We start from the raw sequence: 218,064 nt of genomic DNA, 5'->3' as shown, positions 1-218,064 counted from the left end.
ATTTTCTTGATAATATTCATTGAGGTGGAACAATCCACCAACTATGAGTGGTACCATTCCCTAGGCAGAGGATCTTGGGGGTACAGAAGAGTGGAAAGGGCAAGCTGAGCATGAATATGTGTGCATTCATTTCTGCTTCATGACTGAGGACTCTTATTGGCCGTGACTCCCTGTCCATGATGGACTGAGCCCTTGAACTGTGAGCTGAAATAAACTCTTTGCTTTTAAGTTTTCTTTCTTAGAGTTTTTCATTTTGTTTTTTTTTTGTTTTGTTTGTTTTGTTTTGTTTTTATCACAGCAATGGGAAAACAAAAACTAAGATGTGCCACTAACTCAGACTAGTTGAAAATAAGGTTACAATGAATACTAGAAATCTCAGACTTCTAAGTTTTTTTAATGGGATATATTTTCACTACTTTCTTCTAATTGTGTACTTACTTATTTTTGTTTATAATTCTTCCATTTTTAATTTTTAAAATGAGCATGCAAGGCATTAGAGATAATTAGGACAATTTGAGTAATTTTGAACAAACTGTATTCTAGTAGAGCTTTATTTTTGTTACTTTCAAATTCAGGGATAACTCTCTCTATTCACCACCCATACTCTCAAAAATCACAGTTCCATCTAATTCAGTTTAACAGCCAAGAAAAGCCACAAGCCTAGAAGTACTCAAAACAATGAATGGAAAGAGAAAAGAAAAAAATAGCCAAAAGCAGGATATTTGCTGAAATTAGTTATTTTGTTAAGCAAAACACTATGCTTCCCTTACTGACTGTCAGTGTGCCTGGGGGCAGAAGGGGGGGCACAGACAGCAGACATAATGATCCCAGACAAACAATAATAGCAACAACTAATATCTACCAAGTCCTACTACAAGAGGGCCTTTCTCCAGTCTATGTATTGCTTATAACATATGAGCAGCAAACCATACCAGGACAGAGAGGTGCCAAAAACACAATAATAAAGGGGTTGGGCCAGAGGACTGTGACCCCGGCAACAGAAGTGACAGCGTGAACAGAAATGCACTGTCAGCCAAAGAAAATGATGATGGAGACCAGTGGTGGCCAGCGGGAAAGAAATGTCAGATGTGCCGGCCACAGAAGCTCCGCGCCGGGCCTTCAGGGTAGGGACCCTTCAGCAGCTCTGATGGTGCCACTGTCTGTAATCGGAAGCATATCTAAGTCAGTCCAACCCCCATAAACCCTCCATTGATTGATAAAGCTAGAGGATATTCCGCTTGTTCAAATTTTCTTTAACCAATCACCCGGAATGACACTTTCCTAGCACTTTCTGGTCCAGATGTGCAGATAACTCAGTTATCACAGCAGCTGCTCTACATTTCCAAGTTATCGCGGGCACATTTGTTTTATGCAGAGCATTTCTTTTAAATGTCTTGGATGTTTTTCACCCTCTGCAGTTAAAGCAATTTTTCACAGCTTTTTTCTCCCTTTTGCCTGCATTTCCGCACACCCCCCCTCTTTTTTTTTTTTTTTCAAACAGATTTCAAGACATTTCTGTACGATCACTACTTCTGAACGCAGACTACTTGGAGCATGTACCTGTGTGTCTGTGTGTGTTCTTCAAAGCAGAACAGGAACAGCCTTCAGTCTTTGCTGTAGCTGAAACACCATCTGCAAGCAGAGAACACACATCAAATGAGGTTCTCCCTGCCCCTGGGCAGACGGAGAGCAAGCCCAGGTTGGCCATCTGGAGATTTTTAGGGCACACATGGACCTTTCCCACCAGCCCATAAAACCAACCCTCCAGCTCTCAGCCTGGGATTGGGTAGGACAAGAGAACCCTTCTAGGTCACCATGATTCTTCCAAGTTATTCACAGGCAGGCTCCACAGACTGTAATTGCTGAAAAATGTTCTAAACAACACCACCCCTCAAAGAACCCTCAGCCCTGATGCTTGGGTCTGGTCTGTGGTATGCTGAGCATTCTTGCCTGATACTGACTTCTTTCATGTAGGTTTCATAGAGTAACGTGTAAGGCAGCTCTCCATAATTACTTCCATTCACAAACAGGTCTCTATTGTTCCTCTAATTGACAGTGTGGCCCCAGAACACCCACATAAGCTAAGCCTGTCACTCACCCGTGCCACAATTCTCAACAGGGCTTCAACAGCACCGCACACCCCCCACCCCCACCCCCACCCCACCCCACCCCACCCCCCGCCGCCTTGCCAGCCTAAAGCACATCTATTTTATCATGGAGCCCATATTTCTGTGGTGAAAGCATATCTTTAGACCCTGCCCGAATCCAGCTAGGCCTGGCTGCTTCACAGGGTGCTAGAGGAAGTTCCCTCATCACAGGACTTCCAGACTCTAGGTCTGCAAACTGTCCAGAGTGGAGCTGGATCCAGTCCTGGATGGGTGCTCTCGATTGCCTCCAGAAGCCCATACCTGCCTAAATGTAGGGACTGCTCTTTTCCAGAGCCCTCTGCCCTCCTGTGAAATGTCTCTGTCCTGTAGGGAACAAGATGCCATTGCCCCTTCTGTGGCCAAGGGAGCCTAGCAGAGATGGAAGAGAGAGTCTGTCTGGCTTCCAGAGGTGAATGCCACCGTGAACCCAAATCGTTCACATCTCCGAATGACAGAGCCAAGTGAAGTCTCGTGTTTATATTTCACACACAGGTGAAGTTTGTACCACGTGACCTCCATCCAACACTGGCATGTGATGTGGGTCACATCAAGTTAATGATCAGATTTTCACTAGGATGTCAGGGTGAACTCTTTTTCTCTTCCATTTACTTTTCAGTGAACACCAAATTTTCTCATATGCGCATCCTTGTCAGAGAGAAATTATTTAATAAAAGTAATGCATAGGTTTCAGGCTTGAAAGCAACAGATTCTTTATGCATTTTTTTTAAATTTAAATATTTTAATAATTTATTCCAAGTTTAAATTGCAGTGGTTATACTTAACAAAGTGGTACCTCCCTTGCAGGCCTTTTTCTATGTGTCTGTACTCAGATATGTCTATCAGAGAGAAAGTGGGGGGAGCCCACCCTTCCCCTTCTTGACTGGCTGTCCATCAAAGGCAGAGTGGAAACACACAGACAGACCCAGCTTCTTCTCACCAAGTGCCTTCGAGAATTTTTTGTTTGTATAAATTCCAACTTCCCTTACCCTGCAAGGGGCACAAAGGCCAGACACAGTAGTTCTGGTTTCGCAGGTGTGAAACCCCAGCTGCTGGGAGTTAAAACCCAGTGGATTTCCCAGTTATGAGAACTGACAGTCTCATGATCTGTCCTTTAAGACTGATACCTCGGGCTGTAACCATCTGATAGATTTCCCAAACTCCCTTTCGAGCCTTCATGGGTGGCTTCCAACCGGCCCCACAGGAGAGGAATTGAAAACACACTTCGCAGTTCTCAATGTTAATCACCTTCCAAAAAGGAGTACCCCTCCCCGCCAAATCCACTGCAAGAGTTTCTCACACCTTTGTAGCCCTTAACTGAAGAAGGGACCTCGTTCACTTGAGGTAAAAGATGCCCCTACCCTACTCCTCTAAAACCATGTTGGCCTCCAAGTGATCACCCTTCCCCCATTGCTCTGGCCACCTCAGCTCACTCAGCCACTTAGTAATTCAGTTGCTATCCGGCACATCCTGTCGTCCTAAAAGGTTGCCTAATGGGATGTACGGTTGCTTGGGATGAGCCCTACCCTTAAGTAGCTAGGATTTCAGGGCATTGTGACTTCGAAGTCAGGTAAAGCCAGGTATGACGGGAGCTCGGCCACGCCTACTGAATGAGGCCCTTCACACTGGTCATGAGGTCCTGAAATCTTAAGCACTCTTAATACTGATAATTTATACTACCTATAAGCCCTTAGTTTATGAATATTAAATGTGGTCATTGCTGCATTTGCGACTGACAGCCAGCTAGCTAGTGAGTAGAGTGGGGGTCTATCAATCACCTTTTACACATGAAGAAACTGAGACATGGCTAGGTGGGGCCATTAGTCTTTGGGCAGGCCAGCCCCGCCCACCTGCGCGCGGTAGGCGGAGTCGCCCCCTCAGCCCCGCCCAGTTTCTGGGACAGAGCCTGGTCCTTCAACCACACCCCAGGCCCTGGAGCGACCCAGCCTGGACCCAGGCGCTCCTGGCGCTGCAGCTGCAGCCAAGCACGTTCGATAAATATTCCTGGGACTGCCCAGGCGCTTTCTGTGCCAAACCACAGGGAGGGACAGGGGCCCAGCACCGAGGGCGCTGAGAACTGTTTGTTGTTGCTTTTTCTGAATTACAAAGAAATCGGGGAATAAAGCGGAAACCAAAGTAAAGTTCAGGGGAGAATCTGGCGAGTCACCTTGGCAGACCCCAGGGCGGCCACCAACGCTCTCGTCTGGAAAGGGTAAGACTGCCGAGTGTGTGATGAGTGCCTGGTGAGGATTCATTGTGGATGATGGATGACTGGCTTGGAATCCGTCCACACCACAAATTTGTTCCTCCGTACACCCAGGCAACCAGGAAGCCAAAAGAGATGGGGGCGAGGGGGGGGGGGCGCTTCAACTTGAGCTGCGCTGGACTGCGGGCACCAGCAGCTCGGCAGCTCTCAGCCCGTCCCCACCCCATTGGCTCCGAGTTCCCTCCTTTTGGCTGCGCTGGTCCCCCAGAAGCAGAGCTCCACAGAGGTAGTGTTTCCCTGATGCACACATTCTCAACCTCGGCCAAACGCGGTCTCTCCAGGCAGGGATTACTTACTGCAAAGCGTTTTGGCTGGAACTCGTGAGGGCAGTCTCCCCGCCTTCCCGCCTTCAACATCTTCCCCTCTGCCTCGCCCCTGACCCAACCATCTACCGGCACAGCTGCCAGAATCGCGTTTCCGTTCCATGGTTTTGATCATGTAACATCCCCCCCTTGGAAGACCAAAGTGAGTCCCAGTGGCCTCGTATGTCAAATCTCAATTTCTAACCACGAGCGTTAAGGTTCCTCCCATGGCCCCCCATCTTGCCTGCGGGATCAGTGGTCTTCTCCCAACACAAGAGATCTGCCGGGGTGATGTGAAACTTTACAGCGCCCCCACCCCCTTAGTCATTCCACAAGTGTTTATTGAGCGGCTATAACGTGCCAGGCGTGGAGCTATGGGCTGCAAATACAATCGCAAGCCCTTACTGACTTCACGCTCAAGTGAGGAAGACAGTTACATAGGAATGGAATTTCCTCGCTCTTATTTTAGACAGTTAAATAACAGAGCTCACATTTAAACCTGAACACACCCTTGTAGCACCAACCAAGGAACAGATAGCCCAGATGAAAGACTGAACTGGAAAGTTGCCAGAACAGTTATCCTGGGGCAAGTGGGCAACAGAAATAAGGTTACTTCTTCATTTCTATTTTTAAAGTAGTTGCCAAAATGTCTGACAAGGTATCAATTTTAGTGACAAAAACCAAATACTTAGAATACTTTTTTTTTTTTTACTGGTTAACAAAAAGCAAGGCCATTTCTTCTAAGAAAATTCCAAAACTACAGAATGCATTAGTAAGAAAAATATCTATGATCCAAATATTACTTTACTACATGCCAACATTTTGTTTTATTAGCATCCAACCACTATATTTTAGGTTTACACTTTACATTTTTATGGATTGTTGTGAATAATTTTCCGTGACACCAAAGTGTCCGACAACATTATTTTTCACACCTTTATGATATTTCACAGGGATGAATCACCACCAGTCTAATCGGTGTTTATACATAAAATGTCAGGCATGTCCCTGAAGAGGAAGACAATTTTAAGAGTTAGGAAGAGACTGTGGGATCACCTGGATTTAAATTCTGCCTCTTCTACCACTTGTTAGACACAACTTCAGGCAAATTCACTACATTTCTCTAGGCCTTGCGGACAGGAGGATAATATTATAAACCTGATAGGGTCATTAGGAGAATGAAATAAAGCAGCATAAATTGTTTCTGTCATGCCTGGTTCACAGACTTCAAGCCATGGTGAGTATTAGCCTTGATTATTTTCTGAGCATGCATGTCTTTGGGGTAAAGAAATTCACCATTTTGAAAGGTGCTGCTGTTGTTGTTGTTGTTGTGAGGCACACTGCCAAGTCATACTGCCAAAAAATATGTATTTTCCATTCATAGGGGGACATCGAGTTGGGGGTTAACAGCCAAGCTCATTCTGGGTCCCATGTGGCCCAGGCTTATTCAGGAAAACGGGGTGAGAAGATACCACCTATGTGGCCAGGCTATCGTTTGTCTCTGCCTTCTGGTTATAATACCCACCTCTTCACTCCCTCCCACCCTCACCCCTCCACCAACTGTGCCAGCCCCAGGGCTTCCCCTCCTAAGAGTTTTCTCCTGGGTGGAGGCTTCCAGGTGGATGTTCTGCACCTCCTTCAGGGAACCCCCCTTGAAGAGGTTCTGAATACTTAAGCTGGACCTTCACATTGTGTCACCTGAGACACAATTGTGCGCCTGAGTACAGCAGGCACACGCTTGCAGATTCTCTTTCAGACTCAACCCCTCTGAAGTCCAAGGGCTAAGACTGGGTAACAAAAATAAAGTGTGTGTGTGTGTGTGGTAGATGTGGGTGCATATGTGTGGTAGATGTGGGTGCATGTGTGTGTGGTAGATGTGTGTGTGTGTGTGTGTGTGTGTGTGTGTGTGTGATAGATGTGGGTGCATGTGTGTGTGATAGATGTGGGTGCATGTGTGTGTGGTAGATGTGGGTGTATGTGTGTGGGGAGGGTGCTTGTGGGGGGTGCATGTGTATGTGGTAGATGTGGGTGCATGTGTGTGTGGTAGGTGTGGATGCATGTTTGTGGTAGATGTGGGTGCATGTGTGTGTGGTAGGTATGGGGGCATGTGGTGGGGTGCATGTGTATGTGGTAGATGTGGGTGCATGTGTGTGTGGTAGGTGTGGGTGCATATGTGTGGTAGATGTGGGTGCATGTGTGTGTGATAGATGTGTGTGTGTGTGTGTGTGTGTGTGTGTGTGTGTGTGTTTGTGTGGTAGATGTGGGTGCATGTGTGTGTGATAGATGTGGGTGCATGTGTGTGTGGTAGATGTGGGTGCATGGTGAATGTGCTGCACTCACCCATAGTGCATGTGTGAAGGACGGGGTGGATGTCATCTATTACTGATATTACTCTCCATCTTGCTTTTTGAGACAGGGCCTCTCACTGAAACCCGAAGATGTCCCTTTTGAACAGACTAGCTGGCCATCCAACCCCTATGTCCTCCTGTCTCTGCCTCTGCCAGCGATGGGGTTACAGACAAGTGCCCATCCGACTTACATGGGTGTTGCGGACCCAGACCCAGGGCCGCTTCCCTCATTCCCCTTGATTCATTTTTAGTTGGTTTGCTGGAAGTAGACTAAATCAAGTGGCAAGAATCCAGGGGAATCTAAAACGTGAAACACCGAGCATACTTAGAGATGCCAGTCCCAGGAAGAGCGTGAGACCTCAGAAGCCTCGTCCTTCCAGAAGGTCCTGCGTCAAGCACGCACTTCCCCACCCCCACCCCCACCCCTGATGCACCCCGTCCCTCCACGTACCTCCTGTCTTACCAGGTCCCCTCCCCAAAGCTGAGTGCTTTATTGTCCTATCTAAGCCCTGTGTTATCCACCACACTATCTCAACTTGAAAAATCTCGCCCTTGACTCTTGCTTTTGTGCCGGCTGCTGCCCTATCAGTCCAGATCACTCCTGTGTTCGGACCCCACACTCCCACCCCACACTTCCGTGAACTGGGGGAGTCTGTGCCCACCCCAGCATTCCTCCACATCCTGGACATGAAAGCGATTGTGAAACCTGCGGATCCTCCCCGATTTATTTCTCTTTACCTTCCATCCCTTCCACTTTGATGTCAGTAGAATATTTGCAAGAAAAGAATCTAACCTGACCTACTACCCCAGGATGCCAAGAAAAACAATAACCGGGGTGATGGAGCACAGTGCGCAGATGCCGGCGCGGGTGAGCTAGGTTTGCAGTCTGAACTCCTGCTCCTCCACAGGTCCTGACCAGCAGGCCCTGCTTCTAGAAGCTGTTCAGCTCTCCCACTTACTGAATTAATCGGGGTCCCATGACTCATTCCTGAGAGGCAGGAGATCTTTCCCTTCCATCCCTTCCTTCAGGCTCTTAAAAGAGTTCAGTGAGAGCCCCAGGCTCTTCCCAAGTCAGTGAATCCAAAACCATATAAAGGACTGGGTGGTGGAGTGGGCAGAAGTGAGTGGGGGTAGGACGTGCAACCTGCCATCTTCTCAGGCCAGCTAGCCAGTGATGCTTAGAGAAGGACTCAGCTCCATCCTGCCCATCCCCCAGATGCTGTGAGCACTAGGGAATCCAGCATCTCCCCTTCAACTTGCTCCTTTGTACAGCAGAATGGGAGTGTGGGCGATGAACATCGCTAGGACAACGACTGAGACTGGTTACATCGGAATGTCCGTCCCACGGTATAGCTCCTGTCTCTGCCTTCTCCTCTTCTTGTGCCAGGAACTAATTCCTCTTGCCTGCTCCTGGCTGCCCATGCCTACCTCTTTTCTGCCTCAGCAAAGAAGGAGAGGTGGAACAGGGGTTCGGAAAACAGCATAAAGTGTGTTACCTTGTTTACATGGCACGCTGGACTGAGCGCTCCCAGTGTGTCCCAATCAACCCACAGAAGGCCTGGTGGGTTTACGACCTGCCCCCTGCAGGCATGCTTCACACCCATTGACTCTCTCTCTCTCTCTCTCTCTCTCTCTCTCTCTCTCTCTCTCTCTCTCTCTCTCTCTCTCTCTCTCTCTCTGTCTCTCTCTCTCTCTCCTCCATGCCCTATCACTGCTGACCTTACTTCGTTCATGCCTCTAGTGAGTGGACTCCTCTTCAGAAACATCTGTCGAAAACAGCACCCCTCCCGCAGCCCGAGGCACCCTCTCCTCCCCGACCTTGAATTATTTCCCTCCCCATTCACTCTACCCAGAGCAGAATTCTCTTTCTATAGCGTGCCTTTGATCACTCTCTCCCTTCCCCAGAATGTGTGTGAAAGCAGGAGTGTTTTTATTGCCTGATCCCAACGCCTGTACACCGCAGGTGAATATAGTATGTGTGTAAGTAGTCACTAGAAGTGCTCCAGGGCATGATTTTCTAATTACATAAAAGAGTGTGTGTGTGTGTGTGTGTGTGTGTGTGTGTGTACTCACACGAGTGCACCACAGTGTGCAAGTGGAGGTCAAAGGGCAGCTCACGGGTTTCACTTCTCTCCTACTACCCTGTGGGTCTCAGGGATTAACTCAGGTCACCGGGTTTAGAAGCAAGTGCCTTCACCTGCGGAGTCCTCTCCCTGGGGGGATGCGTTTTGATTCCTCAGGCAGCGTTTGGTGTAAGCTGAAGAGGTCCTCTGGCCAAGCCTTCCCCTCTTCCCACTGAGCTCTTGGACTTCATTACAGTGCGGAAGAGTTTCCGTGGACTTGCTGTCTAATGGCTTCTGCAGAGTTGGGATACCCCCAAAAGCCAGGGGGCTCCCCCAGTGAAAATAACGAAGATGCGTCAGAAGGAGGTTGGTTGACAGACAAACTCTCTGCCAACGACACCACGGAGACCCAGGAGGCAAACGTACACCCCCAAGTCACAGGCATGTATTGAAGAGCCATTTATCTTCCGTAAGTCATGCCCCAGATTCCACTGTTTACAGGGGAAGGACTGTTGCTGACAAGCGTAAGCCGCTTAGAAATATGACAGGCGTCATGAGCCCTGACCCAGGAGCAATGCTCGGACTGGAAGGTTTTGATGTGGAATGTCACTGTGTCTGCTCAGACATTTTTTTTTTTTTTTTTTTTTTTTTTTTTTGGTTTTTCGAGACAGGGTTTCTCTGTGTAGCTTTGCGCCTTTTCCTGGAACTCACTTGGTAGCCCAGGCTGGCCTCGAACTCACAGAGATCCGCCTGGCTCTGCCTCCCGAGTGCTGGGATTAAAGGCGTGCGCCACCACCGCCCGGCTCTGCTCAGACATTTTTAACCCATCGAAAATGTTTCTTTTTCAGTATTTATCTAGGAAGGCAAATGACTCCAAAGGGAAAAGAGACCCTACAATTGTAAAGTGTCTCTTGGTAGTCGTGTAACTCGGGAAGCGAAACCTGTCCTCTGGTTTGACTATGTGGATGTCCCTTGTTGCCACTTGTTTGATGAGTCTTCACATACACTGTGATTTCTGGACCTCTTCTTCCCCCGAGCATATGTCTCTTGGAGTTATGAATGTCTAGTGAAATGTGCATGGGATAACGGGTGTCTTGGTGAGGGGCACATTTTAGAGCTGGCATGTGATTGTCTCTTCTTTCCTGTCACTGGAAACCTGGAGCCTGGTGTTGAGATGGTGGTAGAGACTGCAGCTTGAGGCTTAGAATGTCCTGTCAGCAGACCCCTACCCTCCTCCTTTCTAATCCGTCCTTGATGATGTACTGTGGGGCTTCCATTATGCACTGAGACTGCTGGGCTTGTGTGTTACAGCAGCAAACCTAGCCTACCCTGACTGCACCACCCAGGCACTTTCCCCATTCATTCACACACTCCTGTGATCCCCCACTGCAGCCGGGAACTTACTCTTGCAGGTGAAGACACATAGCCTGGGTTCACAGCTCAGATGCAAAAGCAGATTCCAAAGCTCACATGCCAGGTTCCAAATCAGATTCTCTTTCCCACTCCACTGTGTTATCTTCCACTCTGGAAGATATTCAACTCTTCTGTTTCCTACTCCTGCAAAGCCCACAGCCAGCCGTTGTTCTGAAACCATGGCTTGGAGTTTGATCTGTTGTGGTCCACAGCATCTAAGACATGATGGTTTCATGAAAGATGCAAAGAGATAAAACACTTTACTTTTCCCCTGAAAAGAAGGCTAAAGAACAGGCCTGCTGTAGAGCTGGGAAGCTATGGAAGAATCAAACGTGTGTGACTATGAGGTCAGGAGGGTTGACAGCACAGCCTTGCTCAGCTAAGCCTAGTGTCTACAGGGTAATGTGAGAGCAGGCCAGACCTTGCCAAACCTGGGTTCCAGTCTGGCTGGACCAACCTTGGTGAGTCACCTTTCCAGGCCTACCTCCCAGATATGGAGGCAGTATTGGAAATGTTGAGAGCTACTTCTCATTAGCTTCACCTTGGGAGCTTTAAAGAGATCGCGACCTGCCCACCTGCAGAGGTTCTGATTCAGCGGGCCAAGGGTTGGCACTCAGCTGTTGAAAAGAACTGATACCGAGGCAGAGTTCTGTGCCATGTGCTACAACATCACAGGATACCCTTCTCTTGCTTCCATGTCTGGTGCATGCTGTCATGGTGGTCTGCTCCTTCCTGGAGTCCAGGAGAAATGTGTCTGAAGCCTCTGCCAGGACTGTGTGGCTCTGAAACAATAGATTCTGGGGGGCATCCTCTTCCTCCTCTCCAACGATGCTATGAGAACCAGATCTCCTTCCCTAAGTATGAGGAGCTGGAGGAACTGGAAAGTCATTGTGCAGAAGACCTCCCTAGGCGTCAAGGCGGGATGCACTTCCAGGCTGGGGGACTCATCACCCAGGGAGTCCTTATACTCCTGTGTTGGACCCTGTTCTTTCTCTCCATGATGCCCACTAGTCAATATTCTCCTGGCTCCCACATACCTGTCTAGCCCACCGTCAAGGCTTCTTCTTAGCTCTCTCTATATAGACCTTCACTCGACAACCTCCCAGTCCTTTGGATCCATTCCCCTGACATCAACAGCATTAACCACAGTCTTGATGAGAAGAGAAACTGCAGCCACACCAAGGAACCGAGAGAAAGACCTCCATCTTTCCCAGAAGCCTCCTGGCAGAACTCAGGGTAGCCTCTCGGCTGGTGGGCTGTGGGCAGGCTGCTGGGTCCTTGCCCAGCCCGCGTGCCAGACTTCACAGTAGAGGAGGTGTGGGGCTGTTTCAGTTGGTATGTGCATTCCAGTTCCTAGGAGTCTAATAAAATATGTAGCAAATTAGCCACCCAATTAAAGCCATCAGAAAGCCCACTTTGTTACTATGAGCACAGGGTGGCTAAACTGGGGAATGACAAAGCCTCAGCTGGTTATCACAAGATTCTGAGCCACACAGGAACATCCAGGGGAGTGGTAAGCCGGTGACCTTTCTCTGCAAGGCCTGAGGCTACTCAGTGTGTTCTCTGGCTGCCACTTCCCCTCTCATAGTGTGACCATTCCTCAAAGCCTCCAGTCTGTCTCTTGATGCCCAACGCCAGATGTTATGGTCCAAACTGAGATGTTCTCCACAGGCTCATGTGTTTGAACCCTTGGTCCTGTGCTGACAGTACCATTTGGGAAGGCCACAGAAGCTACAAGGATTGGTACCACCAGGGGAAAGTGTCATGATGGACTGTATCCCTCAGGAACTGTAAGCCAGGATAAGTCCTTTCTCCCTTAAGTTGCGTTTGTCAGAGGATGTTCTCACAGCAATCAAAAAGTAGTTACCAAGATACCAAGGATGTTCAGTCTTGTGGAGCCCCACATCCGCACAGCCTTCCATGATCACCTCTCCCAGGAACTGTAGCCTTTCCCTTCACCCTTTCACTCTTCACTGTGTCTCTTTATGTCTTCTCATAGTTTGTTTTACAATATGCTTAAAAAATGTGAGTGTCTGGATTATATGAGGGCAGATCTTACTCATTAACATTTCAATTTAAATTCATACAGTGGGTATGTATCACTGCTCCAGGCACTCAAGAACTCCAATTGGAGCACAGATATTTTCCAAGTTTTTATTTGAGAACTAATTCACTCAATTAATCAACATGTATCTATTGGACATTTACTCTGTGCCAGACCCAAAGCATAAAATGATAAATAAAGCCGAAGCCCTGAGAATTTGATATCTCAAAAATAGTCTTCATCCTCATGGGCAATGCAGGAAATAAAAAAGGATATCTATAATAACAAGTTGCCTGTGGGCCCTTCAGTCAACAATGAGGGTCACATAAGACTATAACAGAGTAGAAAATTTCCTCCTGCCAACACTCCTTCACTGTTGGTGGGAGTGCAAACTTGTACAGCCACTTTGGAAATCAGTATGGCGGTTTCTCAGAAAATTGGGAATCAATCTACCACAAGACCCCGCTATACCTCTCTTTGGCATATACCCAAGGAATTCTCAATCATACCACAAGGACACATGCTCAACTATGTTCATAACAGCATTATTCATAATAACCAGAACCTAGAAACAACCTAGATGCCCCTCAGCCAAAGAGTGGATTAAGAAAATGTGATATATATACACAATGGAGTACTACTCAGCAGTAAAAAACAATGACATCATGAAATTTGCAGGTAAATGGATGGAACTAGAAAATATCATCCAGAAGGACAAACATGGTATGTACTCACTCATAAGTGGATACTAGATGTAAAGCAAAGGATAACCAGACTACAACCCACAGCTCCAGAGAAGCTAGCTCACAAGGAGGACCCAAAGAGGGATGCATGGATCATCCTAGGGAGGGGAAATAGATGAGATCTCCATGAGTAAACTAGGGATGAGGGGTGGGCAATGGAGGGTAGGGGATGGGGAATGAGAACATAAGGGAACAGGATGGTCAAGCTGGAACAGGGATGGAGTGGGAGAGCAATGAAAGAGATACCATGATAGAGGGAGACATCACGGGGATAGGGAGAAACTGGGTGCTAGGGAAGTTCCCAGGAATCCACAAGGAATCCACCCTAGCTTAGACTACTAGCAATAGTGGAGAGGGTGCCTGAACTGGCTTACCCCAGTAATCAGATCGGTGAATACATAGATCCTTTCTCCAGTAACTGATGGAAAGCAGATGCAGAGATCCACAGCCAAACACCAGGCCAAGCTCCAGGAGTCCAGTTGAAGAGAGAGAGAAGAGGGATTCTGTGAGCAAGGGCATCAAGATCATGATGGAAAAACCTACAGAGACAACCAAACCAAACTAGTGGGAACTCATGAACTTTAGACCAACACCTGTGGAGCCTCCATGGGACTGGACTAGGTCCTCTGCATAAGCGAGACAGTTGTGTGGCTTGATCAGCTTAAGGGGCTCCCTGGCAGTAGGATCAGGATCCATCCCTGGTACATGAGCGGGCTTTTTGGAGCCCACTACCTATGGTGGGACACCTTGCACAGCCTTGGTGTAGGCGGAGGGCCTTGGACCTGCCTCTACTGAATGTACCAGGCTCTGCTGACTCCCCATGGGAGGCCTTACCTGCTTGTAGGAGGGAATGGGGGTGGGTTGGGGGGGAGGCTGGAGAGGCAGGAGGAGGGAAGAGGGGTATATAAAATGAATAAAAAATGTCTTAATTAGGCCGGGCGGTGGTGGCGCACGCCTTTAATCCCAGCACTCGGGAGGCAGAGCCAGGCGGATCTCTGTGAGTTCGAGGCCAGCCTGGGCTACCAAGTGAGTCCCAGGAAAGGCGCAAAGCTACACAGAGAAACCCTGTCTCGAAAAACCAAAAAAAAAAAAAAAAAAAATTTCTTAATTAAAAAAAATTCCCCCTGCCCACATCATAGCCAGGTAATGTTGAAGCACAATGCATTTCTCACACATTTATGAAGGTGCTGGTGTGAGCAAGCCCATGCATGGCCAGCTGTATAAAGGCACTGTGTATACAGCTCTATGATCATGCCACTGTTTGTGTATTTACTACACTTCAGTTATTTTCTAATGCTTTATTGTGTCCACTTCCTGCCTTGCAGCTTACATGTTACACTGACAGCCTTGTGTGTTGTGTGTTTACTGTGTGTCTGAATGGGATCATTTTCTCTTGTGCTTGGTTTAACCTCCTGTCATTTTGTCCATCATGGTCCTAGGAGCAACAGGCTAAATTATGGTTCCAACAGCAATGGATGCTCACCATATAGTCAGTGTGCGCACCAGGTCTGTGTAGCTGTCCTCTGTCATTGTTCACAGAACAACACAGTCGCCCAAGAGTGCATTTCTCAGTATATACCCTTTCGGTGTGTGCCTGTGTGTGATGATCAGAAGTGATAGGTGTTTTAAAAGTGTCTCGGAAATAATATATAAATATGTACTGTCCTGCTTATCTTTGTCAACTAGACATAAGGTCACCTGGAGGGATAGGGAAGAGTCTTATTTGAGTTATTGTCTTTATCAGGTTAGTCTGTGCACATGACTGTAAGTTGTCTTGATTGAAGCGATGGAGGAGGGCCCAACCCGCTGTAGGTGACACTTTCCTTCAGCAGGTGGTTCTGCACTGTGTAAGAATGTTAACTAAGCCGGGCAGTAGTGGCACACACCTTTAATCCCAGCACACAGAGGCAGAGGCAGGAGATCTCTGTGAATTCAAGGAGAGCCTGGTCTACAGAGTGAATTTCAGGACAGCCAGAGCTACACACAGAGAAACCCTGTCTCAAAAAACAAAACAAACAAACAAACAAAAAGCTAACTAAGCATGAGTCTGTGGGTGAGCCAGCAAACAGTAGCCCTCCATGGTTTCTGCTTCACGATCCTGCTTGAGTTCCTTCCCAGACTCAGTGATGAACTATGGCCTGGGACATGTTAAGGCAATACACCCTTTCCTCTCCAAACTGCTTTTGGTCAAGTGCTTTATCACAACAACAGAGATCAGATTAGGACACAATCACTTTAAGAAGACAAAGAGAAGATGCTGGAGAACTGGTTCATCAATTAAGAGCACCTGCTCTTGCAAAGGACCTAGGTTCAGTTCCCAGCACCCACATGGCTATTCACAACCACTCATAACTCCAGTCCCAAGGAATCCAGTGCTCACTTCTGACCTCTGAGGGCACCAGGCACACACAGAGTGCACAGACATGCCAAAGAGACACTTAGACACATAAAATAAGTAAATAAGTGTTGGTTTAAAATTTTAAAAGACAGTTAAGTAACAAGTGAAAGTGCTTTAGAGCACCAGCCTGAATTCCACTGCCCTCACAGAGATAACCATCACTAATAATGTATATCCTCATATACTTTCCTAGGTGTTTATGGGTATATGTAAATACCCCAGCAGTTACTATTTTTTTGCAGAAATAAAGTCATAATTCATGTGTCCATTGACCTGTGACTCAGCATAGACTCTCAGAGTAATATCTATTTTGCATGCGCAGTAAATGCTTGGTAACTGTTGAGTTTCTAGGCTTTCCTACAAAGCCCACCTCATGCTGAGCCCCAGGACAGGGGCAGGGGAGGGGAGTGGGAGGGTGGAGGGGGCACACTCTCTGGCTTTCTCTGTTAATGCTTGGGTGCTTTGGTGCACTCCAGGTACAGAGGAGAGGTATGAAAAAAAGCCCTGTTTGCCAGCTCTATGCCATTGTGAGTGTCACCTTCCCCAGGGTACTGGGTATCCAATGTGTAGGTGACAGTCTTTATCCCCAGCACTTGCATTTTATCACCTCCTCCTCTTTAGAGAGGCACAAAGCTCCTTAGTGCCCAGAGCATGTACCGAAGATTTGTTCAAAATCTGAGACAGTCTCAGGCTCTGTTCCTTATCCCTCATCTGAAAGGGAGTTTTAGCCCCCCATGGGACATAAGAGTAGACTCACATGCCAAACAGAAAGCCATGTCCCAGCCAGATCCACCACCAGACTACTTCCAAGGGTGGAATAAAAACCAAGAGTCTGGCTCCCACCCACCATCTGGATTTACCTGCCCTGGACACACTGTGATGTCCTAGGCTGCCTTGGTGGATGGATGCATTCGGACGAGTGGAGATTTCCTCTCTTCCCCAAGTCCAGCCCCTTTCCATGATGTGAGAAATCCTATTTCCACCTTTGCCCTCTCTTCTTGCTTCTGCGGTATCCCAGCAGCCTCTTTGCCTCCAAAATCCCACGCTCTCCATATGTGTGAACACAGCCTCTCCATATGGTCCATGTTATCTCATCCATTGTAAGACAAAAGACAAAAGCCCCGAGAAACCACTGAGTAGACAGGGACACCCAAAAAGCTTGGTATCTGTCTCCAGGAAGCCCATGTCTAAGGCCTGGGCAATAGCTGGGTATTTTCCAGCTCTTAAGTCTGTTTGAGGAAATTGGAAGATGACAGGTTTCCTTTTGCACCAAGTTTCAAAACATGTTTTTCTTCTCTTGTTTTTGTTTTTGTTTTTGTTTTGTTTTGTTTTTTTCAGATGAAATGAACTTCCTAATTGTGTCACCTGACTGACTCCTAAGCCACACTGTCTCCTCCTATTGACTGCGTACTGCCCAATAACAGATCGGGCCTGCTCGCCATTTATTATAGAGAGTTTGACTTTTCTTCCAGTTCCTTCCTCACACAAGAATTATTAATATTAGACATTAGACAATGCAGGTTTGCGAAGAGAAATACAGTCGCTTTAAAAACACATCTGACATATTTCATTGGGTTTTTATCTTTGCACGTTTCCAGCCTTTTCCTCCTATTTTTCTCTTATGTACAGCAATGCTCTACAATGCAACGGATGGGCTCCTGAGTCAGCGTAGCTGTTTCTAATTATTGAACTTCTAGAAGCCGTTCCAGACAGCTGCTTAGCGTTGTGTTCCCACCACCAAAACCTGAGAGACAGAATTCTTGGTTACAAAATGCTAAAAGTTAAGGGTTGAGAGACAACTTCCATTATAGCCTCCTGTTTTCACTCACTTATAATTGTCCAAAAATTGTCCTTTTGCTCCAAATCATTCCATGCTCTGTTTCCACCCCAGGGATGAAATTGCTTGGAAAGTTTGAACAAAAGTGGTTGAGCCAGCTTGAAATCAAGCAGCTTGGGGGAGAATATCCTTCTTCGGCTGAAAAACAAATAAGATGCATCTCTGTCTGTGGACACCCCAAAATAGACGCCCCCTTATTGTGTCTGCCCCACCCCCACCCCACACGCACACCCATGTGGGTGGTCAGCTTCATCCAGGGAAGAAAGTATCAGTGCTGAGTGTGGAAACAGTGGATTCAAGAACTAAGCCAGAGGCAATGGTAGCATTGGCGGTCCTGAGATGTCAGAGGGGGTGGAGGGACTCACATTGGGATAAAGTTCCCTTCCAGCACTAGCCTTCGTATCTGTAACAATGTGCTGTGGTTAAAAGTACCAAGAGGCATTTCCAAGTTTGACTGTGGGGTTTGCCTATGACTAGCTACGTGACCCTGATAGCTAACTGAGTTAAATAACATTTTTGAACTCCGATGTCCGCACCATTGAAATGGGAATGGTGACAGTCCCCACCTCCCAGAAGGGTTTTGGGGATAAACAGGGGATGCATACAGAACACTAGTCTCGGTGTAAGTACGAGGTACAGCAGCATTGTCAACTGTGCCAGCCATCTTGGCTCTTTGTCTTCCAGATCGGTCCTGTCTGTACTGGTGACCACACTTCTGATTCGCTTTCAGGAAACCAGTCTCTCCCCACCTCAGCCTTGGGATTAAGTGTTCCCTCCCCACAGGTGTAGCTGGGATCTAATTCCAAGCAACTGGAGCTGTGATCACTGCCGGTGGGTTCCTGCCAGAACCTCTCCTCTCTTCCGGCGACAGTGACTGGCCCCACGATGTCAGCTCAGGGCTCGCGGTAGTTGGCAGGACTGTTTCCAACAGAGACAAAGCAGACCCAAGAAGTGGTAAAACTAAGGGTGCTCACTCTGGCAGTGCGTTCCCTTTTTGGCTTGAGCCCTTAGGGATGTGTCTCTGCCGTCCCACACAGCTCTTTACCAAACACCAGCTCAAAGTGTTCCACTCTAAAGCAGAAAATCAGGGCATGCTGAGAAAGTACAGAGTTCCCACCTCTCACCTGCTGGCAGCTTTGAAGTCCTCTGTTCTCTGGGTCTCTAGGACTTTAGCCTACAGCTCAGTAGGGTGCGAACCCAGCATGTTGGGAGTCTTTAGGTTGAAGGAGAGAGAACACGGGTTGGTCTTTAGGTTTTAAGGGTGAGGGGTGTGAGTGAGGAACTTGTGTTAAGCAGAACTGTAGAGGCTGGTTATGAAATTTCGTTGCACTACTTGCTCCATGACCATAGGAAAATGTCTCAACCTCTCTGAACCGTGTTCTTGTCAACTCTGATATGAAGCTACTGAGATAAGCTAATGAAAATAATTGTTCCATTTTTCCTACTCTCACACTCCCATGTGAGTATAAAGTTGATGGACTCTGATCTTCCAAAGGAGTGAGAAGCATTTGGAGAAGCCCTCTGGCATCTCTGTCCAGTCTTCTACCTTGTAGAAGAGAGAAGATTCGTCTGGTTGGTGGTATGGGGAAAGGAACCATCCACTCCTGTGACCAGCCGATGAGTGAAGGTCAGGTATGTTGTGGGGACATGTGCGTGCTCCAGGTTAATAAGCTGGGGTTTCTGGAACCCACAGGATAGATCCTTGCCAAGGTCCTGCCTGCCACCGGAGCACCACGACACACCTCGGGAGCATCATGGGAGCACCTATCCTCTGGATTCTTCACCAGGGAGGCCTTGCCATCAGGTCAGCCTGCCTCGGACCCTGGGCATGTCTAAGTCCAGACAGAAATGGGCGTGAAGGCCTGTCCTGATCTCCATCCTCAGATGTCTCTTAGAACTCCCATCACCAGGGCTCCTGAGTCTGTTGTTGGATTGATGAGAAAATGATTACGGGACATTGGGACATTATATGACTTCCCCCTAAGACTTCATAATCACAAATCACAAAGTGAGAAGTGAATGGATCTGACCGAGTCAAAACAGAAGACCGAGCTCCAGTTGGTGGATGGTATTGGACTGGGAAAAGCTAATGCAGCATCTGTTGCTTTGGGAGGTACAGCCTAGAGCCTGGTGGAGGAACCTCTGGCAATAAGCGAGAATAAGTGGAAAAACATCACGGAACAACAGCACAGTCTTGTTCTTGTTAAATCCTTGTTTATGTGTGTATGTCTATGTGAGTGTACACCACTTGCCTGCAGGCACCTGTGGAAGCCAGAAGAGGGTGTGGGATTCCCTGGAGCTGGTGAGTTGTTTGCCATAGGTGCTGGGAACCAAACTCAAGTCTTCTACAAGAGCAACAAGCTCTTAACCACTGAGCCATCTCCCCAGCCCCAACTGGCAGTCTTTTTTAAAAAAGACTTTTTAATGCAATATATTTTCATCATATTCTTTCCTCTCCCCCAACTCTTCCCATATCCTTCTCACCTCCCTTCCCATCCAACTTCTCTCTCTCACTCTCTCAAAACAAGAAAAAACAAACAAAAATCAAAACAGACAAAAGAAAGAATAAAATAAATTAAAGAAGACACACACACAATTGGAGGCCATTTTGTATTGACCAACTATTCCTGGTCATGGAGCCTGTCCTGGAGTGAGATTGATATACCCAGTGACACTCCTTTGGAGCCAAGTGAGTCTCCCTTTCCCATCAGATATCAGTTGCAAATAGCTTCCTGGTTGGGGGTGGGACTTTGTGTCCACTTCCTCTTCTCAAGCGCTGGGATTTGGTCTGGTCTGAACCTGTGCAGGTCTTGGGTGTGCTGTCACAGTCTCTGTGAGTTCATGTGTGCGTCGCTCCAGTGTCTGGAAGACGATGCTTCCTTGGAGTCATCTATCATCTCTAGCTCTTACAATCTTTTTGCTTCCTCCTCTGCCTTGAGGGGAGGAGCTTGACAAAGACATCTCACTTATGGCTGAGTGTGGTAAAGAGTAGAGGGCCGAGTGAACAACCGCCATTTCATTCCCACAACGTGTGAGTTGAATGAGAATACCCCATAGGCTCATATCTCTGCATGCTTAGTCCTCAGCTGGTGAACTGGTGTAGGACTAGGGGAGTGGCCTTGTTGGAGGAGGTGTGACCTTGTGAGAAGAGATGTGTCACTAGGCGGTGTCTCTCTCCCTCTCTGCCTGCTGCTTATGCATCGGGATGTAAAGCTCTCAGCTACTCCTCCATGCCCATGCCTATCTACTTGCCACCATAATGACCATGAACTAACTCTCTAAAACTGTAAGCAAGCCCCTAGCTAAATGCCTTCTTTTATGAGAGTTGTCGTGGTCATGGTGTCTCTTCACAGCAATGGAGCAGTAACTAAGACATGTAGTTTTGGAGACGAGAGGGCCGTGAGCGACACTTTGACAGCCCCTGTACCTGGTGAAGGTTTCAAGGCTACTTCCTGCCTCTAGGTCCCATCTCACCGGTTCTCACGTGGCTTTAGGTTAGGTCTGGGAAGTCTCTGGAGTCTCCTTCCTAAGGGCAAAAATCCTACTCATGAGAGCAGAGCTGTCCTAAGGACCCCAGGCAAACCCCAAAACCCCATATCCAAAACCAGCACTGTAGGAGTCAAGAAGTCAACACAGAGATCATTGAGACTAGTCAGTGAGAATATTTAGTGATTCACATATATGTTGTGTGCTTACTCAGATAAGAAAATAATGGCTGGATAGCTCAATCAGTAGGGTGCTCGCCTGGCAAGCAGAAGGACCTATGTTCCGTTGCTAGGACCCATGAAAAAGAAGGCAGACCTGGTGGCACAGACTTGTAATCTCAGTTCTGGAGAGTAGGAGGCAGGTGGATTTCTGCGACTTGCTAGACAGCCAGCCCAACCTATTTTTAAGAAATCCTGTCAAAAAAAAAAAAAAAAAGGACTGTGCCTGAGGAATGATACCGGAGGTTGTCCTTTGGCCTACGCAGGTATGTACACCACACACAACATGGGTACACGAGAAGAAAAAAAAGAGCAATGCCCAGTTCCAGGCCATGTGTAATTCTTTAATTCTTTCAGCAACCAAGAAGAAATGGCAATGGTGGCAAGGAGACAAAAGGAACTCAATGCTTCTAGAACTCATGGAAAGACACATCAGAGACGCAATTTTATATGCAGCACACTGACGAGACTAGATGTTTGAATTACATTCAGTGCTAAGAAGGTTATGTATAAATGAGACCTGGAGATGCAGATGTGTGGACACATATGTAACACACTGTCTTCATCACTGTTCTATTGCTGTGAAAAGACTCCGTGACCACTGCAACTCTTATAAAGAAAGGCGTTTAATTGGGGCTGGCTTATAGTTTCAGAGGGTGAGTCCATGATCATCATGGCTGGCAGCATGGTGGCACACAGACAGGCATGGTACAGGAGAAGTAGCTGAGAGCTTTACATCCTCAGGCCTGACATGGATACCCTCTCAAAGCTCACTCCCAATAACACAGCTCTTCCAACAAGGCCACACCTCCAAACCCTTCTCAAACAGTTCATCAACTTGGGACTAAGCATGTAAATATACGAACCCATAGGGGCCATTTGTTAACATTGCAGCACAGGTGGAAAGGTATCCTGGAGTCGGGAGCCTAGGAATACCACAAAGTCACTGTAAGCATAGCAGCTCACAGCCCTGCTTACAGCCCTGCTCCAGGGAATGGTTTCCCCAATGTAACAACTCTGCCCTGGCAGGGGAGGGTTTCCCCAGCGAAGTTGTTACAGCTCTGCTCTACTGTGGAGAAATGTTACAGCTCTGTTCTGTTAAGGGAAAGTTTCCCCAGCCAGAGTGTTACAGCTCTGCTCCACTCCTCTCAGCTCTGGTTCCAGCAAAAGTTGTTACAGCTGGGCAAAAATGCCACACCACAATGCAAACCTCTCTCAAGAGATTTATTGGGAAAGAAGAATCCAGGAGGGTGGCTTCCTCTAGGGTGAGAAGCAGCACCACCCTGAACAAGGTACAGAGTTTATATAGGGGTTCTTGGGGGTGGAGGGTGGAGCTTTCCAGGGTGGCTTGGGATTTTTGTGGTTTGATTTTTGGGACAAGCTCAGGAATTGGTGGGATTCTGTGCTCAGGAATTGGTGGGATTCTGTGCTCAGGGATTGGTGGGATTCTACAGTCTGATTCAGGGGCAAGCTCAGGGATTGGTGCGATTTTAAGCCCCCCACCCCGTCCTGGGGTCAAGTCAGGGTCAGGGTGTTTTTTTTCCTTGGCCCTTTTCACCTACATCATTCTCAAACCACCACTCACAGAGAGGGAGAGATGTTTGAAGGACAGTGAGGTGGTGATTGTGAGAATCTGTAGCTGTAGGCAAAGCCCGCTTCTTCCTGTGTGTCCCAAAGGAAACCCGTACAGGAAAGGAAGTTACCAGCAAGAATGTCTACAAAGGCAAGGCACTGCGGGCCACCTACATGTACTATGCAAGCATAAAACAATCAGCTAGCGTCACATACAGCACCTTTGATGGAACTCAAAGCACAGAACTGAGTCACACAAAACCTCACTCCAGACAGATGACAAACTGTAGACACATTTAAAATCACGAAGCTGTAGAAAGTGATTTCTACGCATGTCTTATATAGAGATAAACGTGTGTAAAGTACATTTTCAGGGACTTACAAGAAAAAAAAAGTGAAAGCCTTAAGGGGATTTAAATATGAAACAGCAGGTGAGGAAGAAAGAGAAGAGGTGCCTTGAGTGTTCTGTGCCATCAACAGTGGTTCTCAACCTTCCTGTTGCTGCGACCCTTTGATACAGTCCCTCATGTTGTGCTGACCCCAACCATAAAGTTACTTCATTGCAATTTCATAACCATAATTTTGCTACTGTTGTGAATTATAATGTAAATGTCTGATATGCAGGATATGTGATATGTGGCCCCCCAAACGGGGTTGCTGATAGTTTTTTTTTTTTCATCCTGATAGGCCTCTCTGCCAACGCAGCAATCCAAATCAGACTGAATCAGGAAAAGCCCAAGTTTAATGGGTAAAGCATTCCCAGGTGGTTCTCCTTGGCCCCTCAGAGAGGAGACCAGGAGGAGAGACCGGAAGAACCACGTGTCTGTTTTCGGGGAAGCAGCTTATATACCCTGTGGGAGTGGTCTTGAGCCTCTCTTGAGGAAGAGCTGTGTTTGGCGGGCTTTGAAGGGGCAGGTTTGGGAAAAGAGATAGGAGAGGGGAGTTGAGGTGGATCTCCCACCAGAACATTCCAGACTCTTGGTATAGGGATGCCAGGGTGCCAGGGGTTGAGGTGGAGCTCCCACCCAAACAGTTGCAACTGCTGGTTGAAAACCAGTGAACTAGAGGGATGAATTCAGTTCTTTTCTCCTGGGGTTAGCCAGCACTGTGATGCACATGGAGGCCGGAAGGCCGACTGGCCAGTGGCTCTCCAGGATCTGCCTCAGCTCCCTCAGTACTGGGAATATAAGTGCAGACCACCACATCCTGATTTTACTTTTACATGGGTTCTGGGGATCAAGCTCAGGTCCCCATGTTCCCAAAGCAAACATTTTATTGATTGGGCCAACTCCCTAGCTCTAGGCGGCACCTTCAGAGTTGTGCCATTTAAAAGCATTGAACCCATAACATGTGTTCAATAATCTTATTTAATCTGTGTGTTTGATCCTTCAGAGTCTCTGCTAAGAAATGAAATCTTTCTGTTTTCTCCAGAACCAGTGTCCCAGGGCTGGGAGTGGTCCCTTGCTTCCACGTGAGATCATGGAACACAAACTCAGTTGATCTCTGGCAGACGTTATTGATTCACCAAGCTAACGATGTTTTAGGGGTGATTTGATCAGAATCTTCTATCATCCAGCACAGGGCTCTGAAGCCTTGTGACATCCAGGACCTGTTAAGGTGCCATCGTGGGCTGCCTATTTTCAGCAGAGGCCCTTCCGCCGGCCTCTGCTCTTCCCGCCAGAACTCTGACCTTTGCTACCTGTTAGGTGTGCTGTAAACAACTCCAGCTTCCTTGGAATTTCTGCGTTTGGCTCCTCAGAAGTGGGAAGTGCTGGCTCCGATGGTACTTTTATACTCTGGTGGCTTCGGTTAAAGGGGGGTGGGAGCTAAAGAAAACCTGATTCCCCTTGAAAATTAATTCAGCTACTCCCAAGTCCCCTGCTCTGGGAACAGCTTTGACTGTCGGTGACAATGGAGACATTTCTGTCAGAGTGGGATCCAGTCTTGGAGAGCCAGTACAAAGCACGGGTGGCTGGGCAGGTGTAGTCTGTGTCCCCGTCAACTGCCCAGGAAGGGCTCACTCTCTCCCAACCTGCACTCGTATTCCTGTGCCCGCTCCGCGGGCGTCTCCATGCTCTCGCCTTGGCTCCGCTTTGGGGCCCATTTCCGCAGAGTTTGAAAAAAAAATATTCCACTGAATAACACAGGTTTCAGGAACTTCTGGCCAGGGTTGGAGGCTCACCCAGGCTCTGGAAGATGCTTTCCCAGACAAGCACGACTAATACCAAGAGCTAGCAGCAGAGGGAGCCCGTGCCTAACCATCACCATGCCGCAGCATCCAGCTGGGGGTGGGCGAGATCCTGGCTGCGCCGCAGCTGCACAGCCCAAGGAGCTTCCCTCGTGGGAATTCTGGGCCCAGGGCCAGTTCCTCTGTGGTCGATGGTCAGAGATGGCTGTGTGCTCCTAAATTGCCACGGAAGACATTTCCATGGAGTTTTCCAGGAGGGTCAGAGCGGCTCTCCTCTGGCTGGAGAAGTGTTGGGGGGTGGGGGGAGTGAGAGCAGGTCTCTTCTCAAGCTGGCAGAGGCCCTTTACCCCTGATCAGCTTTCCCTGGGCACCTTAGGGAAAAGGGAAGAATTTAAGCTTCCCTTCCACTCCCCACTCAGCCCCTTCCAGCGACGCCCTAAATTAATCCTATAATAGGCCTGACTCTTTCTCCAAGTGGGACGACATTAGAGCCTAAAACTTTAGGTCAGCGTGAGGGAGGACCCTCCAGAAGCCGAGCCGGCTCTTAGAAGCACAGTGGTGGGGGCATGATCACTCAGAGAAAAGATTTCATGTTTGGAAACAGTCAAGTCCTACTCAATCCCAAATGTATTAAATACTGTAGGAAAGAAAGCTGGGAATATGAAAGAGCCCGCATGGTGCCAGTGGCCGCTGGGTAGGTGGGGATGCTAGGAGAATCTGGGTCACGTGGGGTTATTGTAGTTATTTGATGAGTTTTTAGTGTAGTATCATGAGATCACTTTTCTTCGGTGGCCTCTTAACCGGTTTTAAAGACAAACGTCTAAAAGAGAACTAACCAAAGGAAATACCCTTAAGCGGAACGTTCTGAATATGTTGGCCAACGGTTGGTTTGTCCAAGTTCCACATTTATTTAAGAAGCGCCCTTCTTTTTCATGTTATATGTGCTCCTTGTGTCTACTAGCGCCTGGATCCGCAGATCTTTCTCAGTCATAGAATAGAGATCTGGAAGATCAGCATGCCCGGTGGGAGTAGCCACGCCCCTCATCCTGAGGTCCACGCCCCTCACCCTGAGGTCCACGCCCCTCATCCTGAGGTCCATGTGTGTGCCCTGGAACCAACACTGACCTCAGGAACCTTTGTTTCTTCACATTTAGAATGAATAGATGTCTCATAAGTGCATAGATAGATAGATAGATAGATAGATAGATAGATAGATAGATAGATAGATAGATAGATAGATTACGATCCCAGGTTTTTATGTGGGTTGTAAACTTCAGTGCTAGACAAATCATTCTTTCTTTTAGGGGCTGGGGGTGGTGTGTGTGTGTGTGTGTGTGTGTGTGTGTGTGTGTGTGTGTGTGTGTGTGTTTGTGGTATGTGAATGAGTATGTGTGGGTGCACTTGTCCATGTGTGATGTGTGAAAGCCAGAGAGGTATCTTCCTCTATCCCAATTTACCTTTTTCTATTCTCTCTCTCTCTCTCTCTCTCTCTCTCTCTCTCTCTCTCTCTATCTATCTATCTATCTGTATCTCTATCTCTCTCTATCTCTCTCTCTCCCTCCCTCCCTCCCTCTCTCACCGTTTCTATCTATCTATCTATCTATCTATCTATCTATCTATCTATCTATCTATCTCTGTCTTTGCCCCTGTCTCTCTCTCTCTCTGACTCTGTGTATCTTTCTCTGTTTCTCTCATCGTCACCCCCACCCTACACACACACACACACACACACACACACACACACACACACACACACGAGAAAGAGTCTCTTACTGAACCTGGAGCTATGCTGGCTAGCCTGTGAGCCCCCGGGATCCGCTGCCACACTCTGCATGGATTTATCTAACTAAGGCTATGAGAGAATGAAGAAAGGACAGGCACACAGATGAACCTACAGAAAAGCTGGGGTCTGGTGGGCCATGCTTGCTCTGGTGGAGAAATAGCAACAGAGCACCCCAGAAATTCAACATGCTTATTTTATACATCTGAATCAAGGAGCTGGTTTGTATACAGTTGAATAAGAAGGTGGGTTCATCGTATCCAGCTGAACAAGGAGGCAGGTTTAGACAATCTTGGTAGGAAGTTGCTGTAAGGGAGCAGTCTTGGGCTGCATTAATACTGGAGAGAAAGCTTGGTTGACCATTTCCACACACGCTGTCATCATTTACATTGGGACCAGAGGAAGGCTTGGCCAGCTCCCTGAACCTGACCTGGGGAAGGCTTTGCCAGTTCCCACAGGTCTGAGATATTGGGGTCCTTAACATGACTGGGCTCATGTCAACAATATACATTCAGTCAGCACTTCATCTGCTTTCCACAATCCACTGGTATACCCCTCACTATGCTGGGGTCCAGATGCACACTGCTGCCATGCCAGGCTTCTGTGTGGGTGCTGGGTAAGTAAAATCAGGTCTTCGTGTTTGTGCAACAACCATTTCTTCCACCAAGCCATCTTCTATTATTTCAGCCCTAGATAAGTAATTTTTCATTAGCTTTGATCTTAATGTTTTCTGCCTGCCTCGTGTATGAATTTCCTTAAGGCAGAGAACCTGCCTGAATTTATTTGGTCACAGCCCACCATGCCCCTGAATAGTAACTTGACTGCCAACAGCCTAGTTCTCTACCTCCTGGCCTGGTAATGGGGCTGCTCCATTTGCAGGGGAATGCCTTCTATTAAGAATGAAACCAGAGGTGCCAACTGTGGGGGAGAAATTATTGAATGCCGACTTTGAACTGTGTGCTCGGCTCCAGCCATTGCAGAAACACAGTTCAATCAGACATGATCTCTACTCAAGTTTAGAAGTAAACAGAATATGTAAGTAGTTAATACACAGTACACGGTATGAAGTGTGCTCAAATGGAGACACAAAATAATGTGTGAAACTACAGAGGTAGAGAGATCAGGAATGGTTGCATACAGATGTGGTGACAGCTGGCCTCAAAGGACAAATAGGGCTGGAATAGGAGTCACTAGAGTCATGCCAGACAGGGAAGAAAGGCAGAAACATGGGCAGCAGCTGATTGGTGGAAGGCTAGCCTGCCTGGAATGAGTGTGCTGAGGATATATAAAGAAGAAAATTAGCGGAGCATTGGTGGCACCTGCCTTTAATTCTCAGGAGGCAGAGGCAGGTGGATCTCTGAGATCAAAGCCAACCTGGTCTGTTGGGGATCTCTAGCTGGGGGCGCTGGGGGGGGGGGCATTCCACTCTCCGGATCTCACTCCTCCCATTCCAGACCCCGCCCCTCAGAAAGCTCACCAAGGGTCAGCCCCTCCCCCGGGGCTGCTCAAGACCACGCCTGCAGGCTATTTAAGACCTGGTCCCAGGACCTGCCAGGTGCTCTCTCTCTTTCCTGCCTTCTGAGAGTCTTCCGGAAGTTGCTTTGTTCTGCTCAGCTTAAACCTGGACTTACTAATTCGGCCTGATTTGGTTTACTGCTTCGGTAGAGTTACTTATTATCGGGGGATTTTTTTTTTTCCCCTATCATAGTCTACTTAGTGAATTCCAGGACAGCCAGGGCTACACAGATAAACCCTGTCAAAAAAAAAAAAAAAAAAAAAAAAAAAGAGGAGAAGAGAGATATCCATGGACATTTTGACTATCTTTGGTCTCATATAAGAGGCAAAGCTAAATCATTGTGCTGATGTTTTGGATAGAAAACTTCAGGCAGGCCATCTGGGCTCCCTCAAGTGGGCAGTGGGGATGATGTTGAGGTGAAAGGTGTGGAAGATACCCTAAGAAGGCCAAGTCAAGATGGTGGCTGCCTGGTATTTACTAGAGCAACTGGCATTGTGTGGCATCCAAAGTACACGGACTGTTGGGGGGTCCCTGCAAATGTCACAGCTGGCAAGGATATGATCCATGCAAGGTGAAGAACTGATCTCAGGTCAGCACCACTTTAGCAGGTGCTGGGTCAAAAACTTCCGGAGTCTGACCAAGCGGTTAATTTTCCTTACATATTTAAACACAGTAAAACTTTGGGGAAAGGTTTCCACGTGGCAATTATCACAATGCTTTAGACTTGGCTACATAGAAACTCCCTTGCAAAGTACATCTCTTTAGCTGAGCACCTGTGACCTTCACCATAAGAATGGGTCCTTATTTACAAAGAAATAGTGCTCAGGGTAAGGGCCTAGGAGCAAGGATTTGTAATACGCATAAAGATGGGTTCCATTCATTGAGAATGCAAAGTACATGGGACCTTTCATAAGGATGGGTTCTAGTCACTGAGAGACAAAGCTCAGGATTAGGACCTAAACAATGCTCAGGATTTGGGTGGATTCAGGTGAAGGCTGGCTCCATAGAATAGCAAAGGATCACCAGGTTGTTAGACACATCCACGCCAGCCTTCAGCGTGAAGTCACTTTCTCCCCTTGAAGAAAAAAGCCTGCATGTTTTACAATTCTGTTTTTTTTCTAATTCTTTCTGTAAGTTGTGCCTTCTACACATTGACTGAATTGGAAAAGATTTTTTTTTTTTCTACTTTACCCTTCGGACAAGCTCTATTGCGTCCCTTCTCCTCGCCTATTGACAGTACCCAGGATGATGCTCAAAATAGCTCATATTGTTCACTGACGTGCCCAGTCCCATCCCAATTGGTGGTCCATTCTACTGATCTTTTCCCACTCCATTACATGTATCCTTTCTTTTTTGGCTCTTCCTTTCCTCTGTCCACTGGAGAATTGAGTGTTTGAGGAAGTGAGCTACATTCATTGTGATAAAATGCTCTCTGAGAAGAGAAACTTGAAGGAGAAAGGTTTATTTGGCTAAAATTTAGGTTGCAGTCCCTCATTGAGGGGAAGTCACAACAGGAACTTGAAGCAGCCAGACACATGGCAGTCAAGAGCAGAGAGAATAAATGCATGCATGTCTACTATTCAGCTCACCTACTCTACGCTTACACATTTCAGGACCCAACTCCAGGGAATGGCGCCGCCCACAGTGGGCTGGGTCTTACCACATCAATTAGCACAATCAAGACAATCTCACCCACAGATGTGCCCACAGGTCAACCTGATCTCGACAATCCCTACTGAGATTCTGGTGACTCTGGGTGGTGTCAAGTTGGCAACTGAAGTCAACCATCACAATAGGGATGACAAGAAACAGGTTTAAGTGCATGGGCAGGTGACAGTTTGTTCAGGAAGCCCCCAAAGACCTCTGCATCGCACAGAGGTTAGACAGTACTTGCTCAACATAGATGAGTGACATGTGCAATATGTCCCTCTTACCCAACCCCAAGGGCAAATTCAAGATGGAGCCCTGCCTTTGGAGGCCTCAAGAATGGCATCCGTCTCTATGTTTAGATAGTCCAACCCCTCTCAAGCATTTCTTGCTGCCTGCTGTGTCCATAGGGGTCTGCGCTCCTGCTGCTTAGTGGGTAGCCAGCCCAGAAGGTCAGACCCCAGCCTCCTCCTGCATAGGCAGGCGCTCATTGAGTGAGTCTTTGTGTTTTCTCATTTGGCTTGGGGATAGACCCCTTTTTTGCCCTCCCCCATCATAGGGGCCAGGAATAAAACCCTAGCTCTCCTCACCAGAGAGTCCCCATTTCCTTTTCCATATCTGTGAATACAGGCTTGAGAAGGGTCAAAAAGAAGGAGGAGGAGGAAGAGGGGAAGAGGGGAGGCAAGCTGTCTGTAAAAGATGCCTTCTCCTTCTTCCCAGCAGCAACGTCCCAGCCAGCTGTGCCTCCAGCCCAACTCAGCTCCTAACTCCAGCCCCAGACCACAGAGGCCAGTGCTAGCCAATATCCTGGCCCCCATCCTCCACATCCCAGAGAACTTCCCCGCCACACAATAACACACCACACAGTCCAAGCAGTGCCAATATCATATTTATTATTTTCTTTTCCATTTGTTTGCTTTCCATGGCAAGTGAAAAAATAATTTAAACCAATTGTATGTACAGAGGCTTGGTTACTCTTCCCAAGAACTTCCAGAAAGACCACAGCCCCTTAGATAGCAAAGAAGGGTCACCTTTAACATCCATACAAAACTCCACCTAGAAAAGTCTCATGTGTAGAAAGGTTGTCTTTATTACAAGCATCACATTTTGGGGACAGAAAAGGGAGGTCAGAATGGGAGGCGAGGGACAGTGTGCAGGGTAGGGCTCCACACACATCAGCCCAGAGGTGACCCTGGGTGCGGAAGCTGCAGCTGAGCAGGTTCAGGTGATCTGCAGTGGGGTCTCCAACATCTCCATGAGGAAGGTGTCAATGGGGGTGTCCCCAATGAGCTTGAAGAAGAAGAGGTGCTCCAGGCATTTCAAGCCAATGGAGCGCAGAGCTGGGAGGCGCAGCAGCAGCTTGGCAAACCTGCAGGGAAGCCAAGGGACATTGTGACTAGGGAATGGCAAGAAGAGGTGCCTAGTGGTGGTGGTGGTGGTGGTTCTCCGCCAAGCCGCCATAGAAACGCCTAGAAGCAGAGATGAAGGAGTTGGAGGATTGCAACCCAGGGGGCTTCTAAGAACTTCAGGAATCAGCTAGAGGGCTGGTTCATGTCAAAAGAAGAACCAGCATCCCACAGCACGTTGGCAGCCTTGAGTTCCAGGGCATGTTCCAGAATAGCCCTCAGCCCCACACAGATCACGGAACCATATGGATGGCATCGCCTACCTTGCAGCCATTTCCCTGAGTTCCTCAGGGTCCTCCAAGATTAGTGTGAGCCCTTGCAATGGAGCAGGACACACGAGGTGTGCTGTTCCTGGGACAGCTGCCACCCCTACACGAACACACGTGAGGACCTGCATGACCACAGCTACGGCCCTGCTCTCAGGAGACCTCGCTTTTCCTCACAGTCTAGCTGGTCACTTAGGCTGTGTGACCTCAGTCTGCTTCCCAAAACCAAGTTTTCGCTTTCAATTAACCAGTCGCTGCTAATGTATATGGCCGGCTCCCTCCTCTGAGCTTCTCGCTAGGTTGGGAGGAGGGAGGGAGAGAGAGTATCAGTCAGCCTCTGAGGAGCCAGTCTGTTTGGGGAGAAAACCTACACACACTCGCACACACGGGCCGCACATCCTCACGCACCCGAGACCCATGCATGTGCTATCCCCACCACCCTCACACATGCACACAACTCTCACGTCCACCATGCCCTGCCGCCACTGAGGGTTGAAGCGTCTCCCATAGGCTCGTGGATTTCACCTGCTGGTCCCCAGCTGGCAGGACTTGTTGGGAAAGTTGTGGAACTTCTAGGATGTGGAGCCTCACTAGATGAAATGAGTCATGGGGGGGGGGGGGGCGCGTGATAGGCTGGCCCTATTTCAAGTTTGCTCTCTGCTTCCTGAGCGCGGCGGTACAGTGTGACCAGCTGCCCCCTGCTCCCGCCACCAGGCTTCTCTGCCACCCACCGTGTCTGCTCCACCGAGATAGATGGTATCTCTCGGGAACTGCAAGCCAAGGGAAATCCTTTCCCCCTCAGTTGCTTTTCCCAGAGTATTTTATCACAGCAACAAGAAAGACAACCCCCAATGGGCTTGCACGTACACCCTCACTTACATATGCACACTTACATACATACACGTGCATGCACACATGATTGCATATGTACACCCAGGCGGCCGTACATGCACGATCTCACGTGTGTGTGTGTGTGTGTGTGTGTGTGTGTGTGTGTGTGTGTGTGTGCAAACATCTTAACTCTCTCACGCACACACACACTTTAACATTTGCCCATACTTTCTATAATGGGGCTATTCACGGTGGGTCCAGGGAAGGGAGGGAGTGGCATGGGAAGACTGTGTGTGGCATCTGTGCAGTCCATTTGGTCCCCTGATTTGAAACGGCCTTCCGTTTCCCTGTGGGACTTGAATTTTTCATTTCAAGGAAAAGTTTTGAATTGGAATTCCTGTGTTCCTTGGAAGAGTGCACACTTCTATATTCGTGTCACATGACATTTAAAAATACAGCTGAGGAAATAGTCCCGTCGGTAAGCCATTCGCCATATAAGCTCGAGGACCTGAGTACGATACCCAGTACTCACATAAAAAAAAAAGCCAAACATCGGGGTGTGAGTTTGTCACCACAGCTCTGAAGAGGAGGAGGGGGGAGGGAGGAAGAGACAGGAGTGCCCCTCAGGTTCAGTGGGCAGCTGCCCCGCATAATCAGTGAGGTTCAGACCCGTGAAAGACCCTGTCTCAAAAAAAATAAATAAATAAATAAATAAATAAATAAAGATGGCCAGCACTTAAGGACTGACATCTGAGATCGACTTCTGGCCTCTACATGCACATGTATGCACATCTGGATACACAAACACACCTATACGGACATACACCCAAGTAAGACAAAAACAATCAATGTAAGTATCAATATAAGAAAAACAAATCGGCACCATCTGAAAACATCAGGGAAAATTCAAGACCTATGCCACTGTCGACACAAACTTCAGAGCTCTTGTTGATAAAACACCTGTGTCCCCTGCAGCAAAGGGACAGTGTGTCAAGGGGGAGGCTGCCCTCCTACCCAGCTGTCCTGGCAAAGAGCTAGCCTTTCAAATGCAAGGCTAGACTGAGATTAAGGCTGTCAGTGTTCTCCAGTGGCTACCTATGCTGTGGGGGCTGGGGCTGGGAACTAAGGCCGGGGCTAATGGAATGAACCCATGCACCAACAGACGCTGTCACTGCATTGCTGGCTCACGTGTCAGCAGCAAGGCAGCCTTTGAAGGTGCTTGCTGTGTGTGCAAGATGAGTGTGAGTTCTGCACCCTGCTTCGATTTCCGCCTCCAACTTTCTCACAGACCTTGGGCCTCATGACGTGCACTGCTTAATCCTATCCACAAGGTGGCAGCACTCCACCACTGTGACAAGTGCCCTGCGGGGAGGTGCCAGCACGCAAGTCAGAGGTGACCAGCCTACCTCAAGTTAGTTACTTGCCTAACAAGCCAAGTGACTCCCCTCATGCACCTGCTGAGCCGCCTCCTGTGAGCTCAGACAGAGATATCACCTCTTGTTCAAGGTATGCTGGACAAGCCAGGACACACAGGGGACACAGCCTCTACCCACTTCATGAACTCCCAGTTGAGAGTTGGCTCCTCCTTCAGCTGCTAGAACAAGGGTTCTCACCCTGTGGGTCGCGACCCCCGCAGATCCAATATTTACATTATGATTCGTAACAGTAGTAAAATTGCAGCTATGAAGTAGCAACAAAATAATTTTATGGTTGGAGGTCACCACAGCGTGAGGAACTGTATTAAAGGGTCACAGCATTAGAAAGGTTGAAAACCACTGGCCTAGAGGTAGCCAGGCCCTTGACAGTCTCCTGCAGGAAAAACAGCAGTTCTAAAATGTTAAAGTGATATTTAGAAACAACTTAGATGCCAGCCACAGGGCAATGACTAAGCACCTGAAAATATGGGCACATTGCAATATGACAAAACTATGGGAAATGATTTTTTTTCTTTCAATCATCTGATAAAAATCCCTAGAATGGCAGAAAGGAGGAACACAGTGCGACAAAAGACACAGTCCCACATCTGTAGATACAGCCTATGTGTGCACACAGGGGTCCACACGGACACCGGAACAAAGCATACCCAAAATAGTTACTGTAAAAATTGGTTACCCGATTCTAACAACTATTTCTTCTAATAAAGCAGACGCTGCTGTTGTAATTGGGAGGAAAGAGAGTCAGGTTATTCTGGGATGTGCTTTTATTCCTAATGATTGATAATAGAACCCAGAGTTAGTTCCGGAAAGAGGGCAGCGTCGAGGACAGCAGGTCTAATAGTATCTGGGGACTGGAAGCTTCGGTAGAAAACATCCTGCTCAGAGCTTCCTGTTAACGAGGCTTGCCCAGGGCTCATAGATGTCAGAAGCAGAGCCAGGTCCCTTTCAACCTCTCCAGGGCAGGGTCCTTTTGATCTCTCCAGTGGCTGGTGAAGAACAGGCTACCAAGCGGCCACTGAGCTCCCCTGGCCCTCTCTTTCTTGACGTTCCACAGTTGGCTAGATCACAGGACTAAGTTTTAGCCAATAGAAGTAAGACAGCAGAGGACTGTGTCTAGGATCTGTGTCTCATCCACACAGCTCCTCTCTCCTCTCTGCCTTTCCTGTTCCATCACCTATATGGCTCTGGGATGGAGCCACAAGGAGGAATAAGTCGAGGTCTTTGAGTGTTGGCAAGGAAGAGCTGCTTCTGAATACTGAGTGTCCACCTAGATTGAGGGGTGAGAAAGAACTTCCACTGGGCTGAGTTACTGGCTTTGATGGGTCTGTTATCACTACTTAATTTCTAATAATACAGTAGCGTGATTATGAATTGACCTAAGGACTGAAAACCGCCCACTTGATTTCTTCATAACCTCTGACAAAACAGTTTATTCTCTGCTGAACATTTGGTAGATGTCAGTGTATGATGCGGGATAAATGGAAATTTGACTTCACGGAGGAATAAGTCACTAGTGTGTGTTGGGGCGTATACAATGAATCCTAAAGACAAAACTAATGTGTCTTATGCAGTCTCCTGTTCCATTTGTTTTTGAGATACGAGGATCACAGTTTCTCATTTTAGTTTGCAGAAAGGGGAAACTCTTTGCTTACCATGCTTTGCAGGAAATTTTTGAAAAGGTTTGTTTAGACCAAATGATAATGTTATAGATAGTATGACAAGGCCACACAGGTGGATGCCTGGGAACCAGCAGCTCTCAGAGCCTGTCCTTTGTACTGCATGAGAGTCCACAGGGCAGAGACTGTGAGAGAGATGCTGTCACTTTACAGAGACTTGGGTTCATATCTCACCTCCACCAGTGACCAGCTTCGCAAACTCGATTAAGTGACGTGTCCTTCCTGCGTCTGTTACTGGGTAGAATGGAGACCACACTCCCATATCAATCCGTTCATTTCCCCGTTCATCCAACACTTAAAAATATGCACGCTAGTCCCCCTCCCCATCTGAGGAAGACCTGTCCCAACAGCCTGTGTGCATTCCTGAAACTGAAGATACGACCAAATCTATGCATAGAGAGATACAGAAAAAAAAGTATATGCATGTGTACATGTGCCAATGAAAAAATTAAACTTATAAATTAGACACAGTAAGAGATGAACAACAGTAACAAATCACAGCCATCATAGCAATACATTGTAATAAAGACTACTGAAAGGTCATTAATTCACTTCTGGAACTTCCCATGTTCCATCTACAGTCATTGCTTTACTCAGTGATGCTCGGGGGTGAAGGGTGATCTGGACAGACCTTACCCTCACCTGAGCCTTTCTCTTACTGTGCTGATGTAAGGACAGTAGGTCTGCAGAGTCCCTGGAGCATGGGCAGGGCTCCATCAACAGGGATAAGGAGTTGCACTGCTGTTCACACTGACATTCTCTCCTCACTCTCTCACCTGCCTGGTTGTTCCGGATACTTCTGCTTGGTGTAGGCCTCGAGCGTAGCATAAACCTTCTCTCGAAGAGTCTCTACCTCAGAGGGGTTGGACAAACCCTTGGCATCTGCAGAGGGCAACGGATTTAATTTCTCTTAATGCCTCCACAGGACACTCCTCCAGACAGCATCCCTGTCGTACTGGCCACCTCCCCCAGCGTTAGGAGAGACACATGGAACTAACTCAGGCCCGGTGACAGCTGGGAAGTAAGCAGATCACCTGTGTCCTTTCTGTACATAATCCCCCTCACAAACTCTCCATTTTAAGTATTTTCAACTGTTAATGGTGAAATGAACCCTCTGCAGACTTAAGGAGAGTTTAATTTTGTCCAGGCCTTTCTGGAAAAGTGCCATTCACACCTTTACCGGAAGCTAGTTCCATGTTGAGCATGGCTGAGTGGTGACATGGGTATGAAAACTAAACCTACCCACGGCCTGTGTCAGAGCTACCCTAATCCTGGAGCTAAAGGGTGCACGCATGTCACATCACACTGCCTGGAGGTGCACAGCAGCACTCGATGAAGTTGGTCACTTCCTCCTCTTATACCTTGCACCTGGACCCCAAGATGCCACTCCCTTCCCACTGACCACACAGTAGGCTCCTTTGACAATTTGGTCTTCTACCAGCTTGTGAGAGTCTCAGTCCCCAGCCCTCTTCTCCGCAGTCTTTGCTCACAACTGATCTCTCATCAGGTTTGTGGCTTCCTCCCAATTCAGCAAGAGGTGTAGGCAGCTCTTGCCTGTGCATCTTTATATATCTTTGGTCCTGGCTTCTCCCGTGAAGTCCATTCTCTTGGACGTCTGCTGTCTGTCTCTAAGTTCATTGTCCAAAGACAACTCCTGGTTCCAACCCACTCACCCTTAGGACTTGCTTGCCCTGGGGTTTGACCCGTGTCAGATGAATGGGAATTCCATTTCTGCAATTGTTCTGGGGAATGAAACACCCCTGAGACATATTTGACGTCTGTCTCTCTTCCACACCCTACCTCTAATTCACCGCTAGATCCCAGCGACTTTACCTAGAGATGTACCCAGAATCTGACCACATTTTACCTCCTCCCTCTCTGTCACAGCGACCACTGTCACTTCTCACCTTGTCCAGCTGCCCCACCCCCCACACGCACCTAATGAAACTCCACGCCCAGGTAAAATACTTTCAGGGTGGCTCTGGAGAGCAAAGGTGATAAAGAGAAGTCTCTATGCTCTGGTGGGTTCTGGGCTCCAGCTGCTCTGTTTCAGCTGAGCTGGGCGGTATGGGGGTTGGGCAACAACATCAGAGTTCTGAAGGTTAACCTGGAAAGAGGGATGACCCCGTACCTGGGTTGAAGAGCACAATGGCTCGCAGGCACCCGAGCTCCGACTTATCCATCTGCATGTCTTTCATCTTGGAAACCAGCTCTGTGAGGACTCTGTTCGCAGGAAGCAAGGGCAGAAAAAGAGAGAAGCATGAGTTCCAGGCCAAAGATCAGCAAAATGAATTCCACCACTACTTGCGATGGCTACCACAGTTTCTAGACACCGCTGAAGGTATTAGGGTTCAGGGATGAAGACGATGAAGCCCCTCATCCCAAGGGATGTACAGTGTGGATGAAGAAACTGATGTGGGAACTACCAGCTACATGGCAAAGTCCAGTGAATAGCTGACTGCCTCCCGAGTTCAAGAGCTCACCAGGGAGGAAGGGTGACCTCCCAGCAGGGAGCAGAAAGGCATCTCAAAGGAGGTGGAAATGAGAAATACAGTGGGAAAAGTCATCCCAGGGCACTGTGCATGTAGAAGAACCCACGAAGGCAGCCCAGGTCAACCAGGAGGGAGGCGTCTCCAGGAACTATGAGAGTGCTTGAGCACATCATGGAAAAGGACAGGGAAGAGGTAGACTCCTCTAAGGGGAGCATGTATGTCTCCCAAAGTGAACACTTATGGGGGAGGGAGGGGCCCTGGGTCCTGGAACTCAATAGAGCATCTTCAGCTTTCTCTTCCTCTTTACCAGAAGACCACTCTTTTAGCTCCAAGTCACCAATCTACATATTACTTTATTTATTTATTGTTTACTTTATATTACATATACTTTATACTATATTTATATTATTATTTACTTTATTTATTTTTTTAAAGATTTATTTATTTATTATGTATACAGTGTTCTGTTTGCATGTATCCCTGAAGGCCAGAAGAGGGAGCCAGATCTCATTACAGATGGTTGTGAGCCACCATATGGGTGCTGGGAATTGAACTCAGGACCTCTAGAAGAACAGCCAGTGTTCTTAACCTTTGAGCCATTTCTCCAGCCCCCTATTTACTTTATTTTTTTTAAATGTACTTTAGTACATTTAAGGAAGAGAGTCTCTGTCATGATGTCACTTTCTGACTGAGCTTGTTTCTGCAGTAGCCTAGAGATCTGGGATCCAGAGAGAAAGAGTCTAGGGGAAAAAAAGCATTAGCCCAACATACTAGGCCTCTTGAAGATGCATCCTAGACCCCTTCTCCATCCCCGGTCCCTGGGATATGCTATTCTCCTTCTCCACCTATGGCTTACTAGCTGACGTCAATGGTCCACCCAAGTTGAAAGCATGAGGCTAGGAGACCCTTCCATCTGCCAGGCAATGATGCTGGCCTCTGACTGGCTTTATTTTATTGTAACCACCTTTGTCAAAACCCCTCTCTCAATCTCCAGATTTACATTTTCACCTACTCAATAGTCTGTGGAAACTGGGCTCACACCTATAATCCCAGCATTTGGGAGACTGAGGCAGGAGGATTATCACGAGCTTGAGCCTAGCCCGAGCTATAGAATGAGACACTGTCTCGGTACAAAAAAAAAAAAATGGTTTTGATATAGTCATAGGCACCTCTATGAACTGCCTATTGTACATCTGCATTCTACAGAGGGAGAGGAGGGAAGAAGAGGAGAGAGAGAAATGTGTGTATACACAATGTGCATATATACACCGTGTGCAAATCCTGGAGGCGGAAGGGAATCACAACCTGTCAAAGATGGAGCCAACACCGGCACTGTGAGCACTGCTTCTGTGGACATGGAGGCCTGTGGCCAGCAGGATGCCATCTTGGACAGAAACTGAGCGGTGGGAGAAGGAGGCGATCAGCAATTCATTCCACCCTGCAAGCGGAGAGAGGAGACATTGTGGGGAAAGCGACCACATTCCTGCTTCCTCGACAGCCAGCAACGCACAGATTATTCTCCCTTGGAACAAGGGCAGGACTGAACATCCTGGGGGGTTAAGACACAGCCCAAGGTGACACGTGTCATTAGTGACAGAAGAAAGGGCAGGGCTAGAGTTTCCTGACCTCGTGGCTCGGCACAAACCCCTGCCGCTTCTTAGATGCACACTAGAGTGACAGCTTGAGAACAGGGACTCTTTCTGTCGCCCGTTGCTAGCAAATATGAATTAAAGCTTTCCCGGACAGTCGTCACTGTTGGCTGAATGACAGATACAGTGACTGTACCTCCTCGTCTCTGCCCCAGGACTTGACAACCTAAGTTGTGTTTCTCTGGTGTCACCTATAGCAACGGCACAGTATGTAGCTCTCAGGGGCCACTCAATGACGGCTCACCGTCTAACAGGGATGAGTGAGTGGACTGGTTCCCAATGCTGGGCCAGTCCTCGTGAAATCTCCCTGATGGCTCCGTGACAAAGAGGAGCTTAGGCAGATGTCAACCGACTGCAGTGTCTCAGATACGGGCAGCAAGATTGTAGTGCGAAGAATCTTAAAATGGAGGAAACCTTGAACACCAGGTAATACAGGCATAAGCAGAAATTTCTAGCTTCCTCTCTCTCTCTCTCTCTCTCTCTCTCTCTCTGTGTGTGTGTGTGTGTGTGTGTGTGTGTGTGTGTGTGTGTGTGTGTATGTGTGTGTGTACGCGTGCACACACATGTGTGTGTGCAGGTGTGGAGGCCAGAGGAGGACACTTAGCGTTCCCACTCTATCCCTCTTCAGGACACAGGGCCCCTCAGTGAACCTGCAGATTGCTGGTTTTCAGCTAAGCTGACTGGACAGCAAAGCCCTCGAAATCCTCCCCTCTCCATGCCACTCCTAACCCTAAGAGCTTGGGTGACACGCACACGCAACCTCATGCAGCTTTTCTGTTCACACACGTATTGGGGATCCTGTCTCAGTTCCTTATGCTTGTACAGCAAGCACTTTTCCCCACCATGCCATCTCCCCAGCCCCCCAAATCTCTGCTTTTCTTACTTCACCTGTGAAGTGGGGAAAGCTTCATTTGCCAGTCTTACAGTTGTAAGATACTGCTTCAAATTATTCTCAATAAAGGTATTTGTGAGTCTCTGAAGTTAAATGTAAATTATAAAACTACAGAAACGTTTGCATGAGGGGGAAAGCCCTACTCCTCCATGAACGGGATTTCAGTTGGGAATGAAAATCCTACAGGAGGACCATTTCAATTTACAAGTCTGTACAGGGCATAAAATGAAGGCCAGGCATGGTGACACACACCTTGAATCTCAGTGCTTGGGAGCCAGAGGTAGGCGGATCTCTGTGAGTCCAGCCTGGTCCTACACAGTGAGTTCAAGGAAAACATAGCAATTGTAAGTTGCTCCTTTTATGGTCCCATGGGTCATTTCAAAATAGTAGCCCAGAATGATTGTCTCAGGACAAGAGGAACCCCGATGTCTTACCTGCCCGGAGCAGAATGACCTGGTCCTCTAAACTGAGGTCTGAGAAGTGGGGGATGCGTTTGGCCCACTCAACAAGGGTGAAAAGTTGCTTGTCGGCAGCATGGCATATGTTGGTAACAGGGTCATTTGTCTGAAAAGGGAACAATTTTCTATGAGGTCCTGGGACTTTAAATACCCCTCTATGACCTCCAGTCCCAGCCAGGAAACGGAAGCTGGGTGGAGAGCTAAGACAGCGTACCGAGTTCTCCATGTTCATGTCACCGTAGGATTCTGTCTTTGGTTCCACAGCAAGTTCGGCTTCTAGAATCCTCTCCACGGGCATATCTTCGTGGCCACTGCTGGCACACTCGGCCTCACTCTCGGCTCGCTCCCGGCTCCTCTGCCTTTCTTCTTGCACAGCTGGCATGTGGCAAGACCAACAGAGGTTACTGAGTGCCGAGGACCAGGGTGGGACAGTTACCTACCTCAAGTTTCTCCTGTATACAACAAGAGTCATCATGGTATTGAACCAGGGACATTGGAATGCTGACAGATGGAACCAAGACAGCAAAGCTGTTCGCTTGTCGGGGCAAAGACAGGTCTTTAGTGGTATTGTTCCCAAAGCACTGCAAAGCCCCTCTCAATCGTGCTGTTTTAGCTTCACTAAGCTCCGGTTCCACCCTTCTTTGAAGGAGCTACCATCTCCCTGCCATCCCCATTGTGTCCATCACCCTTCCTATTCTGCTGCCTCTGGTAAGCTGTGAGCACGCAATGGTTAAGGAGCGAGCCCATTACTGCCAAATCTTCCCTTGTCAGATCCTGTGCATCAGCCCTGGCATTCACATCCCATTAGGTAGGGCCCCCTGTGCACCAGCTTGAACACAACATCACCTGATCCGACTTGTCAGGGAAGATCTTCAGGGAGCCAGCTGTGGGGATTTAGTAAGTGAAGGGGTGGAGGGATGTCACCTAGAAGACATTTCAGAATGTGCACTGATTTCATGGGTGGGGGAGGGCGCATAGGCAAAGGTGTAGGCTGGAGTTACTTCTGCATTCCCCAAACTTGGGATTTTCATCCAACTTCACTCTAGCTCTCAGAACCCTTGGTCCACACATCGGGATGCAAGGCGGACCCCACACCCTCCCTACACTACCCCCTCAAGGTGAAGAGTTTCTGTTGGGTTCCTTTCTATTACAAGGCTGCTGTTTCTAGTTTGGTTCCAGCAGCAATGAGCAGAATTCAACACTGGAAGATAGTTTGCATCCCCCAAAGGAGCAAATTCTAATCTAACTTGGTTAAATACCTTCACAAGTAGCCTCTCCTCCGGGTCTCTCCCTCTCTCACTGCTCCCAGCTCGTAGGCCATGGAGCCCTTATCCTCTGAGGATATAACCAGCCACGGAGGCTGTCTGAAGGGCTGGAGCTGGGATGCTACACACTGAGTCTCTCTTGTGAATGATGAGACTGATTTCTCAAGGCCAGAGAAGAGGCCCAAGAACACCACTAATAATCCCACCAGGTAGCAGTGTTATGTGGCCCAGAGAATTGGAGAGAGTATGGAAAGGAAGGAGAAAAAAGGGAAGAGATAAGAAGCCAAGGAATGGAGAAGAGGAAACTGACACAGAACAGAGAGGAAGAAAGGCGAGAGAAGAGCAAACACACAGCTCGGAGCCAAAGAAATCTTTTCCAAGTGTATCCCTGCCACGTGCATGAAGATGCTCTCAGATTTATCACTCAGCCTCCTCCCAAGCCTTGGTTTCCTGGTCCCTGGGGCTGAAATTGCAGTGAATTACTGAGACAGATTTGTGGGGATTATCAAAACAACAGTAAAAGTTTCCACAGAATATTTATTACCTCTTTTCCTTCGTCTTCCTGCCCCGTGGGCTTGTGTCTCTCCCCTATTTCTCCTACCTGGTCCCTTCCTCTCTCTGTTCCCTTCTCTCTGTTTCCCTCTCTCTGTTTCCTTCACTCTCTCATTCTTTTTCAGTTCACTCTGTCAGTCTTCGTTCAGTGACAACCGTGGGAACTACAGTGCATGGTTTTCTCTCAGCTGAACGCTCTTGCGCTTATCTTTAGGAAATTAATACAGAAGCAAACTGAGTCCAGTTCTTTCTGTGATCATCAATCATCTCTTCTAACAGACTTGTAACACTCGAGGAAAATAACCCTGAAGCTTCAAAGAAAGCCTTGGCTTCAGGAAGCTAGGTTCAATTCCAATTTGTTACTAATTGAGTAAGAACTGGCTACTCTCTCCTCTTAGTACTGGAAACCTCAATGCTGTAACTGAAGCAACATATCGCTCTTGGAAGCTATTCTACACGGCAGATAGCCTCAACTCCCGCTATAACATACATCCCAGTATGTCCAGGACACTAGCTGATCTAAAACAGTCCCAGCTCCAGCTTTTCAGACTTCATCCATCCACATGGTAAATAGTTATTACTTATTTTCAGGTTCTCCGGCAGCCAATATTAATGGAGCACTTTCCAAGTCAGAAGCTATATGTTATACTCAATACTTTACATAGATTATTATATCTCACTTAACCCCTTCCAATAACTCTCCGGGGTACTATGAATCACAGAGAAACTAGACAACTTGTTTGAAGTCAATCAAAAGCTAGGAAGTGGTGGTACCAGCACAGGGACCCAGGCTAGCTGCCTCCAGAGCCCACTTCAAGGCCTTCCACACTGCCTCCAGGGCACTAAGACAGGCTGAGCTAAAGGGTGTGTATACCATATACAGCCTAGAAGCCATAGCAAGGATTTTATTCCTTTCTCTTAGTGAGATCTGGATGTGTGGGTGGGGGAATGGCTTGACTTGGCCATCTTGTTCACACTGGTGTCTCTCCTAAGGAAGCAGGGAGGCAGCTTGGGATGCCATCTGGCTCTCAGGGTCTTTTCCTCATCTGTGAGCTGATTGCTGTTGATTGGACGATTCTGAAACGTACCCTTATCCTGTCATAGTCTTTGTTGGTGGCATTCCCTCTAAGCATGGGCTCAAGGACCTGTCCCTTCATTGGTTCTTTCTGGCAGACTTCCTCAATCCCACAACAAGAGGTGTTGAAGGAACTCACCTAGTGAGCCATTCTACCTGCAAGGACATCCTTCCTGCACAGCCGCTAAGATTCCCCAGGAACACCAGGCACCTGCACAAAGCCCTCTAGTTAATTAACCGCCTACTTCAATTTATTTGTGTTACTTAGCAGGATGACGTTCGATCTTTTAAAGCAAGAACCACCAACAAGGAAAAAGCACTTTCAGATTTGTTACTCTCTGTCACAAGGATAGCCCACTAACTCACACTATAAATTAAAAGACGGAACCACCGAAATGCCCGGTGACACTCTCCGGGACTGAGAAGGCCAGTCTGCCAGACCTGTAAACGCCAATAATCCACAAAGGCGGAGGACTATGCCAATATGACAGGATTTATAGCAGGCCACGGCTATTAATCCTAGAGGGCCTCAACCCACCTGCAGTTTCCCCTCGAGTGAGACTAAGACTACAGCATGAAACCAGTTCCACCTTGAAGGTCAGTCAGATGCTCCCTCGGGGCCACAGAGAACAAGGCCTCTCGCACCTCTGAGACCCACCTGCCCTTGGGCTCCCAGAGAAGAGAGGTGACAGAGGGAGAGATGTCTCTTGCCCTCTGAGCTCTGGGGGTAAGCCTTGAGAAGCTGTGGCACCTAGGCTCGTCTTAAGCGCCACACCAAACCTCTCCCTCCCACAGTGTCCAGGGCAGCCCGGCTCTTGCCAGCGCATGCGTCTGTCTTCGGCGCTCTCCGCAGGCAACCTGCTCTCGTTGGGTAGAGGGGAGCGGCGGGCCACCTCACCTTCCCTCTTCATGCCCATGACCAGGCACTTCTGGTAGCGACAGTACTGGCAGCGGTTGCGCTGGCGCTTGTCGATGAGGCAATCTTTGTTATCACGACAGGTGTAGATGAGGTCTTTCCTTATGGTTCTTTTGAAGAAGCCTTTGCAGCCCTCGCAGCTGTACACGCCGTAATGCTTTCCTGGTGACAAGAGAACACTCCGTAGACTGTTCTTGTATCTGTTCAGGTTTCCCACCACGAAGAAGCCCATGACTAACCGCCCCCATCCCCAAGGAAACAGCTATATCCCCTAAGCACAAATAAGGACTCCCAAAGAATGCAAGCTGTACCACAGGATCCAAAGGAAGCATAAATAACCCTTTTTTTGTGTGTGTCTTCCCTCTGTATCTCCAACTCCAGACAGCAGCCTTAAAAAATTCCTGACCTCAGATTTTATTGACATTTATTTTATTGGAGCAACTCTTGGATTTGGATAAGGAAACGCCCCACCTCATCTCAATATTTTAGTGTACATAACAAATAAAAGGATGTTTAATTGCTATGTATTATTCAGCAGGAGAAGAACCTTGGTTTATCTAACAGTTCTCAAGACTGAAGCCCAGGGTCTCAGGAAACCCACTAAAAAACTTAACGTTTTGTACCATAAACTATGAACAATCCTGAGCTACTGCCTGTTATTGCAAAAAAAAAAAAAAAATGCTATAAAATCTTTACAGCATAACGTTATCCTCAATCTTGAGCAGGGCATACAGTTCTGATAGACAGTAATTTTGCTTCATCTAGAATAGTTGGTTGTATGCTTCACTAACTCTGGGACCTATAGTTATCCCTGGCAAGAATGGCTAATTTGTGTCAAGGGAGCTGCCTGCCACACCTGTCTCCATACAGGTACCATGAGTCAGTCACAGCGCTTGCTCGAAGGCAGTGGTTCTGAAACCGTGGGTCACGACCCCTTTGAGGTCACAGGACTCTTTTACCGAGGCTATCGGATATCCTGCATATCAGATGTTTACATTATGATTCTAACAACAGCAAAATTACAGTCATGAAGTAGCAATGGAATCATTTTATGGTTGGGGGTCATCACAGCATGAGGGTCACATTAAAGGGTCACAGCATTAGGAAGGTTGAGAACCACTGCTCTTTTTTTTTTTTTTTTTTTTTTTTTTTTTTTTGGTTTTTCGAGACAGGGTTTCTCTGTGTAGCTTTGCGCCTTTTCCTGGAACTCACTTGGTAGCCCAGGCTGGCCTCGAACTCACAGAGATCCGCCTGGCTCTGCCTCCCGAGTGCTGGGATTAAAGGCGTGCGCCACCACCGCCCGGCTCTAGAGAACCACTGCTCTAAGGGAGGTCTCTGTGCTGTACACTAGGCAGCTATGGTCACGTGGCTGGAGTCTCAGAACTTAAAAATGTAACGAAGCAGATTGTTTAAAAACACTTTTAGGTTTGATTCTAGAATGCAAAATGTGGTTCCATGTCACCACAGACCCAATTATCTAATTCTGTTTTATTTCCGTTGATGCGAAGTCCCTGAGAACTCGCAAATGTAACTTCACGCACCCCAGAGCTTACCTGTCAGTGGAGACCACCCTTTGAAGTGGTGGCTAGAGACAGCCTGCCTGAGAGTTGTGCCGAACTAGCTGGCTACACTCAGTCATGATAAATATGGCCTTCATCTTGGCCCCAGATAACTTAGTACTTTCAGCTCTGAAATATTTGGCTTTGAGAAGCAGGACCCTAATTTGACCATAGTGTGGTAGTCATCCCATGGCTTTACTATATATACAGGAAGGGACCAACCACCTTCCATTAAAACAACCAAAACAAAGAACAAGCTTGGTCAGGCTGTGACTGACATCCTGTCATGGCAGCAGCCATGTTTTCATGACTTGAAAAATGAGTCGTAAAAGCAAGTAACTGTTGGCCGTGAAGCTGAAGAAGTCTGAGGCCCCTGTAGCCTTGACGAAAGGAAGGAGAGACATTCAGTCAGCCTTCGTGGTCTGCTGTGGAAAGAACATGCTCTGTCTTCTCATTGTTTTAATTAATTGGGACACAGGGTCTCACTATGCAACCCAGGCTCACTTCAAACTCATGATCCCCCTGCCTCAGCATTGAGTGCTGCTATTACAAGCGGACACCTGGCAAACTTGCCATTCTCCTTCTCAGACTCAAATGCGTTAAAAACCGATGGAGGGAGAAGTCAGAGCAGAAAGAATGGAGAGGAAGGAAAAGAAGCAATGTTGGTAAGCTGGAGGAGAACAAGCCAATGGAAACACATTTGTGCCCATAAAAGCATGCTTTAAAAAAATCTAGCATGCTGTGAAAGGATAAGACGAAATATGCTCAAATATTAAAGAGATTCTCTTTCATGGGGATACTACGGAAAAAATTTTTTACTTTCTCTTTGTACTTTTATGGTTCTTCCAATTTTCTATTGGTTTTATAATTATGTATTTGGGACACTTTATGATCACAAGAAATAATTTTTTAAAAATTAAAGAAAATCTAGCATGGGACATTGGATCGTCACTTAAGGCCTCAATCCCAGACATGTATGCAATTGTGCTGCTCCAGAGAGGAGTCGCCGAAACATTTCCACTGAAGCTGATCCTTCACATAGAAAATGTATTTTAGAATCATCAAGACTGCAAGCTCTGAACCCCATGAGCAAAATCTATAGGCGAGGCCTCCAGCTGGACCATGATCAAGGGTCTTTTCATTTCACTGGGAGCAGAGGGACCCCTTCTCTGGAACTCTGTCTCATGGGACCCATCCATACCTGAGGATCTGTCCCCACAGATGGCACAGATGTGTTTCACCAGAGAACCGGGACTGGTGGATGGGTAGTTCATGTTTCCAATCCCAGGCAGACCTGGTAAGGGCTTGATGTCCTCAGAGCTGCTGACACTGTTGACCACATTTAGCTGCAAGAGATGCAAACAAAAACAAAGGCAAGGTAAGCCCGATCTCAAGATTAGCTCCATGTCAAGAATTAACTTCCAAGTACACAGTTTCCCAACTGCTCCTCTGTGACCTGAATGCAAAGCCATGGGACAAGTACACAAGACGGAAGCTAAAACATAACCGGAGCACCACAACACACCTCTGTGAAGCTGTTTGTGTTGCTTCCTTTTACTCGTGTGTTTTACTTGAGCTAAACTGTACTGCACACATAGGATGACGTCAGAGGTGCAATTGTGAATTTTTTATCAACTACTGACAGCAGATTCAGCAGTGCACCAGGAGGAGCTATAGCCCTAGGGCAAGACACGCAGACTCTAAGAGCCAAACTTTCTCTCCCCCTACCCCCAAATGCAAATCCATTCATTAGTCCATCGCTGGACATTCCCCAGGGCTCTGAGACACAAAGGCAAATAAAAGTGCATATTTAGGGGTTCGTGAAAAAATGGAAGAGAAGGGCAGGTGCGTGGCTCGTCTCTATGAGCTCACTGAAGATGCTAGCCCCAATGCATTGTCTCTGCAATGCCTAGTAAGCCCCTCCTCCCCGACCTCCCACAGCATGGAGCTGGTACGTATGGATGTCTGAATAGGTCAGCTTGACTTTCCCGGTCCCCATCCCTTGTCAAAAGTGAACCATTTCCTCCCCACTTATCCTGATGCCCTTAAGGTGTCCAAGTAGTTGAAGCTCAGTGTTTGAGGTCACCAGAGAAAACAAGTTGAATAAATCTGAGGCAGTCATCCAGTCAGGGGTACACAGCAGCATTCTCAGCTGGGCAAAGGGAGACACAAAAACCTAGAAGGTCTGTCTCTTGGTCCTCAAAAATGTTTGGTGTCCTTGAGGAGTCAGAATATGCACAGTTAAGAACCTGTATAAGAGGGACTGGAGAGACAGCTCCGTCAGTGAAGGACTTCCTGTGCAAGTGTGGGACCTGAGGAAAAGCTATAGAATATTTTTTTAAAGCCAAAATGTAGTGGCATGTGCCCAGAATCCCAGTGCTTGGAAGTGGAGACAAATGAATCCCTAAGACTCTCTAGATGGCCAGTCTAGACAAAGCAACAGGTTCCAGCCCAGTGAGTGACCAGCCTCAAAAGAAGGGAAGGAGGAGGAGGGGGAGGAGCGGGAGGAGGAAGAAAGAAGAACGCAAGGACAGACAGACAGATGTGAATGGCACTTAAAGAACTGAAGTTGTCCCCTGACCTCCATAGGCAAGCTCGCATGTATGTGCGTCTTCAAACACACACACACACACACACACACACACACACACACACACACACACACACACACAATGCACAAGCAACTTGAAAGAAAGGGAGGTGGTGTGAGTCTGTACTTGTGCATCTGCTAGAACCATCAGGAAAATATCTGAGGGTTAACACTGACTTCCTGTGACCTTCGCGCACGTTTAATTACGTTGTCTAACCATGTAGCTCTAAGTCCAAACTGAAGCACTGAAGCGGAGGTAGGATTTCTCTCCTATTCTGGGACTTTGGTGTAGGAAGAGAGACCAATAAAATGTAGCCTGTAATGGCATCAAGTTAGGTTCCTCTTACAATCACTAGCCTTTCAATACGCTAAGCAAATATTTATTGAGCATGGGAGACAGACAGAGGCTCTGGGTTAAAGGCTGTGAATATTTCATTAATTTGTATAATGGATGAAAATGCGTGATGGAAGAAAGAATTCCTTTCCACTTTTTATGTGAGGTTAAGCCAGGCTCTCTGGAGCCCACGCCCAATATCTCATCCTGCTTCTGCATAGTATAGACAAGTTCTACACCTGGGAACTTCAAGAGAAAATAATGCCCACAGCCGGTGCCTGGAGGTTCTCACATGGCGGGTCTAAGGACTGATCTTGCAGTAGGACTCCTATCACATCACTTAGGACACTGATATACCTTTACAGGTAAGAATCACTGGCATAGGGCAGTAGTGGCACATGCCTTTAATCCCAGCACTTGAGAGGCAGAGGCAGGCGGATCTCTGTGAGTTTGAGGCCAGCCTGGTCTACAGAAAAAGTTCTGGGACAGCCAGGGCTACACAGAGAAATTCTGCCTCTAAAAAAGAAAGAAGGTGGAGGACTGGAGAGATGGCTCAGTTGTTTTGAGCACTGGCTGCTCTTCCAGAGGACCCAGGTTCAATTCCTACCACCCAAATGGGCAGCTCACAACTGTCTGCAGCTCCAGTTCCAGGGGATCTGACACCCTCATACAAACATATATGCAGACAAAACACCTGTCGAGGATTGTTTCAGCACAGGTGTGTGGGTTCATGCACATCCATGGAAAGAAGACTCAGAAGCACCTTAAGAATGAATCTAGCCTTTCATGGCTGCAGGGTGTCCAGCCTCTAAGGACTGAAGCCCTTTCCCTGCGCCCAGGGCATTTTTATTTTCTCTCTATTTACAGTTTAGCCAGTTAATTTCCATATCTTCAAAGCAACCTGAAAGGAGCTCCCAAAGATACAATGCCAAGTGCAAATGCCTCGATTTCCCAGGTACTATGGTTTTCCAGGTTTCCTGAACCAAGCTTTGCATAAGCCTTTGATCCTTGGGAGACTCTCAGACAAGATTCACAGAAGAGAAACAAAGGGTATTGGTTAAACAAAGGATGGATTTAGGGCTAGGTGCTACTCTCTAGAGCCAGGCCAGGAGTGGCTCAGCAGGAATGCAGCCACAAACACCAATGCACATAAAATAAAAATAAATAAAATTTAAAAAAAATAATCACTGGCATCGTATGAATGATGACAGCTTTTCCTAACTGCCTCAAGAACTGATCAATCAACACTTGGATGCATCAAATGGAAGCTATTACATCAGATGAGCCCAAAGAGTGAGCCTTATAGCTGATCACAGCTCTGTCCTCAAATCCTCAAGCGGACAAGAAAGATCCTAGGAGAAGGATCATCCTCTCAAGAAGACACCACCATCCCTCTGCCTCCCACCTCATCCCCTAGCTCTGCAGCTGCATCCTGCAGTGACCACAGAAGAGTAATCAATGCACATGACCATCTCTGGGAAGCTAGATCAATGCTAACTACTACTGAAAGTCCTCACAACAACCCAAAGAGGTCTTCCTATTTTCATTCTGTGTAGGGATGAGAGGGTATACATGTGTGAACTCTTCAGATGTGTACACGTGTGTGTGTGTGTGTGTGTGTGTGTGTGTGTGTATGTGTGTGCCAGAGAAAGATGCCAAGCATCCTGTCCTATTATTCACCTTTATTCTCTTGAGACAGGGTCTCTTGCTCAGCCTGGAGCTTGGCTGGTGGCAAGGAAGCCCCAGCAATCTTCCTTTCTCCATCCCACACAAGGCCGGGATTGCAGGCCCACGGGCAACCATACCTAGTTTTCATGTGGGTCCTGGGGATTTGAACTCAGATCCTCATGCTTGTCCATCCTGTGCCCTTACCCACTGAGCCACCTCCACAGCCCCCTATTTCTCATAGGAAGACAACAGCCTTGCTGTGGGTTTTCCTTTTGTTCAGAGGTTCTGCAAGCAAGAAGATGCAGGCACTGCCTCCAGGAATTGCAGAGTGAAATTGGGTGAGATAGGATAGGAAGAAAAGATTATACTCTGTGAGATCAGGGAAGACTTCCTGGAGGTGGCAGCACTTGGGATAAAAACCTGCCCCCAAATTGGTAGGAGGTAGGTGGGCCGATGATGGGCAAAGACTTTGAGTGAAGGCCTGAAGGGAAACCCAAGAACCTGTGGGGTAACTGTGCCCGTGGGGTAGACATGGATGGTAGATAAGATTGAGAGGTGGGCAGAGGCAGAGCCTTGGAGACTCAATGGCCCGGCTAGGAGGATGGCAAATGGGGGCCGCTAGGAATTTGGGGCAGAGGAATTACGGCTCTCAAACTCAGCCTCAGTGAAGCATGGGGTGCAGCAGACTGAGGAAGGATGGGAAAAGACATACTTAGTGCCTCACTAGGTCTAATACCTGGAGCTCGGTGCCTGGGCTCCTGGGTCCCAGGTCATCCTTCTTCACTACTGTGTACTTGGCTGGGGCTGGCAGGAGACAAGGAGTCCTCACCTGCTCTTGCTGTTTCCTGCCCCACCCTCCTGGACCGGGAACCCACGAAGGAGCGGAGCCCTTCTACACATTCTCTCCCCATTCCAAGTCAGCAGCTCCTCTCTCTCCCACGTCTCTTCTTCATGAACCAATGGCAGTGGGACCAAGTGGTCAGGACAAGTGAGTTGATGTTCTCGCCTCCATCCACCCCTCTGACGACCGGCTTGGGGTTTGTGTGGGTTGAGACAACGGTGCAGGGAACGGAAGGCAGCTGTTGTCAATACAGACCTATTAGCTGCCTGGCCCCAAAGTCCCTGAACCTTTGCTGTCTCATTCCATTAGAGGCAGCTCTGCTGAAACAGGCACTTTAGAGCTGAAATTCAGCAGGCGGTCTGACCAGCCACTGCACGCAGGCTGGCTGTGTCCTCAGAACGGGGCAGGCGCACACTGGCTCATCTTCTCCTTGCAGATTCGGTGAGTGGTCGATGCCTCCTGGATACATCTGGAGCCATTTCTGAACTGCCTTCAATGTCAATTATTCCACCCAGGCCAGACTCAGTGTTCGGTTCCTACTCCAGGGTGCAGACCCCACCTCTAATCTTGTAATGGGTCTGGTCCACCACCTGGATCCTGGTCTGCCCTTCCTCTTCCTCACTATGGATCTTGACCAGGTCCTATCACTCAGCAGAATTTGTTTTCCTCATCTCTGGACTAGATCAGTGCTTTTTCAAATGATGGGTGTGTGTGTGTGTGTGTGTGTGTGTGTGTGTGTGTGTGTGTGTCCTAGATATGAAAAAGTTGAGACTACCTATCTTCTGAACATGCTTTAACCAAAACTGATTTGTTTCTTGAGACGGTGTCTCACTCTGGATCGCAGGCTAGCTCTGAAATAATCCTCCTGCCTCTGCTTCCCAAGCACTGGTATTACAGGTGAGCACCACCATGCCCAGCTAACCAAGTCTTTTTTTTAATTGATATGTGTATTAAACTTCCAAATACAATTTTGTTTGAAGACTTATAGTTTGGTTTCTCTTTATCATCAGATTGGATAATCTTTAGACCTATTCCAACTGTAATATTTGCAGTTTTATGAAAATATTTGCTATAAAAATGTAAACATTTGAGAGGGTAAGAACTCAATTGTCAATAAATTAGCAAGCCAAAAAAAAAAAAAAATCAATAGGGATAGCATCCAGGTCAGGCAGTAGGGGTCAGTAGGGGAAAGAGAGGAGGGAAAGGCCAAATATTTGTAGGACCTTTTCAGAGTCTGCCCAACAGAATTAGACTGACAAATATACAGCACTTTGCACACACACATGAGCATGCACGTGAACACACACACAATGAAATCTGTAGCCTAGATGACTACATGAAAAGTGTTCAGATGCCCTCTCGGATCTAGATGTGGTATTTGAAAATTGTTCCCTCTCCTAAGATGCTCCCAAAAGAGACTGAATCATATAGCTATACATATATAAAATTCACATCTATAATTCATATCTATATGCATATGCATATATAATTTGTGTATAATTCATATGTAACATATATGTGTATATGATTCACATATATGTATGTCTATATAATTTATATATGTGTATATATGTGTATATATGTGTATATATGTGTATATATATATATATATATATATATATATATATATATAAAATCTCTAGTGCCTCGAATTGGGCATGGTTCTGCGAATACTGGTTGGAACAAACTTCTCTAGAGCCTTTCAGCAACAGAGTACCTGAATCAAGGATCAGTTTGTAGAATATATATCATGTAGGAATAATAATAACAACAACAATAATAATACCCTCTGGCTGCCCCAGGGCATTACAGAACTCGGGAAGCATTTTTCAATTCCCTATCTCCTTTGACATTCATTAAAATCCCCTTAGGAAAATCAGGGCAAGCATTTGTGCCCCACAGTAGAGAAAATGAAACTCAAACAGAGAAGAGCTAAAGTGGTTTGTGAAAGGTCACACGGTCCTTTCCAGTCCATGCCAGCTCAGTTCTCCTTGGTCCTCAAGATCTAAAACCCAGAGCCCACTCAGAGGAGTTCAAAGAGAATAACAACTGAGCAGAGCGGGAGACCCCGTCTGCTTTCCCGCACCAAGCACTCCCTCCCCCCAGCACTCCCGAGTTGTACTCACAGGTCACGGAAAGAGCATGCTTCAGGGGCGAGCTCCCACAGACCCAGGGCTGAGCAGAGAAGGCGGGATGTAGGAACAATCCCTACCCAAGGCCTCAGAGTCTACGTCTCTGTGGCTAGCACCAAGACCTTTTGCCGTGTGTCACCTGGTTAACTGGGCAAAGTTCTGCTGCTGCTGTGAGTGGTTCCGGAGCCCATGCCCAGAGCGCTGCTTGCTGTCTGAGGTCGCTTCACCAGCACTTGGCAAGCTTAATATAGCTGCCAGAGCCAAACTTGGCCCAGCCTCTGCACACAGCCCAGTTGGCCAGGACCAAAGCGTTCAGCTGACCTTTCAACCCCGATCCCTCTGTACAGGCATAGGGTCCAGGAATAGAGGCCCTGACACACGGCTCTGAAGATGAATTTATTGGCCAGGTTTGACTTAGTCAGAAGTCTTCACTGTGATTACTAAGTGCAGCCTCAGACAGTGGCTGCCTGCTTCCTACCCACAGGTCCTGCCACTCTCCCGACTTACCCTGGTTTATATGTCTTCACAGATAGGATGATTGTTATTTTTAACTGTCTTGTTTATTCCTTAGGTTTTTGTTTGTTTTGAATGTGCAGCTACATTTACTGCACTTTCATACCTCCAAACAGAGTGGAATCAAATAACACTCATGCACTGTAGGTCTTCACAGTTTTTACTATGTACGCATTTATTCATGAACTTACTAATTGTGTGTGTGTGTGTGTGTGTGTGTGTGTGTGTGTGTGTGTGTGTGTGTGTTCCTGTCTGTGGAGACCAGAAGTCAACCTCAGGTAGTAGTCCTCAGTAGCCATCCACCTCGTGTTTTGGGCCAGGAAAGAACTTTTTTTCTAATTTGACCTTCAGGTGATTGGATGATAACTGTCCAAAGTAGGGTAGGTACATTGGATTATTCATTCTACCCAGGAGTAACCTATAAATGTCAGCCTCATCAAAAACACTGTCATAGAGATATTCATAATAATGTTTATACAGACAAGCTGAGCATCATAAAGACTACCAATGCTGCCCCCTGCCCCGAAAGTATGTAGAAGGAGGGGGTGTGGTGTGGTGATATTTTGTTTGTGCTCTCACAAACAAAGCTTGCCTGGAGATCAGAGTGTGGAGCTAGCCACTGGAGGCCAGGCAGTGGTGGCTCACACCTGTAATCCCAGCACTTGGGAGGAGGAAACAGGAAGCGATATGGCTGGGCAGAGAGAGGAAGTGATAAGGTGGGGTGGAAACAGGAGCTCGGCCCTTTCAGGCTGAGGATTCGGTAGAGGTGAGAAGTCTCTCTAGTGGCTGGCTGCTCGGTTTCTCTGATCTTTCAGTTTTCACCCTGATATCTGACTCTGGGTTTTTATTATTAAGATCAAGTAGGATTCCTGCTACAGTGGGGAGTGCTGGCTGTACACAGAGAGAAAGGAAGGTATAGTAAATGGGATTATTGTTCCTAAATCTTCACTTCTAAAATGTTCCATATCCTTTGTGCTTTGCCCTTGTAGTAATTCCTACCAGAATAGGCACAGCCTGTTTCCCCCTCCACCACAGATAAAATCATCTTTACGGTGTTCTTTGGCCATGATGTCTATGGGGGGGTCATCTTGACAGTGTTGAGGTGAGAAGACTTGCCCACTATGGGTGGCACTGCCCCCTAGGCATGGCACTATCACATGGTTACTGGACTGTGTAATAGTGGAGAAAGCAAGCCGAGCACTAGTTTGAAGGCAATGCCGTTCTCAGACTCTCGACGATGGCTGTAATGTGACGAGCAGTCTCACCTCCCCACAGTTTTGGACTGTCACCCAGAACGATGAGCCAGAACAAACCCTTTCTCCCTTAAGTTGCTTCTGTCAGGGAATTTTATCACAGTAACAGGAAAAGAAACTAAGACAGCACTTTTGTGGACAGACCATGAAGAACTGTTTCCTAGTTAGCTCTTGATCCTTTACCCTAAGACACAAAGGACAAAGTCCTGCTAGCATGTTAGGCCCATATGAAGCATGGGTATCTTTAGTGGAAGGTAAATACTTGTTTTTGCAAGCTTTACTGACGCAAGGATTGCTTTTCTTTAAAGAATTTTATTAATTTTTATTTTATGTGTATGTGTGTTCTGCCTGCATGTCTGTTTGTTCTTCCATCTGTGAAGTGTCTGCAGAGGCCAGAGGAGGGCATTAAATCCCCTGGATGGGGAGTTACAGGCAATTGTGAGCCGCCATAAGGGCACTGGGAACCAAACCCAAGTCCTCTGCAAGAGCAGTAAGTGCTCTTAATCACTGAGCACCCCAGCCTGGGGATTATATTTTTATACAGCATTATGATGGCAGTGGCCAACCACTCCAAGAGGGGAAAGCTGCCAATCTTAGAAGAAAGGCAGAGCCTGCTGGCCATCCTGGGAGCTCCACAGAGCGGTGATCCAGGTCTGCTGTGCATACACCTTTTCTCCACTGCATCAGGAGACACCCAGAATTCAGGTTATATTTTCTCCTTGACTCCCCTTAGTCTCAAGCACAATATGGACGTATGTATACCTAGTTCTAGATTTGTCTATGCACTGTGCCTGCCTCTTTCCCCTCTCAGTCGAAAATGCTTAGCAAAGACTTGCCCTGATCATTTCTATATTCCCTTCAGCAAAAGCATACGGTATTTCATTGTCTGGGTACTCATTCCTGTGTGTGTACGTAAGTACGCATGTGTGTAGGATACACATGTGTATCGAGGCCAGAGGTTGACAGGAGTGGCCAGGAAGCCCTCATGGATCCTCCTGTCTCTACCTTCTCAGCACTAGGATCACAGGCGCATGCTGTGCCCTGCTTTTATTGTGGGGGTTGGGGATCCAAACTTAGTTCCTCATGCCTGCATGGCAAGCATTTTACAGGTGGAGCCATTTCTCCAACCCCCTAGGTCAGAGGTTCTCAACCTTCCTAATGCTGTGCCCGTTTAATACAGTTCCTCATGTTGTGGTGACTGCCAACCATGAAGTTATTGTTATTGCTGCTGTTATGAATCATAATGTAAATATCTAATATGCAGGATATGTGATACAGGGCCCTCCAATGGGTTGCAACCCATAGGTTGAGAACCACTGCTCTAGACACTCATGATGAAATAAGGAAAATGAAAGGGGTCTACAAATACCCAGACAGATGATGAAATCACATCCAGGAAGCCCACGAGAGAAGGGCCCTTGTGGCCGGCCACAATCTCATGGACTACAAGTTTTGCTGTCAGGTCCACAGGCCTTCTCAGACTGAAGGCACAAGAATGAGGTCCTGAAGGAGAGCAGTCTACAGAGGTAATCCAATTGCTTCAAAAACCTCACAGTGAGCGCCTGCCTATGGCTCCAGCTCCAGCTCTTGGACTGGTCTGTGGTCTACCCTAGGAGCAGCCTCAGGCCTTGAAGATGGCTAAACGAACCTTGGAGAGAAAGAACACCTACCTGAGAGCTGGGTGGGGCCACCAGGTTGATTCCTGGAGGGGCTGCCAATGCTCCTGAGGGTGGACCCATGGCTGAAGTGATGACTCGGTACGGGGAACCGAGGGCATTGAGGGGGGTTCCCACAGCACTCAGTGTCCGTGGGGCACTCACTGGGGTGTCCGTGTAGCTGGGGTGGCTGTCCATTGGCTTCCCTGTGGGCAAGGCTGCTGATGGGCTCATGGAGGTGGAGCCAGTGTGGCCAGGCGAGCCTGGGAAAGGAAAAGCATAGGTCATGACGGGTTAGGGAAGCAAAGACAAGGCTCCTGTGGAGACAGGAGCCTATCCCGCCCCTGATTTTGTTTCCTGGATCCTTCCCCTTCTCTTGGCCACTCCTACAAATGCCAGTTGCTCAGATAAGCAAAGTGCATGGAGGAGAGAGCTTGGCCTAGAAGAGGGAGTCACTGATGTCTTAGTTCTCTGAGTTTCTCCCTGCATCCACCAGAGCCTAAACGGGGTGCACAGCAAATACAACAAATGCATGGCTCACAAGTCCCCAGGCCTCTGTGACTGTGTCCCGGGCCAGTCAGTCAGGAAAGGTAAGCCAATGCCCATGTGAGGAACAGAGTGAGCAGGTGCCCAAGCTTTACCAAGATCCCCTACCTCAGGTTTACCTACTCCCCCAGATGCAAACTGGAATGACTGAAGTGGCTTTGTGGGTACCAGAGCCCAGTAAGCACAGCCAGACCAGTGCGCATGGGCTTGTAGACAGCACTCCCACCTCCGGGGATAGGGTGTCATGCCGTGAGTGCCTGTGGAAGAGGTTCTGAGAGCATGGGAGCAGTGGCCGGGTGGTCAGCGTTAACTATTTTTCTCAGCTCAGTTGAACCCATGTTTCCTGTAGCTAGTAACTAACGCAAGACGAAAGAGATGGACGGGTGTTCTCCCGTCACCTTGAGAGCCCACCACGAACCACTCTCTCCAGCAGGGTTACGAACCCAGTCTCTGCAAAACAGTCTAGAAAACTTAGCAAGGGCACCCCACCACCACCGAAACTGTGGCCCTGGGTCCCTGAGCAGCTGATATGAAAGGCCAGATGCAAAGAAATGTGCAAAATTGCTGCCCTTAGTTCAGCCCTGGCACCTTGTTGTACACAGGGAGAGAGAAGGAAAACTGAGTGGTTAGTGAGTGTGGCCTACAGGAGAAGCTGCCCAATTCCAAACGCCTCCCGTGAATCACACTCTGTCCGACTGAGGTAGAATCCTGAGCAGTAAGTGCTAATGTTAGGAGGTAAGGAACAACTCTCTCCCTCAAAGTTCTGGGGTTGAACAAGGGGTTATCAGAAATTAACTGTGGAATTGGTCTTAAACGTGTCTGTCTGGAGTTTCTCTTGGCTCTTCCTCTTCCTCAGTTAAGGTTTGCCTAAGGAAAGGAGTTACTCTAGGGCTGGCAAGATGGCTCGATGGGTAAGGGCACCAACTGCCAGGTCTAGAGACTGAAGTTCCAACCCTGGAACCCACATAGTGGAAGGAGAAATAACCGACTCCCACAAGCTGTCCTCTGACTCCCATACATGCACTGTGGCATGTGTATTCATGCATCTAGACACACACACACACACACACACACACACACACACACACACACACACTCAATCAATCAATCAAGGCAAAAAAATTAAAGAGGAAACAATTGTTTCTTGAAGAGAACAATCTCAAGACCCCACACTCACTCACACCTGGGCCCAATGTCCTACTTTTATCTAAAGTTATCATTCTGAAGGGAATTATTCAAACTTTTTTTAAAGCAATAAATTGATTTTAGAGAAATACTGAGTGTAAGGACTAATCTTCATTGTCGACCTGACTGGATTTAGAATCACCTAGGAGACACACCTGGGCAAGTCTGTTTCCAGATAGGTTTAACTGAGGAGGGAAAACCCACCCTGAATGAAGGCATCATAACCCTATGGATGGGGGCTCTGAACTGAATAAAAGGGGGCAAAGGACAATGGCAGGTGGGTGCTGGCCTTCCTCCTTCTCTGCTTCCTGATCTGCTTGGATATGACCAAACAGCCCCACACCACAGACAGAGGCTAGTCCTGCTGCAACACCTCCCCCACCATGATGGACTGCATCCCCTGAACCCTGAGCCAAAATAAACCCTCATCCCTCAAGCTGCTTCCTTCCAGGTTCATTGTCATGGGAACGAGTCAAGGAACAATACGCCAAATACAAAGTATATTCTCCCCATAAAACTGTGAAAATCAGCATCAAATGATTTTTAAGGAACATTGACTCCTTCCCAAAAAGAGAAAAAACAACAACAACAACAAAAACAGCTAGATGTGGTGATATAGACCTTTAATCCTAGCACTTGGGAGGCAGAAGCAGTCAGCTCTCTGAGTCCCAGGCTAGCCTGGTGTGTACAAAGCAAGTTCCAGGACAGTCAGAGCTACACAGAGAAACCCTATCTCAAAAAGAAGAAGAAGAAGAAGAAGAAGAAGAAGAAGAAGAAGAAGAAGAAGAAGAAGAAGAAGAAGAAGAAGAAGAAGAAGAAGAAGAAGAAGGAGAAGAAGAAGAGGAGGAGGAGGAGGAGGAGGAAGAGGAGGAGGGGGAGGAGGGGGAGGAGGAGGAGGAGGAAGGGAGGGAGAGAGGCAGGAAAGGAGGGATGGATTGATTGACCTGCACAGCAACATAGAAATAGATACTAGAGACTGTATAAGTTGTTTCATAGACAACTGAGATGGTAACATGCAAACAATTTGAAAATCAAAGCCTATTGTTACTGCCACTAGTGAAAATGAAGGCGATTTGACTATGAACTGCAGTGGTGGGAGGGGTCCTTTGTTGAGAGAGGATGAAATAGTGCACATGCCCAGTTATTGTCTTAGAGGTGTGCAGGGCCAGCAAGATGGCTCAGTGGGTAAGGGCACCTGCTACCAAATCTGATGACCTGAGGATCTTGTCCAGGACTCACATAGTAGGAGAGAACTAACTCCGTAGGTCATGCTCTGATCTCCCACATGCCATGTCACATGTATGCAACAGATAAGTACACACACACATACACACATACACACACACACACACACACACACACTCACTCACTCACTCACTCTCACGCAAGCAAAAAATAAATATAATTTTTACTTTCAAAAACCATTAATGTGGCTCACTTCTGATGCGTCAGTGAACCCAGAAGGGGTAGACGAGTCACAACCAGATTTTCCAAAATAAAATCAAACTCAAGGAGACAAATGCATCTTGCACAAATGTTTTGTGGAACTCTGTCCCTCACAATGACCTAGTAATTCTTAGAAATGGTAGTTTTGCTTTGAGCAAAGATATTGAACTCTTCTGTGGGTTGAATATGTCCCTCCAAAACTCATTTGGAACTCAAACCCCAGGTTTGAGGAGGTAAAAAGCACCTCAGGATGCACCCTCATGAATGGATCGATGCCCTTCTGAAGAAGCTTCAGAATGCTATGAAGCCTTCCAAGATCTCTTCTGCACGTGAGGAAACAGCATTTGTCTCTTTTCCAATCCTTCCATCACCAGAGGATCAGAATTCACAGAGTGCATTACGATCGGAGTGGGAAAACCAGCCCTCACTAGACACTGAGTCTGTCAGGGCTTTGATCTTGGACTTTGAAGTCTCAGGAATCATAAGTAAAAAAGGTCATTATTTATGAATTAGCCAGACTGAAGTACCTTGTTATAGCAGCAGGGATGAACAGCTGATTGCTTGGGTTCACTTTGAATGAGGACCCTGCCTCTGCATCCTGTCTACCTTGCTGGCTCCCTGGTCCTGCACCTTGAACTTCTATCATTTGCAATATGCCAACTGCCCAGAGACCTAGAAAATGCCCTTGAACTATTTTACTGGGTTCATTTTCTTTCTTGAATCAGCAGCTTTTTTTTTTTTTTTTTTTTTTAATAAAATGACTTATCTGTTGGAAATTCCTAAGGAGGCCCCCTTCTTTCTGAAAAGTGTTTTCTTTTCATGGGCCTCATTTCTCCCAGCAGGGAACTCGTACTTGGTAGCCTCTCCGATCCTTCCAGCTAGCTCTGTTCTGTGAGTGATGCCCAGAGCACAGCCTTCAGGCATTCGAGAGAAAGGACAGGCGATGGTGGTCTGGAATGGTCTGTGGTTAGCCACTGGCTGAGGGGGCCCTGCCATCGCCAGCTGGACTGGACTTCATTAGGCCTTCAGGCTGTCTGGCAAGTATAGTTTGAAATGCTGAGTATCGTCAGGAACCCAAACCGTGGCAAGAACAGGTAGAGTACAGAAAGAACACTATCGCTTTCCAAAGTGTGTTATAACACTGTGGCCTCAGGTATAATCCTAAAGAGGAGGAGACACAAGCTTGGACATGGAGAAATGCCTGAGGGTGACCTCTGGGCTCCACTTTTTCAGCCATTGTAAACTTCCGTTTTCTTAAGCAACCAAAATTTACTTCATCAGAGTTCTGAGCACAGCAAGTCCAGCATCTGTATGCTGTTATGGTGTTGAGTCTGCTCGCCTCGGTTTGCAGGTACCCTCCTTGCTGTGTCCTCCATGTGTGCCTGCTCCTGGGTCTCTCCCTCTTCTTACAACCCAAGTCCTGTTGAACTTCTCTGTGGAACTGTGTGGACTGAGACAACCATGCCTGCCTCAGCGAAGGAGAGAGAATGCCTGAGATCCCCGGCCCAGTGGTAGCCTCGGGAAAGCTTGCTACTCTGTAGGGAGTGTGGGGAAGGGACTGTATGTGAGAGTCACAGAAGACTAGTCTGAGAGAGATCAAAGGGCTGTGGGGGTGTGGCTCAGTGGCAGCACTTGTCTGTAGCGCATAAGGCCTTGGGTTCAGGATCTAGCACTAAAATGTGGATTGGTCCAATTCAAGTGAATAGTGAACGCTCAGGTAAGGGTTCAGCTAGAAACACCTACACAGGCACACTGGGGTTTTTAATATTGGATTTTCTAAACGACTGGTTCATAAACAGCCCAAAGTGCTCCTCTGTCACCCCAGCTACCCAGTGCCATCCTTAGGTCCCCACATATCATCTCATCATCCAGTCCGGCACACAGGTCCCCTTGGATGACTTCCCTTCAGAATTCCTAGTGACCAGTGGTCATTCTTTGCTTGTCCAGCTAGCATGGGCCACATGCACCTGGACTAACGGTGAATGTGAACCAGCACATTTGTAGAGCACGACATCACGCCACCATGTCAGAAGGTTGGACACCCCTGCTCTAAACAATCACCACAGTTCCTAGCACTGTGCTCAAAATGGCATTTGTTGGCTAATTCTTGACCAGTGGAGCATTTGTTCACTGCTATATATAAGTAGATGTAGAATACAGCAACAGAAGTTATTTGCATAAGAAACAATGTTCCTGACAGTTATCAAAACCAAAACTTGTGGAACCTCTAAACAACAAATGAAGTGTGTGTGTATACAAGAGGGGGGTGGGAGGAACAGAAAATAGAGAGAAGACGAGAAAGAGACAGATACTTCTTGAGAAGTACTGAGATGTACAGAATTCTTACCAAGGTAAGGAGTTGCTTAGCAACCGATCCTCCGCCAATGAAAGTGAAATGTCAAGCCTGTAGTCTTTCTGACTGGCCAGACAAGGGAGCAAACGGCCTGACGGGTCCACCCCTTGGCTGCTGTGCCAGGGTGGAGAGTTTGCTTTCCCGCTGGCAGCCCTCTTCAGGAGGGCAAGGAGACGTGTCACGAGCCATTGATAATGGCTAATGCCCACCCATGGGGAAGGGGACAGTTTCTCAGAACCGGAGTCTCCACAATAAGCTGGGGCGAGGGGGAGCATCCTGGGGCCCTGTCCCACTCTGGTTTCTCCCACGGTGGGGACCATCCCACACCCGAGTCTCCCTCCTTTCATCCAGTAGAAAGACGTTGTGCCTAAGCTGACAATCACAATAGTCGATGCCTGGCTTGTTCTTTGTTTAAGGAAAACTTACACATCCTTTCCCTACTTGGCTCTGAACACACTGGCAGGCTGCTGAGCCAGTTCGGCAGGGGACTGCCATAGGAAGGGCTTTAACTGACACTTTTTGTGTTGTCTCCTCTCCTGAATAAAAATAATAGCTAATAGTATTGAGGGATTGCCATGAGCCAGACAGAGTTCGCAACACTTTACATATATTAACTCACCTCATGCCAACAACCCTTGGAGGCTGGCACTTTTTAAAAAAAAATTATATTAGCACATATTCATTATAGGAATTGATGGGGTTCATTTGTGATACTCTCATGCACGTGTGTCATATACTTTGGGGCTGGCACTCTTATTGTCCCTGCTTGTGTGGATGTGAAACCTGGGAGACTGGGATCAAACAGCTTACATAAGGGAGCAAGGCATTGAGACCATGGAAGGCACCAGCGCTCGACTCTAATCCCAGCCCCTCTGGTTGTACAATGGTAGCTCCTGGCAGTTTCCTGAGATGGTCCTTCCCTCCTCTTTCTTCTTGATTCGGTTCTTAGCCTCTCTCAGGATCCTGACTCTGAATCCTTCCAACAGGACCTCCTAGTCCTGAGTCCAGCTCTTCATAGTCCAAACCCCAGCCATATATGGTTCCCTTCTGCAGGACTCCTGCCCCGCACCGCCTTCCACGGAGAGCCATCCTGCACTAGGATTTGCTAAGATATCCCTTCTATACTTGAATCATTATTGGCATTTTCTAAAGCACTTTCACATCAATATCTGGGCTGGATGGAAAGATATTTTTTTATATACCCATTAAACTGGAACAGAGCTGGATGTCTTAACAGGTGTGGAAAACAAGGTATTAGAAACAAGACTCCCCGGATGGGGAGCCCACCTAGAAGCAGGCCCAGAGAGGGAGACTCCTCTGCAGCCAAAGCCTTTCCTGGATTTTTTAAGAGAGAAGAAACAAGAACTTGTCCAGAATGGAAAACATGGAGAAATGACCCTGCTTCTGCCTCTGGGGTTGCTCAGTGCTGTGCATGTCCACAGTCACTGAGAGGGAAGTAAGGGGGAGGCCAAAATGATGCACTGGTGGTGATCTGCTGCGGGGCTGGGACCGGCTGCAGAGGCAGACAGCCTTTCCCAGCCACTGAGGGAGCTCTGCTAGACCGGCACAGTTCAGGAAGAGGCTGTGTGGTGGCGTCTCCCAGGGCTTCAAAGGGGCGGGGGGGGGGGGGGGGGGGGGGGGGGGGGGGGGGGGGAGGATGATGTGCTTTTTTTTTTTCATCTTTTCTTTTTCCTCCACATCCCCTCCCCGTCCCCCATTCCTCCCGACTCCCTCCACTCCCACCCTAAAATCTGTGATGATGGAGTGGTGAAAAGCAGGGAAAGATTGATAATCAGCCTCATTATTACCAGCATTATATATAATTATAGCAAAACCTCACTCATTTGGATCAATTGAGAGGAAAATCAGTTTAAATTCCTGACAAGTTGGCAGATTACTTTTAAATTACAATTTTATTACTTCTAAGTAACACACGTGAATAGTTTGTGTTTCAAGTACCGTAAGCTAATGGTTACTAAGTGGGATTCTATAAAACCTGCTTTAAAAGACTCTTTTGTAATTAACACCCCGTTAATATGCTAATGACATTCCGACTATGCTTTTTAAATTGCTTGAAAACAGATGTATCCTAAATAGGCTCAACGCTTCTCTCACCAGCTTATTTGCTTAGCAAACCTTTATTTTTTTGTAAATCAGCAAATACAAACCAGTTCATACCATGATTAGTTTTTTTCTAATGTTTATTACTTGTGAATGTGTACAGATTCTCGTGTATGAATGTAAACACGAGTGTGCCGAGGCACGTGTGTGTGGAGGCCAGACGACAACCTCAAGTGTTAGTCATCCACGTCACCTTGCGTGAGACATGCTTGGTGGTGGTGATGGTAGTGGTGGTGGTTAAGTTAGTTTTGCTAGGCTGGCTCACCCCAGGGCTTCCTCTCCTGGCTCCGCCTCCCTCTCTTGGCTCCGCCTCCCTCTCCTGGCTCCTCCTCCCATCTCCAGGTAGAGACTCTCTGTGTTCAAGTGGCCTCTGAGGATTCCAACTCACATCCTCACACTCATTCAGAAAGTGCTTTTACCCACTGGGCCATCCTCCCCAGTGCCCTATCATCTTTCTTAATTTATTATGTCATAAATTAATAAGACTATATTGCTTTTGATTAGGAATCAGACTTACAAGATTTCAAGAACTACCTTGGTTTATTAAAGGGGGAATGAGCTCAGAGATGGATCTGCTCAGGGCCACACCAGGCAAAGCCCAGGTCTTCTGATCCTCAAACCAAGCATATCGTACCCACTAAAGGATGCCTATCATCGTGGGGTTCTTGGTGAATCTGTGCTGCTATTTCCATAGTAACTTTTGGCTTTTTCCAAGACCATTTTTGAGTGCTATGTGCCAGGCTCCACGACAAACCTTTGAGATGAAACCATTCCCCCTTGAGGCCACTATTCGTTTCTTTCCAGCTACAGTCTGGTGCATGGCTGTTTGTGAGGAGAGACTTATCCCCATTAGGCAGATCAGCAAACAGAGGTTCCTGATGACACCGTGGCTCTTTCAAGAGGGCTTGTTATGAATTACTGTAGTCAGTGCTGTGTATACCTTAGAGTTGGGGGTCTAACCTCACACCGTGTTAGTCTGCCTCTCTTTGGATAGTTTTACTCACACACTACTTTCCCACTCAGGACCAAATATAAGTAAGCCTGGTTGGTCCAGACGGGTATGGTGTTGCCCCCTAACAAATGAGATGTACCAGGGGATCCCACTGACAAAAAGAACCTGTCTATCCCACAAGCCAGGTCCATATGCTGGTACCATGTACTCGATGAGCCCTTCTAACCGTGTACCAATGGGAGTTTGAGGCAGGTGCTGAGGGTGCCACCAAACAACTTTTCATCGCTGAGGTCTCTGAACATTAGTTCTGCCCACCACAGCTCTTTAACCCATGGCCTTTAGCTCTCTAGGTTGTTCAGGTTCTCCCAGCCTCTGAATAAGGATAGCCTTCTCCAAAGACTGCAGTCACCTTACATTACAGGAAATATATTTCTATACAACGTTACCCCCGGCTTCATCTGTTCTTGGGTTCTAAATACCTGAAGTTTTCAGATTTATACACTTAAACTCAGCCTAAGAGAAATTTCCAGAAACAATGGAGCCTCAAATGTTTTCAAGAATTTGGAGCCCGTGCGTGTACTCCAAGAAGCCAACAGGGGACAGGTCCTACACACACCAGGTTTTTAGCCCTTAAGTTGAATGAATGAATGAATGAATGAATGAATGAATGATCAGGCATCCTCTCATCGGTCCAGGGAACTACTTCGCTGCTCTCTGACTTCTGCTCTGCTCTCTTCATTGCTGGAGCTGAGAGAACACAGGCACTCTGACCCCCAAGGCATCCATGAGGCTGCTTCCCATTCACACTCATGACTAGTAAGATGGAAAAGAGAGACAAAGATCTTGCGTCCCAGAAACGAAACTCAAGCAAACAGCCTAAAATATTTATTAAGCACTTTCCTTGCCAGTCTTCTAACTTCTTGTAAATGTTCTTTTGATTTAAAGATCACAGCCTTTTCCATTTTTAGAGTTCAGATATCAATTCTGAAATTCTAACAGGAGCTTGAGTTGACCTTGAACCTGGAAACCCTTACTGTGCCCACCCCCTGCCCTCTTCTAGACACAGCAGCTGACAAGGGCAACAAAAGGCTCTTTAATTCACAGGTGAGAAAACAGGAGTCAGGAGTGAGCAAGGTCCCTGGAAGAGCAGGGGTAGGAGGTCCCCGATCATGGCAGCCTCCTGAGCACCCGCCCTGGAATGATATGCTGACCTGTGACTGTCTGAAACCTGTGCTTTTCCAGGAATCAAATCCAGGTCATGTTTACGTCAGCATGTCCCAGTGCACAGTCTGATACTTCAAGACAGACATCCCCAGTGAGCACCCTGACTGTCATCATAGAGCCTTCATCCAGTAACTGATGGAAGCAGATGCAGAGATCCACAGCCAAGCACCAGGCCGAGCTCCAGGAGTCCAGTCGAAGAGAGAGAAGAGGGATTCTATGAGCAAAGGGGCATCAAGATCATGGTGGGGAAACCTACAGAGACAACCAAACCAAACTAGTGGGAACTCATAAACTTTAGACCAACAGCTGTGGAGACTGCATGGGACTGGACTAGGCCCTCTGCATAAGTGAAACAGTTGTGTAGCTGGACCTGCTTAAGGGGCCCCTGGCAGTAGGATCAGGACCCATCCCTGGTGCATGAGCTGGCCTTTTGGAGCCCACTACCTATGATGTGGGACACCTCACACAGCCTTGATGAAGGGGGAGGGGCGGGGGTGTGTGTGCTTAGACTTGCCTCTACTGAATCTACCAGGCTCTGCTGACTCCTCATGGGAGAACTTGCCTTGTTGGAGGAGGCAATGGGGGGTAGGTTGAGGAGGAAGGCTGGAGGGGCGGGAGGAGAGAGGAGAGGGGGATCTGTGATTGATATGTAAAATGAATAAAAAAAAATATTCCTTACAAGAAAAAAAAAAGACAGATATCCCTCTCATAAGGAGGGTGGGGGTGGGAGGGTACATGTACATACAGAATTCCGGTCACATTTAATGTCAGCCTCCAAATGTTGTGTAGAAAGGGGGAACAGACTTCTATAGAGTATTTATAATTTTCCATGCTCAAAAAAAAAAAAAATCTAAACCCTTACAAGTGTAGGTCAATGTTTACCCACTCAAAGCGGACAGCAGGGAAGGGGAGGACCCCGTGGCTGAGCTGCATGCTCCTGTTCCTCTTCCTGCCCACTCAGGGTTGCTCCGATGGAACTGCGACAACCAGTATGAAGGTGACATCCATCCCTACACCCTGGCCAAGCTACATGTGCTTTTCCTAAGCATCTCCAACAGTCCGTCACTGGACAGATGACCTAAGGGATGCTGTCTGACTGTGAGAACTCAGCATCCGTGACAGAGAAACCAGAAGAAATGTGTTTTACAGCCAGGGTGTTGGGAGTCACAACTAACAGGAAAGAACAATCAGAAATGGTAATAGAACTTCTCCCGAGAAATCCCCTAGGGACCAGGAGCCCTGCTGGAGCACAGCCACATCTGGAGCTGTCTCTTCACCGCAAGGGTTCACGTGAGCACCTCTCACAGATGCAGCGTGGCCTGCCAAAGTGTACGCTGCTCACCGTCCGGCCAAGCCCGGCCCCAGAATGGGAAACTCCAGCACCTATTAAAAATCAAATGTGATCCACCTAGGGGGAAATAAAAAGATTAACCTTTGTCTTGTCACCTGCCTCCTCCCGAAGATATTTTATTCTTCTGCTACAGTGATTCAAAAGAGAAAAAGTAAGCGCTAGGAACCCTAAGTTCTAAACAATAAAAAGTAGGGATGTAAGTTGTTCTTACAAGTAACTCACCCATTTCATTTCTGGGACTCCTTCCTACCTCCTACCCCACCCTCCCTCTGGCCCTGGGCGTGGCCACACAGTGTAAGGTTAAGCTCTGCAGCCCTGGCTTGAGTCACCTGGACTCCGATCCTGCCTGGACCCTGCTCCTTACTGGCAGGATGACCTTGGACAGTTTGCTCAAGCTCTCTAGGCTTCTGCTTTCCTGTCTGCAAAATGGGAAAAAATGATAGTATCTTACCTCCAAGGATCCCAGAGAACACTAACATATACATACATGTAGTGCCCCAGGGAGTGCTTGGCACACAGTAAGTGCCTAGTAAATGCTGACTATTACTTCCACTCTTGTGAAGATGACTGAGTGAGGATTGGATCCATCTCATGAGAGCCACCCAAGCCCAGGAATTCTAAAAAAATAAATGTCTTGCATTTCCTGAACTCCGTGTCATGCACTTTTGCACCAGAAAGGAAAACAACAGCTTCCTTCAGTAGCCTTGACATCAAACACCCAGGGCTAAAGGCCCAGCTCTCAGCAGACTCAGATGCTATATACCTTGGGGGATGTGAAAGATTTCTCTTTGTATAGTTTCTTCTCTTGGTTGCTATTGATCAATCTACCTCTTTTTAATATTGTAAATGTTTCAGAAAATAGTTTATCCTAAATATATTCCTTCCTACATCTCATAAACAGTTATTTCTTCCTACATAAACCCTAACCACTTATGCCCATGGTAGCGTTCAATTAACCACCCACACATCGGCGGAGGGAAAAATATGTTCTGGAAAATACACACATGTGTGTATACATACATACACAAACGCTGCCAACATGACTCTCCTCTGTGGCTATTCTCAAGTTGAAAGGGGGCAGTTTCTATGCCAAAGCCAGGTCAGGTGGGCAGGACTCTTAAAAATCAGGAAGTCCCTAAGAAGCCACCAGTTAACGCCCCAGAGGTCACTGTTGGTCATAAGCTATTCTGCAGTTTATTTCTCAAGGGCCAGGCCACTGTGATCAGCCCAATTTTCCAGGCTGGAGTGAGGCGGACTGCTGCCCCTATCCTTGCAAAGTAAGTGTGCCAGCTTCAAAAGCTGTGCGCTGGCTGCTCTGCAGAGCATGCACCTGCAGCCTGACTACCTGGCTTTAAGGGCCAGCTGTATCATTTCTAGTTGTGAGGGTCCTTTAGCTCCCAAAGCCTTCAGTTACTCTTCTCTAAAAAAAAAATAGAAGAGCGGCCAGTGTCAGCGAGCCTGCTGGCTGCTGGGTTGGCCACAGCAGAGCACTCACACTGACAGCTGGCCCCTGGCACCCTCTGCCCCTTCTCTTCTCTTCCCTGGGATTACCGCACAATTAGATGCAATTAGATGGGGGTATCACAAGCTTTGTCTTGAATCTTCAATGGGAAGCATACTTGGATAACAAGTCTTTTCCTGTTCAGTTGGCAAACCCAAGACTTAGCCAAGAAGGAGAAAACCATTCTCCTAACATCCAGGGCAGAGTCCAAGCCCAAGAGTGGGCACGTTGCAGGTCCCTGTGGGCACTGGCCTTCAGCCACATCATAAGCATGGCCCAGACATGAGTGTTACTCTCCAACAGTGATATTGCTGCTACCCTAGAGATTCTTACAGGACCCCAGAACCTTCTGTGGCTCCATTTGCTAATATGTGCAAAGGTAGGAGTCATCCCGCACTGTCCTTAGGGAGTCAGAGGCATGGTGGCTGCAGGTGATGTCCCCAGGGTTCCCGGCCTGCAGTCGGATCCCCCTCCTGCATAACAGGCTCTTAGTACAGAAGGGCCAGAGTCCTTTGGCTCTGAGCATAGACCTCCTCTTAATTGGCTCATGCAAACGAAATGGAAAATATCCACAGAACCAAGCAAAGTAAGTCATTCCTTCCTTGGGAATGACAACAAAAAGTGTCATTAGAAGCAAGCATTCAAACAACCCTTCCCCGTGTTATATCAGATCTGATATAACAATTACACTAAATACTGCAGCCTCCACATTTATTAACGTTGAAGCCAGCAAAATGTGTGGGTTTTTGCAGATTTAGTTGTACATTTTTTCCAGATCCCCAATTCATTCTTCTACAGTAATATCTGGTATTTAAATTGATTTGCATGTTGGCTTCTGAGCAAAATGGGAGGGATGGAAATATTAATTTGTATCTGGTACCAAATGTACAGACTATACTTTTTTTCATGGGCTAGCTATCTCATGTAATTCTCAAAACAAAACTCTAAGAATGAGATTACAAATCCCACTTTAGAGATTGGAGATGAGAAGGTCTAGAGAGCTTCAGCAGCTTGCCTGAGATCACACAAATAAATGATGAAAAATTAAGGACCAAAGCCAGCTATCTCATTCTGTCTGTCTGTCTGTCTGTCTCTCTCTCTCTCTCTCTCTGCATGTGTGTGTGTGTGTGTGTGTGTGTGTGTGTGTGTGTGTGTGTGTGTGTGTGTGTGTTTCTGGTTGTTACATCAGGTGAAAGCAATTCTACTATAAGTTTGAGTCAGAGATGTTTCTGGAAGCACTTTTCGACTCTACCCTTCATCCCCTTGGACTAATCTCAGCCTTCTTTTAGGCCTCAGCTTGGTATCTATCCAAATGAGACACCCTCGCCTCTCTAAGGTCTCTGAGTTGCTACCATTTCACAGTTCCAGCATTCAGCCCCCAAGGAATCTTAGACTAGTCCCTCTTTCTTCTTCCGTTTTGAAGCCATCATCCCGCAGATCCTGAGGATCTAAAGAATCAGGCTGAAGATAAACATGCCCCCCAAACAACCAAGCTCATGTGCAAGGGGTAAGCTCGTCTCAGCCCCAAAGGGGCTGAGATGGGAGTGGAGAAGGGCTCAACGACAACCTGGAAGCCTCATGTCAGGTCATATTATTGGCCACCACGCTCAGCCATCAAACTGGCCCAAATAACTCGAGCTTTACCATGGGCCCATTCCCATGTTCCCTTGCGCCCGGGCCCTTTCCATGGGCCCATTCCCATGTTCCCTTGCGCCCGGGCCCTTTCCATGGGCCCATTCCCATGTTCCCTTGCGCCCGGGCCCTTTCCATGGGCCCATTCCCATGTTCCCTTGCGCCCAGGCCCTTATTATGGGCCCATTCCCACGTTCCCTTGCCCCCAGACCCAGTTTTCTAATGCTTCGGCCACTGTACACAGTACCGCATTACTGTGTCTATCTAAGGAGCCTCCCTCAGTGCAAAGGGTAATGTGTCATTTACATTCAGTCTCCAGGTGCCTGGCCCCTGATTGGCTCGTACAGTCGCTGGATGCACTCTGAAGGAATGAGACACCCCTCACCCAAAGCCTCCCAACAAGGGACAGTCGCGTGTCACAATGCCTCACAGAGGATACAGTCTAGTAAAGTGACAAACTTTCTTCCCAGGCCTTTGGAAAAATTGGCTCTTGTTCATAGAGAAGGTCAAGAGAGCAGGGACTTCACTTCTTAAGACCTTGCAAATCTGTCTGCTTTTCCAGGCCTGCCAGAATCCATAGAGCAGAGCCTCTGACTTTGATTCCCAGGAATATGAACTCCGTGCCACCAACCAGACACATGAGAAGTCAGTTGGGTTGATGGCTGCTTGCATTTACACATGGTTGGGTGTCTGGACTACTCCTGTCTCTGGAGGTAGGGAGTCCTCAGGACAGATGTGCCTGGGCAGGCAGCCCATGAACTCAGCCTCCTGGGGTGTGAGTGACTCCCCTGCCTGGTGTGATTACTTAGAGCCTCAGTTTGCAGGTTCAGTCTCAGAGCTTGGCCTTCCCTACCCCCAGCCCTAGATCTCGACCCCCAGAGCGGAAATGATGACAGCAACCCTTGCTGTGGAATTGGGGGCAGCAGCAGGGGAGGAGAGAGGAGGCTATTAGCAAATCAAAAGGGGGAAACGCAGGGAGGAGAGCAGGGTGGCAAATTAAAGGGGTATGTTTCCTTTTTGAAAATCCAATGTAAAGAGATCAGCTTTTAAGTAAAAACAACCTTGCCCGTGTTGTAAAGTATTTCCAGCACTTTTTGCCCAAGCAAAACCTTTTACACCACTTTTTTCCTCTCATTACAAATTAAATAAAAGGCACATCTTAGCAATTTCCCTCACTGTTTCACTTTTCACACCCACAGGACATGTGGGGTTGCAGCGAGCTCTTTATCTTTGTTTCAGACCCTCTCCAACCGGCTGGTTTAGACTCTCGGAATACCCCAGGCCCTTCTTCTGATATGCAAACACGCCTTCACCTTGGGACCACTCTCTCTTCTGCACGGATAAGCACCCACGAAACACGCGGTACACGCACTGCACATGCATATGAACATACATGCCCGCCTTCCAATTCCAAGCTACGTTATCCTGTTTCCTCCCTGCCTCTCCCCGACAGGTTCCCACTCACACGGTGAAGCCCCGGTGAGGTCCTTACCACCAAAGCCGGTGGGAAACTTCATGAAGTGGGAATAATTTCCATACATGTTGGCTGTTCAGTTCATTCCTCGGCCGCGCTTCTGAAGAGTGTACAGCCTCTCCCCCGCTCCCAGGCACAGCCCGGCTTCCTTCAACTTGGGCTAACAAGAGTGGCCATCGCTTGCTAGCAGCCAGGGGAGCGCAGGCTGGGCCAGCCCTCTGGGATTAGTCAGGAATCTGCCTCTAGATCCGAGAGTCCACATAGTGTTGAGAGGCTGTGGCGGCGGCAGCAGCTGGTGCCTGTCAGTAATCACGCATAATGCTGCCGCCGCTGCTACTCTTCTTGCCTCTTGCCGCCGCCGCGGTCGCTGATGCTGCTGCTGCTGCTGCTGCTGCTGCCGCCGCCGCCGCCGCCGCCACCACCGCGCCTGAGATCCTGTTGCTAGTTTGATTAACTCTGGGTTGGGCTGCTGTGAGCGACTCTTCCAGCTCCCCCGCTAGTCCCCAGAGGTCCCTACCGGGTGGCACAATCTATTAGCTGGGAACCAATCGATGTGTGAGTGCCCTAGTAGGTCAGGAGAGAGGGGGAGGTGGCAGGCGATAGAAGACTCTTTAGGTGCCTTTTTCCTTGACTCGCACCCACAAAAAAATCAATGGGGTTTTATTAAAATGCATTTTCTCACTCTGGCTCCTCTCTGTCCAGTGCATTTGTTATTTGATCTGTGAAAGGGGGCGGGGGGTGGGGGCCAAGAGAGAACAGAGCCCTTTCATAAGCACAAAATTAGAAAAGCATGAGACTAGATGCCCAAAGACGAAAAACTCAAATAGAGCAGCCTTTAGATTTGGGCTGGGCCCCTCCTGCTTGGGTGGCCAGCCACAGTGGTCCATGCTCTAACAATGGAAGCCTGACCCAGCAGGCAAGACCAGAGCTAGTTCACAAGGAAGCCTACAAGTAGGATGCTTCCAACAGATAGGAAGGGGATGTTGCCTCCACAAAGTGGTACTCACACTGATGGTTCACGGCGGGGGATAACTTCACCTTGAGCACCATCATTGTGGTGTCTGCTCAAGGGTCATCCCTGCTTCCTCACTGACACAGAGTCCCTTGAATAGATGGATAGAAGTCTAAGTCCCTTTGGTATTTGGGTCTGATGTATAGAAAGCACTGCTCAGCCTATATTTGAATATCTTCAGTGTTAGGGAACTCACTACCATCCCATTTCATCTCCAGAGAGCATTCGCCACCCTACTTCTTCTCCCTACTGCTTCTGCACTCAGGATCTCAGCTACTCTTTGAAGCCACAGAAGAGAAGTCTATGGGGTTTATCGTCGAATCATCTGGAAGACAAAGCTCTGCCATGCCAAACACACTCTTGTCTAGATGTCCCTGGTTCTTCCAGACAGTTCATGTATCACTAAGAGTTCATGACTATTCAAAACATCCAGGGGGCTGGGGAGATGGTTCCGTGAGTAAGAATGCTTGATGTGCATGTTTGAGAATCTGAGTTCAGATCCCCAGTGCCCATTGAACAAAGCTAAATGTGGCCATGTGCACCTATAACCCCAACACTGGGGAGGGGGTGGAGCCAGGAAGATTGATTGATGGGACTGGCTAGCCACCAGCCTAGTTGAAGAAGAAACTGTGAGCTTTGGGTTTGGAGAAAGACCTTGTCTCAAAAGAACAGAGTAGAAAGTGATAGAAGACATCCTTTTCTGACCTCTGCATTTGCATGCATGGGCATACACACTTGCATACAGACATACATGAACCAACCAACCAATCACACACACACACACACACACACACACACACACACACACACACACACATGCCTTGTTTCTAATAATGTTGTTTCTATAAACACCCTCAAGGAAGAGAACGGTGTTGACCAGACTTGCATGATTACTCTAGTATGGGCCTAGTATTGTTCTTCAAGTGATGGGCACGCTGTGAGCACTCCCCAAGGGCCATTGTCATAGGATGGGAACTGAGGGGTTTCACAAAGGATGAAGGTTTCTCCTGATACTGCACAGGACATAAATAGTCAGAGAGGCAAATCAAACCAAAGTACTGTGGGACAAAATCAACATTTGAACTCTAGAAGAAACCAAAATGAAAACTAAGAAAAACGTGCCAGAGGCACGGACAAAATCGAGAGGATGGAAGAGGAGGCTCTGAAGGGGACCCGAGCGACAGGAGTCAAGTAGGAGGGTCACAGTGGGACAGTGAGAACGGACACTGGGTCTCAAAGCATTAATCCAGGGTGGGCTGATGTAAGCAGCGCAGTGCAGCTCCCAGGAGGCCCGCTTGCTCACATGGGCTGGCATCTGGGCTCTGCGTGCTAATTCACAAAGAACTAACTTGATAAAATCCTCCCCACTCATGCCATGCTCACCTTTATGTGCATCCCTCACCCAAGTCCTGGATGATTGGTTTGGGGGCCTACTTGCATTGTTGACCTGTGTTCCTCTAAAATGAAAAATTTTAGGGCATGCCTTCCTCATTCCAGCTATTTTGGAACATGTTTCTGTTAGCCAGTGTCTCTCTTATACATATCCCCATTTCATGACTTCTGAAAAAGCAACAGATGGCCTCCCATGTCTTATCCAACCCATTAATCCAAATGTTGAAAGGAATATATATCAAAGATAGCATCTTATACCACTAGAAAATCCATCCCTTGGTGCCAAGTCTGAGGCCAGTCTTGCTGCAAACCCCAACTCTATTGCTACGGCCCAGTGATATCTGTCAATTACTGAATCTCCCTGGGCTGTGACTATTCAGCGAACCCACAAGTGCCCACCACTTAAACTATGACAGAGGCATGATGCATGTTCCACATGTACAAGCTAATCTGATGATGGCCATGAAGATGGCATGACAACTCGGTGAGGCACTTTAGTTCACTTTCCTTAAATAAGCTCCACCAGCTAGCTATCCCCTTCAATGAGAAACAAGAATGCAGTCCAACTACCACCTGTTCCCAATTGTCTGTCTTCTCCGCCGTGGTGTCTGAAGCAAGTGTCTCAATCAAGAACAAACCACGTTTTCTATGATACGCCTGTCAGAAAGGAAACATGTTGTCTCAATTGGCTGTTGGATGATTCCATGCTTACAAGAACTCTTTTAAGTATTCAGACACTCAGAAACCATCCTTTAAAATGCTCCCTCGAGAGCCTAGCCCAGCGTTAATGTCGAGACGATCTGTTGGTGGTTTACTTCTCTTGCCACTGTTAGGTATCTTTTCAACTTCTTTTCCTCACAGAATGAGCAAGTTCCTTTAAAAAATATTTTTATTATTTTATGTGTGTGGGCGTTTTTATTGCATGTTATGTCTGTGTGCCATGTGTCTAGTACCTGTAGAGATCAGAAGAGGACATAGCACCCCATGGAACTGGAGATACAGATGGTTGTGAACCATCATGTGGGTGCTGGGGATTGAATCCAGGTTCTCTGGAAGAGCAGCCAGTGCTTTTAACCACTAAACCGTTTCTTTACCCCCAGAATAAGCATGTTTCTTAACCCAGCATGGAGGCCTCACCATTGTATCTCAGCAGAACCTTTGAACTGTAGGTAGATGAGATTGTTAAGGAATAGTTGTCACAAAGCACTGGGTCCATACAGCTCTGCCACTTTGGTGCTTTCTGGCCTGGGGCAAGCTGGACTCCAGGGGAAAAAAAATACACATGTTGTCCATCTCATTGAAGCCTCTGGACTTGGTTTTTGTTTTGTGGATCACGTATGATAAGAACTGGGCATGTGTTCATTTTTATACTGTAAAGTAAATTCAAAGAATTAAAGCTTTCTTGTGTGTGTGTGTGTGTGTGTGTGTGTGTGTGTGTGTGTGTGTGTGTGTGTTTCTCATTCCTATCCCTTTTTTTTTTGGTGAGGTCCTTCAGTAGGGTTTATTATTCATTTTCATTTAGTTTTTCCCATCTGCCAAATTCTTACCCATCACTCAAGTTCCAGCTCAGTCCCACACCTTTATAGGACAATCTCCCCCAGCCCATGTCTGACAAAACTGGTGTTCAGGTGACATTTCCAAGGTGTGAGCTCACCACACCCAGCACAGTGGAGCTGAGTGGTTACTAGCTTTCTTTCAAAAGTGCCTTGTGTTCACTGCCTAACTGTTAACTCTGCAAAAACAGTGACAGTGGATTTTGTGAGTGATTCTGACATAAATGCTCAGAGATACCCAATAAATACACTGCATCAAAAAGTGGTTGCCATGTTGCAATAGACCCAGTGTACCACTAATACATAAACGCTCTTCCCCTGTGATCCCTTCCAAGAGGATTACCATGCACCTAAAACTTCCTGCAAAGTTAAAAGAAGTGTGGTTTGGGGTAAGACCATTAGTGATGTCACAGCAGCATCCTGACTGTCCAGTAGTCTAACACAAGCCCTCCCCCAGAGAGCTACATGGACCTCAGCAGCCCAGTGTTTCCATCTGTCAGTGGATTCTTATCATGATGTTAAATGAATGACCAAATGCTCCTTGTCTGGAGAAGGAATTAGCTAATTCATTCATTAAAAATCCTGAGCTTAATTTTTGCCAAGGTTAGATGTCCTTTTAAATGATGCATTGAACTTGTATTGACAAGCTCTGAGTAGAGCATTTGATTAAATGAGGACACGTATTTGCACTATAACATTAAATGAGAACTCAGCCAACAAATCTTATATTTCAAAGCCTGGTAATCAAAGGGTACAACTTTATCTCCGGGTAGTTTTGTTTTTCTCTTGACCAATGGTGAGCTAAAATAATATTCTGCAGCAAACACAGATGAAAACCTAAAGTCATTCACTTGATGATTACCAATAAACATTAGGTACAGAAACCAGATGTGCTGATCTCATACTGATGCGATAGGTTGGCGTTTTTATATTTTCTAGAACTCTACCTATATAACAGTATACTAAATTCCAATTTGTGTCCCCAAAGTACTAGAATTAAGTACAATGAGCTTTATTTTCTCAATTTTATATTGATATCAAGTTTGTGAAATGAGAGAAGAAAAGACAATTACTCAAATATATATATTACACACACACACACACACACACACACACATACACACACACACATTTTGAATGTGGTCTCATCACTATCAGTGACAGAGTGGATATGACATCAGGTTCCTGGGGCTAGAGAGATGGCTAAGGGTTAAGGATATTTGTTGCTCTTGCAGGAAACCCAGGTTGAGTTCCTAGCACCCACATGACAGCTCACAACTGTCTGTAACCCCAGTTCCAGAGGATCTGATGCCTTTTCTGGCCTCTCAGGCCACTATACACACAAGGTGCACAAACATTCATGCAGATAAAACACCCATCAACATAAAATAAAACCAAGTAAATCCTTTTTTTTCTTTTTAAATCCATATCCCCAACTCTGACTCCTAGCCAGAGTGACCCTTCCAGACCATTGTCTTCCTCTCACTATTGATACATTCTGAGTTTCCTGGTGCTGTGATTAAATACCCTGGCAGAGGGGATTTCAGGGGAAAGTAGTTTACTTAGGCTTACAATTCAAGGATGTAGTTCCAACATGGCGGAAAGTCCTGGAGGCAGGAGCTTGCCCTGCTAGTCATTGCAGCCACAGTCAGGGGGCAGAAGGTGATCAATGCCTAGTGCTCAGCTCACTTTCTGTCTTTTAGTCAGTTCAGAAACCCAGTCCATAGAATGGTACCACCCACTGTCAAGTTCTGTCTCTCATCTGAATTAATCTAGTGGAGATTGTCTCCCACAGAAATGCCCAGAGGTTAGTCTCTTGGGTTATTCTAGATAACTTGGGTTATTCTCTTCTGCCAAGCCGACCATCAATGTGAACCATCACAGTATGTTTCTATTACACACGTGTGGTCCAAAAGTGGAGGTTCCTACATACTGTTTTAGCTCTTTTTCATTGCTCATTCAACACTCATTAGCCTCTAATTATCAGGAAAGATATATGAATAGAAAAGATAGATGTAGTCCCTGCCATCCTGGAGCTTAAGCAGTTTGATGGAGGAGATACATATTAAACAAATAGCAATCCACCTGTCTCCACTCCTCCAGTGTTAGCAGTACAAACCCATCTAGGCATGTGTGTCATTATAAACCATGATAAGTGCTAGGAAGGAAAACAAATTGGATGAGATGAGTGACTCTAGCAGAAGACTCTAAATTGACGGGTCGTAGCAAACTTCTGAGGCAAAGGAAACTATGTCAGATCGGAACAATCGGTAGGATTCAACAGAACAAAGAGCAGGAAGGTGGGGAGGAGTGTGCTAGGCCGAGAGAACAACAGGTCTGATGACCGAGGGGGGAGTGAACACACAGGATCCAGGGGCTGGGGCTAACATATTCTTTCCCCCATGCTGAATGGCCAGCATTCTAGAGCTCCATTTTCCTGCTGTCTCACCCGAGGTTCTGGGCTGGATGGACCACCCCCTGTTGGATGCTGTGCAGAATCTCTTTTCCTGCCTTTGTCTCTCTCCACTGCTGGTCAGATGGATGAATTGCCATTTCCCAACGACACCTCCTAATCCCTCATGCATGTGTTCCTTCTGCTCCTCAGTTCAGAGCAGTCCCCCAGTTTTGCTCTCTGTTCAAAAACTTCACACGAGTCCTTTAGGTGGTCCTGTGAGTCCTCTCTCTCTCTCTCTCTCTCTCTCTCTCTCTCTCTCTCTCTCTCTCTCTCTCCCTCTCTCCCTTCCGCCTCCCTCCTTCCCTCCCTCTCTCCCTCCCTCTCCCCTTCTAGACTGCCATAGCTGTGTCTGGCACCACCATTGTATCGACATGCTTCTCCTTGTGTTATCATAAATGTCTCTGAGAACCCTTAATGAATGGTAAACCCTAGATGACTGGCACCTAAGTCTGAGTTATTTCTGTAGCTCCCTAAACCCCCATGACAGAATCTTACACATAGCAGAAACCTAGTAGCTATATGATAAATGGAACCATATGTTGAGTACAGCAAGATCTCCTGATGTCAACTCCAGGACACTGAGCATGAGGAACTGAGTGTGGTTGCACCCAGAGTCCACAGTTCAGTTTTTTTTAATGGACATGTACATGCTTGTTAGCACATATATGCATGTGCATGCTCATGGGGGGCCAGTCATCGATAGCTTGTATCTTTATCTCTTTGCACCTTTATTTTTAGAGATAGAGTCTCTCACTAAACAAAAAGCTCACCAATTTGGCTCTGCTGGCTGGGCAGCAAGCTCTAGCAATCCACCTGTCTGCACTCCTCCAGTGTGAGCAGTACAAACCAATGCACCACCTCACCCAGCTTTTTACCTCGGAACTGGGGATCCGAACTCAGGTCCTCCTCCTTTCACTGTAAGAACTTTCCCAACTGAGCCTTTTCACCAGCCCTCCGCTGGATTTTAGAGCCCAGATTTCATTGTCCTGGAATGATAGGCTTCTATGGACAGTACTACAGCACAGCAGTCCCAGTAATTGAGACCATCAGAAGACAGATACTAAGCACCTACAGCACAGTGTTGATTAGCTTTAAGTTAGAAGAACTATCTCAGTTATCATAAAAAAATGCAAATGGCCTAAATATGTCCAGGGTGAGAATTTTAGCTACAGTGTCTTTAGTGGCTTAGAAACCAGCTATTAGTTTGTACCACAGACAATTGTCCCCACCACCAGGGAAATGAGCTGACTGAGTTGTCCCCATATAAAGAAGTTATTGGCACTTGTCTGGCATTGGACTCACCCTACTGTACATGCTCACTACCAGAGATGATATGGTTGGTATGGGGTGAAGGCCTGGGTTTTGGAGCTGTTCAAGAACCCAGGGGACTCTACTGAACTGAGTTTTGGGAACTACTCAGAAGAACTTATTAGCAGAAATAGCAAAGAGCATTCTGGATACTCCTGGGAAATCACTAAGATCCTTTTTGCCTATCCAATGCATAGTGGGGGACCTGAAGAACCCAAGAAGCTCCTGCTGATCCAGAGATGTGGTTGGTTGTACCCACTGAGTGGGTAGACTTAGTAGGTTCTAACCTAGAGTTTGTCAGCACTGTGACCCCAACCTGGCATGGTCCCATCTTACTCCTGTTACTGTCAAAATCTGACTCATTAAAGGCCGGTTCCTCTGTCAGATCTTCCCTTAAAGTACTTAATGTTTCTGCTGCTTTAAAAAAAAATGCTAAATGTCTTACAGCTCTAACTTTACACTTGAACCATAACTAGTTGTTAAACTGTAGTCTTCTTGCACACACGGACGATCTCATATTTACATTACCAAAGAGTCTACCATTTTGCATTAGAGATTGCTAAATAACTGTAGCATGTATGGTGGTAAGGTGATGGTGAGGATTATTATTATTAGGTGTGTGTGTGTGTGTGTGTGTGTGTGTGTGTGTGTGTGTGTGTATGTGCGCGTGTGTGTGTGTATGTGTGTGTGTGTGTAGGTGTATTTGAGTGTTTCTGTACATATATGTGCAAGTGCCTATGTGGACCAACAATTGATGCCATTCAATTGCTCTCTGCCTTGTTTATTTTTATTATCATCACAATCTTTTTATTACTTTATGCCTCTCCGTGTGTGGTATATGGATGTGTAAATGTACATGTGTGTATATGCTCATGTGGAGGACAAAAGTTAACACTGAGTGTCTTCCTCTACTGCTCTCCACTTTAGTTTCTCAGATGGAATCACTCATTGAATATGGAACTTGCTCACTGGGGACACTGGCCAGCCTGAGAAACCTCAGGATCCTCCTGCCTCTGCCTCTCTAGCACTGGTATGACAGGCATGCACCACAGCACTCCACTTTGCGTGTGAGTGCTGGGGACATGAGCTCAGGCCCTCGCGCTAAAAGGACAAACACTCTACTGACTGAGCCATTTCCTCAGCCCGAGATGACAATTGTTAACAGAGCAGACTTTACCCTGGTGCTTCTTAGCCATGAGTGCTAGGGAAACATACTCCTAATGAAATGAGGTTGCATAAATTCCTTAAAGTAGAAAGAACAGTTGCAAAGACTCCTATTTCTCTTGATTCCCAGCCACGTAATGATCACAAAGCCCTCCCGCCATAAACAACCCAACCACAGCTGCAATGCACATGGCAGCTCTGAGGATGCAGAACCACAGTGATCACGCTGGGAGGAGATGGAGCTGAGACCAGGGGAAAACATCTGGTCCCCTCCAAAGGGGAGCCATTGGTGCAAATATGGAACACTCTAATCCAGACTGGGTCCAGATGCAAGAAAACTCAGCCAAAGAGGGGCTTTCGCGTGCAAGTTCGGAGAAGCCTCTTCAAGTCGCTGAGATGGAGGAAGAAATTCTGAAGTGCAGCCTTGCTCTTGGGCTGAAGCCATTGGCACTCAGATTCCATTGAACTGCCTGTGCTGGCTACTGGCTGCACGCATCCACATACTCAGGTGTAGGTTGGAGGCTGCAACCCAATCGCACACACAAGCAAAGCAGTCTATTTTCAGATCCCTCTTACTCTTGGGGAAGAGGCTCTAAATATACCATCCAGTGACTGCAGGAGGCAGATTACCATGGCTGGCAGCTGAACAGGGTGTGGCAGACAGGGACGTCAGAAGTGCCACCATTAACCTCAGCACAGCCCAAAGATCCTACCACTTGTAGAGCTATATTTACACAGAGGCAAATGGCTATTACATGTGATTTGATTTCCATTTAGGAACTCGTAGAGATGAGCTCTGGGTGGCAGAAAACGCTACTATGTGGTCCTCTAAAGAACCACTGAGCAAGTCAAGTAGATGTCACAAGCTAGGATGGGGGCAAAGCTCATTTTCCTCTGTTTTGTGATATTTACACCATAAGAAGGTTTCCAAGTCTATAAACAGCAGTAATGAAACTGCTCATATGTCTAACACTTGATAGTATATACCACGCCCTTGTTGCCCATTCTTAGCGGGTTATGAACTGCTATTAAAAACAAAATCCAGCCGGTCAGTGGTGGTGCACACCTTTGGTCTCAGCACTCAGGAGGCAGAGCCAGGCGGATCTCTGTGAGTTTGAGGCCAGCCTGGTCTACAGAGCGAGATCCAGGACAGGCACCAAAACTACACAGAGAAACCCTGTCTTGAAAAAACAACAACAACAAAAACAAAAACAAAATCCAAGATAGCTCTGTGGTAAAGCACTTACATGCTGTGCAAGAGTGAGGACTCCCTACAACCTACCTAAAGCCAGACATTGGCAGCACAAGTCTGCCATCCTCATGTTTCTATGGCAAGGATGGAAGCAGAGACTAGAGACTCCCCAGGAGCACATCAACAAAAGAGAGACCCCATTTCAAACAAGATAGCAATGACCAACACCTGCGGTTGTCTTCCGACCTCCAGGAGTGCGCTGTAGGATGCATGGCCCACATTCACACATTGTATGAGCCCCTCTGTCACCATCTATTTTCTATCAGATCAATAACTCCAAAGGGATAAAAATCATTTGGTTTTGCAAGGAGTTGAAGGAGGGATTTATTAATGATCAGCATTCAGCAGCAAAAGCAGAAATGGCTGTGGGAAGAGAAATAGTTGATTGGAGTCAGTAAAATCGGAACGTTTAGCACCATCAGAGTTTGAGAAAGCTCTGTGTTTATGTGCTAAATTAGCCTTAGGCTAAGGATATGCTTTGGGGATAGAGCACTGGCCTGTCATGCAAGAGTTCCTGAGTTCAATCCCCTATGTCCTAAATAAATATGCTTTACAAAAGGGACTAGACCCAGTATAGCTAGTATCTTATGGGACACTGAAGAGATATAATAACATCTCCTAAGCAGGGCTGCACCCTGTGCACCAGACCTCCTGGGAAGCTTATAAACGGATTCCTGGACCCTGCCCTAAGTTTCTGAGTCAGATTCTTTGGGCCTGGAAGGTTCCTGCACACATGCATCTTTAACAAGCTCCATAGACGATGGCTATGGTCATACAATGTGGAAATCCCACTCTTGAGAATATCTTTGTATTATTAACTGAGTATGCTGCGTTACAGGGTCAAAGGTAATTCCTTGCTCCTCCATAGAGCCAGTATTAATGCCTTGTTAGTGTGATTTCGTACTCACAATGGTTACGTTAGTTAGGTTCCCATGTTATGGCAAATAACCCGAGAGAAGCCATTTGAAGGAGGTATTTATTCGGGCACACAGTTTCAGAGGATTTAGTCCATGGTTGCTTTGCCCTGTTGCTTCTGAGCCCGAGGAGCTGAAGGAGAATAACCTGGTAGAGCAAAGGACAACAGGAGGCAGAGAGAAGAGGCCAGGGGCAAGCAAAGGTGGTCCTCCAGGGAAGTCCCTGCTCCAGGTAATCCCTACCTCCCAAAGTCCCTACCACCTCCCAGTAATGCCACCAAATTATAAATCCATCAGTGGATCAATTACCAATGAGTCAGAGCACTCATGACCTGATCGCTCCCCCAAAGTCTTTCACTGGCACCCCAGCTTTTAATACACAAGCCTTTGGGGGATACAGCATATCCCAAGTAAGATCAGAAGCCAGTTCTTTGGACTTCAAATCCTGTGCTCTTTTCTCCACTCCTCATTCTACACAGGTAGTCCTTGAACTGTCCACACTCTAGTTCCCGGCACCAAGTGGCCCAGACTCTGGTCAGATGAAGGTTCTAGAAGATGAGTTAAGTGTAGGGGTGAGGTTGAACCAGTGCGCTGCTGGTCTACAACTCCTGCTACTGGAAAGTCTTCGTTGGAAAAAAAAGTGGGTGAAAAAGCACAGCTCGACAAGAGGAGTCCCAGAATATCTCCAATTAAGAGAACCGGAGGACTAAACAGCAAGGGGGGGGGGGGTGTAATCTAGAGACAGTTCCTGGTGCTTCTGTATGCAGAGACAAAGGTTTCTGACTGCCTGTGACTTCACCCATGAGCAGCTGTTGGGATGCTGTGCTATTTCTGAAATGACCCAAACATCACCAACTCTCACGGAGGAATTTCAGACATATCAGCAGGCTAGTATTTAGGGACCAGATATTTAGGGACTGGAGCCTTTCTGACGCCAAGTCCAAGTCCATGTGAAAGGCTGGTGTTGCTCCCACACTCTCCTCTAGGAGAGGCCTCGTGGTCTTCTCCGATGTGTTCTAGTTTCTCCGACCTCAGCACACCAAGCCTGGAAGGGCTATGAAAGCCAAGGTCAGAGGGTAGTGGCAGCAGAGCCGACGTCACCTGATAGATGGAAAAGGCTTGCAAGGTCTTCAGGCCACCCAAAGCAAAAGCAAGAAATTGAATTCATCCAACAAGTAGTTCTTGTGCAACCGTTGCTTCTGCGTCTGTTTGAGGGACAGGGTCACGCCGTCTCTACACTCCAGTGAGGGATCACTCATTTCTGCTAATTAAGAAAAGCACTAATGATTAGTTCTGAGAATGAATGGCCCATTTCTCACTGGAGGAAGGGAAGAGGGCTGTTTTCAAGCTTCCACTTATTGATTAGTTTGCCCTCCGTAGGCCAGGGGGATGCTGTGAGTGAGGTAGAGGAGGCTACTACCCTCCCCCTCCCCTGCCCATCCTGAATACTCCAGATCCATTCATCCTTCTAATGTATAGCTTAGATGCAACTCCTCAGACTAAACATTGTCCTTCGCTACAGAGAGATCCACACTGCATCCCACCCACCTCTCTGAGCCCTCTAGAGAGCTCATGCTGTATGGTCCTTGGTCTTGCTTTTGCTTCAACTGCTTCTCCTCCTGGATAACACCCCACTACCACTGCCATCTGCTGAATCTCAGCCAGCCCTTCTCCAGCACCCTAAATGTCACCTACCTCCTTGATCCTTTCCAACCAGGCACTCTCTGTGTCTCTCCTCTTTCTATACCACCCCTAGCTTAAAAGCCCCACTTCCTGCCACCTGCCAGCATCCTGTACCTGTGTTTCTGATCTGCAACTAGCTTGGTTCCATGGTCTTTGAATTTTCTGAATATGGTGCATACCCACAAACTGATGTCGTTTACTCTTACTGCTGTTAAGACCTGCCCATCACATCCTTCGCCTTTAGTCCTTGCCTTCGCATCAAGGACTGTCTGATTTAACTGGTACGTGGCAGGGAGTTCACGTCTCTTCTAGGGACAGGGCATGTTGTTCTGTGATTTTGTTTTTGTTTTGTTTTTATTTTGGTGCTAGGGATGGAACCTCGGGGTTGGTGACGGCTAGCTGGACAAGCACTTTGCCACTGAACTCTACATCCCTGGCCTTCTTTCTGTGATCTTTGTACTTGGGGACAGAGTCTCAGTACATATGCAGGTCTTGAACTCACTCTGAAAACTCTCTAGCCTCTAGAGTATCTGGTTATTGCAGACTTGCATTAACCAGGCTGGGTTTGAGTCTGGCTCTGAGTCCTAGCTTTAGCCTTGAATAACTATATGAATATGAGCAGTTAGCCCTTCAAATTCCATCCCTACAGCCTGCTCAGCCTTTAAAATTAGTATAAAATTTTCCTCAGCCTTTAAAATGAGCACAAAATTCAGAGTTCAAAGGTATGTTATGAGGATGGAGAGCCAGGCTGCATTTGAAAGCCTTTAGTACAATGCGAAGCATAATGACATGTACAATTATTTTGAATGTGTGAGGAAACAGGAAGGAAACGGAGTGAAGAAACACGGATACCGAAATCTCAGCCATCCTCTCAGTAATGGTGCTAGCCAGAAACGGGACCTCAGCCCAACTACTCAGGACCTGTCTGTCCTGACCCTTGACAAATCCCTGAGCCTCCAAGACACAGGTTCATCGTCTCCTCAAAAGGGCTCTAAGCGCCTGGCTCCCTGGGAGGAGCAGGCTTACTAATAAAGAGATTGTCTTAATAATGTGAAGTACCCGGGTGCTATGGTAACGGGCATTACACGATCTAGAGAAGAGGAGCAGCTTTTGATAAGAATAGGGAGGCTGCAGATGGGAAAAGGAGGTGGGGAATGCACGTGGCGTGGGGGTGGGGGAAGCGCAAATTGGATAGACACAGCATAAACACTGGACGGAGGGAATGAACAAGCGAACAAGCAGGATGGCTGGTCCTTTCTCACAGGGTGACCCCTCCCGTCGGGGACCTGCCAGCTGGAGGATATCTTGAGCATCCCAGGTGCCCACGCAGTTGCAGATCCCTGGGCGAAAGATGGTAGCCCTACAGCTTTTCTTTTTAAGGACGTAAGAGCATGCAAAATCTACATAAACTCAAGAGTGTGGTTTCACCAATTAGAAGCCCAAGTTATTGCCATTGTTTTCAATTTGCCGGAGAATGGCTTTAACAAGTTCTTTCATGAGTCAGTTTGGCACAGCCCGTTGACTGACAGTGTACTCTCTGGGTCTCATTGTTCTCACTTCCTTTCTGTCGCGATGCTAAAACGTCCTTACTGCAAACGACTCGGGGAGGAAAGGGTTTATAGTTACAGTTCACGACTCATCCTTGAGGGAACTCACGGCAGGAACTCAAGGCAGGAGCTTGAAGCACAAAGCTCGAAGGAGCTTTGCTTACTAGCTGACTCTCAGAGAGCTTTCTTATACAGAAAGTTTAGCCCCACCTACCTCAAGACGGCACCGCCCATAGTGGGCGGGGCCTCCTGCATGGAGAAAATGTCCCACAACACGCCCCCAGGTCAGTCTACTCGAGGCAGTTCTTCAGCTGAGGTTCCCTCTTCCCTTGTGACTCAACTGTATCAAGTTGACAATTAAAACTAACCAGCACACCTGCCAAAGTGCTGAACCAGGACATTTGTGCACTGTGACTAGGAGGTCAACGTCACCAGGGTTCCTTCTGTTAAAATACTACCCGGTAGCATGAGGACATGCTGCAGGGCACAGGAGCAGGGCAGGGCAGTGAGAAGCACCTTAGAGCGAGCCGGGGAAGGAATTGATGAGCTTGCTCCAGACATTGGCCTCAACACTCATGCTCATTCACTGCTGCCTGGGGGTCTGGCAGCTTGGTATCTGGACCCTGCCTGACAAGCCGGCTAGCTGTGAGATCTTCGGGTTTTCTTTAGAAGAAGCTCATCTGTTCACAGACAGCTCTAACAGACCTGTTATTGAAAGAGCTTCTGCACAGAGTCCCCAATGCGTCCCCATTACCCTTTGCTTCTTGTTCTACTTCCTGCTGGCTCCTCAGTCATCCACGAGGCCCTGGGCCAATCACAACAACCAAGAGCTTCTGGAGCCTTCTTAGGCCTGGCCTGGGCTCCTTTGGTGAAATATTAGTTGCCTCAAAAGCAAGTTGAAGGTAGTTAGCTTTTTAGTTTGTTGAGTAACACGGGTGTTTCTTTCTCCTGCCAGGACCAGAGGAGAGTATTAAAAAGAGGAGGGGTTTCCACAAGGAACCTAGAGGAGCTTCTCGACTACCCAGGTCTGAGGGTAGAACTCCAAGAATTCCTTTCCATAGATTTCCTTTTTTTAAAAAAAAGAACTAGACTTTTCCATACTCCATTAGCATAAGATTAATTGTGTCTGTAGGGAAAAGAACCGACGGTAGTTCTTTTAATATTTCATATGAACTTAAAGGGGAACCAGAAGTGGATTTGTCCATCAAGAAAGCAAACAAATGAGGGAAAAAATGCCGGTGAGGAGAAACGTAAATTAGTGAAGCTATTACAGAAAATGGAAGTCCTCAAGAAAATGCATACAGAACTTTCAAATGACCCAGCTATATCACTGTGGATATATACTCAAAAGAATCAAAGGTGGCCTATGAAGGAGACACATACACACTCATGGTTATTGTAGCACTATTCACAATAGATGAGTTATGGAATCAGCCCAGGTACCCATCAGCAGATGAATGGATAAAGAAAATGCACACACACACACACACACACACACACACACACACACACACACACACACACAGTGGTACATACACAACAGAGTATTATTTAGCCATTAAAAATGAAATGTTCCCAGTATCACAGACACTGAGGTCAACATCTAATAAATGGGACCTCATGAAACTGAAAAACTTCTGTAAGGCAAAGGACATGTCAATAGGACAAAATGGCAGCCTACAAAATAGGAAAAGATCTTCACCACCTCTACATCTGACAGAGGGATGATCTCCAAAATATATAAAGAACTCAAGAAACTAGACATCAAAAAACAAATAATCCAATTTTAAAAATGGGGTACAGACCTAAACAGAATTCTCAACAGAAGAATCTCAAATGTCAGAGAAACACTTAAAGAAATGTTCATCATCCTCAGCCATCAGAGAAATACAAATCAAAACAACTCTGAGATTCCATCTTACACCTGTCAGAATGGCTAAGATCAAAAACACTGAAGACAGCTTATGCTGGAGAGGATGTGGAGCAAGAGAAACACTCCTCCACTGCTGGTGGGAGTGCAAACTTGTACAGCCACTTTGGAAATCAATATACAGTTTCTCAGAAAATTGAGAATCAATCTTCCTCAAGGCCCAGCTATACCACTCTTGGACATCTACCCAAAGAATGCTCAACCATACCACAAGGACACTTGCTCAACTATATTCAGAGCAGCTTTATTTATAATAGCCAGAACCTGGAAACAACCTAGATGCCCCTCAACTGAAGAATGGATCAAGAAAATTTGGTATATTTACATAATGGAGTGTTACTCAGCTGTTAAAAAACAATGATATCACCGGGCAGTGGTGGTGCACGTCTTTAATCCCAGCACTCGGGAGGCAGAGCCAGGCAAATCTCTGTGAGTTCGAGGTCAGCCTGGTCTACAGAGCAAGATCCAGGACAGGCACCAAAGCTACACAGAGAAACTCTGTCTCAAAAAAAAAAAAAAATGACATCAGGAAATTTGAAGTTAAATGGATGGATCTAGAGAAAATCATCCTGAGTGAGGTAACCCAGACCCAGAAAGACCAACATGGTATGTAGTTACTCATGAATACAATGAATACAATGAATATTAACTGTAAAGTAAAAGTTAACCATGCTACAATCCACAGACCCAGAGAGACTAGGTAACAAGGAGGGCCCAAAGAGGGATGTACAGATCTCCCTGGGAAGGGGAAATAAAAGAGATCTCCTAGGAGTACTAGAGGCAGGTAGGCATGAGCACTTGAAGGATTGGGTTGGAGGGGTGAGGGGGTGAGTATTGAAAGAGATGACTGGAAATGGGGACATTTCTGGGTCAGGTAGAAACTGGATGCAAAGGAAACTCCCAGGAATCTACAAGGATGACCCCAGCTAAGACTCCTAGCAACAGTGGATATATAGCCTGAACTGGCCAGCCCTGTGACCAAATTGGTGACTGCTTCAATTGTCATCAGAGAGCCTTCATCCAGTAACTGGTGGAAACAGATGCAGAGACCCACAGCCAAACACTAGGCTTAGCTCAGGGAATACTGCTAAAGAGAGGGAGGAAGGATTGTAGGAGCCACAGGGGTCAAGAACATCACCAAAAAAAAAAAAAAAAAAAAAAAACAACAACAACAGAAACAACTAACCTGACTCATAGGAACTCACAGAGTCTGAACCAACATCCAGGGAGCCCTACATAAGACCAACCTAAGCCCTCTACATATATGTGACAGTTGTGTAGCTTGGTCTATTTATGGGACTCCCACAATGGAAGCAGGGGCTGTCCCTAACACTTTGGCTGGCTCTTGGGAATCTATTCCTCATATTAGATTGCTTTGCCCAGCCTAAGTACAAGGGGAGGTGCTTAGTCTTATGGCCACTTGATATGCCATGCTTTGCTGATACCCATGGGAGGCCTGCCCCTTTCTGAACAGAAACAGAGGAGGAGTGGATTGGAGGGGGTGGAGGCGAGATGGGGGGTAGGAATGGGAGGAGAGGAGGGAGGGGAAACTGTAGTCGGGATGTAAAATAAATAAATTTTTTTTTAAAAAAAGAAAGAAATGTTCCCAAGGAATTGAAGATCATGTTAAGTGAAATTAGACCCACTTGTAAGATAAGCAGCACAGATTTGCTCTCACTTGTAGACTCTAGAAACAAAAACAGACAAGGAAGTAGAAGGAGCATTACTGGAGAGGAGGAAATGGGTGAGGGGACGGGGAAGAAAGGATGGAGACGGTGAGGGGTGAACAGCGTGAAAATCGTTGCACACATGTACAACAGTGCTCTGAGGAAACCGATCGTTTGTACGATGAGACTATGCTAATAAAATGTTAACACAAAAGTGAGTTTTCCCAAAACCAGGAGGGGAAGAGACACAATAGAATTTAAACAATCATTGACATAGGGTCGTTTGATTTTGATTTGATTCCCATTTTCTTCTGCAAACCTCTCAATAGTTTACAAATTATATTTATCTACTACATTTATAGTATTTGCTATGTATCTCCATTATGTTTATATTACCTACTATATTTACAATAGCAATAATTAAACACTTTAAATTTTTAAACACAAATATTCTTCCATTGTCTGGATTTACTATTACTATCACAGGTCACAGCTTATTTCTCCTTATGTTTCATCTCACAAGCAAGTAGCTAGGGAACAGCAAAACAAACCAGCAAAATGGCCTATGAGGTTCATAGCCCAAAAACAAAAAAACAAAAACCCTGTAAGCCAAATGATACCAAAAGACAAAAGATAACCAATGTTGGTGAGCATGTGGCGTGGCCATTACGGAAAACACTGTAGAAGCTTCTAAGAAAAATTACAAACAAAACCACCACACAGTCCAACAACCACTCAGACAATACTCACCCCCTCCCACCACTGTCCATGTGCCTCTTGGTCCTGTGGCCCGGCCTGGACATCCAATGATCCAATGCTAGTCTCTCCAAGGTCGTCCTTTCCTTTCAAATTTGAATATACATGTCTGGCTGTCCCTTTTTGACACGGGTCCCTTTGTCTCCTTGACTCAGTTCTCTTCAGATCTAAGAATCCAAATTTTAGGATCTACACTAAGGGTGGGTATACTTGGATGACTCCCAGTCAACATGGCCCATCTACACTAAGGGTGGGTATACTTGGATGACTCCTGGTTAATGTGGACCAACTAGGCTCAGGGGCTTCCACCCAAATCAGTCTTTCAGAGTCACCCACTCCATTTCTTTCTACCAAGTTGTTTAGGTCAGAAATCTAAGGCTCATCCCTGGAACTGCTTTCCTCTTTGCTCCTCGTTTTTCACTCCTCTTTTAACCATCTCTCCACCATTAATGAATCTACCTGGTCCTGCCTTCTATTTTCAACTCTGGCATCTATAAAAACCTCCTAACTTCTTTCGGTGTTTCCACTGTCCATTGTATTAGGCTTAAAATCCCTTAGTGATTGGTTGTTGCACTGAAATATAAACTTTCTTTCCATAACTTGATCTTCAAATGCTCCCATGCTGTGGCCTCTGGCTAGTCCGTTATCACCCACACTCCACCCCACACATACACTAAATGTGTGTATCTATGCCATTGGTCACAGCCTCATAGACACACAAGCCTCCCCTCAGTGCCTAGAACATGCCATGATCTTTCCTGCCCCAGGACCTTTGGATATGCTATTTCCTCTGCTGGGAAGGCTTTTATATCCACTCTGACAGGCAACTTCAGCCTACTATTTTAGCCATAGCATAAAACCAATGTCTACCACCTCAGAAAAAAAAATCAAAAACTCCCATGTAAATTAGATCTCTAAGTTATGTTCCCAACTATACTCTTTGTTACGTCCCCTCATAATAATTATCAATTGTATGTTTATTATTCCATAAAGAATTCTTAGAATTATACATAATATATATACAGGGAGTTTGTAACCTTAACTGACTTCCATTTAGGAAAGAATCCTGTTAAGAAAATAAGACTGGGGCTGGAGAAATGGCTCAGTAGTTTAGAGCACTTGTTGCTCTTGCAGAAGTCTCAGGTTTGATTCTCAACACCCACATGGTGGCTCACAACCATCCATAAGTCCAGTTCCAAGGGATCTGATATCACACATGTGATATACATACATGCATGCAGGCAAAACACTCATACATATACAGTAAAATAAATAAATCTAAAAAAAACTTCTAAAGAAAGAAAACAGGACTACAAAAAAACCTCTGTGCTGAACTAAGAAATGAATCGAAGCTGGAGGTTGTGGCATGCCTTTAATTCCAGCACTTGGGAGGCAGAGGCAGGTGGATCTCTGAGTTTAAGACCAGCCTGGTTTACAGAGCGAGTTCTAGGATAACCAGTGTTACATGGAGAAGCCCTGTCAAAAAAAAAAAAAAAAAAAAAACTGAAAAAGAAAAAAAGAAAGAAATGAATGAAACAATTTACTCTTCCAATCAAAAATTATGAATAGATGCCCAAGGACTGTTAGGTATTTGGGGCAACGCAACTTTATACACACACACACACACACACACACACACACACACACACACACACACACACCACTCTAACAACAATGAGGCCTTTTTAAAGATTAGCTTTATCTTAATTGTGTGTGTATATGTATGCATGATTATATACACATGAGCACAGCTGTCAAAAGAGGTCCAAAGAGGGTGTTGGATCCCCTGGAGCCAGAGTTACACGACGTTCTAAACTACCCAACATGGATACTGGGGACCAAACTCGGGTCCTTTGCAAGACCTGCTCTTCACTACTGAAGCATCTCTTCAGCAACCACTCAAAGTAAGACCTTTTGGAATAATTCTAACTGGTGTTAGAGATTCAAAGAGACATCACACACATAAAACAAAAACCACGGCTGTAAATATGTAACATTCAGACAGCAAGAAATGGTTATTACAAATTAAAGTCAAAGAATTCCTGCAGATCCACAAATTTGAAAGAAAGAAAGGAAGGAAGGAAGGAAGGAAGGAAGGAAGGAAGGAAGGAAGGAAGGGAGGGAGAGAGAGAGAGAGAGAGAGAGAGAGAGAGAGAGAGAGAGAGAGAGAGAAAGAAAGAAAGAAAGAAAGAAAGAAAGAAAGAAAGAAAGAAAGAAAGAAAGAAAGAAAGAAAGAAAGAAAGAAAGAAAAGAAGAGTGTCACTTTGGTGTGGTGGCACATGCCTATAATCCCAGCACTTGAGAGGCTGAGGCAGAAGGATTGCCTCAAGTGAAGTTCAAGGCCAGCCTGTGCTATGACAAAGCAAGTTCCAAGGCACCAACCCCACAAAGGCCACCAACAAGAACAACAACAAAGATGAAGAGGTAGAAAATATGGAGGGGGGGAGGTGGGAGGGGCCAGAAAGTTTTAGTCCAGTAGGTAGACCATCTATTTAGAGAGTCCAGAAAATCAGTATGCAGAATACGAAAAGGAGATAACAATAAAAGAAAACCGGGAAAGACAAATGTCTGGAACTTACAAAAACTACAAATGAGGCCACGCATACCCCTACATATACACATATAACCCAGTTAAAGCTGGGAAACTAAGTCAACCACACACACACACACACACACACACACACACACACACACACACACACACACTCAGTTAAAGCTGAGAAACACTGAGGATTGAGGAGACGCTAAAAGCTTCCAAAACAGAGAGAAAGAAACAAAGCTGGCCACCTACAAAGCAACCATGGCCACACTGTCACCACCAAAACAGCATGTTCTAAGTCAACACTCAGGAAAAAATAACCCCAAACCTGGAATTTCAGATGAACCAATTGGGGATGGGGAGAAGCGCTCCACACATACAAAAGACCCAGCGAGTCAGCCTTTTGTGACACGTCCTGTAGCCACCTCAGCACACCCTCCAGACAAGCAAAGCAGGTGTCCTAGGGGAGAACATGGGACCACAAAAGACAGGAAGTGAACTGAGATCCCACAGAATTTCTCTAGCAAGCCAGAGCACAGAGCACTTGTAGGGATGGCTTCCAGAGCAGAGGAAAGCTCCTGAAACCAGTGTTTGCTGGGCGATTGCATCGATTCCCTTTCCTGTTGCTGAGATGGAAGGGAGGAAGGGTCTGTTTGGGTTTTGGTTTAAGGAGTTACAGCCCATAGTGTTAGGGAAGGCATAGCAGTAGGACCCAGAGGTGGCTGCTTACAGACGTCAGGAAGCAGGACATAATGAATGCTAGTGCCCAGTTCACCATCTCCTTTCTATTCAGTCCAGGAGCCCAGGCCATGGGATGGCGCCACCCACTGTTAAGGTGGGTCTTCCAACTCAACCTCATCTAGACCATCACACATAGGCATAACCAGAGGCCTGTCTCCTAGGTGATTTTAGATCCCATACAGTTGACTGTATGAGTCATCACAGTGACTGCAGAGCTAAGATGAAAGAATAGCATTATATTATAAACAGGAAGAAAGGAAGGAAGATCAGAAAAGCAGGAAAACTTAGCCAAGACCTATTAAAAAATGGCACAGTTAAAATATAAAAAATAAAAAATGAAACTGCATCATAATTCTGAGCATGGATTACAGACTCTTCAAGGATTCTCCCTTGAATGGAACTTAATAGTATTGCAATTGTGTCTTTTCTATGAGTCTAATCACACTTTTTTTGGTTCTAAAGAGAATGGTTGCATAATCGTACTGTCAACACTCATTCAGCTCCAAGTTTAAAAATCAACTGAATAGAACAGAGGACTTAATAATCATTAAGGGACAGAACGCAAATAGCACACCCTAAACATGAAAGTGATAAATAGGCTGACAAGAATCTGCTGTGATAATGGGGGAATCCCTGTTATATCGTGGAAATTGTCTAAAATGGAGATTTTTTTTAATAAAAAGACCATCTTTAAAAAATATAAAATGAATGGCTTAAAATCGTACGGCTTGGGGCTGGGGTGTGTGGCTCAGCGGCAGAGCGATGCTTTGCATGGGTATGCAATAAAGGAACGAAAGCAGTGAGGAGGAGGATGCCGTAAAACAGTCACATTCTTCCTCTCCTACAGGAAACAAAATGCCAGCCAACACAGTTTCAAATAGAAAAACGAAGGAGACAGGTAAGTATTTAGGTGATTTGGGCTATGTGAGGGGGTAGAAAGGGGCGCTTTCAGAGTTTTGTTTGTTTTGTTTTGTTTTGTTTTTAATGGAGTGCCATGTATCCAAGACTAGCTTCAGTCTGACTAGGTAGCCCAAAATGATGGACTTTCTAATCCTCCTGCCTCATCTCCCAGTGCTGGGATTACAGGTGTGTGGTTTATGTGGTGGTGAGGATGAAACCCGGAGCTTCCCACAAGCTAAGCAAACACTCTACCAACTGAGCACTGCAGCCCCTGCCCAAGAACCTTTCAGTCTTCGACAATTTCATACATGTGTGCATATGCTGAGATTCTGCCCCCATTCCCTTCTTTCTCTCCCAATATCTGCTCTCCTGTGGAAACCTTCTCCCCAGGGAGCCCCCTCCTAACCTGAAGTCATTTCTTTTGTCTGCTGATTTTAATTAGGATTGGTTGCATGGGCACCAGTTAAGAAGTGTTTGTTGGAATGTGACACCCAAGAAGTTTTTACATGACCCCTGGGATATATATATATAGGAATATAAAATCAGTATCAAGCATTTACTGATAAGAAAACGTAAGGAACCTTATTTTGAAGTCATTCTTTGGTGTATATATACATATATATTATATATATATATATATAAGAAAATTTGCACGCTAATGAGATCTCTTTGTTTATTTTTACACAAACAATAAATCTTGGCAGATTGACATGGCAGGATATAGAGAATCTTCAACATTTTTTGGTGTTGGTTGATAATTTTATTTTATAAACCTCAGTGCTGAGAATATCGCATAACATAATTATAGAGCACAAAATGGCATAAGTCTGTTTAGGGCCATTTCAGAAATTGTTGGACATCCTGTTCTAATCCCAAGCCAAAATCCCTTTAACAGGGTTTTATAAAACTCAAGCAGTAACTGCTAAAATCAAAATTCTAACACAATACAATCCCAATACTAATCTGATGCCTTCATACTGAGGAATGATGATGGGAAAATATTTTTTAAAAAATCTTTGTTTTCCTAAATTATATCCTAATGTTTCTATGGGAGCAGAAAGATGCTGAGTGTACACTAAAAACACTACAGTTTGTAGCATACAACAGTCTTGAATCTGAGCCGAGTGTCCACTGTCACGGTGTGTTGTGACCGCATGCCGGTGCAGAGTGCATATGTTGTGTGTTCAGGACCGAGACTATGGAGAAGTCATGATACCACACATGTGAGCACGTCTGGAAATGCCTCCGATGCCTACACATTTGACTCTGAGTTCATTTTTGGTCATCTGTACTTTCAGAAAGCTCTAAGTGTTGCCATACTGTCCATGATCTCGACTCAACACCAGGGCCCAACACATAGCTTAAGAAGTTGGGCCCTAGAGAGGACAGTCATGACAGCTGAAGAAAGAGCATATGACTCAGCGGCTGAAGTAACTTATAGCCTCTGTGACGTCAGGCAAGTGTGGAAAGTCATATCCATCCTCTAGGGGTTCCTTGGGACTCCTCTGAAGTGGCAAGCTCCCTAACTAAGTCTTGATGCTCCATAACCAATAGAGACCACTGGGTTTAGTCTGGGAAGTGAGACCACCAAGCTAGTGACCCATGCTAATATCCATATTAGTATCCACACTAATTGCAGTCATTAGCATATAGTAAGCATCGTGCTAGAAGTGTGTAAAGTGGTTCACACACATTGTCTCATCCCATCTTCACCACCACCGGGTGAGACAGGCTCCATTATCCATTTCTATCTTGCAGAAGAGAAAACTTAGAGGGATTATGTTAAACCATGTGAAAAAGATGTCATGCAACCTCCCTTTTACCTATAAACAAATGGCAATTTGGTATAATTCTATTTCAGAGCCAAGTAGTCCAATCTAGTTACCAGCAGAACCAGGTTTCATGCTTGGCCCCATTGGACTTCACAGGGATACGATGACTCCTGCAGAGTGTTTGAGAAGGTTCTTGGGATGAGGAATAGGTCAACAGACAGAAGAAGGGCTACAGTATACACATGCAGGTGGCTGGATTTTGTGGTGCTGTCTGGAGGAGGCACTGAATTATCCTAAATTACTCTAGGGGGCTGACAGGGGAATCCAGACTTGTAGGACTTGATGCTGTCTCAGTTTGAGGGATGCTGGGAAAAGGAGGAGAGAGGGAGAGGGGAGAGGAGGGGAAGGGGAAGGAGGAGAAGGGGAAGGAAAGGGAGAGGAGGAGAGGGAGGAATGGAAAGGGGGAGGGGAAGGGAGCCAGGTGAGATGACTAGGGGGTCATGTTTGCCTTGCTGAGGACCTGAGTTTGGAGTCCCAGCACCTCTGTAAAAGCCAGGTGTGGCCATGCATGTCTGTCATCCAGTGCTCTGAGGGGAGGGAGGTGAGCAAATTCCTGGAACCGCTGGCTGGCAGGCAGGCTAGTCTTTCCAAATCAACGAGCTTCAGGTTCAGTAAAGAGACCAGAAATCGACCTCTGGCCTTTACCACACACACACACACACATACACACACACACACACACACACACACACACACACACACACACACTCGGTGGGGGGATGGAGGGGCATTGAGGGAAACATAAAAAATGGATCTTTTCCCATGCTTGCTTCCTGGGACTCTCTAGCTCCTGAGCCACCGTGGGTGAACTCAGAAACACGCCAGCTCCAGTCAGTCTTCCGTGAGCAGGAAATGCCCCAGAAGCCAGAAGTGCAGAGACATCAGAGGCTGTCTGAGTTCCTGGGAGCACTCCTGCCTCACCCCCTGCAGACAGGTACAAAGACCAGCTCCACCCTGAAGGTTCAGCGCTGGCTCCAGCTGTACGGGGCGGGGGCGAGGGGGGGCGGAGTTCAGAGCTCCATGCACCTCCCTTAAAAAATCGGTGCACCAGAAAGGTCCCCTTCCCCAGTACTCTTTACCCTAACCTGCATTTTACCTGGCTGGCCTCACCTTGACTGTGCTCCCTCCCCACCTTTCATCACACATCTCTGCTCCCTGAACACTTGAGCACGCTCAGGCTTCCTCTTCTTATTACTTTGAGAAAATTCTGTAGGTGGAAAGAAATTTAATCGGTAATAATAATGCTTTCTATTTTTAGAGCCCCTGCCTTCTGTACAACCCGCGGAACACCACAGTTATATCGGAATCGGGTAAAGGGTTGAAAGAGTCGTCAAAAGGTCTTCTAGGAAAGTCTCCTGCAGTGAGGCGAAACTTTCCAGAAACTTCCCTTAAGCAAGTAATGGCCTCTGCTGGTCTGACTCTGAAATCAGACTTAACCCCAGTAAGCTCTATGGAGAGCCCTCCCCAGGCCCTTGCAGACCCCTTCTTTGCAATCCTTCCCTATTCTCTGTCCCTCTGGGACAGTTAGGGTATGGAAACAGACTCCAGATGCTCTCCTACCCACCAACCTCTACCCACTGGTACACAGATTGTCCTAACACTCCACTCTGATCACATTTGAAATGAAGGGTCAGAAGTGCAAGACGGTATGAGAGAGATGTCACAAGGTGAGACTCAGAAGACCACAGGAAGTCATCCCAAAGCGTGATGGGAAGGGATAGAGTAGCCAAGGGGCCTGGCTCACAAAGGCTTGAGTCCTCAGTGGGAGGAAATGTGTAACAGAGTGAACTGAGAGGGAGGCAGAGGAGGTGACACACAGGACCGGAGTAGCGTGGGGTCTGATTGAAGTCAGGACTTCTTCCTGCGGGACCTGGAGTGTGTTGAGCAGTGGCAGCCTCAGCAACAGCCTTGGGCAGTGTTAAGGTGAAAGACCGATTCCAAGGAGAAGATGTATCAGAGAGGAGGGTGCTTAAGAGAATGCAAGAATGTTCCCCCCACCTCCATTACCAAGCTCCAGGTTCCTTACATTAACTACACAGTCCCTGCATATGTGTCTACGCAGTCCGTGTGTGCGCAAGCATGTGCAAGCCTCCTCCCTTCAGTAGGGTAAACAATCCTGGCTACCTACTACGGTTTCTAAACCACAGGGTAGTAAAGAGTCTTAGATTTTTGAGTCAAAAAGCCTACTTTCAAACCTACCACATGGCTGCACCACTTTGCCCCAGAGTATCCGTGTGTGTGTGTGTGTGTGTGTGTGTGTGTGTGTGTGTGTGTACACATGTGAAGGTCAGAGTACAACCTAGCCTCATTACCCAAACGCTCACCACCATTTTTCTTTTTTCTTTTCTTTTTTAACAAACAAACAAAAAAAGTAAGGCTAGCCAGCCAGGGCCCCAGGGACCCCCCTGTCTCTGTCACACAGACCTCAGGGAGCCCCAGGGATCTACCTGTCTCTGTCACACAGGCCCCAAACAACAAGCACAAGCCACTGTCCCTGGTTTTGTTTTGTTTTTTAACATTGGTTTTATGGATGAAAACTCAGGTGTTCAAGCTTCTGAGGCGAACGCTTTACTGAGTATTTAACACCACCTTACCCCTCCTTGGTTTCTTCAGCCTAAAATCACAGTGCAGTCAGCTCTCAGCTGGAGTAGCCTGAAGCATCATTGGAAGTCACCTGCGGACACCCAGGACAGTTGTGTCCCACAGGCAGTGCTGAGACAGTGAAGTCTTGGGGAAGATTTTGTTCTGGAGTTTGAGATCCTTTCTCCATTTTCCATGAGTTCTGCAGCCCTAAACTTGGGGAGATGCTCTTGACAGGCAAGCCGCCTGTGTAGGCTCTAGCTAAAGGCAGTGCTGACATGGCTATGCTAGGCTTTGGCTGGATGTTTCTGGTACCCAGTTAGAGCCATTGAGGGTTAGCAAGAGAGGGCTGGATGGATGAAGCAGGATGGGATGTGCCTGAGTGTACACATCTGTGTGTGAATCTACACAAGGGGGGATGCAAAGGCAAATGAATAAAAAGAAGAGAAAAAGTAGAGACAGCTGTACAAGCAGATGCCCGGGGCTGGAAAGAGGGGTCAAGGCCCAGCCTCCCCTGTCCTCCATGGACTACCTGGGGAAGGCATCTGGAGACCACAGCAGAGGGCAGCTCATCCACACTGACACTGGGATCTCCCACCCAGGCCACACGAGCCTCAGTGGAGTCCTTCTCCGGTGTCCTGTTTCCAAGATGGAGACATTTCCCAGGGCCAGAGCTGAGCGGAAGCAACCCTACCAGCTTTCTGGAATCCACCGACAATTTCCAGGGCTGCTTCTGAGGACAGGCTCTCTTAACACATACTTTTCCGTGACATCACTGACAGTGACCTTTGGGGGCCAGCAGGGTGGAGTTTGAAGGGAACGGGACAGGCCATGATTCTTTGGTCATCACAAAGGTTGGGATTGTGAGCTGGCCAGAGTCGGGAGCAGCTTCAATGAGGACAATGTCTCTTGCTGGATTGGGAACCGTTTTCCTGCCCTAGGACACACTGCAGAACTATAGTAGACTGTTGTTTTGATGCTTTTCCTAAATTAAAAAGCACATTGTTGAGCAGAGGCACTGTGTGTGTGTGTGTGTGTGTGTGTGTGTGTGTGTGTGTGTGTGTGTATGTGTGTGTGTGTGTAGAAGTGTAAAGAGTCTTGGAAAATTGATTTTGCTCTTAGAACAAGGGGTGGTGATGTGGAGCGGAAAGCTTCTAGCTCATTTGGCAGAGAGAAGTGCATTTTTGCTTTGTTTTTTTTCAGAGGCCCGGGGAATGGTGAGAAAAGGAGAGGAGGAAAGGGCAGGAGGAAGGAATGGAGGCGAAAGAGACAACTTCTCCCAGTTCAAGGCAAACACCAAATGGTGTTGGAAGAGATCAATGTGCCCAGCGAGTCCAAAGCTGATTAAAGCTGAGCAAACACAGCCAACTGCCCTGTATTCACTTAAAGTAATAGCCTGAAACACTTCAAGGAAATAACTCAATTACCTTATTGATTTGGGACTTCAGCTACCTCCTCACAAGCTGTGACAGATGTGAGCACAACCACAGACCCCTGTGTATTATTTTTATCTTGCTTTTTAAAAAACTAAGTAACTACCATGCCCTGGTAGGCTAGTTTCAAAAATAAGTAAAATTATGCCTGTTTTTATATGCACATTAATCACTCAACCCCACCTCCTCGAATTGAAGAATGGCAGTGTCATCTCTTGGGATTCCCTCCCCCAAAAACTAAAGAGCCCCAGTGCACACTCAGCCCAAATTGATCAGCATAAAGAAAGAGTCCAGGACTCAGGATGTAGTTCAGTTGGATGTAGTTCAGAGTGCTCACCAGGCAGGCAAGAAGCCCTAGGTTCTATCTCCAAGACAATGTAAACTGGGTGTAGTGGTGCAGGCAGGAGGATCAGAAGTTCAAGGTCATCTTCATCAGCATAGAGAGTATGGGGCCAGCAGGGAATACAAATCTCAAGAAATGGCAATGAGGAGGAGGCTGGAGAGAGAACTCGGTTGGTAAGGTGCTTGCTGTCAGAGCATGGAGACCAAAGTTCAGTCTCTAGCACACACATTTAAAAGGGAGGGGGATCATGGCTTGTAACCCCAGCACTGGGGAGGCAGAGAGAGATGGATCCTTGGGACCCACTAACCAGTCACTCAGCCTGATCAGCAGGCCCCAGATCCCAGCGAGAGTCTATCTCAAAACACAAGGTAGACTAGACTGCTCCTGAAGAATGTCTCCACAGGTACACGCACGTATTCACACCAGGAAAGAAAAGATAAAGCCAAAGAAAGATGTAGCTGGGAACATCACCAGTTTACTAGCCCGCTCCTGAGGAATGACTCCACACAGACATGCACGTGTACACACCAGAAAGGGAAAGGTAGAGCTAAGAGCCTGACTAGTTCACTGGCCCGTTCCCTGCCCCATTTCCTGCCGTTGCCACTCCCGGTCCCTGCCATGTGGTCAGCTGCTGAAGTCCCCCCATATAGATGTCTTCTTACGGTTAAGCCAGTGTTTTGCAGCCCAGACCTCCACTTAGGCTGCAGGGTTTGTCAGGGGATGACAAACTTCTTGTTTCACAGTCTCTCATCCACTTACACTCACATGACTGACCATGTCTTGTCTTCCCAAACTGGAGTCCTCCCCAAAGGGTCTCATTGGAGGCTCACGGGCTTTCTTCCTCTAGCTGACCCCAGGCAGAGTCATCAAGTCCATCTCAAGTTACTTGTACCCTTAGCTTACAAAAAAAAAAAAAATCACAGGAAGACTAGAAAGCCTCTCAGGCATTACCCAACCCCGTATCCTTATTTTACAAACAAGGAAGACGTGCCAGTCTTGCCACTAGTCTGGGTAATTCTATTTCTGTAGTGTGGATGTGACACTAAAGGTTCTTGCTTCCGATCCTGGTGCTATTGTTTGAATATGGTTTGTCTCCTCTGAAATGCGTGTTGAAATTTGACTCCTAGTCTAACGGTGTTGAGAAGTAATGAAGCCGTTAAGAGGTGACTAGTTCCTTAAGAGGGATTAATGCTGAGGACAAGATTAGCTACCACAAGAGCAGGTTGCTATACAGCCAGGTCACGCCTGTCTCCTGCCTCTCTAGCATGCACCCACCTGCTTTTCTATGTTCTGCCATGAGCTGAAACAGCCAAGGGGCCTCGGGAGAAACGTGGCAGATGCTGGCACCAGACTCTTGGGCTTCCCACTCTCCAGAACTCTTACCCCAAATAGTCCTCTTTCCTTTATCAATTACCTAGTATCAGGTATGTTGCTATAGCAGCAGAGAATGGATGAAGACACCTTGAGAGCCTTAGAAGGTGCAAGATGGTTCTTTAGTTATGCTAAAGTTAGGCTTCCCTCATCAACAACCCCATACCAAGCGTGTCTGTCAGTTCTCCATTACTGTAAGGAAATAGCCTGAGACAAGTCATCAAGAGAGAAGATCTGCTGTGGTTCATGGTTTTGGAGTTTCCAAGATTGAAGAGCCATTGCTTTAGTTCTCTGGTGAGACAGCACAGCCTGCTGGGAGCAAGAGACAGAGACAGAGCAAACCGCTCACTTCGGGAGCTGAAAGCAAAGTGAAAGAGAGGAAAAGACTGTGGCTCATGATCCCCTTCAAGGGTGTGCCCCAAAGACCTAAGGACCATGATCCCCTTCAAGGCTGTGCCCCAAAGACCGAAGGACCATGATCCCCTTCAAGGGTGTGCCCCAAAGATCTAAGGGCCATGACCCCCTTTAAGGATGTGCCCCAAAGACCTAAGGACCATGATCCCCTTCAAGGCTGTGCCCCAATGAAGGACCATGACCCCCTTCAAGGGTGTGCCCCAAAGATCTAAGGACCATGACCCCCTTCAAGGCTGTGCCCCCAATGACCTAAGGACCATGCTTCCCTCCAAGGGTATGCCCCAATGACCTAAGGACCATGATCCCCTTCAAAGGTGTGCCCCAATGACCTAAGGACCTCCACTAGGTCCTACCTCCCAACTCCTATTAGGAACTAAGCTTTCAGCACATACCCCCTTGGGGAACACCCTTTCAAACCACAGTTCTCCTGCCAATGCCTAACCCAGAGGAAGTGCTGAATGTTTGCTATGACACAGGAAGTCCCACCTCCCATGACCCCCCTCTTCCTGGAATGTCAGAATGACTATCATCCTAAACTAGCATTTCTGTCTCCATCCCTCTGTTCTCACTTCCCCTTTCTCTGTCCCTCTATTCCATCTGTTCTAGTGTGTCCTTTCCCCAGTTTTCTTCTCTAAAAATGCTTTTAAAATAAACACAAGCCCTCACCCACACATCTTTCTCATGCAGTACCCTGACCAAGAAGAGTCACTGCCCTACATCCTCTTCTGGAGGTCACAGGTGAGTCAGACTCAGGGCACCCGGGCCTAGATCCCCCAAATACTGAGAACTGAGACAGATAGGCTGCAGCCAGAAATGCCTATGCACACAACTCTCCCAGGGGTCAGCTGGGAACAGCCCAGGCTCATCCCTGTAGCCTGGTGTTGTAGAATATTATTTTAACTTGGCAAAGATGTACTACATTTGTTTATGCTGCAGAATATTCCTTTAGCTGTGTAAAGGTGTGTTACTTTTGTTTACACTACATTCGTCTAATGATATAGGTATGTGTGTTTAACTATGTAAAGATGTGTTGCATTTGCTTCACCTTACCTGCCTAAGGCACCTGATTGGTCTAATAAAGAGCTGAATGATCAATAGCTAGGCAGAGAGAAAGGCTAGGCAGGGCTGGCAGGCAGAGAGAATAAATAGGAGGAGAAATCTAGGCTAGAGAAGAGAAGAATGAATGAAAGAAGGTGGAGGAGAGAATGAGGGACATGCCCAGGGCAAAAAGCCAGGCAGATGCCCACCAGCCAGACATAGAAACAGTGAAAGTAAGATAAACAGAAAAAAGGTAATAAGGCCCGAGGCAAAGGGTAGACAAAGAGAAACAGGTTAAGTTAAAAGCGCCAGCCAGAAATGTGCCTAAGCTAGGCCTAGCATTCGAAACTAATAATAAATCTCTGTGTCATGATTTGGGAGCTGTTGGCGGCCTAAAAGAAAAAGCCCGGTCCAACCTGGCGCCCCGATGCTGAGGCAGATGACCCTGCAGACCAGTGCACTGGGTGTGAGCGGCCTCATTCACTCTGTCCTTCAGATGAAATTCTTGTTAGCACCTCACCTCCACCACTGATCAGCCCATCGGGCAACACTTTCCAATGCGTGGCTCACCGGTCCTACATACACGAGACCCTGTGAGGATAGTCAAAGACCCAGCGCCTCCTTGAAGAGAAGAGCTGGCTCTGTGGACTAGCCAAGAGAGTACCTGAAGCTACAGGAAGTGCATGAAGCTGCCAGACACACCAACCGAGGAGGACTTCCAAGAGGAAGTGGGTCGTGGCATCGGATTTTAAAGGGAAGAAGAGGCTGAGTGTGTTAGCCTACATCTTTTTTTTTTTTAGTTGAAAATAGATTTTTTTTTCATACAATACATTTTAATAATGGTTTGCCCTCCTCCCAGCCCCTCCCTATCTTCCCACCTACCTAAACCCACACTCTTTCTCGCTCACTAGAAAACAAACAGGGGCCGGGCGGCAGTGGCGGCAGCGGTGGCGGAGGTGGCACACGCCTTTAATCCCAGCACTCGGGAGGCAGAGGCAGGTGGATGGATCTTTGTGAGTTCGAGGCCAGCCTGGTCTACAGAGCGAGATCCAGGAAAGGCGCAAACCTACACAGAGAAACCCTGTCTCGAAAAACCAAAAAAGAAAGAAAGAAAGAAAGAAAGAAAGAAAGAAAGAAAGAAAGAAAGAAAGAAAGAAAGAAAGAAAGAAAGAAAGAAAGAAAGAAAGAAAGAAAGAAAAGAAAACAAACAGGCATCTGAAACAAACCAGAATAGGACAAACCAAACAAATGGGGGGGGGGAGAAGGGGGGAACCAACAAATAAGCGCAAGAAACGCCAAGACACACACACATTTGCACAAACACACATTTACGCAAAAGACCTATAAGGCTACAAAATGCTCAGACAATCCCTTGAGACAAAATACATTTTTTAAGCCTAAAAAAAAAATGCCATTGAGTTCATTGTGGGTTCAGCATCTATTGCTGGGCACAAGGCCCGCCTTTAGTGTGGTTTGTATACCCAGCGATACTCCCTTGGAGAGAGCTTTTGCCCTTCGATAGCAGTTATCAGGTGGAGATTGGGAGTCCACATCTTTAATCCTAGTAGTTGGAAGGCAGAAACCGGTGGATCTCTGAGTTCTGAGCCAGCCTAGTCTATGAACCGAGTCTTTTCTCACAGTGAGGCAAGTAGCTAAAGCACAAGGAAAGTCTGCGGATTTTGAAAGCAGATGTCTTCTTCGCTCCAAGGCCGTTGCTGCCAGTTTCCAGTGAGCTAGAGCAGGTGGTTAACCTCTCTGACCCCCAGTGTTCTCATTTTTTAGCTAGGAATAATAAGATGTTGGAGACATGCTTGTTGCGGAGAGGAAGAAGGTAATGATGGCTGGGGGCAGAGAACAGATCTGTTTCTACTGATAGCTACTCAGGTCCTGAACAAACCAAGTTATTGACCCAATTTGCCCCTCCCTCCGGTGGCGCCAAAGATCCCAGCCTCAAGATTAAGTAGCAAGATCTCAGGTCAGAGAAGGGTAGAACCCAAGTGAGGGCGCTCACCCAATCAGCATCCCCATCTCAGAGCAAGCTGGGTAGTTTATAGTACACTTCCTCTGGTTCTGGATAGAGCATCCCTGAGATCTCTCTCTCTCTCTCTCTCTCTCTCTCTCTCTCTCTCTCTCTCTCTCACACACACACACACACACACACACACACACACACACACACACACACACACATACAGAGAGAGAGAGAGAAAGAGAAAGAGAGAGAGAGAGAGATTATTGAGAGCAAAACAGGATTCAAATAGCAACCCACACAAACACACAAATGACTTCTTAGAAACCTCACCCTTGACATCATTTGGAATCAAAGCAACTTCTTATCCTGGCAAAGCTCTTTATTCTGTTGGGAACATTTTCATATACATTATTTCACTTGATCCTCTGAGTGCTGAAAGGGAGACAGGGCAGGCTTAACTGTTCCCTTTGGGCAGATGAAAGCGTAGCTTAGAGGTGGGGTCGACAGGACAGGGATGAGCACCCAGTCCCCTGTTTATGGTGCTTCCTCTCCTGCAGGTTCAGCTCAGAGTCTAGAGCACTGACTGGCAAGATCAGCACCAAGGTCCAAATCCTCCTCTCTTCCACTCAGCCACTGCCTCATCAGAGATAAGACTTCGAGGCGAGAATGACTGGGGTCAGCGTAGAATGGGGAGAAAAGGGCTTTTTTTTTTTATTGTTGTTTGGTTTTTAGTCATTCTTTTTTACTGTTTCTTGTTTGTGACACAGGATTTCGGGGCAATCCAGGCTGACCTCAAACTCACTATATAATGGAGGATGGCCTTGAACTCTTGATCCTCCGGTCTCCACCTTCTGGCCTTATGTTCTGCTGGGGATCAAACCTGGGGCACCCTGCAGACACAATACCAACTGAGACACATTCTGAGCTAGTAGTTTTGTTTGATTGGTGAGTGCGTTCTTGTGTGTGTGTGTGTGTGTGTGTGTGTGTGTGTGTGTGTGTGTGTGTGTGTGTTTGTGTGTGTGTGTGTGTGTGTGTGTGTGTGTGTGTGTGTGTGTGTGTGTGTACAAAGACTAGAAGAAGACATCAGAACCCCTGGACAGAAATTACAGGTGGTTGTGAGTCTGTGAGTCACGCTAGATCCCTTGCGTGAACAGCAAATGCTCTTAACCACTGAGTCATTTCTCTAGCCTTGAATCTGTATATTTTAATTAAAAAAAATTGTTTTGCCTGCATGTATGTCTGTGTACCATGGGTATGCCTGGTGTGTGCAGAGGCCAGAAGAGGATGTCGTTAGATTCCCTGGAACTGGAGGTAAGTGTGAGCCACCATGTGGGTGTCAAGAATCAAACACAGGTCCTCTGCAAGAACAGCCAGTGCTCTTAATGGCTGAGCTCACTTCCAAATGCCTTTCCAGCCCCGTTGGTTTTTAGATAGGCTCTGTAGCTCAGGCTAGCATCAAAGTTACTATGTGGAATACACTGACATAAAACAGAAGGCAATCCTCCTGCTTCATCCTCTCAAATTCTGGGGTTGCAGCTCAGGAGAAAGTTCTGAAAAAGCACAGTTCCTCTGGCCCATCTCACAGGTATGTGCAACTCCCCAACTCAGCCCCAAGTGGGGATCGTCCCCGCCACCTGGCTTCCCAGCAGCCCTTCCTCATGCTCCAGTACCTTTTCTTAACCTGAGACCCTCAGAAAAGAAGACTCACCAGGAGTCAGCTTACCTGAGCTTTGTGCAAGGTTAAGACTCAACTTTCAGCTTGTGAATGGGGGTAAATCGCTTCAGCCCTAGCATGAACTCAGAGCCTACCTGGAAGCTGGCTGCCAACTGGACGATCAACACCAATGGGCAATAGACTTGCTTCATCCAACAGTCCAAATGAGCCAAGGCAAAACCAACTGACCAGTGAGTATTTCTGGACAGCCACTAAGTGTTCTAGGCACTTAGGATACATTAGATCTACCAAAGCCCCTGCCTTCATGTGGCTTACCATCTAGTGAAGGGAGACAGGGAAAGGTACAAGGAGCATACAAAGTAAATGAAGAAGTGAGCTGGGTGATAAACGCTTGTAGAAATGAGACTCGCGGGGTAACGGGGTTGCAGCATGCTGGGGAAGGGGGTGTGCAGTTACTATTTTTAAAAGGATTGACAGAAGCTTCCTTGAGAAGCTGACACTCGAGCAAAGATTTGAAGAAGTGAGGGAGTTGCATATGGATATCCTCAGGAAAGACGTTCCAGTCAGAGGGTGCAGCCAGAGCAAAGGGAGGAGGCAGCAGAGCTGGAGGGGCTCCGAGAGGAGAGCAGCAGGAAATGGAGTCCGGCAGGAAACAAATACTGGTCCCCGGTGGCTCCTGGGGCCCTCGAGGATGTCATAAGACCTTAGCTTTCACTCTGAGGGAACTAGGGGCACATGCAGGGTTTCAAGCAGGAGACTGGAGTGACCTCATCTTTTGAGGATCAGTTGGCTGCACCCTGTTGTGAAGAAGCTATGGATTTAGGGTAGGGTCTGAGGGGGAGCAGAGGTGGGACTAACTGACTAGGTAGCAGCTGCAAGATTTTGGGTGAGAGACAGTCAGCCCCAGTGGTGCAAAGCCCCTGAGAGAGGCTGAGTGCCAGCCTTGCTTAGTAACCAGAGTGGCCGGCTGTCCAAGCCCACAGACTGCTCTGTCTATAAGGTGAGCCAGAAGAGCCCAAAGTCATGGGATCAAACAGTCTTAAAGGAGCTTTAGGTCTAGTTCCTAGTGTCTGGTACTTCTTGCAAGATGGATCCATTTCTTAATCTCCTCCTTCGGATCCAAACCCTGTCCAGTAAAATCCACGTCTTATGACCATAGACCTTAGTCTCAGTCAGCAATAAAGGGAAGCATGTTCACTCATGCTTCGCATTTCACTCAGGTCAAAATTAAAAGCTTTACCATCCTTTCCTTTTGTATGCATGTGTACAAGCACACACATGCCTTAGCACATATGTGGCGGTCAGAGGACAGCCTCGGGGGTTGGTCCTCAGGTTCCACCTTGTTTGAGACAGCGTCTCCTGTCATTTCAGTGCTGCATATACCAGGCTAACTCGCCGGAGAGCTGCCAGCTCCCGTCACTGCCTCCCCTTTTGCTGTAGGAGTAGATGAATGCTGCCATATCTGACTTTATATGGGTTCTGAGGATCCGAACTCACATTCTCACGCTTGCACACCAGGCACTGTACCCACGGATCCATCTCCCCAGCTCCTGTGAAGATGAAATGACTAAGACTTACAAAGACCCAGCAGGATTCATAAGCATGGACACTGCTGTGGGAACCTCTCTCTGGATTCCAACCCAGTGTTGTCGCCCATGAAATAGTTCCTAAGCATTCATACCTCAAGGTCTAGCTCATATCACACTCCTCTGTCCACTTGCAAGTCAAACACCCCCACCCCACCCCCACCCCCACCCATTGCAATCCGTTGCTTAGTCCTCCCCCATCAAGCCTGTGGCTATACAGAGACTACTGTTACTGCTGGGTGTCTTGGTGCTCCCATTGGACCACATCTTTTCATCAGTACTCCAGTGTTCTTCAACTGCCTTACTATGATGTTAGTATTGTCCTCGTGATCAGATCTAAAATCACCTAGGAGACAAGCCTCTGGACGTGTCTAGGAGGGATTATTTAAATTGCATTAATTGAGGTGGAAAGATCCACCCTAAAGGCAGGCAGCACCATTCTATGGCTGGCCGCTCAGACTGCATCAAAAGGAGAAATGATGAATACTAACATTCATCTGTGTCTACTTCCTGACTATACATGCGATGTGGCCATCCACCTCAGGCTCCTGCTGCCCTGACATCCCCACCATGATGGACTGTACCTTTGAACTGTGAGCCAAGGTAAACCCTTCTGGGGTAGTTTGAATGTAATTGGCCTCCACAATCTCATAGGGAGCAGCACTATTAGGAGGTATGGCTTTGTTGGAGTGGGTAGGGCCTTGTTGGAGCAAGTGTGTCACTGTGGGGGCAGGCTTGAAGGTTTCCTATGCTCAGGATACTGCCCATCTCAATAGACTTCCTGTTGCCTGCAAGATGTAGGACTCTCAGCTACTACTCCAGTACCATGTCTTCCTGCACGCCACCACACTCCCTGTCATGATGATAATGGATTGAACCTATGAAACTGTAAGCGAGCTACCCCAATTAAATGTTTCCTTTATAAGAGTTGTTGTGGTCATTGTGTCTCTTCACAGCAATAGAAACCCTAACTAAGACACCTCTAAATTGCTTTTGTCAGGTAATTTTGTACCTATGAAGAAAGAAAGAAATATACCTTCTAATCCTCAATGTGTTTACTATGACTGTAACAGGTATACTGTCAAGACAGGTATGCTGGCACAGGTCTGTAACCCCAGCACTCTTCAAAGGCAGAGTCAGGGGAGCACTGGAAGTTTGAGTCCAACCAGGACTATACAGCAAGTCCCTGTCCCCCGAAATTAATTAATTAATTAACTGTGAGATTTTTTTTTTAAAAAAGACTCTCATGTTGAGCAGTAGATTTAAGGTTCACCCAGCTGGTAAGTATGGGTCACATAGGTACTGTTAGCCTCATTAAGGTTGAGAGAATTGCCCAAGGCCACGTGGCTGAGGGATGGAGTGGGAACAAGATCCCAAGCTCATGACACCAGTTGTACCATTAGGCAGTCGGGACCGGTCTAAGTCCCCTAAACTCCTTGCCTTAGAAACTACTGTTCCCTCCCATTCCTCCATCCTGGCTTCTTATCCTTTGGCTCCTTATCACCACATCCCTCCTCATCACTCTGTTTTTTCACCATGTTGTCCATCGTCCTTTCTCTGCCCAGGGCTGAGGGGTCAGAAAAGCAAAAGGAAGTAAGCTCTGACCTAGACAGTAGCTTTGGGAGGTGGGCCTCACAGCTCCCCTGGGAAACAGGGTGACAGGTGTAGTGGGTAGCCATTCCAGCTTTGGTCTGGTAGTTCCAACCCCCATTGAGGCTTCAGTAACTATCACACCTACAAGGCGGGGCCAAGGGAGGGCCCTGAAGACCCGAGATCGGCGTTCTCTTGCTGCTGGGAGCCCAGACGCTAGAGGTGGACCAAGGAGAGTTCTCCAGAGAACACTGCCGGACTGCGCTGCGTCTTTTCCAGAACCCGCCACCTACCTATCCCTTCATTTGTAAGTTACCCACTAAATAAATCTCCCTTTTAACTACATGGAGTGGCCTTAATAATTTCACCAATAGACAGGTGATGTACTTCGTTTTCATTGCTGTTCACCCAGTTGGTGAAGGGTTTGAACTCTAGGGTTTAAGACAGCCCTGTGCTGACATAAATTCACCATCCAGGAAAGGATGGCACACTTGTCTACATGTGGGTTGCAAATGAGTAGTCAGAACCTATAGGATGTAAGCTTTCTAGTCTCAAGATGGCAGCATGACTCTGGCTTCTGATGGGAGGATGTGATGGGGCTTGTTGGAATAATTCTGCCGTCAGACATGGAGCTGGAACCTGCTACTCAGGGCAAACTGCTTGGTCCCTTCGGTAGGAGGGTTGTTTGTCTGTGGGGTCTTTACCTGAGTGGGGAGCAGGGTGGGGGGAGATGAGCTTTCAGATAGGCTATGCAAGATTCTCAAGTTCATTAGAAACCAAGGCAACATATAGTATTGGCTCTCCCCAAGCTTGCTAGCCTGTGCTCAGTCATCCTTATTTTTAGCTAATTTTTATCTTGGAATTTTCAGGCTTACAAAATATGACAAAGATAATACAGAAAGTCCCTACACCCCTCACTCACTTCCCTACTGATGTTAGCATTTGATGTGGCATTGGTACAAACTGAGAAATCTGTGTGGACTTCACATGCATCCCTGGCTGCAGACCCTTTTCAGCGTTTACAAGCTTTCCATCTGCATTCTCTCTCTATTCCAGGATCCAATCCTGGGTACCACATTAAACTTAGTCATTGTGTCTCCTTGGTTTCATCTGGTCTAGGACGGTTTTTCTGTCTTTCTTTGACACGTTTGAGGAATGCATGCCAGAAATTTTGTAGACTGTGTAGCTTTGTTTGATAGATTTTCATGTCTAAGCTGGGGTTGGGGTGTTTGTGATGCCTTATCTTCATCACATCAGGGGCACGTGACATCCATATGGCTACTGCAGGACATCTCTGGAGATACTAAGCCCCTCACTTGGCTCAGATCTGTCTGTCACAGCCCTCCACAGAATAACTCTTTGTATCAGTGCCACTCTTTGGAAGGGAATCCCTAGACCAAGACTACCCAGGGAAGGAAACTTAAGCTCCACCTCCTGCCAAAAAAAAAAAAGTTTCTAGAGATGTTTCTTCAAATTCTTCTGTAAGGAGTTCTGTCACAGCCTCCTATGCATTGGATGTATTCATTCATTTGAATTGTTGCAGATGTGTGGATAGCTCTTTTCTCCCTTATGTTGTACAGTAAGAGACTGTCCTTGGTGTTGTCTGTATTATGCCAGTTCTAGCCACCGGGAGGGAGCCCTCCCCGACTGGCACCCACGTCCTGTTGGCATGCCCCCATTTCTGTTTCCTTCAGTACTTACTGGCTTTCTAAATCCATAAGATGAGTCAAGCTGTGCTTGTATTTCTTTCTTGCCTTTCCTTGGATCTACCGTTTCTTCAGGGGCCCTACATTTGTTTTATTGGTCAGTGATTATTCGAGGTCAAAAATCTGGTTGCTGGTTGCACTTGGTTCGGCTGGGTGTCACTGCGTTTAGACCTTGCCAGAGGACAAGTAGGAAACGCACCTATGTGCTAGAATAAGTATACATCTTTTTGGTCTCTGTCTGCTGCCTACAGATAGTGAGTGTTACAAGGTTGTACTGATTTTTCTGACTCTACTCAGTACCACTAAGGTTAATTCTAACCTCCAACCCCACTTATTTCTTACTAGTCTGCCTTTTCTCCCTTTCTTTGGGAGGGGTTACTTGCTAACATTCTACTGCTTTTTAAACTTGCTTTCAAGTTTAAAAATATAAAAGTGCTTTCAGGTGGAACAGAGATTTCTACTCTGTGTACCAGAACCCAGAGGGCCAGTTAAAAGACGAATTGCTGGGCCAGTGAGATGGCTCAATGCGGTAAAAGTACTTGTCACCAAGCCTGACAACTGAGTTCAATCCCCAAGACCTACATAAAACTGACTTCTCAAAGAAATTGTCCTCCCTCCCCACATACATGCCATGGCACACATGAGTGCACCTGCATGCACACACACACACACACACACACACACACACACACACACACACACACACATATAGACACACATGCCCACGCTCATACACACACACACACACACACACACACACACACACACACACACACACACACACACACACTAATAAAAACCATTTTTAAACAAGGATTGCTGGCTCAACCTGAGTTTTTGACTCAGTAGATCTGGCAGGGGTCAAGTAGCCTATGCTTCTTTCTTTTTTTAAAGCATATATTAACTACACATAACAATTTGCTTCATTATGGTATTTTCATACACATACATAATATATTTCAATCATATTCACCCCTTGTTACTATCTCTTGTGCTTTCTCCTAATCCTTTTCTCAATTAGCCTCCTTTTATCTTCATGGAGGGTTTTTTTTTTCTTTTTTCTTTTGACAAGATGAGTTTCAATGGGTTTTTTGTTACTAGAAGTAGGTAAAAGCTGTGTACAGGAGCATGGGCACCTTTCCAGTGGTCATACCATTGAAGAAAAATCTCTCTCCTCCCTACATCAACCATTAAGTGTATATAAATCCTCAGGGAGGAGTGGGGTCCCATGAGCTCTACCTTTCCATGACAGAGTGTTAGCAGGCCCAGTTTTGTGGAAACCTCATGCAGGTAATCACAGTTGCTATGAGCTCACGAGTGTGACAGCCCGCCCTGCCTGGAAGTCTACGTTGCCCCTTACTCTGCCTGTTACATCCTTCTGCTGCTTCTTCCAAGATACACCCTGAGCCTTGGAAGAGAAAAGTCAGAGGATCCCAGTTATGGCGGGGCATTCAACAGTTCTTGTTATCTGAACTTTGACCAATCAGGAGTCTCTAAAGTTACCATTGGAAACTGCCAAAAGAAGCTGCTCTGGCCAAGCCTGACAGGCAGCACCATTTTATGGGCACAAGTATAGTCATGACAAGCCAATCTGACAGGCACATCCTGTATGTGTAACAAAACAATAGCAGTACCTTCCCCGACTAAGGCCTATGAAGCCCCCACCCCCACCCAGCCACAGGCTTCTGATTGAATTCACAGTACATTCCCTGGATTCCTTCTTGTGGACCGGGCATCAAATCCAATCAGAAAGCAATTGGTTACCCCCTAACAGACCTGCCACTACTGTACTGGTGGTAGCCTGTGTTTCTAACACATGTTACTTGTTCGGGGTGATGCTACTTGTTCGGGGGCTTCACTTTGAAAATCTTTGTCCTGGAAGAGCCCTGAAAGCTCTGGTGAGGAAGCCTTCACATTTAGAAGGGAAGGGAATCTTTCCTGAAAGTGCTGAGGTGGAGACCTACTATGCGCCAGAGGGTTACCACGGTGACAGTTGAACTGAGACTACACTTAGTGGAACTATGACCAGGGCTGTCCTAAATGCCCTAAAACCATTTGAGGAAAAAAAAAAATACAAATTCTGAGCAGGAAGACTCGGTCCTCAATTGCCAGCCCTTTTAAAAATGCGTCTGGACAGAGGCGCCAAGTAAGTTGCCGGGTTGTCTGGTGTCTCTTGTTTATCTTCCGTTTTTCATCTACTAAGTGGGGAGAATAGTGCCTTCCTCCAGGTTCACTCTGAAGACTAAATATGTGCTTGTGTCTTCAAATCTTTAGAAAGAAGCTCTTTCTCTTTAAAATATTGCTCCAAAATCCCGCTCTGGGGTAAGATAAATTACCCTTTAATTCAGGTAGACTATAAAGCTGCAGGCTTCTTAAAGATCACCGTCTGCTGCTAAGAACAGTACTATTGTTAGGCCACTGTGTGGAAATTTCCCAGAATGTACAACAAACTTGCATCTGTTGCGCTCCTGGGGAGGGGGATCTTAGAATTTTGAAAGTCAAGCTCAGTGGATGATCTGTCGGGGTCCTAGACTGTTATTGTTCCCCAAAGATGATGCAGGTTTTCATTCCTCAGACATTTAGACTATGCTGTTTCCCCTCTCTCTAAAATACTTCTGTCCGGGGGAACTTGCCACCGTCATGGAAAATGTCTTTCTCTGGAATGCCAAGTGTGACAGCTACACATGGCTACCAGGCAGATGAAGTGTAGCCAGAGCAGCTGTTCACTTTTTTAAAAATTTGTTCAATTTTAGTTCATTTAAATTTATATCACCACAAGTGGGTTCATGGCTACCATATGAGATAGCACGGTTCTAGGTGATCCTCCCCACATGGTTCTAGGTGATCCTCCCCACATCTCACCACTTAACAAAACTGTCCCCAGCCTTCAAGGTCTTGTTCCAACATCTCCAGGATTCTTCTTTCCATGCTAGGAGACAGATATCGCCTGAGAATCCTGTGGCTGTGTGTGTGTGTGTGTGTGTGTGTGTGTGTGTGTGTGTGTGTGTGTGTGGTGTATATGGAAGTAATTGAGTTACATTTCTATACCCCCAGCAGACTGAGTTTCTAGAAGGAAGGCACTGTGGCTTTCTTCTCTATGCAGTGCCTGCACCTGGTAAAGATGTCTGGTTTGCAGCAGGTACTGTTGAATACTTGTTTGATGAAAGGATAAGTGGGGAGTACAGGTTCCACTCTGCACCTGATCTTTAGTCCCTAAGTCTACTGAGTGGAGAGCAGTGTAGGAAAGGTTAGAGGTGGGCCATCCAATTTCCTTCTCAGAGAAACAGAGAGGGATTTGGGGGATGAGGAGACGACGGTTCCATTGGTAAAATGCTTGCTATGCAAGCAAGAGGGCCCAAGTTTGACCCCCAGAACTCACGTAGAAAAGCTGGGTATGGTAGCACAGGCATGTAATGCCAGTACTGGGGGGCAGAGCCAGGAGTAGCCCTGGGGCTTGGCCAGCCAGTGTAGCTTATGGTGAGCTGCTGTCATCAAAACTAAGATGCAGAGTGACTGAGGAAGATGCCCAAGGTTGTTATCTGGCCTCCAAGAGCACATTCCCACATATACACATACATGCATGGACTGGCACAAGTGCCAACACACACACACACACACACACACACACACACACACACACACACACGCACACACACGCGTAAAGACAAGGACTTGATCCCACTATTTCAGAAAGCTTGAATGTATTCATATCAATGAGACTTCAAGGACGTTCATGCTAGAACACGTACTTAAAAGAGAATGTCAAAGTTCCGATTCTCAGAGGAAAGACAGTGTTTGAAAAACAACAGATAAACAGGACAAAATCATCCTTAGTAAGGTACTACACTTGCTCAGACATTCATGTTCATGCAAACTACTCTATATGATTATCAGCTTTATATTTTAGCATCAAAAGCAGCCATAGAGCTTTGCTCTTCAAATAAGCTATACCTATGGCTAGGCTCAGTTTCAAACCATGTCACCAGAGTAACTGGCAGCACACTGACTCCAGGACCTCTAGGGGTTTTCTCGGTTTTCTTTAGAGCTAGCAGTATGTCCAAACCTATCAAAGAGTAATATTCTTTACAGTTTCATTGCTTTCTTCAAAAAGTATTTGAGCATTTCCATGTATAAAGCATTGGCCCCAGAGGGTGGAGTATGACTTAGGAAATGAGCAAAGGGTAAAGAATGGAGAGGAGGGGAAGAGGGAGGGGAGGAGGGAAGGGGAAGAAGGAGGAGGAGGGAAGAAGGAGGGAGGAGGGAAGAGGGAAGGAGGAGGGAGAAGGGAGTAAGAGGCTAGGGGAAGTGTTTGGAACCCAGATGCCTCTAGCTATGGATACTCCCATGAGCCAGACAGCTGGCTGGGTGGTTGGCTCGGGCTGACTCATCATGTAGGAAAGGCTGGGCGGGAAGGGAGAGGAAAGCTACAGAGGAAGGGAACCCCCTCTAGTCCCTGGGGGGAGACCCTGGCATCTGTCCCATGCCTCACACATAGCTCACATTGCTCACTGGCTTCAGCACTCAGAAGCCACTTCATGGGGTAGCTTTTGTTCCCAGATATCCAGGCAGCCCGCAGTGATGCATCCTTATGAATCTGAGCAACCTCAGGCGAAGGATCTGCCGTGAACAGAGAGGTGATTACTTACCAAAATGGAGACTTTACCTTCACTCTTTCTACTAGAAAGGCGAAAATGAATGAAGACAGCCCTTGAGCATAGACATCAATACTATCACCAAGGAGCTGGGGCTGGATTGAAGAGATAGACTTGGCCATGTGACTGGGACATCCTGTGTAGCCTCAACAAGTTCCTGGGTGCAATGGAGTAGATTCTGTCTCCCCGCTCAAACCTATGACTTCCAAATGTGACAATGGAGGTGGAGCCTGGTGGTGGTTTGGATGAGAAGGGCCCCCGTAGGTTCATATGTAACCAGTCCTTCTCTATCTCACCAGCCAGCTCCCAAACAATGACATGGAGACTTATTATTAATTATGAAAGCTCAGCCTATAGGTTAGGCTTGTTCCTAACTAGCTTTTATAACTTAAATTAACCCATATTTTTACGAATCTACATTGTACCATGTGGCTTTTACCACTATTTCATTCTATGTGTCCAACTCGTTCTGCATCTGGCTGGCTTCTCTGCCACTCTTCTTCCCAGAATCCTCTCTGTGCCTGGAAGTCCAGCCTATACCTCCTGTCTAGCTATTGGCCATTTAGTTTTTTATTAAAGCAGTAAGTAGGTGCCTTGGCACAGACACATCTTCACAGTGTACAAAAGTATTTTTCCACAGCACTCATATATTTGAGTGCTTGGTCTGAGGTTGGTGGAACTGCCTGCCTCATGGTTATGTCTCAAGATGTGAGTTCTCAGCTACTGCTCCATTCTCATGTTGCCTGCTGCCATGCTCTCTACCATGATGATCATGGACTCTAACCCTCTGGAGCCGTGAGCCCCCAAACCAAAAGTTTCTTCTATAAGTTGCCTTGGTCATGCATTTCTTGACACCAATAGAAAAGTAGCTAAGACAGCGACCTTTAAAAAGTAATTGAGTTGAGGCTAGAGATGGCTCAGGGGTTCAGAGTGCTTGCTATTCTTGTGCAGGACCCAGGTTTGGTTCCCAGTGCCCACATCACAGTTAACAATCATCACTCACTCCAGTTCCAGAGGATCTGATGCCCTCTTCAGTTACTGCATGCACGTGGTGCACAGATATATACAGGCAAAACAAACAGACACATACAATAAGAAAATAAATCTTTTTTTTTTTTAAATGAGGCCATTAGGAGAACTCCCCAATCCAACCTGATTAGTGTCTTCACAAAAGAGGGGAGACACCAGTAGCAAATATGCACTGAGGGACGGCCATGTGGAGGGACAGCAAAGGGGTGGCCTCTGTGAGCCAACGAGAAAGGCCTTCTAGGGAACCAGTCCAGTTGGCACCGAGACCTTGGCCTTCTAGAATGGGGTGGAAACAGATTCCTATTATTTAAACCATCTAGTCTGTAGCACTGTGGTGTGGCAGCCCTGGAAGCCAACCCTGGCATGAAACTCCTCCCACGGTCTGAGTGGGGTGCCCTGGGGGCTCCCTGCTGGAGCACACGCCTGCTGTGTCTCTCTGCTTTGTGCTTCCCTTCACGTAGTCATTAAAAGAGAGTGGTAATTGAGGTTCCCCCACATGCCAGGAGCTATACGCGGCTTTATTGCTGATTACTTCATTGAATTGTTAATGTAAATGAGACTCAGAAGATATTAACTTGGCTAGGGATATAATTCAGTTGGTAGTGTGCTTGCCTGGGATGCGGGAAGCTTCAATTGCCCAGCACGACAGAAAACTGGGTGTGGTGGTATGGGCTTGTAGTACCTGCACTCCGGAGGTAGAGGCAGGAGAATCAGGCATCTTTGATCACATGATGAATTTGAGGCCAGCCTGGGCTACAATGAGACCCTACGTCAAAAAACAAACAAACAAACAAAAAATGTTATCTGTGTCCTCGAGGTCACAGAGCATATAGCAACCAGAGTAGAAGCCCAGGCCCTCCAAGTTCAGGGCCACAGCTCCCCGGCCACACCCCAGGAGTTCTGGGGGAGTTTTTAAAGACCAGGAATGTTAAGTGTGTTTGCACCCCTCCTTTCCAAAGTCAACTTAATCCTTCCAGCAGCACACACACCTCTGTGATTGGTGTGTACATCCTTGGTACAGAGAGGCAAAAATATAGATCCAGATCTGATTCCTTGTTTACTGGGCCCTTACCAATCAAATCCTTAATCCACCCAACATGACTGAGAAGCTGATGAAGAGGCAAATACATCCCAAAGAGCCAACCGGGAAATCATCTAAGACACTGTTACTGCTCACTGAGCAACGGGCCAGTTGGTCGCTTCAGTTCAGCTTGAGGGGGACCATACTGTCTGGAGAGCCTTGTCAATATCTATTTTTAATGAGATATATTTATAATTGGATTATTTATAACCTCCTCCTGAGCATTTGTTTTCTTTCCAGAATCACAGAAGCATTTTAATAGATTGGCTACGGCAGCAGAGAAACGAGTAGAAACAGCTGTGCCCAGTTGTCGATGGAACCCGAGAAGCCTGACTGCTCCGTGTTGGGGAGCCTTGTTACACTTACGGAGGAAAGTAAGTGCACCCCTGGGCTTTGGCTCCTGTTTCTACCAGAGATTCAGCACTCCTGGGAGAGACAGGGTGTTGAGGTGACTAGGGGTCTTAGTGTGTACCGAGAGGAACCTTCTCTGGAAATCCCTACGATTAAATCAAGTTGACTAGTATTTATTATCCACCTAGTACAAAGCCCAGATGCCTTGTTTGAGATATGCCGTTTGTTTAAAATACTGTTGAACAATTTGTTTTAAATTTCCTCTTAAATCCCTTTCTTTGCTGGAAGAAATCTTAGCAATCTGTAGTCTGATCCTCTCCCTTCAGAGGTGAGGAACATGAAATGCAGACTTCATAGGGAAGGGATTTGCCCATGGTCCTGGCAGTCAGGGGACCAGGGTCTTCCTGCATATTGATCCAGTGGTTCCAGTGTACTCTGTAGCAATCATGTCTTTATTAGAGCATCAGGTCAGAGCTGGCTCGCCATATTGTGAAAGGCATGTGCACATCTGGAACTCATGAACAATAACCAAAATTGATATGAGATGAAAAATAGATTTTAAAAAATCAAATAGCAAAGATCCTAGCTGAACAGAAGGAAGAATTTTTTTAAATGTGTCTGTGTGTCAGGTGTCTGTGTGTTTACATGTGTGTAGGCACATGTGTGTGCAGGTGCATATGCACATGTTGTTACTTTCTTATGGAAGCCTGAGGTTAATATCAGGTGTACTCCTTGACTGCCACCATATACTGAGGCACAGTCTCTTCCTGAACCTAGAGCTCACCTTTCTGCTAGTGTGGCTACCGAGCTTTTTGCAGGGATCTTCTACCTCTGCCTCCCACACACTGGGATTACATGCAGGTACAATGCCCACCTTCTAGCTCTGCCTCCTACACACTGGGATTACATGCAGGTGCAATGCCCACCTGGCTTTAATGTGAGTTCTGGGAATCCAAATCCCAGTCCTCCTCTTGATAGCCCAGCAAGCACTTTACACAGTAAGTCATCTCCACTCCCAAACTCTTTTTTTTTTTTTGAGTGCCAGGGATAAAAAAATATCAAGATGAGCAAATCAAAAGAATGCATAGCTAGAATTCTCATAGCACACAGAGACAAACACCTGTCTTTGTTGGAGGGTCACTTGCTACAAACATGGAGCTAGAACAAATAGTACCTTCATTTCTCCCAACTCGATCACAACTCAGCTGATTCTAAGAACTTTCTAGAAGGCTCAGGCTAAACACATTGCTATGCCAAGTCCATCTGTGTCACTGTCTTAAGATTTGTAAATCTTGTTATTACATTTTTAAGAGCTTTTGTTGTAGGCCAGAACTGGGAATTTCTGAACCTTAGTCTCTGGGGATTAAAAAAAACAGTAATAATGTCCGAGCTGACATGCTAAAAGATTAGCATCCTGGCACCTTCCAAAGGTCCTGGCAAAAGGTGAAGTGCATACAGGGGGGCCTCGGACAGGTACCACAGCTGTAGAGCAGTCAGTCCTGCAGAGCCAAGCAGCAGCAGCCAGCATGGCGGACTCCCGCCACTGTTTACATCATCTCCGACATCTAGGTCTGTGGTGGTATTGTGTTCCCCAAAATATTGTGTATGCTAATAAACTTATCTGGGATCAGAGAACAGGACAGCCACAATATTAAACATGAGGACAGGCAGTGGTAGTGATAGGTTCTGGTCTTCACGCCTTTAATCCTAGCATTCCAGAGGCAGAAATCCATGTGTTCAAGGATACAGCCAAGCATGGTGACTCACGCCTTTAATCCCAGAAAGCAAGCCTTTAATCCCAGGGAGGGTGGTAGAAAGCAGAAAGGTATATAAGGCGTGAGGACCAGAAACCAGAAGCATTTGGCTGATTAAGCATTTGGCTGGTTAAGCATTCAGGCTTTTGAGCAGCAATTCAGCTGAGAGCCATTGGGATGAGGACACAGAAGCTTCCAGTCTGAGGAAACAAGACCAGCTGAGAAGTTGGCCAGGTGAGGTTAGCTGTGGCTTGTTCTAGTTCTCTGATCTTCCAGTTCACCACAATAACTGGCCTCAGGTTTGATTTTTATTAATCAGAACTTTTAAGATTCATGCTACATAGGTCACTTGAAGTTAGATACAAATCAGAAGCATAGTGAGTTTTCAGAGACTGAAAACCAGAGTTGGAGATGCTGAGATTACCCTGAAAGAGGCCCTCACTGGCAATCCACCCTGGCCTGTGAGCCATCACCCCATCACCCTTCGAGCATCCAGAAAGAACGCTTTCAGCAGGAAAGGGGCCTCCAACCACAGCCATAAGGAGCTCTTCCATGTGGAGGAAAAGAGATAAGCCCAGAACTCCAAGGCATCAAGAGATCCACTCCTGCTGTCTTGCCGTGTCTTTTCAAAGTGTCTTTTTAAAAAGGCAGCTTTGCAGTGTCCCTAAGCAAATGCCAAGAACCAACTGGATCTGTCACCAGACCCTCCGCAGTACCCTCCCCTCTTCTTCTGGACTCATCTGAGTCTCTGATTTGCACTGAGGTCAAGCAATGGCCAGATGCCTATTACTGGAGAATCTGTCTCTGGGGTGTCATTCTTACCTCACAAAAGCCTAGAGCTGACCAGGTAGTTTTCCTTGAACCTGTAACTGTTAATCTGTTCAAAATAAACTCCATAGCTGTCAGATAGAAGAGTGACAAACAGAGCCACACACTGACCCCCTAGACTTCCTCATGGTGGCACACACTTGCTCCCTCCCAGGCTTTGATTTAACCATCTGTATTCAGAGACTTTAGCAAAAGTCCCAGCTGCTGGGAGAGCAAAGCTAATTGGAAACCCCAGAAGTTAAATCTGTTTGACTCCGGCTCCCCCAGACCTGTTGGGAAACTCGGATGAGAGCATGTCTCTGTTTCAAGGAGTCGTGAGCTCAGCACGTTTTACTGGACCCTAGCCTCATCTCGAAACTCCACAGCCTGTTGTCGTTTTGAGCCAGAAGAAAGCAGAGTTTAGACTTGATGAATTTTCCTTCCTTCACTAATTGGGCTAGACTGAGTTTCTATCAGTACGTGTGCGCGCGCGCGCGCGCACACACACACACACACACACACACACACACACACACACACACACACACACACGTTAAGAAAAAAACCCTACTGGTTTTCCCTCCTCTTCCCTGACTTCTGGTAAATGAGTATATGAATACAAATGCACACAAATGTGCATGTCAGAAATGCTCAGCGTAGAATTAGGCAAATAATCAGATTCTCTCTTAAAAACAACTGAGCATCACAGAAGAGGGGGTGGGAAGATTTTAAGTGCCAGAAGTTGCAGATGACCACAACAGAACAGTGTCTGCAGGGCTCAACAGGGCAGTCGCCCATGTGGACTTCACAGCAATTGTGACGACGCGCAAAAGACCCGTGCACATCCGTGTCAGCTAATATCCCAGATTGGAAAGGGGAGGCGAGCATCAAGTCCTACCCCTCAGCAAAGGCAACTTATGGGACTAAGCGTTTATTTTAGCTAATGATCCCAGAGGGATACGAGTCCATCTTGGCAGGGAGCAAGGTAACAGATAGGCATGACGGCTGGAGCCAGAAGCCGAGAGATCTCATCCTTGGCTGCCCACACAAGCAGAGAGAGCAAACTGGAAGTCTGGAGAGACCATGTACTCCAAAAACCAACCTCCAGTGACATCCTTCCTCCAGCAAGGGCACACTTCCCAATAATGTCTCCATACATATATCCTGTGGGCACATTTCTCATTTGAACTACCATAGTACCCGTATTGCATTTCTATAGCAAAAAAAAAAAAAAAAAAAAAAAAAAAAAATTGGAAATTTCCAAAGGAACAATAGTCCAGTTGGTGTCAAAGCCATATTCGTATTCAAACAGTTAGACATTATTAAGCCCTTTCTCTTTATTATGGTTTATCATAAATGAAAAGCATTCTTTAAAATTTAGGGTTAGGTCTGGGGAGAAGGCTTAGTTGGGAAAGACCTTGTTCTACAAGCATGGTGATCTCTAAAGCCTACGTAAAGGCAAGCATATCTACAATCCCAATGCCCCTACAGCAAATCAGAGGCAGGCAGGAGAATCCCAGGAAGCTCCTAGGTAGCTGGGAAATGGAGTTAACAGCAAAGAGCAGATCCTCTGGTGATTTTCAAGAGATCTTTGACAGCTATGGCTCAGGGTAGCCAAGGGCTACTCACTCTCCTTTGTTCTTCCAAGCCCATGTGGCAAGAAAGCGATCTCCAACTTTAAAAATGTGTTTCTGGGGTTTTCCTTTGACTATTTCTAAGCCATGGTTAGTCACATGCGACTGAGTGAATGGAAAGCGAAATTTTGAACAAAGGGCCTCTGTGCTGCTTTGTGGTACAGTTGGGGTCTCTCAACCACTTCCTGCCTCTGTTCATCCACAGCCCAAATGTAGACTCTGCCACTTGTAGCTCTCTGGAAACAGCCTTGGCGTTACTCAGGACTGCTGGCCACATGAGTCAGGAACTCAACAGAAACGTTCTTAGGCAAGAAGCAGTCCCTCCCCTGGGGCTGGCTGCTTCCTTTGGGAGCTCACGGCTTTTGCCAGACTGTCCTCTTGATGTAGCTCTTCTGATGACGCCCCACTCCTTCCACTTCAGGCCTGGGAATGCTGTGCCTCTGAAGGTGCCTGGTCGGGCCAGACTCTGTGGCCGGCTGTACCTCCAAGCCTTACCCACACACCATAAAGAGACCCTTTAAGAAGTCCTACTCAGTTCTGTACCTTCAGTGTGCCCTCTTTCTCCTGCTGGGACCCCAGCCCTTGTCTCTGCCTTGGGCTCACTCCTTTCCAGCCCTAAGTAAACCAGCGATAACCTGTTCTTACTCACTGCTTCTCTGCCTAGAGTGGTGCTCGGTAATACCAGTTAAGCCACACAATCGTGTTATCAATAACAAAGCTGGCCTCAATCTCTAAGTAGCTGATTCTCCTTGAAAATTCAAATGTTTGTTTTAGAAAAAGCAAGATCTTGAGAAATAGAATTTCATTTTCATTTGACAAGTCATTCCCTACCAGATCCATTGTTCTCCATATTAGCTGCATAATAAAAAAAAAATTAAGCCTGGGGTACTTTAGTAATAATCAGCCCACCCCACCCCCAAATTCTGACTTCATAAGTCTAGAGTGGATATCAGATGTGTTTTATGGCTCCTGGGTGATTCCAAAGACCACAGAAGGTTACAAATCACAGTTCTTAACTGTGCCCACCTTCTCAAGGTGATAAATCTCTGCCTTGGCTATAATAAGGCTGCGAAAGTGGAGAGTGGGGGGAAGGATATGGATTATTGGGATTATTGGGAGGAAAGATGACCAGAGATGTATTTCAGAACATTTTCCCTCTTTGGATAAGTGAAATGAAATTGCTGTAACATGGAGAGCATGGTGAAGCATCCCAAGCTTGAGGCCCCAATTTACCCAGTGGTTTCCAGTGTGGAGTCCCAGCCTGGTGAGACTCAGCTGAGGGGCCGTGGGAAATGTGAATGCTGGACCCTCTCCAGAGGGTTCAGTTCTATCAGAGTCACCAGGGTGGGGCCTAGGAGGCAATATTTTTATTTGATTCCAAATTGAACCTAATGTGGACAGGGTTGAGGATCACAATATAAATAATTTTTAAAAATATCTCAAAGATCATTATTCCTTGTTTTTTTTCTTAAATACTAAGAATGTTCAGATTTTTCATAAATATACCTGGACACCTTGTAAAATGGGACAAATGGTTCTGTTTGTAAGCTTGGCTATGAATCTATTTGCAGTAAGACAATATGGAGAGAGAAAGACTGGACAAAAAACAGTTTCCATGAGAAATTGCTAACAATCAATGCTGTCATTTGGTGGGTAACCAGATGTCTGGTAGGCTCACATTGGCCCGTGTGTATGGATGCTCTCTTTGCTCAAGTTGTGGCTTTCCTGGACACATGGGTCCCATATGAACTGAATTCTGTAAAATGTTTTTCTGGTCAAAGTATGTGACCATTTGAAAGTTTTGTAGAAGGTGTTTCCCATTCACAAAGTGAATGAGTGTAGTTCACAAGGGTTCTGGAGGACAGCAGAATCCAGCATGCTGGGTCAGCAGTAGGGAAGCAGCATATTGGTCTTTGACTACTGAGATACCAGGCCCCATTATCCCTGTGTGTGTGTGTGTGTGTGTGTGTGTGTGTGTGTGTGTGTGTGTCTGAAGATCATATGGATGTGCATCATTGTATTGGTTGATGAAATCACTGAAAATGAAATACACTTCTTACTGCTACTCTGTAAACCTCAAGCATATTTTGAAGTATGCTTTTTTTTTTTTTTTTTTTTTTTTTTTTTTTTTTTTTTTTTTTTTGGTTTCTCGAGACAGGGTTTCTCTGTGTAGCTTTGCACCTTTCCTGGGACTCACTTGGTAGCCCAGCCCAGGCTGGCCTCGAACTCACAGAGATCCGCCTGGCTCTGCCTCCCGAGTGCTGGGATTAAAGGCGTGAGCCACCACTGCCCGGCTGAAGTATGCTTTAATCTGGCAAAAAAACCAAAACAAAACAAAACAAAAAAAACAATAAAGTATGGTGTGAACAAACGTCTCCATGGGTAAAGCACTTGCTTTGCAAGAGGGAGGACCTGAATTTGATCCTCAGAATCACTACCATAAAAATACCAGGCTTGGTGGGATATGCTTGTGACTGCAGGGATACCAGTCAGTCGAGCCTAATTTGTGCCCAGGATTACACACATGCATGTGCGAACAGACACACATAAAAAAATAAAGCAACTTATTATGACATACTAAGATCTGGCCATGGCACTAACTAGCTGCATCACTTGGGCAAAATACCTCCTGTCTCTGGGCTTATTTCTTCATATGTAAAGTTAGTCTAGTTTAATGATGCTCAGCAGAATGCCTTGGTAGGTGATGCGACATCCCAATGTTTAGGTGTTTCCCCGGATACTCTGATCTAACTGGCCTGGAACTGGTCCTGGGCATTGGTATTTCCAAAACACTCCAAATGATTTAATGTGATAGGGAACTAAGAGCCACCACACTGGACAGTCTCGAAGCTCCTTTTAGCTCTGACCTGCTTTGGACTGAGAAGTTCTCATTTCCCCAGAGCTGAGCTATCAGAAGAAATGAATAATGAATGATGGGCATAATCGGGAAGAACATTCCAGGCAACTGCCTCATCTCAGAAAAGACCTGCCTTTTCTCCTTCTTTTAAAAACTGAGTGAGCCAGTCGGTGGTGGCATATGCCTTTAATCCCAGCACTTGGGAGGCAGAGCCAGGCAGACCTCTGTGAGTTCAAGGCCAGCCTGGTCTACTGAGCAAGATCCAGGACAGGCACCAAAACTACACAAAGAAACCCTGTCTTAAAAAAAAAAAAATTAAAAACTGAGTGCATCTATCACCCCAAATGGTGATGAAGTTATGTTTGTAACATGCCGTGCCTATGATGCGTACTCTCTGAGAAGATGTTCAGCTGTTTCATGGCCCACCCTCCGTGTACCTCAAAAGCTACTAAGCTGGGGTTAGAGAGATGGCTCAGTGGGTAGTGTGCTTGCCATGTAACAATGAAGACCTGAGTCTGGATTCCCAGAAGTCATGTAAAAAGCAGCCACAGTGGTGTCAACCTGTGGTCCCGGCACCAGGGAGGCAGACAGGGAAGAAGACCTGGGGCTTGCTGGCCGGCCAGTCTCGACAAAATGGAAAGATGTCAATGAATAACCTTGTCTCAAAAAATGGTGTGAAAGCTGGGCATGGTGGCACACACCTTTAATCCCAGCCCTTGGGAGGCAGAAGCAGGTGGATCTCTGTGAGTTCAAGGCCAGCCTAGGCTACATAGCAAGTTCCAGACCAGTGGAGGCTGAATAGTAAGGCTGTGTCTCAAAAAGTGGAAAGTGATTAGTCAACTAGCAAAGAATAAAAGTCTTCAGAGCGATCAGGCCTAAATGGAGATATAGCTTGCGTCCTACTCTCAAGGCTCAAGGATCTATGCCAAAGAGGTGGAAAGATTGCAAAATTGAGAGGTGGTAGGTTACCTCAAGGAAACAGTGTTTTCTGTACACAACAAGCCAGATTCACTATGGTCACACAGCAATTATGGCAACCTGCATAAGACCATTGCAAGCTCAAGCCAGACAAAATGGCAGCATGGAGGAGGGGGGGTGGGCACAAAGCCCCACCCCCTCAGTAAGAAGCTCCTGGCATTTGACACCGCTGGGAGAGTGAAACTCAGCTTTATTTAATGGTGTGAGACCTGGTACATGGACTCCATGTACTGGTACTCCAGCATTCCCAGAAGTAGTCAGCCAATACAACTGAACGTGATGAGTTGGAGAGAGAGAGAGAGAGAGAGAGAGAGAGAGAGAGAGAGAGAGAGAGAGAAGAGAGAGAGAGAGAGAGAGAGAGAGAGAGAGAGAGAGAGAGAGAGAGAAGTTGGGTGGACAGGGAGGTAGAGGAGGATCTGGGACGAGTTGAGGAAGGGAAAGAATATGAAAAAAATACACTGTATAAAATTCTCAAAGAATTAATGAAACACTATTTTAAAAACAGTACTATGAAGAATGATTGAGGAAGACACCCCAAATCAATTTCTGTCTTCCATGTACATAAATACACAGGCACCCTCACAACATGTGTATACACACACACACACACACACACACACACACACACACACACACACAAACCTACCAAGTTAGCTAGAAGGTGATTTAAATGGCACCAATTTTTCTGCATTCTGCTTCAGCCATTCCCAACGTCATTTCAGCACAGAGGCTGAATATGGGCCACATACAAGGAATGATTCCTAGATCTTTTTGAAAAGATTTATATGTGCATGAGTGTGTGTGCGTGTGCATGTGTGTGTGTGTGTGTGTGAATGTATGTGTAGTGCATGTGTTTCCGAGGAGGGTGTCAGATCCCCAGGAGCTGAAGGTAAGCAGTTTGTGAGCTGCTTGATGTAGGCACTGGGGATCTGAACTCGGTTGCTCTAGAAGAGCAGTATTTGCTCTTAAGTGCCAAGTCATCTCTCTGGCCCTGATTCCTAGTTCTTGTGGATTTTGGAGATGGAGTCTAACAGTTTTGAACTCACAGTGCTCTGGCCTCAGCCTTCTGAGTGCAGTGATCACAGGAGGGTGTCACCATGCTTGGCTTGGTTCCTGTCTTGCGCTGGATTGTCGTTATCCTAAGTCCAGTCCCCATATGCTGATCCTTCATCACAGCAGCAAGAGAACACCCCGAGCTGGGAATCCTCCAGCCAGGCTTTGTGAGGACAACTGGGTCCACACTGGCCCCAAGATCACTGTATTCCCCCAGCCACAGGGCCACCCTGAGGCACATGGCTAGATGGCCCCAGCGTCTCATTTAAACATTAGCTAGTACAGTTGTGGAGAATGGACCAAAGGAGAAGAATAGACTTCAAAGTAATAATCCAAGACCATTACAAAACCACACGTTACCAGATAAAATTGATAGAAGTCGGGAACACAGCTAGACTTCAGGACCGAGCGACCAGCTGCACAATTAAAGCCACTAGAAAGAAAGGTAGGTCTTGACCTTCTGGTCAGTTCATGTCCATGTTTATTGACTCTATTGTCCAGTTCATTACTTCCGCCTGCACCTCCTTTTGGCAATAAAGACACAGCTTCTCTATGTTAAAACAGACAGTTGCCTTCCAAGCTGCAGGTGAACGCGATCACAGGAAACTACATCTGGCAGGAAGGGACACTTGGCGCAGGGGATCAGGCTGGTTCAAACGCAGCTCAGTTTGGTTGCCTGAAGCATTATTGTCAGTTGTCCCAGCTGTGTACAACTTCGTAAAAACTCTATCAAGGTTTCTTTAGTGCACACAGGAGTTCAGGGGACCACCAGGTCCTTATATGGGATTTGACTAGTTTCTGCCAGTTGACACACTACTCATTCCCAAGACTTTTATAAAAATCATATTTAGGAAGACTATTTCTCACTAGATTTATTTTTTGAGTTTTATCATTATCCATCATAAAATTGACCTGCGTCCCTCAAATCCCAAGATAAGGAACAATGTTTAGGCAGTAGGCAGGGGCTGCTTTAAACATGTCCCACGGGGCTGGCCAGTGGTTGTTTTTATTTGTTTGTGTCCGGTGGTGTTGTTTTGCTAACTCTGCCGACTGTCAATCACTACATCCTCCCCATGCCTAAGAATGTATCTATCTCCAGCACTGTAGAACAGTGAACAAGTAACAAGTTATCTCCAGGAAGAGTCTGCTCTTGTAACACAGGAATGGAATGTCCTCTGGAAACACTGAAGCCAGCCAGCAACGGAAACCTGACAGTATTTGGGAACACAGGTTGGTGTTCCACAGACACTGTAAATGTGAGTGACTGCAGACATAGTGTGTTCTCTGCACTACAAGGCTCATTGCTGAAGAGCGGGAGTGAATTCGTAAGGCTAACCTCGGCTTTTATTCCACAAGACCTTTGTTCACTTATCACAGGAAGATCTTAAGTTACACAATTCATGGTTTCCTCCACTATAGGATGGAGAAAGTCAATACACTTGACTACCGTGGGGATGCTGAATCCCAAAACATAGGAAGATCTTAAGAAGTTAGTTGCCTACCCTTTTCAGTTACCTAGAAAACCAAAGCTATAGCTGAATCTATCCCTCTAACACAATGGTTCTCAACCTGTGGGCTGTGACCCTTTTGGGGGCCAAATGACCTTTTCACAGGGGTCTCCTAAGACCACTGGAAAATGCAGATATTTACAATACAATTCATATCGGCAGCAAAATTACAGTTATGAAATAGCAACGAAAATCATTTTACCGTTGGGCATCACCACAAAATGAGGAACTGCATTAAAGGGTCATAGCATTAGGAAGACTGAGAACCACTGCTCTAACAGAACCTTTCTCTGAACACGTTTTGTAGATGGCTTGGTTTTTTGGTGAGTGCTTTTAGCATTTCAAATTTTACATCAAAGCCTTGCAGAACAAAGCACCAGCATCGGCTAAGGCCAACACGGACATCGCCTGGGAAACGGGAAAGAGATACAGCCTTGAGTGGTTCTTAAGTCCAGTCAGTCCGCACTAGTGGGCAAGGCCGACAGGGCTTTATCAGATGTCTTAAGGTGCTTCTAGAAGAAACTCAGCTTTTCTACTTTCACATCCAAGCTTCAGCGAGACATCGGTTTAAGGAGACATCATGTTGGCGCACTTTTTAGAGGTGGCTTTCGCAGTTAGGTTTAATTTGTGGTTAGCACGCTAGCTCTCAGTGTAGGAGATCCTCCAATATGTTAGACTAGATGGAGAGCTTTACAAAACATGTGCTGGTTATGTGCCTGAGCTCCACAGGCTTTTCCTTCCTATACAAGCTAAAGATGAACTTGTTCCCTTTCCTTGAAGGGCTGAGATGAAGTCTGGAAAGCTTTCAACAGAGCGCTCTGTGTGGTAAAAATGCTCCCAATAAGGTTAACTTGTGATTTTGTTGCTGTTATTCATGCATTCCACACTTGCATTAGCCATGGTGATGTCAAGAGAAATGCACCAGAGCTCCTGTCTAGAGCCAGATGACCACAGCGGAGAACAGCCATGCCAGCATGGTCTCAAAATGATAACGTCTTGACCAAGAGCTGAATAAAATGTTGTGGGTACCCGATGGTGAGCCAAAGCAAGCTTCCCAGAGGAGATAGTGAAGCAGGCTTTACAAAATGAGAAAAGTAGAGACAAAGGATTCACAAGGCAAAGGGAATGTGCAGAAGCCCGAGTTAGTGAGAAGCACGCAGACTCTCACGAATGGGGCTAAGTTCTGTGTTCCTGAGGGAGAACTCACCCATACTGACAGCCAAAGGGGCTGGACAGAGAGCTGCAGGCAGACTGTGGAATACCTTAAACATCAAACCGGATCCCGGGAAAACATGTCCATGGTCTGCCTGCACCTCTTCCTGCACGGCTCCTTAGGATAAGCGGGATTCTCACTCCTCACCAAAGAAACTTCTCTTTGCCGCAGACAGAGCATTACAGAAAAATGCGGCAGGTCAAAATGCAGAGAGCAACCGACGGTGAGGTGCCCAGTCCCAGTGGGTATGTATACAACACTCTTGCACCTAAGGCTCAGGGAGGGAAAGATTGAAAGAGCCAGAGGACCAGGCAATCTGCTGTGAGATTGTGTCTCCTAGAAACGTCAAGGAAGCTTCAAGCCGTGATACCTCAACAAGATAGTTGCCTAAACAAGAGCTGAACACGTCCACCCCCAGGAGACGTGCTGACATAGAAGGGGGAGATCTCACAGGCCCCCCTCCTAGACCAAGAACTACAGGAAACTAAGAAATGCTGAGAGCAAGTCTCCCCAGGGATGAACCCCCAATCTGTTATCCTTATATAACAGTAACAATTAAAGAAAAATAGGCCATGAACTTGAGAGGGAGCAGAAGGAATGAGGGGCATGGGAGCTGGAAAGAGAAAAAGGAAGGGGAGAAATGATGTGACTATATTTTAACTTCAAAAAATAAAAAATAAAAGAACTGAGAGAGAAACAAAGAACTTTCCACAGAGAAATGAATTGAAAAAAAAAAAAAGGAAAAAAAACAATTAAGCCAATGATTCAGCTCTGATCCAGTGGAACACCGGAATCAACAGACTTAGGTGGGGAAGTGATGTGGCCTGTTTTATTCGGAGGATGAAGAAACTGGAGTTCAGAAGGAGGACCTCAGAGCCACAACCTGCTCAACAGTGGTTCTTAACCTGTGGGTCGCGACCCATTTGGGAGGTCACCCGACCCTTTCACAGGGGTTGCAGATCAGATATTCTGTGCATCAGATATTTACATTGCTATTAATAACAGTAGCAAAATGACAGTTAATGAAGTAGCAGCAAAAATAATTTTGTGGTTGGGGGGTCACCACAACACGAGGAACTGTATTAAAAGGTCGCCATGTTACAAAGGTTGAGAACCACTGGCTTAATAGAAATCAGCAGCCCCGCCGCTCACCCGCTGCAGGCTGAGCTTTCCCGGCAATGGCTGTGCACGGAGCTGGTCACCAGCCACCAGAGGCTCCAGGTCCCCTCCGGCCCATCCAGAGAAGAAAAGACTTGGTGGAGAAGGGTAAGCAGGAAAGAGGAGAGAGGTGCAGTGTTTGATAACAAATGTCACATAGATTTAAAAATATATACACAAGACATTAAAGCAGAAGGGGGAACTGTTGGTAGGGGAGGGGCAGACAAGTGTAAATTGCTCATGTTTCTCTCATGTAGAAAAGGTGGTGTGTGTGTGTGTGGTGCGTGCACACACGCACGTGTTTGACATGAAAGCAGAAAGAAGGGGCAAGGGGCCGGTGAGAAGCGGGTAATGGGGCAGATATAAGCAAAGTAGATGATACGCGTATGAAAATGGCAAAAATTAACTTTGTTAGAAAGAGCTATTGTCGTTATATACTGTACAACATGATTTCTGTGAAGTTCTAAGTATTGCCAGCTGGTCTGTGATGACAGGAAGCAGGTCGGTGGCCATGGGAGGGTGAAGATAAACACAGGGATGCCATGCCTGTCGAAGCCACTGAGTGTGTGCTTGAGACTGTGCCTAAGTTGTGCCCTGAGTCAAACTGGTTTTAGGGGGGAAATGCCATCAACAGGACTTCCTCTTCTCACCAGTAAGGACAAGCCTTGACCATCCTCTCCCTACAAAGGGGACATTTTGATGGATAAGAAATAAAGGTCATACATGAGGGTTCCCAAATAATGTCCCCAGCCTCACATTGTGAATGGTATTTGGAAAAGGTGCTTCAGAAGGGCAGTTGCCATCCTAAATAAAGAGCAGAGTGACTGCTGGGTGTGATGGTGCACGCCTTTGATCCCAGCACTTGGGAGGCAGAAGCAGGCTGATCCCTGTGAATTTGAGGCCAGCCTGGTCTACATAAAGAGTTCCAGGACAGCCAAGAGCTACATAGTGAGACTTTGTCTTGAAAAAAACAAAAAAAACTGAGAGAGAGAGAGAGAGAGAGAGAGAGAGAGAGAGAGAGAGAGAAAGAGAGAGAGAGAGAGAGCAGGGTGACAACTGTCCTGCTGTGGCCATGACTACCTGGAAGCCTTCCAGCTGAAAGTCATCCCTCTCAAATCCCTCATCCCTCAGTCCTGGGGAAACTTGGGTAGCCAGTCACTTTAAGAGCTGTCCTAAAACACTGTGAAAGACTGATACGAGTCCTCTATAAAGTTTATATCCATGTGATTCTAGGGTGTTGCGGACAAGAATTCAAACCATGAATATTTCCTCTAACAAAGCCTAAGATACTGATCTATAACAGACAGAAGGAAGAAGCCAAGTGTGGAGGTGCACACCTTTTATCTCAGCACTCGGGAGGCAGAGGCAGGTGGATCTCTCTGAGTTCGAGGCCAGCCTGGTCTACAGAGTGAGATCCAGGACAGCCAGAGCTACATGGTGAGATACTGTCTCAAAAGAAAAAGGAAGGGGGTGGGGGGAGGAAGGAAACGAATAATAGTAGTGTCAACCAACGTGTGGGACACTTCTATATGCCAGGCAGTGCTCCAAGCACTCCACATAAATCCATTTAATCCTCACAACAGCCTTTGGGAATCCTCTACACTGGAGGGATGGTAAGTGGAAGCAGGGAGGTTATATGTGCAGTAAGTGCACACAGGAAACTTGGATTTGAACCCGGGCTGCCTAAGTCTGCTATGCCCTGTGTAGAATCCTGCTTATTGAGCTACTGCTGTGTGCCAATCACTGTGCTTAGCGCCCTTTCTGTAAAGCATCCCACTTAAGTCTCCCAATAGGCTGCCTGGGTCTAGACGGGCCTGTCCACTCATGGCTTGTTGAACTTGCGCCTGTTCAAGAGTTGTGATGCTGTGACACTTTTGTTTTGTTTTTGTTTTTATAGGTAAAGGGGGCTGAAGAGTTTAGACCACGGGAGTTGTAGTAAAAATGGAAATGAGAAGCAGGATTTAAAAGCAATTTCCAAACTAAAAATGCCTAACATCGCCGGGTGGTGGTGGCGCACGCCTTTAATCCCAGCACTCAGGAGGCAGAGCCAGATAGATCTCTACAAGTTCGAGGCCAGCCTGGTCTACAGAGCGAGATCCAGAACAGGCACCAAAACTACGCAGAGAAACCCTGTCTCAAAAAACAAAAAAACAACAAAACAAAATGCCTAACATCGAAATTGATAGAATAAGAAGAACGAGGAAAAGAGAGCTTCAGCATAACTTTGGGTTTTGTTTTTAACCTGAGGGATTGGGTAGATATTTAAAAAAAAAAAGTCAAGGGGCTGGAGAGATGGCTCAGAGGTTAAGAGCACTGACTGCTCTTCCAGAGGTCCTGAGTTCAATTCCCAGCAACCACATGGTGGCTCACAACCATCTGTAATGAGATCTGGTGCCTCTTCTGGCCTGCAGTCACATATGCTATATACATAATAAATAAATAAATAAATAAATAAATAAATAAATAAATAAATAAATAAATAAATCTTTTTTAAAAAGTCAAAACAAGACTGCAAGAGAGTTTAGTTTGAGAGGTGCTAAAGAATGTTTGTGGCCCCTCTCCTAAAATTTCTGTTGAAATCTTAACTCTGCAAGTGGTAATATCTGGACTCAGTGGATAATTAGGTCCTGAGGGTGGAGCCTTCAGGGATGGTATTAGTGCCAAGAGAGTTTCCTCACCTTCCCACAGTGTGAGGGCACAGGGAGAAGACATCTGCCTGGGAACCAGAAAGCTAGTTCCGAGCAGACACCCAATCTGTCAGCATTTCATCCCGGGACCTCCCAGCCTAGAGAACAAGGAGAAAATGCCCAAGTCTCTGTGCTTGGTCGCAGCATCCCTATGGAACTTTAGCAAACGAACAGAAAGGGGATGAGTCAGCCCTGTGATGAGTTACGTTTCATAGAAGGAACAGGCACGTTGATAGACACGGTCAGAAAGCCCAGGAAACTGGGGTCTGGTGCTTAGGAGCCAGAAGTCTCAATGTAGTGATGAAGGCCACAGTTGTGTATAATTATCCAGAGGAGGGAAAAATGGCAGACAGAGCCCAGCAATGTGACATTTCAGGGGTGAGCATAAAAGAAGAGCCATGGAGGAGCTGGGCAGAACTGAGAGGGGATAATGAGAGGAAACAAGAGTCTACGTGGAAATCACTGGATGAGCAGGTCTCAAACAGAGCCTATGCTACAGAGAGGACAAATGGGACACAGCACTGGAGACTTGCAAACAGGTCATCAGGACAAGGTCCAATTGGTGACTGACGGCACCAGCTCAGAGCACCCCGGGCAGCAGAAAGTGGTCTCGTGCCTTGTTTTATTCACCTTCTTTGTCCTGGGCCAAGAACAAAGTCAACCCCAAGTCCCAGTCAGGCTGGGTCTGCCCTCTAGGGAGCTAAGGACCCCAACTCTCAGGCTGCAGGCAAATGAGGCAGGGATGTTTACAAGTTTGTCTCCAAGCTCTCCCCACCACACACACACACACACACACACACACACACACACACACACACACACACACACACACACATACACAGCTCCCCTACAAATCAGCTCTAAAAAGCTGCAGAAATAAACTGCAAAGAAGAAGCGAAGGCTCAAGAGCAAACAAAACTGAAAGACCAAAAAGTCTTTCCATCTCTAGCAAGAGAGAAAGCAAAAGCTTTCTTGCTGTCCCGAGGAAATTTCTGTGCAGGCTTAGAGCTGCAGCTGCTGGCAGCCTGGCCTCTGACCCAAGGCTGGAGAATGCCTGTGTCTTATTAAATGTCCACACAAGATGAGTGGCAAGAAGGACAAGAAGCCCAGAGAGTCCACAGTTGACCTTGAAACTGTGGGAGATATTTTTCCCATCAAGATGATAGAGAAAAGACAGAGTCGTGACAGGGTTCTGAATGGGAACCATCACATCCATGTGATACAGCTCTGGTTTTAATACCCCCTCGGGAGAAGACACAGAAAATTACGAGCTGGAGCAGAGAAACACATGAATGCAAATCCGACCCGAGTTGAATGCAATGCAACTTGGCTCAGGAAGAAAACATGCTGTCTGAAGTCAGACGTTTGACCTTTTGATGTGAGCTGCCCCATTATTTATCTCCACACCCTTTGAGTGGTATCGCCTGGGTCATTTCTTATATACTCTGCATCCACGTCTGTGTGATCATCCAAGCGTTCCAGGGTCTCCTTGCTAGTTCAGCACACTTCATTTTTCATGCAGGAGGATCAAGCCGAACATTCCTGTGGGTGGAGACCCCAGCCAGGCCTCCCCCAAACTGCCTCTTTCAGTGTGATAAGTCCCCCCATCATAAATTATGTCACAACTGGAGGCTTCAACCTGTTGCCATCAGCTTTTCTCTTGGCAACACACCAGCTATGTCCCCTGAGATAAATGAATTATTTTCAGAGTCCTAGAGGATTCCAAGGGGCAGGCAGAGAAGTAAAGAAAGCTCCTCCAGGCCCAGGCAAGTAAGCCTGCCTTGCTATTTCTAAGCCACGAGCTGAGCTGACATCTCATTCTGGCAGTCTCCCTACAGAAGGGATGCAGTGTTCTCCAGTCCTCCACCTCACCCTCCGCCCCTCCCCAGTTCTTCTCACCTGTTGCCAAAGCAACAACAGGCTAATTCACTGGAAAGTTCAATGAGAAGAGACAAAACATCGAGGTGGGAGGGAAATGGATTGAGATAAGGAAAGCACTTGGTCATTACAGAACACAGGACTAAGGGGCACTGTGTCTCCATGGCACAGGACTGAAGGACGCTCTATCTCCATGGCACAGGCTTCCACTGTGCTGCTGGAAGGGGACTTGGCTTCAGAATGCATTCTCTGGCCTCAAAAGCTTTTAAGAGCTGGGAGTGGTGGCACACGTCTATAATCCTAGCACTTTGGAGCTGGGGGGAAGGGAGATCCAGAGTTCAAGGCCAGCCAGGACTAGAGAGCAAATTCATAGCAAATGTAAACTACAAGAGGCTCTCAAACACAGAAACAAGCAAGACTTCTTTTCAGGCCTGCAACATGAGGAGAAAAGGGTGCAAGGATTCTGAGTTGGTCTCCAGGACACCGTCTTGCACCTGAGGACAGGAAGAGAGGCTGCCTGGGCCCCTTGGCTGCTGCGGTACAGCAAGGAACCTCTGAACTCCCGAGCTTAATCCCAGCTTTCTCTAGCTGCAGCCACTTTCCACAGATGAAGTATTCCTTTTCGGTTACATCAGCAACTCCTTGTGTGTGATGGAATAGGTCAGCCATGCAGATGAGCCAGGCTGGCTGCTGGGGCTGCCAAAAGGAAAGGCCCCATTGATCTAGTGGTTTTCATCTTATTGACAGTCTAATTGAGTCAAGCTGCATGGTGTCTTGGGAAAGTTTCAAGCGGAGGAATCACAGCACTCGCCATCCCACTGGACACTGGGACCCCGCACTATGCTGTTAAGTGGTGCTTGGAGAAACTCTAGGGCACATAATGTACTTGGGTGTTACAATGGTGATTACTAAACTTTAGATAAAGGGTACAATATCAGCCACTTGGTTCTGTCTGGACTCTTCGCCTAAATGCAGTTTCAGAAAGTCCAGGGAGGCTAGAGTCTCTGGGGTAGGGAGACTGTTCAGTGGGTAAAGCACTTCCTATACAAACATGAAGGACTGAGTTCAGATCCCCAGCACTCACATAAACGTCACATGGGCATGACAGCCGACCTGTAATCTGGGTACACAAGATTCCTGGGGCAAGCTGGCTAGCTAAAGTAGCTAAGCCAGTGACCTCTGAGTTCAGTTAGAGACCCTGTGCACAGCTGCTTTTCTGTTACTGTGAGAAAACTCCATGACCAAGGCAACTTATGGGAGGAATCGTTTCTTTAGGCTTACAGTTTCAGAGAGAGAAGTCCATCACGGCGGGGAGGCGTGGCAGCAAGAGGCAGGCAGGGTGGCTGGCACAGGAAGCTAAGTGTTCACATCTTGAACCACAAGCAACAATGCAGAGAAAGTAAACTGGAAGTAGGCAAGGCTTTTTCATCTCCAGGCTGCTCCCACTGGTGTTATTTCCTCCAGCAAGGATGTACCACCTAAACCTCCCCAAACAGCACCATCTACTGGGGACCAAGTGTTCAAATGCCCAAGACTATGGAGGACATTTATCATTCAAACCACTACACACTGACTCAGTATATAAGGTGGAGGATGATCAAGGGAGCCACCCAATGTCAACATCTAGCCTGCACATGTGCACATGCACACATGCACATACATCACATCCATATACACAGGCAAAAGTATTGTAGCTGTGAGTCGTGTTAGAGAATTTTCATGCAAACTTCACAATGTCACACTGCCTTAGACAGTTCCAGTTTGTCCATCTCAAAACAAGCAAGGAAGTGGTCTGATGTGGTGATGCTCAGAAACAGAGCTAAGCTTTCCATGACTCAAGACTCCCTCGAGGGTGACTCAGGTGGAATGGACTTTGAATACACTCTTAGTTCTGGTCCTACCCCAGCAATGCCAACTTAGAGCTGCTCCCCAGAGAGGCTCATGGCATTCTTAGAGAAAAGGGGAGCTTAGAGAGTGAAACTCCCCAAATTCTTCCACGGCAGTGTGTCTTTTGGTCATAAGGGGTCACATCTATTGAATTCTGACTGGACACTGCTCCAAGTATACTAACCAATCCCTACAACAACATTCTGAAGGTGGTCCTATAGTTATTTCCATTTCATACACGGAGAACCTGCAGTTGTCACCTTGCCTGCAACTGGTCAGAACAGCCTGTCACAGTGGTTCTGAAATGTTTGCATAAACACTCATCACTGAACTGCACACTCAGGGCTCCTGACTCAATAGCTCTGGGTGAGATGTGGGGATAGACATTTCTAGCATGTTCCCTGGTGACACTGCTGGACCACATGTGGAGAACTGTCTCTGCTGCTCCTCCCTGGAGAAAACCTTCCCTTCCTCCTGCCCTCTCCTCTATCAGGGAAACAAAACTGAACAAAATCATCCCTTATTCCAAGCAATCAGAGAGTAGTCACCCAGACACATTTCAGGAGGCTTGGAGATCATCCCAGACAGCATCGTGCTGAGACCTCAGTCAGACTTCTAGGAGCAAATCCCAACCTTGCTCTGGAGTCCCTCATGGCCAATGGCTGGAAAGGAGGAGGCAGGCTCTTACCATCTCCTTCCTACCACCTACACTCGCCATCTTGTTGCTACGACATTGTTTCCAAACAACTGAATGTTATTAAACAAAAAAGTCCCATGAGGTTGCTGAAAGTTCCTCTGTAGATGTTTGTAAAGTCATATCTCACCATGTTGATTCCTAAACGCATTCCTTCATCTCTTCCCTTTGGTGTAACTTCCATGACAATAAGATACATATATGCATATGTAAATTATAGGTGAAAAAATCAAAGCAAAGATTAAAATTTCAACTCAGAAATTCTATAAGACAAAGCAGGGTAACGTTAGTATACAGTAATGCAAGCACAAGAAAGAAGAAAGAAAGATATCAGACTCTGAGGTGTGCAGTTTCTTAAAAGCTTGATGATACTGGAGATCTAAAAATACTCCCATCAAGAGCTATGTGGTGGTATACGCCTGTACTCCCAGCACTGACAGGGCTAAGCCATGAAGACCAAAGGTTTGAATTACAGAGCTCAAAAAAAGGAAAGGAGAGAGGGAAGGAGGAAGGGTGGGGGAGAGAGAGAGAGAGAGAGAGAGAGAGAGAGAGAGAGAGAGAGAGAGCTGAAAAGAAATGGGGGAAATAGAAATGTTTCGATTATTAAAAGGCACACTGCACGAAATGGCTGAAAATGTTCTCCACAATATCTCCAAGTCAAATGCAATTATGTTTCACAGGTCATTTATTAGAGTAGCCCTCCAGGCACACTTCAGACTATAAAGTTTATAAAATAGAGATACTTTAGGGGCCTATGTATCAAGGCCAATGCTCTTCCTGCAGTACTTTGGCAGCATATGAAGAGTGAAAACACCCTATTTTATACTTTAGCTCTTCAGTGTCTATACTTGAAAGTATACCTACAACAAACTACAACTACATACACATACACACGCACAGACACACAGACACACACACACACACACACACACACACACACACACACACACACACACACCATCCAAATAACCTGGTGATTCTGATAGTTTTGCTAATGTCCAGCTTAACTTGTCAATTTAGATGTTTTTTCTTGATGTGAAGAGTGTCATTAGATTAGACTGTTACAGCCAAAGTCATCACTCATTCACTTTTCCAAAGGTCAAGTTTTTCTCAAAACATTGTTCTTATCAGGTTTCTCATCAAACACTCTACTCAAAGAACCCACTAGTTGCCCTTAGTCTGTGTCACCCTGTATTGTGACATTTCCCGGTTCCACTTATAATGAAAACCAGTTAGACCCAGCATCATAAGACTCAGACTCTAACTAACCCTTTCTACATAATTTAGGGGCTACTGTTGTGCTTTGATGAAAATGGCCCCCTAAGGGTCATATACTTGCATGCTTAGTCCCCACTTGGTGAGCTGTTTGGGAAGAATTAGGAGGTGTGGTCTTGTTGATGTAGGTGTAGCCTTGTTGGAGGGGGTGTTACTGAGGGTAAACTTTGAGGTTTCAAAAGCCCACACCAGCCCCAGTCTCCCTCTCCCTCTGCCTGCCTCCTATAGATAAGGGAGCAAAAACTCTCTGCTACTGCTCCAGTGCCATGCCTGTCTGCTTCCCACCGTGGAGATCATGGGCTAACCCTCTGAAACTATAGGTAAGCTCCCAATTAAACACTTTCTTTGTAAGAGTTGTCTTGGTCATAGTGTCTTTTCACAGCAATAGAACAAACAGAAGTTGGTACTAGAAATGGGGGTATTGCTGTGACAGGCCTGACCACGCTGTGTTTTAGAGGAATATGGAGTACTTTGGGACTTTGGGCTAGAAAACAGTTGAACATTTTAAGCAGGGCCTTTCTGTTTGTTTTGGTTGATTGGTTGGTTGGTTGATTGGTTGGTTGGTTGGTTGGTTTGGTTGGTTTGGTTTATCCAGACAGGGTTTCTCTGTCCTGGAACTCACTCTGTAGACCAGACTAGCCATGAACTCAGAGATCTGCATGCCTCTGCCTACCAAGTGCTGGGATTAAAAGCATGCCCCACCACTATCTTTTCTGGCTTTAAGTGGGACTTAATTAGCCACGCTAGTAAAAGCGCAGAAGACATGTGTGGACCATTTGGACTATACAGGCCTGGTTCAAGAGGTTTCAGAGGGGAAGAATATTAGTAAGTGACCTAGAGACCATTCTTATGATATTTTAGCAAAGAATGTGGCTGTTTTCTTTCCCTTGTCAAAAAAAAAAATCTGCCAGAGGCTAAATTGAAGAGTTTGGATTAATGGTTTTGGCAGAGGAGATTTCAAGCCAGCATAGTATTGACTGTGTCGTGTGGTTACTAGTCATCACTCTTATGCAAATCTACAATGAAAAGGAGCAAGAAAAAGAAGGAAAAAATGAAAAATGTACAGTTTGAGGAGAAAAGGAGCACCTGGAAATAATTGTTGGGGCAAAGTTCTGTTTTCAAGGAGATAAAAAGCTTAAAGAAAATCCTGATGCTAAATAAAATAAAGGGAGTGGGTACCTCAGGGTAGACCCCACCCAGCTAAACTTGCAAGCTGTGAAAAGGAATTAAAGACAAGCTAAAGTAGCAAAGGAAACCATTAACAATGGAAAGAGTATGCAAATGTAATTCAAGGAAGGACAGGTTCCAGCTTCAGCAAGAAGAACCTGGCAGCTTCAGCCATGTGATTCTGGCTTTAGAGTCAAGAAGGATACAGGAAAGGGGTTATGCAGTCATCCTCTGAGATTAAGGAAAGCCACTGAGACCAGGCATCTGGCAGGGCAGTCCCTGCATGGAGAGGCCCAGAGAGGCCATTATGTGAAGCTGTAAAGACAAAGCTTGTACTGCACTGGAGCCCCCAAGACATGGGAAACATCAGAGAACTTTAGCCAAGAAGAGCTGCCAAAAGGGTGTGGAACCAGTCCAAGAGAGAGGAATGTGTTGCAGTCAACAATGCCGAAAGAAGTTGGAGATCTGAAGGAAACTTTGACATAAGACATGGAGATGAAAAATCTGGAGTTTGCCTGCTGGTCTTCATTCTTGTGTTGGACCAGTATTTCCTCACTATGCCCCCTTTCCTCCCTTATAGAATGATAATGTATATTCCATGCCATTATATGTTGGAAGTATGTGATTTGCTTTATGCTTTTGATTTTATAGGGGGTTACAATTAAGAGATTGCCTTGAGTCTCAGAAGAGACTTTGGACATTCAAATATTGTTCAGACTGTGAAGGACTGTGGGGACTTTTGAAGTTGGACTGAATGCGTTTTTGCATTTACAATATAGCATGTATTGTAAGCCTATGGGGACCCGGGAGTAGAATGTGGTGGTCTGATAAAAATGGCCCTCATGGGGCCACATATTTGCATAGATAGCCCTCAGTTGATGAACCATTTGGAAAGAATTAGGAGGTGTGGCCTTGTTGAATGGAGGTGTGCCTTTGTTGGAGGAGGTGTGTCACTGGGGGTGGGCTTCGAGGTTTCCAAAGCCCACACCAGACCCAGGCTCTTTTTCCCTCTGCCTGTTACCTGGGGATCAGGATGAAAGCTCTCAGCTACTGCTACAGTGTCATGCCTGTCTCCTTTCCACCATGATGATCATGGACTCATCGTCAGAAACTGCAAGCAAGTCCCCAGTCAAATGCTTTTTTTTTTGAGACAGGGTTTCTCTGTGTAGTTTTGGTGCCTGTCCTGGATCTCACTCTGTAGACCAGGCTGGCTTCGAACTCACAGAGATCTGCCTGGCTCTGCCTCCCGAGTGCTGGGATTAAAGGCATGTGCCACTGCTGCCTGGTTTAAATGCTCTCTTCATGATCGCCTTGGTTGTGGAGTCTCTTGACAATAGTAGCTAAGACACCTGCAGTCTATTTTTCCTAGCCTGGCTTTTCCCATTCATCAAATAGGAGAGAAGCAAGGTGACTGGCTGTGTCTTTGTGAAGAAAGCTTGCCCCCAATAGTCTTATTTATTAAGAAAAAACCAGCTGAGCACGGTGGCGGCACACCTTTAATCCCAGTACTCCTGAGGCAGAGCCAGGTGGATCTTTGTGAATTTGAGGCTAACCTGTTCTGCATAGAAAGTTCCAGGCCAGCCAAAGCTAAATAGTGAGACCTTGTCTCAAACAAAAAAGAAAAAACCTGAAGGAACAAATGTTAACTCTTACAGTTCTTCACTGAAGGTAGAGTAAGATCTTAACTCATGGCCAGTGGACTTGTCTTCCCCTACCAGTAAGGATGGATGCATTTGTGTGGAATGGATAGTGTGATACCCACCTGAAGCTGCCGAGGCTCCAGGAGGAATGCGGACAGATTCCCACTGAGAAGGACAGTAGACAAAGACGGAAGTGTGTCTTCACAGTCCAGCCGGTCTCGCTCCGATCCAGAGACGGAAGCCAGCAACAACAGCTCCAGATTCATTTGACTATGAGATCTAGGGGGTGTCAGGAACCAGACTATAAAGAAAACAGTGGTGGAGAACACGGGGGTTTGAGAATAAAAGCAGAGTCGGACTGGAAATGCAGGAGACAGGCTGAAAGAAAAACCTGGAGGCAGCAAGTCAGTTGCTGCAGCTGGGCTTGGAATACATCTCTCAGTCTGTTTGTTGTGAGGAGCGGGACCTGTTTAAATGGCAGAATCACAGGAATTCTCTTGCTCAGCTTGCTTTACAATTAGTGGCAGATGCTCCCAACTGGTCGAGAAGCCGAGTTTCAAATTCGGATACTCTAAATGGGTGCCCTTACTGGCCACTTCAGGGCCAAGAGACGTGTTAGCAGTGGTGGCTGATGGCTACAGGCTGAAGAAAATGCCTTATTTATACACATGCTCTACTTACTCTTCTCAGTTAATACTGGTTTGAGTTGGTCCCTTTGTCAACTTCTGCTCACTGATATTCCTTTTTTATTCTTACATTAGAAAAGAAAGGAGGGCAGGGGTGACAAAGTGCTGGCTGCACAACTATGAAGATCTGAGCTCCATCCCCACTGGCCATGCAGAAGCTGGGCACAGAGGCATGTGCCTGTAACCCCAGCACCGGAGAGGTAGAGAGAGGAGTATCTCTGGAGCTCGGTAGCCAGTCTGTCTAGCTTAAGTGGTGAGCTCCAGGTTCAATGGGAAACCCTTTCTCCAAGTCAAAATAATGGTGGAAAGCAATCCAGGAGACACCTATTGTCAGCCTCTGCAGTACACACACACACACACACACACACACACACACACACACGAGAGAGAGAGAGAGAGAGAGAGAGAGAGAGAGAGAGAGAGAGAGAGAGGAAGCTATGTCTTAAGTGTCTTAAGTAACTTATTACTTCATAACTCAAACAACCCAAGCTTAGGCATCATCGTAAAATGTACACAAACACACAGTAGGCCAGCTTCCAGATGTATTGTCCCTAGGGGCCACTGATGGAGAACAGACCCACATCTTGAGTAAATAATGCACCAGTTGGTCTAAGTGAGAAACAGGTTCTCACTTAGAAGATGGAGATGGACCTATGATAATTCTAGCATTCAAGAGGTAGAGGCAGGACCATCAGGAGTTTAAGACATACCTGAGCTGCACAGGCTGAGTTTGAAGCCAGCCTGAGCTACATGAGACCTGGCTTAAAAATGAAAAAAGAAACAGGAACAGCCAGTGGCATGGGATGAGCACACGGATTACCCATAAAAGTGTGATGTGACATAGGGAACACAACCTGACATAAGTGGAAATGTTTGGAAACCTCTGCTCAAGACAAACAAGCTGAGTAGCCTCATGGGAATGGCATGAGAGACAAGAGTCTGTGATTGTGGAAGGTCCGTGATAGATGCAGAGCATCTTGGGAAGATACCAAGTCCCCAGGATTCTCTGCTCACTGTGGCAAAGCAAAGAATCAAGCTACCCATTGATGATTTTTCACGGTTATTGGTTCACCTTGATGCTGCCCCTAAGTCTTTCTCCCTAGAGAGCTCCAACCGCTGCCTCACTTGGCTTCACTTTGGAACTTTTTGCTGACAGTAGGAATCAACTGTGGATTCTCAGAACAGAGATATTTAAGCCAACTCTCTCCCTTTTTGAATGACTCACTGAAATTGTTACAATAGTAACTGTTACCAGCCGTCTTCTAAGACAGCTGCTGGTGATCCCTGCTTCTGGGTGTTCATGGCTATGTGACCCTTGCCTACATTGTATGGGGCTTGGTCTGAGGGATATATAAAATGTGGCCTGAGTGAAGATGTCTGGTTTCTAAAACAGGTCATTAAAGGCATTGCTATTTCTGCGTGTCCCCCAGGATCAACTCTTCTGGCAGAGGCCAGGGGCAATGTATCTTTACAATGTTCCCCCTGAAACAAGAATTGAAGGTTTTCTCTGTATAAGCAAATAAGGCACTTGGGAAGCAGCTCTTCCAGCCCTAACTAAGTCTTCAAACGGCCGTAGCTCCAGTTAGCATCCTGACCCAGTCTCCAAAGCCCCTAAGCCAGAATCGCCTGGCAAGCCTTCTTTCAAAAACCATGTAAGAGTAAACCTTGGCCTGGGAAGAGAGCTCAGTCCCTAAAGTGTTTGCCTTATAAGCTTGAGAACTTGGGCTCAGTGCCTGGAATCTACGTATGTGAACAAAGCCAGGTGTGACAATGCATACCTGTATTCCCTGTGCCGGGTGATACAGATAAGCAGATCGCTGAGGCACAGTGGCCAACCAGCCTAGTTGTGTGGCAAGTTCCAGGCCAATAAAAGACCTTGCCTCAGAAAATGAGGAAGGCCAGGCAATGAGAAAGACTGATACTCATTTCAGCCTCTTCACACATTTGTGTGTATAGCCACACACACACATATGCACCTACACAACATAGATGAACACGTACACACACCAAAAAAGATAATGAATCTTGCTGCCGTGTTAAACCTTTAAGTTTTGAGGTAATTTGTTGGGAAGTGATGGAAAACACAAACAGTGCATGCTAATTATAAACTTTTATTTTTCATTCAGATAACCAAGGACATTATTTTCTAAAACTTTTAATAATAATAATAACTTTAATAATGAAAACTTGTTAATTCTTTGTCAAAAAATTTCAGGCTTTAATGTACTTGTATGAACCTGTTTCTCACTTAGACCAACTGGTGCGTTATTTACTCAAGATGTGGGTCTGTTCTCCATCAGTGGCCCCTAGGGACAATACATCTGGAAGCTGGCCTACTGTGTGTTTGTGTACATTTTACGATGATGCCTAAGTTTGGGTTGTTTGAGTTATGAAGTAACAAGTTACTTAAGACACTTTTAAAATCAACCTGGTCTTATCAAAAGAATCTAGCTCATCAAAATCAATTTTTTCCTCCCATGAATTTAGCAAAATCTGTTTAAGGGACCAGAGGAGAATAGACAGCCTAAGTAATCTGGTTTTTCTTCTTTTCATTCTTTTTTTTGCTACCTATGAAATACATCAAAAGGTTTCAGAATTATTTTTCCAGTATAAGAGAAGTTAGATAGAAAACTGAAAACCCAAGTCATTATCTTTCACCACAGGAAAGGTGTGAACAAGAGATATTGTCAGGAGAAAATTGTTCTTCAGGCCGGTGATTCACCCAGGAGATGGAAGACTTCCTTCCCAGTGCTTCATGATTGAGGTGGATCTGTGAGTTCTGGGAGAGTTTGACCCAGCAACGTCTGAGCAGCAACAGGAAAACGTGGTCTCCAAAGATGACTGTTGATGTTATCGCCATCTTAGCTGGGCGTCCCTCTTTAACTAGCCCACATGAATAAAAGCTAGCAATATCTACAAGAGACTTACCTGTGGTTTATGTTTCTAAAGAAAGAAAAAGCCTCATCAGTCACTGATTAGACAATGAAAGAAATAATAATATTCTAATCAAAATTGTTACCTAAAGGTCAAAGAAAAGTAGGCCATGCAGAGCACACTTCCCAAACACTTAGAGCTCCGGAGACCCTTGTTACTGGTGAGCATCTTCTCTTTGTCTGCTCCTCCTCAGGGAAACCTTCTGACTCTTAGACTGTATGTTGGGCTCCTCTCTTCTGCTCCCTCTCTGTGTCATAAACGTTCTGAAAGCTCCATTCCTGTGTATGTAGCTTTAAGTCCTCAGTGCCGGTCACAGAGCCTGGCACACATCAGGGAACAAAATGTGTTGCCCTGAAGTATAAACCAGATTCATGATTTTTCTATACCAACACGTGACCTTTTTATACTGTGTTCTTTGTCTAGTCCTTGTAACTTATTTTCTCTGTCCACCCCACTTCACAGACCTCATTCTCAGGACTTGTGTTTTCCTTAGTTTGGATCAGCAGCAAAAACTAGGACAAAATGTACCTTGTTGCCTACCTAGACTGAAGGAAACTAAGACACACACACACACACACACACACACACACACACACACACACACACAAAATGACCATGAACTTTACAGCTACTGACATGGTAACAGAGTATGACAAGGGTGGGTAAAGATGTGGAGAGCCAGAGAAGGGGATGTGTGATGGAGCAGCCTTGGTGGAGCACTCTGGAGTTTCCTCACAAGTGAAACAGGAACGTAGCATACCAACAGTAATTCCACTCCAAGGCTCACGTGTAGGAGAACTGGAAACAGATGTACAAGCAAAGGTCCCCATACTCATGCTCAGAGAGTCAAAAGGTAGAATCTATCCAAATGTGCATTATCCAATGATCACAAATATATCATCTCTACAAAGGGGGCTGTTGTTTTGTTATAAGAGGGTGTGTAATCATGATTTGTACTATAGCATGAACCATTCTTACAGATGATGGTATGCTGACAGAACCAGTTGCAGAAGACCACACACTGCATGATTCCAGTTACAGGAAGCATCCAGCACAGGCAAATCCACACAGAGAGGAGATGGTTTAAGCCTGGGGAAGGATGGATGAGCAGAGGATATTTCAAGAATAAAGAGTGATCATTTGTGGTAATGAAAATGAACTGTGTTGGTATCCAGGGACATGGGTGGTGGTTGAATTGCATGGTCTGGGAACTAGACCTTAATAAAGTGTGGCCATTTGCGTCCACACTCCCACCACCCTTAGAATCAAACACTGGATTTGCTAAGGAGGACTGCAGACTCAGAGAAACAGTACTAATGGGGTTTTCCTCTGCCTCCCTGAGAGAGGGAGGGTCACTGCCATGCAGTGGTACTATTGTGCAAGGCACTCGGTCAGGCTCTTCAAAAGTTCCTCTTGAGGCATTGGGAGTTATCAGATGACACTACAATTCCAGTGCCGGGTATACCTGGGAGAACAGAATGTGTTTTTGTTGTTCACAAAAATGTATCCTCAGTGCTCATAGCACTATTATGTACAGAGATCAAGTGCCCATTAGCTAATGAATAAATAAAAAAATTTCTATAACAGAATACTATTCACCTACAAAGAGGGGTGCTGGGGCTTGGGGTACAGCTCAGTGACAGAGCATGTGCTTAGTATGCACAAGGTCCTGGATTCAATCCCCAACACTGCTTCCCCTCAAAAAAATAAAAGGATGGATTGACATGCGCTGTGGTGTGGATGAACCCTGAAAACAATTACACTACATAAAAGAAGCTATTTGCAAAGGATGACATTCTGCAAGATTCCATGAGAGATGGTTCAATGGGTAAAAGTGTTTGCTATGCAAGCACGGGACCTGAGTTCAGATCCTAGCACCCACATCACAGCTACATGTGGCTGAACTTGCCTATGACAGGTGCTGTTGGAGGAAGAGAAGAGTATCTGTCATTGCTCTCTAGCCTCTGTGCGCATAGAGGCTTGTGTGTCTACATACACATGAGAGAGACATGGTACCAACACTGAAAGAAGGAAGTAGATCCAGAGTCCCACTCCAATCAAGAAGCTATTTGTGATTGACACCCACTGGTAAAAGGAAAACCAGTGGTCTCCAACAGTGTCATGGGTTGTGTCAACCACACTCTGGAGCAAACCCCATGCCTAGGAGTAGATGGCCAGCAAAAAAGAACTCCATGGTTTTTTGTTTGTTTGGTTGGTTGGGTTTTTTTGTTTTTTGTTTGTTTGTTTTTTGTGTGTGGTGGACATTTTGTTTCATTTGGCATTTTTTTGTCTTATCGGTCTTTTGCTTCATTTTGATTTTGATTTTGTGGGGTTTATTTACTTTGGTTTTCTTTCCTTTTTTGCTTTTTTATTGTTTTGAGAGAGAAAGAACAAAGTTGGTGAAGGGTAGGGAGGTGGGGAGGATCTGGGAGGAGTTGGGAAAGAGGAAGGAACATGATCAAAACATATTGAATGGAAAGAAATTTTTTAAGCTGGATGTGGTAGCTCACACCTTTAATTCCAACACTCAGGAGGCAGAGGCAGGTGGATCTCTGTGAGTTTGAGGCCAGCCTGGTCTACAGAGTGAGTTCCAGGACATACAGGGCTACAGGGCTACATGAAGAAACCCTATATTTAAAAAAAAGGAAAGGAAAGGGGAAGGAAGGAAGGAAGGAAGGAAGGAAGGAAGGAAGGAAGGAAGGAAGGAAGGATTTAAAAAAAAATCCCTCTATATCTGCAGCAAGACCATGCTCAAAGAGGCAAACTGGAAAGCTAGTGACGTAGTTGTCTACTGTGGCTGAAATGTGAGCAAATGGGAAGTCACTGCAAAGGGGTTAGCACCCATGTAATTGTCTTTTCTTTATGCTTGAAACTGAGTTACTGACTCAGTGGTCAGACTTGAATTCCAAGTCCTACTTACCCTTTCACGACTGCCCTGAAACCCATGCCATGTGTGGCTGGTGACTGATGGAGGTCTGCCTTTTCAAGAAAAATCAGAAAAGCTGAAAAAGTCTTCCTGCACTCACCCAGAGCTAAGTCTTCAAGATTCCCTAAGACTTGCAAACAGGAAGTACTATGGGGAGCTGCATATTTATAGACAAGAGGTCTGCACGGCTTTTGCTGAGAGGAGAGGAGGGCATCAGAAGACACAGTAAGGAAATAGTGGACAAGAAAATGTGGACATAGTCCTCCAGTGTCCGGAGGCCCAAGAAGGCAGCAGAAGCCTCAAGCCGCTGGAGTCCAGCCACACTTGCTGTCCAAAGACTGAAAACTTCCAAAACTGGAGAAGGTCCTGGAGCAGAAGGAGGAACAAGAAATCTCAGATTCAGGAGATCCCGGCGTCCGTGGTCTGGGAGATACTCAAGAGCCCTAGGATTCCAGGGCTGTGGCTAACCACAGTAAACAAAATAATTCTTGCAGAAACTCTCTGTAACTAGAGTTTGCTGCAATATGGGATTAGGAGTGACAAGGAGAAGTAGGGGTTCCAGTGGGCAGTGGAGAGGCTACTTAGCAGGTTGTATGTCACCAGCAACTGAGTAGGGATACTGCTAGGTAAGACCAGTGAAATGGCTCAGAGAGTACAAGCATTTATTTACTACAAAAGCCTGATGACCTGAGTTCAACCACCAGAACCCAAATAAAAAAGCTACATATGGAGGCACCCATCTGTAACCCCAGAACGCCTGCCAAGAAAGGAGAGGAGAAGACAGGAACATCTAGATCCTCACCGGCCAACAGCCTGGCCTTCAGCATTGTGCAAGGAGAGAGCTGACTCCCCAAAGTTCTCCTCCGACTTCTGCACAGGAGTTATGGCATGCACAAAATAATAATATAAGTTAAATTAAAATTGCTTTAAGAAAGAAAAGAGACACCACAAAGAAAGTAAAATTTAGACTCTTTATGCCAATATCAACAGCTACTGAGGATTAGTCTCTTCTGGAAACTACAAAGGCCACACCTGCCCACTGTCCTCTTCGAATCACTTGGCTCCACCCACCTTGGGACTGTCTTGAATCGACCACCACCACAGCCCTAAAGGCACTGGTGCTCTCCGGTCTGCCCTCTGACAATGGCTTAGAGAGGTGTTTTCTGTCAAGGAGCCCTGTTTTGAAGTCACCCTTTCTCCGTGACTAATGAGCAAACCCAGTTGAATCTGTCTCAAAAACTCACTCACTTTTGAGTCTAATCTGAAAGATCCGATTCCCAGAAGCCTGTTTTAATAAGAATCTTGTGAAGTTTTCATGTGACTCTATGTGTCAATCAAAATCTTATTATGTCTCTTTGCAATGTCTTCTCCACAACAGGGACAAAAATGAGAAGAAAGGCAGGAGCCAGCCACTGCTAAAACGTTTTGAGATCTCTCATCTGAACTGACTTTGAATTAGCTTAAAAACCACATCAGCAAATCAGGTGCATTGCACAGTCTATTTATAACACAAAAGTCCTAGTGCTAGGACTTGGTCCTTATTGGACAAGGTCATCCTACCCCACTGACTCAGAGTCCTGTACGTGTGGAGTGTGTAATACCTTCCTGTTGTGCCTATATAGTAGTTCTCCTGGAGTTTATTGGTTGATTGTAGGTGCTTCATTTAGCATCTCTGGGCTTCCATTTTCTCAACTGTACAAAGAGGTGGAAAGTGTGGGAGGAGGAACACATTTTCATAACTAACATTCCTTTCAGTTCTGTTAGCCTGTGATCCAGTTGCTGAGGAAGCCTCCAGACCTAATCATAAAATCACCTATGTCTTTCCTATCTGCCCTTTGACCTTCATCTTTTGTTGCTCTGTTGAAGAATACTATGGTCTATCTTGTTTTTCCTGTGGTGTTGGAAAACAAACCCAGAGCTTTGTTAGACAAGTGCCCTACCACTGAGCTGTGTAAAATCTATAGTAAGGATCACTTGTGTGTCACATACCACTAGACACACAACAGCCCTTAAGAATGGGGACATACTGTATCACCTACAGCATATAATAGACGGTTCAAAATAACCAAGGCTTAAACACAAAATGTATTCTCCCCCGGAAGTTACCTGAAGGGAGGAGGTCCCTAATTGGTATGAAATTGGCAGGATGAGAAGTCCTGCTAAGATCAGGCCTACCTTCCCTAGTGCATGGCTTCCATACTGACAGCGCAGGATGACTAAGGAAGCTACAGATATTGCATTCAAGTTCCAGGCATAAGGAAAAGGAAAGAGAAGGGGCTTTAAAATAAGTGTGCTTCCTTACTGTATCAACCCCCATTAGCAAGCCTTCCTAGAGACCCACATAGATGTTATATTTGGGGGTTTTCTTGGTTTTTTTGAGACAGGGTTTTTCTGTGTTATTTTGGTGCCTGTCCTGGATCTTGCTCTGTAGACCAGGCTGGCCTCGAACTCACAGAGATCTGCCTGGCTCTGCCTCTCGAATGCTGGGATTAAAGGCGTGCGCCACCACCGCCTGGTCTATATTTGGTTTTTAATTATCAGAATATACAAGACCACAACAACATGGGTGCCAGAAACCAGGAAAGGTGGCTTTCAAATGAGTGCATTTCTGCCTTCAGTTATGCCAGGGTTCTCCAGGTTGGGGTTAACATGGAACAAATGCCAGGCAGACAACCGATGGTGCCAGCCATGACACCCTTGTGTTTCCTGGGGAACCTTAAACACCCAGTGGAGGAGCCTGTTGAATGCTGTTGGTTTTCTGTGACTGTCAGCAGGCAGGTGATCTGGCCCGGGAGCCTGCTCTGCTTTCCGCTTTCATAAGCAAGCATCCAGTAGACTGGTCCTTGGCGCAGGAGATAGGTAAATAAAAGTGTTTCCTCCAGTCTTGGTGAATTTTAAGTTAGTCAGAAGTATTGCTACCTTCTCTTGGAAATTAGACTTATATGTGAAAATGGGAAAAGGGTTATTTCAATTTTCAAAACCACCGTGACTTCTCCACTTGATCAGAGGTGAAAATGCACAGTGCCATCTCCTGTGCCCTGACTCTCCTGCTCACAGATTCACGCAGGCTGACAGGATGAAGCTGCATCTGAAGGAGTCATGGCAGGTCATGGTGGCTACCCACTGTGCTCTGATTATGCCACCAACCCACTATCTCCCAAGGGGAGATACCACACACATACACACATGGACCAGGAGAGGAGAGCCCAATGGACTAGGTTCAGTTCTTGCATTTATAAGCATTCCTTGTTTATAGGAAAAGAAATGAGTTGCACACTAAGCTAAATGATTTATCTGACTCTAGACAGAGGTGAAGCTAAAAGGTGGGTCTTGGCTCGAGAACATGTTCCAATCAACAAGTGCAAATCCTCAATCTACCACTGAAAACCAAATGTTTGAAATACTGAAACAACTTGAGTCATTATGTCTACTCAGCTGTCCAGATAAGAATCTAATTTACTTCATTTTTCTCAACCAATGCTTTGCCTAGGCCTCTATGAAGCCATGCATTTAATCTGATCATTATTTATTAGAGCTTTTGCAGGCCTGGGAAGCTGTACAGGGACAGAGTACTTGCCTAACATTCAGGAAGCCCTGGGTTCAATCCCCAGCCCACCACTAAAAGTTTGGTCAGTGATCAATAGTGTTCTGTGAGAAGCACAAGGACCAGCAGACATCACCTTATAATGCTGCTGTATTGTTCATTTGCAGAACCATGAATTCACAAGGCAAACACAACAATGGCTTTATGGCCATTTGAGTAGCATGTCACCTTGTGAAGCATTTAACACAATTATGGCATATTTATTAGACACAATTATTAGGGTTCATATTGAAGATTACTTTTTTTTTGTGAGACAGGGTTTCTCTGTGTAACCTCACTGACTGTCCTGGAACTTGTTCTATAAACCAGACTGGATTGGAACTCACAGAGAGGCGTGTGCCACCACCACCCAGCTTTAGGATTACTTTTAACAGGCAAAAAACAAAACAAAACAAAAAGCCATACTGAATGTCCTCAATAGCTAGACTGTCTTTTTGCTTTAAGAGTAGAATCAGAAAAGCTAGGCATGGTGACAAGTGCCTTTTAATCCTACCACTTGGGAGGCAGAGGCAGGTGGATCTCTGAGTTTGGGGCTAGTATGATCTACATAGCGAGTGAGTTCCAGACCAGCCAGGGCTGCACAGCGAGAAAAACCCTGTCTCAAAAGTTAAACAAACAAGAGAGTAGCAGCAGTGGATGTGGCTCATGTCTTCATTCCACCCTTGGGAGATGGTGGCAGGAGGATTGAGAGTTCAAGGTCATCCTTGGCTACACAGTCTGACGACAGCCTGAGCTACATATATCCTCTTTCAAAAAAGCATCGGCATTTGAGGGGGAAGTCGATTATCTGGAACCAAATCTCCTGCAAAGCAGATGTGGGCAGTCAGGTGGGTGCCTGGTGCCACTCTACCAGCTAAGCACAGCCTTCTTCCAGACATCTTTTCCCACACTAGAATAGTCTTTGCTTTTAGACCAGTGGTTTTTTTTAATTTTAGCACTCACCAGAATCACTTGTAGGTGTTCCTAAAACTCACATTGCTGGCCTCTTATCTCCATCTCATCAGGTGTGGAGCCGGAGAGTCCATATCTCCAACAAGCTCCCAAGTGAGGAAGGAACATGAGAGCTGCTGTCTCCGACAGTTATTCTGTTTTCTGGCCTCTATATCCACACTTAATCCTATCTGCTACAGACCATCTTTGCTCGGGGAAAGCTTCCTACCTCTTGAGCTGCATCCACAGGACTGTGCAGTCTTAGACCTTCTATTAGTGTGGTGCAAGTGGGGTGCAAAGTAGCCCAAAGATAGGACCTTATAATGTTGCTGTCTTGTTAATATGTGTGACCAGACTCATGCTCCCACTGCAGAATATACTGATTTCCACGCAGAGCCACAAAGTATGGATGGAGCTAAAAGTCTGACTGAAAGGGCTCATGGGAATCCAAGACTGAACTTGAGCCTTGCTTAGGACTCAGGAGAGTTACAGAAGGTTGAAGTTGGAAGGAATGTTAATTGCCATTGAATCTACTTCCCTCCACTCTCTTCTTACTTTAAAACTTAGGGGGCTAGAGAGATGACTCAGCAGTTAAATACACTGACTGCACTTACAAAGAACCCGGATCTAGTTCCCAGCACCCATATGGTAGGTATCGCACAAACATTTGTAACTCCACTCCAAGGAGATTCGATGCAATCTTCTGGCCTAAGGCACTGCACATCTAAGACACTTACGTGCATGCAGGCAAAATGAACACTCAGGCACACAAAATACAGAATAAATCTTTCTTTTTAATTGAGAAAATCAGGGCCCACAGATGCTCCAAGAAGAATTCAAAACCACACAATAAATTATAAGAGAGTACAGGGTCACGACCTGATCCAACCAAGACCACATGCAACGTGAGTTAGGTCTAATATGACACGCTTGTTCCTCAAAGACCACATGGTGAAACCACACTGCATGTTTCTTCTCCTTCTATATCATCATTAGCAGGGGCGGAAAAGTCCTGAAGAATCAGTTTGGTGTCCATAAGAAATCAAACCCACAGTGATTTACCAATGTGACTTTTATTCCCACCAGACAGTATGCTATTAAGATGAAAGTGACTGAAATATTCACTCATGCATTTAGTGGAATGTGTGAGGGTCTGAGTTCTACACCAGTTCACTCTCATGATTCTAGCGGTCATCTACTTAAAAAAAAAAAAAAAAGATAGATCTATCTGTAACTGGCTAAGCAAGGATGAAGATATTTTGACAAGACAGATGTTTGTCCCAATGTAATGACAGACAAGGGCTAATCTTGACTAAGACTGTCAACCTTAGCCAAAGGGTGGAGGGCTGTAACTGAGCCTTTCTTTCCTTGGCCCACATACCATGTGAAGATACAGCATTCGTCTCCCCTCCAGAGGATACAGCTATAAGAGGCCACATTGGACACACCACATAGCCCTCAGCAGACACTACCCTTGTCTGCATCTTGACCTTGGATTTCCCCAGAGATCAATATATGTTCTTTATGAACTATTCTGTCTCGAGTGTTTTTTGAAACAACAGTGCTAATGGACAAAGATGGTATGTAAGATACTTTCAAAAGCAATAAAAATAAGAAAAACTAGCTAATTTTAAAATGCTGAAGAGTGTTATTTCTCAACCTTCTTAGACATCATAGAACGTCTAGCTCTCAGCCTAGGCCCAGTCAGCAATGGGTGATAAGACAATGAACCACAAATGTCTGAAAGTGTTCAAGGAACATATTTTTAAACACGCTTGAGAGGGGCATGGCAGGGAAAAAACCACACTCTTCATGCCCTTTTGGTAGCATAATCCTTATACTTAACACACTTAAGATCTGCCTGCCTGCCCCATCTCCATGGTGTCTGTAAGTGATGGGGGAAGGTATAGAATTCAGAAGGCTCTCTCTCTCCATTCCGGGTATAAGCGTTTACAATGTTTACATGTTATCTGAGGAGAAATGGTCAAGAAACAATAAAGTAATTGATTTGATTGACTCCTAATAGTATTTTAAGCAATGCCAAAATTGAGTCTCAACCCCTAACGTACTTCCAATTGATGGGAATTATTTTATTTTATAAATTATGTGTAAGAAGAGCCTGCTTGGGAGTAGACAGCAAAAACAAAAAGGGTTGATCAAAGGCTGGATTTCATGGAGGACAGTGCTGCAGGAAGTAGATGTCTGCACACAGTGGAACCGGCTGAGCTGATGGTGGATTCTGCTGCAAGCCTCAGCCTGATGCTCCCACAGCCCTATTCCATTTGCCCTGCCTCACAGTACTCTCTCCTTGCATCCATGCTCCAAAAGCAATTCTTTGTCCCTGGGAGAACACTATGAACACCTTTACAATCCCCAGAATTCAGTCAGAAGCTCTACTTCTCTAAATACCTCTTAGGACAGCCTAGCCCATGTTGGCATCACATCTAGATGTGACTCTTTACAGTGGGTTCTGTGCATTCGTGTCTGCGTGTATTGTCTCCTGTTGGAACTGATCAAAAGATGATCTTTTTCCCCTTGGTGGGCTTTATCCTCATCACTGCACTTTTCCTGCTCGGCCCCTTAGCCCAAGCAGGAAGAGTCCACCAGGCCACACTCAGCTACCTGTGCACGTGAGGACTGAGTTGGTCTCAGATGCTGCTTTTCTGCAGGCTGGTGGAGCTTAAAATGATTGGTCTGGGAAAGGTCTGGAGAAGAGCCTTGAAGAAGCCACAAGGGCAGGCAGGATGCAGAGTTGCTATGGTTACTAGGCAGCTTGATGCTCTTCTAGCCATCTCCTCCCCACAAGGCAACCCTTCTCTGGGAAGCCAAAGATGACACACACACAGGTATTCATACCCAATCCACCACATGAGCTGATACAGCAAGGACTTAGTCACATCAACGGTTTGTCACAGAAAGAGCAAAGTCGGGGGCCACAAGGGCAGTGAAGGGAAGAGGCATGGCAAGCTGCTAGGTAGATATTTAAGATTAGAATGTGGTAACAGACTGAGCTTGGAGCTGGTGTTGGCTGTGCTCTCTGAATGTGGTTATGATGTTCTTAGCTTGTTTTTCTTGACTCAGAACTAAACATCACGACGTCTGCCCCTGTGGCTCCTGATGCCTGGCTTCCTCAATGATGAAGACAGGCCTGGGCAGGGGGGCGGGGCAAACAATAGGGCAGGGACCCAAGCGGGAGGGTCTCCTCCTTCCACCTGAGCTGCAGACTCCGGTTTCCTAGGCTCCAGATGGTGATCATGATTGTTAAAAAGCAACCATTATCCCTGTTAATGAGGATAATAAAACAGAGCGATTCACGAGCATCCACAGCATATGGAGCCCGCACAAAACACAGATTCACCCAGCATTGCCGGGAAATGAAGTTTTCCACACCAGTGAGTTTTCTGGAAAATTAGGGCTTACCTCTAGCTTCAATATTTTTTTTTCTTAACATATTAACCATTTGGGATGGAAATACGTGTCAAATATGTAATACATCTTCCTATGTTGCTGAATAGCATAACAAACACTATGCAAACCTTTTTTTTTTTTCTGGATGTCTCATTATAAACATGCACTCAAGCGCTGAGCGGAGGAGACCGCAGCTATTACACGTGCGAGTTTGTTAGGAAAATGCCTGCTTTGCCTGGACTTAGCTGCACCTGACTTCAATAGGAACCAGGGCTTTTCTACCCTTGACTTGGCGTCCTCCAGCCTTGCCACGCAAAGGATGGCCTCCAGAATGAGAACTCAGTACCACCTGGGACTTAATCAGAAGCATAGACTCTCTGGCCCCATCCCAGCCCCGCTGAATGAATTGGAGTCTGGGTTTTAATGAGATGCTTGGGTGATTCATATGCACACTAAAGTGAGGAAGCACAACTCTCCAGCTGTGCTTGCCAGCAGGTTCCTGACCAGTTACAACATTATCTCCTGAACACGCCAGTCAGAAACCCAAAAAGGTCCAGTTCAGGCCTAAGATCAGAGTCTCCAGCCATCTATTTTTACCACACCCTTTGGGTAATGTTAAGATGCATCAAAGTTATCGATGTCCAGCTCTCAGTGTGGCTCACAGGACTCAGCGTTTGTTAAAGGAAATGGGATTCCTGTATTCCTGTTATCTAAAAAGAGGCGACTCTCACAACTGATGTTCTAACAATAGTTAAGATCACCGGTTGGGGGCTAGGAATGTAACTGAATGGTAGAACACCGTCCAGCATGCTTTGGGATCTACATCCAATTCCCTGCACCACAACACAATCAATTATTTAACCACTGACTTTGCTAACTAGAAAAGGCTACATAAAAAAGGCCATGCATTGCATTACATTATTTTGCATAAAATGTCCTGAGTAGACGTAACCACAGAGGCAGAAAGTAAATGAAATAGGAAGCATTTGGTAATGGGTACAGGAGTTTCCTTTTAGGACAAAGAAAATAGAATATGGAATTACACAGTGGTGATGGACATACAACATCATGAATACACTAAAATCCCTCAATGTTTTAAAAGTAAAAATTAAACTGCACATTGGCTTACACATTTTGAAAGATTGAATTTATAGTGTTTAAATTATATCTCAGTTTTAGGAAAACCTTAGCCTTTAGAATGAACCTGTTCAAATAACTTCAAATCCAGATCCTGCAAATAGTAGCCATGTAACCTTGCACAAGCTAATTAGCCTCTCAAAGTCTGTTAAAAAGGTTTGGTATTGGGGTATCTTGTAGGGCTTTTATGAAATTGTTTCCAGTTTAAAAAAAATTATCTGGAATTGGGGTCAAAATCGAATCACCCTAAAATATGACATCAGGAGAGCAGAATGTGCCTCCCCAAAATACACCTCTTTAGATATTGACTATTCTGAGCTGGATATTTTGAGAAACTGCAGACACAGGAGCAGCTCTGCAAGGCTGCCCCTCTGTAGGGGAAAGTTTTATCCACAAAGGAAATTTTCATAAATGAAGGTCTACACCAGGAAGAGTTACCTGAATTCTGCTTTTACCACCCAAGAGACTTTGATCTGCTTAACAAGGCAAATTTATTCACTATTTCCTCCCCCTTACCTTCTCATAATTTATTTCTACCTCCTCAAGCTCCATTCCTTATTGTAGCTCAGGATGCTTTCTTTACAGGCCTTAGTCATCCAGCCATTTACTGGGGTCTCACACTTCTATGACGCTCCTATGCTTCAAATGTTTATAAAATGGGTTTTCTCTCGTGAATGTTTGAGGCCATTTCATGAGCAGACCAGCCAAAGGACTGAGAAGAGGAAAGGAAAACATTTTATTGTTTTGTGTTCTTTCTTTCGTACCCTACATAAGTGTTGACAAACGTTCGTTATTTTGGGGGTGAAAAGTGTGCAACATGGCCAGTCTCCACCCTGAGGGTCACAGGGGCTCCTCCTAAAACAAAGGGCACATGAATAGTGGAAGAGCAGAACAGATTTAGTAAACACAAAAGTTATCCATGACCTGAGACTCCTCAGGGTTGGGGATACAGCTCTGTGAGAGAGCCCTTGCTTAACATGTGTGAGGCCTAAGGTTCATCCCCAGATACACACACACACACACACACACACACACACACACACACACACACAAAGAACCTGTACTTAGGTTCAATGAGGAATGGGCAGCCATGTAGATATGCATTTGACTTTATAATAATATTCTGAGGGTGAACCCAGCATGACAGGTCATTCAGATTCCTCTTGGCCTCTCTGATTACTGGTATTTGGCAGGACACCTATTATATGGGTAGAGAAGAGAGGCCAAAAGGGAGAGAAGAGAGGCCAGAGTATGAGCTTTTGCAGTTTTTATGGCTTGCTTTGGGGAGAGGTGTTCTAGGTTCTATGACCCACCTTGGGGGAGACAGATTCAGATTTCTGTGATCTGCTTTTGCAGGAATGGGGGAACTACAAGAATGGATGACTTGAGAGGAGGGAGAAAGTCTAAAAGGCCTTGCTTCTGATGCTACCCAGGATTCCAGGGTGCTGTTCTTCAGGATGTCATCGTCTGTGTCCTGACATTGCTACAGATCCAACAAATTCCCAACTTTGAAATGTCCAAATACTGTCAAATGAATTTAAGAAACTGCGTGCTCCTTCGAACTTTGGGATTCTTGAGTCCGGGGTGTAACTTCAGAATCAGCAGCCTTAGTAAGTCTGCCGTTCTAATTACAGGAGGTCTACGCAGGGCACTTTGACAACTTCCTCCTGAAACTCTTCCTGATGGTTGGTGTTCACTGTCACCTTGATAAGAATCTAGACTCACCTGGGGGATGAGCCTTTTAGAATGCCAGGGGCGGGAAGACCTGCCCACCATGGGCAGTGTCATTCCATGACTAGAACTCTAGAAAAGGGACTCAGCAGCAGCAGGCGGTCATCACTCCCCACTTCCCGACTGTGGATGTAATGTGATCGATGGTATCAAGCTTGTGCTGCTGGGACGTCCCCACCAAGATGGACTTGAACTGGGAGCCATAATGGACCCTTTTTCCCTTAAGTTGTATCTGTTAGAGTATTTTATCATAGCACCAAGAAAACCAAAACACTCTTGTAAATCAGAAAAAAAAAATAGATTGTTTTAGAATTACGTTATTTTTCACTTATAATATTAAAAACAAAAGCCAGACAGTGGTGGCACACACCTTTAATCCCAGTACTTGGGAGGCAGAGCCAGGTGAATCTCTGTGAGTTCAAGGGCAGCCTGGTCTACAGACCGAGATCCAGGACAGGAACCAAAGCTACACAGAGAAACCCTGTCTCAAAAAAACAAAAAACAAAAAAAACCAAAAAAATGACATCAGGAAATTTGAAGGTAAATGTTTCTATTCTTACACACACACACACACACACACACACACACACACACACACACACACAGGAGATGTTGATGAATAATTTGTAATTTTTCTTTTTATGAATCCATCAGAGAACTAAGGCTGACAGGCAACCAGTTAACTCAAAATTTAAGAAAACACAAACCCCTGCAAAAAAAAAAAAAAAAAAAAAAAAAAAGAAAAAAAGAGTTAAATAATGAGCATTTCGTTACAGAGGACAGATGTCATTCATCCCAGGTAAGAAAAATTAAGCTGAAATTTTTAATGAATTGTAAGGTTTTGGTTTAGGTTAGCAAGAGAAGGCCAGAGCCATGTTAGAACTGACCCTCTCACAGGCTCTTTCCACAGCCCTCACAGGTACACAAAGAGGAGACAGGAGAGGACTAATTCTTCAACAATACCCATATGAAGTAGCCAAGAGGAAAGTAGCAGCCACCAAATCAAACGCAGAAAGCAGGGCTGGACCTTCACCTCTGTGTCTCTCCAGTAGAGAGAAAAGAGCTAAAGAAGTGGGTAGAAGCCGGGCGGTGATGGCGCACACCTTTAATCCCAGCACTGGAGGTAGATCTCTGTGAGTTTGAGGCAGCTTGCAGAAAGGGTGAGAGGAGAGGACTGTCCTCCGCCCATGACCCTGGGCTGTACAGCCCAAAGGAGGCAGTGCTTCCTGCCATTGTACGTGACCCCTTATAAGGAGTTGGAGAAGGGTCACAAGCCCTTTCTCCCTGCTCCTGCCTTCGAGGTGGATTCACTCCTGGTCAGATCAGAGGACGACTTCTGCTGTCTACTCCGTTCTGTGATCGTGAGTGTATTTCCTCAATTTATATCTTAACACATTCTGTTACCCACTTAATAGATTCACATGGATTGATCATAATAGAGGACACACTTGTTAACCATAGGAAGGGGTAGCAATATAGACTGAGCTGGCCACTGAGAGCGCCCTTAATCCCATGGCCCAGGATTGTAATGCCTGCCTGTGATTAGGACTCAGTGAAAACAAGAATATCTAATCCACGCGCCCCCCCTCACCATGCCCCATCACCACAATATGTTTGGCTTTTGTGAAAAACAAAACAACAACAACAACAAAATGCATAGGCAAAGAAAGAAAGAAAAAACAGCCCCAAACATTGTCAGAGGTAAGGGATTCAGCAGAACTGGGACTTATATTTACACAGGTGTGAGGCCATCAAAAGGGAGACCTTATCGCACTGTGATTACTACATCAAAGTCTTCAACTGGAAAGGGGCATAACATACATGACAACATACATGATGACATCACAGCTGGTTCCTATAGATAAGCAGGAAGTACAGACAGAATCAGGTGAGAACACTAGAAACAAAGAAGCCAATCAGAGGAAGGAATGATGCTCTCAACGGGGACAGCAGTGGACTTGAAACAGCCAAGGGAAGAAGAGGTGGTTTGGAGGGCAGCCCAGTACAGATTATCAAATGGGAGTCAGAGAGAAAAGGAGTAGGCAATACAGAAAGTGCCTAAAACACAGCGGAGCACTCAGGAACTGTAGAGCAACATTAATATAACACGCACATATTATAAACGGACTCTCAGAACAAGAGACAAGAGGAAAGAAATTGAAGGAATAATGTATTTAATTTTATCTTCATTTACTCTCTTTTCGGTGCCTTTCATTTCTTTTGCAGATTAAAGATTCTGTCTGATACCGTTTTTGTCTGCCTGAAGAACATCCTTTAATAACCCTTTCATTGCAAATCTGCTGGCAATAAATTCAGTTTTTGTTTAATGAAGTGTTTATTTCCCATCGTGTGTGTGTGTGTGCACACGTGTGTGTGCACATGTGTTGCACACATGTGAGTATGCTGATGCATGTACCCATATACACACACATGCAGAGGCCAGAGGAGACCATCAGGTGTACTCCTCTATTGCTCTATTGGAAGCTTGACCTTTCAGCTAGGTTAGCTGACATCAGACTCCTGGGATCCACCCTACCCCAGCCTCCAGTGCTGGGGTTACAGCCATGCACAGCCATGCACAGCTAAGTCACCCAGGTCATATCAGTCAAGGCTACCCTAGATGAGCTGATGGCCAGCCCATCCCCAGATATGTGAGCAGCCCTTATCCAAGATCAGCAAAGCCACCTAGCAGTCTTCTGGTCTATGAGCAGTAGGCATGGATATCACTTCCTGGTTGTTTGTTATACAGCATTATTTTTACAGCAGAGAACCAGTAGACTGTGAGGCTGTGCTCACAAACTGAACAGTGCTGTACTATTAACACTTGGGAAGGGATGTGCATGCTACATAATTCTGATTATGTATTATCCCTGTCCTGTAATACGTTACACTCTCTGAAATATTTCAGAGGGTTACAGAATCAAACTTTAATTTGGGCAGGACCTTAGATACAATCTAGTCAATCATTCTTCTTGGGCATGGAGCTTCTTCCTTTTTCACTTACATTTCCTTTTGTCTGTACTAACAGACTGGTTCATTCAAGCACCCCTTCCCCCTCACAGTTATGAGCCATCATCCATAAATCTTGCCCTCTTCCCTATGCACACAGCACAGGAGGCTGGGTCCAGTTCCCTCCTCAATCCACCACTTCTCCATGTTGGCATCTGTTAGCAATGCTCTGGGTTGTGATTTGCAATTTTTTCCCAGATGCATTCAGCATGCAGCCACTTTGACAAGCTAAAAGCTGCTAATGCAGGATCATTTATTACGTTTTCCTGCACACTGCATTAATCTTAAAGACCCAGCTTAATGCACGCAATGGCATCTTCCCTGAATACAGAAGGGCTGGGCTACAAAGGCTTATGAAGTAAGCATCTTCCTAAATTTCCCAAGGACTGGAAAGCCAGAAGAATAAATTGGAAGAGAAACTCTGCAAGCTGTTTTCTATTTTCTAAAGGAAGGAAGGAATTAGTTAGCCAGACGCAGGGCTCTTTCGGGCACCTCACGCATTGTTATTGCTGAACAAATGATTATTATTATTCTTAGCAATGAAGTGACTCAGGATGGACCTTTTCTTCCCTAAAAGGTATAAGAGTGTTTCCAGGTCCCGTTTCTGCATCCTGAATGGTATGTTCACCTTAACAGCTGAAGGCTCTTCCCCCTCCTCTAACCTAGAAGAAGGCAGGAGGCAGAATGCCTGTCTAGAAAATTGACAAATCAGACATGACATACATACAGACCCATTTCTTCTGTCATATTTCTCCTCTTAACTTTTCTCAGCAATTAAGGTTTCCATGAGCCTCCCACTCCTTTTCAAATCCCGCTCATGAGGCAGTTGTAATTAAATCTCCTTGATTTCCCAATGCCTCTGCAACGTAAAATAACTTTTTCTAAGAAAAGTTTCCTTCTGGATTTCTCCCAACACTTTCCTGACTCAGGCTTGGGTAGTCATCAGAATCTTTCCCTCCTTCTTCTCTGAGCGGCAGTTCAAGGCCCACCTCCTCCTGGAAGTCTTCTCTCCTGTCTGTCTCTGGCCTCCCTTCCCCTCTCAGTCACTGTAAACCACTCCACTAGTAGTAATCAGTGTCCTTACCATCCCCCCAGCTTAGCCTCTGAGGAGGAGACAGGGCCATCCTCCGCTGACCCTGCAGGCACGGGGGCCATCGGTACCATTACCAGTGGAGGGCCACAGCAGACGCTCTCCCCACCCTCACTCAGAGCAACATTATGTTCCCCCTGAGAGTGCTGTCAAGGAACTGAGTCTTAATGAGCATCGCCTTTGTTCATAGCTTGTTAGCATCACAAAGAGCGTGAGATGCTGTGATTTACCTGGAGATGGAAGACCCGGATTCTTCTAAAAAAAAAAAAAAAAAAAAAAAACTTTGAATAATCTTTGCAAGAATCCTCAGGCCCCTGATTTCTGGCCAGATTTGTACTCGGACCTTCAGGGACACGTCATGAGGAAATACAAGACTAAGTCTCAGGCTATAAGAAAATATGTTATTTTGATGGAGACTTAAATATAGCATATGTGTATAAAATAGGAGCTAACTTTGCATCACACTGTTTAAGTGTCAAATAAACTAGACACACAATACTGGGTAGAGGACGTGCTTGGGTTGGGAGAGAGAAGCGGAGAAAGGGGAGAGTTGGAGTTAGAAGGCCTGTGAGAACAGCTCTACCTGAGAAAGCAGCCAGTTTGGAGTCTCCAAAGGGAACAGAGGTCAAGGAGCGAGAGCCGCAGAAGCAGTACTTGACAGACCCTCCTAAACAAAGGGCTGCGGACGCTGGCACTGTCTATTTGGACTAAGAGAATAGTAAGCAGGCTTGCCTGGTTGGGATAAAACCCTGATGAGGAAAATGGGAAATTAGGTTCCAACGCCAAGACAAATAATCTTCATTTTGTTTCTCAATAAAAAGAACCCGCCTTAGTTACCTATTTTTTTAAATAGGCCCCATTAAATCCGTGTCCTGAACAGGAAATGTGCACTTATGTTGAGAATGTGCAGTATTATAATAATTCAGCCACCACTGGCTATTCTCTCCGAGCTCCATGTTAACTCCTAGCTAGCCACAGTCTGTCCCTCCAGTCTGCGGGTTACCCGCTTCTCCATCATATGGTGTGCGCACTGGGTTACCCACTTCTCCATCATATGGGGTGTGCACTGGGTTACCCACTTCTCCATCATATGGTGTGTGTACCCACTGTGTAATCCCTGTGCTGATCCCCCTGCTTCACTAAAAAATGAAGTAGAGGCAATCCCCAACCTCAGAGAAAGTACTCTTAGTTCATCCCTCATCTACAACTGCCCATTCTGCCTCTATTTCTTAGAAGCTGTACTTCCTGCCTGGGGCTTCCACCAAGCTCTAGACCCCTGTAGTCCTTATTAAACGTGTTTTGTGTGTTTGTGTGTGGTGCACACATGTGTGGAGTACATGTGCAGGCACATGTATGTGCATGGGCATGTTGAGGTCAGAGAAGGACATCAGTGCTCGCGCTCTCTCTCTCTCTCTCTCTCTCTCTCTCTCTCTCTCTCTCTCTCACTCACTCTGTCTCTCTCCCTCACCCCCTTGAGATGAGTTCCCTCACTGAACCTGGAGCCTGTAGTTTTTAGGCTAACCTGGTGACCAGCAAGCCCTAGTGACCCTCATGTCCCTTTTCACATGTTAGGGTTACTGAGGGATGGTGGAGACCTGAATTCAGGTCCTCATGCTTGCACAGACAGTGTGCAATTAACTCTGGATGGACCTTTCTAGGACCTTTCCTAGCCATGGAGCTGTCTCCCCATTTGCTTATGCTAGTAGAATAAAACAAAGGAGAGTACCAAGCTAATGACTAATTTGCCTTTGGAGACTAAACGGCTAAGGTTCGTTTATGCTTTGCCTTTATTACAAGGTTAGAATTTTTTAGATATTGTCTCCTCAGTGACTAAGAGTTGGCTCTATCATCCAGCAAATTCTTTTGTCCCTCCCTCTGACATGTCACTTCTTGTCTAATAGAAGAGTTGAAATCATAGCTTCACCAGGATGGAGCAGTCCAACTCACCCCTCCAAGCATGTCTTGGACCAGCTTCTGAACAGTCTCCAAACAGCCCAGCGTGCCTGGAAAGCCCTCCCACTCCCAATGCCAAGCCATGTGTCTCCTATCATTTAAATAATCCCCAAATCCCACCCTCTCTGTGATCCCTCCTGACTTCAGAAAAGAACAAACCCTTCCCCTCATCAGATCCTGTCTTCTCATGAAAGGCTTCTGGACCCCAGCCCTGAAACCACCCAAATCCCAACTCAGGCTCTGCATTCTCTCTTCACCCCTAAACATGTGTGTCCTTGAACTGTACCAACTATAAATAGCCTATGCTTTAACTCATCTGTGGTGTTGTAAACCCTTTCTGTCAGCCCAAACAATCTTGGGCTTGTTAGGATCAAGGAAGTAGCCTTGGTTGAGGTTGTTTTCTTCAGTGAATTGAGACAAGACCATGAGAAACAACCATTTGTTCACAGAATACTCCCCCAGCACATTCCACAATGTGCAAATGCTCAAGCCCTTGTGTAATCTGGCATGGCATTTGCACGCAGGCTGTGCACACCTCTGAACTACTTAATAAGACCTAAGCAATAGAAATCATATGTACACAGTTGTGCTGTAGTGACTAGCGAATAATGTGTTTGGTGTGGATGCAGGTTTTCTTAGCAGAGTAAACACATGTACCTAGTTAACATGCTTTTATACTGCAGTCAGCTAAATCTGTGGAGGAGAACCAGAAGAGGCCCACTGTGTTTCCTTGCTTAGGCAATGTAAGTGAGGACACAGAAACACTGTAAGAACCAGCATTTCTACAGCATTTGTGAAACACTGTTGGATCCATGGTCTCATTTTTTTTTAACATGATCTTGTGACATCATGTTTGCATTAACCTCCTCTCTTGAAAAGGAAATGCAAGTTGAATGATATTGAATAACTTGCTTTTAGTCAAGCAATAAATAGTGTCTGAGATTAATTTGGAAATAATTCCATGAAGATCTCTCACTTGACACAATAAAACAAATCTCATATGAATTAAAGGGTTAAACAAAGTATTTGAAAAAAGAGGGTACACATAGCTAAGGGTCGGCTCAGCTTCATCTCTGGACATAGAAGGAACTTTTAGCCATAAAAAAGTAAAAAAATAAAACATAAAATAATTATTGATAGAACATTGCAACAAATCACTAAAGAAAAAATAGTAAAAAAAAAAAATGTAAATATTGTATGCGTCCAAGCACAGGGAAGCCACCAGCAGCCTTAGAGGTTACTGTTTGGAGAAATTGCTGTCATCCTCACTACAGATTTCACGACAAGTACATTTTTCAATCTCCCTACAGATGAATAGACATTAAGAAAATGAAATGGATAGAGAACTTGCAGAAAAGTAAACACATCTATCTAGTTAACATGGTTATGTAAGAGTCAAAGATGTGCAAAATAAAAGAGGAGGGCACTTGCTAGCTGTAACGTGACTGTGATGGTAATTCACAGTGCAGGTGGCGGGCAGTGAAGTGATGGACACTCATCACAGTGACAAATGTGGGAACTGGGAGAACCTTCCAGATTAGCCGAGGAGAACCCACCAAGAGCTTAAAAGTACACACACCAGGGGAGTAAATCTGCTCTGGGCCTGCCCCCTGGGAACAATCAGCTAGTCTCAGAGGTGTCAGTATTAAGTAGTAATAGTTTGTATAGTTTTACAGTCTAGGATACCCATACCCCACCCCCACCCCCACCCCCACCCCCACCAAATGCTTAGAAATGATTTTTATTTGTTTGGAGATTTAGGGGTGTTTTGTATGTGTATGCAAGTGTGTGGTATGTGTGCTTGTGTGTTCATGTGTGCACACACGTGTATACATGTGTGTGGAAGCCTTGCAGTAGATCACGTGCTCTTTGATTGTTCTCCACTGTATATAGGGAGGTAGAAACTCTCTTTGAACCTGGAACTTACCATTTTGGCTTGTCTGGCTATCCACCTTGTTCTAAGGATTCCCTGTCTGTGTCTCCCACATGCTAGGATTACAGACAGGACACCACATTCACCCGGCCCTTTATTTTTATGTAGGTTCTGGAGGAATGAACCCTTGTCCCCACACTTACATGGCTTCCCTTGGTTCACTGTGAGGTCTTTGCTCCCTTGAGCTTGACAAGAAAGTTCCTGGCTTCTCTCCCATTCTGAGATGACATGGGAAGGTAGGGGAGCTGGGTTGGGTAGAGTTCACACTCTTTGCTCATGCTGGGCAGGAGGAGCTCTACAGCATCAACTAATCTGTGATTCTTGGTGTATCAATCAGCACTCTAGGAAACACAAAGTTGAGGATCAAACCCACTGCCACACACCTAATGAGAACTAGGCCAAATCCACACTCCACATCTGCTCTCTGCCTTCAATCAAAATACAGCCCATCCTGCAGCTCAGTAAATCTGAGGAGACATAATCAGAATGACTCCTTACACAATGTTGTTATGCCAGAAGTGTGCTTGTTACAACAGTGTCAATGTCAAGTATCAAAGTATTATTTTATTATATTATTATTATCATTATTATTATTACCATCATTATTACCCAAAGAAGCAACGGCCAGGACTAGTGGTTTCAAAAGGACTTTGCTGTCCTCACTCTCAATATTCATTTACATATGCATAAACTGTTCTCATTCTTTCTCTCTCTGAAAGCACTGCTGTCACATGACATCTAAATAACTCAGTAATTCATATACTCATTCTGATTCCATGGAAAACAGGTCTTTGAAGCATTCCCACCGGATCGCCTCATTCAGAACTACTGATAAGGAGAGGCATTCATCCACAGCACTGTTCACCAGCGGAGGATGGATAACAATCCAAACATCGATATAGAGAGGCCTAATAAAATCAGTGTGGTGGTATGGAACAGCAAGCAAACACGGAATTCTGAGCCTTGTTCCACACACTGTGGTGGGCTCCCAGAATGAACTCCTCCCTCGTGGGCTGTCCTATCTCAGTCCCCTCTGTTGGCCCTTCCTCCATGTCCCAACCTCTAAATGTTGAAAGGACCCAGGACTCCATCCCCAGCTAGGATCTCCTAATACCCCCGCCCACAGTTAAGCCATCATCCACTGACACCCAAATCTCTACCTCCAGTCCAGACTTAAGCCATGTACTCGAACCTAGACATTATTGTGCTTCTAAAGTTGGCACTGAGATATGACACATGTGACCTGAGTTTTATACCTCCAGATCAGAAAGCACTTGCTGCCATACTATCTCCTCGTTGCCCATAGCACCCTGTTTTAGTAAAAGCAAAACTTCTGCCCAAATTCTCTCAGGCCAAAATTCATGGTATCATTTATACTCCTTTCTTACAACTCCTACTTTCTGTGGGTTGTACTTCCCAAACTGAAGCCTGCATTACCACCCTGGACCACACTTGCCACCTGCTTTTTGATTCTGACACTTCTAGTCTTGCTCCTTCTTAGCCTGTTCACCACCCAGTAACCAGCAGGGGCTTTTTAAAACATGTATTAGCTATGAGCCCTTCTCCCAAACGTTCAGTGGCTTTGTACTCACTGAGAATACAAACCAAACCCCTTTACCATGGCCTCCGGTCCTCATGAGCTCTGTCCCTATCTGCCTGTATAACTTCAGTCCCACAGCCCCACCAACATCCAATCCCCCAGAATCCCATTCTAATTCACTTTAACTGTCAATTTAACATGGCCTAGAGTCACCAGAGAAGGAAGTCTCAATTAAGGGACTACCTAGATCAGATTAGCGTGTGGACATGTTGAGAGATTGTCTAGATTGTTCATTGATAAGAGCCCAGCCTACAGTGGGCAGCACTATTCCCTCAGCAGGTGGTCCTTGGCTCTTTAAGAAAGCTAGCTAATCATGAACCTGTGCGTAAGCCAGCAAAGAACATGACTTGTGATTTCTGCATCACGTTCCCGCTTCCCTCTGTCTTCTGTAACATGGCAATGTAAGCCGAATAAGCCCTTTCATCCCCTAAGTTGCCGTTGGCTAGTGTCATCCTAGCAACAGAAAGGAAACCACAGCAGAGCCCTTGTCCGTGCCCCTCCCCACCAGAAAGTTTGGCCACCCTGGCTCCTCTTGCGGGTCAGTTCCCAGGCAGTCTTCCCTTGCCACCTCATCTAAACACATCTTCCCCAGCATGTCTGCCCTCACACTGCTGTGATTTTCCTTCGGCAGCTCTTATCACTCTGTCATTATGTTACGTAATGATCATTTACTTGTTTGTTTGCTGGTGCTGCCGCTAGAACATTCAGGAGGGCTGAATCTTATTCCCTGTGCCTGGAACACTCAGTGCTAGGCTCTCAAGAGGTACTCAGATCTTTTCAGAAATGATAAATGAATACACGTGGTGTTACAGAACCATCTCTAAAATATGTTGCCACATTCATAAAGAAGCAGAGTGCAAAGGATGGCTAGACTACTTCTGGAAGCATTCATGGGGGTTGTCACAAGTGGCTGCTTCTGGGAATGGAGGCCAGCAGCAACATGGGAAACAATTTTCAGTAATAATTTTTATAGTGTTTGAATTATTTCCATGAGTATGAAATGCCTTTTCAATTAAGAAAAAAATCCTTCTGTCTGTCCCTTGTGTTCTAATTGGTCCAGCTGGTTAGCCACATTCATCTTGGTAATAAAATTCTTTAATCTTTCCCACCGCCTACCCAGCCTCCTTAAGCTTTCCCAGCTCTCGGAATGGGGACCATCACATGTTGAAGGATTTGGTTTGGTTTGGTTTGATTTTTCTCTTTTCCTCCTAAAGCCATGTTACTACACTATGTTAACGGACTCTAATGACAATGTCTCTTCTGTGGAAGGGCACCTTTCTGCTCCCTTCCCAGGGAAGCGGAAAGCATTACTGTTCCCTGGCTAGTGTTCCCTGATTTCCTAGTGACCTCCTCAAGGCCAGTTCCAGATTGTGCCAGTCTCACCCTCATGGGTCATTAGCTTGAAGGAAGCCCTTTGTAAAGGACAGCTGAATGTGCCTCTCAACAGGAGGTGGAGGCGGGCGAGTCCTGCCCCACAGCTTTTCCTGCTGGCTCCACAGAACCTGAGCTCTATTGCTGTCACGTTCCACAGGCAGGAAGCAGAAAGCAAAGCACATTCCTAAGGCTGCTCAGTGAGGTTTCGAAAGCCGTGGGACTGAAACTCAGTTCTTAGTTTCACGATCCCATGCCCTTTCTGTCTACATTTCCCATCCACACTTTAAATCCATCCCAATTACCTTTCCCCTCGTGCTGGCTGGTTAGCTTTTTGTCAACTAGACACAAGCTAGGGTCATCTGAGAAGAGGAAACCTCAACTGAGAAAATGCTTCCACCAAACTGGTCTGTAGGCAAATCTGTGGGGTACTTTCCTGATTAATGACTAATGTAAAGTGGTCCAGCCCATTGTGTGTGGCCTTGGGTTGTATAATGAAAAACAAAAGAAAATAAAACATGGAGAAAAGCCGGGCGGTGGTGGCGCACGCCTTTAATCCCAGCACTCGGGAGGCAGAGCCAGGCGGATCTCTGTGAGTTCGAGGCCAGCCTGGTCTACAAAGCGAGTTCCAGGAAAGGCGCAAAGCTACACAGAGAAACCCTGTCTCGAAAAACTAAAAAAAAAAAAAAAAAAACATGGAGAAAGCCATGGGGGAGCAAGCAGCATTCTTCAATGGTCCCTATATCGGTTCCTACCTTGAGTTCCTGACCTGGCTTCTCTTGATGACTCACCGTGGACATGGAAATGTAACCTTTCCTTCCCCAAGTTGCTTTTGGCCATGGCATTTATCACAGCAAGAAAAAGCAAACAAATACACCCCTTAACTCCAGGTTTCTGAGGGATGTAGAAGAAAGCCAGAGAAGAGGCAGGGAGTGACAGACCAGAACACCATTGTCCTTCCTTCACTGGTCTCTACAGGTAAACATGGGTAGGCAACTCCCTCCACCACATATATACCACACACATACTCGTACATACATGCACACAAGTAATAAATCACTTTGACATAATGTGTACTGTTACATGTTTATATGATGCTGTTAACTTAATTTCCTTTAAGTTATATATAAGAACTATATGGGTGGGCTTGAGAGATGGTTTGGTGGTTAAAAGCACTGACTGCTCTTCCAGAGGACCCAGGTTTGATCCCCAGCACCCACATAGTGGCTAACCGCTGTCTGTAACTCCAGTTCCGGGGCATTCAATGTCCTTGTCTGGCAAACATGTGGTACACAGATATGCATGCAAGCAAAATACCCATACACATAAAATAAAAATAAATAAATCCCTCCAAATTAAAAAGAGCTATATGAGCCAGGCATAGTACATGATTATTAAGTTTTTAAAAGGTATCCGAACCTCAAGGTGGCCATGCTCTAATGGGAGAGATTTATGACTATAACACACTGTAGTGAGAATTTCTGTGAAAGTAAAAGGTTTAAGTAAGCTTAAGGTAATGATGTATAGAAGGCTCCAAGAAGACCTGGCATTGAACTAGATACAGAGTTTGAAGTGGGTCTTACAATTAGAATGTGTGGAACCAGCAGAGTATACAGAGAGACAACGGTGAAGGACAACTAATAAGGTCAGAGCAGCGAGCAATCACCTTTGGAGGTAAACAGTGAGATGGAGAAGGGAGGTCCAAACTCGAAAGGGCCTGCAGCAGCACAGCCTTGGTGGACTATGGGCTCTGTCGACATTGTCGCGCATAGACTCAGCATACATGACAGCAGTGATTCACTGCCGGCTGAGCAGAGGCAGGGAGCCATGAAGAAGCTCCCCGGAGGAGATGCTTTTCCTCTCCTCGCAGCTAACAGATGAATAGGTATCTGGGTCTAGGTAGATCTGGTGGTTCTGAATATTTAATTAAATGAATTTCCTAAACACAGGAAGTATGATACATTTTAATGTGTTGCTCTCCCTTTCTCTCTATGGCAACTAACTTTGATTATCCCAGAATGCTGAGCTCAAGCAGACAGCTTACCTGTTTATCCTCAGAGAGAACAAGAGTTTTCTCTGAGTATTAAATACACATCTTACAGGTAAAACTCAGTCACATAGCATTGAAACCCATATGCGGGTTATTCAAATGTAAGCACCTGCAATGACAGGAGAGAGCAGCAGTTAGGAGGTTGTTATGTTGGACCACTGCTAGTAAGCGAACAGGAAACGGCAGCGAACGCCTCACCACTCCCTAGGCTCTTGACTGCTGTCTCGTGTCTTAGCATCTCTCTCCATTCCCAGGGAAAGGGTGATCTGGGCTGCTTCCTGATCCTCTGAGCCCTTCACCTAACACCACCATCATGACCCAGGTCTACTCCCGTGGCATGCATAACCTCTAAAGTATGGTTTTTTTAAGCCATCCCTAAGCTAGGCACAGTAGCACACACCTATTACCCCAGTGCTTAGGAGCCTGAGGGGGTAGGTTCCCAGGTTTGCAATTATTCTGGACAGTAGAGTGAGGCCCTTTCTCAAAAAACAATTTTTTTTGGAAAAAAAGAACATAAAAAGAATTATTCCCAAAGCACACACACACAAAACCACTGCCAAGACTATAGGGCAACTGAAAAAGAGAACTCTCTAGAATCAAGCAACGGTGAAAGGCTGACCAATTAACAGCAGTCTACGCACCGGCCAGTCATCTATTCAACCACTAATCACAGAGCATCCAACCCAAGCCTAGCCCTAGCCAGCACGTTAAATACTAAGAGAAGCAGCAAACAACCTTACCCTCAGTGAACCCCATCTCGTTATACCTACAATCCGTAATGCATAAATTGTTCAGAAAAAAAATATCTGAGGTTCAGAGAAACTTAGTCATTTCAATACTAAAAGTCTCATCCAGGGGAGATTTGAGGTAAGACAAAAAAACAAAGTGAGGGGTGTGGACGGAGCCCCAAACTCAGGGAGCTGAAGGTGGAGAGGACATGTGTGGACATGAAGTGAGGAGGGGGACATGTTGGGAGTATGAGGGGTGGGGGGAAAGAGTGGAAAGGAGGGGTTGGAGGTGCATATGATCCAGATGCATTGTTTACACGTATGAAATTACCAATGAGTAAATGAATGATATTCTTTTTTAAGATATTTTTAAGATACCAAGGAGGCCATGTGTTCGGTGAGAAAGTGTGCTACACTCAAGACCCCCCAGCTCTGAGATTCGGTAACTGCAGGCAAGTTATTCAACCTTAGCGGAGGTTAATAACCTTTCCTGCAAGAAGCTAGTGGGGAATTATATGAGAAAACATATGTAAAGAACTCCATGCAGTGCCTGGCACTCGGGGAGTCAATCAAAGTGAGCTGTGACATGTCAAATGTAGTAAGCCCCCAAACAAGGTCACTATCTGTTCTTAAACTCCTTTCTTCTGCGCCTGTGTCCTCCATCTGCAGAGTTTCCAGCCACTCACGGTCTCAATTCCAGTCCTCACACCTCCTCCCCCCACAGACTCCACCAACATCACCACAACTAACACACCTTGCTCAAAGAGGCTAAGGGAAGATTTGTTTATGTATTTTTTCTTTTTCTTGTAAGGGGTATGATATGTGTGTACATATTCATGTGGGTGTGTGAATGTATACGCAGGTATTTAGGCTATGTGTGTGCTTGTGGGGACAGAGGTCCACATCAGGTATTTTCCTCAGTTGTGCTCCTTATTTTTAATACATCATTTATTCTTTAAGAATTTTATACATATATACAATGCATTTGATTATATCCACACCTCACTCCCCTCTCCAACTCTTCCCAGGTCACAACATACCCCTTCCAACTTCCTGTTCACTTCCCTTTTGTTTCTAATAACCCACTGCGTCTAATCAGTACTGCCCATATGTATGTAGGTCCAGGACCATCCACTGAAGCATGGGCAACCTACCAGTGTCCACAACCCCAAAGAAAAATGATTCTCTCTCCTCTAGGAGCCATCAACTGCCAAATACCTCCTTAGCTGAGAATGGGACCTTGTGAGAGCCCTCACACATACACACATCCATGCTGGGATTTTGTCCAGCTTGGTTTTTGTGCAAGTCTTGAGCAGATATCCACAACTCCTCTGATTCCTTGAGTCCACCCACTGTGTCATATCCAGAAAAGAGCATTTCACAAGATTTCCCTACCCTCCATCTCATACATTCATTCTATCCCATCTTCTGTGACATTCTCTGAGCCTGAGGTCAGGTTGACAATAGATGTCTCATTTAGTGACTCAAAGGTCACTCATTCTCAGCAATTATGAGTCTCTGTATTAACTGCTACACAATGCAAAAAGTTCCTCTGACCAAGGGTGAGGACAGAACAAATCTATAGGTGTAAGCATAAATACTTAGAGGGCAGTTTGACACATGCCCATATAGTAAAATAATAGTAGGAGTCCTCCTGGGTGCTCTAACCTCCCAAGCCATGGGTCTTTGACGAGATTTACAATACCACACATGCATTCCTCACTGTGGATCAGGCCTCAAAGCGGTTAGTGATCCTGTGACAGCAATGCCACTACACACGAGAGGGCACATCTTGCCTGGCAGATCAGTATTGTAGCACTCAGGTCCAGTCGGGGAGAGACCAATTAGTGTCTTTTCTTCCCTAAGGACTGAGAAGCATCTCTGGCACTATGAAAGCTCAACAATAGAGAAGAAATTTCCCTATCAGTTTGAGACAGATTTATTGCTCTATGTCCTGCAACCAAAGCATGTGGTATCTTCAGCAACAGGGTCTTGCATATGGTTCATAACCAAGAGCAGCAGCAGTAGCTGGGGGCCTCTGGCGCCTTCCTGACCAGTAACTTGAAGGGAGATATCACATTTTGTTTAGTAATCTGTGTTTTCTGGAAGCAGCACTATCAACTCATGCTGGGTGCCCTCTATCAATCTTTTGTTTTGTTTTGTTTTGTTTGAGATAGGGTTTTGCTGTGTAGCCCTGGCTAGCCCAGAACTCACTCTGAGAACAGACTGCCCTCACACTTGCAGAGATCTCCCAGCCTGTGCCTCCTGAGTGCTGGGATTAAAGGCGTGTGGCCACCACCACCACCTCCTATCAATCATTTTTAAAAAATAATTTTTTTATTAGCTTACACAGCCATGGTTTTCCACAAGGCTTTTCCACAATCCTTAGTTTTATTTAACTTTCCCCTATTCCCCCCTCTCCCTGGCACCCTGCCTTCACCCCTTGAACCTTTAGCCCCTAGTGTCCCCCTTATTTCATATCATAAACATTATATACTATCCCCTCCTGGCATTACGACCACTTCCCCTGTCCCTTTTCATGGGCTCCTTCTGGCTTCCTGACTTCATGTTAAACACAAAAATCTAAAAATCATAGCTGGGAACCACTTATGAGAGAGAACAACAGCATTTGTCCTTGCAGGTCTGGTTCACCTTACTTAGCATAGCATTTTCCAGCTCCACCCATTTTCCTGTGAATTTTATAATTTCATTTTTCTTTATAACTGAATAAAATTCTATTGTGTGTGTGTACTACATTTTCATTATCCGTTCATCAACTGAAAGACATCCAGACTGATTCCATTTTTTGGCTCCTGTAAATAGAACAGTGATAAACACAGATGTACAAGGTGTCTCTGTAGTAGGATATGGAACCCTTTGAGTACATGCCCAGCAGTGATAGTTGCTCATATGATAGCTTTCCTTTTAGCATTTTTAGAAACCTCCACATTGATTTCCATAGAGGCTACATCAATTTACACTCCTACCAGTAGTTAATAAGGGTTCACATTCTCCACATCCTCATCTATGCTGTAGGCTGAGCTTAAACTCAGGGATCTGCCTGCCTCTGCTTCAAAGCACTGTTATTAAAGATGTGAAGCATCACCCTTAGCCAGTTATTGATTCCTATTTTATTAACTTCTTCCCTGATTTTAACTGTCTTTGTCTACTAGTTTGGGATTGTCTTGCTCTAGTCCAGGAATTTAAATCAATAAATTACTTGAGATCTCTCTCTCTCTCTCTTCTTTTTCTTTCTTTCATTGGGGGGTGGGGAGCAAGACAGGGTTCTCTGTGTAGTCTTGACTGTCCTTGAATTCAGTCTTTAGACCAGGCTGTCCTCACCTCTCAAGTACTGGGATTAAAAGTGTGGCCCACCTCACTCAGTTTATCTCTGATTTCTTAATGTAAGCACTTAGAGTTATAAACTTCCCTCTTAGGACTGCTTTCATTGCATCCCTTAGGATTTACTATGTTTTGTTCCCATTTTCATTTTATTCTAGGGGTTCTTCATGATTTTTATTCTTTGAGTTCCTCATGATTCCATTCATCATTCCTTACTGGGCTGTTTACTGTAATGCTCGTGATTGTGGGTGCTCGGCGGTTCTCTTGCTGTTCATTTGTAGCCTTATCCCATGATGGCAGATAGAATATAAAAACTTACTTCTATTTTCCTGTATTTGTCTTATCCCATGATGGCAGATAGAATATAAAAACTTACTTCTATTTTCCTGTATTTGTTAAGTTTTGCTCCATGTCCTAATATATGATCTATTTTAAAGAGTTCATGGGCTGCTGAGGGAAAACATTGTGTTCTACAGTGTTTGGATGAAACTTTCTGTAGATGTCTGTTAAGCCCATTTGATCTATGATATAGTTTAATTCAGACATTTCCTTTTTTTTTCCAGGGGGATGACCTGTCAGATGATGGGAATATTGCAGCCATCCACCGTTATTTTTCTGGGTTAATTTGTGACTTTACATCTAGTAGTATTTGAGTTTGGAGCATATAGTCTTAGATAATAATGCCCTCTAGATGGATTTGTTACCTTAGTTAGCATGAAGTGGCTTTATCTTTTCTCATTAGGTTTGAAGTCTATTTGTCAGATACTAGAACAGAGGCACCTGCTTGTTTCTTGGGTCTATTGCTTGTTACAACATAGTCCATTCTACCACCCTAAGACAGTGTCTGTCTTTCGTAGTGAGGCACATTTCTCAGAGGCAGCAAATGGGTGGTTCCTGACTTCTTTATACAATCATATAGCCTGTACCTTCTGATGGGTGAATTGAGACTATTCATACTCAAACTTATTATTAAAACTTCTGTACTGACTCCTGCCATTCTTCTCATTTTGTTGTGTGTGAGCCCACCCCCACCCCCACTTCCTCTATCATTCCAGCATGGTTTATTCCTTTCTGTGGCTTCATGGATAGATTTGTTTTTCTCTTCGGTCTACATGAGTCCTTTGAGTATCTTCTGTAGAACTGACTTACTGCTCATAAATTCCTTTAGCCTATTTTTATCAGAAAGTTATTTTTCCTTCCGTTATGACATACAGCTTTATTGGGTATAGTATTCTAGACTGGCAGTTGTTGTCTTTCAGAACTTGAAATATATCGTTCCAAGTCTTTTACAACTTTGACTATTTCAGTTGGATAATCCAATGTTATTCTAATATTCCCACTTTTATATACGACTTGATGCATCCCCGCTGTCAGTTTACTTTGTTTATTCTGTATATTTAGGGTTTGGTTATTAATATGACAAAAAGTTCTTTTCTGTCTTTGTCTGTGTAATGTCCTAAATGTCTTCTATATGGATTGACATCTCTTTTCCTAACTCTGGGAAATTTTTTGTTATGATTCCTTTAAAAATCTTTTCTGTGCCTTTAGAAAGAGATCCTCCTTCCATGTCCACAGCCTCTAAATTTGGTCTCTCCAGGGTGTGTATCTTAAAGTTCCCACTGGTAACTTACTATTACTTTATCTTGGTCCTTGTAGGATGCCCAGTTCCTCCATTTCATCTTCAAGCTCAGATATTCTATCCTCTCCCTGCCTCTACAGATGAGACTTGCCACAATTTTATTTGATGTACTATGCTTTTTAGTTCCAGCATTTCAGGGTTTTTTCTTCAATGTTTCTGTCTCTTTGTTGAAGTCTTCTTTCATATAGCTCATCGCATTCCTTATTTTATCCAGCTGTCTGTGTCTTTGCACATATAATCTCTATTGTGAGTTCTCTGAGATTTCGTCTAACTGACTCTCACTAGATGCCATTCCTTTAAGGTTAATAATTTTTGGAAGAGCTGTGCATCTTGTTTTTTTTTTGTTTTGTTTTATTTTTTCATGTGTCTTATGTTACTGTGTTGGTATTTATGCATCTGGTGTTATTTTGTTGCTTGGTTTATTTTTTTTAATCAGTTATATTCCTTCAGTTGAAGTATTTGCAGTGTTCAGATGGGACTTGGATGAGCATATAATTGAGAAAATAATTCCTCAGTCTAGGAGCTCCGAGTACCTGGTGTAAGCTCGATATTAGTCTCTGAGTAGGATATTCCCTGAGAATGCAAGCACAGCTGCTTGCTGTCACCTCTCTGCAAATGTTGTAGTGGTCGATGGATCAGAGTGCCCCCCATGAGGCATGTATGCAAGCATGAAAATTAAATAATAGAAAACAAGAAACAAAAGATACTTGTGAGTGGGAGGCTGGCGCAGCTGTGCTGAACTGAAAGATGAAGTTCACAGACCCCCCCTGACTCTACAAGGTTCGATACCCTGCTGTGTGAAGTGGAGAGAGTGGAAACCCCTGGTCTTTGCAGCCTGTGTTCCTGGGGTTCTGGTATACGGGGAGCATGGAGGTTCAGAGTGCTTTCCTGATAGTTTCCTTGGACCCCTGAACCTCCCTGTCTCCATTTATTTTTTGAGGCAGGATCTCTCAGTAAACCTGGAGCTTACCATCTCACCTAAACTGGATAACCAGAGTCCAGGCTCTGTCTGTCCCTGCCCCAATCCACTTTGTCTAGTGCTGAGGTTACAGATGCGCATCGCTGCACCCAGCTTTTCCCGTGGGTCCCAAGGATCTGAACTCGGATCCTCATACTTGTGCATCAAACACTTTACTGTGAGCCATCTTTACACGCCTAACCCGGCGCTAGAAGATGATCGTCCCTAATTGAGGGAGAAAAAAATCTCAGATGAAGTTACTAGCATTGGCTGCATTTTGTACTTGAAGAAAGTGAATTTTAAGTTAAGAAACTCTCTTAAGGCCATCCCAGCTACAGGACGCTGAGCTCTGAGAAACACTACGTGGATAAAAATGCTTCAACTTTACACTATAGTGCCTCTTTAGGCCTGGGAGTTTCCAGTTTTTCTAATTTTTATTGACTCTATCCCTAACCATCCCCTTCAGCAAGGACTTGCTCTGCTTAAAACACTGCTGCACGGGGAGTTGTAGTTTGGGGCAATTTTGAGGAGCTTTGAGAGCCAGTTTGATGGGGAATTGGCTCAGGAGGAGTTCCTGAGCCTGAGAAAGCCCTGTCAAGAAGGGTGGGCAGGAGACACTTAGGCCAGAGATGGGACAGGACAGCAGGCTAAGTGTGAGGGACAGAAGGACTGAAGGGAGGGAGTGGGAGTGAGAAGGAAAGAGAAGCTGGATGCGACAGACAGACATTACCTCACCAAGAACACATACTCCCGAGGCTGGAACTCAGCTTAATAATTCTGTTACTAGGGCAACAGTAAAAGAACCTATCTCCGAGAGAACCCAGCAGAGAGTGTGTGTGCACCCGAGTACGGAGGCTCCGAGTTGGGAAAATAGGGGGAAGCAAGTGGCCAAATAATGCAGCAGGAGGGCCTGGGACATCATAGGGCATTTCCTTGGCCTTTGCCCTCTAAATCACAGAGAACAGAAACATCTGAAACTGACTTGGTGGGAAGGTAGCCAGCAAGATCCACAAAGTAGAAACCGTCGAGCCTCATGACAGATCACCAGTTATAGACCTAATATCTAGGCCAATCTAAGGACACCCAGAAGAGGAGGTCACCTTCCTCATCTGCCATCATGGGAGCTCTCACATAGAAAAGTTCCTTTGAGGACGCATGCCTGGCAACATAGGCAAAACATCACAAAGCTGACCACTGACTCAGTCTGCCTCCAATTTGATATCACTGGAACCTTTAATGTCTTAAAGTTCATTCCAGCCTCTTGAAGGAGGGCAGTGTGGGAAAATCCATCCATGCAAAGAGGAGTCCTAAGCACCACTTAAGATGCAGTCGATGCTCTGCTCTGTATAAGGCCCCTGGTGGGGTAAGCCTTCTTCCTATGGCCAGGGGAACCAGGGTGCTCTCTTGCCCATCAAGGGTATCCGGACAAGACAGCCTTGGCATTTGACTTCCCTCTTTCATACCCAGCCCAGTGAGAAAAGAACAGCCCTTCAAAGACATTAGGAAAACTGAGACACCAAGACTCACCAGACTCAAGCAAAACGAGCATTATCCTTTCTAGACTCCAAATCAAATGCACACTTGATGCCTGCTCACAGAACCAGACAGAGGAAGCCCCACCTAACATCCGCCAGCCACTCTTCGGCTTAAAGTTCTTGTCTTTTCAAAAATCTTTCTTGAAGGATGCCAATGGGAAATATGCAGGACTGATCTGCTTTTTCAGTCCCCCTCTTGCGTATGATTTCCTAAGCCTATGTAGGGACTAGATCTCACCTAAGGTCTACTCTACACAGAGATTTGTATTGCCTTAGATTTCAGTTGAGTATTACTTTGGAGTCAGGGTGGTGGGGCAGCCACCCCTGGGTTACAGAGAGATTCCTACCAGGGCAGTTATGCACCACGTAGACAACCGTTTTCCCAGTGGACACAGCATGTTCTAGATGATCCCGGAAGGAATCCTGCCCTAGGGAGGGTGAGGGCTCTACAGGGAAACAGAGTCACCCCAGTCACTGCTAAGCTTATTATCATCTCTGAACTCCTTTTCTTTCCCTCTTTTAGACATTTTTGGAGGGTTGGGGGGGGGGGGGCGGGTGTCAAGATAGGATCTCACTCTACAGCCCAGCCTGGCCTTAAACTAGCAGCAGTCCTCCTGCCCCAGTCTCCTGAGTGCTGGGCTGCATACACGAGTTAGCATGTCCGGCTTACCACTCCTTCTCTGAGTGAACAAATTGGTTTTCCTTTTAGTTTCTCCCCCTACACAAGAAAGATCATTGACTGAATAGTCTCAAAGCTTGCTCTAAGAAGTTAACGGGAGGTGGGTGGGGCTGAGGATGTGGCTCAGTTGGTAGGGGGCTCACCTATCATTCATGAAGCCCTGGGGTCTATCCCTAGCACCACATTAAACCCAGTACTTAGGAAATGGAGGCAGAAGGATCAGAAGTTCAAGGCCAGCCTCTGTTTGGTCAAGGCCAGCCTGAACTACAGAGACTTTGTCTCCAAAAAACAAACAAAAATAAATAAATAAATAAATAAATAAATAAATAAATAAATAAATAAATAAATAAGGCTAGCAATAGAACTTAGTGATGGAGTGCTTTCCTAGCATAAGGCTCTAGGTTTAATCCCTAGCACCACAAAAAAAAAAAAAAAAATCAAATGAATAACAACAAAAAAGAACAACGTCAAGGATAAACAATGTCATAGGCCTTCTGAAAGACAGAGAGCCCCAGCGTATAAATTAGTCACAATCAGAACCAGTGGCCTGATCCGGGAGGTCAATTTATTCCACAGAACTAATGAAAAATACAGTGAATGCTCAGGGCACTTTTGGATGGTGTGGTTGGTAGTTGAGGCTTCTGCCAGTTCTTGTCACTGGTTTGTTCTGTAACTTTGAGTGTTGGCACCCCTTAGAGTCTGTTTCTTCATTTATAAGATGGGATCGTACTACAGGACTCACTGGATGGCTAGAAGAGCATGTACCTGAAGCTGATAGATGGTAAAAAGCAGTTACTGTCCTTTCAACAACCCTAGAAAGGCAATGTCCATCACCCTCTCACCAAAGGGGAGACTTATGCCCACAGAAGGAAGCATTGGTGTACACCCAAGTCACTAAATAAAATCTTCTGTTGGTTTTTCAAGACAGTTTCTCTGTGTAGCCTGACTGTCCTGGAACTAACTCTGCAGACCAAGGTAGCTTCAGACTTGGAGATCCACCTACTTCTGTCTCCCAAGTGCTGGGATTAAAGGTGTATGCCCACCACCACCCAGATCAATAAAATCTTCTCCCAAAGCTTACATTATACAGGCATCTCCCACACTGAAATCTACAAGGCACCTGGAAAACCAAGCCATCTCTCCCTGACAGCGGTAAGTCACACCCTCACTTTTAAATCTGTCTTAGTTAGGGTTTCTATTGTCTAAGAGACAGCATGACCGCAGCAACTCTTATAAAGGAAAATATTTAATTGGATGGCTTACAGTTCCAGAGTTTTAGTCCATTATCATCATGGCAGGACATGGTGGCGTGCAGGCAGACATGGTACTGGAGAAGGAGCTGAGAGTGGAGAAGGAGTTTCATCTTGATCCTGCAGGCAACAGGAAATGGTCTGAAACAATGGGCATGGCTTGAGCATATATGAGACCTCAAAGCCTACCTCCAGAGTGACACACTTCCTCCAACAAGACCATACTTACTCCAACAAAGCCACACCTCCTAATAGTGCCACTCCTTAAGAGCTTATGGGGCCAATTTCATTCAAACTACCAAGAACACATGGTACAAAGAACCATCTGTTCTGAGCTGGAAGTGGGATCCAATTCTTCCACTAAATCTTGTATGCAGTTTTGAGGCTTCCCCTTGGTCACCTCTGGATAATGAGTGCTGCGGAACTGCACAATATGGAGGAATCCTAAAAACAAAAGCATTCCTGGGGAGCACAAGAAATTGGAGTGAGTTCCTCCAACCTCTCCTCTTAAGGTTTGTCTCCTAAGTGGGGAACTCAGGCAACCTTGAGGGAAAAGGTGATGGTAGTTTATACCAGCTGATACTAAAAACAGACCCAAGGTATATACAGACAACTGTATAATACTGATGGGCCTGGGCCCTAACCCTCCCAGCATGCTTTGGGACTTCTTTCTCTTTTCCACACTAACCTTATTTGTTTTCACCTGCTTTTCTCGTCACCGCCCCATGGTCCCAGGCTCCCTGAGAGGACTCTGTTGGAGAAAGGCTGGACAAGCTCAAAGTCTGGGGTGAACTGTATGTCCTAAGTGGCTCTCATACTTCTTTAGATATGAACACCTGTTTAGCTGCTAGGAAAGAAAAAACAATATTGGCCTGCGCACCACTGGTTGATAACTCCATGTGGGCCCTCAATTGCGCCCACTCACACTTTTAATAAAATGGCACGTATGTTCCTCATTGCTCTTTTCTTCTCAGGCAAATATAAGCATCACCAAGTCAGCTTCCCTTACCACCTGAAGCAAGGCAGCTACGCAGAATTCTCAGTAGTAAGAACGTAAGAGCTGCTTACCTGTGTAAGCGCTTGACTTGGCGGTAAGCATCTAGTGTCGGCCCTCTGCTTTCACAGCTGCCTCTTGTGGACGTTTTAAACACACCCGTGAGGGCCCTTAGCAGCCTAGCTTGTCAGTCACATCCCCTCACTCTGAGAGAAGGTCCGCATCTCAGAAATGCCACTTTGTCATGGGTCACCTTGCCCTGTTGTCCGACAGAAGCTGCCTTTTAGTCCACCCGAGAGCCACTGGAGATTTTCTGGCACCAGGAAGGGACCATTAAGCTGGGAATGCTCCATCAGATAAGAGTTAAAAGCAGGACCCAGGCCGTGACCACTCATCTCCTGGAAGGATGGCCCCTGGCTACCTAAGGGGCAGAGGTGGGCTGGTGAGAGACACACACTGAGAGGGCAGCCCAGCTGTGGCTGGGGTTGTCAGCAGCTCTCTGGGGAGAGGATTCTGTTTCTGCAGCCGTGTGGAGGGCTTCCCGGTACACTCCCGGGGTACACTCGGAGGATACACTCTGGGGGTACACTCTCTTGGCCCCACAACTCTTCCTCATTGTTCTTCACTCAGCACCTGTAACTTTTCCACCATGAAAGAGGTTTAGAAGTTCTACAGAGATTTATAAATTTTCGAGCCTACCTCCCTAAATAGATATAAGAAGAAGAAAAATAGAGCCCAGAGAAGTTAAGCAACTCAGCCAGCGGCAAACAGCCTGATCTAGACTGTCCAAAAGTGGGATCTAAGAAATAATTGTCACAGAAGGTATATTTTTTTGAGAAAAAAAAAACCCTAAAGTTCACAGACAAGAGAATTTAAGAAATAATAATTGTCTATTCACCGTTATCTGTGCTATTTATTCTCCCCCCCCTCTCTCTCTCTCTCTGTGTGTGTGTGTGTGGGGGGGGGGGTTGGTTTGGGTTTTGGGTTTTGGGTTTGGGGTTTTGGGTTTTTGGTTTTTGGTTTTGGGTTTTGGTTTTGGTTTTGGTTTTGGTTTTCAAGACAGGGTTTCTCTGTGTAGCTTTGGAGCCTGTCCTGGATGTCGCTGTGTAGACCAGGCTGGCCTGGAACTAACTCACAGAGATCCATCCGCCTGCCTCTGCCTCCCAAGTGCTGGGATTAAAGGCTTGTGCCACCACTGCCCGGCCTTACCTTGTTTTTGGATACAGGATCTCAGTCACCTGGGACTTACTGAGTGGGTGTGCTAGGCTAGCCAGCCAGCAATCCCCAGAGATCCACTGTCTTTGCCTTCTGAGTGCTGGGATTCCGAGTTTTTGAACATGGGTTCTGAGGACTAAACTAAGGTCGCTGGAATCGCATGGCAAGTACTTTCCTGGCTGAGCCATTTCCCCAGCCCTCTAACAACATTGACTCTGCTATCAAAATGAACGCGTTTAGGAAGCAGGTCTAACCTCTCACAATCACAACGCACCCGTGAGTGTTGAGGCTTCAGGACTAGAAACTGCACAGCTACCTAAAACAAGAAGAATGACTGAGGTCGACCATTCCAGGGAGTGAGATGCAGCCTGTCAGTGCTGCCGCTCAATAACCTTTAGCATAACGAATCTATCTAAAGCTTTTGTTAGTGAGAGTGCTTGCACAGTATGGTCAAACAGGCTATTGTCGTGAAGAAGTCAAGAATGCTGGAAAACTAAATGGGGCAGCCTGGAGTCATGGTTCTCTGAGGAAAGACTCTAAGAGAGACAGAATGGTACCAAAGAAAGGTGGAGGGGCTGGTGAGGTGGCTTAGTTGGTAAAACCACTTGTTACCAAGACTAATGATCTGGCTTCAGTCCCCAGGACCCACAGGGTGGATGGAAGAGAGTTCCTACAAGTTGCCCTCTGACTTCCATGCGCACAGTGTGGCATACCTGTGCCCACACATACACACCACAAATATACGCATACATAAATTAAACAGTGCAATTAAAACATTTTTCCAAAAGAAAGAGAGAGTAGAAAGTAGGAGCATTCTGAGAGCTTCGGAGGTCAGTCAGTGACCACCACTCATGGGAACAAAGGGGCCAGCACACATGACCCACATCTAATAAAGTGTCCCTAGGAGACCCTGCCAGAGCAGCACACTCCACTGCGACTCCCAGAGGAAATGGCCACTTTGGAGATTAATCTCATTCTATAGATTTTTATGATCTAAATTTATCTCATGAGCAATTTTCGAAGCTCTAGGGAGGGACTTGCTTATGTTTTTATGTTTTTAAAACAGAATTTATTTTAACTACAAAGAAAGGCTGGCTTCCCTATCAATTAAATCTTGTTTCAATTTGTATAACTATCATTTAGGGCATTACATTAAGTGATTGAAATTTCTGCTTAAAGAAGGTCACTTTCAATTTAGTAAACATCCCTAAGTCATCATGTTAATTCCCAGCCAGTCACCCAAGAAATGCTGAGTCAGTAAACAAAATCAAGCATTAGCTAACTAGCCATGAATCCACTTGACTTTATTAATTTCTCTCTTGGCAGAGAAACAAGAAAAGGAAGCAAACCATCAGAGACATTCACGCATCATTCATTCAATAAATATTTATTATATGCCTAGTGCCAGGCACTCTGCTAAGCTAAATACAGGTTTCACTGAGTTATTAATATTCCCACCTACATTATCTATGAAGTCTTCTAAAGAGTAAGATCCTATTTTCCATAAATATACAATTTTAACTCCCAAGATGTTTTATCTTCATTTCTGACCTCATACCTTCCCCCATGGAGTGAGTTACACATCCCAGAGAGAACTTCAGACCCCATGCCTCCAAAAGACTCCTATCATCTGTGAGCAGTTATTGAGCAGAAGAAACTCAAAGAAGAAGCACTAGAAATGCACCCAATGTGTTTAAAGTTCTAGGTGAATGCAAGATAAATTATTCATATTATCACACTTGGTTTTTGTTTTTGTTTTAATATGTACATTTGGGCTTTGTTTTAAGTAGAGTACCTTACAATTGTTCAAAAAAGTCCTTAAAAATACTAATGTTCTCTCTCTCTCTCTCTCTCTCTCTCTCTCTCTCTCTCTCTCCAAATGTAGACAAGAATGTATACAACCTAGAATTATAATCTTAGAATCCTGCCTTATCAGAGAAATTCCCATTGCTTTATTACAAAAGAGGCAAACCCTCTTCCTGTCTTCTAAAAACAACTGGCACTCCTCAAAATTCAGAACTCAAGAAAATACCCACTCTGGGAGCTGATCATCAGAAAGGATGATGGGGCTGGAGACATCCCAGGTCCCCCTATGAGTTAGGGGCTCCGATCTAGCCACATCCTCTCTGACACCTCTTTGAGGAGCTGGTATGAACACTCCAAGCATGCACTGGCACACACACGCACACAGTACCCTTATACGTGTCCCCTGACACCCACATGCCCAACTCCTCCAGAGAGCAAGCTTACCTACATACACAAAACACCCCCAAACTCCCAGAAGAGCTGAGAAGCCTTTCCTTCTGCCTGGCAGTCTCCTGAGGCTGCTGACATCACAAAAGTGTCAACTGGCGACCTCATTGTCATGTGGCTCTCCCCTGGCTCCCCTTCACTTACAAAGGCAGGGGAAGGGTGAGACCTTTCAAAGCCGCCAAGTGGGCAAGCTTCCAACAGCACTCCGGACTGAGCAAGAGGCAGAGCCACCAAGCCAGCAGCAGGGCACTGGGCCTCGCGTTTCAACTTCTGTTCAGTTCTCCTGTAATGGAAAATTGCTTTGCACAAAGCTAGAGTGTTACAGTTTTTTCCAGCACCCATCCCCTGCCCTGCCCCGCCCCACCCCTCTGCAGCCTTCAGATCAGAAGGACAGCTTGTGCCCGCCCTCAGGAAGGTAGAAGGAGGAGAACTGTGGCTTCTTACTATGTCCCTTGCTTCAGGCCCTGGCCCCCAGTTGTTACTCTTTTCTCTAGGAATGGGGCTGGTATCAGGGTCCAAGTGCCCAACCAACTGTCTGTGTCAAGACCAAGAAGTATCTTGCACAGATATGCAGCTAATGGAATACCCACTTGACATTCCTCTGAACACCCGGAGGCTACTCCTGAGCAATAACAAAATTACTAGTTTACCAGCCATGCAGCTGGGATTCCTCAGTGACCTTGTTTACCTGGACTGTCAGAACAACCGGATTCGAGAGCTGATGGATTATACCTTTATCGGGGTCTTCAAACTCATCTACCTTGACCTCAGCTCCAACAACCTAACTTCCATCTCCCCATTCAGCTTCTCAGTGCTCAGCAACCTGGTGCGGCTGAACATTTCGAACAACCCTCACCTGTTGTCTCTCGACGAATACACCTTTGCCAACACCAGCTCCCTGCGGTTCCTGGACCTCCGGAACACCGGGTTGCAGATCCTGGAACATAACTCCCTGCACCAGCTGACAATACTCCAGACCCTGTATCTAAGTGGAAACCCCTGGAACTGCACCTGTGATTTCCTGGACTTCGCCATCCACTTACTACTGTCCCACACGGAGCACCCAGGTGAGGGACTGACTGGGAGTGGGGAAGGATGTGATGGAACCAGAGGACTTGGTTTCTGAAAAGGTGAGTCAAAAGATGGTTAGAATGGGAGGGAAGATGGGTGAAAATAACCAAAAGCACTGTTACTGCTTGGCCTGGCCCCTCCTTGGCTTGACTGGAGAGGCAACAAGGCTTAATAGGAAAAGTTCTAGAATGAGAATTCAGAGTTCAGACATGTCATCTACTATTTGTCTGTCTTTGGAAAAATCTCATTTCCCTGCACCTCAGTTTCCCATCCATAAAACTGGTATATATTACATAATTTGCAGAATTGTAGCCAATAAAATGTGTATGTAAATGGTTAAGTACTGTAGTTGCAATGTAACAGGGTAATTCAGGGACACTGGACTCCATTGGTAAACTGTTTGAATCTGATGAGTGCAGTGACTGAATTTTTCCAAGGTCTAAAAGAAATTCAGCCATTCAGAGGTGAGAGAGAATCCAACCAGACTGTGAGATGTGGAAGGAAAAGTTCCACAGGGAGAGCGGCATGGGAGCTCCAGGGACAGCAGAAGACAGAGGAGAGAAGGGAAGGCTTTGATTTGTTTCGAAATGCTGACCTCACAAGGAAGGAGAGAATAGCATGAATCAGAGGACAGATCACAATGCTCAGTGTCAGACTAGGGGAGTCCAGCGTTGGAGCCTTACCTGGGAGAGTTCCAATAGGTGCTGCCACTCCAGCCACTGACCCAAGCCTCTCTGCCATGGCTCCTTCAGTACCCCAACGCCTCATGTCTTCTTCCCAGGGACTCTGCTGTATCCTTCAACCTCAGGGAAGTCAGAGCTTCAGAGAAACGAGGCCCCTTACCGACAGCCCTGAGCCACTGGTGTTGTCCACTTGGTGATTCCGGGCCAAGAATGACACTGCAGAAACTGGTGGAGAGAGTCAGGATGACCACCAGTGAGAACCTGCCCTCCAGGCCTCCCAGTGGAGCCTCCCATGTCCTAGAAGGCCTTCCAGGCAGGCAGGCCACCCGAGTGAAGCAAACAGGGTTCCCGGCCAGAATGTAAGGAGGCACTGAGAATAAGCACTCGGGGTGAGTGCCTCCTTACCTTTTGTGCCATGGGCATCTGACTCTGCTAGCAAAGATTCCAGCTTGCACTGTTAGGGTAAACAAAAAGGAGCTGTGACTTTGTCAGAAATCTCCATGGCACTGAGACTGAAGACGGGAGCCAAGACAGCATCTGTCTAAGCATCTTAGATGATAGCATCTCTTCTAAGGGTCAGAGAACGTTTTGCATCCACTGGTGCTCTGTGCTTTCTACAGAGACCTCTACTAGAGAGTCAACTTCCCTGCATGGGATGGAGTTCCTAAATGGGATTGTGACTGCCAGTCCACATGTTATCTGGTGCGAAGACAAGCACCTTTCCTTGCCCATCCCCACATTCATCTGACCAAGGCCCGATAAATCTCTGCAATGGGGACAGTTTTTCCTCACATGTCTCATTTTCTTTGCTTGGATATCACACCAAACCAAATCCCCACATACACATTTTTAGAGCTCAAATGTGTTAATTAGCATTTGTTAATTACATATAATATGTTACAGTCACTCCCCCACTATGTCTCTTACCCCCCTTCCATTCCCACTAACCTTCTTCTTTCCAACTAGTCTCCCTTCTTGTTCATGTTGTGCACGCACACATATGTATATGAGTGGGAGAGAGATTGATGAGTTAGAGTTGTTCACGTGAACATAGGCAAGGTGTTATTTACAGGGATACAGGACCATGGGCCATTTACCATTGGCTACATCACTGAAGAAAATGTCGTCCCCTTCCCTGGTAACCACTAACTGCCAAAAGCTCCTCAGGAAGGGGTAAGACCTTATGAGACCCTCCTCCATTCCACCACAGAACGTTGACGGGCCCAACCTTGTACAAGTCATGTATTTGTATGATCCAGCTATACATACAAATTTCCCTTGAGTGGTGGCCACCAGGTTGCCAGGGCAACCTCCTACCCTAGCTGACTACCCCATGGCAATTTACCTTCTATTCCAGCTCCTAAGCCTACCATGCAATTCACCAAGCTTTCACCCCTCATACAATTTTCCTTAATCAAATTTCTGCTCTTACAGTTGTGTCTTCTCGGAATTTTCAGGCTGACTCCTTTGGACTCCTTGACTCATTCAATTCAATCCACAATTGAACAAGATTATAAAACAGGTCTGTTTCGCTGCATGTTTTCAAAGACAGCAGAAGGCATATCGATCTTGCCAAGCTCATAAATCTCTCATGGATAAGAGGCAGACACAGTTTTCCTCTATAGCCAGTGGGACCCACAACTGCTGATCTACTCACCCCCCTTCTGCTGTCCAGAGACTCAGAGGAGCCTTCTAGACCACTTCTTGGAGAAATATGACCCCATTGTTCCTGTTCATTGCTGATATCTCAGAAAACATGAATAGGCCAAGGCCAGATAAATCTCGGCAACAGGGACAGTTTTTCCTCACATGTCTCATTTTCTTTGCTTGGATATCACACCAAACTTTAAATAAATTCTGTGCCACTAGCCTGGGGAAGAGACTAGAATTGATATTTTTAATTCTGTCATTGGATGAGGATATAGGCTGGCTTAACCAAAATCACACCACTAATGTTTTTTAAAAAAAAAAACATAAAACAAAAAAACAAAACTGATTTCAAGTTGAGGTCTGAGCTATGCAGTTTAGGGTCAGTTGGCAAAATACCTGAGAAAATCTACTTATTTGGGCTCAGAGTTTTGAAGGTTCCATGGTCTGCTTTTGGACCTGTAGCAAAGCAATGTGTCACAGTGAGCCTGTGGCAGAGGAGGCTGCTGAAGGGACTGGGGTCCCGATATCCCCTGCAAGGGCATGCACACAGCTGCACAAGTTCCTGCAACTAGTACTCTCCTCTTAAAGGTTCCTCCACCTACTAATAACTACATGGACCAGGGAACCAACCTTTAACACACGGGCCTTCGGGAAACATTTTAGGTGAAAACTATAGCAAGGTCTTTATGAGACCGTATTATCTTTTAAATCTGAAAATCATATCTTATGGCAGGTTAGTTAAATATAACTAAACCAGTTTTACTTCATATCCGCCTACTACTTAGGACTCATAGAAGATCTTTTGTTGTTGTTGTTAACAGGCACTATCAAAAAGTAATTGTAATATTCCTTTACCTGTCCAGATTTCACATAATCTACCCAGACTCTAAAAAGAGAAGTCTACTTTAGTGTTAGCCTTCATTTGGGTCTTATTCAATCTCATATTCATCCTTTCCTTCCTCCTCATCCTCCTCTTCCCACATCTTCCTCTCACTTGCACACACATGTGTGTGTACACATACAAACAGGAGCATGAGATGGGAGGTGGTGGCACACACCTTTAATGCTAGCACTCAGAAGGCAGAGGCAGACAGATCTCTGTAAGTTCAAGGCCAGCCTGGTCTAGAAAGTGAGTTTCAGGACAGTTGGAGTTACACAGAGAAACCCTGTCTCGAAAAACAAAAACAAAAAAACAAAACAAAACAAAAAAATGAACATACATGTATGTAAATACACATAAAAACACATGAACACATACACAAACACAAAGGTAGGTATCACCATAAGTGTGTGTGCCTATAAATTACACCTAAATACCATACACACATGTATAAATGCACATGTATCCACTTATGCACACAAACATACACCAAACTGAACACACAGTAAAATTCATTAGATGTTTCTCACCCTCTAACTAGACTTTAATGCAAAGGAAGCATTATTTCACTGACTCTCCTATAATTATTCTATGGGGTGGAAATACCTTTGCTATAGACAAACATTCTTGGGGAACTCTCATTTGCAAACTCTCCTACTTATATCCTACATTTGCTGTCAAAATGGGGAGCTTGACATGTTCTAGAATGGAACCCACACTTCTCCCCCAGATAGCCACAGTTCAGGACACAGAAAGAATTTCAAGGACATAAGCAAAGTAGCCTGGTCGCAAAGGAGACTCCAGTTGTAAATAGGTTCTGTTGACGCGAGGAGTCACCATCCTTTAGCATTAGTATGGTCCCTGTAGTGCAGTATTAAGGGCAGTATGCCGTTGCTGTGACAGTCTACCTGTCCCTGATAAAGCAAGAAGTGAGGGGCTGGAAATAGGTCTCAGTAGGTAAGATCACTTGTTCTTGCAGAAGACCTGGGTTCAGTCCCTAGCTCCCCACACTCACAATAAAAGCTAACCACTGTCTGTAACTCCAGTTCTGCGGGATCTGACACACTCTTTTGATCTCTGCAGGCACTGCATGCATGTGGTGTACTTACAATACATGCAGACAAACAACCCACTCATACCCATAAAATAAAAGTAAACAAATTTTTTAAAGAGCAGTGAAGTAACAGATTTCTATGCTACTGTTTAGTTCATCTGTTCATCCCTTCAAATGTATTTTGAGTGACTCCCATTACTGAACAATTGCCAATGGGTATAACTAAGCCAGGCTCAGAGGGGCTGTATTCAGAGACTCATGTGACTCTAGGAGATCAGCCCCATCATTATGTGCCCCAAAGTCTGGGGCACAGCAGAGCTAAATAAAACTGGAGCCAGTATATGCCTAGACACACACTTATATCAATCTTGGCTACAAGTCATGGACAGCCACCATGCAGACAACAGAGCCCAGTGCTAAGAGCTCAGGTTCTAAAGAGAAATAGACGGGTTATGATCCTAGCATATCGACACTTACTATCGATAAGGTATCAGATAAGTCATTTAATCTCTCTGTGGTGATATATCTGACCTTTGATTTATTTCCTCATCTTTAAGACATGGGTAATAATAAAAGCAACCTACCTAGGACTGTCATAATGATGAAATAAGAACATTTACAAACAGCGATTAGCATTAAGGTTGACACTTTATAAGCATTTTGTAAACAACTAGTTGGTAGATATGAGATATGCACAATAGTGTAGAGAAAATGTCAGCCAAGTGGTTCCTTGGACAACGGGTGGACTTCAAGAAGGCTCAACACACAAAATACTGTCCAGGAAACAGGACTATAGAGATATAGATGGGTTGTGCATAGAACTTGGGAAGGTGATCATTAAATCCCAGAACTGTAATACAGGAGGAAAGGGGCAAGGGGACTCCTGGAAGGAGTTGGATATTAGATAAATTGTGAAGCCAGACTTTCAGACCCTGGAGAGTCAAACTGAAGGTCAGAGTAAAGACTTGGTTACCTATCAATGAGTTATAAGACTCAGGGTGAACCAGCACCACCAAGGTGCCTGTGCCTACACCACCAAGTCTGGGTCTTTAAGCTCAACCTAAAGAAAATCCCACTTCCAGAGGCAGGTATGGATATACAGCTTTCCAGGGGAGAAGACAAGAGAAAGTCAGTCCATGTGGGGTGGCATAGCCTTGTGATGTGCAAGTGCTGAGCAAAGCTTTACTCCAATACCTCCCCAACTGCTGCCTACTACTGAGCTGAAATTAGACATAGGATATTCACGCCCCCAATGCCATGACCTTGAAAAGGTCCCTGCAAGAATACTAACTTCCTGAGGAGAATAATACAAGTATCCCTGAACTGTTACCAGCTCTCCTAGAAGAGAAAGGGGTAAACTACTGGGATCTCTAATTACCTAATATGAATTCTGCAACTGTGGGAAACCTTGAAGGGAGCAGAGGTCCTGAAAGGAGATGAAGGGGACTCAAGAAAAGGAATAAGGATGTGCCCATCTATATGTCACATCCTGGGCTCAGGACCCCTTGAAAGGGAGGCTGTACAGGAAACTGAAATGTTTTGCTCACCTCAATTCATCATAATGCTGCACAAAACAGGAATATTGTAGCTTTCCCAAATGAGCAAGACTATTATTATACAAGTATTACTCAAACAAAATCCTACAATGACACTCTAACCAGATACATGAAAGTATTCTATCTTACACAGTTCACTGTCCAAATGCAGAAGATAGCAGAAATGGAAGTATGTTATGATATACCTGATGTCAGGTTCCCTGATGAGCCTTGATGAGTACAGGGTTAAAAACAGACGCATGCATTCCACTTCCTTTTCAGCCCAGGTCAGCAAGTAGGTGAACTAATTCCTGGCTGAAGCTGTAATTTTCCAGTCATTAATGCTATCTGAAGGTGGGAGTGGCAGTTGAATTCTTCCCAGGATATTTGTTTTCCCTAGTGGGACAGGGTTAAATATTCCCAGGATGTTCTCCAAAACTTACTCAGCTCTGAGCTCCTGGTCTCTATGTCTGCTTCCCCCTTACCCTGCAAGTCAGCCCCAGGGCAGCCCAACAGATGTTTCTGCAGCACTGGGAACACTTTATATGTGATATCCAATACAGCGCCATTAGCTGTATGTTGCTATCGAGCTCTTGAAATGTGGAGTACCACTGACCTGCATTTCTAGTTGTTATTTAATGTCTGTCCATTTAAGTAGCCACCCAGGATAGTGGCTCTCACAGTGCTGGGGAAGCCATTTAACAAAGGAGCCTTAAGCAGAGGCTTTAGAATCCGGGAGTGTTTTAGTTTGTGTTGGAGGGAGCTGATGTTTGTTTGGTGTTTGTTTGGTGTTTGTTTTTGCTGTGGTAAGATGCCTGAGAAGACAACCTAAAGGAGATAAAGGTTGCTGGGGTTTATGTTTCAAAGATTTAAGTCCACAGTTGGCTGGCTCCACAGTTTCTAGGCTTTATGGCGAAGAGATACAGGAGGAAGGACTCACTACAAAGTGAGCTACTTCCTATAATGAGACCCCACTTTTTAGTTTCTACCACTTCCCGTAATGGCCTCAAATTACGAATTCATCAATGGATTAACCCACTGATTAGGTCAGAGAACCTATGAATCAGTTAGTTCCCAAAGACCCCACATCTGAATATTACATTGGTGATCAAGCTGTCAACATGAGTTTTGAGGAAACATTTAATATCCAAACTATAGCAAGTATCTTCACAGGTAAGTGACTGCTGGGTCTGGTTTGGCCCAGCATGGATATATCCAGACATCCAAGTTCCAGGTTATTCTCCATTTTTATACAAAAACGGTGTATGTTATTTGGCACATCAGCCTATTTGACTCTAGAACATTTATTATATTCTTATGCATACAAAATATATGAAGATTGTTGTGTCACAGACAAAGAAGTCCTAATTCCTGCCTAATCAGACCATGTAGGGATAGAACAGATGTAAAACAGAGTGGAAAGCCAGAAAGCCCTGCCCTGGTGGCAGCACCCTGCTGTGTGACTTTAGGAGAGCTGCTCCCTCACTCTGAGTCTCACTTTTCTTGTCTTTAAAATTGGGGAATAGAACTTGAAATTCTCCAAGATCCCTTGTATCTGCAGGCTTCATACATAAATAGGAAAACAAGATATCCATGATAGAAGAAGAGAGCAATGCTCAACAGACAGGATCCCAGGTAAACAAGTGCATGATGGGTAAAAGTGGAGAAGGAGGTATTCCTAGTAGAGATGGCTACAACCATAGTTAGGAAGGGAAATTAAGAAGCAGGAAGCCTGTAAGTCTGGCACTTTTCTACTGCCTGTATTAAGCTCCGTCAACTTGTCCCCCACCACTAGGGAGTCAGTGTCCCAGTCTTTCTTCCCAGGCCTGACACATCCAGAGATCCTTAAACTCTAATGAGCTCAAAAATCTCACATGCTGTGATTCTGAGTCATTGAACTGCCAATACAAGTGTCCTTAGGCCACTTCTCAGAGAGCCTATGGCAATATCCTGTGTTCTAAAGCTTCTGGGTTGTTCCAAGTAGAGAACAAATTAATTTGCACTGAGATGCTAATGGGTAATACTGTTTTGAAATGTTCCCCTCATGGGGTATTTGAGTTTGACAGGAAACAATCAGAAATTAAGAATTCAGAGATAGGAATGGAGCAGTTTCAGGACAGAGGGTCCCTTTGTGTCCCCTCTTAAATTATAGTCCTTGGGTAGTTCTACTTGAGCCCCAGTGGTGGGGCCCAAAAGTCAAGGAGGAATCTAGGCAAAGGTGCCACAGAGGTGGGTACACAAAGCAACTGAGAGACATCTGCAGGGAGCAGATGGGTTGGGTCATGTGCTGCTTCAGGTCCAAGTCATTTTCAGAGCATTTGAGCAGAGAACATCTTAGTTCCATTCTGAGGCTATTTTATCCTGTATCCAGGCAGCTGTAATAGGATAATGGGCCCCATTTCAACACACCAAGTACAAAGTCACCCTCAGCTGTGCCAAAACTTAGATTTCCAGAATGAATTCAGGTCTTTGACCATTTCACTATAAATGTTAACTCAGCTCCAAGTTCCTCCACCAGAGAAATTGAAATAAAGACTACAGGCAGGTGGGGAGAAGAGTTGAGAGAAAATGAGAATTAATTTCTATGCAGTAGATGGTTCAAACACTGTCAACTGCTCTGCCAGCCTGGCTGTCATATCTTATAAAATACTCCCTGGCCTTGATGCTAGATGATCATCTTTCTGAGGACAGTGAAGGGGCAGAAATGGAAGTGACTAAACCACCCCCAGAAGAGTGGTTAACTAGTGATTCTGACAGACTCCCTTACTCAACCCAAAGGGCATTCCTGAGAGTAAGTTGTCTAAAGGTCTTTCAATCGGTGAAGCACCAGAGTTCTCCATGTGGCTTCTCAAACCACCCAGCAAACTCAGGCTTCTAGAAAGCATCAGTATAAGGCCTGAGACAGTGGTTCTTTACTTCACTGTCTCATCTATACAGATAAAGAGCACCTTATCCTTGAGGAATGCAACATGATTGATGCAACTAGAAAGTGAGACAAGGGTCTATCCTAAATGACCCTGAACAATTGTCTGAGGGTCATCCCATGTATCACGTGAAGCCCTGAAAGGCAGGCAAGTCTGGAGAGAGAGTTAGGAATTAAGCTCCTGTAGACCAACAGGAGGCCGAGAATGGTGGCCTACAGCAGCAGTGGGAATGGAGGTGTAGAGAAGTAGGACAGAAGAATTTGGAAGGTAGAAACAAAAGGACTTCGGATTGAACTGGCCTTCTCGTGGTTCCTTAGACTTCCTCTCTGGCAAAACTGTAGGTAAAAAATTTGTATTAATTTAACCTCTTTCTTAATATACTGGGAGAACTATGACAGTATGCCTGCACCTTTAGAAAATGGCACTAAGTCTGTCAAAGAGAAAATACCCAATAAATATTGCATCAAATGAATGAGTGAATGAAATTGGGAAAATAAAAGGAAAAGTGAAGGGTAACTCCTAAGGTTTAGCTTAGACAATTGTGGGAAATACATTGAGCTACACACTTGCCCAGTCATCTTCCCATCACCATAATAAAATACCTGACATTTCTGACTTACCATGAGAACGTGACTGTTGGCTCAGAGTTTGGGAGGATTGAGTCCAGAATCAATTGGTCCCATTGTTTTAGACCTGTGATCAGGCAACACATCATGGTAGTAATGAGGTTCTTTCCAGAGCAATGGGGATCTGGGGTTCAGATAGGTGTGACCCAGGAATTGAAGGTGCCAGACACTCAATGGTCACTAGAAGTCAACCTGGGACAGTGGCTAGTGCTCACGATGGTTAAATATGTGAGCTCATGGGAGGATAAAGCAAAAGCAAACTGTATTAAGGAGAAATGAGAAATTAAAGAACTCCAAGGGAACTCCCAACACTAAAGATTTATTGCAGGAAGAAAGTAGTCAGGGCAGCTTCCAGAGACAGTGGGGGACCTGCATGGGCAGCCACTAAGCTGCTTGGGTGGGGGGCAGGGGCTATAGAATGACAGAGACTGGACAAAGGTGGGCTGATTTCTGTTGAGACTGGTTAATTCTCTGAGCATATGGGAGGCCAAGTCAATCAGGGGTGACACCCTGCATGTTCTTATGGCCCAACCAGGGAGATGATCACACACTGCCCACCCAGTAAGAGGTGGCTGAAGCCTGCCTCTGTACATCTCTGACTTCATCTTTTTAGCTACTAATCTGGACTATGTGTGAGCTTTAATGCCTGTTGGAGTTGTTACTTCGACCTTGTAGATGTTGCTAGTCTTAGACTCTGAATGGAGTCTAGTAGCTGTTAATTAGACTATGTTCTCAAGTTTGTTTATATGATCAGCCAGTAGTTTTACCATGATAGCCTGAGTTGAAAGAGATTCTTTTTTTCTCAGCCTAGTCAAGTAGTTTTTAAATGAAAGATGCAACATTTCAAAACCAGGCAGTTCTGTCCGTGCACTCAGGAGACAGGAAGGGGCAAAAGTCTCTCTGTGTGTTTGAGGCTAGTCTGGTCTACATCAAGGTCCAGGTCAATCAGAGCTAACAAAACAACAAGTGTTTCATGGTTCAGTCTATTACTTGGTAGTAGGATATTTGCCGAGTAGATATGAGACCCTGAGTTTGATCCCCAATACCATATAACAACATATAACATATAGCAGCAGCAGCAGCAGCTGAAGTCTACCAAGACTGGAACTAAAGTCATATTCGAGGCAAACTCCTGCCATTCGCTATTTATTTTCTTGTAAGAAGCGCAGCTTGGAGCCTGAATGCCTGCCCAGTGCTAGGGTCTGGGCCAGGCACTGGGCAGACCACCATGGAAGAGACATACTGTGTGGAGTTGACATTCTCAGGTGAGAGGAAGACTGTAAGCAAACATACGTCATGTCACCGGCAACAACTGCTCTCGGGGGAGGAGTGTGCCTGGCCCTTATGTCATCATGGCCGGGCAGATGCTTCTGATCAGGAGGTCTCCAGCGAGTGGCTTCTGAGCAGAGAACTGGATAAAGTGAGGAGCAAGGCATGGAAATGTGAAGTGAGGGAAAGGAGGGCCTTTCCAGACAAGGGGATGAGCAGAGGTAAGGGCACTAGGATGGAACGCGTTTGACATACTAGAGGGTGAGACTAGTTGGGGAAGGGTAAAGCAAGGGAAAGGAAAGAGACAAAAGAAACCAGACAGAAGCCAGACCACAGAGCAAATAAGCACGGAAGTGTTGGGTTTTGTTCTAATGTGACAAGGAGGCCTGGAAGGGCTTTTGGCAGAGTAGTAACATGCTTTGTGATTGACAGTTGGCTCCCACTGCTGTAAGGAGGAAAGACTGTCAGGAAAGTGGGGTGAGTGGGGGAGGATGGTGAGTCAGACCAGGGTAACACTGCACATGGTAAGAACACTAAGAATCAAGGCACATAATAGCGAAGGTGGGACCCACAGTGTTTGCTTCTACCCCGTGAGCAAGGAGAGTCCCTTGTTTCTTCCTGGTCCACTGGTGAGTAGTAGTGCCCTTCACTCCTGAAATTTTATAAATTGATTGTTATTCATGAGGATATACCACAGGTTTCCCTGCAGGCCAATCTGGTGAGATCATTTTCTCAACCGAGGCTCCCTTTTCCAAAATGACACTAGCTTGTGTCACACTGACATAAAACTATCCAGCACAGAGTGATTTTTATGCCCCCCCCAAAAAATTATAAAAACAAGCAGGTTGTAGTTTAGTGAACTCTACTTAGACATCACAGGAAGATAGCTGGGTGAAAAAGAAATGTAGCTCCTGGTAGGCAAAAGTAGAGCCCAAGTCAAAAGTAAAAAGGTTCATGAAACCATGGTGAAGGCCTTGCCTGCCAATCGGCTTTGGTGTTGGCCTGCTAAGCTCCTCAGATAGATTCCTGTCTAGAGAACCATCCCCTCAGGAGATTCATCCATGGCACAGAAGGATGTCATAGTGTTTTCTCCACATTTCACCGAGGGAACCTGCTCCAAACAATAGGCCAAAGACATGTAGACTAACAGGGCCAAGATGTTCTTAGCAAAACATGTAAGCCAACAAAAATTGGAGTTTGAGCTCGACCTGGTGGGGCTCATCTATAATTCCAGTTACTTGGAAGGCTGCGGTGGGAGGATCCCAAGTTCAAAACCTGCCTGGACTACAGACAGAATGAGTTCACAGCCTGGGAAAGCTACTGAGCCTCTATTTCAAACCATTTTAAAGGCTAGGAATCTCGATCAGTGATAAATGTAACCTACTAGGCACTAGTCCCTACACTGAATCCTAACTACTGCAGAGAGGAAAGGAAAAAGACTGGAAGGGAGGAAAGGAAAGGAAAAAAAAGAAAGAAAAATTGATGTTCGGAGAGGTCTCTGAAGGGGTATCCTCAAATTCCATCCTCTCCAAATACCCTGCCACCTCTTTGAGGCTCACCCCCCACCAAATCCCAGAGAGTTCACTGAGCACACAGTAGGACATAGCCTGCATGCAGAGGGGGCTGCTTCCTTCTGTACCAAATGCCTGGACATCTGGAGTATGGCCCCTGGCCAGAACTATGAGCTTTTCTGCAGGCCAAGGAAAGGGTCCTCTTAGAAGGAACCCTGAGTTCAAAGGGAAGCCTCATAGCCTTTTACAACTAATGTATGGTTCTAAGCACAGACTCCCTGGTTTCTGCATACACCTGGTTCTGGAAGACATGTTTACTGCCTGTGATTAAGATGCTGTGTGTAGAAATAAACAAGGTGATAGTTTATGTTGCCTTAGGAACCATTTGCAAGTAGTTAAACATTAATAACATCTGTAATTGTGCCTGGGAGTTTTAACTGGGGCAGATGCTCTGGGCTCACTGGAGCAGTACTGAAAGAAGGGATATCAGGGGCCTAGGTACACATCTATAATGAGAGTGGAGCCCCTGGAGTTGGTCAGAGCATAGCATGTGGTAGCCCTAGTAAGAGGAAGAATAGATATACAGTTTATTCATTCCCTAGTCTTGCAATATTTAAATCTGCCCTCCAAACTGGTTCAGAGTAGGTTTTACAGCTAAATTCTATAAATGCTTCATATGCTATCTGGCACACATCAAATACCCCACTATCAGTACACAGGTATGTAATCTCTGAATCACCAAATCAGACTAGAAAAATAATATATTACTAACAAGCTAAGAAAATGGATTCAAATAATAAACAAAAAGACGAAAAAGTGAAGAAATAGGACATAAAATAAATGAAATAAATGGGAAACAAGTAAGTTACTAGATACAAAGTGTCAATGGACTGACAAAGTTTAATAGCTTGGGTGGGGAAAAAAATCCCAGCTATAAGTTGCACACAAAAATATCCCTTGAACATGGGAAAACTGAAACACTAAAAGAATGGGAAAGATAAGCAATGCAAACACTAGCTAAAAGGAATTCAGTCCAGCTACACTAAGGCAAAGGTGCTCTTTACAGCAAGGAGCTTTATGACAGAAGGAGCTGTTGGTCAACAACTGCAAGGCAACAGCTAGAGCTTTCTGTGCATCTTTTTAACAACATAGGTTAGAGCATGACAGATCTAAATGGAATGCTGACTTTCATATGAGGGTTTTGAGTTAAGAATGTATCTATAAAAGGTAAAATTCCTTCCCACAGGAACAAATAGACAACCAATAGACCAACAAGAACTCAGGGGCAATCTATATTTATAGATTAAGAAGTAAATTGCCAGGCGGTGGTGGCACATGCCTTTAATCCCAGCACTGGGGAGGCAGAGGCAGGCAGGATCTCTGTGAGTTTGGAGCCAGCCTGGGCTACAAAGGGAGTTCCAGGATAGGCTCCAAAGCTACACAGAGAAACACTGTCTCAAAAAAACCAAACCAAAACAAAACAAGCAATAAGCAAAAGAGACTGGGGAGATGACTTGGTGGGTAAAGGGCTTACTATTCAGGGATGAGGACCTGAGATTGGATCCCCAGCAGCCATGTTAAAAGCCAGACATGGTCATCCATTTCTATAACCCAGTACTGGAGGGGTGGAGACAAGTGAATTCCTGAGGCTTGTTGGCAGACCAGCCCAGAAGAAACAGTGAGCTCCAGGTTCAGTGAGAGACTGTCTCAAAATATATAAGGGGAGATTAAGACCTCTACCTTCACATACACACACACACACACACACACACACACACACACACACACACACACACACACATACACACAGGCAAGCAAAGATAAAATTTAAATTAAATTTAAAAGTCAGCAAGGTAAGCAGGACAGTGGTGGAGCATGCCTTTGGTCCCAGCACTCGGGAGGCAGAGGCAGGCAGATCTCTGTGAGTTCTAGGCCAGCTTGGGCTACAGAGTGAGATCCAGGACAGGCGCAAAGCTAAACAGAGAAACCCTGTCTTGAAAAACCAAAAAAAAAAAAAAAAAAAAAGTCAGCAAGGTGTAGATCTCTATAATACCACAATCTAAGTAAAATATGTACTTTTCAGAACAAAGAAAATTTACTAAAATTGGCCTGATGCTAGGCCATAATGGAAATTTCTAAGGATTTTCAAAATGACAGAACATGTTTCTAACCACAGTAGAATTAAACTAGAATCCAATTGTCTTTAACAATTTAACTAGAATCCGATTGTCTTTAAAACTTACTAAAAAATCTCCAAATACTTACAAATAGCAGTGACTAATAGTTCTTATTAATAAAATCATGATCAGATATACTTTACACCTTCAAGAGCTAAAACTCCCTCTGGTAGAACAGAAAAGGCAGTCATGGAAACAAGCATCACACACAGGTAGACTGTGGCATGTGCACTATAATGATACCGGGCAAGGCTGTGGATGAGATCAGAAGGGAACATCAGCATGTCCTATGACCTGTGAGACCAATGGCCGGGGGAGGTCTCATAGGAGCAGAGACACTTTAAGGTTAGTTCTTATGGAATGGGAAGAGCTTGATCAGGCAAAGACTGAAGAAAGAGGCTGTGGATGCAATGAGTTGTGTGACACAGCTCGCTGCAGATGAGAGCCAGGGCAAGATGTGATCAAACTTAAGACACTCAGGCTGGAGACTAAGGGAGCCACCAGGAGTGCAGCCAGGAAGAAAGAATGAAGGGGGCAGGTGCTGAGAGGAGCCAGGACAGGCGCTGGGGGTTTTATATAAAACCTGAGGCCCACAATGGGGATCACAGGAACATTTTAAATCATGTGAGTCTAGAAAAAGCTAAACCTGGGGGAAGCAGTCTGGTGTTTGCGTGTGACCTGGACCGTAGCTGGTGAACTTGAAAGCACAGAGCAGGGAGACTGAGAGAGAAGTTCAGCCTTGACAGTGATGTGATGGGGGAAGGGAGATAGGGGAGCTGTGGAAGAGCCCCAGCCTCCCTCCTCACAGAACCACCCACATCCCTCACTCGCATAGCAGCCTAACAATGCATTAAAATCACTGCCTAATTGCTCCTTTCAAAGTTAATGCTCTGAAATGGGGAAGTGTGTGTTTAATGTTTAGTCTCATCTCTGCCGCCCAAGCCCCAATTTGAAAGCCAAATCTTTTTAAAAATAGAATGAGATAAACCCCTAGACACAGCTCCGACCCTCAGAATCCCACGTTTTCCTTTTTCAAATCTGTCTTTCTCTGGCAGTTTGAGCAGGTGACCTGGGAATCCTGTCTGGATGGAATCCTGGAAGTTTCAGCAGCTTCCTCCTAGCTCCACTCTTGAACTCTCACGCAGAGCCCAGGAAGCCTTCAGTTAGGCCAAGCCACGACTGTCTTTCAGCCCCTCCATGCCCACAGCCCCTTTCCCTCAACATGAACAAGAGCAACTGGAGCAGGGTGGCCCACAGGGATACCTGGCCACACTCTCTCCTGTCCTCAGTGATCACTGCAAGCAATGAACATGGTACAGTCTTGGTTCTCCTAGGTTTACAACCTCCTCCAACAGCTCATCTGCAACACCATGACCCGCTGACACCCCAGTTGTAACTTTCCTACCCTTCAACTGTTCTTTCCAGGCCCCCACACCCACCTGGCATCCTTCCAGACAACTCCTCGAGAATTCTCCTGCCTCTAGCTTCTGTTAGGATTTCCTAGCCAACCCTACTTCCCTAACTTCCTTGTCACCAAGGACATGGATGCTACCACAGAGTTGCACAGCTCCTACTCTATAGTTAGAAGAATCTTCTCTGTTACGTCTTCTGGTTATAGTTCCCATGTCTCTACACTGCCTGGAACAGCTCAGTCCTGGTTTTCTGTCTATAGTCTCCTGGCTAGATCCTTTGAGTTATCTAGAACCTCCAAATCATGAAACTTCCTAAGTCTCCATCTCCTTGTTTATAAACTAAAGATAAAAAAAATACTATAGGCATCAAGATGGTTGCAAGCATTACACGAGATAAAATGTATAGGTCAGCCTATACTAAAAGCTTAGAAAATAGTAGTTGCAATTATGATTAATTGTGGTCATTGCAAACCCTGGTCTTGACTCTGAGCTGGAGCTTTTTTATTCATCATAAATATGCTGGGTACGTTTACTTGGGTGCCTGAGCATACACCTCGGCATCAGCATGGTAGAGTACAGAGAGCTAGAAGGACGGAGCTGAGGCTAGAGTTCCAAGTATTGTGCATGACTGGCTCAGTGGCCTGTCTTCTCACCCATGCCTGCCAATCCTGGTAACTACCCTGAGAACAGACATCATGGTCTGGGCCTGTGAGGTGGGGAATGAGGTGTCCTGAAAAGTCTGCATGACTAGCAGGTGATGATTTGGATGGGATCCCTGTTCTGTATAGCTTGAGCCCTCTTTTCCTTCTGCTATATACTGAAGTACATGGTACTAGATATGGGGAGGCACGCAGAGAAGCATCCAGGGAGCTGCATCAGCTGCTAAAAGGGACTGAATATTCAAGTCATTCATGCAACCAACGGGTGAGTGCCAATACCATTGCTAAGAAGTAGAACTGCTTCACCTACTGGCAAAGTCTTTACACTGAGTTTCCCAGACTTCCATACAAAGAACATACCAGAGACCTTCCCAGGGATCTTGACCCTCCCTAAAGTTGAAGTAAATGGTTTCTGATTCTCTTGGGCAATATTAATGGTCTCTGTTAATTGGCTTTTCATCAATGTGACCAAATCCCTGAGAGAAACAGTTGTAAAGGTATGGAGATTGACTCTGACTCATTATTTCAGAGCCTTCAGCCTACAGTGGCTTGATCCCATTGCTGTGAGCTTGTATTCAAACAGAATATCAAGGCAGAGATCACAGAGTGGAACAAAGGTGTTCACCCACAGTAGCCAGGGAGCAGACAGTGAGCAAGGGTCCAGGGGAAAGATACAACCTTCAAAGTCACACCTCAATGACCTACCTCCTCCAACTAAGCCCCACCTACTAACAGCCCTCTGCTGTGAAGTCATTGATGATTAATGAGTCCTTTCACAAGGTTAACCCCTCACGATCCAGTCACTCAACAGCACAGCAGCTGGGAACCAAGGTTTCAAAATATGCGTCTTTTAGGCAGACAATTAACATTCAAACCATAAAGTAGTGCCTGAGCGGGCTCAGGAACTAGTACAGAGAAGGGGACCAAGAGATGGAGAAAGGTAGACTGAAAAGAGAGAGAAAGGGGGAAGCTGGTAAACCTTAGTGCAAAAGTTCCAACATTCCATGCTTAAGTTTCCAACCTTCTGTTGGAGTCTCTCCTTCCCTTAAAGAGGGTCTTAAGCAAAGGCCATTGTCATGGTCCGAATGCAGCTAAGCCTGGGAGTAAGACACAGCCCCGGGCACAGCACTTTTCAAATTTTAGTATACCACCACACACCATGGGACTCCTGTTGAGGAGCAGATAACTCAGACAGGCTGGTGTGGGCCTGAGATTCTGCATTTCTAACAAAGTCTAGACGACACCCAAGCCATTGGCCCATAGGCCACACTTTGAGCCGTGAGCTCCAGACACCTTTCCTTTTGGCTGAGGACACTGGGGAGCCTGCCATTTCAGCACACTGCCTGCTGTGTTTCTCTTCACAGACGGTCAGAGTGCCACGTGCACAGAGCCCACTGAGCTGAAAGGGTGGCCCATCACAAAGGTGGGGAACCCACTCCAGTACAAGTGCATCACACACCTGGACCAGCAGGACTACATCTTCCTCCTGCTCGTCGGCTTCTGCATCTTCGCTGCCGGCACTGTGGCCGCCTGGCTCACAGGTGTGTGTGCTGTGCTGTACCAGAACGCTCGTCGGAAGTCGGCCGGGGATGATATCGAAGACGAGTCCGGGAGTAGGGTCGCCGGCCAGATTTTTCGAGGCAACACTTACTTCAGCCAGAATCGATTCCCTCAGCTGATCTAGCTGCCAGAGACCACTACCAATTGTGCCTTCCCTGCTCTGGCTCCCTGCTTTCTCACACACCCTCCCATCTCACCACCACTGTCTTGGAGATTGAAGCCTCCCAGTAAAATAAATAAAATATTTGGTGGTCATTTCTGAGACCGGTCCCTTCCTGCTCCACCAGCCACCATCCTTAAGCTCAGCAGGATGGAGTAAAACAAAGTCCAGAAAAATTGTTAGATTCCTCTAAATGCCAAGGAAACCCACCCTAAAAGCAAGTGGACTTGTATTTACTTACAGTGTCTCAAAAGCAAACGCTGGAGAGAGATGAAAAACCCAAGAAGTTAAAAATCTTTCTTAAAGAGCAAACAGTCTGCAGAGAAGTCAAAAGTACTGTGTGGTCATGAGTTTTCTTCACATGCCATCTCATAATGATCTCAATGATCAGATGAGATTAGTGTAGCCTACCGGTGAGAACCTGAGGACTGGGCATATTTAACCACTGTTGGCAAACACTTAGCAGCATAATTAAAGGTTTATCATCTAATGTAGTTAGATATAATTACTATGTTACAATGCCTTGGCCAAACAGAGGTATGAGGTACACAGAGGTTACTAGTAACAGAATTCTTATCAAATGCCTAGCATTGTAACCAGCTCTGTACACATTCATGACTAGGTTGATTCGATCCTGGGTCAAGTGGTCAATGTGACCCTCGTGTTTCTGAGGTACTCAGTCACACAGTAGCAAACTCCAGTTTGTGGAAGTGTGCTAAGAAGTGGAGCAATTGTTGAACTGTTGGCTGCCTGACACCAACACTGCTGCCCTGTGCCCCTGTGCTCTGTGAACTGCTGCCCTGTCTGAAGCACTCAGCAGGGCAGCAGAGGGTACCCAGGTGTGGCCCCGCTGGCAGTGGTGCACACGTAAAGGGAAGGGGAGTAGAAGAGCAGGACAGCTCAAGGCAGGCCCAAAGACACATTCTAGGTTTCTCTTGGCTCGCTACCAAGATCACATCAAACTGCTGGCGAAGGTTCAGATGATAGTCCCCACCCATGAAGGTGGCCATCCCTAAAGCCCAACTAGACCTACGCTTACCTCTAAATCTCTAATCACCACCTTCCTTCGGTTTCTTTAGTGCACGGATTTAGAGCATAGGCCTTGAATGGAAGCTGAGATCCTATGTCCAGTTTTGTATTTAATTACTATGTAAATTCAGGCTTCCTACTCATGCTAATGATCTGAAGTTCAGAGACCATCTTCTTTCACTATCCTCTGTTCTCTACTGACACAGTACACACAATGGTGCCTCACACAAAGCAGAGGTTCAATGTTAGTCACTGCATTCCACTCAAAGCCCAGCCTAGCAATCATTCCTACTTTGTGATCCTCAAGTGAGGCGTGACCATGGACGAGCTATTCAACTCCTGTACGGTGCCTCAGTTTCTTCCTCTGTATATGATATAAATCACAGGGAAACTGTGAGAATAAAATGAATACCAATTACGAAAATCTATTTTAGTAAATATTTGTGTTGTGGAACAACTTCAGACTTACAGACAACTTGAAATAAGTCCCCATATGTACCTCATCCAGCTTCTACTAATGCCACCTCATATTACAATGGTATATTTGTCAAAACTAACAAGCATTGGAATAGCACTCTTTTGTTTTGTTTTTTGAGACAGAGTTTCTCTGTGTGGCCCTGGCTATCCTAGAACTTGCTCTGTAGACCAGGATGGCCTTGAACTCACAGAGATTCACCTACCTCTGCCACCACAGCCCAGCAGGAATATCACTCTTAATTAAATTCCGAACTTACCTGGAGTTTACCAGTTTTCTCCTAATGCCCTTTTTCTGTTCTATGATCCAATGCAGAGTACCACACTGGCATTTAGAACATTTTTATGATAATAATAATTATATCTAACATACATTAGGTAGTTCTAGAAGCCAGACATTATTTTAAGTGTGAGTATATACACATGTATATAGACATATATATAGATACATACATATATATATATAATCATTAGAATCTTATGGGGTCAGTATTACTCAATTACAGTATGAAATTGAGACTTAAGAGGTAAAATTGCTTGCTAAATGTTAAACAGCTAACAAGGCCAGAAGTCAAACCAGCTCTATCTGATTATATATAGTTTTCTCCAAGATATTTTTCAGTGTTTAATCCTTTGAGAATTTCATACCATATATTTAGAACATATACACCCCCAGTACCAAACTATTAATCAATACTATCTCAGGAATTTGGACTACCAAGAAAGTCTTGACAGAAGACATGGAAGTGCAGTTTTTCACAACAGTTTCTCCGTGAAGATCATGCTCCAGAGTGAACTGAGCAGCTGATCTAACCCTGAGAAGGCCACGGGCCATGAGGGTTCTGCTACTCCTTGGCGGAGACACAGGCAAGAGAGTGCTGAGTGGGAGACAGGCACCCCTATCTAGAACATGAGCCTTGGAAAAAGAAAACAAAGGTACATCTCTGGGCCTAAGCAGTTAATGACACATGTAACTTCTACTCACTTTTTTATATGGCCACCCCATCCTTACTGTAAGGAAAAGTATATGCCAGGAAGACAAAATGGTATGGTAACAAAAAACAAAACAAAACAAACAACAACAGCAAAACTGTCTCTACCTCACCAAGATAAGGAATTTGAATTTCCTCCTGAAATACACTCGAGAATTTTATTCACAAAAATCATATTTAATTCGTTTTTGCTCTGAAGAGCTCATTCTGGGGCTGGAGCGTTCGCCTGGCATACTGCGTTTAATTCCCATCCCTGCAAAAAGAAGAGGAGAAGGAGCGGCGGCGGGGCATGGGGGACGACTCACTCCACTCGCCCTGGCTGTCGGGTAAGGAAAGATGAGTGAGGCCTAAGAAGCTGTGACACCAGCAGCGCTGCATCTTCCACAGGGAACACCAGGGAAACCAACCAAGGGCCGGAGCCATGGAGACAGAGGGAACTGGAGCCATTTAAAAAATAAGACCAGAAATACAGTTACAGACTTTGATGAGTGGCTAAACATGAAGATGGGGAAGAGCTACTGGAGGGAAGATTAGGAAAAACAAGGGCGCCCAAAGTTCAGATTCGGACTGCCAGGTGGCTGGTAACACAAGTCACTAAGACAGAGTCTCACCGCATCCCGGAGGCACAAAATAAAAACAAACACTGGGATAAAATCCATACAATGTGGGGAAGAGAAAGGACATGTGTGGAAGAGACTCAGAAGCAAGACAGAGCTAACTGCTCCTTCTCAGTGGAGTCAACAGACAGTATCTGAAATTGGAAAGCTACATAGGAGCAATGAGTGTCTTTTGGAGATATCAAGGGTCAGTCCAGTGGGTTTCAGGTGTCTGTCTCTCATGAAGGGGGGGGCATGCATGGAACAGGGTGGAAGACTGCTGTTTTCATGACTACTGGTGTACAGCTGCTGCTTTCTAAATAAAGAGGTGCGTGTATGCCCAATACAAATGGATGATTAAAAATAAAAAGAACAGATGACGTGGTCTAGAAAATTCTTGTCCTCCAAGAGATATCTTTACCCACCTTCCCCAGGGACAGCCATCATGACTCCAAAAGACAGCGTGCCCATGCTCACACTACCCACTGCACTTCACTGGCACTTGGGCCCTGAACTTAAGTCCCAGAAAAATGAATGGGGTCTTTTGTACAGGAGGTCATGTTTCACAGAGATCTTGGAAGATCACAGAATTTTATGCAGGAGGAACCATTTTAGTTGGATGTCAAGAGGGAAAGCTTGGAAGTACAATGAAGGTAGGTGTGTGGGGACCACCTGTAGTTCTCTTGGGCAGCTTGGAAGATGAATGGGATTCACGAAGAAGGTGGGGACAGAAGACTGATCGGGCAGCTTTATGAAACGTTTTTTCTGAAGTGTTTCTCCAAGTAAAGCCCACAGCCCATCTGTACCAGGGTTCTTCAGGTCCTTTAGGCCCTCAGATGGGGTAGTCATCAATGCATATTCTACGATGTTCTTCAGTCTTTGAGAAAGACTTGTGTGAGAGGATAACAAGACTCTGGGTTTCACAGGCTGCAAAAGCTTCTTTGGTCCATGGTAGGCCCCAACCAACTGGTCAAGCCAAATGGCCCTTTGACCTAAAAAGAATAACAGACGGAGGGATCAGCAATGCCCAGCCATCCTGCTTACTGCTTACTGCAATTCCCGCCTTGCGAAAAGGTCTCTGCTTCATAAGATACGGTAAAAGAACTCTGAGTTCAAGCTTCAGCTTTTCTCCTGTATATGAGCTTCAGTGTTTGGATTCATTCTCCTCAAATGAGGGAGTTAGGAGGTTATATATCTCCAAGGCCACCTCTAAATCTAACCCATGGATTACTATTCATAGGTTATCCAGAAAGTGTAAGAGACTGCTGAAAACCAGAAGGAAAATAGAGAACTCTACAGACACACTGACAGGGGTAGGGAAAGACAATTCACAGCAAGCACACAAAGATGTATTTAGTCTCATTAGAAACCAAGGAAATGTTCATTAAAGCAAGAGGTGTTGGGACTGAGAAGACAGATCAGTGGGTAAGAACACCTGTTACACAAGCAGGAGGACCTGAGTTTGGATCTCCATATAAAAAAGATGTGTGTGGCTGCTCATGCCTATGACCCAGCACAGGGTACAGGCAAGCGGGGACAACAGGACTGGAGGCGATCGCAGGTAACCACCAAGCAGAAAGTCAGTAAGCTCCAGGTTCACTGACAGATTCTTTCTCTAGAGAAAAAGGCAGAGTGATGGAGGAAAACACCTAGTTCCCTTTTCTGTTCTCCACGCATGCACAAACACAAAGAGGTATCGAGTTAGTACTACTAGGTCAGCAAAGCTTTGCCATATGGATTGATGGAATGTTGGCTCCTTGAAATCTAACACCTGTGTAATATGGTATCTCGGAATGAAGCAGAGCCAAATGTTAACTCCCCTTGGTGACTTATAGATGGAAAGACATTAGCGCTCCACCCCACTCTATAGATAAGACAACGTGAGAAAGATCCACAGACATCCCATTTCAACTGATGAGTACTTAGCAGAACTGAAATGGGAATCATCCAGGTCTTCCTGACACCATGTTTGATATTTTCTCTACCAGCAATGCATATTCATTTGCTCCTTCTCTCTTTCTCCTCCCCTCCCCTCCCTCCATCCCTCTCTTCCTCCTTCTCTTTCTTCCCCCCCCCCAAGAAGATTTCCTTGTCAGAGAAATTAATAAACTATGTTATCCAAATCTGATTTTGTAAGATTCTACTCTCAACTCCTTCTAGCTTCTAACTGCTGTCTCCTAACATTCAAGTTAAAACCCTATAGATTTGGTACAAAGCGCCTAAAAAACTATTGTTAGTGAAAATGTCAAACAAATCATCACTACTAAGACTTTAAAAGGATTACGTGTTCTTTGCAAGGAGCCAGATGGTGGAGATGGTGCACTGGTCATCAGCGCTGGCAATAACACGTCTGGCGGCACTGAAGAACCACGGAAAGGATGGGGAAATCACAGGGCAACGCTAAGTGTTTGACAAGAGTCAAGTGATGAAAGGGTGCAGACTGGATGGCTTCTTAAGCAGACCAATTATTTTGGCCAAGAGGTTAAGTTCTAAGAACAGCACACACGGGTATACAGCTTGGTGACTAATTGCATGCCACTCCCTGGACTCATTTTAGTGACTCTGGGCTCATTCCCAATTAGCAGTCACTATACCTGGCCTGTCCCTTTGACCCAGCCTCCCTCAGAAATGGCTGATGGCTTGTAATTCTTCTTTATTTACCTCTTCTGAAGTTGATAAAGGCCAGGGCAATGCCAGCAGCTCCCTACCAGTCTCTCTAGACTGTGACACACAAAGCCAGCCAGTAGCAACTGACTGAACCCTGAAATCCTCCCACTAAGAAGCTTCCCTGGGATTACAGTTCCCAATCAAAATCTCCTTAGGCTAATCTAGTCTTAACCCCTCATCCCCACCCGAGACAAGCAGGAAGACCACAGTGAGCAGCAGCGTTATTGACAGCATATTTCCTCTGGAGCTGTGTGAGACCGAGCACATTACTAATCTCTGTTGTTTTTTCCCTCAGTGCAAGTAGGGGTTGAACTCAGTCTGTAATGTTAAAATTGAGAGATTTTTTTATATGAAGGACAAATATAATCCATGGCAAAAGTAGATCCTCAAAAAAATGGTGGCTTTGAGGAGATAATGAGCCTTCTCAACATCCCAGATCCCAAGTTCCTGCTTTCATATGTACCATGGAAGCATCAGGCTTGCTTAACACTCACCAACCCTAGAACATCAGGCCAGAGCATTTTATCACTCCTCTAGGTAAAGATTTGGTCAAGAATTCTGATATCACTCCTACATCCCATCTCCCATGGCTGTGAGTAAAAAATCAGGCCAAAAGAACTCTTCCAGTTGATAACTTTGGTTTCTCAAATTCTTAACTGGGTCTTTATACCATTTTATTTAAGACTGAAGAATTTCTAAAAAGTTATTTGGAGATCTGGGGAGACGCTCAGTGGGTAAAGTACTTGTCATGCAAGCATAAGGCCCTGAGTCCAGGTCCCCAGCATCCTTGTACAGCCGTGCCCAGCACAAACAGGGTGCAGACAGGCTGATCGAAGAGCTAGCTGCCATCTAATCTAGCTGAAATGGTGAGCACCAGTTCAGGTACAATGAGCAGCCCTGTCTCTACATAAATGGGGTAGAAATCAACAAGCAAGTACACAAACACATACTACATACACACACATCCAAACACACATACACATGCACATTCAACATTTTTATTAGGAGATTGAAATGAGGTATATGCCATTTACTCTAATTGGATCACTATACATTTTATATATTTAGTGAACCATCATACTCTACCCCATAAATTTATACAATTACTACATGCTAACTTAAAACTTTTTAATGACGTTTTTAAAAATTAGAGAATGAGATAGAACCTTCCCTATGACCTTGCAGCCCAGGTGAAGAATCACATAAGAAAATGCTAGCATATATGCATTACATGTTATTATTAATACATTATTAACATTATTAGTATACGTTAGTATACAATGAGCTTTTCGGACCACAAAAAGAGAAAAATAACTCTCCCAGTCTACAGAAGGGAGAGAGGACTTCACCGGGAAGGAGACATCTGAGCTAAAGCTTCAAGGTAGGAGGTCAGGGTAAGAACTTTCCAAACAGAGGGAATCATGTGCAAAGCCCCATGGTACAGGGTGGGGAGGGTCACGACACACTCAAGGGTTTGAAAGAAGAAAACAGTGTAGCTGTAATATAGGCAGTGAGACAGTCACACAAAACGAGAGACAGAGAAATACCGGATCCTATCATGGAAAAGATTTGGTCTCTATCCTAAAATCTGCAGAAAGTCATTGAAGAGTTTTAGGCTTAGATGAGATGTTGACACTTTGAATGTTTTTAATTATTATGGCTGTGTATATGTATGCAGTACAATACACACACATACAACCCCACAATTAAGTGGGAAACCTGGCATAAGAAGAAGACAGGGGAAGGATATTTCAAGACTTCTAATGAAAAGATCATACTTTGGTGGCAGCAATCAGGACAGAGAAGTGGCAGATTGATGGGACCTTGGAGAGGTTCACAGACGGCTGTGATAAAGGGAGTACGGAGGGAACTGGAGGTGTGGCTTGGCAGTTAAGTTTGCTGGCTTTTCCAGAGGACCTGGCTTCTACTCCAATACCCACATGGGGATTTACAATCCACAGTTCTCTGACTCCAGTTCCAATGGAATCAACACCCTCCTCTGGCCCCCACAGACACTGCACACATGAGATTACAGACAGACAAAATCCCCATACACATAAAGTAAAAATAAGTAAGATTAAAGAGAGCTTAAGGGAAGAGATCAAATGAGACCTGGGTGTACCGTGTGTACCACTGACTGGGTAGTCTGGTCCTAGAAGGAACTTCAGGTGGCCAGAACTGGTGCTTTATTATGCTTAGACTTAGAGGGACAGTGGGAGATCCACCAGGCAGACAACTGGCTGCATGCTCTGGCACTCATCTGAGCTGAAAATGTGAAATACGCATCATCAGCGAGGGGGCTGGAGAGATGCTCAGGAGTTAAGAGCACTGGTACTCTTCCAGAGGACCTGGGAAGTTAAGAGTACTCTTCCAGAGGACCTGGGAAGTTAAGAGTACTCTTCCAGAGGACCTGGGAAGTTAAGAGTACTCCTCTAGAGGACCTGGGAAGTTAAGAGTACTCTTCCAGAGGACCTGGGAAGTTAAGAGTACTCTTCCAGAGGACCTGGGAAGTTAAGAGTACTCCTCTAGAGGACCTGGGAAGTTAAGAATACTCTTCCAGAGGACCTGGGAAGTTAAGAGTACTCTTCTAGAGGACCTGGGAAGTTAAAAGTACTCCTCTAGAGGACCTGGGAAGTTAAGAGTGCTCTTCTAGAGGACCTGGGAAGTTAAGAGTGCTCTTCCAGAGGACCTGGGAAGAAAAGGGAGACACGGGGAAAGCATCCAGTCTCGTCTTCCTGCTCCTTCCACGGCACCACCCCTCCGTATTTCATCACATTATCATGAGATTCTAGAACACAGAGTCCTCACAGTCCTCATCCCACCTTGATGGTCAATTCTTCTCAGTCCAAACTTCACTCCTGGTCCACTTTTAAGGCAGGATGGACGAGGGCTCAGTTCCTAGTAGCTTTCTCTAGTCCTAAGTGTTATCTTACTCAAGGTTTTAAATATTATTTCTCTGATAACTTCCACAGTTATACATGAGGAACTCTTCTAAACTTCAGAGTCACATGTCTAACTAGACATCTCCACCTGGCTAATAGGCATCTCAAAGATTCCAAAGATAGAATTCTAGAGGCTGGAGAGATGGCTCAGAGGTTAAGAGCATTGGCTGTTAGTCCAGAGGGCCCAGGTTCAGTTTCCAGCACCCACACGTATTTGCTCCACCCATGACCTTGGGCTATACGGCCCAAAGGAGGTGGTGCTTCCTGTCCTTGGAGAAGGGTCACGTGCCCTTTCTCCCTGCTCCTGCCTAACAAGGTGGATTTGCTCCCAGTCAGATCAGAGGATGACTTCTGCTGTCTACTCCATTCTGTA

General features: G+C 45.9%; 2 protein-coding genes across 4 annotated transcripts; one reads left to right on the top strand and one right to left on the bottom strand.

The window, feature by feature from the left end:
* Positions 1-30,836: 30,836 nt before the first annotated feature.
* Rxrg (retinoid X receptor gamma) lies at positions 30,837-185,426 on the bottom strand. 3 transcript variants are annotated; one of them, XM_052737499.1, is made up of 10 exons: positions 185,372-185,426; positions 57,440-57,687; positions 47,640-47,784; positions 44,862-45,041; positions 41,286-41,446; positions 41,048-41,177; positions 39,378-39,510; positions 37,712-37,803; positions 36,357-36,462; positions 30,837-31,334 (listed from the first exon to the last, which is right to left on the bottom strand). In XM_052737499.1, exons 1-10 carry the CDS (start codon positions 185,409-185,411, stop codon positions 31,187-31,189), a joined length of 1,383 nt encoding a protein of 460 aa, XP_052593459.1. In that variant the 5' UTR covers positions 185,412-185,426; the 3' UTR covers positions 30,837-31,186. The 3 variants fall into 3 exon arrangements, with proteins under 3 accessions (XP_052593459.1, XP_052593460.1, XP_052593461.1); XM_052737500.1 differs by lacking the exon at positions 185,372-185,426 and adding an exon at positions 73,201-73,667; XM_052737501.1 differs by lacking the exon at positions 185,372-185,426 and adding an exon at positions 73,228-73,665.
* Positions 185,427-186,051: 625 nt separating this feature from the next.
* Lrrc52 (leucine rich repeat containing 52) lies at positions 186,052-209,096 on the top strand. The gene is made up of 2 exons (XM_052737506.1): positions 186,052-190,887; positions 208,636-209,096. Exons 1-2 carry the CDS (start codon positions 190,266-190,268, stop codon positions 208,953-208,955), a joined length of 942 nt encoding a protein of 313 aa, XP_052593466.1. The 5' UTR covers positions 186,052-190,265; the 3' UTR covers positions 208,956-209,096.
* The last annotated feature ends 8,968 nt before the right edge of the window (positions 209,097-218,064 follow it).

This window comes from Peromyscus californicus, unplaced genomic scaffold (genome assembly GCF_007827085.1).
Source record: "Peromyscus californicus insignis strain IS unplaced genomic scaffold, ASM782708v3 Scaffold_14__1_contigs__length_90479793_seg_2, whole genome shotgun sequence".
Lineage (NCBI taxonomy): Eukaryota > Metazoa > Chordata > Mammalia > Rodentia > Cricetidae > Peromyscus > Peromyscus californicus.
Note: the sequence above shows the minus strand (reverse complement) of the source record. Positions and strands in the feature narration are given on the sequence as shown.

Bases quoted from the DNA above. Each gene is read 5' to 3' on its own strand.
- Lrrc52 (XM_052737506.1), top strand. From the start codon at position 190,266: ATGTCCCTTGCTTCAGGCCCTGGCCCCCAGTTGTTACTCTTTTCTCTA. The intron at 190,888-208,635 runs GTGAGGGACTGA...TTCTCTTCACAG, and splicing joins GTCCCACACGGAGCACCCAG to ACGGTCAGAGTGCCACGTGC.
- Rxrg (XM_052737500.1), bottom strand. From the start codon at position 73,276: ATGTATGGAAATTATTCCCACTTCATGAAGTTTCCCACCGGCTTTGGT. The intron at 57,688-73,200 runs GTGAGTGGGAAC...TTCCTTTCCCAG, and splicing joins CCTCACCGGGGCTTCACCGT to GCTCGCCTGGCCACACTGGC. The intron at 47,785-57,439 runs GTAGGTGTTCTT...CATCTCTTGCAG, and splicing joins TGGCCCCACCCAGCTCTCAG to CTAAATGTGGTCAACAGTGT.